At 48.6% G+C, this 288358-nt stretch overlaps 1 protein-coding gene and 1 pseudogene across 2 annotated transcripts; one reads left to right on the top strand and one right to left on the bottom strand.

Moving 5' to 3' along the window:
* Window positions 1-68419: 68419 nt before the first annotated feature.
* LOC119963724 lies at window positions 68420-249721 on the bottom strand. 2 transcript variants are annotated; one of them, XM_038793033.1, is made up of 19 exons: window positions 249600-249721; window positions 249423-249496; window positions 228549-228660; window positions 221662-221736; window positions 218986-219074; window positions 213398-213560; window positions 206102-206185; window positions 204870-204934; window positions 183433-183510; window positions 174933-174993; window positions 163868-164015; window positions 160619-160701; window positions 140731-140794; window positions 113405-113569; window positions 112464-112562; window positions 109834-109874; window positions 96684-96770; window positions 84089-84136; window positions 68420-68982 (listed from the first exon to the last, which is right to left on the bottom strand). In XM_038793033.1, exons 1-19 carry the CDS (start codon window positions 249621-249623, stop codon window positions 68740-68742), a joined length of 1803 nt encoding a protein of 600 aa, XP_038648961.1. In that variant the 5' UTR covers window positions 249624-249721; the 3' UTR covers window positions 68420-68739. The 2 variants fall into 2 exon arrangements, 1 of the variants encoding a protein (XP_038648961.1); XR_005460140.1 differs by lacking the exon at window positions 109834-109874 and having other exon boundaries at window positions 68834-68982.
* A 34556-nt stretch (window positions 249722-284277) lies between these two features.
* Window positions 284278-288358, top strand: part of LOC119963637 — a 6284-nt pseudogene continuing 2203 nt past the window's right edge.

Below are 288358 nucleotides of genomic sequence, written 5' to 3'. Positions count from 1 at the left end.
GGCCCCTCCCCTCCACCGACCGCAACACCTACATCAATAGTGTGGTCGATGAATTATCTAGGTTCCCCTTCGCCATCCCATGCCCGGATATGACATCTGCCACCGTCAGCAAGGCCCTCGATTCCATATTCGCTCTGTTCGGTTTCCCCGACTACATCCACAATGACAGCACGGTAGCATTGTGGATAGCGCAATCGCTTCACAGCTCCAGGGTCCCAGGTTCGATTCGGCTTGTGTCACTGTCTGTGCGGAATCTGCACATCCTCCCCGTGTGTGCGTGGGTTTCCTCCGGGTGCTCCGGTTTCCTCCCACAGTCCAAAGATGTGCAGGTTAGGTGCATTGGCCATGATAGTGCACTTAGTGTCCAAAATTGCCCTTAGTGTTGGGTGGGGTGACTGGGTTATGGGGATAGGGTGGAGGTGTTAACCTTGGGTAGGGTGCTCTTTCCAGGAGCCGGTGCAGACTCGATGGGCTGAATGGCCTCCTTCTGCACTGTAAATTCTATGATTCTATGATTCTATGACAGGGGATCCTCATTCATGAACGATGAGCTGCGTCAGTTCCTGCTCAGCAGGGGTATTGCCTCCAGCAGGACAACCAGCTACAACCCCCGGGGAAACGGGCAGGTAGAGAGGGAGAACGGGACGGTTTGGAGGGCCGTCCAGCTGGCCTTACGGTCCAGGAACCTCCCAGCCGCTCGCTGGCAGCAGGTCCTCCCTGACGCGCTCCATTCCATTCGGTCACTACTGTGCACCGCAACTAACCACACACCCATGAACGTGTTTTTACCTTCCCTAGGAAGTCTACATCCGGGGTGTTGCTCACGACGTGGCTCGCAGCTCCAGGGCCGGTCCTACTTCGTAGGCATGTCAGACTCCACAAGGCAGACACTCTGGTGGACAGGGTACGCCTGCTCCACGCAAGCCCCCAGTATGTCTACGTGGAGTTCCCTGACGGCCACCAGGATACAGTCTCGCTCAGGGACCTGGCTCCCTCGGGTGCCGATCCCACGCCCACACACCTCCCCACCCACGCGCCACCATCCTTTTCCCCGGCGCCCCCAACATCAGCCCCACCAGGTCCATCCCTCGTTCCCCTGCCCACACTAGAGGACATCTAAGATTTTGGCACGTTCCCGGAGTCATCCAGCCACTGGCCAGCACCAACACTGCCACCACCGATGCCGTCGATGCCGACACCGCCTGTGCAGACGTCGGCACCACTGCTGCGTCGCTCTCAATGAACCGTCAGACCGCCGGTCAGACTCAACCTATGACAGGCACCGGGTTGCAAGATGGACACTTGATTTTTTTCCCCTCCCCCTCACTGCTTATGTATAATAGTTTCACGTCACCCCAGCCGGACTCATTCTTAACAGGGGGTGAATGTGGTGATCCACCACTGTATATATATGTGTGTGCTTGTATTAGGGAATGTACAACAGTACCTGCTATTACAGGTTTGCTGGTAAGCCCCTGCCGGCTAGCTCCGCCCACAAGGAGCAGTATAAATATTCATGAGCTCTCCTGAGCTGCCATTCTACAGCTGCAGTCGAGGGAATAACATCTCACGGTAATAAAGCCTCTCTTGTACCGATTCGTGTCTTTGTGTGCAATTGTTAGCGCAGCAGGTCTCCACATGGGCCCCTCAATCCTTCAGGTGAGAGAAAACTCTCGACCTCTTCTCCAGGTCCCTCAATCCCCGTACATTCCATGTGGCCAACCTGATCGGGGTCTTACACTCCACCCCCCAAACCCCGAGTCAGACATTTCCACCATGATGGGCTGTCCTGTACTTAGAGCAAATACCTAGGCCCAAGGCCCACCCAAGATGGCCACCAACTCCACCTAAACGGTGAGACAAAGAAAAATCCCTAGTCACTGTCAGAGAACTAACCCTCCCCCCATTCCCCTCCCCACAACCACTCCTTCCCCCCCCCCATGAACCTGCTGTCACCTCCCAGAGAACAATGCTCTCTCCTCACCAACCCCATCCCCTCACCAAACAAACAAACTAGGCTCATTGAAACATGTCTAAACAAATCCAAGAGGCCACAGCACCTCCCCCACCTTACTGGGCACTGGTTTCACGCCAAATCGGAATTCTCCCGTGCCTTGACAGCGGCATCAATGCGTTCCAGAATGCATGTGCAGTAAACGGTGTTGGCATATCCTTAGTAGGCCAGACCCAGTATTCCCTGGGGCCTACACAATTCTCTGCCTTCACTGGAGCGAATTCCTGACGGTGAGGTTCACTTGTGCTTTTAAAAACGTTGAAACAGGCGCCATGGCTGTGTTTGCTGAGAATTGTGTTGCTGTCCCGGGGCGTGGGGTGGCCAGGAGGTGGGTTGTGGCGTCAGGATGGACGGGCACTGAACACCATTGCCGTGGCTCGCAAGGCAGCCATGCAGCTGTGCACGCCGCTGACTGCCCACTGTAAACTTAGGGCCACAGATTGTATGGGTCTCCCCGCAGGGCACCCCCGTAGGTGCCTTCTGACACAGCTGACCCATCAGCGGGATGGGCACGCTCCAGCGCATCTCATTGGCTGTGATGTGTGTGTGTGGGGAATGAAGTGTGTATATGCGGCTGCAGCTTGTCGGCCTCCAGAGAGTCAATCACGATCCTGGCGAATCACGCACCGTTTTTCATTGAAATTGATTGTGGTTCCATGTGGTGTCGGTGCTAGCCCCTCCACAGTCGCAAATCGGTCCAGGTGTGGCACCAGATTGATTTCGTGGAACTCCATGAATCCTGCCCCAGCTTCAACTCTTAGTCTCAGAACGGAGAATCCAGCCGCATGTATACATTACTATGACCTTCACCATGGGTGGCATAGTAGCACAGTGGGTAGCACAGTTGTTTCACAGCGGCAGGGACCCGGGTTCGATTCCCGACTTGGGTCACTGTCTGTTCGGAGTCTGCATGTTCTCCCTGTGTCTGCGTGGGTTTCCTCCGAGTGCTCCGGTTTCCTCCCACAAGTCCCGAAAGACGTGCTTGTTGGACATTCTGAATTCTCCCTCAGTGAACCCAAACAAGCGCCGGAATGTGGCGACTAGGGGCTTTTCACAGTAACTTCATTGCAGTGTTAATGTAAGCCTACTTGTGACACCGATAAAGATTATTAATCACTACCCCCTACCCAGATTGGCCCCCCATCCCCTACCATACAACATATGCAAACCCCAAATAACTGTAGATATATAGGGCGCAATTTAACGGAAAAGTTTCTACGTGTGCTAGAGAGCGGGAGCTGCCACGAACATCCTGACGGTTGACCCGGAAAGGCCGTCGCCATTATAAACCGTTAATTGGTCCACTTAATGAGGCCCCATAAGCTTCAAATGACGGTCCCGTTGGCAGATTCCGCAGGACTGCGCCCGCCTGCTCCTCGCCAACAAGGGGGAGCAGCACTTAAACCCACAGAGCAAACTCCCCACAACTCACAGCCGCGCCACCGAGGAGACCAGCCCCACAATTTGGAGATGCTGACCAGGCCAGAATGTTGGGCGCAGTCGAGTTCAGATGAATGTTCAAGGAGTGGAACTCTTTCTTGTTAATGTAGGGCACTCCCTGATGCCCTGGTGCACGCAAGGCAACATGCATGTCATCTATTACCCCCTGGACCTGGGACATCTCCTGGATGGCAGAGAATCCTGCTGTCCGGGTATCTTGTTGGCCTTGGTCCAAGCCAAATTTGATATAGTTCGCTGCCCAGGCAAACAGGTCATCCGTTACTTCACGGATGCACTTGTGGGCTGTAGCTTGTGAAATTCCATTGTCCCTGCTTGAGCCCTGGAATGATCCTGAGAAGTAAAAGTTCAGGGCTGCGGTGGACCTTGACGGCCATCAGGAGCAGGTATTCTTCTCCTCCACGTGGTGCCAAGTCCACAAGGACATAGCACAGGTGCAGCACTGTCTACTTGGTGAGGCAGAGCCTCCTGCAGCACATGCTGTCCGTCATCTGTTCAAAACACCAGCGGCGCCTGTACACCTTGGGCGATCGGAGCCCTCCCCCTCTGGATCCCTCCCTGGTCTGATGGGCGACCGGGTCCTCAGGGTGTGCACATGGGCTGCCACCTTGAGCGTCTGTCAACGCTGCTGCCGCTGCCTTATGCGGCGTCTGGCCACCTGGCCTGCCAGCAGCACTACGAGGGCAGTTCCTGTGGGGTCCAGGATATCACCCATCTTGTGTAATATCTGAAAAGAATTGGAGAGGGTGAGAGACCGATAACTAGCGATGGTTTCCACCCTCGGACTCTCCAGTCCCCCATTCACCCCTCCCCCCCCCCCCCCCCATAACCCCTGCCATCCCTCAGTGTGCCAACTAACCCATCCTACCCAAGAAACCTCTGCTCTAGTGGGAGCCCCTGGGCACCGGACCCCAGACCCTGTACCCCAGACACCCGCTAGTAGCATTACCTGGACCGGGCGCTGGTTCCCTCACTGGTGCACCCACCCACCCTCTTGCCATAGGAATGTCCCCAGTGCTGATGCCCAGCTGCTGGCTATTTGGATGTTGCTGCTGCGCCTGTGGTGTTGAGGCCTCCAATGTTCAGGCGAAGTGCCCAGGTCTCACGTTCTGATCGGGATGCTAGACAATAAATCCCACCTGCGACATGGCACGCCTGCCCATGGGAATCCACTTGGATATATTTTAGTTTAATAAAAGTTCACATATCACAATAACCATAAAAATACAAGGAAACAGCACCGTGCTATATACACAGGCACCCATGCATAACAAAACAGCAGTGGAAACGCAAAACCATAACAGTGTAATTGTACAAATAAAACAAACACAAATTAAACAGTAACTAAACAACTGTACAAAGAAGATACCAGCATCCAAATCAACCCCTCGCTCCCTCCCCCTCCTGCAGCTCCCAGCAATAGACCAGCCGGAAAGTCACACTGACGCAGAGCATGGTGGAGGGGAGAGAGAGAGCAGCCACTCCTGCCACAAACAAAAGTGGCTGCAGCTGACAAACACACAGCCTCCAAATATGAAACAGGCAACAGCATAGTGAGGTTAACAGCCTCTGAGACAACTCGTGCTCTCTCCCCTACCTGCAGTTCCCAACCGCAGGACATGGCGGAAGAGTGAGTGAACACCCCTTTTCATATTCTAGACCGGAGACAAAAGGAGCTGCGGCTAACAAACACATGACCTCCCGACATTAAACATTAAACATCCAGCAATATAAGTTATCAGGATCTGAGCCAACCTGCCATTTCTCCCCTTCCTGCATCTCCCAGCCCAAGGCATGGCCATAAAACGAGTGAACACTGCTTTATGGTTTCAAAACCGTCGACAAAAGGGGCTGCGGCTAACAACTACACAGCCACCAGTCATCAAACAATAAATAGTCAATAGTGTAACTAAGCGACCAGCATCTGAGCCAACTTGCCCTCTCTTCCCTTCCCCCAGCTGCAAGGGAGGAATGAATGACCACCCCTTTCCGGATTCAAGACCGCCGGCGAAAGGGGCTGCGGCTAATGAACACACAACCTCCAGACATCAAACAGCAAACAACCGACAAAACAAAACCTCCCGCTCTTCCCCCTCCTGCAGTCAAAATGTGAGGCGGCAGAGAGAGAGCACCTTCCCCCCTTCCCAAGCACTGGCAGCAGGTCATCTTACTCTCTCGCTTTCCTTGCTCCAGGCCTCAGAAGCAAAAGGAACTAGAGCAAACAAGCCCCAGGCATTGGACAAGAAACAGCAACAATAAAGTAGCAAACATCAACTTCCAAACATGAAACATCAACACGCAATAGTACAAAAAGGCACCAGCAATCTACACGACCTTCAAACCTGAATCAGAAAACAGTCACAAGCACAATAAAGCTGCTAATATCTTTCAACAGTGTGTCATTGTGTTAGTCACTACTAGCTTTATTATATGTTTTACGGTAAGACACATAATGTAGAGGTACATGGGTAAATCCTTGCCTGCTGGCTCCGCCCAGTAGGTGGTGTATAAATGTGTGCGCTCACCAGTGCTGCAGCCATTCTGGTAGCAGCTACAGGAGGCACAACATCTTTGCTCAATAAAGCCTCGATTATTCCACTACTCGCATTTTTGTGGTAATTGATAGTGCATCTGTCTTCACAACTTCCAAGGTGTCCAGTTGAAGTGAGCCGCCACTCTCCTCCTCTCATAGTCACATGTTCCACCCAATCCTTGGTCCAGGCCACAGAAGCAAAAGAGGCAGGAACAATATACGGCTTCCAGACATAAAACATTGAACAGTCAGCAGTTCAAAATAAAAGCACCAGCATTGGTAGCATTGTGGATAGCACAATCGCTTCACAGCTCCAGGGTCCCAGGTTCGATTCCGGCTTGGGTCACTGTCTGTGCAGAGTCTGCACATCCTCCCCGTGTGTACGTGGGTTTACTCCGGGTGCTCCGGTTTCCTCCCACAGTCCAAAGATGTGCAGGTTAGGTGGATTGGCCATGATAAATTGCCCTTAGTGTCCAAAATTGCCCTTGGTGTTGGGTGGGGTTACTGGGTTGTGGGGATAGGGTGGAGGTGATAACCTTGGGTAGGGTGCTCTTTCCAGGAGCCGGTGCAGACTCGATGGGCCGAATGGCCTCCTTCTGCACTGTAAATTCTATGTAAATCTATGTAAATAGCAAAGCAGTTCTCCAAACCTCCAGTTGAATCAGGCCGCCACCCTTCCTTCCAAAGCACCGGCAGCAGGGCAGCTGACTTCCTCCCTCTCCTTGCTACAGAGAAAGAGGCAGTAACAGCAACGCATGGCTTCCAGACATGAAACATTGAATAGACAGCAGGACAGATAAAAAAACAGCAAGCTGCAAAACAGATTGCATACCTTCAGCAAGTCATTCAGGTAAACAATTGCCACTCTTTCCCCTCCCTTGCTCACTCCAGGCAACAGAAGTAAAGAGGCAACAGCAAGCAGACTAACTGCATCCAAGTGGCAGCAACAGTAGCCAGGCATCTCACTCTCTCCCCTCCGCCTCTAAGAAAGCAGGCAGGGAGGAAGGCAGTTGTTAAATCCAGCCCCAGGCTGAACCCCAGGCCAGGGCCTTACCTGCAGAATGTGTTCTCTCTCTCCCACTCTGTGGTGAACGTATTATGGTAACCATTCACCACTGTACTACATTGTACTATGCTGTTGCCCATGTGGGCTCCACTTATGGACCATTGTACTGTACTACACCGATTGTATCATGTTGGTGCCCTTGTGGGCACCGACCCTGGCTCCGCCCCCTTGAGGGGAGGTATAAAGAGCAGCTGCCCTGTAGGCGGCTCTCAGTGTAGAGCAGTCGCAGGCAGGCACTGTTCTAGTTGATTAAAGCCACTGTTCACTTCAACTCTCTGTCTCATGTGAATTGATGGTCGCATCACACTCTTTCCCTCTCTCCTCCCTGTAGTCATCTCTCAGCAATGCAATTGAGGCCAAGGAGACAGAAATAACTACCCTTCCCCTTCTCTTGTTCAAAACAGGCAGCAGCAAATCTCTCCTTTCTTCCTTGTCTTTTCCAGAAGGAACAGTAAGGGAAGACCAAGCCTTCAGGCAGTTTTACAGTACAAAATGCAGGAGCTCACAGAACACACATCCTATGTAGCCACTTGCAGGCTATGAAATGCTCACATTACTATGATTGCCAATTCCCTATTAGCAATAGCCTTAAGCCACATGGCCAGAGGCTTCCATGGTCAGTGGGAGTTTTGGGTGGGCAGTGGGACAGACATCCAGGCGCTGGAGTTGCCCCTATTATGGGTACACATGACCCAGGGGGTGGTGTGGCGGACCCGCTGGTGCTGAGATACCCTTGCCCCTCCCCGCCGATGGCGGTCCACCACCTCCCCCCACCGACTGAGGCTTCCTGCCGGGGGATCCCCCCGTGAGCACTAAGGCAGTAACCCAGTGACCCCGGACCCACTGCCCTGGATCGAAGATGGCTACTCACCTCTTCGCATCCCCGCAGCAGCCATTCCGCTAGCTTCATGTTCTTAATAAGGTGTAATCAGTGCCCGCATTACCACTTGCTGGGCTGTCAGTTAGATCAGTGCCCGCATTACCACTTGCTGGGCTGTCAGTTAGATCAGTGCCCGCATTACCACTTGCTGGGCTGTCAGTTAGATCAGTGCCCGCATTACCACTTGCTGGGCTGTCAGTTAGATCAGTGCCCGCATTACCACTTGCTGGGCTGTCAGTTAGATCACGGGAGGCTGTTAGATAAGGGGTCGTTCCCTATAATCGTATGGAGATTGGCTTTAGTTGGTCATTGTTAGTTTCTCGCCACGCCACGGCGGGATTCAGTTCTCACCAACAGGGACTGGCCGGTTAGATCCCAGCGCAGTTCCAGATTTTGACCTACCCACGATCTAAATGCTACGCCGCACTCTCTCAAGCGCAATGTGGCTGTTAAATCGCGCCGATACGGTACACAAAAAATCCCAAACAAACTAAACAATCCAAGCCCCCACAGAACCACTTTAACTGAGTCTAAGTCCATGTTGTTTAACAAAGGTTTCCACCTCCTCCGATGTATCGAAATAATGGTCTTTCGAGCTAAACGTAACCTGCAGCTTCACTGGGTACACCACCCCAAACCTCACTCTGTTTTTGTATAACGTTGCCTTTGCCTTCTTAAAGGCCGTCCGCTTCTTTGCCAGCTGCGTTCCAACATCTTGATATAAGAACATAAGAACATAAGATCTAGGAGCAGGAGTAGGCCACCTTCAACCTCCGCCATTCAATGTGATTATGGCTGATCTTTTGTGGACTCAGCTCCACTTTCCCACCCAAACACCATAACCCTTTATTCCTTTATTCTTCAAAAAATTATCTATCTTTACCTTGAAAACATTTAATGAAGGAGCCCCAACTGTTTCACTGGGCAGGGAATTCCATAGATTCACAACCCTTTGGGTGAAGAAGTTCCTCCTAAACTCAGTCTTAAATCTACTTCCCCTTATTTTGAGGTTATGCCCCCTAGTTCTGCTTTCACCCACCAGTGGAAACAACCTGCCCGCATCTATCCTATCTATTCCCTTCATAATTTTATATGTTTCTAGAAGATCCCCCCTCATCCTTCTAAATTCCAACGAGTACAGTCCCAGTCTACTCAACGTCTCCTCGTAATCTGGATTTATGTATCTGGATGGTGCTCATTTTCCATCTCTAGTCTCGATTCTATTGGCCCATTTCAGGACCCGTTCCTTCTCCTGGATACTGTGGAATCTTGCAAGTACCACCTGTGGTAGCCCGTTCGACCGGAACTTCTGCCGGAGTGTTCGTTGGGCCCTCTCCAACTCTGGAAGGGACATCTCCCCATACCTCACCCACCAGCTTCCCGAACATCCGAGAAAAATATTCAGTGGGATTTGAGCCCTCCATCGCCTCCGGCAAAGCTACAATACTGAGGTTTTGTCTCCTTGATCTGTTCTCTCGGCCATCCACTTTTGCCCTCAGGATTTATTTTCTCTCCCCCACCAACAAGATCCCAGCCTCCCATGAGGCGATTTGATCACCGTGCCATGATAAAGTTGCCTCCACTCCCCTCAACACCTCTTCGTGTTCCTTCACAGCCCCTGGGGTTTTCTCCACCTTCTCTCGAATCAGACTCCCCAAGCGCCTGCTCAATCGGCTTTTTGAGGGTTTCCATCATCACCTACCCTTGTTTCTCAAAGTGCTTTCCAAACTGCTTCTCACTCTCTGAGGCCATAAGCCCCATCAGTACATCCATCGTGATACGAGTGGTCACCCCCAACGGAGTTATATCTGCCATCTTCTCTCTCCCAATGAGCCATGAGGACTCCCAAAATCCATTGAAGGACTTCCACTTGCAACCTTTTTCCACCAGTCTTTTGTGAGATTTTCAACATCATTTTATCACTCGGCTCACTAAACCTTTCGATGGGTTGAGTTTGGGCAGCAAAATTCCTCAGGAACCGGGCTAAAAAGACTAAAAAAAACAAGCGCCCTGGCAGGAACTACCTAGTACCTGACCTTCCCCTACATGCAGCCACCAGAAGTCCTATTTCCAAATTCCAACCCCCCTCACCGGCAGATTAACGTGAAACACATCACGGGAGCCCAGGAACCTCATTTTCATACAACAGCGTGACATTAGCCAGCCCTCACTGCGAGATCTCCCCCCTCACTGAATATTCATTGGGTGCTGGCGTGAGGTCACAACAGCACCATTTACAACAACTTTCTGTAAACATGAACCTGGTGACCTCACTTCCGAGGGGTATTACTGAGGTGAACGCTGAGGCAGCCAACACCCTCCAGGATGTTGAAAAAGCTCAGGGGGCACCAGAGAGGACGCAGTGGACTCAGGGCCAGGTGTGGATTTCAGTACCTGCAAGCTAACTTTCTGAGTTCCTTGTATATATTTTACAAGGGCGTTGGGCCGCCCCAAAGGTGCGGAATCCTCTGCATTTTCAGGGGCGAGGCCGGCGCCGGAGTGGTTTGCGCCGCGCTGGCTGTTGCGGAAGGGGCTTGGCGCCACGCCAACTGGCGCCAAAGGGCCTCCGTCAGCCGGTGCGAGTTGGCGCATGCGCGGGAGTGCCAGCGTGTGCTGACGTCATCTCAGCGCATGCGCAGGGGGTTTCATCTCCGCGCCGGCCATCACGGACCATTGTACCAGCCGGCACAAAGGAATAGAGTGCCCCCACGGCACAGGCCCGCCCGCGGATCGCTGGGCTCCGATTGCGGGCTTTGCAGAAACGATTTAACCCAGGGGGAACATCACTGGTCTAAATGCAATAGAGAATGTTGTTTGCTGGGTACAGCTGCAGGATGATTTTCATGTTGAATGAACAGAATTAGGGTTAGGGTTAGGTTAGTGTTAGGGCTAGAGATGTGTTCCCCAGCAGCTCGTAACAGAAATTGGCTGCAGCCGGGTATGAACACTTCTTTATACCGTCCACTGGGCGGAGCCAGCAGACAGGGATTTACCCACATATCTCTAATACAGTAGTACCTCCAATACATATAATACGGTCTACCACATTGACCCCCTGTTGAAAAGGTAAGTCCGGCGGGAGTGGTGGCAAAGCCTTTAACAGTAACGGTAACAACCACAGTAACAATTACAATGAAGAAATCAATGGATCGGTGCCTTGATGGTCCTCTGCGACCGTTGCAGTCTCGGTGGTGATACAGGCGCCAACTCGGGCATTTTCGACTCTGGGAACATGCAGTCCTCTGCTTTGTTACCTCTGGGTGGAACCAGTGGGAGGACGGATCCTCCTGGGGCAGGGGCTGCGGTGAGGTGCGCTGTTGGGAAGTGGGTGGAGCAGAGAAGAATGGTTCGTGTGGAGGGGTTGGTGAGTGGGCCGTGGGTGGGGATCTAGCGGGTGCCCACAAACGTAGCATCTGTGGCCCCCGGGTTTGACCGGCTGCCGCGCGGCATCGGCTTGCAGTGAATTAGAGGATGAGGTCGGGTCAGAAGCAGGTGGGGTCCACGCTGTCCATGGGGGTGCCGTACTGCCGGGGGTATGCGCCTGGGCGTTACGGGAGGCCAACTCTAAAGAGTTTGCGAGTCTCCTAGCCTCCTTAAGATCTAGTGTATCTCCTTCTCACAGCCGCTGGCGGATCTGTGTGGACAGCATGCCTGTGACGAAGGCGTCCCGAATTAAGAGATCAGTGTGTTCGTTAGCCGAAACTTGCCGACAGTCGCAGTTCCTACCAAAGGCTAGCAGGGCGCGGTAGAAGCCGTCCAGGGATTCCCCGGAATTTGGCGTCTGGTGGCCAGAAGATGTCTAGCATATACTTGGTTCACCAGGCGAATATAATGCCCTTCAGCAGTGCCATAGCTTCAGCGTAGTTAGGCGCGTCCCTGATGAGTGGAAAAATTTCAGGACTCACCCTCAAGTAGAGGATCTGTAACTTTTGGTCCTCCGTGGGTGGGTCTGTGGACATCTTGATGTCGCTCTGGAGACAAGGCAGCCAGTGATCAAAGGTGGCCGAAGCGTTTGCCGCGTGGGGGCTCAGTTGCAGACGGTCCGGATTTATGCGGAGCTCCATCTTTCAATATCTTGTCTAATAAATTGACGCACGATCAATTATTGCAAAAGCGAGATTAGAGAATAATCGAAGACTTTATTAGACAAGTTGTGTTCCCCAGCAGCTCGTAACAGAAAATGGCTGCAGCCGGGGATGAACACCTCTTTATACTGTCCACTGGGCGGAGCCAGCAGACAGGGATTTACCCACATATCTGTAATACAATAGTACCTCCAACACAGGTACCGTAATACATATAATACGTTCTACCACACAGGTCTTTACCGGGATCAAGGACCCCTCATCAACCAAGTGCTGAAGGTCAGTCTGAGGCTGGAAGCTCTATTGAATGACAGGGCTATGGTGGCTACTGCTGCACGAAAATCACCTGACGGCTAGGTCTCTGGGCCTCAGGATGGTAGTGAGTAGGAGGGGAAATGCAGGAGAGAGTAGGGAGAGAGGTCAGCAGCACTAGCCCCCTCTTCACAATGCTAAGTCTCATGATCCTGGGTTTGTAAGGTGCTTTAGAAGGAGCCTTCATGAGTTGCTGAGGAGTCGCAAATTATGCTGAACATTATACAATCATCAATGGAAATCCCCACTTCTGACCTTATGGTGGAAGGAAGGTCACTGATGAAGTAACTGAAGATGGTGGGGCCTGGGGCACCACCCTGATGAACCCCTGAAGTGATGTCCTGGGACTCAGATGATTGACCAACAACCACAACCATCTTTCTTTGTGCCAAGTGTGACTTCAACCAGTGGAGAGTTTCACCCTGATTGCCATTGACTTCAATTTTCCCCCTGATTGCCGTGTTATAGTTGCACGGGAACTGTTTGGCTTGGGGCGCGACTAGTTCTGGAGCACAAGACTTCAGTGCTTTTGCCGGAATATTGTCAGAGGCCATAGTCTTTGCAGTATCCAGTGCTGTCAGCCATTTCCTGATATCATGTGGGGTGAATCAGATTGGCTGAAGCCAGGCATCTGCTTGGGATGCTGGAGAACCTTACAAGGAGGCCGAGGCGGATCATTCACTTGCCACTTTTGGCTGAAACTGGTTGTAAATGCTTCAGTTTTACATTTTACACTGATGTGCTGATATCTCACATCATTGAGGATGGAGGTATTTCTGGAGCCTTTATTCAAGTTAGTTGTTTCATTGTGCACCACTATTCCCGATTGGGTGTGACAGGACTGCAGAGTTCAACAACGCTGGTTGTGGGATCACTTCATGCTGTCTGTCACTTGCTACTTGCACTGTTTGACATGCAAGTAGTTTTGTGTTGTAGCTTCACCAGGTTGACACTTCATTTTTAGCTATGCCTGGCATTGCTCCTGGTATGTCCTCCTGCACTCTTCATTGAATCAGGGTTGGTCCCCTGGCTTGCTGGTATTTGGAGAGTGGGGGATATGTCAGATCATGTGGTTACATATTGTGGATGAGTACAATGGGGCAGCAGGGTAGCATGGTGGTTAGCATAAATGCTTCACAGCTCCAGGGTCCCAGGTTCGATTCCCGGCTGGGTCACTCTCTGTGTGGAGTCTGCACATCCTCCCCCTGTGTGCATGGGTTTCCTCCGGGTGCTCCGGTTTCCTCCCACAGTCCAAAGATGTGCGGGTTAGGTGGATTGGCCATGCTAAATTGCCCGTAGTGTCCTAATTGAAGTAAGGTTAAGGGGGGGATTGTTGGGTTACGGGTATAGGGTGGATACGTGGGTTTGAGTAGGATGATCATGGCTCGGCACAACATTGAGGGCCGAAGGGCCTGTTCTGTGCTGTACTGTTCTATGTTCTAATTCTACTGCTGCGAATGAACCACAACACCTCATAGTTTCCCAGTTTTGAGTTTCCAGATCTGTTTGAAGTCTATGCCTATTGGCATGGTGGTAGTGTCACACAACATTGAGGGTATGCTCAATGTAAAGATAGTACTGAGTCTCCACAAGGACTGTGTATTGGTCACTCCTACCAACACTGTCATGGACCCAATGCATCTGCGACAGGCAGGTTTGTGAAGACAAGATCAAGTAGTTTTCTACTTCTTCTTGGTTCTCTCGCCACCTGCCACAGATGCAACCTAGCAGCTTTATTGCCATAGAGTTTTACAGCACAACAAGAGGCTCTTCGGTCCATTGTGTGTGTGCCAGCCATCAAGCACCTATCGACTCTAATCCCATTTTCCAGCACTTGGTCCGTAGTCTTGTGCGCTGTGATGGTTCAAGTGCTCATCTAAATTCTTCTTAAATGTTGTGAGGATTCCCAACTCCACCATCCTTTAAGGCAATAAATTCAAGATTCCTACCACTCTCTGGGTAAAAATGTTTTTCCTCAAATCCCTCTATTTCTCCTGCTCCTACTGTAAATCGTTGCCACCTGGTTATTGACCCCTCTACTAAAGGGAAATGTTTCTTCCTGTCTACTCTATTTATGTCCTTTAGGACTTGACCAGGTCAGTCAGCCATGGTTTCTCCTGAGCCAATCTTGGTGGTTGACAGTAATGTCCCCACCCAGAGTACATTCTGCACCATTGCCACCCTCAGTGCTTCCTCTAAATGGTGTTCAAATTGGAGGAGTACATATTCATCAGCTGAGGAGCAGGAGGGGACGGGCATCAGGTGGTGCCCCACAGGAACTGTCTTGTCCATGTTTGAGACAGATGCCATAAGAGTTTATGGGGTCTTGAGTCAACTTCCTGGGCAAGTCCCCACTGACTGTATTCTACTGAGCCACTGTCGGTGAGATAGTGTCAAAGTCCAGCTCTGTTGGATTGAAGGTAGACACGCCCCTTTTTTATGGCACTAAGTGCCATAAGCGTGGTACGCTTAAAGGTCCAATTGAAACTGACATGGTGGACTCACAACACGAAGCGGCCCCGACAATATAGCCTCCCCCCGATATCGCGCACACTCACGGATCGGTGGCCCGTTCGCTAACCTGGCCGTCCCTGCGGTCCCCCCCCAGTGAAGGATCCACCCCGCCTCCCACCAGGGCGGCCGTGGACTGAGTCCGCAGCCACAGTCGACCATTCCCGAGAAGGCAAAACGTGGTTCGAACCACGCTGTCGAGAACTCAGCCAGTTTTCTTTGGTGAATCGCGGGGGGCGGGGGGCGGGGGGGGGGGGGGGGGGGGGGTCCTCTGTCAATGGCCCCTTACCCGCGCCACGTAGCCCGCACGCGCGATTCGTGGCAGTTTTCGGCATCAACGCCCATTCTTCGCCCCCACACCGATTGCGAATTTGGCACGGAGGCTCGGAGAATCCCGTCCCGTGTCCTCAGCTCTCTTTTTACAGTTTTTTCTTCCCATGTGCCCTTCATGGAGTTTGCGTAGAACCACCGATCTTATAGGTTTCAGAATTACTATTCTCTTTTTTTTGTAGCAAAAATCTATCACGCAACACTCAACTCTGCTGTTGTGTTGTAGAAACTTGAGCGGGATTCTCTGGGCCATCCTCCATGGAGATACTTTCTCACTTTTTGCAGGAGAATGTCCTTGGCAATTTCTTCTTTAATTATTTTGACATGTTGTCAGAGACTGGCAGAGACTCAGTTACCAGGTTTACATGGACTCTGTACGTCCATCCAGCTGAGGTGGTTCCTCAATGCCGGTTGCTCTGGATTGCGTGTCAGCCACAATAAGATGTTTTCCCAGTGTATACACCAATTCAAAGTCATACCGTTGCAACTTCATGATCCGGGGGCCAGATTTCCATCCCAGGGTTCTTGATCCCAGAGAAGGCCCACTACCGGCATATTAAATGCCCAACTGGCACATGATACTGTGGGCATTACACAAAGCAGGCAAAGCTGGGCTCTCACCGGCTCCCAGCTAGCGAGTGTGAGCCCTGTTCTCTGAATTAAATTCCACCCAATGTTTTACATTAAAATCTCATGAATCAAATTACAAAGTTAAGTAAAGACAGACAAACTAGCTTCAGTTCACATAACTGTACATTGATTTTGATTTATCAAGATAAGCCCATAGTAAGATTAACAATCTATTTTACTAAATGAGTTGAACTCACAATGCAAAAGCAGTAATTCACTATTGAACAGTGAGTAGGTTAATGAGGTGAACAGTAAATGTCACACTAACATTGTTCAGGGATAAGTTAATCGTTGCTTTTTGATAATCCCTTGTTCACCTCTCTATGTTGAAAAAGGGCATGACATTTTAAGCCCTCAGTCTCATGTTTGAGATGTCTGTGGTACAATGATATGCTGTTGAAGCATCAATATACTCCTGACAGGCACAGTTATTTGAAAAACAGCCCTTAAAAATATTTAATGTGTACAGAATATGAATCTGGCTTCAAATGTTCTTTTCACAAATGTAATAAACATCTTTTCAAAATGGAAAAACAATATTTTTGACAGTAATACATGTGACTATGTCCTCCCTCTAAATTACGGTCATATTGTTCAACATTGTCCATCACCTGACAATGGAAATATCATTAAATTGAACTTCAGCTCAAAAATGTTCACTTTCATGGTGAAGTTAGCCAATTATACAAATTCGGCTGGATTTGGAGACCACCCAAATTTGATACAATTTTAAATAGGGTTTTAAAGGAGGACACAGGGTGTGGGAGAGTTATGGAGCAGCGGATTTCAGAGTTTAGATCTTGATGGTTGTAGCTACATCCATCAATGGTGGAAGAAGAGTTTGGGGATGCACAAGAGGTCTGAATTGGAGGAACACATAATTCCCAAATGTTCAGCTGATCAGGTGGGGAGCTACAGACTTGAAGTTTCAGGTCAACAAGCTTTGGTCAGAACTGACACCCATGCAGATTGCGGCAGTCATTTTGAGATTAAGTCACTCAAAAGCAAGTTTTAAGTGGGCAGAATGGGTAATGCAAATACCCCCATCCCACATTGTGCTTGCAAGTCACTTCTGCCTCTTACTGATATCACCTGACTCCAATTTGCATGAGCTAACCAGGATCCCATCTGTTTTTGCTAGGTGCTTGAGTTGCCATTTCAAGGAAAAATGAGATAAATTCAGATATTGGTGGAATTGTGGCAGTGAGTGATGCACCATTTTAATTGTGATTCTGCTCCATTTGCACTTGGCAGGTGAAATGTATACTGGCTCCATAGATGCAACAAAAATAATTCTTTGTTATTTGACAGCTCAGTGTCAGGGCAATGTTTAACGACAAAAATGCAATTTGCACCTTGGAATTATGTGTGCATTGGGAGTACTGAATTACATTTACCCAATGCAATGATTTTTAATGTTATCTTTATCCATATTTTATATTAGCTTGAGGCCAGAATACTTCTGTTTAATTTCAATGCACCTTAGTATTTTAAGTATATTCTGATGTGAATGACTGAAGAGCATACACTTTCCTTTAATGTATAACTGAGATTTGCAGAAATGTGGTTTTGTAGTAACCTTTCATCAGGGTGCCTGAAGCTTGTGTGGCATTCAAGTACCTTAATAGGTTTTACTACCGGTGTGAGGCATTGGCTTCTAACCCTAACAAGTTACTCTATGGTTTGGGCATCAGGATTATGAGAAATAAAGAGACAACATTCAAAGCTCAAATTACACACTAATCTGTAACTTCCGTGCTCCCCAGCGTTGGATTGAGGGGTACGCCAAAGTAGCTCTGGGGAATCTTCCTCACAACTTCACAGATAACAGTTTGAACAGCAAATGCCCAGAAAAACAATCTTCTTCTAGACAATTGCCCTGTGCTGTGAATCATCCGAAAATGAGATTTAAATCACAATTTTTGGATAACCTGACAGAATTACACTAATAGTTACTCAGAGAAAGCTGGAAGGATTAAAACCACGTCTAACTTCTGGGTAACTATTGCGAAGACCCAGACTGACAACTCCATGGGAGTCCCCCCACAATCCTAGCCCCAAGGAACTCCCCCACATCCCCCTTGGAACACCCTGACTCTCTGATACCCCAGGGGACACCACGCAGCACCCCCCCTTCAGGGAGGAGAATGGAGTGGGGACATTGCCCCATTATTGGAGAATCCCACCCCTGGTCTATTGGCCGGGTATCCTCCGAGATATCGACACAATGGTACGAAACTGCGCACGGTGCAGGAGAGTGAATGTCTGTGGGAAGCAAACAAAAAACACACAGTGCAAACTGCTTCGGTTCCAAATGTTGGAGAATCTTCTCATCCAGAAGCGGAGAGGCAACCACTCTGTCAAAAAAGGAGGCAAATGCCAGGGAAGTGAGATGGAAATTTTCGGAGATGGGAGGAGAAAGGAATTAGGACACTAAAAGATTTATTTCTTGGGGGTCATTTTGCGGGATTGAAGGAGCTGGGAGTGTAGTATGGGCTGGAGCAGGGGGAAAGGTTTAGATACATGCAGCTTTGAGACTTTGCCAGAAAGGAGATGCAGAGCTTCCAGTAAAGCCGGCTTCCACACTGCTGGAGGAGGTGCTGACAACAGGGGGACTGGAGAAGGGGGTAGCATCGGCAGTTTACGGAGCTATTTTGGAGGAGGAGAAGGCGCCGCTAGAAGGGATCAAGGCAAAATGGAAGGAAGAGTTGGGAGAGGGTATGGAGGAGGGGTTCTGGTGTGAGGTGCTCCAGAGGGTGAACGCCTCTACCTCGTGCGAGATTGGGGCTGATACAGCTGAAGGTGGTGTGTGGAGCACATCTTACAAGGGCGAGGAAGAGCCGGCTCTTTGAGGGAGTAGAAGGTGTGTGTGAGCGTTGCGGGGGACGCCCCACAAACTACGTTCATATGTTTTGGTCCTGTCCAAAGCTGGACGATTAATGGAAGGAGGTGTTTAGGGTAATCTCTAAAGTGGACCCGGGCCCTCGGGAGGCCATATTCGGGGTGTCGGACCAGTCGGGGTTGGAAACGAGCGCGGAGGCAGATGTTGTAGCCTTCGCCTCGTCGATCACCCGAAGGCAGATCCTGATGGGATGGAGAGCAACCTCTCCACCCTGTGCCCTGGCGTGGCGGGTGGGTCTGCTGGAATTCTTAATGCTTGAAAAGGTCAAATTTGAACTGCGGGGAAGGATGGAGGGGTACTACAATTCATGTGCGTTATTCATTATGCACTTTAGAGAATTGGATCACATTGAACATTAGGGGGGTTGGGGGCTGGGAGGGTTGGGGGAGGGGGACTGTATGTGTTAATGGTGACTATGGATGATTTCTGATTCCCTTTTGTCAGTTGTTTATGTTAGCATGCGGGCCAATGTCTGGGGTTTGTTGGGAGGATGTGGTCGTTGTTGTAGGGGCTGGTTTAGCACAGTGGGCTAAACAGCTGGATTCCAATGCAGAAGAAGACCAGCAGCGTGGGTTCAATTCCTGTACCGGCCTCCCCAAACAGGCGCCGGAATGTGGCGACTGGGGACTTTTCACAGTAACTTAATTGAAGCCTACTTGTGACAATAAGCGATTATTTTTATTATATGGGGATTGACATTACATTTGTTACTGATTATTGTTAATTGTTGGGTGTAAATTTGGGAGAAAATGTGAAAAAGGAGGAGAATAAAAAATATTTAATAAAAAAAGGAGGCAAAGGAGAGATTTCAGGCTAAATCCACAAAGAGGTCTACAAAAAGTCTCAAACCATTGTGATGCAACCACCAGAAGAAGCATGCAACAGTCCTAAACCAGCTTAAGAACATACAATGCAACATACTGAACAAGTACAACAAGAGGATGGTACATCGATAAACGAAGAACCACAAACACAAGCAAGAAACACTAAAGAAGATGAAGTAACTTTGCAAGTTCAGCAGCCACTTAGAAGATCAACACGGCTAAGGTACAAACCCAAAAGACTGAACTTGTAACAGACTGTAAATACTCTAAAGGTGTAAATAGTTATGCATATCATGGTAAATTGTAAAAATAATCTAATGCATGTAAATAATTTCATTTTCCAAAGGAAAGGGGATGTGATGATATGCATAAAGCAATCCTGTAGATAATATTATCCATGACCTCTGACCACCAGGTAGCAGTATAAACCCACCACGTGATCCTGTGTCTGGGGAGTTGGGAGTAAGTCGTGTTGGAGGATAGACATAGTTTGCAGTAGCTTTATAACAATTAGTTAATATTAGTAGTTCATTATTTTATTCATCCTAGATATCTTTATCTCACGGTTGGTTCATAATAAACTATTTAAACAAGATGTTCTGTAGTTCATCATTTTTATCAGCCAGTCTACAGAACATGACACTGAATACATTCAGCTTTTTCTGTTTTAATTTGTGATAAGAAGATATTGCTATTCCCAACCTATTACTACTTGCATTTGAAATCACCAATTTGGGTTTGGAGCACTCGTGCCTCTGACAGCTTCTTAATGTCCTCAATTGCTTGTTGCTGGGCATAATCCCAAATCCTTTCTGTGAGCATTAGGTACTGACAAATTCCATAGAAATACGCCAAAGTATGATCCTTTCATAAAATCTAGTGTAGTTCATCAAAGTTCTTCGAGGTGGGAAGCTCCATAGAATATCTTTTGAACATATGGGGCACGATTCTGCGGCGTCGTTGCGCTCTCGCTCAAGAGAGGCCGGTCAATAGCGGGAGTGGCAGAATATGAGAACCGCACCAGGCGTCAAACAGTTTGTGATGCAACCAGCCCGCTCCCATAGGCAACACCGGGATCTCGCTGGAGTGTGGAGAGAAACCAGTTATCACCACTTAAGCCCCATTTCCAGACAATTAACGGGAGCCACCCCACATCCAACGGCCTCCCGTCATTCAGCAGCCTCCCCAGCAAGTGCTCACGCTAGTGCCGATTAGTACTCCTTTTTAAATACGTGAACCTGGCGGAAGGGCTTCTGTGAGGAGCCGAGGAGGTGAGTAGCCATCTTTGCTCACAGGCAAAGAGCCCGGCGATCTGGACTTGCTGCCACCGAGCTCAGTGGGGGTTGGGAGACCCTCGGCTAGGGATGGGGGACCCTCCACAGGGGTGGGCTGCCATGAGAGGGTGGAGGAAGTGGTGCTCTGGAAGACAACTGCTCATGGGACCACCATGTCAACCCCTGAATCGTGTGCACCCATTCCAGGGGCCACCCTTGTCCCTGCCCGTCTGCCCGAACGACCACCCATAACCTCCGCCGATTGCTGAGATCTCTGGCTGTGCAGCTGAAGGCTATTGCTGATAGGAAATTGGCAATCATGGTTAAGTGAACACAACCCAAGTGGATCCCTGTGGGTGGAAAGGCCATGTAGCATGTGGGAGTCATTGTCTAGCATTCCAATCAGATCGTGATGCCTGGATACTGTGCCTGAACACTGCGGGAGATTACACCACACATGCAGCAGCCAACATCCGAATACCCAGGGGATGGGACACAGCTTGGGGACATGGCCAGAAGGTGGGTGAGTGCCACAGGGAGGGGACCCGGTCCAGGAGATGTTATGTGCGGGTGTCCAGGGTACAGAGTCTGGGGTCCGATGCGGGGGGCCCGCTGCGGCCGGGTGTGCGGGGGTATGGCGTTCCAAGTTGGGTGTTTGGAGGGTCCCAGGTAGGAGCCATTGTTGTTTGTCAGTCTAACGCCCTCTCCCAATTCCTTACAGATATTGAACACTATGGCAGGGATATTTGACGCAGAATTTTCCCCAGTGGTGCTGCTGTTGGCCAGGTGGTCACATGCCCCAGATGGCGGCAGCAGCAGCAACGTCTGGGAAGGGGGGTTGGAGGGAGGATTGGGGGTCGCATAGAGATTTGAGTGAGGATGCTCCCGTGGGGGCAGGTAGGTCTCGGGTCTCGGTGGGTGGGGTGCGTTGGTGTCTGCTCACTCGTGCTACCAGTGTAGGTCATTGACCTTCTTCCTGCACTGGAGGCCATTCCCCCTGGTCACACTCACAGCTGCCGCCACCTCAACCCAGCTGGCACTGGCTGCCCTATGGCTAACTCTCTGGGATAATCGGGGGAACAGAACATCCCTCCTGGCCTCCACAGCACCTAGCAGCCTCCCGAGGTCAACATCCCTGAATCTTGGGGCTGGTCTCCTCGGCGCCATTGTTGCGAGCTGACTGGGGTTGGCTGAGCAAGTGCAGCTTGACCTTGTTAGCGGGGGGCTAGCAAGCACAGCGCCGATGAATGGGCTGGCGAGCCTTCATTTGCAGCGAGAAGCCCGTGAGGCCTCATTAAGTAGACCAATCAATGTTGAATGGCGTTGCCAGTCTCACTGGGCCGACTGCCGGGAAGCTCGCAGCAATTCCTGCTTGCTACAATGAAATGTTTCCGGAGAATCGCGAATTTGTATTAACCTTTCTAACATGAAATATGTAAGATTTTGGTACATTTTTTATTTAATATTATTGGGTGGGATTGAACAAAAACATTTCAGAGTCCGGTCTCGGGCCCGCTATTCAAAGGCACTTTGCTGTTTTATTGTGGCCTCAGCGAGGAACGTCCCATCGAGGCTACACTTTAGTCATTTCCTGCAAAGGACTAGCTCAGTTCACCAGCGCAGGAAGATTATTCATGGATGGGGTGTCATTTTTAAAGGCAGCCCTGATCTTTCGGCCTCTTCACCGTGGCCTCCCGGTCCCCTACTTCACCCAACTTAGCTGTTCTGGGATCTTCAAGCGCCCCCTCACCCACCACTTATGGGTAAGGCATCCTGGGCCTGGCTCCTGGCATGGGCAACCTGGCACCTTGGCACTGCCAGAGTGCCCAGGTGGCATTGCACAGTGCCTGGGTAGCACTTCCAACGTGCACCAATTCCAGTGAGAGTGTCAGAGAACACCCTGCCCTGTCCCCAACCAGCCTGGGATTTCTAATGGCCTGGGACATCAAACAGCCCCCCCCCCCCCCCCCACCCCCTCACTCCCGCCTCAGGTGCCGTTACGCCTGGTTCACCTTTATGTGTGCCAGTACTGAACGGCAGACGGTTGAGGCCTCGCTGGGGAGGCTTTTAGTTCCCGGACACCGGGAGAATCCAGCGCAAGCATATTTAAATGAACTTGATGACTCACTTACATTTGTCCAGTGTGGGCGAGATCCAGATCGCGATGTCTTGTGAGTTTCGGTTGAATTTTGTGAGACATCTCGGGCTGGATTCTCCGATTTTGAGGCTATGTTCGGAGGAAGTGTCTGGTTTTATGACAAAAACGTTGGTGCCGACCCCGCACCGATGCTCCGACAGGTGAGGGGCTAGCAGCCCGCCACGTAAAACGCACGGCCAACCCGATATAAACACCTGGAGAATTGCCGGGTCCATGGGCGTGCATGCCTGATAGTGCCGCCTCTGGACACACACTCGCCATCCCTGGGCCACCTTCCACCAGTTCCCCAGCCCTCGCCGAAGCCCCCTGGATAGCACCACGGCTCCCCCCCTCCCCGACAGTTCGCCGCTGCCACGCCAGGTTCACGAAAACTGAGAGCACACGTCCGCTGCGCCATCATGAACCCGGCCCATCGGGGGCGGACCATCAGGGGAGAGCCTTTAGGTAACGGCCTGAGGCCATCCCAAGGCGCGTGGCGTTCTCCTCGATGATGCCGTTTTGAAGGCGATGGAGCATCCGAAAACAGGCGCCGTTCTCAGTTCAGTTGTAAACAGGAATTCTGTGCCCAATCAGCAATTACGATATCAGAGTCATTCAACGGAGAATCACCCCCCTCAAGTGTCGCATATCTTGTGAGAGGCCTTTCACGAGATTCAATGGCCCCATCATGCCATCAAATCGGGTCCACTGAGCCAGTAATTCGTGCCCAAAATTTTACAGTATGATCAACAGGATGATTGACTCAGTGACAAATGAAGGACAGAATTCTCCCCAAAAATTCTCTCAGTGTGAAAAGAGGTGCAATCCTTGCTGGCTGGTTCGGCGCGATTCAGATCACAATCCACACACACACTTAGAAATATTTGTGGACGGGGGCAAATTTTGCACCAGCACTGACAGGAATGGGGCCTAAACATCCGCAAGCCCAGATTCACAAAGGCTGGGACACTGTTTTTAAAGGGCGCCTCGAACTCAAAGTGACAATAAAGGCCCCAACCACAACATTGCCCCCTCCCCCCCCCCCCAATTCATTCTGGACGACTGCATTCCCTTCTCCCCGCATTATTCAGTTCAAAGATTTTCCATATTTTCTGGGACTGAAATGAGGCAAAGAACCTTAGAAAATTTGTCATCAGTGTAATTGATGCCCTGTATCCAGTGCTTAGATTAATTTCAATAGATTTCCAATAGATGGGGCGGCACGGCAGCACAGTGGTTAGTATTGTTGCTTCACAGCTCCAGGGTCCCAGGTTCAATTCCTGGCTGGGTCACTGTCTATGCAGAGTCTGCATGTTCTCCCCGTGTGTGCGTGGGTTTCCTCCAGGTGCTCCAGTTCCCTCCCACAGTCCAAGATGTGCAGGTTAGGTGCATTGGCCATGCTAAATTGCCCTTAGTGTCCAAAAAGGATTAGGTGGAGTTACTGGGTTACAGGAATAGGGTGGATGTGTGGGCTTAAATAGGGGGCTCTTTCCAAGGGTCATTGCAGACTCGATGGTCCGAATGGCCTCCTTCTGTACTTATGATTGTACGATTTTATGATTTTATTTCTTGTTGAGAACTTGGCTACGTACAACTGTATTAACTTGAAACAAGAAAAGGTTTTTGCTGTCACTACTCCACTCATCAAATATTTGAACTGGAGAGCTCAATTAGGCAAATGCTAAATGATGTTTTTTTGATCAACACTGACATTTCCATGTATATAATTGTACCTTTGGGTCAATGTCTGCACAGACCATTGAAAGTGCAAATAACAAAACTGAGATAGGTGTGAAGAAGTTTGAGCTAAACAAGCATGGTTATTGAGTTAATGTCAAATGGTGATTGATAGTACGTTTCATTCAAATCTTAATCCATGAACTAAATAAATCTATTTTAATTTTCAGTATAGATACTTGACAAAGGGCGTTGACAGGGAGGGGGGAGCAGGGTGAACTTTGCATTACCAAATCCTTCTTAAAGGACAGGCATCAACACAAGATATCAGGGCACCATCCAAGATCTGACCACTGGCACCACTTGATACAATAATCTTGAAAATACTCTTTGTCCAGTGCTCTTCACACCCACACCTTCCACAGAGCAAACTGAGATACTGAACACTCACTTGTTAGGAGCAGAGTGAAGATGCAACCACAGTAAATACACAAGTTCAAACACAACGGCATTCTGCGCATCAACATTCAGGGCTAGATTTTCCGATTTGTGATGCTGGAAGTGAGAATTGCCCCCGGCGCCAATTCAGAAGCCATGCTCTGATTCGAAGTTTACGCCTCATGCCAGCAGATCCATGCAAAACTGTATTTCGAATGCATTTTAATATCATTAGCGGATTGGACACTTCATGCTCTGACCCTCCACGATGCTCCGCCCCTCTGAGGCAGACGTCACGTGGTCCCGAATTGGTGCAAGTATTTACAAGCTTTCCTGAGTGCCATGGCTGTTCAGGGGGAGGAAGAGAGTGATGCACGATCAATTACACAAAGACGAGAGTTGGATGCAATCGAGGCTTTATTACACTAAGCTGTGTGGCCTCCTACAGCAGCTGGCAAAATGGCTGCTGTACAGGGAGCACACATATTTATACTCCGCCTACTGGGCGGAGCCAGCAGGCAGGGGAAAACCCCCGTACCTGTAGTACAGGGCCTTGTAGTAAGGGGCAGCACGGTAGCATTGTGGATAGCACAAATGCTTCACAGCTCCAGGGTCCCAGGTTCGATTTTGGCTTGGGTCGCTGTCTGTGCGGAGTCTGCACATCCTCCCCGTGTGTGCGTGGGTTTCCTCCGGTTTCCTCCCACAGTCCAAAGATGTGCAGGTTAGGTGGATTGGCCATGGTAAATTGCCCTTAGTGTCCAAAATTGCCCTTAGTGTTGGGTGGGGTTACTGGGTTATGGGAATATGGTGGAGGTGTTGACCTTGGGTAGGGTGCTCTTTCCAAGAGCCGGTGCAGACTTGATGGGCCGAATGGCCTCCTTCTGCACTGTAAATTCTATGAAATTACCATAAAGCACCTACATTGACATCCTCTATATACCTGCCTGCCTGGTTGAGGGTGGCGGCCAGAGCGCCGTCTGATGCATCGCTCTCGATTTGGAATGGTCGACCACGTGCATCTCGGCTTTGGCGATGTCGGCCTTGATACGGTTGAAGGCCTGGTGAGCCTCAGCCATCAGGGGAAAAACAGTGGATTGAATGAGTGGGCGGGCCTTGTCCGCGTAGTTTGGGACCCACTGGCCAGAATAAGAAAAGAATCCCAGGCATTGTTTGAGGGCCTTGGAGTGGTGGGGAAGGGGGATTTCCATGAGGGGGCGCATGCGGTCGGGATCGGGCCCCAGAACTCCGTTCTGGACCACATAGCCGAGGATGGCTAAGCGGTTCATGCTGAACACGCACTTCTCCTTGTTGTGGAAGTCCAGACCGAGTAGCAGGGCAGCGCAGAGGTTGGGAAGGACATAGAGGTGGAAGCCGCTAAACTCCATGCCTTGGACAGTGAGAGTGGTGATGCAATACCCCTGGATCGCCACGGAGTGGGACCCGGAGGCCAGGGAGATTCTCTGGTTAGCGGGGTGTACCGTGAGGGAGCAGCGCCTTACCATATCTGGGTGAATGAAGCTCTCGGTGCTCCCGCAGTCCAGCATGCAGGAGATCTTGTGCCCATCGACTTCACTTTGGTTGAAGCAGTTGCAAGGATGTGTGGACGTGACTGGTCAATCGTAACCGAGGCGAGATGAGGCTGGTCATCGGTGGTTGCAGGCGACGAGCGGCCCGGTGAGGGGCCCGGGGGGCATGGGACCTGGGTCCGGTAAGATGGCGGCGCCCACTGGCCGCACGTGCCGTGGGGAAAACAAGATGGTGGCGCCCGTTGGTCCTGGGGAGAAAAAGATGGTGGCGCCCACGGGCCGCACGCGTCGCGAGTCGAGCAAGATGGCGACGCCCACGGGCCGCACGTGGTCCGAGGAGGGGAAGATGGCGTTGCCCACGGGCTGCATGTGGTCCAGGGAGGGGAAGATGGTGGCGCCCACGGGCCGCACGTGGGAGGTGCCGGAACAATAGCGGCGACTGAACGGGCCTGGCACACCGCAGTGAAGTGTCCCTTCTTGTCACAGGCCTTGCAGAGTGCAGACCGGGCAGCGCTGTTGGGGGTGTTTGGACTGCCCACAGAAGTAACATTTAGGTCCCCCGGGGTTGGTTGGCTGCCACACGGCACAGGCGTGGGGTTGGCCAAGGGCGGTCGCTGATGGGGTCTATGATGGGGCAGCCGTCTGCGGAGTCCACGATGCACAGGCACGCAGTCGGGGGCGTAGCCTGGATGTTGCGTGAAGTGACCGTATGTGAGTGCACTGGCTTTTTGGTTTCCGCGAGGTTGAGCGTGGCCCCTTCTAAGAGGTGCTGGCAGATGTAATCAGACCCTATGCCCATAATAAATGCGTCTCTCATGAGCAAGTTCGAGTGTTCCGTGGCCGAAACGGCCTGACAGTCACAGTCTCTAACTAGGGGAACCAGGGCACGCCAGAAATCTTCCACTGACTCACCAGGAAGTTGACGACGTGTGGAGAGGAGGTGCCTGGCATAGAGTGTGTTAGGCTGCTGAGCGTAGTTTTCCTTCAGTAGCGCCATGGCTTCTGCCTAGGTCAGTGCGTCCTGGATAAGTGGAAAGACGTTGGAGCTCAGCCGCGTGTAAAGGATCTGGAGCTTCTGTGCTTCTGGGATTGGGTCTGGCGCAGACCCGATGTACGCTTCGAAACAGGCTAGCCAATGTTCAAAGTCCTATTTTGCGTTGTCTGCTTGTGGATGCAGCAGCAGGCGATCCGGCTTGATGTGGAGGTCCATCTTCTGAAAACTTTGTGTGATAAATTGATGCCCTATCAATTACACAAAGACGAGAGTTGGATGCAATCGAGGCTTTATTACATTAAGATGTGTGGCCTCCTACAGAGGCTGGCGAAATGGCTGCTGTACAGGGAGTACACATATTTATACTCTGCCTACTGGGCGGAGCCAGCAGGCAGGGAGCTACCCCCCTACCTGTAGTATAGGGCCTTACCAAAAATTGACATCCTCAATATACAATATATACAGCAGTGGTGACTACCACAGAGGGTAAGAAAAACTCTCCAAAACTGATTGGCTTGCTGGGGGTGGCTCCCTGGGCTGGGGAGAGTAGTGGGAAACGACTTGATGCCAAGTCTGTGGACTTCAGCTGTCCCCCTCATGATTTTGGGGGCCTGCCTCAGGCCACCATTCCTGCACCCCTTTGGTACGACCTACAGGCCCTTGATTGCTAACTCTAATGACTGCTCACTGTGTCCTGTAAATGTTCTGAGTGTCTCTGGTCATTTGCACCCCCAGGCCATTCCCCTGCTTCCCCTGCAGTGAGGCTGCACTTCTAATGAGTGCACTGAGGAGTGGCTGCACCTGGTGTGTCACTGATTGAGCTCCTCTGGAAACACACATTGCCCAGCTGGCTCATCAATGGGATGGGCGTGGCTAAGCTCAATCAGTGACACACCAGGTGCTGCCACTCATCAGTGCACTGGTGCAGACCCACTGCAGGGGAAGCAGGAAAATAGCAGAGCTCACCTCAAACAAAGGACACATGCACCGTGGCCTTAGACACCCTCCCTGGCACACTGCCCCTCTCAAGGCCGAGGCCTCACCAGTGACACTATCAGCCATCCCATTCCGCATGACTGCCAGCTCTCTCCAAGCCCTGCCTACCCACTGCGCCCCTGCTTCCATCTAGCACAGGGCTAAATCGCTGGCTTTGAAAGCAGATGAAGGCAGGCCAGCAGCACGGTTCAATTCCCGTACCAGCCTCCCCGAACAGGCGCCGGAATGTGGCGACTCGGGGCTTTTCACAATAACTTCATTTGAAGCTTACTTGTCGCAATAAGCAATTTTAATTTCATTTCATTTCCTGTCTTGTGTGTTATACCCAGGACCCACATCACACTGCAGCTACACTCCCAGCAGACACATACTTCCCTTCCGTCTGTAGAAACTGTCCACACACAAGCCTCTAAGCATGGAGGAGATTGGTGGCACACGGTGACCTTCGCCACAGCACAACCAGGTGCCACCCTGCTAGCGTGATAACAGATGCCCATCCAATGAGTAAACCCACAGTAGATCCCACTAAGGTAAACAGGAAAGGGGCCACAGAGCCTATCATTGACATGGGTTGTGGCAGCCACTGGCACCCCAGTTGACAAGGATGGCTGGTCAGTATAGAGGCTCCCCACATCACAGGCTAGTTGCCAATCATTGATGAGGACAGGGGTGCAGAGAAGGTGACAACATATCAAGGGGGCCGGGTAAGGGGTGGGGATGGGTTGGAGTTGGGGGTGGGGGGGGCTTGTTGAGAATAGCGCAGCAACACAACTCAGGGTGACTATGTAACCTCGTGGCTTTGGATGGGAAACAAAATACTCATCTTGCTAATTTTCCTTCTCTTTGAACCCCCCCCCCCCCCCCCCCCCCCCCCCCGGCAGAGAATGAATTTCGGAGTACAGCCAGCAATGCTCACTATCTACCTGGCCGCGGTTGCCATTGCAGATGCACAGAGGCTGGAGGAGCAGCGCCAGCTCAGGTAGGACCCTAAACAAGAGGAGCCTGCCCCAGAAGAACATGGGCCAGCCAGTGAAATTCAAGTGCCGGTTGTCCAACAGGCCAAGGAGGAGGTGCGAAGGAGGCACCTTATCAGACAACATGGATACCGTCGGCGACTGTCCTTCGAGGAGTTACCAGACCTCCTGGCGCCACCATAGACTTTGGCTAACCAGCAAGACCATGTCAGGTGATGGCAGGGTTTTGGAGTACGACACCCACACCCTGTGGACGACAAAGTGATGGCCGCCCTAAACTTTTATGCCTTTGGGTTCTTTCCAGAGCCGAGCAGACACCCATGTGGAATTTTGCAAACGTCCACACACAGGTGTATCCACGATGAGACCAATACCCTCTACGTCGGGCATTGGACTATATAACCTTCAATCTGGACCAGGCCCACCAGGATGATCAGCCAGCAGGTGGAGGGTGCAAGTGATAGCAGTGAGGAGAAGACAGTGTCTTCCCCGGACTGGTCCTTCAGGGTGTGCTGGGGATGTGGCTGGGGGGCAGCGACCCCGGATGATTTTTCTATATTTTGTTGTTACTTCTCTGGGACTCTGCCAGCGTGGGTCTGACCTCCCCATCGCCAGTTGTGTTTGTGGTATTTTTAAAGGATAGGTTTGCAGACCACAAACATACAAACAGGCAAGAGCTTTATTGGAAAGGTGTTTACTCTCCAGGCTGTTAGAATAGGCTGCTCATTTGCCTGTGTAAACGGCAATGACATCATCAATGTTACGTAATCTGAAAGTGACCTTGGCTCAACTAGGAACAAACGTGAATACACATCACCACCCAGCGCCTCAAGCCTACTCTGCCATTCAATAAGATCATGGCTGATCCACATTCCTGCCTACCCCCACAATAATCTTTCACCTTCTTACTTATCAAGAATCTATCGAACTCTGCCTTAAAAATATTCAAGGATTCTGCTTCCACTGCCTTTTGAGGAAGAAAGTTCCAAAGACTTATGACCCTGTGAGAGAAAAACATTCTCCTCATCTCTGTCTTAAATGAGCGACCGGTTGTTTTTACGCTGAGACCCCTGGTTCTAGTTTCTTCCACAAGAAGAAACATTCCTTCCACATCCAATCTGTCAAGACCCCTCAGGACCTCTCTCCAATACCATTGTCCTAGTTTACATTCAGGTAATTAAAGTCTCCCTTTATAACTGCCCTGGAGGTCTTGTGGTGTAGTGATAGTGTCTGCTTCTCAACCAGAAGTTCTATGTTTGAGTCTCACCCAAGACTTGAGGGGCAAGGAAGGTATGTTCATAATGCGGCCAAACAGGTTGAGTGTCAAGTCTCAATGGCTGGTGATAAGAGCGGGAGAGACTCCTGGTCAACCACGCTTGATGTGGAATGGCGGCCCTCAAGCTGTAAGCCACAGACTGGTGACCTTTTCCAGAAGTAACTAGCTATGGAAACAGATGAAAGTCTGCTTTAGTGCACCACAGGGTCAGTGAAGAGAACTGAAATGGAAACTATAACTACTCCACAATTTGCAACTCCCTGTAACTTTCCTGCAGATTTGCTCCTCTGCATCCTTCCCACTAATTAGTGGCCTAAAGACTACACCATGCAATGTAATTCCACCCCCCCCCCCCCTTCTTGTTCCTTAGCTCCAGGGTGGCTGTGAGGCTGCGACCCCGGATGATTTTTCTGTATTTCGTTTTGACTTCTCCAGGAGTCAGCCAGCATGGGTCTGACCGCCTTGATTCTGTTCTTGAACCCTCTGGGCCATCCTCTTTCTCCTGCACTTCAATGCTCTTATTTTCCTATCCTTTTGAAAAACCTTGTACCAGGATTATTGAACACTCAGTTACAATCCCAGATCAGTAGATTGTAACTTGTATTTTTGTTTAGAAATGTGGATGAACAGAGTCAGAGGACAGCCGATGAACATTTGAACAAAAAGAATAAAACATCCATTGAACAAGAACAAATTAACTATAATGCACTACTCCCATATCCAGCTATATCTTCACAGATATGTACAGATTTGTAAGGATAATACAAGTTACAAAATCTGTCTTATTCTCTAATGTTTCCAGTAAGTAAACCATTGGGTAAAATGTAGTCACACACAGCACATTCTGAAACCAAGTGACGGTGTCACCCGAAACAACTTCTGTGGATTTCTCTTCAAACCCTGCCAGATGCTGGTCCCACTGTGAACCAGCTGACCTCACTGGAACTCTGACTTCTACACAAGGATTTCTACTCACTACTCTCAAAGAACACGCTTGGAATCTTCCCCACACAACACTTTCTCTCAGGTGCATTCACCAAGAATCCAGGATTTCAACCTCTCCTTTCGCTTATTCTCTGCCCTGGATCAAGCTGCCATACAATCTCATACTTGGATAAAGCTATATCATATTTCAATACCCACAAATACAAATATAGATTATTTAAAACTACCTCTGTTTTTTAACACCTCCCTTGAGCCAAGTCTCTGTTATCACCACAACATCATATTTCTATGCAGCAACCTGCGCCTGTAACTCCCTGATCCTATTTAGCATACTCTGTGCATTCACATGCATGCACAGTGTGGTGAATGTGATTCACACGGGATTATAATCTGTATATATATGTGTCTATATTGTAAGTGCAGTTGCACTACCTGACCACCAGGGGAGTAGCTCTGGGAATACTCGAGAGTTGTATTGGGCTTCTCCCATGGTGCCGCCCAGGACTCCTCCCCCGGGAGCTGCTGTATAAAGATCAGTGCCTCAGGGTCAGCCGGCCAGATCACCGAAAGTTCAACGGCTAACAGGCTGGCTCTGTGGTAAGTATATTAAAACTGCTATTCTAATCCTACAAGCACGTGTCCGTAGAATTGTTGGTTCCAACAATTTAATATACTTAGGAAACAGTCGAAGAAAATCATGGAAGCAGCCCTCAAGCCCGGACGCCTAGAACTCGACCCAGAGGATGCAGAGGCTAAGGAAATTTTTTCCCACTGGCTGATATGTTTTAAAGCCTACCTGGCAGAAGCCAGCACCCCCGGAACAACGGAAGAACAAAAACTCAGCCTACTGCATGCGAGGGTAAGCCACAGAATCTCCACACAACTAAATCCGGCCGGTTCTTACACCGCAGCGCTGGCAATATTGGACAAAATGTACGTTAGGCCCATTAACGAGGTTTATGCATGCCACGTGTTTACGACGCGCCGTCAGCGGCCTACAGAAACGCTTGCTGAGTTTATACGGGAACTGAACAATCTTTCCAATGACTGTAATTGTCAGGCCATTACCGCGGCTGAACATAGGGAGCTTGCTGTGCGGGACGTTTTCGTGGCGGGCCTTAGATCTAACTATGTGCGCCAAAGACTGCTAGAAAAGGGGGCCCAGGACTTAGACACTACTGTGGAGGCTGCTACCACTATGGAAGTTTCCTTCCGCAGCCTCACCTCGTTTCCCGCGGACCCCGCGACCTCATCGTGGGCCCCCGAACAACAACCCCCCCAAGCCTGTGCCGCACGGCCCCCCAGCTACCGCGCTGCCAAAGCCAGTTACTCTGCTGCCCCAGCCAACTACTCAGCTGCTCCAGCCAGTTACTCTGCTGCCCCAGCCAGCTACTCAGCTGCCCCAGCCAGCTACTAAGCTGCTCCAGCCAGCTACTCAGCTGCCCCAGCCTGCCATTTCTGTGGCCAAAGCCAGCACCCGCGGCAGCACTGCCCAGCCCGATCCGTGACCTGCAGCAGCTGCGGGAAGAAAGGCCACTATGCCAGAGTGTGCCTCGCGAAAAGGGCCCCAATTTTTAATTCCCCAGCAGAGAGAACAAATCGCTCCCAACACCAGCGGGCCCGCGGGGCCCGAAACGCTGCGGCCTACGCCCCGACTCCGCCCCCTCCAGCCACGTGCGATCCATGGGGGCCGCCACCTTGGCAAACCCCCACCATGCGGCCGGCCACGTGAGACTCATGGGGGCCGCCATCTTCCTCGCCGCTCACCACGTGCGATCCACGGGCCCCATCTGCATCGGCATGCTCAGTAAGCTCATCTGAAGAATACAACTTCCCCGGGCACTCACCACGCGGCCCGCAACTCAACGCGGTCACCCTAGATCAATCCCGCCCCAAGCAGCTACGAAGTTCGATGGCGGAGGTCCAGATCAACGGATACAGCACGCCATGCCTCTTTGACTCCGGGAGCACCAAGAGCTTTATACATCCAGAGCTGGTAAGACGCTGTTCGCTTTTTATTTTTCCGGTGAGCCAAACTATCGCCCTCGCTTCGGGCTCCCACTCAGTCCAAATCCAAGGATGCACCGTCGCTACGCTCACAATTCGAGGCGCTAGTTATTCTAAATTTAAACTTTATGTCCTGCCCAACCTCTGCGCACCACTCTTAGTAGGCTTGGATTTCCAGTGCAACCTCAAGAGCCTCACCCTCAGTTTCGGCGGGCCCCTGCCCCCACTCACTATCTGCAGCCGAGCCACGCTGCGCATCTCCCCCCCTCCTCTCTTCGCCAATCTCACTCCAGATTGCAAACCAGTAGCTACTCGCAGCAGGCGGTACAGCCTACAAGATAGGGTCTTTATCCGATCGGAGGTCCGACGGCTGCTCAGTGAGGGGATCATAGAGGCCAGTAATAGTCCCTGGAGAGCTCAGGTGGTGGTCGTCAAGACCGGGGGAAAATTTTGCATGGTTGTCGACTATAGCCAGACCATAAATCGCTTTACGCTCCTAGACGTGTATCCCCTCCCCAGAATTGCAGACATGGTTAATCAGATCACCCAATATCAGCTATTTTCCACGGTGGATCTGAATTCTGCATACCACCAGCTCCCAATCTGCCCGGAGGACCGCCACTACACGGCATTCGAGGCCGATGGTCGCCTCTTCCATTTCCTCCGGGTCCCTTTCGGCATCACTAACGGGGATTCGGTGTTCTAACGAGCAATGGACCGAATGGTAGACCAGTACGGGCTGCGGGCCACGTTTCCGTATCTGGACAATGTTACCATCTGTGGCTATGACCAGCAGGACCACGACGCCAACCTCCACCGTTTTGTCCCAACAGCACAGAAATTAAATCTCACTTATAACAAGGAGGAATGCGATTTCCGCACAAACAGACTGGCCATCCTCGGCTACGTCGTGGAGAATGGAGTCCTGGGCCCAGACCCGGACCGCATGCACCCCCTCTTAGAACTCCCCCTCCCTCATTGCCCCAAGGCCCTCAAACGGTGCTTGGGGTTCTTTTCATACTACGCCCAGTGGGTCCCTCAATATGCGGACAAAGCCCGCCCACTCTTTAAGGCCACCCGATTTCCCCTGTCTGCTGAGGCGCGCCAGGCCTTCAGCTGCATCAAGGAGGGCATCGCCAAAGCAGCCATGCGGGCCGTGGATGAATCCACTCCCTTTCAGGTTGAGAGCGACGCCTCAGAGGTAGCTCTAGCAGCCACTTTAAATCAGGCAGGGAGGCCCGTTGCATTTTTCTCCCGTACCCTATCCGCTTCAGAACTCCGACACTCCTCAGTCGAGGAGGAAGCACAAGCCATCGTGGAGGCTGTTCATCACTGGAGGCACTACCTCGCAGGTAGGATGTTCACCCTCATCACCGACCAACGATCGGTTGCCTTTATGTTTGACAACTCGCAAAGGGGCAAAATAAAAAATGATAAAATCCTTCGGTGGAGGATCGAACTCGCCACCTATAGTTACGATATTAAATATCGACCGGGGAAGCTCAACGAGCCCTCGGATGCACTATCCCGCGGGACATGCGCCAGCGCACAGATCAGCCGTCTGAAAGCCATCCACGTTGACCTCTGCCATCCAGGGGTCACCCGGCTCGCCCACTACATCAGGGCCCGAAACCTGCCTTTCTCCAACGAGGAGGTAAAAGCGGTCACCAGGGACTGTCCAATCTGTGCGGAGTGCAGACCGCACTTCTATAGACCAGACAGGGCCCACCTGGTCAAGGCTTCTAGGCCCTTTGAACGCCTCGCGATCAATTTCAAAGGGCCACTCCCCTCCACTAACAAGAACATTTATTTCCTCAACATCATCGACGAGTTCTCCTGATTCCCTTTTGCCATTCCATGCCCTGATATGACCTCCCACACAGTCATTAGGGCCCTGCATAGTGTCTTCACCCTGTTCGGTTTCCCCAGTTACGTGCACAGCGACCGGGGTGCGTCCTTTATGAGTGACGAGCTGCGTCAGTACCTGCTCGACAAGGGCATCGCCTCGAGCAGGACTACCAGCTATAACCCCAGGGGGAACGGGCAGGTGGAGAGGGAGAACGCGATGGTCTGGAAGACCGTCCTGCTGACCCTCTGGTCTAGAAAACTCCAAGTCTCCCAATGGCAAGAAGTCCTCCCAGACGCGCTCCACGCAATCAGATCCCTCCTCTGTACAGCTACAAATCAAACCCCTCACGAGCGACTCTTCATTTTTTCTAGGGGCACTACCACGGGAGTCTCACTTCCGGCGTGGCTGAGGACACCAGGCCCGGTCCTCCTGAGGAAGCACGTCAGGGGGCACAAAACTGACCACCTTGTTGAAAAGGTGCGCCTCCTCCATTCCAACCCTCAGTACGCATTCGTGGAGTTCCCGGACGGTCGCCAGGACACAGTATCCCTTCGGGACCTGGCACCCGCTGGATCCAGCCCCCCCCCCTACCCCCACTGAGGAACCCCTTACCCGTTCCCTATGCTGCCGCCCCCTCGCGCCCCCGATTCCGCAAGCTCACCCCACCAGTTCCACGCGCCAGAACCAGCCTGCGCCCAGCGCCCCCAGTCTCCGGTCGAGCCAGAGGTGTATAAAGTTCGGACGAGACCCGCCCTGGAGTCTGTCATCGTTCCCCAGCTCTCAACACCCACCCAGCCACCGCAAGAGGCTGCAACCCCGGTGCTCCGCAGATCGAAAAGAACAATTCGTCTACCGGACAGACTAACTCTGTGAGCCACCACCCCCGCTGGACTCGATTTTTTTCACAGGGGGTGAATGTGGTGAATGTGATTCACACGGGATTATAATCTGTATATATATGTGTCTATATTGTAAGTGCAGTTGCACTACCTGACCACCAGGGGGAATAGCTCTGGGAATACTCGAGAGTTGTACTGGGCTTCTCCCTTGGCTCCGCCCAGGACTCCTCCCCCAGGAGCTGCTGTATAAAGATCAGTGCCACAGGGTCAGCCGGCTAGTTCACCGAAAGTTCAACGGCTAACAGGCTGGCTCTGTTGTAAGTATATTAAAACCGCTATTCTAATTCTACAAGCATGTGTCCGTAGAATTGTTGGTTCCAACACACAGTAATGGTGATTTAGACTTCATTACAATCTCCCTTATTCCAACTCCAAATTATTATTCATTATGGTAGTGCTACTATCTGTCCCTCCTAGTATTTTGTGCACCTAGGTCATCCTCTCTAATATACTTTCCTGGTTCCCACATGGCTGCCACGTTAGCTTAAAACCCTCCGAACAGCACTAGCAAAATGCTCTGCAGGAAACTAAGTCCTGACTCTGTTCAGGTGCAACTCATTGGCTTGTACAGGTGCCATCTTCCTCAGAGCCAGTAGCAGTATCCCAGAAATCTAAAGCACTCCCTCCCGCACCATCGTTCCAGCCACAGATTCATCTGCCTTATCCTTTTATTTCTGTACTCACCTGCAACTGGCACTGGATATAACCAGAGATTACTACATTTGAAATCCTGCATGTTAAATTTCTACCGAGCTCCTAAATTCTTATTGCAGGACCCTATCTCCCATCCTGCCCAAGTAATTGCTACCAATGTGGACCACAACCTCTGACTGTTCTCCCTCCCCAGAAGAATATCCTGCAGCTGCTCTGTGACATCCTTCACTCTTACACCATGGAGGCAACATGTCATCCTGGAATTACATCTAAGGCCACAGAAATGTTTATCTGTTCTCTTAATTAATTAATCCCTTGTCACTATTGCTCTTCCTTTCTTCTTTCTCCCATCTTGTACAGCTGAGCTGCTCGTGACCCAGGTTCAATTCCGGCCTTGGGTGACTGTCTGTGTGGAGTTTGCACTTTCTCCCCCTGTCTGCCTGGGTTTCCTCCGAGTGCTCCGGTTTCCTCCCACAGTCCAAAGATTTGCAGGTTAGGTGGATTGGCCATGCAAAATTGCCTTTGCCAAAGATGTGTAGGTTAGGTTAAGGGGTTATTGAGATAGGGAGGGGAAACTGGCTTGGGTTGAGTTCTCTTTCAGAGGGTTGCGGTAGACTCGATGGACCGAATGGCCTCCTTCTGCACTCTATGGATTCTATGGATTTTACCTGTTGCCATTGTCAACCTCAGTGACTACATTGGAAATGATAAACTGTTTTCTTTTGCTGGACTCAATAGAGTTCAAGGTCTTGCAGATGAGTGTGTTGACTAAGGCATCCTGATCCATTCCAAGAATGACTCCCTACAGCTTCAAACAACATGACTAGGCTGTATGTTCTTTACTGTTTTGATTGCAGCACCACAGAATTCCATATTTAAAGTTACTAAAGTAAAGGTACCAGAGCTCATAAGGCTGATGTATTATAATTGATTTCCAGAAAATAGCTGCAAGCTACTGAAATTGGACAAATCTGACATCAGTAAGAAAAATAATGACCGATTTGATGATTACCCTTCCCACATAACAAACTGGTAGCTCTCAGAATTGTTTGACGCACTCCCAATTAAATGGCAATAGGCATGTGAACAATAAACAGTGCACATTGCCTCACTATGTATGTTGTATACTATTTAATTGGAATCTAGTCATCAACCTTATATCAGGTCTATAATGGATGTATAAGGATAAATCCGAATCCTGTTCAATTCAGATTAAACCAGGCTCAGAAAACAGTTTGAAGCTGATTTCCAACATGCTGTTTGGCAAAAAGCAATCAGTAAAATAATGCAAAAACAATGACATGAAAGGATATGTGCCTTCAAGTTGTAAGCGGGTGCTGAATGGTTTGCTTCTTCATCACTTAACCTTAGTACTCAAGTTTATATTCTGTTTGTAGAGAAAGCAACACAGTCATGGAATTAATATCAACTCTACTTAAAATGGACATAACTCTGAGCTACTATTTATTCATCCAGGCATGTGCCTGATCTAAACTGAAATAGAAGTGAGATTCTGTGATATTTCTGAGTTAAAAGATAACTCTCAATAAATATATCTGTGCAGGCTGCATGATTTATGTCTTTTATCAGGGCCTGCAATTGCATTGAATTTTGAAAAAGTCAAATCATGGAGGATGAAATACATTTCTGTTTCAACACTGCTGGGAAATATTTGTTCGCTTTACCGAGCGATTGCCACTCATCGTATTTTTGGTTCATTTACTACCTGCACAGAAAAATATACTTCAGAAAAATATCAGACTGCCAAGTCAGATTGATTTTGATTGAGAGGAATATAATGGTGACTCGGTGTATTGATTTAAAGAGGAGGGGGGTGGAGAGCATAGACTTACTTTGAGCTGAGTTATGCTGCTGTTGTACCTTTTTAGGAACAAAACATAGTCCTGCCCATGGTCTGCGGGAGAAGTGGTCCCACTGAAGTAAAACTCATGTAAAGTGGGCATGAACAACTTCCGGTGGTGGCCATGGAGGAGTAGGTCACACATTTGATAGCTCCCGCCTGTGATGGACTTTTGGACATTTTTCCACCATTTTTTTCCGGATTTTATGGGATAAATCGGTGAAGAGTGAGACAGTGAGGAGAAATCCCTCTCCGGTGTATGGAGAATTGGACCAGAAGTGGCCGTGTGAGAAGACAAAGTACTATAAGGAAGACACGAGCAGAGCCGGCAACGTGGGAAAGCATGACGGAGAGCGAGGGTCGCAGGAGACGGCACAGTGGTCAATGGGGCAGCTGGTGGAGTGTTTTGAAGATTGCTTCGCCAAGCTGAAAAAGGACACGCTGGACCTGATTAAGGCTTCGATTGATCAAGTTGTGCAGAATCAAGAGACTCACAGAAGAGCGATCCAGGAGGTGGAGAAAAAGGTGCCCGAGCACGAGGAATACATAACCGTGCTGGAGACCAAGGTGGAGATGATGAACGACCGCCAGAAAAGGATGTAGGAGAAGCTGGAGGATTGGCGAACAGGTCCAGGAGACAGAAGTTTAGAATTGTCGGCCTCCCTGAAGGCAGTTAGGGATCGGATGCGAGGACTTATGTGACAGACATGTTGGAGAAGTTGATGGGGGCTGAGGCGTTCCCTCGGCCCCTGGAAGTAGATAGAGTGCACAGAGCCCTCACGAAGAAGCCCCGAGCGAACGAGCCGCCGAGGGCCATGGTTTCACCGTTTCCTGGACAAGGAACACGTTCTGCGGTGGGCCAAGAAGGAATGGTGCAGCAAGTGTGAGAATTGTGAGCTGCGCATTTATCAGGACCTTGGCCTGGATCTGGCCAAGAGGCGCGCTGGGTTTAATCGGGCAAAAGCGACCCTCTTTAAGAAGGGGGTGAAGTTTGGGATGCTGCACCCAGGCCATCTGTGGATCACACATGAGGAACGGGACTTCTACTTTGAAACACCAGACAAAGTATGGACTTTTATTAAAGAAAAGAGGCTGGAGGAGAATTAAAAGACACTGAAGCCATGGAGAATACTGTGGCGGCGATTTGTTTTGCTGGGTTGTATAAGTAGTGTTATGTGTAATAAGGGGCTGTTTGGATGGCTGAAGGTAACTTTGTCTTACAGGGAGCTGGTTAGAGGGAGGATGGCCTTGGGGTTGGTTCTGTTTTTTGGGTGTTTTATTTTCTAAAGAGACTGTTTCATCACTGTTTTTTTTCTGATGTTTGTTTACTGGGGAATATGATGCTTTTAATATGTTTGTCCAAGTGGGGGGAGAAGGGAGAGAACAATGGAGAGACAGGCTGCTTGGTGCCAGGGGCGGGTGCTATCAAATCAGCATGGGTCAGCTGACTCTCGGAAGCGCAGTGGGGGATGAGCAGGTGTTAAGCTGGAGCTTGACTTGGAGGGTTAGGTTTCTAGTGTTGGGGAGGGAGGGGGGAGCTGCTTTGCTGACAGGGGAGGAACTGTTACTAGGGGACAAATGGGAGGTCGGGAATGGCGAATGCCCGAGGGCAGGCTCGAGGAGGCAGAGGGCACAAGCTAGAGGGTGGCCTAAAAAGGGTGAGGGCTAGTGGTGGGGGGTGGGGAGGGGGGGAGGGGGGGCTAGAAGCCCTCCGACCAGGCTGCTTACATGGAACATCAGAGGGCCGAATGGGCCGGTCAAGAGGGCTTGCGTGTTTGCACATTTGAGGGGCTGAAGGCGGACGTGGCCATGCTACAAGAGACACACGTAAAGGTTACAGACCAGATGAGATTGAGAAAGGGGTGGGTTAGCCAAGTATTCCACTCAGGGCTGGACTCAAAGACCAGGGGAGTAGTGATCTTGATCAACAAATGAGTGGCATTCGAGGCAGGGAGAATCGTGTCAGACAGGGGGGGTAGGTACATAATGGTGAGTGGGAAGTTGGAGGGAGTGCGGGTGGTACTCATGAATGTATATGCTCCGAATTGGGACGATGTGGAATTTATGAGGTGGGTTTTAGGTAAGACCCCAGACTTGGAGTCACATAACCTGATCATGGAAGGGGACCAACACAGTCATTGATCCGGAATTGGACAGGTCAAAATCCAGGACAGGGAGGCCGGCCGCGGCAAAGGAATTGAAGGGGTTTATGGAACAGATGGGGGGAGTAGACCCATGGAGGTTTGCACGGCCAAGGGCGAAGGAGTTTTCCTTTTTCTCACATGTCAACAAGGTATACTCTCGCATTGACTTTTTTGTTCTGAGTAGGGCGCTAATACCGGAGGTGGTGGATACTGAGTACTCGGCAATTGTAGTGTCGGATCATGCCCCACATTGGGTGGATCTACGGGTTAGTTTGGAGAGAGGGCAATGCCCGCTATGGAGACTGGATATGGGGTTACTAGCGGACAAAGCGATCTGTGGGCGGGTAACAAGTCCATCCAGAACTACGAGGAAACAAATGACACGGGGGAGGTCTCCACAGCGATGGTTTGGGAAGCTCTGAATGCAGTGGTCAGAGGGAATTAATTTTGATACAGGCCCACAGAGAAAAGGCGGAATGGGCTGAGAGGGATAAATTAGTGGAGGAGATACTCCAGGTGGACAGGCGATACTCGGAGGCCCCGGACGCGGGGCTACTGAGGGAGCGGCGGAGGTTACAGGCGGAGTTTGGGCTGTTGACCACAGGGAAAGCAGTGGAACAGTTGAGGAAGGCAATGAGATTTATGAGTATGGGGAAAAGGCAAGCAGAATGTTGGCGCACCAGCTCAGGAAAAGGGAGGCGGCCAGGGAGATAGGTAAAATAAAGTGTAGAGGCGGGACTCAGCGGGGATGAACGAGGTGTTTCAGGACTTCTATAGTAAATTGTATGAGTCGGAACCCACGGCTGGGGTGGAGGGGATGAGGCAGTTTTTGGATCAGTTGTGGTTTCCGAGGGTGGAGGAGGACCTGGTCGAGGTGCTGGGAGCCCCAATTGAGATTGAGGAAATAATCAAGGGGCTGGTGGGCATGCAGTTGGGCAAGGCCCCGGAGCCTGACGGCTACCCGGTGGAATTCTATAAGACGTTTTCAGAGATATTGAACCCACTGCTGGTGAGGACATTTAATGAAGGAAAAGAGAAGGGAGTCCTCCCCCAACAATGTTGCAGGCCTCGATTTCATTGATTCTGAAACGGGAGAAGGATCCGGAGCAATACAGGCCGATTTCTCTACTGAATGTAGACCGGGTCTCGCTTTACGCAGATGACCCGCTCTTGTATATTTCAGACCCGTTGGAGGGGATGGGGGAAGTAATGCGAATCCTGGAGGAATTTGGCAATTGTTTGGGGTATAAATTGAACATGGGGAAATGCGAGATGTTCGCGATCCAGGCAAGAGAACAGGAGAAGAGACTGGGAGAGCTACCGCTTAGAATAGTAGGGAAGAGCTTTTGGTATCTGGGAATCCAGGTGACCTGGGAATGGGAGGCACTGCACAAGTTAAATCTATCCTGGCTGGTCGAACAAATGGAAGGGGACTTTAAGAGATGGGACATGCTCCCGCTATCACTGGTGGGGAGGGTACAGACCGTGAAAATGATGGTCCTCCCCAGATTTCTGTTTGTCTTTCAGTGCCTCCCCATCTTCATCCCAAAGGCCTTTTTCAAACGGGCAAATAAGGTTATTTCGGGCTTTGTGTGGGCGGGTAAAACCCCGCGAGTGAAGAAAGTGTTGCTGGCGCGCAGTCGGTGGGAGGGTGGGTTGGCGCTGCCGAACTTCTGCAATTACTGCTGGGTGGCTAATATACCCATGATTAGGAAGTGGGTAGTGGGGGAGGGGTCGGCATGGGAGCGGATGGAGTCGGCGTTATGCAAAAACACCAATTTGGGAGCACTGATAACGGCACCTCTTCCGTTTTCGCCGGCCCGATACTCCACGGGCGGAATTCTCCCAAAGGCCTGACGCCGTCGTGAAACCCAGAGAGGTTCACGATGGCGTCGGAGGCCTCTCCTGGCCCCTTATTCTCCCCCGCCGGGGGGCTAGGAGGGCCGTGCCGGGAAACTCGGCCGCGGGGCCTTGTCGCTGGCGTCAAGGCCCGGCGCCCCGAGAATGACGCGGCTGACACGCCTAATGACGTTAGCCGCGCATGCGTGGGTTAGCCGGCGCCAACCCGCGCATGCGGGCTGACGTCACGACGGATGACGGCAAACCCGCGCATGCGCGGTTGCCGTCTTCCCCTGCGCAGCCCCGCAAGACATGGCGGCTTGATCTTGCGGGGCGGCGGAGGGGATTGAGTGCGTCCCATTGAGACGCCGGCACTGATCGGTGGCACTGATCGCGGGCCTGTCCCCCCCCCCCCCCCCCCCCCGAGCACGGTCCTGGTGCTCAGTCCCCTCTAGGCCCCCCACAAGCCCCAAACGGGCATCTCACGCCGTGTTCACGACGGCAGCAACCAGGTGTGGTTGCCACCGTCGTGAAACGGTCGCGAATGGCAGGCCGCTTGGCCCATCCGGGTCGGAGAATCGCGGGCCGCCTTAAAAAACGGGTGCCCACGATTCTCCGAGCGGTGTGTCGCAAAACGCGACACGCCATTTTGGGGGAGGGTGGGAGAATCGCGGGAGGTGCGAGAGCAGACCTCCCGCGATTCTCCCAACCGGCGTGGGAGTGGAGAATTCCGCCCCACAAGTCCAGTGGTGGTGGCAGCTCTGAGAATCTGGGGCAATGGAGGAGACATAAGAGAGTGGAGGGAGCTTCGGTGTGGACCTCGATTTATAACAATCATCGGTTTGTACCGGGAAGGCTAGATGGTGGGTTCCAGAGATGCAAAGGCAGGAATTAGGAGGATGGTCAATCTATTTATAGATGGGAGCTTTCCCAGCTTGAAAGCTTTGGAGGATAAATTTGAATTACCATCAGGGAATGGGTTTGGGTATTTGCAGGTGCGAGACTTCCTGAGAAAACAGGTGCCGGCCTTTCCGCTGCTGCCGCCACAGGGGATACAGGATAGAGTACCTGGTTGGGAGAGGGGAAGGTTTCAGATATTTACCAGGAGCTTTCGGAGGTGGAGGATACTCCAGTGGAGGAGCTCAAGGGCAAGTGGGAGGACGGGCTAGGAGGAGAGATAGAGGCGGGTCTATAGGCGGATGCCCTAAGCAGGGTTAATACACCCTCATCATGTGCCAAGCTTAGCCTGATACAATTTAAGGTAGTCCGCCGGGCACACATGACAGCGGCCCGGATGAGCAGGTTTGTTAGGATAAGTGTGCGAGGTGCGCAGGAAGCCCAGCAAATCATCTCCACATGTTTTGGGCATGCCCGAAGCTTAGAGGGTTTTGGCAGGGTTTTGCTAAGGCAATGTCCACAGTGCTAAAAACACGGGTGGTGCCGAGTCCGGAGGTAGCGATCTTTGAAGTGTCGGAAGAATCGGGAGTTCAGGGGGCGAAAGAGGCCGACGTCATGGCCTTTGCCTCCCTGGTTGCCCGGAAATGGATCTTGTTAATGTGGAGGGACTCAAAGCCCCCGAGTGCAGAGACCTGGGTTAGCGACATGGCTGGGTTTCTCAGTCACGAGAAAATAAAGTTCGCCTTAAGAGGGTCAATGTTAGGGTTCGCCTGGAGGTGGCAGCCGCTCATCGACTTTCTCGGGGAAAATTAAAATGTCAGCAGATGCAGTATTCCAAGGGGTGGGGGGAGGGCTGGATTGTTGTTGTATGGTTGGGATGTGTGAAGATTGGGATGGGGGGGGAAATGTTTATTATACCATGTGGATGTCATTGTTAATGTTACTTTTATAAAATTTTCAAATTCCTTAATAAAAATATTTTTTAAAAAGTGGGCATGAACAGCTGAATTACGAGGAAACTCCAGAGCAACCGTTTACAGAAAAATCCTGTGTTCTTTCAAACAGGAGGAGGCACAGGTAAGACAGCACTAATGCTTGGTTCTTTCATCTCACTTTAGTAATTTCACTGAATATGTTTGTAATTTTCTTTTTATTCCTTTCCCAAATAATGACCACCCAATTAAAACTTTACAGGTGCAGGCCTGGGCTAAATGGCTTCCTTTTGTGCCTCAATGATTCTATGACCTCCGAACGAACTCTCAGACTCAAGGATGTAGGTGCCAAACAAAATTCCCTTCTGCACTAGCAGGATGATAATGAGGTAGAAGACAGGAGATGTTTCTCCTTCGTTGCAGTGACAATGAAAAGGATGAAGAGAAAGATGAAACCAAGATGCCTTCCGAGTGTATTTGCTTGGCCCTGCCCCACCTCACAGGCAGATTTCAGGGGAGGGGTCCCACATGCTCAAGAGAAAGTGATGAGGCGACTATAGAGCAGATTCAGCTGCTGTAGGAGAGAGGGCAGGGAAGTGGGGAGGGCTGTCAGCAGGAGGCCCTAACCACCCAAGATATTCACACAGCAGTACTCCTACATTCAATCACCCAAGACTAGTGTGTGAGAGGACTGAGGTTAACAAAGGAGTTGAATGACTTCATATGCTTCATACATGGCAATGCCTGCATCATTCCCAACAGCTGATGTACATACAAATGGGAGCAGAGATTATGGTTTGAAATTGCTGAACCAAATCTTGAATCTGAAAGTTTATAACTATAAAATACTTAATTGAAAGGTGAGAGCTCCAGACTATTTCACTGCATCAAAATTTTCAAAATCTGAGGGTATAAAACACATTTTACTTCTAGATTGTACTCTCATGCATAAAAATATAGCTTGATCGGCAATAAAACCATTAATTTAAATGTCAATTTGCAAAAAACACCAAGTAGTTAGCTTGCTGATGTCCTCAACCTAATGAACCTTGCCAACAATAAAACAACCTGTATTAATATAGCACCTTTTAACACAACAAAATGTCTCAAAGTGCTTCATAGGAATGTTATGAAGTGGGATAGAGAACTGGAAAAGTTTGGGAAGGAATTCCAGAGCTTATGCCCTTTGGAAGCTGAAGGCACGGTCATCATTAGTGGAGTGAGGTTTTAACATGCCAATTTTAGATGACTGCAAATATCTCAGAGGATTGTAGGGCTGCAAGGAGGTAGAGAGAGGGTGAGGCCACAGAGGGATTTGAAAACAAGTATGAGAATTTTAAAATTGCTTAATTGGAAGCCATTTTAGGTCATTGCGCACAGGGCATTCACCATGTAAATAAACCAACAGAAGCATAAGCAACAACAAACTTATCAAATTAATCCACCGAAACAAGTGGTGCTGTAAGGGGCCAGAAGTTCTTGTGCTCAGCAGCACCACTGGGGAGGCCATGATCTCTCCCAGAAGGTCAGGCACAAGAATCCCAGGATCGCAGAGCAGCCTTGGCTATAGTTAAGTAATGTGGGAGAGGTGAGTTTTACAGGGAGAGGTTTTGGGGAGTGGGGTACAGAAGGTCAGCTCTCAGTGCTCCCCACCTTTCTGAGGTGGGCAATATGTGCCCAAGGGATTTCCCATCCCAGAGGTGTCAGGCTGATTTCACATGTCATGCACGCTGCATGATGACAGGCCTGACTGCAGCTGGGTTAATACCAGTGGAGGAGGGAAGAGACCCATAAATACAACAAAGAACAAAGAACAAAGAAAATTACAGCACAGGCCCAGGCCCAAGCACTGTACTTCCCTTCCTCTCTACACTTCTCTATTCTCCAGGGCTGGCCATGAGGGCACAATGTCTGTTTTAAACAGGAGGCATTTTAATATCTGGCAGACAAGTGTTTTACATCGTCATGCTATGGCCTGGATAAATGCAGCCTAAGACCTCTATCTGAGATTGGCTGGATGTCATTGCAATTTGGAAGACTGCTGCACTGATGACTGAGATATCTTTTTTTTTCTTTTAAAAACATTTTAGAGTACCCAATTCATTTTTTCCAATTAAGGGACAATTTAGCATGGCCAATCCACTTACCCTACACATCTTTGGGTTGTGAGGGCAAAACCCACGCAAACACGGGGAGAATGTGCAAACTCCACACAGACAGTAACCCAGAGCCGGGATCGAACCTGGAATCTCGGTGCTGTGAGGCAGCAATACTAACCACTGCACCACTGTGCTGCCCTTGACTGAGATATCTTAAAATGCATAAACAGCATTGGAATGTTATCGGCTGCCTTGTCCAAAATGTGAACTACCTGATTCACCATCTATGTTGTACAGAGTATGTTCTGTTGCTTGAGATGGATCTCCTTGAGGAGCCTTATCAGCTGTGAGCCCACTGAAGATCATACAACAGCTCCCACCTCTTGTAGGGTGTGGTTGGAACTGGGATGCTGGAGAGACACATGAAGAGGCATGTATGATGCTGGGATGCCCTCTTCCAGTTAGCCCCTCCTCTCAGCAAGGACACATGCGGCTGAGGGTTCATAATCCTTCTAAAGGTCAGGACAACACGAGCCTGATGTGTAACCATTCACTCTCATATTGAAGTGCATGGGTAAAAAAGAGGAATAGCAAAGCTGATGTTAATACTGTCTTGTCCAAGAAGGTACTCACAATTCACCATCTTCCTCGTGGCAAGGAGGAGATCATGTACACACCTGACTCATCAGGCCTATGGTACAGCCTCTTACCCTGCAGCCTCGACTTCCTAAAGCTCATCATTCTTATCCCATTCAAAGTCTTTCTCATCGGAATGTACATGCAGCCCCTCCATTTCATCACCTTGCAAGTCCTCCCCTCTTTGCAGAGCCAAGTTGTGCTATGTGCAGCATGCTATGACGGTCCCTGAGATCCCTGTCCAGGCTTCAGAATTACATCCTTAGGATGCCTATGGGAGTAGTATGAGCCTCATTGTACCTTCTCCCTGCAGGTGTCTGAAGCTGCTGCACAGGTGCCATTAGCCATATCCTTTGCAGGTACTCTGTGTCACTGAGGGGCCAGCCCTGGATTCTGTGTGGTTCCTTGAATGTGTCAGGATCTGCATTCTACTCAAAATGTATGAGTCATAGACATTTCCTGGGTATCTGGTGCAAACCTGCATGATAAGTTTCAGATGGTAGCAGAGTAACTGTACATTGAGCAAAGGGTAACCTTTTCAGTTTGTATATTGTTGTGGCTGTTGCCAAGGAGCTTTTGTAGCCACACGAGAGCAGTCAATTACACCCTTTACCTGTGGGAATCGGGAGAGTCCAGGGCTCTGACATCCTGGCTTGCCCGATCCCTATCACTAGCTTTCGGGGGAACAGCTCCTTCATCAGGTGAGGTGGGTTCCACATCACATATATAGACAAAGTCAAAGATGCAAGACGATACTTTGAATGCAAGTATTTGCAGGTACTTGAATGAAAGTTAGTGATTCAAAACAAACCTGTTGGACTTTAACCTGGTGTTGTAAGCCTTCTTATAATCTCAGCAGACCTTAAGGAACAGGAATACCTCCTGCTGTAGTGTTTGCACACGCTGAGCATTAACATGGAGAAATATATCAAATATGCAACAACTTTCAGCGTTTCTAAAATTCATACTATGCATAAGTCAGCATATTGGATAGGATTGTGAATTCCCTGATGCAAGTTAAATTTTGATGTTAAGTAGCAGATATTGGCTTCTTGCAGTTTTCTGACAGTTTTCTCAGCTCACCTGTTGGCCTCCTGTTAGTGCTGATGGGCAGTCAGGTCCATTTCAAGAACCAAACTACAATAACATAGGATTGGAGGACTGTGGATGGAAATGGGCTCCAGTTACCTTCGGCCATTGCACTATTGGACACAATCAAATTCTGAGCCTGGAGAAAGATAGCCAAAAGTATGAAGACCAATTGGAAAATCTCTGAAACACTTTCTGGTGATAACGTAGGGCTACTAGATAGATTTATTTATATCAATCCATTTATGGAGTCTCTTAGATCAGTACATTAAAACAAAGTTCCTGCCTGCTCAGATGGTTGTTAAAGGTTGGGTTCTCTGTTCCTGAGAATAAGTGTTGATGCCGGAGCAGGGTTCACGGACTTCCACGACAGCAAAACTGGCACCGCACCTGGACCGATTCAGCGACCATTAAGGGGTTAGCCCCGGTGCAACGTGGAACACCATCGATTCCAATGAGAAATGGCGCCGGTTCGGGATTGACACTCAGGAGGCTGACAAACTGCCGCCCCATATACACACTTCACTCCCCACACACACCATCCCAGCCAACAAGATGGTAGCGAGCTGAGAGGCACCATGCTTCACGGACGCTGAGCTCAAGACCCTCCTGGATGCGGTGGAGAAGAGGCAGGCCATCTTGCACTCCTGCCCGGGAAGGAGGCTTCCAGCCGTTGCCATTCACCGTGCCTGAGCGCAGCTGGCAAAGGCGGTCAGCGCCACGATTAACACTGTTCGGACCGGCCTGCAGTGCAGGAAGAAACAGCACAACCTGCTCAGGGTGGCCAAAGTGAGTCGGCAGCACTATGTCCTTGGCATCAACCTCCCATCCCACACAACCGTTTAACTACCTCCCCCCGCCCCCCCCAGGAGAAGGCCGCCGATAACCGGCAGGAGCGGGAGGAAACTGGAGGGGACCACCGGACCTGTGGTCCCTCACTGTAGCTGAGCAGCGAGCCCTGGATGTGGTCGGCGGGCAAGAAGAAAGGGAAGTTGTCGAGGTGGAGGTCGGCCGCGGACGAGGAAGTGAGACCCCATAGTTGCGGTTACCCGTGACACATGTGTCAGCCCCCAACCACCCTCGCCCTCACTCCCACACCACCACCACCCTCAGTCCCCACAGCCTGCGGTCTAATCATGGGTCTTGCAGGACCTGCTGGGAATGGGGTGGGTCCTTCTGGTGTCCCCCGCTTTCAGCCAGTGTCACAGCCTGATCCTCCGCCCACAAACCACCTACCTTGCACATCTTTTTGGGTTGTGGGGGTGAGACCCATGCAGACACAGAAGAATATGAAAACTCCACACAGACAGTGACCCGGATCGGAATCGAACCCGGTGCCACCACGTTCCTGCCATGAGTTAGCTAATGTGTCCTCCTTATGAGGCATTGCCTTCCTATGCTGATTGGAAAGCAGAAAGACTAATTTCCCAATTGGATTGAAAGTCAGCTGAACAACCTTTATCCCCCCATTTTCAATATTTTTATTCCGGTAAAGAGAAAAGTTCAAAGAAAATGACAAAAAAAGCTATCTTTTTCAATATCTCGATGATATTTCTCCAAGGTTGCACACAGTAGTTCGTCCTCCCGTTTTGCCTCGCCCCATCCAGTGTTGTCCTTGCCTTTTCCAGAAGTAATTGGCAGATGTCCCCACAGTTCCCCCTCTCCTTCACAGTGCCACAGACCCGGGACCGATTCTTGGCTTGGGTCGCTGTCTGTACAGAGTCTGCATGTTCTACCCCGTGTCTGCGTGGGTTTCCTCCGGGTTCTCCGGTTTCCTCCCATAAGTCCCGAAAGACATGCTTATTAAGTGAATTGGACATTCTGAATTCTCCCTCCGTGTACCCGAACAGGCGCCGGAATGTGGCGACTAGGGGATTTTCACAGTAACTTCATTGCAGTGTTAATATAAGCCTACTTGTGACAATGAAGATTATTATTATCCTGGAGGATTGGCAACACTACATTCCCGTACCACGTTCTTGACTGTCATGTTTGCCCCCCCCCCCCCCCCCCCCCCCCCCCCCCCCACCCCACATCCCCACCTCTCCTGTTGGTAGTCTGACTCTTTCCTGGCACCACCTTTCGCCCTGGGTGTTATATTATTGTGCTCCGCTCCTCTCTTCTGCCATTCCTGTTGTTGTCTTGGTGGGTTAGGTGGGGGGAGGGGGGCTTCCTACCCCCCTCTCCTCCTCCTATTTTTCCCCATGTCTCTCTCTATGACTTCCCTGGTTTCCCACCTCGCCTCCCCTCCCCCTCTGCTCCTCTCCATTATGTGTGCTCTTGTCTGCTCTCCTCAGCCCCCCCCCCCCCCCCCCCCCCCGCTTTCATCTGAGTCACTGTTACCTTCGAACAGGTCTTGGAGAAGGCTGATGAATGGCCCCCAGGCTACGTGGAAGCCATCGTCCGACCCTCGGATGGTGTATTTGATCATCTCCAGGTGCAGAAATTCCGACAGGTCGGCCAGCCAGTCTGCAGCTGTGGGTGGTGCTGCTGATCGTCATCCAAGCAGGATTATCTGGCGTGCGATTAGGGAAATAAAAGACAGGGCATCGACTCCCTTCCACCTGTGTAGTTCTGGCTGGTCCGATACCCCGAAGACTGCCACTCTCGGGCACGGATCCACCCTCACACACCACCCTCACCGCCACAATCTTGGAGATCACCATGGAGATGACTGTCCAGAACCCGACAAGTCTGGGGCGGGCCCAGAACATGTGGGTATGGTTGGCAGGGCCTTCCTGGCACCGTTTACATTTATCCTCCACCTCTGGGAAGAACCTGTTCATTCGGGTTCTGGTTAAGTGCGCTCTGTGCACCACTTTAAACTGCATGAGGCTGAGCCTTACACAGAAGGAGGTGGAGTTGGTCCTGCTCAGTGCTTCGCTCTAGAGTCTCCAACCCACCTCCGTCCCGAGTTCGTCCTCCCATTTTGCCTCGCCCCATCCAGTGTTGTCCTTGTCTTTTCCAGAAGTAATTGGTCGATGGCCCCACAGTTCCCCCTCTCCTTACTGTCCGTGTTTATTAGCTCCTCCCGTCCAAGTGTCTCTCAGGGCCCTTGCGGAGGAAGTGTTTGATTTGAAGGGGCCGGAGTTCCTGTTCTGTTGGTAGCTCCAGATCTTCCGTTAGCTCATCCAGGGTTGCGATTCTGTCCCCGATGTAAAAGTCCCTGACCACTAGCGCCCCCCGATCCTCTCTCCCTTTTTTAAAGGTGGCGTTGAGCATGGCTTGCAGGAATTTGTGGTTGCCACAGATGGGAGCCATGAACGGCAACCTGTTTAAACCAAAATGCTGCCTCATTTGGTTCCATATCCTCGGAGCGCTGCCATGGCGAGGGCCCGGAGGGCCATTTCTTTGCAGGAGGACTCCCCATTCCTCACCCATTCCATGTTAGGATCATAACCATCACTTCACCCTCTTGGCAAGAACAACAAAGAACAAAGAAAATTACAGCACAGGAACAGGCCCTTCGGCCCTCCCAGCCTGCGCCGATCCAGATCCTTTATCTAAACCTGTCTCCTATTTTCCAATGTCTACTTCCCTCTGTTCCCCGCCCGTTCATATATCTGTCTAGTTGCATCTTAAATGAAGCTATCATGCCCGCCTTTACCACCTCCACTGGCAAAGCGTTCCAGCCACCCACCATCCTCTGCGTAAAAAACTTTCCATGCACATCTCCCTTAAACTTTCCCCCTCTTACCTTGAAATCGTGACCCCTTGTAATTGACACCCCCAATCTTGGAAAAACCTTGTTGCTATCCACCCTATCCATACCTCTCATAATTTTGTCGACCTCAATCAGGTCCCCCCTCAACCTCCGTCTTTCCAACAAAAACAATCCTAATCTACTCAGCCTTTCTTCATAGCTAGTGCCCTCCATACCAGACAACATCCTGGTGAACCTCCTCTGCACCCTCTCTAAAGCATCCACATCCTTCTGGTAATGTGGCGACCAGAACTGCACGCAGTATTCCAAATGTGGCCGAACCAAAGTCCTATACAACTGTAACATGACCTGCCGAGTCTTGTACTCAATATCCCTTCCGATGAAGGCAGGCATGCTGTATGCCTTCTTGACCACTCTATCCACCTGCGTTGCCACCTTCAGGGTACAATGGACTTGAACTCCCAGATCCCTCTGTACATCAATTTTCCCCAGGACTCTTCCATTGACCATATAGTCCGCTCTTGAATTTGATCTTCCAAAATGCATCACCTCGCATTTGCCTGGATTGAACTCCATCTGCCATTTCTCTGCCCAACTCTCCAATCTATCTAAATGGTTGTTAATTAGCCACTGAAAGGTCTCAATTGGTAGTGCGGTGACCACAGGCCTTTCCACCCAGAGATTAATTCTGGCGGAGGGAGAAAGATAATGGACGCTGTGGAGGCTTGTGTCACTGGAGTCACTTCTTGTGTGGAGACGAACAGTTGTCTCGCTGTTGAGTCTTTCATCGCTTCCTGTGTAAAGGCTGGGACCCTTTGTGGTGCGTGGACCACACTCTGTGAGGAGTCGGGGACCCTTCGCGGTGCATGGACCACTCTCTGTGTGGCAGCAGGCTGCTCTCTGTGGGCTTGTACCGCTCTCTATCTCTTGGCGTCAGGCCGCAGCATAATCCTGCACTCACGAGTTGGGATGTCATATGTGCTGGGCTGAAGATGCTCAAATCCGAAGAATACATCATCAGGGTCTTGAATGTACAACACGTCTAGTTGTGGTTCGGATTTGGTACTGGAGTAGCCTCCCAAGGTGAAAGCTTCATCTGAGTCATTGTCTTCCAAGACCATATCATCACGTTTTGTGTCGGAGCTAGCATTGGGCTCGCAATGTCCAAATAAGAATTCAAGGTCTGAGTCATAGTCTTCAAGGACTGCATCTTCTCTTTGGGCGGTGTTAACTGCTTGTTGCAGGGTTCTGCGGAGGTTACTTTCAGCTACTGGTCGAATGTCAGGCATTGTGCTGTCTTTCCAGGTGAAAGAATCTTGTTTTACAGCTTTAAGAATTTTTTTCCGAGTTTTGGGACATTTCCCCTTTAAGTGGGCGTGGTCCAAGGCCTCTGACATCACGGAGCATGTGATGTCAGTCGTAGGAAGCGTTTGCGCATGCGCATATCGTTGTTCCTGTACTGGGGGCCTTTTTCGCAATTGCGCATGCGCAGCTTCTCGTGCATGTGCCTCCGATCAAAATTGTCGTTCTCTGCTCCAGGATCTCAGCCTCGTGGTAAGTACTGGCGCCTCTCTTACCGTTTTCTGTTAGTTTGATTGTGTTTTCCTCGCAGTATGTACTGAATTTGTCCAGGACTGCCTGGAAGTCGCTCCTGTTTTGCCCTTTGGAGAACTTGAATGTTTTGAAGATTTCTTCTGCTCTGGCACCGGCGATGGTCTTTTCAGCATCGGCCATGTCTTGTAGGTCGGCTGCTACCAGGAAGATCTCAAACCTTTGCTTGAATGCCCGCCAGTTTTCGCGGAGATTGCCGCGGCACTTGAGCCACTGTGGAAACGAGATCTTGATCACTTTGCCTGGGTGTTGTTGCTGGTTGTCACTTTTTGCTGAGTTGTAGCTATATGGATTGAGACAGTTACTCACTGGTACCATGTCTTGTTATGCTCTTGGCGTAGCATAAGCGGCTTCTTTGATGTGCACTCTGACAAAGGAAGGTTCAGACGTGGAGATAACTTCAACACGTTTATTAAACTATTTACAATTCTCCTACTCGGATTCGCCACTACTGTTAATCCTTCTATAGCTATTCAGACTGACAAACCAGTCTGCTACAATCCACGTGGTGGGTGTGATGTTGAATCAACCCTGTGTCTGTACTCACTGAGTGTCTCCACTGGAAAGAGAAAGATCATGTGTGCTGTGTCCTTTATATATGGGTTGACGTAATGCCCCCCTGTGGTAGTGTCACCTTTGTGTGTATTGTGAATGCCCATTGGTCGTGTTCTATCTTAGTGACCTATTGGTTGAGCGTCTGTGTGTCATGTTTCTGGTACTCACTTAAGTGTCTAGCTAGTCTATGTGTACTTACATTAACCCATTGTGTATCTACAGTGATGCATATCACCACATTTATAACAGTTTTAATGTGGAGAGAAGTACTGATGTGACTGAAGGCTCTATCATCACTGGTTTGGTTTTTTTGTTGCACAGAATCCACAATTAACAGATTCTGGAAGAATTTACGGATGAGGAAGAGAATGTTCCCAATGGAGAAAAATGGCTGCAAAAGCCAGAGGGCTCCAAGTTGTTTCATGTCATTATGGAGATCACGATCCAATGGCCAAGCTGTGCCGGAAAAGCAGCTCGCAACAGCACAGTGTGGCTGATAAACGTTGGGAGACCCCGCTCGCGGGATCTACCTGGCTCGCAATGCCTCGCGAGATCCGACGTGATTTTGCAAGACGTTGCGCTGTAAACCCTGCCCATTGTGGGGGGGCTCACTTTTTGGCAAATCTGCATATTAGAGCAAGACAGCTGGCCTCACTCTAATGTGTAGATTCCCGAGACACCTGAGACTTTGGGCTTCCTTCCCTTTGCCTCGGAGACCTCGGGCAAGTGCTCTTCAGCACTGGTCCACAAAAAGGGGGACTAGATGGAAGAGCACTTGTGGGGATCTCCCAGGCTGGTGGAGGTCTCCAGTGGCATGTCCTTTGGGAAGTGTGGTGCCCTGGCAGTGGCAAGTGGATGCCAGCCTGCTACTGCCAAGGTGCCCAGCTGTCATTTGCCAGGTGGCATGGGCACTGCCAAGCTGCTATTTGTTGCACACGATAGGCCCGTGTAGGTGTTGCGGGGGTCTGTGAGGAGGCGGTGACCCGCCTATAGTGCTTCCGGGCTGGGGGATGGTCGGAGATCACTCAGGGGCCTCGGAGATCGGGATGCCATTTATCACATTGGGGAGTTCCGGTGAGAGGAGCACCCTACTGTACAAAACGGGACCATGTGTGGCCTCAGACGCATGTTCCCATTGAGGCCCCTTATACAATGGGAGTCGTGTTGAATAGCCATTTGTTTCTCGAAACTGTGAGCGCCTGGAAACATACGGCTAAATGCATTCGCTATGGGACTTGGTTCCCATTTAGTTGAATCGAGCCCACTGTTTCCAGGTGGTGGACAGGAGGAGAAAGATCTGGAGCAGGATTCTCCTCTACCCGGCGGGGCGGGGAGTCCCGGCGGGATGGAGTGGCGTGAACCACTTCGGTGTCGGGCCGCCCCAAAGGCACGGAAGTCTCCACACCTTTAGGGGCCAAGCCCTAACCTTGAGGGGCTAAGCCCGTGCTGGAGTAGTTGCCGCCCCGCCAGCTGGCGGGAATGGCCTTTGGTGCCACGCCAGCCGGGGCAGAAGGGACTTCGCCAGCCGGCGGAGGTCCGCGCATGCGCCGGAGTGTCAGCGGCTGCTGATGTCATCCCCGTGTATGCGCAGGGGAGGGGGTCACCTCCGCATCCGCCATCGTGAAGACTATGGCGAACGCGGAAGGAAAACTGTGCACCCACGGCACAGGCCTGCCCGCCGATTGTTGGGCCCCGATCGTGGGCCAGGTCACCGTGGGGGCACCCCCCGGAGCCAGATCGCCCCCCCCCCCCCCAGAACCCCGGAGCCCGCCCGCGCAGCCTGGTCCCGCCGGTAAGGTAGGTGGTTTGATTCACGCCGGCGGGACCGGCATGACAGCGGCGGGACTTCGGCCCATCGCAGGCTGGAGAATCGCCGGGGGGTGGGGCACGCCGACGCGATTCCCGCCCCCGCCGAATCTCTGATGCCGGAGACTTCAGGAGATGGCGGGGGCGGGATTCATGCCGGCCCCCGGCGATTCACTGACCCGGTGGGGGGTCGGAGAATCCCGCCCCTGGTTCCCTTTGGGGGACTGGAAGCTCTGCAAACAGCATTTTCAGGGGGTCCCTGCAAGGAGCTTCAATTCAGTAGAAAAAAAAGTTTAATGATCTCAACAAAGCTGTCAATGACTCTGCCAGAATTTGAACCCTGTTACATCAGTTTCTGGGTGTAAAATAGATACACCAAGGTACAATCTCAAGGACCAATGTCCTGTGCTCCAACAAACTAGCTCACAGTTTGTATGTTGGCTTCCATGGCTCTTTACATTTACCACCTACTTTTGATCAAACTGAAAACCACAAATGCATTGTTGCCTTAGGACTCTACCCCCAATTTCTTGCAGGTGGGAAATGCCCACCATCCCGTTAACCATCCCAGGGTATGATTTGACCAGTCTTCCACCTACATATACATTAGTCATCAAATAAATTGCATAACATCAGCCATCTAACTTAATAGTAGTTCTATAATCAGCTGCAGAACTTCAATAGATTGTAAGTTCAACGGCAGCAAATTCTTTTGGTGAGAGAAGTAAAAGTAGGGAAGTAAAATGTCATTTTTAAAGAAAATGGTAACATTTGAATGCAAAATACTGAGTAATTCTTTCTCTAATGCTGCAAGTATAAATGTTGATGGTATCTACTTTAGAAATGGTAGGTATGTCTATTTCCAGTCATCTCCTAACTCCCCTTTATGCACTAATTGAGGATAGAAAACCAAGACCTTACATTGATGAAATCCTATTGATGTTAAAGAGAGCTAAGGTATGCATCACCACCTATACTGGAACTGAACCGCTGGAGTCTAAATTGAAATAAAGGGGGAAAAAATTGAACAAAACAAACAACTTTTAAAAAGATTGGATTTTTTGATGACCTCATTCAGAGATAATGCATCTGTGGGACCATGCAAGCATAAACTATCAAACATAGATTAGAAAAGATAAAAATCACTTTGCAAAAATCATTGTTTCTTGGAGGGTAAGCCACTGACTGGTGATCAGTGAGAGCCTTTCTATCATTGCACACGTCAAAGGGAGATACGCACCCTTACATTTCTCTGGCTCTCATTTTAAAAGCACACATTTACAGTACTTTTTGTCACTGAGAAAGCTGCACAAGGAATCTTCTCTTTATCCTGTACAGAAAGAATTTTGATTAATTTGAAAGCTGTTCCATAAATATTTGGTAAGAAAAACTTCTAAAAGTAAACTGGCAATAAATGGTTAAATGAGCATTTCGTAAACCCTTGGTGCAATGAAGCATGTTCTTGGCCTGTGAGTTTAGTCTTCTACCTGCCTAAAAAGGTAGAATCCCAATTAACAATTGCTCGAAGCATATCCAATGAAATATGTGGCTCACGGGTGGAAGTTTCCGGACCCCCAGCTGCATATTTCCTGGCGGTGTGCCGTTTGCTGGCAGCGGAATTCCCTATTCCCACTGCTTATCAATGGAATTTCCCATTAAAGCCATCCCACACCACTGGGAAACCCACGGCGGGGGTGGTGGGGGGGGGGGGGGGGGGGGGGGGGGGGGTGCGCGCTGCCAGCGGGATAAGAGAATCCCAATGGCCAGAGAATTTCGGCCCAGTAGTCTCAGCCCTTTCCTTTTAATAATCTGTAACAAGTATTTGAACCCTTGATAGCACGTCGCATCCAAGCCCAGATCAGCCTCTGTTATGACAGCGCTGTAATCACCTCCTACCTGCCATGCCACAAAAATTAAAATTAAAAAAATTTAAAATAAGCTGAATATTTTCTTAGAAATAGACAATGCAGAAGCAATAAGCAGAATAGAAAATAAAATGATCACTTTTACGAGCTCCTGTTTATTGTAAATCTGGGCAGAATTCTCCCAACCAGTGGCACGGTGGGTTTGGTGCCGATACGATGCAGTGAATCTGGCGGAAGCCAAAAAGTTGGAAATCCACCAGCATAAAATTACATTGTAATTCTCCAAATGGCGGATTAATGGCGGGTCAGTCTTCCCTCTGGCTTGTGGTGTGAATTCCATGGAAAGGGATGCCCACCAGCATCCCGACGGGCCTTCCAATCTTACATCAAGCCGGCAGCAAATCACATCGGTGTCAAACCTGATTGATAAAGACTGCTGTGCAGAAGGCAGTCCTTAGTTCATTTCAGAATTTGAGGTGAGTGCAACATGCATAGCCAAACTGCCATAACACTGAGCCGGCACTGTTTTTTTTCTCGTTTTTTTTAAACTTAGTGTACCAATTTCTTTTTTCCAAGGGGAATTTAGCATAACTAATCCATCCACCCTACACATCTTTGGATTGTGGGGTGGAAACCCACGCAGACACGGGGAAAATGTGCAAACTCCACACGGGCAGTGACCCAGAGCTGGGATTCGAACCCGGGTCCTTTGCGCCGTAGTCCCAGTTCTAACCACTGCGCAGCCATGCTGCCCTGAGCCAACACTTTTGTGCTGAATGTCACTCTGCTGGTAAGGCCAGTTCCTGCCCTCCAGCTTCATGCAGAGCTAGTCTTTATGGACAGCACTGTGCTGCAGGACTCATGGTCCCTCCACTCCAAATTACTGTCGTTCGACTGGTGGTGGGGTGCAAGGTGAGGGGTATGCTGTTGAAGACAGGGGGGAATTGCGGTAAGAGGACTGTGCAAGGGCGAGGGGGGGGAGAGCAAGTGAGTGTGCATGATGGCAGGTAGGGGCCAAGGAGGTGGTTGAGGATGCCAAATAATGGGAGGAAGAGAGGAGAGGAGCTGAACTCCAACAAGGCTGCATGAACAAAAGGCAAACAGGGAGTTCAAAGGGTTACCACATTGTATCCTGGAAGGGGATATACACAGATTCCAGATGGGGTGGGTGAAGGCCCACGTGAGTCATGGCTCGAGGGAAGGATGGGAAGTCCACCACAACAACAACTAGATCCAGAATGACTACAGCGATGGCTGCTAGGGGACAAAGATGGCTTAAACAGTGGCTTCTGCCTCCATTGCATTGCCCTCAGACTCGTGTCGAGAAGAGATACAACGCTGCTCACAACTTCATACCGTCCCTCATAGAGCATAGAAGATGCCTGGATTGCTCAAGTGGCTCTCTGGAATATGCATTGGAAAAGGTTTCCCACATAATCACAGTTAGCTGTGCCATTCACAATCTGGTTATGCAGAGGGCTGAGCTCTCCCCAGGAGGACCAGAGTATGGAGTGTGAGCAACATGACAGGTGAGATGTGGTGATGTGAAAATGTCTGTCAGAGGATTATGTGTCACCCACTAATGGAATCCCTGCAGAGAGTCGCTGTTTGAGTATATGATGCCATGCTGAGAGATTGATAGTGGAGGGAGCTGAGGGAGGACTAACCCTGGCGGAGCGGATCAGATCATTCATCCGCCTCTCACATTGCGTGGTGCTTCTGGCATGATTGTTAGTTTCACTGACCTCCTGGGCTGGAGCTACGAGATTTGTATGATTCTTGGAGCTCTCCCTTGGGTAGAGGAAATGCCTCTGCACCCAGATTCCAGGAATTAAGACCCTGAAGGCATAATGTTTGAACTCTATGGTGGTGAGCAGCTGGAACGGGCTGCCAGAGGCAGTGGTAGAGACAGGTATGATTTTTTCTTTTAAAAAGCAGTTAGACAGTTACATGGGCAGGGTGGGTATCGAGGGATATGGGCTAAATGTGGGCAAGGGGGACTAGCTTAGTGATAGAAACTGGGCGGCATGGACAAGCTGGACCGAAGGGCCTGTTTCCATGCTGTAAACATCAATAACTCTCTGACTAACTGGGTACAGACTTCTACTTGAGGCTGCTAGCATTTTGCCTTTGAGCTCCAGACATCCTGCACAGTCTTGCGAAGACAGATGGGCTGGAGAGAGTGATATGAGGGAGCCGGACTAGTGTTTACATATGGCACCCAGACCTTCGACCCAACAGGTGATTTGGAGAAATGCTTTCTCGTGCATAAACAATGAGGCTACAAGTGTGGAATTGGGAGTGAGTTCATGTCATTCTGGCCAGTGGGAACAGGGCTGCTGGAACCTGGCATCACCTTGGGGAAAAAAAGGAGAATTTCGCCCTTTGTGTGAGGAATCCTGTTTTCAGTAGCTACTTGGGAAATGCACCCCTCTGTCAACGAGAACCTAATTGGGAAACCAACAGCAGGGATAGAGGATGAAGAGAGAATGAGAAAAAATGAGAGAGTGAGATTTGTGCCGAGTGCAGACCCTCCATGCTATATTACAAAAAAAAATCAAAGAGTTATGTCATTCAACAGTAATGCATTAATTTAAATTTGTAACCAGGTAACTACAAATTTCAATCAGGATATGTATAGCACGGTAGCCTTGTGGATAGCACAATTGCTTCACAGCTCCAGGGTCCCAGGTTCGATTCCGGCTTGGGTCACTGTCTGTGCGGAGTCTGCACATCCTCTCCGTCTGTGTGTGGGTTTCCTCCGGGTACTCCGGATTCCTCCCACAGTCAAAAGACGTGCAGGTTAGGTGGATTGGCCATGATAAATTGTCCTTAGTGTCCAAAATTGCCCTTAGTATTGGGTGGGGTTACTGGGTTATGTGGATAGGGTGGAGGTGTTGACCTTGGGTAGGGTGCTCTTTCCAAGAGCCGGTGCAAACTCGATGGGCCAAATGGCCTCCTTCTGCACTGTAAATTCTATGAATTAAATGGATTTAGCACAATAATTTAAACAAGGGGCACGAATACCTTCAAAAGGAAATTGGGTGACCAGTTGAGGGAAATAAACTTGCCTGGCTACAGGGATAGAGCAGGGAATGTGGCTAACTGGTTTGCTTCGGATAGTCAACATGGACTTGAAGGGACCCAACCTATCCTGCAAATCTTTGTACAATAAGGGGCAATTTGTTTTAGCATGGCCAATCCACTGAACCTGCACATTTTTGGACTGTGGGAGGAAATGAGAGCACCCGGAGGAAACCCACACAGACACAGGGAGAATGTGCAAACTCCACACAGAGTCACCTCAAGGCTGAATTGAAGCCGGGGCCTTGGTGCTGTGAGGCAGTAGTGCTAACCACTGTGTCATCGTGGGTATGTATACTAACATCATCTTAAAAAGTCAACTTCAGTCAGTTATGTTCTTGCAGCGTTTTCTCAGAGACAGCATTGACCTTATTAACAGGGAAGAATGCCACAGAATTATTTAAAATGCTTTCATTATGTCAGTCATTTGTATTGTGAGATATATCTCACATAATAGGAGGGCTGTTAATTAAACTGAACAGTTGAGTTGATGACATTTTTGACTTGCTGAGAAAAGTCAGTTTTGATTATGTTCAAGCTGAGATTTGGATGCATTTATTTCTGTTGTTAAAGAACTGGATTCAGGCAATAACAACAACAATCCGAGGTTGCATACTCCTCTCCCAACTAAAGGAGCAGATACATGGGCTGAAGTTTTGTTCCTGGACCTTGATCTCATTGTTGGGAAAATACCCAGGCCCCTTATGCATCCCATGTCCAAATATGGTACATCAATGCCCATTGATTCGCTATACACTGTTTAGAACCAATGAATCTGTGAGTGATGATATAATGTGTAAAATAAAGCTTAAAAATAAGTAATTCATTCATTACTTTTCACTATATTAAAAAAGTCCTTTTACTACAACACAATGGAAGGCAGCGCCGTGGTCAGCACTGTTCCCTCACAGCACCAGGGACTCGGGGTCGTTTGTGGCCTTGGGTGACTGTCAGTGTGGAGTTTGCACATTATCCTCGTGTCTGCGTGGGTTTTCTCTGGGTGCTCCGGTTTCCTCCCACAGACCAAAGATGTGCAGATTAGGTGGATTTGTCATGCTAAATTGTCCCTTAGTGTCCAGGGATGTGCAGGTTAGTTGGAATGGCAATGATCAATGCAGGGGCTGATGGGTATAGGGCAGGGGAGTGGGTCCAGGTAGAGTGCTCTTTTGGAGGGCTGGTGTTGTCTTGATAGGCCAAATGGCCTCCCACTGCACTGTAATGATTCTATGGATTCTATGGAATAAAGGCATCAATCAGTCATACCCATTAAGGTATCAGTGACAGAAACTACAAGCACCTGAAACCTCGTAACCTTGCATAGTTAAACATGGTGACAGCAGAGATCAGAGAACCAAAGCTGGCAATCTGGCAACGTTTTATCTGGGATTCACCTGTTTCAACAGTGTAATTGATTTCTACGGTCTTAGCCAAGAACGCATAACGAGGCTTGTCAAATAGCCAGGGTCTCCGAAAGGCATTGCTTGATTCTATTATCACAAGAGGGTTAATTGTTATGTACCATATATAATGGGTCAATAGGCATGTAAGTGGCATATCTTGGCACGGGGGTCATGAGGGACCAAAGGTGGGTTGGGTGAAAGGGCATATCCTTACATGGGGATGCATGACGAGAAGCTTTTGAACTTATCTTTCAAAAGGTACCCCCATATATACCATGGTTCATGAAACCTTAGGCCGTGAACCATGACTGTTTTAAAAGTTGGCCTAACTCCATGAAAATGAAGGTGGATTTGGACATGCCTATCCCCATAATGGAGCCGATCAGATTGGGAATGGCGGGTGCGGGCTTGTGATTCAAACCAGCCTACGCCTTTAAAAGATGCTCCTGAAAGTTGAAAACTCTGGGAATCCTGGAATCAGGACTCATCCACCTTTTTAAAATATATATTTTTATTGGATTTTAAACACGTTACACATATCGCAACAAAGCAAAAGAAAAAAACTCATCAATACAGGATACAGTCAATTACACAGAGATACATCACACCCATCGCTACAAAAGAAAATAAAGGAAAAATCACAAGTACCCCATCATTAAAAAGGAATTACATTACATTTATACCCCATAGCGCAATCCAACACCCTGCCAGGCCCAGGACAGAACAGGCAATAGTCATATGACTACAAAATTATAAAGAGAGGACCAGCTGCGGCAGGTTTACGTTATTCTATGACCCAGAGTCTCCAATGGAAAAAGAATAAAAAAGTGAGGATCAAAGCCAACCCACCAGATCCCAGGTCCATAGGCAGTCATGAAGTGCCCAGCAACCAAATGGGAATAAGCCACCTGACCACCAGCCAAATAATACACCCCAAGGGGTCCAACAGGATAACCACGAGGCCAGAAATTTAAGGATAACCTCAGTCCCGGTCAAAAGATGATAGGAAAATGGCAACCAACCCAAACCCCTACCTTATTGAGTAACCTCCTGACAGGTGTCACCACGGAGAAGAGCAAACAACAAGAGGACATTGCTCTAACCCCAGGGAATAAGGAGCAGGATATTCACTGGGCATAGCACTCAACCCATCCCAAAAACATTAGCCACCCGGAAGCCAAGCCTAGTCCCTCTGAGCTCCCTCCACAGGTGCCCTCAAGAGAGAGCACCTCCAATCCACAGATGCAATAGGATTCCGAAGATGGTGCCAGACCTGATCTAGCCCAGTGCCATCCAAATAAAAAACACCTCAGGAGAATATGACCCTAGGATCTTCCACACAACCCCAACACTTACTTCCCACTGAGCCTACACCAACCTAGTCTCAATCAGGGCAAGGTACTACTCCCACCTACTTGCGAATAGAAAAGATAAACACTTTGGCTTTAGCCAGGAGTGGACCCCAGACCAGAGGAAGAAGAACCGTAAAGGTACTCACAAAATGGACGTCCTGGGAGAGAGGGCCAGTTCTCTGCACAGCCCTCTTCCCCTGACATTCTTTGAGAGAAGAAAAGAGAAGGACCCCCAGGGAGGGGACACCCAACCAGGTCACAGAAAACACTGCAATCAAAGGATACACAAGGCTGCCCTCATCTCCAGCCCCCAACCACGGAAACCAACTCCACTACGACCTGTGTCAGAAAGTGTTGAAAACAACCAAAGAGAGAGATCCATACTAGGATAAAAGACAAACTTGACCTGAAGGGAGAGTTCTCCGCAGACTAACAGGAAATCTTCTCAGGCCCAAGAAGGATAACAGTACAGATCCTCCGTAAGAGAATCTGCTGGATCCCAGGACATAAATGGGTCCCGGCCAGATGTTGAGCCTCTGGACAAGATCCCCCCAGAGGTGATGCACATGATAGGTTACAGCTGTGACATTCAGGAAGGGGTGCCAGTAATATTCCAGTGACTGCAAGGCCGATTGGAGGAGTCCCAAAGGCTTCAGGAGCTGGCGCCGGCAATGCGAGGCACCCAGGCTGACACCGATATGGTGGTAACCGTAGTGGAAAACCTAGAGCATGATGTCTTGAGTGGTGGTGTCCAAGGCATGGCTCAGTCTGTGGTGACCATGGATGAGGGCCTCAACGTCATGTCCCAGTCGCTGAGGGACGTGACCCAGAGACAGGTAGGCATTGCCAAGGAACTGCGGAGGATGGCCCAGTCACTGAGGACCATCGTAGAGGGAGCCGACACTTGGTGCATACAATGAGGAGTCTACAGGGCAGGGAGCGGCAGGTGACTTAGGGGCTTCTGGAGCTCACTCCAGTTGCCCCTCCAACCCATGGAATGCCTGGCCCTACAAGCGCCCCCAAGGAGGAGGAAGCACTGGAGCCCAACCCAAAACCTGCCACCAAGGAGACACCAACACATCTCAAGAGCAGCAGGCAGAACAGGGTGGCACGGCAATGCCTCTCACACCGGTAAGTCGGCCGGGGCCACAAGATCATAAGAAATAGAAGCAGAATTACGCCACTTGGACCATCGAGTCTGCTCTGCCATTCAATCATGGCTGACATGATTCTCATCCCCATTCTCCTGCTTTCTCCCTGTAACCCCTGATCCCTTCAGGTAGCACGGTAGCATTGTGGATAGCACAATTACTTCACAGCTCCAGGATCCCAGGTTCGTTCCGGCTTGGGTCACTGTCTGTGCGGAGTCTGCACATCCTCCCCGTGTGTGCGTGGGTTTCCTCCGGGTGCTCTGGTTTCCTCCCACAGTCCAAAGATATGCAGGTTAGGTGGATTGGCCATGATAATTGTCCTTAGTGTCCAAAATTGCCCTTAGTGTTGGGTGGGGTTACTGGGTTATGAGGATAGCGTGGAGGTGTTGACCTTGGGTAGGGTGCTCTTTCCAAGAGCCGGTGCAGACTCGATGGGCCAAATGGCTTCCTTCTGCACTGTAAATTCTATGAAAAAAAATTCATTAATCAAAAACCTACCTGGCCTACACAGACTTCTGCGGCAGAGTTCCACAGATTCCCCACCCTCTGGCTGAAGAAATTCCTCCTCATGAAGGGCAGCACGGTAGCATTGTGGATAGCACGATGGCTTCACAGCTCCAGGGTCTCAGGTTCGATTCCGGCTTGGGTCACTGTCTGTGCGGAGTCTGCACATCTTCCCCGTGTGTGCATGGGTTTCCTTCGTGTGCTCCGGTTTCCTCCCACAGTCCAAAGATGTGCAGGTTAGGTGGATTGGCCATGATAAATTGCCCTTAGTGTCCAAAATTGCCCTTAGTGTTGGGTGGGGTTACTGGGTTATTGGGATAGGGTGGATGTGTTGAACTTGGGTAGGGTGCTCTTTCCAAGAGCCAGTGCAGACTCGATGGGCCGAATGGCCTCCTTCTGCACTGTAAATTCTATGATCTATGATCTCTGTTTTAAAAGATCATCCCTTCAGTCTGACGCTGTGCCCTCGGGTTCTAGATTTTCCTCATAGTGGAAACATCTTCTCCACATCTACTCTACCGAGGCCTCGCAGTATCCTGTAAGTTTCAATAAGATCCCTCTCATCCTTCTAAACTCCAACGAGTACAGACCCAGAGTCCTCAACCGCTCCTCATATGACAAATTCTTCATTCCAGGGATCATTCTAGTGAACCTCCTCTGGACCCTTTCCAATACCAGCAGATCCTTCCTTAGATAGGGAGCCCAAAATTGCTCACAATAATTGCGACCAAAGTCAAAGGATGGTTGTGGAGGGTTGTTTTTCAAACTGGAGGCCTGTGACAATCGGGATGCCTCAGCGTTCGTTGCTGGATCCATTGTTATTTGTTATATATAAATAATTTGGATGAGAATGTTTGTAAGTTTGCAGATGACACCAAGATTGGTGGCATAGTAGACGGTGAAGAAGGTTATATAAGACTGCAACAGGATCTTGACCAATTGGGCCAGTGGGCCGATGAATGGCAGATGGAATTTAATTTGGATAAATGTGAGGTGATGCATTTTGGTAGATCAAATCAGGGCAGGACCTACTCAGTGAATGGTAGGGAGTTGGGGAGAGTTACAGAACAAAGAGATCTAGGGATACAGGTTCATAGCTCCTTGAAAATGGAGTCACAGTTGGACAGGGTGGTGAAGGAGGCATTCAGCATGCTAGGTTTTATTAGTCAGAATATTGAATACAGGAGTTGGGAGGTCTTGTTGAAGTTGTACAAGACATTGGTAAGACCACACATGGAATACTGTGTTCAGTTCTGGTCACCCTATTGTCGGAAGGATATTGTTAAACTGGAAAGAGTGCAGAAGAGATTTACGAGGATGCTACCAGGACTTGATGGTCTGAGTTATAAGGAGAGGCTGAATAGGCTGGGACTTTTTTCCCTGGAGCGTAGGAGGCTTAGGGGTGATCTTATAGAGGTCTATAAAAGAATGAGGTGCACAGATAAGGGAGATAGTCAACGGGCGGAAATCTCCGCTCCCGGGAAAAATCGGGAGGGCTGTCGTGAACTCGGCCGAGTTTCACGACTGCCTCGGAGGCCGCTCCTCGCCCCCTATTCTCCCCTCCTGGCGGGGCTAGGAGTGGCGCTCCTAAATCTCGGCCGCGGGGGTGTCGCGCTAAGAATGACGCGGCAGGCGCACCTAATGACGTCAGCCACGCATGCGCAGGTTGGCCGGCTCCAACCCGCGCATGCGCGGCTGACGTCATGACGCTGACGGCACGAACCCGCGCATGCGCGGTGGCCGTCTTCCCCCTCAGCCGCCCCGCAAGACGTGGCGGCTTGATCTTGCGGGGCAGCGGAGGGGAAATAGTGCGTCCGAGCACAGTCGTGGTGCTCTTTCCTTACTAGGCCACCTACAAGCCCCAAACGGGCTTCTCACTCCCGTTTCACGACGGCAGCGACCAGGTGTGTTTGCCGCCGTCGTGAAACGGCCCGAATGGCAGGCCGCTCGGCCCATCCGGGTCGGAGAATAGCCGTTCGCCGTGAAAAATAGCGAGCGCCGATTCTTCCGTGCCGGGAGGGAGAATCGCGGGGGGCGCCAGGGAGTCGTGAAATTTATCAGGGGGCCCTCCCACGATTCTCCCACCCGACGTGGGGATCGGAGAATCGCGCCTAACATCTTTTCCCAAAGATAGAGGAGACTAGAACCAGAGGGCGTAGGTTTAATGTGAGAGGGGAGAAATACAAGAGAGACCTGAAGGGAAATTTCTTCACACGGAGGGTGGGGAGCATCTGGAACAGGCTGACAGAGGCAGTGGTAGAGGCAGGTATGATTTTGTCTTTTAAAAAACAGTTAGACAGTTACATGGGCAGGGTGGGTATAGAGGGATATGCGGGCAAGAAGGACAAGCTTAGTGATAGAAACTGGGTGGCATGGACAAGCTGGGATGAAGTGCCTGTTTCCATGTTGTAAACATCTATAACTCTGTGTATAACTCTAATACTCCAAATAGGGTCTGACCAGAGTCTTATACAGCCTCAGAGGTACATCCCTGCTCTTGCATTCTAGCCTTCTCAATATGAATGCTAACATTGCATTTGCCTATCTAACTACCGACTGAACCTGCACTTTAACCTGAAGAGAATCTAAGCAGCACACAATAATTACACCACCAGGAGGTTCAATAATCGTTATGCCATTAGAAAATGACAGAACACTGTGGTGAGAAAAATATTAACCAAAAACTGAAACATTTTTCAAAAATAGTTTTAATTGTTTAGTTTATTTACTTTGCATAAAGCGAAGTAAGGTGATGTATACATCACGGAAAATAAAACAAAGTGATTCATGCAGCAAATTGGTCTTAAAATTCAGGAATGCCATTTGTTGTGCAATGGCCTTAATGTCTGCATTAGGTGTGGGTAAAGGATTCTTTAGTCAATAGGTCTGAAGTGTGCACATGCTATCAGCCTACCACCTGAAGGCCTGCAAAAACAGGCACTTTTGTTGTCCAATTTCTAGGCCAATTTAATTACAAAGTCAAAACAACGATTTCAGTTCATTTATCAACTGTTTTAGTAGGTTGCCAGATAGAAATAGTAGTCTTAATTAAAACAAAATCAAAAAGTCGTCTTTCGTGGATTGGTAGAAACAGGCCTTCGCTTTACACGGTCTTCTAGCAGTTGTTTGATAAGTCTAGCCTTATACAAATTCCATTCTTGCAGCCTGGCAAGGTTTTGCCGAATCGTTTGTTCAGTTGGGTAGGTGTTTACTAGCTCCAATGCAACGTGCCTAGAGATGACTGGAGCCTCAGTCAGGAATAGTTTTTTGGGGATGAAAATATACTCGGCTCCATCACTAACCTGCAGACAGAAAACAAAGAAGTCCCATGGTCACAACTAAGACAAGTCAACATATTTGCATATCAGTAATCTGGGGCAGAATTTCATCGTCCCCACCAGTGGGTTTCAGAGACTGGCCTTATAAAATTCCCTGGGTGGTCTTTCTGCCATCCTTCCTCCTGCCCCTGGCCTGTCTGCAATTTTACGTGAACAGGGAAAGGCCAAGGGCAGCCTGCCAACCTCACCCTAGTTAAATGGCTAGTTGTTTGTTACTTAAGGGTCACTTCCTGCCAGGCCTCAGATTTTCAGCCTGGCAGGCGTTCAGGAGCGGGGCGAAGCATGGCTGCTTACCCTGCTCAGGCTTCAGGTAAGAAAGGGAAGCTGTCCATTCAAGGGCCCCCTGTCCACATTGGGCACCCCTGCTTCAAGGTCAGCCCCAGCAGTTGTTCCCTCCCCTGGCCTCTCCATCAAGACCCCCTCCTCTCCAGGCCTCACCTCCCATGAGACTACCCTGTCCACGCAACCCCCCGCCCCCACCTCCTGGATTTATAATCTGGAGACTATTTGGCGTCTCAATCCTGGCCACTACCACCAGCGGTCCTGATGGAACTATAGAGCTGCTGGCTAATATGATTGGCTGACAGTCCTCTGTGGCGGGACATCCACCCATTTGAGGCATGGAAGTCCCATATCCAGACAAAACTCAAAGGACAAGGGTAGCATACGCATGGGATCACCATCACCGACAAGTTCCCCTTCAAACCACACCATCTTGTCTTGGAACTACATCGCCGTTTCTTCACTGTCGCTGGCTTAAATTCCCACCACTCCCTTCCTACTGCACTGTGGTGTACCTACACCACATGGACTGCATTGGATCAAGAAGGTGGTTCATCACCACCTTCTCAAGGGCAATTAGGGATGGGCAATAAGTGCTGGTCTAGCCTGAGAATCCACATCGCGTGAAAGAATTTTAAAAAATTAACACTCATTGGACCATTAAATGGCTACATGTAGCCATGATGGCAGCACGGTAGCCTTGTGGATAGCACAATCGCTTCACAGCTCCAGGGTCCCAGGTTCGATTCCGGCTTGGGTCACTGTCTGTGCGGAGTCTGCACATCCTCCCCGTGTGTGCGTGGGTTTCCTCCGGGTGCTCCGGTTTCCTCCCACAGTCCAAAGATGTGCGGGTTAGGTGGATTGGCCATGATAAATTGCCCTTAGTGTCCAAAATTGCCCTTAGTGTTGGGTGGGGTTACTGGGTAATGGGGATAGGGTGGAGGTGTTGACCTTGGATAGGGGGTAGGGTGCTCTTTCCAAGAGCCTTTACCTGATAATGCATTTATCATTAACACTTCAGGTGATGGGTGGAAAAACCGCTTTCTGAAAAATCCGGTCCCTGGTATAAACTGGTATAGAATCCCTACAGTGCAGAAGGAGGCCATTCGGCCCATTGAGTCTGCACAGACCCTCCGAAGGAGCACCCCAACCAGGCCCTGCCCTATTCCCATAACCCCATCTAACCTTTTTTTTGGATACGAAGGGGCAATTTAGCATGGCTAATTCACCTAACCTGTACACCTTTGGACTGTGGGAGGAAACCGGAGCACCTAGAGGAAACCACACAGGCGGGGAGAAAGTGCAAACTCCACACAGTCGCCCAAGGCTGGAATTGAACCTCAGGTCCCTGGCCCTGTGAGGCAGCAGTGCTAACCACTATGTCACCGTGCCACCCCATAGCAAACTATGGACTAAAAAAATCAATCTCCTCCTTATTTTGTCAGAGTGGAGATATGATTTTAGGATGGAAGGGATGTCACTGTTAACGCGCTGTGCGAGAATCGTGGGTTTGAGCCGGGGGGGGGGGGGGGGGGGGGGGGGGGGGATAGTATATACAAGAGGTGGAGAGAAGTGGGGCTGGCCAAGGTGAGGGATCTATATTTGGAGGAAGGCTTCGCCAGTCTGGAGGAGCTAAGGCTTGTCAAAGCCTTGTCATCTAGACTCGAAACGTTAGCTCTTTTCTCTCCCGACAGATGCTGCCAGACCTGCTGAGATTTTCCAGCATTTTCTGTTTTGGTTTCAGATTCCAGCATCCGCAGTAATTTGCTTTTATTTAGTAAGGCCAATGTCGTGGTCTTCGCCTCTCTGATTGCATGGTGGTAAATTTTACTGGAGTGGCAGTCGGCATCGCCACCAGGGGTAGCAGCATGGTTGGGTGGGTGACCTGTACAACTTCCTACGGTTGGAGGAGATAAAATATTAGTTCAGAGGCTCAGCAGGGAAGTTTGAGAAAAGGTGGGGGATATTTAATAATAATAACCACTTATTGTCAGAAGTAGGCTTCAATGAAGTTACTGTGAAAAGCCCCTCGTCGCCACATTCTGGCGCCTATTCGGAGAGGCTGGTACGGGAATTGAACCCACGTTGCTGGACTTGTTCTGTTTGTGACCGTGTTTGAGGAGCTATTTGTCGCAGCGGCGGGGGGGAGGAGAGGGTGAGAAAGGGGAAAAGTTTGTGCAGAGTGTATAATTGATTGCTGTGAAGAATGTTTCCCGGGTGTTTATGTGTTGTAACCTGTTTTGACACATGTTTGTAATACTACACTTTTTTTAAAAAGAGTCTGGTTCCAACATGGCACCAGGTTTGTGGAGAGCTTAGACATGGCAGACTCCTTCAGGATGAAGGCATTGTAGCTGCTGCAAGGATAGTGGGCATTGTCTGACATGATAGTTTATGAATGGGAGCATGCTGATCGCACATTAATGTATTGGAGGGTTTTGCAGTTCCTATACCTCTCCACATTGATACATGGAGCCTGTAGAAGCACGTGAATGCAGTTGAAGGATTCCTGCAGCAGTGAGAATCCTGCTACCGTGACAAAGCTGCATGTCCACTCATCCTGCTTCTCTCTGCTTTAGAGAGAAAATTATTAATTTGTCTCTCCTCACATACAGGGCATCCATCATCAACCATGTTCCAACTCACTACCCTGGATGGAGTGATGGTCAGTGAACTGGAATATATTGAGAATGTTGCCAGCTCCTATCTGGAATAATCTCTCATTGAAGTTTAGAACGATGGTGATCTTGATGTTGCCTAGCAATGCCATCCTCACCTGCAGGGGTGATGCTGCAGGTTCTGCTGAAAGAGGTGGTGCAGTTCTGTGGCCACATCTTCGGTAAATCACAAGTGTCATAGGCAATGGTGAGGTGGAGATGCTCCCTGAAACCTCTCTTGGAGATATCTCCTCCTTCTCCACACTCAGTGCAGAGTTTCCTGCAACTGCTGCCCCATAACTGTTACAGTCTTTGTGCGGATAGGTCAGCAAACTCCTGTTCTCCCTGTAAGGATGCAGAACCTTCCCTGCCAAATCTAACAATTCACCATTATACCTCCAAACAAACTCTCCAGATCACTTCCAAAGCTTTGCACAGTAGCTAAAAAAATCCCTCCATCAGTAAATTGTGTGGCTGGCCCTTTGAATAATATTGGTGTGGCAGTGGGGAGGGAGTGGGGTTCCTCGTGCATCTGAATGCATGCCCAATTGTAATAACACAGGTGCTGCACAGTATAAGTTCCGAACGTTGTGTCAAATCAGTTGGAAAATAATTGATGTATCTTTCCATTTTGAAATAAATTTTTAAAATCCACCTGTACTCTGCTGCTTAGGGTTTTTGAAAATGCTTTCATGGAATATACACGTTGGAACAGTAGAGGGATGCCACGTGTTTTTGGGCAGATGGACTGCCACTTTAAAAAGACTAATGGTGGAAAATGGGCACGAGAGGATTTGCTACCATTACACACCCACCCTGATTGGCATTGGGATTGGGCTGACACGCTACTGCCCATGGACAGTGACTGGGGCCAGGATCAAACCCAGGTCCTCGGTGTTGTGAGGCAGCGGTGCTAACCACTATGCCACCATGTTATCCCCTATTCAAGACAGATATAAGAGGATTTTTATTTTCTCTCAGAGGGTCACTGATCTATGGAATTCCCTTCTCCAGACAGCAGTGGAGGCTGGGTGATTGAATTTATTCAAGGCTGCGTTACATGCATTCTTGACAAACAAGGGAGTCAAGGGTTATTAGGGGGCAAATAGAAAAAAGGCCACAATCAGACCAGCCATGATCTGATCAAATGGAAGGACTAGCTCAAAGGGCCAAATGGCATACTCTGGTTCTTAATCTTGTGTTCCGCTGTTCCTGTCCATGTCAATGTGTTAATCTGAATGTTAATATGCCAGTTCTTATTTATTGCATCCCACAATATTGTTCGATATTTCTAATACAGTTTTGGTGAGCTTATGCACTCAATTTATTTTAATACAGCAAATTCCAGAACTTAGCTGCAATACTTTTGAACTATTTACTTCCAAAACTCTGTTGCAATAATAAAACTGCACTGGCCGAAATTACTCTTCAGACCAGTTTCCAGCAATATTATAAATTAACATTACAGTTAATAATTGTAGCATGTATACTTGCTTCAGGCGCATTCAAAGAGCAAATTGACTAATTTGTACATCACAAATATGGTTTTATCGCAATAATTACTAGATGTTAAAAAATTACAATCATGCCGGTGGCAACTGGAATAAATTTGTGGATTACAAACTGCACCTCGTTGAATGTTTAAGATGCCAGGAGCTTAATTACAACCCAATATCACACAAGAAGTCATTTACAAATGCCATAAGCATCTCAAATGGAGAAATAGAAACAAACATTTTGTTTAAAATTACATAACATTCAAATAATTACCATTGCCATGAATAATCAAGCTTCAAAAACAGGGAAAAAGTAGTAATTAAAGTTGAAAGCCAGTTAAAGTAATTTGTGAAGTAGAGAATTTTGGGAGGCAGAGAGACTCAGAAAGGAGCTGAAGTAAATATTTTAGGTTTCAAATCCATTTTGAATTATTTTCTCTTACTACATCCCAATTAAAGAAGTTAACCAATATAAGATAATAATTATGAGCTTTAATTTGTCAAATCTGGTCTTAATTACTGAAAACCGAATGAACCATTCTGGCATGACTTGAAAAATGTGTTTTTCAAAATGGGATAATCAGTCAATGCCATTGTCAATTATAATATCACGTGGCAAAAGCAGAGTCACTATGAATATTTTCCCCCCCAACATGCACCCATACATTTTAAACCATAATGGTCAGAAACTACTCAGCCTCAGGAAGGAGGTTTAGGTGGCACTTCTGTGTTGGTCTGTGGTCAGGGACAGGTGGGTGTGACTGCAAGTGAGGCAGGTGTTGGCACCCAAAAAGTAACAATGAGGAAGTCTCAGCTCCAGTAATTATTCAACAAATTTAAGGTTCTTGTGGCTTGTAAATAAGACAAACAGAAAGGAAAAGGAAGTGGGTAACATTGATAATAAAGGATGTCATATGGACACTAGTAATAAAGGAACTTGGCTCAGAAAATCAAGATGTAGAATCAGTATGGGTGGATATTAGGGATATTAGGAATATTAGGGCTCAAAAAACACTGGTGGGAGTAGTTTATAGACCCCCAAGAATATTTATACCATTGGACAGTGCATTAAACACAAAATTATTGGAACTTGTAACAAAAGCAACACGATAATTTTGGGGGACTTCAACCTTCATATAGATTGAACCAAATTGACAAAGGTGATGTAGAAGGTGAGTGCTATACAATTAGTTTGTGACAGTTTCTTGGAGTGAATTAGAACATAGAACATAGAACAGTACAGCACAGAACAGGCCCTTCGGCCCTCAATGTTGTGCCGAGCCATGATCACCCTACTCAAACCCACGTATCCACCCTATACCCGTAACCCAACAACCCCCCCCTTAACCTTACTTTTATTAGGACACTACAGGCAATTTAGCATGGCCAATCCACCTAACCCGCACATCTTTGGACTGTGGGAGGAAACCGGAGCACCCGGAGGAAACCCACGCACACAGGGGGAGGACGTGCAGACTCCACACAGACAGTGACCCAGCCGGGAATCGAACCTGGGACCCTGGAGCTGTGAAGCATTTATGCTAACCACCATGCTACCCTGCTGCCCCTGAATTATTGTGGAACCAACTGAGGTTAAAGATATATTTGATCAATTATTGTGCAATGAGTCAAGTTAATTAGAAATTTCATAACAAAAGATCCACTGGGAAATAATGATCATCATACAATTGAATTCCGCTTTCAGTTTGAAAATGACATACTCCATTCATAGCCAAGAATTTTAAACTTAAGAAAAGGCCAATTACACAGGTATGAGGAGAGAGTTGGCTGAGGTTTTTGGGCGAATAGTCTAAAAGTTATGGTGGTAAATAAACAGTGGGAAGCATTTGAAGAAATAATTCAAAATGCTGAAGAAAAATACATTCCACTGAAAAACAAAAAGTTAGCAAGGTAGATCCATTCATGGATTAAAAAGGATGTTAAAGATAATATTGGACTCGAAGAAGAGGCTTATAATGTTGCACAGAAAAGTAGTAAGCCTGAGGATTAGGAGTGGGCAGAGGGTCACCAAAACATTGACAAAAAGAGAAAAAATAGAATATGAGAGTAAAGTAGCCAAGAATATAAACAAAGGGTGGTATTCTCACCCCCCCCCCCCCCCCCGGGCCGGGTGAGAGAATCGACGGAGCGCCACGCGAATCGCGCCACACCGCCCCCGACCCTCACACGCGATTCTCCCACCCACCCAAAACCAGCACCGCGTGAATCATGCCGGGCGGCGATTCTCTGGCCCAGATGGGCCGAGCGGCCGCTCTGACACGACAGGGTCCGCCGGCGCCATCCACCCCGGTCGCTGCCGGCGGGAACTCTTCATGGGTAATATATCTACTCCGTGGATGGTGTGGTGTTGAAATGAGTTATGGACGAAAGGCACTTAGTAAACTCGCTGCTAAACATATCCAAACAATGTGGAGCAGCAATGTTTAAAGTCAATAGATTGATGAATGACACATAGAAAGCAACAGAGTACAAATCAGAGAAGATTGTGACCAAACTGCACAATACCACACCTTGAACACTCTGTGTGGTTATGGGCAGTGAGAAAATGGGAAACGTTCATATGCTGGAGGCGTGCAGAGAAGTGCCACAGCTTTGATCCCTGGTATCAGGGATCTGCGTTCTGAATAAGTACTGGAGAAAATTGGGCTCTTCAGCCTTGAAAACAAAGGTGTCACATGAGGTGATAGGAATTATCAAAAGGTAACTCTGGAGTATCTAAATTAAACAGTGGGAGTAGGGCAAGGAGACATAGATTCAAGCTGGCAAAATGTAACTGTAGAATTGATAATAAGAAGATCCTCTTCACACAAAAAGCAATCAACATGTGGAATGGATTCTGGATTGGCTGTTGGAGATGAAAATCACGGAATATGAAACAATGAGATGTAGCACTGAAGGGAGTGTAATCTTGTTCTATATATTGAGATGTAACTTATGATGGTATGACTTTTGTCCTTTCTTTGATGACGTATCCAAGAAAGGTGATCATACCAGCTATATGATTGTCTAGTGCAGCTGGGGAGGGTTTAAACTAATGTGGAAGGGGGCTGGGAACCGTGCAGGAAGTCAGAGGGAAGTAAAGTGGGGACAGAAACAAAAGGCAGTCAGGGGAAAAGTGAAAGGAAGAGAAACCAAAGTCAAAAATCAAAAGGGGCCACAGTACAGACGGCAGAGACCGTGGATAACTCAGTGAATGGGTCCAGTAAGGCTAAGAAAAATAAAACACACACAAAACATGACCGGACAGATGGTCTGAGAAAGCAGGGCAGAGAGCAAGGAAAGTCTAGATTAAATTGCATTTATTTAATTGCAAGAGGCCTGACGGGCAAGGCAGATTAACACAGGGCATGGGTGGGTACATGGGACTAGGGTACTATAGCTATTACTGAAACATGGCTAAGGGAGGGGCAAGACTGGCAGCTCAAAGTTCCAGGGTAAAGATGCTATAGCAAAGAGAGAACAGGAGGTAAGAGATGAGGGGGAGTTACGGTTTTGATTAGGGAGAATATCACGGCAGTACTGAGAGTGGTTATATCCGAAGGTTTGCCCACTGAGTCTATATAGGTCGAACTGAAAAATAAGAAGGGAGAGATCACTTTGATAGGATTGTACTACAGGCCCCCAAATTAGTCAGTGGGAAATTGGGGAGCAGATTTGTAAGGAGATTACAGATAGCTGCAAGAAAAATAGGATGGTAATAGTTGGGGACTTTAACTTTCCCAACACTGACTGGGACAGCCATAGCATTAGGGGCTTGGATGGAGAGAAATGTGTTGAGTGTATTCAGGAGGAATTTCTCATTCAGTGTATGGGTGGCCGACTAGAGAGGGGGCAAAACTTGACCTCCTCTTCGGAAATAAGGAAGGCAGGTGACAGATGTGTTAGTAAGGGATCACTTTGGGACCAGTGACCATAATTCCATTAGTTTTAAGATAGCTATGGAGAATGATAAGTCTGGCCCAAAAGTTAAAATTCTAAATTTGGGGCAAGGCCAATTTTGATGGTTTTAGACAGGAACTTCCAAAAGTTGATTGGGGGAGTCTGTTGGTAGGCAAAGGGATGGCTGGTAAGTGGAAGGCTTCAAAAGTGTGTTAACCAGGGTTCAGGATAAGGACATTCCTCTTAGAGTGAAGGGCAAGGCTGGTAGAAGTAGGGTACCCTGGATGACTCAGAATATTGAGACCGTGGTCAAAAAGAAGAAGGAGGCAATTGACATGCAGAGTCAGATGGATCCCTTGAAGAGCACAGAGGTTGTCGGAGTAGAGTTAAGAGAGAAATCAGGAGGGCAAAAAGGGGACACGAGATTGCTTTGGCAGATAAGGCAAAGGAGAATCCAAAGAGTTTCTACAAATACACAAAGAGCAAAAGAGTAATGAGGGAGAGAGTAGGGCCTCGTGAGGATCTACAAGGTCATCTATGTGCGGATCCAGAGATGGGGGAGATCCTAAGTTAATGTTTCTCATCAGTATTTACTGTTGAGAAAGGCTTGATGTTAGGGAACATGGGGAAAAAATAATGCTACCTTGAGGAGTGTACATATTACAGAGAAGGAGGTGCTGGAAGTCTTAAAGTGCATCAAGATGGATAAATTCCGGGTACCTGATTAAATGTATCCCAGGATGTTGCGGGAGGTTAGGGAGGAAATTGCGGGTCCCCTAACAAAGATATTTGAATCGTCCTCCGCCACAGGTGAGATGCCTGAAGATTGGAGGGTAGCAAATATTCTGCCTTTGTTTAAGAATGGCCACAGGGAAAAGCCTGGGAATTACAAACCGGTGAGTCTGTGGTGGGTAACTTGTTAGAGGTATTCTGAAAGACAGGGGGCTGGATTCTCCGCAGCCCCGGGGGCAGAGAATACAATTTCCCGCCAAAATCGGGCCCGGTGCCGGTCCGGCAATTCTCCGGGACTTGAGAATCGGTGTGTTCGCGGAGTACTCCGCGCGGCTGGGGGCCCATTGGCAGAGGCCCGCCCAGTGTTCCTCCATTCCCGAGTGGCCGAGTTCCCGATGGCATGGTTCTAACCACCTATCGCCGGTCGGGATGCTCGCATGGCGGCTGCAGACTCAGTCCGCGGCCGCCCTGGCTGGTGGGACAAATCGGCGCAGTTGGATCTTCAGATCCGCAGCTGAACAGAGGGTCTATATTTTTAATCTGCCTCCACGGTCCGAGTCCGCCATGGTGCTTATGCGGCTGCTGGAGGCCGCCATCGTGCGCATGCGCGGACTCAAAACCGGAAGTGCGGGGGCCCGTATCTGCAGCTAAAGCTGCGTGAACTACTCTGGGTCCCTGCTAGCCCCCTGCAGGTCAATGAATGAGCTCAGCTTTTTCACAGGAATCTTCAGAGTGAAATGCCATAGTCCCATTTTGGAAGAATCCAGCCCAGGACCTATAGGCATTTAGAAAGGCAAGGACTGAATAGGGACAGTCAGCATGGCATTGTGAGTGGAAAATCATGTACCATGAATTTGATTGAGTTTTTTGAAGGGGTAAACAATAAGGTAGATGAGGGCAGTGCAGTCAACATTGTCTACATGGACTTTAGCAAGGCCTTTGACAAGGTATCGCATGGTAGGTTGTTGCATTAGGTTAAATCTCACGGATTCCAGGGTGAGGTAGCCAATTCGATACAAAATTGGCTTGATGACAGAAGACAAAGGGTGGTTGTAGAGGGTTGTTTTTCAAACTGGAGACCTGTGACGAGCGGTATGTCTCAGGGATCCGTGCTGGGTCTACTGTTATTTGGTATTTATATTAATGATTTGGATGAGAATTTAGGAGGCATGGTTAATAAGTTTGCAGATAACACCAAGATTGGTGGCATAGTGGACTGGGTAGAAGGTTATCTAGGATTGGGCAGCACGGTAGCATTGTGGATAGCACAATGGCTTCACAGCTCCAGGGTCCCAGGTTCGATTCCGGCTTGGGTCACTGTCTGTGCGGAGTCTGCACATCCTCCCCGTGTGTGCGTGGGTTTCCTCCGGGTGCTCCGGTTTCCTCCCACAGTCCAAAGATGTGTAGGTTAGGTGGATTGGCCATGATAAATTGCCCTTAGTGTCCAAAATTGCCCTTAGTGTTGGGTGGGGTTGCTGGGTTATGGGGATAGGGTGGAGGGTTAATCTTGGGTAGGGTGCTCTTTCCAAGAGCCGGTGCAGACTCGATGGGCTGAATGGCCTCCTTCTGCACTGTAAATTCTATGATCTATGATTGCAATGGGATCTTGATCAATTGGGCCAGTGGGACAATGATTGGCAGATGGAGTTTAATTTGGATAAATGTGAGGTGATGCATTTTGGTAGATCAAAATCGGGGCAGGACCTACTCAGTTAATGGTAGGGAGTTGGGGAGAGTTATGGAACAAAGAGATCTAGGAGTCCAGGTTCATAGCTCCTTGAAAGTGGAGTCACAGTTGGACAGGGTGGTGAAGAAGGCATTCGGCATGCTTGGTTTCAGAACTTGGTTTCATGCTTGGGTTAGAACAGTGAAAAGAGGATTTGGGACCTGTTGCCAAAGTTGAACAAGATATTAGTAAGGCCACATTGGAATACTGTGTACAGTTCTGGTCATCCTATTATAGAAAGGATATTATTAAACTAGAAACACTGCAGAAAAGATTTACTAGGATGCCATTGGGACTCGATGGTTTGAATTATAAGGAGAGGCTGGATAGAGTGGGACTTTTTCCCCAGGAGCGTAGGAGGCTTCGGGGGTGATCTTATAGAGGTCTATAAAATAATGAGGGGCATAGTCAACATCTTTTCCCAGAGGTAGGGGAGTCTAAAACTAGAGGGGATAGGTGTAAGGTAAGAGGGGGGAGATACAAAAGGGTCCAGAGGCGCATTTTTTCAAACAATGAGTGTCTGGAACGAGCTGCCAGAGGCAGTAGTAGTGATAATTTTATCTTCAAAAAGAATTTAGACAGTTATTTGGGAAAGCAAGGTACAGAGGGTTATGGGCCAAATGCGGGCAATTGGCACCAGCTTAGTGGTAAAAACTGGGTGGCATGGACAAGTTGGGCCGAAGGGCCTGTTTTCATGTTGTAAACCACTAAGACTCTATGTAACCATAATTTGAATAAATGACTAGTGAAGATGTCTCTAGTGTCAAATTCAGCTAGTCTTTCCCTATAGGTTTGTGTCATGATAGCATGTAATAGATCAAACTTTAATGTGAAATGCAGTACTGCAAAATAATTTTGAGTTCAAGAGTGCAGGAAAACATCTAACTCTGGTGTATGCTCTGTAATGCCTTCCTCCAGCAAGAACAACAAACAAGATCAAAGAATAGTACAGCACAGGAACAGGCCCTTCAGCCCTCCAAACCTGCGCCGATCACATGTCCTAACTAGACCGGCTGTATGGGTACCCGCATGGTTCCTAGCTACGCTTATCTTTTTATGGGGTATGTGGAACATTCCTTGTTCCAGGCTTACCCGGGTCCCCTCCCACAACTCCTTTACCAGTACATTGATGACTATTTAAGTGCCGCTTCATGCTCTCATCTGGACCTGGAAAAATTCCGCAACTTCGATTCCAGTTTCCACCCCTCCATATCTTTCACCTGGTCCATCTCAGACACTTCCCTTTCCTTCCTTGATCTTTCGGTCTCCATTTCCGGCAATAGACTATCTACTAACATCCACTACAAGCCCACTGACTCCCACAGCTATCTGGACTATAGCTCTTCACACCCTACACCCTGTAAGGACTCCATCACTTTCTCTCAACACCTTCACCTCCGTCGCATTTGTTCCGATGATGCCACTTTCCAAAATGGTGCTTCGAAAATGTGTTCGTTCTTCCTCAACCATGATTTCCCACCTACTGTTGTTGACAGGGCCCTCAACAGTGTGCGGTCTATCTCCCACGCCACTACCCTCGCCCCCTCCCTTCCCTCCCAGAACAAGGATAGAGTCCCCCTCATCCTCACATTTTATCCCACCAACCGCCGTATGCGAAGCATAATCCTCCGCCATTTTCGCCAACTCCAGCGTGATGCCACCACCAAAAACATCTTCCCTTCACTCCCTTTGTCAGCATTCCGCAGAGACCGTTCCCTCCGAGATAATCTAGTCCACTCCTCCACCATACCCAGTACCTCTCCCATCACCCACGGCACATTCCCATGCAATCGCAGAAGGTGTAACACCTGCCCCTTTACCTCTTCCATGCTTAGCATCCCAGGCCCAAAACACTCATTCCAGGTTAATCAGCATTTCACTTGCACCTCTTCCAATCTGGTCTATTGCATGCACTGCTCCCAATGTGGTCTCCTCTATATCGGAGAGACCAAACGCAGACTGAGTGATCGCTTTGCTGAGCACCTTCGGTCTGTGCGCATTCAGGACCCGGACCTTCCCGTTGCTTGCCATTTTAACACAAAACCCTGCTCCCATGCCCACATATCTGTCCTTGGCCTGCTGCAATGTTCCAGTGAAGCTCAATGCAAACAGGAGGAACATCTCATCTTCCGATTAGGCACACTACAGCCTTCCGGTCTCAACATCGAATTCAACAACTTCAGATGATTAGCTCTACCCCACCTAGACCCATTTGTTTTCATCCCATTTAATTTCAACTGTCTCTTACCATTTCTTTCTTTCTTGTCTTTCTTTATATATATTTACCCCCCTCACTTACCCACATTTCCTTACCCCTTCCCCCCTTTGCTTCCCCTTCCCCTCCCCCCACATCTCCATCTGTCACAGTTTAGCCTCGGATGTTTAGTTTCTCTTCTGTTTGGCCTTTCACACCTTTTGTTCTCTCTGGAGACTGCCATTAGCACTCTTTCCCCTTGGTTTCTGTGGCTATAGCACCCCGTTTCCCAGGGTTTCTGTGGCTATGACTAATCTTTCATTCTCACTCCACGGTATAAATATTCCCCACATTCTCCGACTGTTAGCTTTGCCAAAGAGTCATTGGACTCGAAACATTAGCTCTTTTCTCTCCCTACAGATGCTGCCAGGCCCGCTGAGATTTTCCAACATTTTCTCTTTCCTTTCAGATTCCAGCATCCACAGTAATTTGCTTTTATCCTTCTATACCCATGTGGTCATGTGTCTATCTAGATAAGTCTTAAAGATCGCCAACCTATCTGCCTCAACCACCTCACTTGGCAGTGCATTCCAGGCCACCACCACCCTCTGTGTAATCCCCCCCCCCCCCCCCCCCCCCCCGCCGCCGCCCCCGTACATCTCCGCTGAATCTATCCCCCCTCACCTTGAACTTGTGCCCTCTTGTAATTATCATTTCCACCCTCCAACTGTTCCCCTACCTATACCCTTCATAATTTGATAAACTCTGTCAGGTCGCCTTCAGCCTCCGTCTTTCCAGGGAGAGCAATCCCAGTTTATTCAATATTTCCTCATAAGTAATACCCTCCATACCAGGCAACACCCTGGTAAACTTTTTCTGTACTCCTTCCAAAGCCTCCACATCCCTCTGGTAGTGTGGTGACTAGAATTGGACACAGTATTCCAAATGTGGCCAAACCAACATTCTATACACCTGTAACATAATTAGGGAACTTTTATACTCGATGCCCCGTCCAATGAATGCAAGCATGTCATATGCTTTCTTTACCACCATTTGCACCTGTACTGCCACTTTTAAGGATCTGTGGACCTGCATGCTCAGACCTCTTGGTGTGTCTATGCTCCTGATAGTTCTGCCACTAATTTTATAGCTCCCACCGGAATTGGATCTACCAAAATGCATCACCTCCCATTTCTCTGGGTTAAATTCCATCCGCCATTTCTCTGCCCAATTTTGCAGCCTATCTATATCCTGCTGTATTCTCTGCTAATCGTCATCACTATCCATGACTCCAGCAATCTTAGTATCATCCGCAAACTTGTTAATCAGACCAGCTACATTTTCTTCCATGTCATTTATACATATTACAAAGAGCAGAGGTCCCTGTACTGATCCCTGCGGAACACCACTAGTTACAGACCTCCATTCGGATAAACACCCTTCCACTGCTACCCTCTGTCTTCTATGGCCAAGACAGTTCTGAATCCATCTAGCTAGTTCACCTCTGACCCCGTGTGATTTAATTTTTTGCATCAGCCTGCCACGAGGGACCATGTCAAACTGTCCCAATGATCTTTCATTTCCTCTTTGTCAACAGGTCAGTTCCAGCAATGAGAATCACAAAACATGTAACTGCCCTGGTGGTGATATTATTATTGATCATATCTTGACAAAAGTGTTCTTTTTCCCTTTTTAAAGTTGAAACTATGAAGTTATCACTGAGAAAGTGATTGTATAATATTTTGCATTGTGCAACAGCTAACTTACAGCCTCTGGGGAAATTTCACTTTACAGTTAAACACTGATCTCTTTGAAGTGTTAGTCATCTATTACATCTCAGTGGGAAACCAGGTAACAAACTTTAAATTATGTTTTCAATTGATAGTTGAGTCTGTTGTGTTTCTCTGGGAGACACTCTGATCCACTGAATGTAATCTAAGTGAAACCAGCAAAGAATGCTCAAATAGCATCTTAGAAAGTTGATTTTGGGGGGACGATTCTCCAATATGGAGCCCAAGTGTTCGCGCCGTTACATAAAACTGTGAGTCAAGTTTTCCATCGCAACATAAACTACTGTTCTTACCAAGCTTAACTGCAGGTTACAGGTACTGCCTGGGATTTCGGTAAGCCCCTGTGATTAGAAAAGAATCATTCAATTAAATCAAATAATGAGATGAAAATAATGAAAAGTACCATTAAGACAAATGAAATTCTAAATGTTGTTTTCACACTACTTTAACGCAGTTCCAAAATATCACACATGGAAAATAGAAAAAGTTCAAGGAAGTTCCATTCACACAAGTAACTACAGAAATGAAAAAACAATCCGGAATTCTCTTCCCCAAAAGGCCATGGATGCTGGATCTATTGAAATTAGCAAAATGGAGATCAACAGATTTTTAATAAGAACAATTGGCAAGTGATAGAACATAGAACATAGAACAGTACAGCACAGAACAGGCCCTTCGGCCCTCGATGTTGTGCCGAGCAATGATCACCCTACTCAAACCCACGTATCCACCCTATACCCGTAACCCAACAACCCCCCCCTTAACCTTACTTTTTAGGACACTACGGGCAATTTAGCATGGCCAATCCACCTAACCCGCACATCTTTGGACTGTGGGAGGAAACCAGAGCACCCGAAGGAAACCCACGCACACACGGGGAGGACGTGCAGACTCCGCACAGACAGTGATCCAGCCGGGAATCGAACCTGGGACCCTGGAGCTGTGAAGCATTTATGCTAACCACCATGCTACCGTGCTGCCGTGATATGCAGCAAAAGCAGGTAAATGGATTTAAGATACAGAGCAAAAATTACCCAGTAGTAGAACAGACACAGGGAGCTAAATGATCTACTCCTGTTCCTTTGCTCTGTCCTGTGGTGCTGTTGTTACCCAATGGCTCAGTGGCTCAGTTCCGTGGATGAGCAGGTTTTGGGTTAAGTTCCACTGTACAACCTGAGCACATAATGGGGGCTGACAATTACTGAGCAAGTTCTCACTGTTGGTGTAATGTTGCTTCAGAAGAGATATGGGGCTGGATTCTCCGCATCAAAACACTATAAAAGCGGCCGACGCCAGGGCAGAGAATCCAGTTTGACGCCATAATCGGGCCCGGCGCCGGTTTGGCGATTCTCCGGGCACCGAAAATCGGTGTCACCGGGGAGTACACCCGCTGCCGGGGGCCATAGCCAGAGGCCCGCTCAACATCCTCCACCCCCGACCGGCCGAGTTCCCGAAGGCGTAGAACACTAACCTGCTATTGCCGGTCTGGATACCCACGGGGCGGCTGCAGACTCAGTCCGCGGCCGCCCTGGTCGGGGGCAGGATGATCGGAGACCAGGGGGGGTCTTATAGGCGGCCGGGGATTAATGTGCGAGGTTTGAGGGTCGGGCGCTGCCGATCGGGGGGGGTCTCCTTCTTGGTTTACCTCCGCGGTTCGAGTCCACCATGGAGTACGGCGCGGCCACTGGAGGCCGCCGCCGTGCGCATGTGCAGCCTCTGACCCGGAAGTGCGGGGCCCGCATCTGCAGCAAAAGTTGTGAGATTCACTCCGGGTCCCTGCTAGCCCCCTGCACGGCTGTAAATTCGTTACACTTTTTTCCAGGAATTTCAGAAGCAAAACTCCACCGTTTTGACGCCGGCTTGGGGACACTGTCTTAATAATGGAGAATTCAGCCCATGATACCAAGGCCCTATACTCCAGTTCAGGTGGATGTTAAGGAATCCATCCCATTTTTTGAAAAAGTGCAGTGTGTTCTAGATATGTCCTGGTCAACAGTCATCCTCAGGCCAACACCAGTAAAACATATTAAATTGTCACTAATCTCAGTAACATTTGTTAATCCTTGCCATGAGCAAACTAAACAAATGTCTTTTTTTTTAATTAACATAACATTAAGGATTTCACATCTAATGGTCCTTTGGTTCAGAACAACTTTGGAATCTTCTGATGATGCTATATAAGTGTAATTTATTTTCTCTCAGTAACACTATGGTTAATAAAAATTGTGAATTCATTTCTTATCCTTCACCTTCTCAATAGTAAGAGGTATCAAGAATAGTGAAATCCTTGCTAATGTGTTATTTTTTAAAAAATGTTTTTATTGTTTTTTTGGGATACATAACAAAATATAAATACACACAGAACAATAAGAATTTTGCGGTGGCCCGAACATTATTTACATTGCGGTCAGTTTTTGCTATTTAAATGCGTTTATTTCATCGTTTCTTCTTTTCGCTGTTTTTCTTTATTCCCTTGCCACCTTCCTGCCTGTGTTCCCCTCTCTTTTCTCCCTTTTGGCTCCCTCAGTTGTTGTTCCTGCCCCCTCCCCCCACCCTTAACTGTGGTCCCTGGCTCTCTTGCTGGGTTTGGTTGCGCTTTCTCATTTCCCCGGACCCTCCCCCTTCCCTTCTTTGCTTTTGTGTCTTGGCTACTTTCAATTTATCCTTGGCTACCTAGTTGCTGGCCACAAACAGGTTCTGAAACAGCTGGGTGAAAGGCTCCCATGTTTTGAGGAAGCCATCTTCCGGCCCATGGGTGGCGAATTTGATTTTCTTCAAGTGGAGAAATTCCAATAGGTCGCACAGCCTGTCTGCAGCTGCTGATCGGCAGCCAAGCAGAATTCTACGGCAGCCGGTCAGGAAGGCAAAGGCGAGAGCTTTGGCCCTCCTCCCCATGAAGAGATCTGGCTGATTTGATAACCCGAACACCACCACATTCGGGTATGGCTCCACACTCATCCTCACCACTTTGGACAAAACCACGAAGAAGGCTATCCAATACCCGGCAAGTGTGGACTTGTCTTTTGCATGAGTCTCGGCGCTGGCTATCCTGCTAGTGTGGTGGCTCCCCTCCCAGGCGCTACTGTTTTTCCTTTCCTCGCCCACTCTCTGAAATTCCTACCCACTCTATCCCCTGTCTTACCCTGTACTTTGCTGGACACCACTCATCCTTCCCTCTATCGCTACCCTTGTTGTTCAGAATGAGGTCACGTCCTCCGGTGTAAAGTGGTCTCTTTGGTGGTGGCCTGCTGTTGGTTGTACAGGTTGTAGTTGGGGGGGGTTCTTCTCTCCCCTCCCCCCATGTCAGCCCATTGCAGCGTTACTGTTTCTTTCTGTGGGCTCCTCATCGTTTTCCTTGTTGCTGCTTTTCCATCCCACATTCCACGACAAACATATCTTTCCCCGCCGGAACTGTAGAAAAATGTTCTTTCCCCTGGTACGTGACCCAGAGCTTGGCTGGGTACAACATACCAAACTGTATGCAGCTTTTTGCCTTGTTGAGCTCTGCCCGATGCTTGGCCAAGTCAGTTCCAATGTCCTGGTATGTTCTTATCTTATGACCTTCCCAGTTGCAGTTTTTGGACTGCCTGACCCAGTGCAGGGTTCTCTCCCGGTCCTGGTATCAGTGCATTTTCGCTATAACTGCCCTTGGCTGGTCTCCCACTTTGGGCTTTGGTTGGAACACCCAGTGGGCTCTGTCTATTTCTGGTGGGTTGGGGAAGGTCTCACTTCCCACCAGGTTGCCCAACATTTGGGCCATATAGTCAGTCGGGTCCCTACCTTCGATCTCCCTTTGGCAGGCCCATGGTTTGTAAGTTTTGCCACCTCAACCGGTTTTCTTGGTCCTCGACCTTTCCTTTTAGGCTGTCCTGTGTCGTGACCAACCTCACCATCTCTTTTTCCAGGGTGACAATGCGGTCACGCTGGTCCGTAGTGGCCCTTTCCAGGTCTGTGATCGTCACCTCCTGGGCCCCCAATCGCTTTCCAGCTTTGTCCAGGGAGAGCTGCATTTGTGCCAGAGCTTCGGCTACCGCACCCTTCACCGCTTTTCCCTTGTTGTTCTGCTAAGCTCGGGGGATGAATTGTTGAGTTTTTAGGCAATTTTCCACTGAAACGTGGCTATTTTGCAGGTTCACGGGAGGAGAGCCACCTGATGTGCGACTTCTCAGCATATTGCCGTCACCGGAAGTGCTAATGTGTTATTATTATACCGGAGGCTGAAAAACTATTAATCAACTTGTTTTTAATTTAATCTACAGGTCAAATAGTATCAGCAGTGATGTCATCAGGTAATTAAGGACATGGTGATTCTTTTTAAAGAAATTTACAAAATTGCAATGTGCAACATTAAATATATGAAAAGGTTTGACAGTGTCTTTTTCATAAGATCACCTCACATTCTTCTAAACTCCAATGGTATGGCCCATCCTGCTTAACCTTTCTTCATAAGACAATTCCTTTATCCCCCTGAATATAAATGGCACTATCTCCTTTCCAAAGTCTCAAGTACAATGTTGGCAAATCTCGGAGCTCACCCTCTGGCATGTTGTGGCATCCTTGTGTCTTTCACAGGTCAGAATCAGTTGTAGAATGATTTCTTGCACCTGCCCCAGCCACAATGCTCATTCCTTTTATGTAGTGCAAGTCAGCTTTAATTTACGGTGGCCTCTTAAGATTTTGTGCCTCTTGCTTAGGTAACACAGTCAGTCAATGTGTTTAGCGCTGGCTGTACACTTGTGCTTGAAGCTGCTTGCGTTTGAACAAACTGGTGTGAGATAATCTTTCATCATGATCTCCCAGCCCAGTTTGGGACCTGGTCCAATTTTGCGGCCAAGGCAAACCAGCTCCGGCTAACTGCACAGTTCATAAGGTAGTCATGCACACATCTATCAATGTTGTGCTTTCATAATGAAAACAATTTGTTTGAATATATGTCATGAATTATCTGAGACTGTGATACTTCCAGCAATATGTATTTAAATAATTCAATATGGTGCTAGATCTGAATACAAACTCATTGGATGCCCCACTGAAGAAATTAAGGGTGATATCATATGCTCTGCACAGAAACCCAAAACCTAAATCTGAATAAAAGTAAGCTCTATGAAGTATATGCAAAATAATGAAAACCAATGAAGTAGCAATTCTGAAAGAAAAAACAAATGAATTGCTGATTTGAGAATGGGAACATATTCTGTGTGTGGATAACGGAATAAAAACATTTGGCTAAATTCCTTTCTGCCATTGGCAGCAAACACTTTTTCACACAAAGGAGATTAGAAATTCCTCTCAGAAAGCTGATTCCGGTTTGGCCAATTCAAAATTATTAAATTGAGATTGATGGATATTTGTTAGCAAGGGTATTGAGGTTACAGAAGTAAGGTGAGTAAAGGATGTTCGGATCCAGGTAAATCATCGCCTTACTGAGTAGCGGAACAGGTTCGAGGGGCGAAATGGCCTACTCCTGTTAATATTAATGCATCAAAAGCACAACCTATGATGTGACTTTGCAATACCTCAGTGACTCAAACTTAACAATGGTATAAGCAATCTAATAACTTTCTCAGTGAGATAATGAACTGAATTGAAGTACCAGCTTTGGCTGCAATTTAAATGAACAAAGTTCAGCGGCCAAATACTGTAGTCCTTGGCAGTTGATTTAGATATATGCGTTATTATTAGCGCTGCAAGGTTTTTTATGGAGCTCCAAACCAGCAAAAAGGGGACCAGGGAATCAGTTTTAGGGGCTGTCTCATTTTTGTAATTCTCTCTGTTCCTAATTAATTCAACATCATTTTATACACCATTTTTTATATCCAATTAGAAAAAGTACTGTAAGTACTAGAGTAAAGGCAGAATATAGTGCTAAGTAAATTTGAATTGTGCGACAATTTGAAATAAGTTACTTTGAATTAAGAGGAATAATAGATAGAGTTATGCAATCTTATTATAGGCACAATCTCTGTGCTTACAAATGATATCAAAGCAAGATATCGGGGCAGCACAGTAGCACATGTGATTAGCACAGTGGCTTCACTGCGCCAGGGTCCCAGGTTCGATTCCCTGCTGGTCAATGTCTGTGTGGAGTCTGCACATTCTCCCCGTGTCTGCATGCGTTTCCACCGGGTGCTCCGGTTTCCTCCCACAGTCCAAAGATGTGCAGGTTAGGTGGACTGGCCATGATAAATTGCCCGTAGTGACCAAAAAAGGTTAGGAGGGGTTATTGGGTTACGGGGATAGGGTGGAAGTGAGGGCTTAAGTGGGTCGGTGCAGACTCGATGGGCTGAATGGCCTCCTTCTGCACTGTATATTCTATGTTCAATGTAAATATGGGAAATACAGAAAGATATATTTTCCATTTTTGGTAACTGGACTAATATATTACAAATGAAGCTTAATATGGTGGTGGTGTGTTACAGTTCTTTGAGGGAGTCCAAGTTGCTGGAGCAACATGCCATGTTACATGCATGTGATAGTCTGGAAATTTAGATAGTAATGGTGGAGGCTTCAATGTTCCCACCATTACATAGCTGACCAGGAAGCTCTTCTGCTCTTATCGCCTGCCTTTGGAGTTTTTGAAAGGATCAGTAAATTGATATGTTAGGAACGCACCTTGAAGCTCCATATAGGTAGGTGTAAAATAAATCTCTGAATCAGCAGAGTACAGTTCCTACTGCCATTTGGTTACGTTTCATTGCACTGCTTCCAGAATTAAAGCCTGTGCCTAGCAAGTTACCAGAGAACATTCTGCGGCAGGTGTTCTGCCACCACCAAGATGTTTGAGGGGAGTGGAGAGGTAGAGCTGGATGCCAGCAGCATAAGTATGAAATATGACAAGTCAACATCTGAGGCTGAATTTTATGCATCATCTGTGGGAAGGAAAGCAGGCGGGTGCAGCCATAAAATTTGGCACCATGCCATCGGTGGGCTGCCAGCTGACCCATCCTCGCTCCCATGCAATTTTACAAGTAACGGGGTAGCCTCAAGCGGACCACCTGCATATGACACAGTTGAGACCATCAAGTGGGGAAATGATGCCTGCTTAATGGGCGCATCCCATCACTGCTCCACTTTAATAGTTAGCAGGAGAGGCCGGCGCCCAAAGTGCAGCCCGGTGGGTTTGCCTTGCAGGCTGCTGGCCACGGGAGGGGGGGGGGGTTTAACCTCGCCGAGTTTAACCTTCTCCCTCTTGCTCTGTGCAATATGCTCGCCTACCCCCTCCCCAGGACCTCCTGAGATACCTGGCGATCTGAGTCCATTGCTGAATACCTGCCTTCCCAGTGTTCTCAATGCAATACTGGCAATGGTCACTGATCCTTGTGGCACTGTCAGTACTGGAGAAATTCCAGTTACCAATTGTGGTAGTCACCGCTGTTGTATTATATTGTATATACTGCACTGCATACGAGGGTATTACGGTAAGGCCAGGGCCGGCTCAAGGCACCGGCAACTCGGGCAGTCGCCCAGGGCGCCATGTGCTAGGGGGCGCCAGAGACTCGGGTCCCGCGCATGCGCAGTTGGGCAGGTGCCAACCAGCGCATGCGCGGTGGCCGCCCTCCCCAGGGCGGCCCCCCCACCGCTCGGTCCGCTCCCCCCTCGGTCCGCCCCCCCCCCCGCTCGGTCCGCCCCCCCCCACCCCGGTCCCCCCCCCCCCCCCCGCCCCGGTCCCGTCCCCCCCCGCCGCCAAGGTCCCCCCCCCGCCAAGGTCCCCCCCCCCGCCCTGGTCCCCCCCCCCACGCCCCGGTCCCCCCCCCCCCCGCCCCGGTCCCCCCCCCCCGCCCCGGTCCCCCCCCCACCCCCCCTCGGGTCCGCACCCCCCCTCGGGTCCGCACCCCCCCTCGGGTCCGCACCCCCCCTCGGGTCCGCACCCCCCGTGGGTCCGCCCCCCCCCCGCCGGTCCGCGCCCCCCCCCCCCCGCGGGTCTGCCCCCCCCCCTCGGGCCCGCCCCGCCCCCCTTGGCCCCGCCCCGCCCCCTCGGCCCCGCCCACTCCCCCCCTCGGCCCTGCCCCTCCCCCCCCTCGCCCCCCCCTCAGCCCCGCCCCCCCGGCCCCGCCCCCCCCCAAGGGCGCCGAAGTTCAGCTTGCCCGGGGCGCCAGCAACCCTAGGGCCGGCGCTGGGTAAGGCCCCTGTACTACAGGTACGGGGGTAGATCCCTGCCTGCTAGCTCCGTCCAGTAGTGGAGTATAAATGTGTGGGCTCTCCGAACTGCAGCCATTTCGGCAGCAGCTGCAGGAGGCTACACATCTCTGTGTAATAAAGCCTCGATTACTCTCTATTCTCGTCTCGTCTTAATTGATAATGCATCAATTTATCATGCAGAGATTTTAAAACGATGGATCTCCGCATCAAGCCTGATTGCCTGCAGCTGCACCCTCAAGCAAACAATGGCAAGTAAGCCTTTGCACATTGGCTAGCTTGCTTTGAGGCATACACAGGATCTGCGACTGACCCACACTCAGAGGCACAGAAGCTCCAGATCCTCCACACGCGCTTGAGCTCGGACATCTTCCCCCTCATCCGGGACACGCCGACATACGCTGAGGCCATGGCGCTACTGAAGGAGAAATACATGCAGCAGACCAGTAAGATCTATGCCAGGCACCTCCTCGCCACACGGCATCAACTCCCCGGTGAGTCTGTGGAGGATTTCTGGCGTGCCCTCCAAATCCTATTAAGAGACTACGATTGTCAGGCCGTCTCGGCTTCTGAACATTCGGACTTGCTACTTAGAGACGCGTTCGTTACAGGCATAGAGTCCGCCTACATCTGCCAGCAACTCTTAGAAGGGCTACGCTTGTCCTCACGGCGACCAAGAAACTAGCGCTCTCACTCACGGTCGCCTCACGCCACATTCAAGAGTATGCCCTCGACCGCGTGGCCCAACCCTCCTGGACATAGTGGACCCCGCCAGCGAACGCCCTACTGTGCAACCCATCAGCGACCGCCTCCAGCCAACCCCAGGCCTGCGCCGCACGGCAACCAAACAACCCCGGGGGACCCAAGTGCTATTTCTGAGGACAGTCCAAGCACCCCCCACAACGCTGCCTGGCACGGAGTATGCTCTGCAAGGCCTGCGGTAAGAAAGGACATTTTGCTTTTGCGTGCCAGGCCCGCCCGGTCACCGCCGTTGCCCCGGCGACCCCATGTGCGACCCTCGGGCACCGCCATCTTCCTCCCCGCAGACCACGTGCTGCCCGTGGGTGCCGCCATCTTCCTCGCCAACTTGCTCACCTCACATGTGCGGCCCGTGGGCGCCACCATCTTGCCCGCCTCAGGACACGTGCGGCCCGTGTGTGCCGCCATCTTGCCCGCCCCAGGTCACGTGCGGCCCGTGGGCGCCGCCATCTTCCTCGCCTCAGGATCCCTGCTCGTCGAACACCTCATCGGGCCGCTCATCGCCTGCAACCGCCGCCGACCAACCACGCCTGGCCTCCATTACGATCGACCAGACACGACCGCACAACCTCGCGACCTCGTCGACAATGGTGAAGATCGACGGGCACAAGATTTTGTGCCTTCTGGACTCCGGGAGCACTGAGAGCTTCATCCACCCCGATACGGAAAGGCGCTGCTCCCTCACAGTACACCCCACCAACCAGAGAATCTCCCTGGCCTCCTGATCCCACTCCGTGGCGATCCAGGGGTACTGCACTGCCACCCTCACCATCCAGGGAGTAAAGTTCAGCGGCTTCCGCCTCTACGTCCTCCCCAACCTCTGCGTTGCCTTGCTACTTGGCCTGGACTTCCAGTGCAACCTCCAGAGCCTAATGTTCAAATTTGGCGGGCCCCTACCACCCCTTACTGTATGCGCCCTCACAACCCTCAAGGTCGGCCCACCTTCCCTGTTTGTGAACCTCACCCCGGATTGCAAACCCGTCGCCACCAGGAGCAGACGGTACAGTGCCGAGGACAGGACCTTCATCAGGTCTGAGGTCCAGCGGCTGCTACAGGAAGGTATTATCGAGGCCAGCAACAGCTCCTGGAGAGCCCAGTGTAAAAACTGGGGAGAAAAACAGGATAGTCGTTGACTACAGTCAGACCAACAACCGGTACATGCAGCTCGATGCGTACCCCCTCCCTCGCAGATCTGATATGGTCAATCAGATTGCACAGTACCAGGTCTTCTCGACAGTAGACCTGAAATCTGCCTACCGCCAGCTCCCCATTCACAAGGCGGACCGCCCATACACCGCATTTGAAGCGGACGGCCGCCTTTACCACTTCCTTAGGGTTCCCTTCGGCATCACTAACGGCGTCTCGGTCTTCCAACGGGAGATGGACCGAATGGTTGACCAGTACGGACTGCGGGCCACCTTCCCGTACCTGGACAATGTCACCATCTGCAGCAACGACCAGCAGGACCACACGCTGACTTTTCCAAACTTTGCCACACCGCCAAACTCCTCAACCTAACCTACAACAAGGAGAAGTGTATGTTCAGCATGGACCGGTTATCCATCCTCGGCTATGTGGTCCAGAACGGAGTTCGAGGGCCCGTCCATGATCGTATGCAACCCTCATGGAACTCCTCCCCCCCCCCCCACTGCCCCAAGGCCCTCAAACGATGTCTGGGGTTCTTTTCGTACTACGCCCAGTGGGTCCCAAACTATGCCATCAAGGCCCGCCCACTCATTCAATCCACCGTTTTTCCACTAATGGCTGAGGCTCACCAGGCCTTCAACCGTATCAAGGCTGACATCGTCAAGGCCGCGATGCACGCAGTCGACGAGACGCTCGCCTTTCAAGTCGAGAGCGATCATCAGACGTCGCTCTGGTCAACCAGGCAGGCAGCCCCATGGCATTCTTTTCCCGCACCCTCCATGCCTCCGAAATTCGGCACTCCTCCATCGAAAAGGAGGCCCAGGCCATCGTAGAAGCTGTGCGACATTGGAGGCATTTCCTGGCCGGCAGGAGATTCACACTCCTCACTGACCAAAGGTCGGTTGCCTTCATGTTTAGCAACACACAGCGGGGTAAGATCAAAAACGATAAGATCTTGAGGTGGAGGATCGAGCTCTCCACCTACAATTATGAGATTTTGGATTGCCCCGGTAAGCTCAACGAACCCCCCCGTGTCCTATCCCGAGGGACATGTGCCAGCGCACAAGTAGACCGACCCCGCACCCTGCACGACGATCTCTGTCACCCAGGGGTCACCCACTTTTATCACTTCATAAAGGCCCACAATCTGCCCTACTCCATCGAGGAAGTCAGGGCTATCACCAGAGACTGCCATGTCTGCGCGGAGTGTAAAGAAGACCTCCCGCCCCTTGTGCGCCTCAGCGTGGACTTTAAAGGGCCCCTCCCCTCGACCGACCGCAACACGTATTTCCTCAATGTGGTCGACGAGTACTCGAGATTCCCCTTCGCCATCCCATGCCCCGACATGACGTCTGCCACCGTCATCAAAGCCCTTAACACCACCTTCACTCAGTTCGGTTTCCCCGCCTACGTCCACAGCAACCGAGGATCCTCATTCATGAAAATGAAAATTGCTTATTGTCACGAGTAGGTTTCAATGAAGTGACTGTGAAAAGCCCCTAGTCGCCACATTCCGGCGCCTGTCCGGGGAGGCTGGTACGGGAATCGAACCGTGCTGCTGGCCTGCTTGGTCTGCTTTAAAAGCCAGCGATTTAGCCCAGTGAGCTAAAACAGCCCCATGAGCGATGAGCTGCACCAGTACCTGCTCAACAGGGGCATGGCCTCAAGCAGGACGACCAGCTACAACCCCCGGGGAAACGGGCAGGTGGAGCAGGAGAATGGGACGGTCCAGAAGGCCGTCCAGCTGGCCCTACGGTCCAGGAATCTCCCGGCCTCCCGCTGGCAGGAGGTCCTCCCTGACGCCCTTCACTCCATTCGGTCGCTCCTGTGCACTGCGACTAACAAAACCCCCCATGAACGTCTCTTTGCCTTCCCTAGGAAGTCCACCTCCGGGATTTAGCTCCCAACATGGCTGGCAGCTCTAGGCTACACTACGTAGCATACCCCGACGGCCGCCAAGACACAGTCTCCCTTCGGGACCTGGCACCAGCTGGGTCCCCACACACACCCCCCCCTCTCTGCCCCGGTGCCACCCTCCCTCCCCCCAGCGCACCCCACCACAGCCCCCGCTCCAGGACGATCCGTCCTTCTCTTGGTCCCACCCGGGGATGAAGAGGATGTCGACACGCTCCCGGAGTCACCGACGACCGAGCCAACATCTGATGGGCCACCAACACTGCGGCGCTCTCAACGAGAGATCAAGGCGCCCGTTCATCTAAATTTGTAACCTCCTCTGAAATTTTAATGACAACCTGTATGTAAATAGTTTTCCACCACCCCCGCTGGACTCATTTCTAACAGGGGGTGAATGTGGTAGTCACCACTGTTGTATTATATTGTATATACTGCACTGCATATGAGGGTATTATGGTAAGGCCCCTATACTACAGGTACAGGGGTAGATCCCTGCCTGCTGGCAGCAGCTGTGGGAGGCCACACATCTCTGTGTAATAAAGCCTCGATTACTGTCTACTCGTCATAATTGATATTGCATCACCAATTGGCTGGCTTCTCGCAGGAGGGACTGAAGTGTCACCCCATAATAATTAAAGCTACATCAGCCAAATAAATGAAAGTGAGGCGCGCCACTTAAATGAGGCGGTCTTTCCCCCAATATTTACACTGGTACGCATGGATCCTGCACTCAGCAAATCATCCAGTCCACAAAGAACAATTTGTAAATATGGAAAAGTCTGGTGCCAAGGTTGGAACCTTGGGCCACACCACTTGTGTGGGTAGGTAGGAAAAGCTGCACAAAGATAGATAGATAGATGGATAGATGGATAGACAGACAGACCATGGATGCTGAAAAGTCAGCCATTCCACGTCTATCTAATTAAAACTTACGAAAATGCCTCCCTGTTCCATGGTCCCTATTTTCACAAATGTAGATGAAGCATTCTCAGGTGGTCTCGCTATCAGCACAGACTGATCCTTTGGAAGAAGAACAGATCATGATTGTTACACAAAAGAAAGATACCACAAATTCTAGAAATCTGAAATAAAACAGGAAATAATGGAATTACTCAGCAATTCAGGCAGCATCAGTGGAGACGGGAATTGAGTTAATTTTTCAAGGCAATAACTTGTCTGATTTATTTTAGTATACTGTACGGAAAGAAAGCTATTTCTTGGTAATGACATGTAAAATATAATCAAAATACTGAATTAATTTCATTTTGGTTTAATAATTACAAGTTTCGGGGCAGCACGGTGGCACAGTGGTTAGCATTGCTGCCTACGGCGCTGAGGACCCGGGTTCGGATCCCGGCTCTGGGTCACTGTCCGTGTGGAGTTTGCACATTCTCCCCGTGTCTGCGTGGGTTTCACCCCCACAACCCAAAAGATGTGCAAGATAGGTGGATTGGCGACACTAAATTGCCCTTAATTGGAAAAAACTAATTGGGTACTCTAAATTTATTTTTAAAAAATAATAATAATAATTACAAGTTTGTATTTTCTATGCTATAGAAAGAAGAGCAGGAAACCTCCCTCTGCAGCCTCTCTGCCTTTGGCCTACTATAATGTTCCAATGAAGCTTAATGTCAGGTCAAGAAAATGCACCTCATCTTGTGACTGGGGATTTACAGTTTTCCAAATTCAACATTTCCATTTAGATTGTAACCTGTTTTATAATTCCGTTCCTTTGTTTGGTGCTTCTCTTTCTTTTCCCTTTTTGTTGCTTTGGACCGCAGATATTCAGGATTCTGCCATTTGCACCTCCTCGAGATACATATTTTCTTCCTTTACAGATCCCATTACCACTCCCTTTGACCCTGCACCACTAAATGTGTTGCAATTCAAATATTCCTACCCCCTATCTAAGACAGGTTTCCCTTTTATTCTTCTTCCCATCCCTCCTCCTTTTCACTTGTTTAATATCGATGACATTTCTAACATTTCTCAGTTCTGATGAAAGGTTAGAGAAGCCTCTCACGAGATTTAACAGCCTCATCGCGTCCGAGTCGGGCGTGACTAGGCCAGTAGATCGGGCCCAAAATAGACAAACGTAACTATAAAAATGAATGTTGGATAGCAGTTGGCAACCTCAACAAAAGCATTCAGCACCCTAATCTGCTCCCCCCCCCCCCCCCCAATTATCCAAACTACCTGTCTTGACTCCCTCCATGACCCACTTGATAAAACCTTCTCCTACCAGACCCACACGCTGAACATACCAACCCTTCTGAATAACACTTCCCACATTGACTGTGGTGACTGTTTCCACTACCACCAAAAGCCCGAGTTCTACCCACAAGGACCCCACCATCGACAGCACCTTCCCAGAACCTCTCCAAACACTCTAACTCCTGGACATTCTCTTACTTCCTCTGACGTTGCCCCACTCCCTTCCCCAGTCCCTCTGCCCACCCTTCACTTGTAAGCCTGCCGCACCTCTTCAGCCTTCGCTTTCTACCCTAACCTCTCCCTTCCAGACTTTGCCTACCTCCCTTGTCCAGCCTTAGTACAGTATTTTTTAATGTCACTCAATATGAATCAAGTTATGGAGGTCCCCAAAAAGGAGAAAGCAGCAACCGCTGACTTCAAATTTGTGGAAGAGATAAAGCTTGCCACTTATATAGAGTTGTAAAACTGAACATTCTAAATTCTTGCTGGTGAAGAACGTATTTTAGAGGGCGGACTTAATTCCGATGAGATGGCCCTTTAATGAGCATGCAGAGATGCTAATACATGCAAATTGGATTTGACTGTTCATTGGGAAACTTGGTGGGGGGTTAAGAAGAGCGGCAGTGTGGGGAGGGGGTTGAAACAGTGCTGGAGGAGGTGAGAGTGGTGAGTGAGCAGGGGTTATGGGGGAGCTAGTGAGCGGGGGGTAGGAGCTAGTCAGAGGGGTAGGAGTTGTGAGCAGAGCTGAGGTGGGGGAGGAGGTTGAGCAGGGCTGGAAGGGGGAGGGTATTGTGCGAAAAGTCGGTAGTGTAGGAGTTGGGGTGAGTGGAGTACAGGTGTTGGAGGAGGTGGGACAGCAGAGCAGGAGGTGCTGGCTTGCTTTAACATTCCCCAGTGCTGTTCTCTTGTGTAAGTCCTACACCTGCTAGGAGCAGGTCCTGAATAAACATCATAAATAACTGAAGAAGTACTGGGTTGTCAGCAACAGTTTACGCACGGTCGGGTCCTGACGTGACCCCCATCACATGGGCTCCCATTAATCCATTTCTGGTGAACCACAAGTTCTAAGTTCCAGTGTATGTCAGCTCCCCATGACCTGCAGTGCCACTGCAGCTCTCTATAGCAATGAAGATCTCAGTGGAAAACGTCTGCTCGGCCTGAAAACATGATTCTGAGCTTTCTGTCACCTGCCTTTTTAATCTACATCTTACTCTCACTCGGACCTCTCTGTCCTCTGCCTCCTGCAGTGTTCCACAAAGTTCAATGCAAGCTTGAGGAACAGCACCTTAATTTAGGCACTTTACAACCTTCTGAACTCAAGATGGAGTTCAACTATTCCTGATCTGCTCCTATTTTTGTTTCTTCTTTTCTTTGCAAGGTTTGGTTTTAGTCCAAATTTTCTCTTGATTTTGCTTTCAAACAACAGTTGTTCATTGTTCTGCCATTCACCCATCCTTGAAACACTTTTTGTCTTCACTAATGTCCCATTACTACTCCCTTTGCCAACCACACCAACACTCTTTTGTCCGTTAATCTCTCCTATCTTTCACCCTATCACATGCCTTCCCATTGTGTTCTTTTCCCACCCTACCCCTTTCACTTGTCTGAATCCTATTACATTTTTAAATGTTTCCGTTCTGATGGAAGGTACATCAATTGAGTCCCTCTCCACAGTTGCTGCCTGATCTGTTATTTCTAGAATTTTCTGTTTTTATTACAAACCAGAGAGAGTCCTTCTGTGCATAATAAAATTGCAAAGGCACATACTTTGTTCACAGATAAAACTTACAGCCACACTTAGCAAAATAGTCTTTATTAGCTCGATCATTGCATTATGAGCAACATGATACAATATCACGTTAATCTGGATTACTTTTAAGGAATTCTGTAGCTAATAAGGCGTAAAGGAGCTGGTGAGTTTTCACTGAAAATTCGAAATCAACTTTCAACAGATGTTGGTCCACCTCCAATTATTATATTAACAGCGTTTAATTCACTGATTAGAGAAGAACCCATAAACCAAGTACCTATTTTTCTTCAAATATTTATTTGGAAATGAAATATTTAGTGATTTGAGCCAAGTAATTACTGTTGGTTAAATTAGTGTCCTCAAATTACATTCCTCTGTTCCCTCTTTCAACAAAGGCAGTAACTGTTTAAAATGTAACGGTTGCTGGTTCATTTAGAGGAGTACAATGTAATATAATTGCATTAAACATTAATATGCAAATATTATTAACAGTGATTTCTAGATGACTAGCTTTACTGTACTTGTAAACAATCATTGTGAACATCAGGTGGAACAGTGGTTGGCACAGCTGCCTCACAGCGCCACGGATCCAGGTTCAATTCCGGCCTTGGGTGACTGTCTGTGTGGAGTTTGTATGTTCTCCCTGTATTTCCTCCAGGTGCTCAGGCTTCCTCCCATAGTCCAAAGATGAGCACGTTAGGTGGATTGGCCATGATCAATGCATGGAGTTTGGGTGGGGGAGTGGGCTTAGGGCTCTCCACTTTCGGAGGGTCGGTGCGGACTCGATGGGTCGAATGGCCTCCTTCTGCACTGTAGGGACTCTATGGATTTCCTGAAAACAACTCCATGGAGCACAGATTTGCTCAGCTAATTGAGTTTTTAATGTCATTCCCGGGTGTGTGACTTTGTAAATAGTTTAAATAAAGTCAAATTAAATGAACGACGCAACTATGTGGGAGAGTAATGAAGTCATAAACATTTTAATTGTAGCACAATCTGAAGGTGGATCCTTTAATTATTGTTGATGGTAGTAACTCCTGCTCCTGCCCTCTCCAAAAGAGAAAATGTTGATTCACCTGGGCCCCTCAGGCAATGTTGTTCTCTCATAGACTGTGTAGATATTGACATTTGATTATACTGTCAGTTCATAATTTAAAATAAAAGTAATTGCATCAATAATCTGGAATCTTCAGCAACAGTCTTTAAAAAAATGTCAAACTTCCAATTGACTCAGTAAGAATAATTTGTGACTAATCAGCCTGCTGTCCTATTCCACGAACAAAAGGTGAACCGAATTCATTGAAACTCATTCAACATTTATCGCATGAATTAAATATTGTTTTGTTTATCCAAGAGGAAAATCTATAAATTGTTAGCAGTGTGGAAGGTTTGTATGTTCTCCCCATGTCTGCGTGGGTTTCCTCTGGGAGCAACGGTTTCCTCCGATATTCCAACGACGTACATGTTAGATGGGGTTACGGGGATAGGGCGGGGTCGTGGGCCGAGGTGGGGTGCTCTTTCGGAGGGTCAGTGCAGATCCGATGGGCCACATGGCCTCCTTCTGCATTGTGTGGATTCTGTGGATATATTTCCATGGAAGTTAACAATTAAACAGCGAATTTAAATGAAAATAAAAGAACAGACAAGTAACAAGACCAGCTGGCATCTAGAAGAACAATGAGATGCGATTTGACCAGTAACAAAGATTAGCAGGAGTCTAGAGACATTAAGGTGCACATGGCCGTATTAGAAATATTGTTTACCAGATATCAGTGGGGCTGTACAAATTACAACTTCTAAAGGCAAGGAATTTGAGAGAGGCAGTCAGTAGAATCCATAGGGGAATAGCAAAAATACTAAATAATATAAGTGCTAGCACCCTTACTGAAAAGGAGGCTAGTTCTCCATCCAACAATCAGGCAGGCTAGTTCCAGCTGTGATCCAAGCCAAGGAAGCCTATTTCCTCTAACATTTAGAGTCACTGCATATTGTAGATATTCTCCTCTAAAAGACACAGCTTTGTTCTTTCGCTGAACCAGGAAGAGACATTTTCCGGGACTTGGTCACCTAAGTGATATTGTGTAATAATTATTAACCGGATTTGAGCTATAGAGTTACTAAAATTGGACATTGCTTGGGAAAAGGATGTCTCAGTGAGTTCAGGGAACATGGGTATATAACAGGGAATAAGAGGTAACTTCAGATGCAACACGTGTATAGTTATTTATATACTTAAGTGTCATAATGTATATTAGTTCTTTGGTGTGTTTTGTTAAACTTTAATAAATATTCTGTGTTAATTGTCTGCACAACAACTGGACTGGTTCCTCGCTGGCTTGGACATTGTTCCTCACATTATTCCAAACAAATATACCATTAACCAGTGTTTCAAATTATCCTTCGAGGTTTTGAGACACTCTCACATATTAATATGATTTTATTATTCTCACAGTTGGAGTAAAAAATACTAAATGAAACCTGTTCAATCAGTATAGTTAACAAATCACCCCATGTTGAAATGTAGATTGAACTGTGTCAACAGTTTTGTTAATTTTACTCCTTTTTGGTCATTCACGGGGTGCATACGTGAGATTTTGAACTCCCTGGCCAAGCACATCTTTTTATTTTATAGATCAGTGTCCAATTTGGTCAATTTTGTTCAGAGCATGAAGATATATTGTAATTTACATTGACACAACCATTCTGTCTATCATCTATTGTCCTCACTATCAACATTCTGGGGGTTACCATTGCCCAGAAGCTGATCTGGACTGGCCATAAAAATACCATGGCGACAAGAGCAGGGCAGAGACTAGGAATCCTGCAACGAGTAACTCACTTCCTGACTCCCCACAGGCTGTCCACCATCTACAAGGCACAATCAGGAGTGTGATGGAATGCTCTCCGCTTGTCTGGACGAGCATCATCAACACTTGAGAAGGTTAACACCGTCCAGGACAAAGCAGCCCACTTCCACAAACCTTCACTCACTCCGCCATTGATGAACAGTAACAGCCGTGTGTACCATCTACAAGATGCACTGCAACTACTCACCAAGGCTCCATCAGCAGCACCTTCCAAACCCACGACTACTCCTGTCTAGAAGGACAATTGAAGCAGCACATGGGAACACCACCACCTGGAAGTTCCCCTCCAAGTCACTCACCACCCTGACTTGGAAATATATCACTGTTCCTTCACTGTTGCTGGGTCAAAACCCTGGCACTTTCTTCTTCAAAGCATTGTCGATGTATCTACACTGCATGGACTGCAATGGTTCAAGATGGCAGCTCACCACTACCTTCTAAAGGGCAATTAGTAATAAGCAATAAACGCTGGCCTAACCAGCGCCATCCACATCCTCTAAATGAATAACAAAAAGATTTGATTATTTCTATGCTTCATTCTGTTCTACTCTCTTTCATCACCGAATAAAAGATTTTTCTTGGCAAACCTCAAATAATTTTCATTTTATAATAAAAGGAGACAATTTCACCAATGTAAAATAGCATAATTAGGCATTCTCTCTTTTCAAATGTTGTGCTGTATGGTTCCTCAGTCAGGGCTGAATATTGTTTATGAATAGTTAAAGAACTTGCTAGAAAGGACAAGTAATATTTCCTCTACCACCTAATGAACATTGGAATTCTGGTCATAACAGAAATAAAAATTACATTCCAGCTTTGTCAGGAACACAATGGGTGGGATTCTCCCCTATCCGGCAGGATGAGGGGTCATGGCGGGACGGAGTGGCGTGTACCACTCCGGCGTTAGGCCGCCCCAAAGGTGCATAATCCTCCGCACCTACAGGGGCTAGGCCGGCACCAGAGTGGTTTGCGCCCCGCCGGCCAGCATGTAAGGCCTTTGGCGCCGCGCCAGCCGGGTCAAAGGGATTACGCCCGCCGGCACGGGTCCGCGGCTGCTGATGTCATCCCCGCACATGCGCAGGGGGGGTTCACCTTCACGCCATCCATCGCGGAGGACCACATGGCCAGCGAGTAGGAAAAGAGTGCCCCCACGACACAGGCCCGCCCGCAGATTGGTGAGCCCCGATCATGCCCCCCCCCCCGGGGCCAGATCGCCCCCCCGCACCCACCCCACCCCCCCCCCCCCCCCCCCCACCCCAGGACCCCAGAGCTCACCCGCACTGGCAGATCCCGCCGGTAAGGGACCTAGTCCAATTTATGCCGGCGGGACCTGCATAGAACGAGCGGGACTTCGGCACACAGCGGGGCGGAGAATCGCCGGGGGGGCGCCGCAGCGAGCAGCCACCGACAAGCGCGGCGCGATTCCCACCCCCGCCGAATCTCCGGCGCCGGAGAATTTGGTGGCCGGCAGGTGCAGGATTCACCACCCCCCCCCCCCCCCCCCCCCCACCCCCACCCCCACCCCAGCGATTCGGGAAACGCTGTTCTCTCTGGGAAGATCGCATTTTCCCATTTTCCATGCCCGAGGTGCAATGAGAAGGATGAAAACCTCATTTAAATACATTATTAGTGAGCCCTCCAGCCTCGACTTCCCCCTTCACTAAATACTCAGTAGCATTTGGCATAAGGTCAATGAGCTGATGGCACAAATAGTGAGAAATGGGTATGATTTGGTGGGGATGACTGAAACATGGTTGCAGGAGGACCGGGACTGGGAGTTGAATGTCTAAGGATATTCAGTATTCCAAAAGGATAGACAGGATGGAACAGGAGGTGCAGTTGCTTTATTGGATAAAGATGACATCAAAGCTGTATTGAGAAATTATCTTGGGGCTAAGAATAGATCTGGGTGAAAATAAAAAACAAGAGAAAAAACTCCTTGGAAGGAGCAATTTAGAGGCCCCCGAGCAATACTTCCAAAGTAGGGCATAGAAGAAACCAAGGAATAATATGGGCTTGTGAGAAGGGCACAGCAGTAACCATGGGTGATTTTAATATGCATATTGACTGGATTAATCAAATTGGCAAGGGTGGCCTCGAGGGAGGTTTCATAGAATGCATGAGGGATTGTTTCTTAGAGCAAAATGTTATGGAGCCAACCAGGGAGTAAGCTATTTTAGATTTAGTATTATGTAACAAAGAAGGGTTGATAAATAGTATTTTCGTTAAGGATCCTCTTGGAAGGAGTGATCACAGCATGTTAGAATTTCAAATTCAGATTGTGCGAGAGAGGACAGAGTGCCAAACTAGAGTTTTAGAGTTGGGCAGAGATCATTATACAGGCCTGAGGAAAGAGTTGGCCCAAGTAGACTGGGCATAGTTAATTGAGGGTAGAACAGTTGAGGAACAATGGCGGATGTTCAGGGAGGTATTAAATGCCTCTCAATTAAAGTATATTCCTGAGAGGAAGAGAAATTGTAAAAGGGATAAAACATTCCATGGCTAAACAAGGAAGTCTAGGCAAACACTAAGGCATAACATACTGCGAAAGCTAGTGGTAAGCCTGTCCTGTTCGGGTACACTGAGGGAGAATTCAGAATGTCCAATTCACCTCACAGCACTTCTTTCTGGACTTGTGGGAGGAAACCGGAGCATCCGGAGGGAGAATTCAGAATGTCCAATTCACCCCACAGCATGTCTTTCGGAACTTGTGGGAGGAAACCGGAGCATCGGGAGGAAACCCACGCAGACACAGGGAGAGTGTGCAGACTCCGCACAGACAGTGACCCAAGCCGACAATCGAACCTGGGACCCTGGTGCCGTGAAGCAACAATGCTAAAGGAAACTAGCAGAAAACATAAACACTGATACCAAGAGCTTCTATAAGTATATAAACAGGAAGAGAATAGTTAAAGTAAATGTTAGCCCTTTAGAGGACGTTACTGGTGAGATATTAATGGGGAATACAAATGGTGGAGGCGCTGAATCAATATTTTGCCCCTGACTTTATGGTAGAGGATACTAAAAGAATTCCAAGAACTGCAGTTAATGCAGAATAATTTAGTGCACTAAACATCACGAAGGAGAAGGTATTGAATAAACTAATGGGACTAAAGGCAGATAAGTCTCTGGGACCTGATGGCCTGCACCCTAGGGTATTAAAGGCAGCAGATAGTGGATGCATTGGTTATGATATTTCAAAATTCATTGAATTCTGGAAAGGTCCCGGTGAATTGGAAATACGCTAATGTGAAGCCCCTATTCAAAAAGGGAGAGTTGCACAAAAAATAGGAAATTAGAGACCGGATGGCTTAACCTCTGTGGTGGGGAAATTGCCAGAATCAACCATTAAGGAGGAGATGATTGAACATTTGGAAAGACAAAGCTCAATCCACATTGTCAGCATGTTTTTATGAAGGGTAAGTCATGCTTGACAAACTTGGGACGTAACCAGCAAGATGGACAATGGAGAATCTGTGGATATGGTATATCACAACTTCCAGAAGGCATTTGACAAGATGCCGCATAAAATATTGATCCAGAAGGTGAGATTACAGGGGTTTAGGGGTAGAATACTAGATTGGATTGAGGATTGGCTGACTGACAGAAAGCAGAGGGTCGGGTTAAATGGGTCCTTCTCTGGTTGGTGAACTGTAACCAGCAGGGTGCCACGGGGTTCAGTCTCTGGATTTCAACAGTTTACAATCTATATAACCGATCTGCAAGTAGGGATAGAGTGTAACATATCAAAATTTGTGGATGATACTAAAATAGGTGTGAAAGCAGGAAGGGAACAGGAGATACAGATTTTACAGACCTATAGTTAGGCTAGGAGATTGGGCCAAAATTTGGCAGAGGAGTTTAATGTGGATAAGTGTGAGTTTATCCATTTTTGCTGAAAAAATAGTCAGGCAAATTATTATCTAAATGGAAAGCAGAATCAAATGCATCTGGGCAGAGGGATCTGGGTGTCTTTGTTCGTGAATCGCAGAAAGTCTGCCTGCAGGTACTAAATGTAATAAGAAAGGCAAATAGAATGTTGCTGTTTATTGCAAAAGGACTGGAGTATACAATCAGTGAAGTGTAGTTATAATTGTATAGGGTGTTGGTGAGACCATCTGGAGTATTGTGTCCAGTTTTGGTCTCCTTATTTGAGGAAGTATGCGGTGGCAGTTCAGAGGAGGTTCATCAGATTGATTCCGGGGGTGATGGGGTTGACTTATGAGGAGAGGTTAAACAGTTTGGGCTTATACTTGCTGAAATCTAGAAGCATGAAGGGGGATCTGGCCGAGATATATAAAACACTAAAAGGGATTGATAAAATAAACCTAGACCAAATGTTTCCCCTGTGGGACAATCTAGAATAAGAGGTCACATATACAGGTTGAGAGGCGGTAGATTTAAACCTGAGATGAGGAGGCACTACTTCTCGCAGAGGATGGTGAATTTGTGGAACTTGCTGCCCCATAGTGTGGTGGAGTCTGAATCATTAAATGGTTTCAAGTGGGAGATTCCGTGTCGGCATCCGGGGGGGTATCACTCTCAGGCTTTAGCTGTCCTTCATGTCTGTGAGCTCCTAGGTTTAAAGGGGTCCTGTGGCTGGTATGGTGAAGCACTTGACGTATCCTCCTTGACATGCTGCTGCACGCGGTCAGGAGCAGCGCCTGAAGAGGAGGAGACAGGGCCCATTGATCTTCCGGGAGCAGGGCATCAGATGGCAGCGCCTCGGGGGAGACACTGCCAGCCATGAATGTTCCGACATAGAACTTCCTCACTCCAGGTGTCAGAGGTCCAGAGCTGGAGAAGGTTTTGCCCTCCGGGGGACAGTTGACCGCCTGTGCCAGGTGATGCAAGAGTTAGCACCACATGTGCTGGGAAGTCACCAAGTGCCTGTGGCTCTGAAAGTTACTGCTGCTCTGAACTTTTAAGCCTGCAGATCATTTCAGGACTGCACGGGTGGTCTGTGTGGCATTTCCCAGTCAGCAGCACAATTGCATGAGGTAGGTCACAGATGCACGGTTTGCAAGAATGCTAAATTTCAAACAATCACAGCAATTTATGCTACAGTATAAAAGGATACAATTGGTTGGCAAGTCTCCAATGAGGAGTCCCTTGCTTACTGCTGGTTGAATACAGGCAGCAGGCTAAGGCCCTTAAGTGAGCACTAATTGCCCAGTTAAGGGCCTCAATTGGTCTCCAGGTAGGAAGGCTGCTCACAAGTCTCCCTGATCCAGACTTAATTAGAGGGATGGAAGGGAGGCCCGCACCTTCCAGCCTAATCAAATAACATCCCCCTACCTTTAAACTAAACTCTGGGGTGGGGCATTAAACTCTGGGGTATTAGTCCCTGGTCATCATTAGCATGACTGACCTGAATAGTGAAGGATCCGGCTTTGTTGTGGTCTTTACTCAGACTTGGTGTTAGCTTTCCACCTGCAGATTCTCTGACTAATCAGGGAGAGCAGACAGGCTGATGCACTGGCTCTGTCAAATGATGGACCTTGGTACAGGTTGCAATGATTCACTGCACTCAAATGCCTGGAACTGTGGCAGGCAGAGGATTGAAGAGGAAGCCTGGGAAGGCTGTACTCCTGGTCTTCTACTCTTACCGAGAGGTACTGCTGCAGGATCTGAAGGACTGCAGTGAGGTGACCCTGCCTAAGGTCAGGAGGAAGAGGTCAGTCCCTCCAGTATATTAGGTATGGATGCAAGTGGCCAAGGAAGTCAGTAACAGAACTGTGAACCCTCCAACAAGGAGATACTGCACCCAAGGGCCTCCTGGGGATGAGAGAAGGTGTGTGGCATTATAATTTCAGGTGCTAAGTCCTATATTCTGACTTCTCCAGCATTCTTCTGCTCAACGCTCCTCAACTCACCTCACACTCTACCCTTTCATCTCTCTGCAGGCACCTAAGAACCCAATTTGACCAGCCATCACCCATACTCACCCTACCTTTTGTACCCATATCTCACAGTTACCTTTTACAAATGTTGTCCTTTTCTCATCAACACAATTTGTAACATTCATAATTCTTAGAGTCATAGAGTTATAGATGTTTAACAGCATGGAAACAGGCCATTCAGCTCATCTTGTCCATACCACCCAGTTTCTATCACTAAGCTAATTTTCTTTGTAGGAGAAGAAAGCCCACAACCTTGGCAAGAGGCACGCACTTTGTGTGAACTGGTCACCCTTCAGTGACAGTTGGGCTCTCCACAATATGAGAAAACTGTCAGGTAGACCAGGTGCAGGAGTCCTTCCTGTTCCGGCCCACTTTAGGTATCAGAGATATCCTGACAACAATAGCTGCCTCGTGAGAAAGGATCTACCTGCCCTTGACTGCCTGTTAGTCCAGATTCCCACATATTAATTCAAAACACCTCTAAACCTCCTAACATTCAGCCTAAATTACTATGCCCCTTGGCTGTGTTCCCGTCACCCAATGCCTTTCTATCCAGACTATCTAGACACTTCCTAATTTTTTATACATCAAGTAAGTCTTCTTTCAGCCTCCTTTGTTTCAATCATGCCTCATCATTAAAATTCTCTAGTCCCGGCTGCATCCTAGTAAATCTCCTCTGTCCCTCCCTAATGTAATCACGTCTTTTCTGACATGATAATGATGTGGCATGGTGCAGTGATCTAAACTTGATTCAGTACTCAAGCAATGAACCGCCGAGGGTGGAATTCTCTCAATTTTGGCAGCGGATGAAAAAAAGTGTGGAAGCTGTCGGCCCCAACAGCAGCTTCCTCTGCCGTATTGTTAGGGAGCCACTACATCTCGCTGAAGGGGCAGGCTCTGAATGAGCTTGCCCTACCAGCAACTTCGGTTTTAAAAGAGGTTTTAAAAGATCGGGGGTCCTTTTTTAAAGGGCACCCCTATACAAAGAATTAAAAATAGAACTGGGGACTTAACCACTTTCAAAGATATGAAGCTTCTTAATATTTTCCCTCTCACTCTTGTTAATTTTGTCTAATATATCGCACTAGTCCGCCCTGTTTGTAATATCTGTGTTATCCTTCCTTTTTGGGTGAATAGAACCATACCAACACCTTCTGCCTCCATTCTCACCCTTTTGGTCATTAATAGGCCCTATTCTTTCTTTAGTGATCCTCATGCTCTTTATATTTTGATAAATAGTCTTTGGATTTTCCATGTTTTTAGTTACCAACGTTGAAGTTTCAGAGATAAAGCAAATTGTTTATATTTGGCATCAAGTACGAAATATGGCCCAATTATTATAGTCTGACCTTATTTTTTTCTTTTTGTTGCTCAACTTCTTCATAATTACCTGCAGATTGGCACATACAAAAATACATTATGAGGGTCAGATTTTTAAAAAATCCATGCAAGAAATATTGCAACAATAAAATGCATCATCCCTCTTCATCACCCGGAAGAAAAAACTGACGGGTCTTGGTTGATATAGACAGAGGCCTGATTGCACTCGTTGTAAAGGATGGTGGACAGAATCTTGTTAAGGTGTCGGGGTTCTTGCCTGCCAGCTGGAGAACTGGTGAGAGACCCATGCTGCCTGTTTTGGGGAACCCCTTCCTCCCCACAAACCATAAAGCCAATTCGGCAGGTCATTGATGGACATCCCCTTAGAATCAAGACTCCACTGTGAGCTGAGAGCCAATCAAGGGCCAGCAGCTCTTGCGTTAGGTATTGCCGCGGAGGAGGCTATGGCTGCTACTGAAAGAACACCCCCGGAAGTCTCAGGATCATGGAGGATCCAGGTCACAGGTAGCTAATATGGAGGTGGGGAGGGGTTATTAGAAGCAATGTCAGGGTTTGTCTCTTAGTTGGCGTGTCTTTCCCCCCACCCACTCCCGTCCTGATCAGGCACCAAATGCATTGATTGAGGAAATACCCCACACCCATCACAGAAGTGACAAGCAGTCAACACTGTTTTACCTGTCCTTACATGGCACCAGACCTATTTGATCATTTATTTGTTACTTAAGGGCCTCACTTGGTGGATGGGTTCAACAATTGGCTTTCCTGCTAAGCATTTAATTCTGGTGGTAGCAGAAAGTCGAGAGGGTTCATGTGTACCACCACCCATCTTAATGACCTCCCTACCTCCAACTCCACCACCAATGTATATATTTTAAAATATATATATTTTATATATATATTTATATATGTGTGAAATGTACCCTATAAATGTATGTGTTTCCCTTCCACCGGGGAGCAGTTGTGGGGATCAGCTGTCAGAATTCTACATGCACAACCAAAGTGTCCACCATTCACTCCCTACAAAGATTAATGTCCACTGCCAGGGCAAACTCAGCCTTGATGTGCAAAAAACAGGGAGATGAGAATTGGCATGAAGTCCGTAAACAAAACCAGTTAAGCTTTTCAAATGACACATGCTCAACCAGTGCATCAATGCCACTATATGGAATGCGCCCTTTAATTCACTCACAGGGATTCATCTCCCTGAATTAAAAAGACACTGGAATGGATTTTAATTACTGGAAGGCCCATCAGAAGAGTCTGCCAACTAGCCAGCTGATTAAGTTGAGGTTGACATAGTTAAAGGAACAGTTTATTCCTCATGTGGCTCAAGTTTCCTCGAGTCTAATTTCTGATAAACCTCAGTCAACTGTCCAGCACAATGAAACCTTCCAGTTCACAACATATACTCCAGAGGACCTGACAACAGCTGGGCAGCAGGGTAGCATGGTGGTTAGCATAAATGCTTCACAGCTCCAGGGTCCCAGGTTCGATTCTCGGCTGGGTCACTGTCTGTGTGGAGTCTGCACGTCCTCCCCCTGTGTGCGTGGGTTTCCTCCGGGTGCTCCGGTTTCCTCCCACAGTCCAAAGATGTGCGGGTTAGGTGGATTGGCCATGCTAAATTGCCCGTAGTGTCCTAATAAATGTAAGGTTAAAGGTATAGGGTGGATACGTGGGTTTGAGTAGGGTGATCATGATCGGCACAACATTGAGGGCCGAACGGCCTGTTCTGTGCTGTACTGTTCTATGTTCTATGTTCTATGAGAGTCTGGCCCACACCTTGGGGGCGATTCTCTGAACCGCACGCGGACCGCAACCGCGCCACGATGCCCCGACGCCGGCACGCGATTCTCCGAGGTGCGGAGAATTGGTGCCATTTGCGGCGGTGCAGTTGGCGCGGCGCCGGCCGCGGGCCGCTGGAATCGACAGTGCCAGTGATTCTCCGGCCCTTTTGGGCCGAGCGGCCGCGCGGATACGACAGAGTCCCGCCTGCACTGTCGGTGGGAACTCTGCGCAAACGGTCAGGGGGCGGCCTGTGGGGGAGGGGGGCTCTGCCCCGGGAGGGGGGGCCTCCGATGGGGTCTGGCCCACGATCAGGGTCCACGGATCGGCAGGCCGGCCTCTGCCGCCCCGGGCCTACTTTCCTGTGCGGCCGGCCCCTGAATACCGACGCCATGTTGAGTCGGGGCCGGCACTCTAAAGAAGTCCCCCGCGCATGCGTGGGTTAGCGCAGCGTCCATTTGCTGCCGGGAAGGGAGGCTGGAGCGGCGGCGTTCACGACGGCACGAACACCTGGGCTCCATTTGGGAGAATCGCACCCTTGTACTTTGGTTTCCAGGCAGTAGTCTGAGAACACGAACGAACAGATTCAAAAACAGCTTCTTCCCACTGCTACCAGACTCCTAAACGATCCTCTTATGGACTGATCTGATTAATTCTACACTCCTGTACGCTTCACCCGATGCCGGTGTCTATGTATTTACATTGTGTACCTTGTGTTGCCCTATTACGTATTTTCTTTTCAGGTACTAAATGAAATGTTTGAGCTGCTTGCAGTAAAATACTTTTCACTGTTCCTCGCTACACATGACAATAAACAAATCCAAAAAATGTGGTTGATTGTTAGATTACGCCTTACCGAAGGGTTTAATGTCATCTTGCATCTCATTGTAGTCCTCTTCAGGGGTGATAAGTCTCTCGTGGCTAAGTTCAGCAGATCTGGATGAAGGTGACCTATCTGTAGAACCATGGAGGAAATTATTGCACTTATTCCTTTGAGCTAATTGTATATTTTAAAATGAGAAGGACTGCTGTAGTTACCTCAGCGACACATCAGCGTTCATGCAGTTTAACTGCAGCAAGCAAATAAGGACCTTAACTTGACATCATCTGATTTTTACAAACCAATTCTAACAACCAAATTAATAAAAGTATTGTGAACAATGCTCGCACAATCCCTGTGTAATGCAATTATCAAATTAAGAAAATCTATATTCACAGTTATTGATTGTTATGATTCTGTGTGTGTTGTGGATTTACGTGATTGCCAGGTGTATTCTCACAGCAGTTAAGATCTTTTTTCTTGTTTCGTGGATTCGCTCTTGAGATGTGGCCCATATTTTATTGTGCTACATTTCTTCTTTTATACTTTTTTGAGGTAATAGATTTCAAATTCAACTTATAGAAATTTAGAAACTCTGGCCATGTTTCCACTTTTGTTGAAAACTTTTTTACTCCCTCTCAGCAATCCACAGAAATCTTTAACTATACTTCCTTATTCCCAATGTTACACTGTTTTCTTGACTAAAATAGCAAAGCCTTCATAAGGCCACTTCTGCGTAAAATATACAATGAGCACTCACAAAATCTAAAGCATAGTCCGCATGTGTATTAGATCGATGGTTTGTTCACCAGTCAGACCATGGGTTTCATCCCCTTCTTTCCTGAAGAACATCAAGCACCTAAAGCTGTTCCCAATTTTCCCAAACCACTGCATTTCAAGAAATACGACTATCACTCACGGCAGTTATATAGGTATCTCCATAGCAAATTCCTTTCCCATTGTTTTTACCTCCTCACCTGTGCAATCTGGCTCACCCAGTACTATCTCCTTATGTTCACTAACTGCATTCTCTGGGATGTGTGTAGCTGCACTGTTCTTTGTTAACGTTGGTGTGAGGGACACAGAACGCTGCATGTCTTCTGTTGAACTGCTGGCAATGTTGGAAAGTTGCTCGTTCAGGCCTTCAAGATATAAAAAAAAATGAATTGGAATGTTGGTTCCAAAAGAAATCTTCAAATGCAATTTGAATTCACAGCAATGTGAATAATAATGATTTTGTGCGAATAAGCGAGAAGGGGAATAAGACATAAAAGCAGGGGATAGTGTGGGCTTGAAGAAACCCGATGGCTTCACTTCTCCCTGATCCTTCATGCTCTTGCTTCCCTTAATGTCCAGTATGGCAAACATCAGCTTACTCTGCAACCTATACTGTACGATTACGTAACTGTGTGTCTTGCAGTGAAATTATATCACAATCATCTGATTTATAATAGCCTTTGGGAAAGTGAGATTCATGCCTTTCTGAAGTATGGACATGGATGAGATGAAAGATTGTGTGAGGATGTGGCATGTCATGATGATAATGGTGCTTGGGACATTTCTGTAAGGTATGATTTTGTCAGTATGTCTGTCAGGCTGTTGCTTGAATAGTCTGTGAGACAGCTGCCCCAACTTTGACATAAGCCCCCAGATGTTATTAAGGAGGATTTTGCAGGGTCGATGGGGCTGGGTTTGTCGTATCGGTGCCTAGGATGATGCCGGATGATCGGTTTTATTCCTTTTTTGTGTTTTTGTAGCGGTTGAATACAATTGAGTGGCTTGCTGGGCAATTTCAGAGGGTCTGGAGGTCTGGTGTCACGTGCAGGCCAGTCCAGAGCAAGTAAGAATGACAGATTTCTTCCCTAAAGGACATTAATGAACCAGATGGGTTTTTACGACAATCGACAATGGTTTCATGGTCATCATTAGACTTCTAATTCCAGATATTTTATGAGTTTAAATTCCACCATCTGCTGTGGTGGGATTCAAACCCGGGTCTCTAGATCATTACCCTGGGTTCCTGGATTACAAGTTCAGCGGCAATACCACAACGCCACCGCCTCCCTCGTGATCACTTATGTTTTGCTTGACTACTTACGTTTGTATTTAAGCTACTAGATGTTCCACCTTGTCGCATTGGGTGATCACTCAAATGCAAGGCACATGCCTCAGAAAGAGTGGAAATTTTTTCTTGAACTGAACGAATGAAGTGACGTAATGTTAACTCAGCTTGAACTAAATGAGCACTGTGATCGCTGCACGAGGCTCCGCAGCCCTATGGAAAATCTACAATGTAGTTGATAAAACTGACAATGAAGAGCTCACTGTGATCAACAGTGCAATCTGGAAACATTAACATCAGATATTGATTAATGACAGCAGCAGAATTCACACAAATAAAAACACTCTCACTTTCAACAGCGAGGCAACTGTATGTACGTGGCAAAATAGATATCCATCCATTTAGCAGCCAAAGCAAAAAATAAATAAAACAGCAGGAATGGTCTATGTGAGACATAGAAAAATGTGTCAATAGCAAATGATGGCGCACACTGTGGGTATAAGCCAGCACATAATAATCAGTACATAGCATGAAAACAGGAAAAACAGCAGCAAACATTTAATAAAACCACAGTAAAACTGGCAGGCTATTACATGACAGTAATCGTAAGACTACAAAACATCCAAGGGGCATCTTAGCAGCAACAAACAAGTTCATGCTTACTCTATACTTATACCCAGCTTTCCAAGAACTTAACTTTGTCACATATGTAGGCATCATGTCAATGCAGGGAATAAGACTAGAAGTGTTGAGAGGCTGTAATCAGACTTGCTTACAACTTTCTTTGATTTTACAAAGCAATTATCGTAAGACGTAATGAATCTAAATTAGCATTCCATGTTTTTATTAGTTATCCTCAAAATATATGATGAAATATACTGTACACCATGCTTATAAGCACACAAATTAGGAGGAGTAAGCCCTCGAGCCTGGTCCAATATTTAATAATTTCATGGCTGATTTGATCAGAGTGTGACCTCAGCTCCACATTTCAACTACCCCCAATAACCTTTGACTCATGTTTAGTCAAGAATCAGTCTACCTCAAAAATATTAACTGATCCTGGACTGATCGCTCCCTGGGAAAGAGTTTCAAACATTCATGACTTACTGAGAGAGAAAAACATCCTCTCATCTCAGTCTTCAATGGGAGACCCCTTACTAGTAAACTAGTTCTAGATTCTCCCACAACAGATCCACAAGGGATTTCGGCATCCTCTCTGACATGTTCGCTCAGGATATGTTTCATATGTTCATTAAGGTCACTTTTCAATCTTCTATACTCCAATAGATTCAGGCCCAGCCTGTCCAACCTTTCATCATAAGATAACCCTCCATCCCTGGTATCAGCTGCATGAACCTTGTCTGAACAACTTACAAAGCTTTAATATCCCTTCTTAACTAAGAAGAAACTGTACATAGTACTCTAGATGTGACCTCACAATTGCTATGTACAACTGATGCAAAAGATCTCAACTTCTATATTCCAATCCCCTTGCAATAAATTACAACAATCCATTTGCCTCCTGTATACTAATCTCGTGATTCATGTACCAGGCCAACCAAATATATCTGTGTCTCAGGGTTCTACAATCTCTCTCCATTTAAGTAACATGCTGCTTTTCTATTCTCCTTGCCAAAGTGAACATGTTCACATTTCCCCATCTTACATAGCATCTGCCAATTTTTTGCCCACTCACTCTATGCTCCTTTGCAGACTCCTTGGGCTGGATTCTCCAAAAATGGGGTTATGTCCCCAAGCCAGCGTAAAAGCCCTGTGTTTCACCCTTGACTTACGTTAAGAAAGTCCTGAGCAATTCTCCCATCTTGGAGGGGCTGGCAGAGCCCCTGAGTGCTCCTCGCAGCTCTGGCTGTGGATATGGGGCCCTGCACTTCCGGTCGGGAGTCCGCGCATGCGCACGGCGGCGGCCTTCAGCGGCCGCCCCATGCACGATGGCGGACTCAGTCCACGGACCGTCATCCAAAATGTAGCCCCCCACCCAAAGGTCGCACACGCCTGCAGGTCCGTTCGTCCGATCTCTCCCCTGGCCATCCATGAGTCGCCCCCCCCAGTGTTTGAGCCCCCACCCGGGGCTGCCACGGACTGAGTCCGCAGCCACCACCCGAGGTTCCCAACGACCGATACGTGTATTGGAACCATCAGGAATTCGGTCAGTTTTGCGAGAGAATCGCAGAGGAGGGGCTCGGGTCACTGGGCCCCCTAGCCGCGCTGCGTAGATCGTGCACGAGCGATTCCCGAGCAATTCTCCGGGGACTGGAGAATTGCTTCAGCGGCGCCGGTCCCGATTTCCTCGTAAACGGCCATTCTCCGCCCCCACGCCAAAATCGCGTTCAGCACGGGGCTGCAGAGAATCCAGCCCTTGATGACATCTGCACAACCTACTTTCTTCCCTATCTTTGTGCCATCAGTAAGTTTAGCAACCATACCTTCATCCAAGTCATTGATATAAATTGTAATTAGTTGAGGCTCCAGCACTGATCCCTGTGACACTCCATTCATCACAACTTGCCAACCCAAAATTTATGCCTACTCTGTTTCCTGTTCATTAATCAATTCTCTACCCATGCTCATATGTTACCCCTTACACCATGAGCTCTTATTTTGTATACTAACCTTTGATGTGGCACCTTGTCAAATGCCTCATGCAAATTTGAGTATAGCACATTCACGTTGCTTGTTACTTCCTCAGAAGAACTCCAAAAATTAGTAAAATATGATTTCTCTTTCACAAAACCATGTTGACTTTGCCTGATTGAATTGAGAATTTCCCAATGCCCTGCTATTACCTCCTGAATAATAGATGCCAGAAAATCTCCTATGACAGATGTTAAACTAATTTCCTGCTTTCTGTCTCCCTTCTTTCTTGAATAGAAGAGTCACATTTATTATATTTTGATCTGATGGTACCTTTCCAGAATCTAGGGAACATTGGGAAAAAAACAATATATACACCAAGGCTGAAGTCCATCCATCTCTGGGGACCTGTCAGCTTTTAGTTCTAATAATTGTCTCTGTACCCTTTCCCTGGTAGTTGTAATGTTTTGATTTCCTCCCTTCCTTTCACCTCCAAATTCACAATTATTTCCGGGATGTTATTTCTATCCTCCACAGTGAGGACAAATGCAAAATATCTGTTCAATCCCTCCACCACGTCCTTACTTTCCATTATTAATTCCCCTGACTCTCTCTCTACAGGACCAACACTCACCTTACTTACTCTTTTCATTTTAAACACCTTTAGAAACTCTTACTATCTGTTTCTATATTTCTAGCTAGCTTTCTCTTGTAATTTCTCCCTCCTTGTTAATCTCTTTTGCTGATCTTTATATTCCATCCAATCTTTTGACCTGCGACTCAGCTTTGTAGAATTTTCTGTTTTTCTGTCAATTTGATGTGTAGAGGGATTCTCCGCTTACGGAATCCTCCGCTCCGCCGGCAGTGTACCCACGCCCAAGTGTTTCCCAATGGTGTAGGGTGGCCACAATGGGAAACCCCATTGCCTGGCTGCAGGAATAGAGGATCCTGCTGCCAGCAGGGGTGCGCCTCGCCCGGAAAAGGGGCTGGCGGGAAGGAGATTCCACTTATTATCTTTAACTTCTTTAGTTTGCCACAGATAGTGTCTCCTTCCCTTCGACTATTTCTCTCTGGAATGCATCTTTTCTGATTATTATGAAATATCTCTTTAAATGTCTACCACTGCATTCTATACTGATTTATCCCTTAACCTAACTTGCCAGTTCAGTTTAGCCAGCTCTGTCTTCATGCCCTCATAACTGCCCTTATTTAAGTTCAAAACACTAGTCTTAGATTTATCACTTTTCACTCTCTCTCTTGTACCAATGTGAAGTGGGATAACTGAAATTGTTCATATTTGTTGATATTAAAACATACATTAATATCTTCAGAATAGACAAATGGAATCATGACAACTCTTTTAAGCACGTTGGGAAATCTCGCCCATACAGTAAACATGATGGGATATGTAGCTAGTCCGGTGGGAAACTAGCTAAGAATACACGATGTAAAATTCAATGACCTTCGCAGGCGGAGGTAACCGATGTTAGGGCAGTAATAGAATATACAGGGAGGTGCTGATAGACCTGAAACACTAACAAATTCCAGGGTGAAAGTTGAGATAAAAGGAACATCTGCACAGGATTATTTACCAGTTCATTGATTAGAAGATGTGCTGTATATCTTAAAATAATTGAAGGTTGTACCAAACAATGTAGTGCAATATGATAAACTTGTGCTGCAGATATTGGCCAGGATTCTCCAAAATTGCAGCAAAGTGTCGACGCCGGCTTAAACACCGGAGTGTTTCATGCCGGCTTCAACAGGTTTCTTGGCCCAGCGATTCTGCAACCCACATGGGGCCAGCTCGCCGACGGAGTGCTTCACGCAGCTCCGGCTGCTGATACTGGCCCCAGCACTTCAGGCCGCGGGCCGCGCATGCATGCAGCGGCCGACAACGAGTCATGTATGCACGCGGCTGCCGTTTTCGCGGCGGCCCCCACGCAACATGGTGGAGTCCTACCGCGGCCCGGCGCAGAAGAAGTTTGCCTCCCCGCCCTCGGAATGCGCATGCCTGCCGATCGGTTGCCCCGATCACAGGCCTGGCCATCCGTGGTGGCCCCCCCCCCCCGGAGTCTGATCCCACCACGCTCCCACCAGGAAGGGCCTCGCAGCCACGACGCCGAGCTCCTGGCGGGTGAAACCATATGGCACCACGCCAGCGGGACTCGGTGGAACTCGCTGGGAACTCGGCCGTTCGACCGCAGAGAATCGCCACACGGGCAACTCTCACGGCACCCCGACCGGTGCCGTGTCAACCCCACGCACGCAACTGCCGCTGATTCTCTGGTGCCGAGAATCGCGTTCACCGTCGGACCGATCACGGGCTTCTCCACCCCGTGCCGATTGCGATTTTGGCTTGGAAGCCCGGAGAATCCCGCAGATTGTATCAGAGAGAGATCCTGAAAATCAACTAGGATATATCTCTCCCAGCATATGTTTGAATTAAAATCTTTATTTACTTGAAGCTCACAGATTCTGAATGGTTGGCCTATTGTTTTTACCTCAACAAATGCCATCTTTAATTACCCACAGATATGTTCCAAGTTTCTTGTTCTTCCTAAATGTCATGTGCCCTTGAATATTCAGGTCCCAGTCTTTGTCATCATCCAGCCTTGGACTGAATTCCCTGCTGCCCGCCACAGGTAGCGGAGTTCCCAATGTGGCGGAGAATCCAGTGCTGAAAAAAACAAGATGGGGACCCGTTCTGATGTTCTGGTCCCCCGCTGGCAGCAGCATCAATATTATTGACAGGCCGAGCTGCATATTCTCCAAGCCCACATGATTCTCCAGTCCTCTGTACCGGGAGTCATGTGGGCAAGAATTGGTGCCAGTATTTACAAACGTGGCCCTGATGGCGTTCACCTCACAATAGGCCAAGGTGGTAACACTTTTCGGGAGTTGCCCCCAAAGTCCACCCAACCCCACATTGCAAATAGTATTTCTCCACCCCACCAGAACGACCCCTCAGAAAGCACTTAACCATTTTTGATGTGGTCCATGAATAGTCAATCATAGATAGATGTTTGTAAACATTGTGGTTAGTTTCACAGTTGGGTACTTGAAAGTTACTGAAGCATGGAAGGTAGATGAATTAAACAATGCAGACAGCTGGGTGTGTGGTGGAATCTGTCAATCACAGCCTAGTTAAAGCAATTTCACATAGATATGAATGAAAGGCTTGCAGATCATAGATTGTGAGGGGTTTAATTTCCAGCTGACTTATTTTTCTCTTTCCAGGAATCTGCAGGTGCTGCTTCCTCTGCTCTGAGCAGAATGTGTATTGCACAGGTGAGTGTTTAAAACAGTAATTTGTTTTCCACTATCTCTGTTTGGACTGCTCTCTAGCTTTGTAGTGGGTTTCCAGGCAGGGGTCTCTCTTATGTGGGGTCTCTGGTGGGTGTCTCTGTAATTGGGGTGTCTCTGTAATTGTGGGGTCTCTTTTTAATGGGGGGGCCGTCTTAAGCGGATGGTCTCCAGTGGTGGTCTCTGTACTCTGTAGTTGGGGGTCTCCCTCATGGGGGAGTTTGGTGTAGGCGGGGTTGGGTTACCTTGTACTGTCTGGGGGGGTGGGGGGAGGTGGCCCAGAAAGTCGCGGGGGGGGGGGGGGTGGAATTGTGTGGGGGTGGATGATTTCACTGTCGGGCTGCTTGGCATTCTGATAGTGGGATTCAAGAGGGAGTCCTTCGCAATCCCCACCATGCAAAATGTGCGCGCCAAGGGATTGTGCATTGCTTCCAGATTTGCGCACCCAGTGTGACCGCAAATCAGATGCAATCCATCTCCAACCGGAGAACGTTGGGCTGGATTCTCCGTTTTATAGACTAAGTTCTGACACTGGGACTGAATGGCGGGTGTTCCACGATCCGGATGGCTGTGCCAGTCCTGGGCAATTGAGGACATGCTAATGGGCCAGCACTCAGGCCATGTGGAGGTAGTAGATCAACATCCTGGGGGTTGCCATTGATCAAAAGCTGAACTGGACTAGTCACATTAACACTGTGGCCACATTGGCAGGTCAAAGACTAGGAATCCTATGGTGGGTAATTCACCTCCTGACCCTCCAAAGCCTACATCTACAAGGCACAAGTCAGGAGTGTGATGGAATATTCTCCACTTGCCTGGATGAGTGCAGCTCCAAAACACTCAAGAAGCTTGACTCAAGTCCGGTAGTAGTAGTGACATTGAAAATCTGGAGGCAGTTGTGCCAGCACTTTAGGCTGGGGGCGGGGTCAAGGAAATGCCGATTCGGGGAAATCACAGATTTGAGTCAGGGAAGTGGGATAGGAGTTTTCGGAGATGAGAGGAGAAGAGAGCCAATGCATTAAAGGATTTGTTTCTAGGGGGCTGGTTTGCAGGATTGAAGGAGCTGGGGGCAAAATATGGGTTGAGACAGGAGGAAATGTTTTGGTGTATGCAGGTCCGAGATTTCGCTAAGAAGGAGATACAGAGCTTTCTGGTGGCACCGGCCTCCACACGGTTGGAGGAGGTGCTTACGGCAGGGGGAATGGAGAAGGGCTGGTGTCGGCGATTTTTGGGGCGATTCTGGGAGAAGGGACCACACTTCTGGAAGGGATTAAGGCAAAGTGGGAGGAAGTTTGGGAGAGAGCATGGAGGAGGGATTGTGGTGTGAGTGCTCCAGAGGGTAAACGCCTCAACTTGTGTGTGAAGTTGGAGCTGATACAGCTGAAGGTGTATTATCGGGTGCACCTCACAAAGGCAAGGAGGAGCCGACTGTTTGAGGGGGTAGAGGATGTTTGTGAATGTTGCGGGGGGAGGGTGGAGGTGGAGGGCCCACAAACCACGTTCATATGCTTTGGTCCTGTCCAAAGCTGGAGGGGTATTGGAGGGAGATGTGAGGCTCGAGTCAGGTCCTCTGGAGGCCATATTCGGGGTACCGGATTGGCCGGGGTTGGAAGCAGGTGCGGAGGCAGATGTTTTAGCCTTCGCCTTGCTGATTGCCTGAAGGCGGATCCTGTTGAGGTGGAGGTCAGTTTCTCCACCCTATGTCCTGGTGTAGCAGGGGATCTGTTGGAGTTTTAACACTCGAAAGGTGAAGTTTGAGTTGAGGGTAGGATGGAGGGGTTCTACAATTCATGGGCTTTGTTTATTATGCACTTTCAAGAAATGGGGGGATGGGGGGGTTGGACTGTGTAGGTTGTTGGTGACTATGTATGGCTGGATTCCTGAATCCTTTTCTTTGATGTTTGTAGTTAAAATGTTGAGAGTTGTTTGGGGGTTAGTGGGAGGGAGGAATTGTTGGCGAGGGGATTGACATTGTATTTGTTACCATTGATGTTTGATGGCGGGTGTAAATTTGGATGAAAATGTGAAAAAGAAGAATAAAAATATTTATTTATTTATTTTTTAATAATTTTTATTGAGAAATTTTGATTTTATACAACAATAACGCACCTTAGTAAAATACCGAAAATAACAATAATATTAACAATCATATACATTCGCCCCATCCCCATGAACAACCCAGCATTTTAACAACAACGCAAATTAACACACTATAAAGTTGCAGAATAAAAACTACAATAATGCACCCCCCCCCCCCCCCCCCCCCCCCCCCTCCCCCCGGGTTGCTGCTGCTATTGACCCGTTACCTATCTCTGAGCCAGGAAGTCCAGAAAAGGCTGCCACCGTTATAGAACCCTTGTGTTGATCCTCTCAGGGCAAATTTGACCTTTTCCAATTTTATAAATCCCGCCATGTCACTGATCCAGGTCTCCACGCTTGGGGGCCTCGCATCCTTCCACTGTAGCAGAATCCTTCGACGGGCTACTAGGGACGCAAAAGCCAGGACCCCGGCCTCTTTCGCCTCCTGCACTCCCGGCTCCACCCCAACCCCAAAAATCGCGAGTCCCCACCCTAGTTTGACCCTGGATCCAACCACCCTCGACACCGTCCCCGCCACCCCCTTCCAGAATTCTTCCAGTGCTGGGCATGCCCAGAACATATGGGCGTGGTTCGCAGGACTCCCCGAACATCTGGTGCACCTGTCCTCACCCCCAAAGAACCTACTCATCCTAGTCCCGGACATGTGGGCCCGGTGCAGCACCTTAAATTGGATGAGACTAAGCCTCGCACATGAGGAGGAAGAGTTGACTCTCTCCAAGGCCTCCGCCCAAGTCCCGTCCTCTATCTGCTCCCCGAGTTCCTCCTCCCATTTAGCCTTCAGCTCCTCCACTGACGACTCCTCCACCTCCTGCATTACCTTATAGATGTCAGACACCTTCCCCTCTCCTACCCACACCCCCGAAAGCACTCTGTCCATCGTCCCCTGCGAGGGCAGCAAAGGGAATCCCTCTACCTGTCGCCTAGCAAACGCCTTTACCTGCAGGTATCTGAACATGTTCCCCTGGGGAAGGCCAAATTTATCTTCCAGTTCCCCAGGCCCGCAAACCTCCCGCCAATAAACAGGTCCCTCAATTTGCTGATGCCCGCCCTTTGCCATCCCCTGAATCCCCCATCCGTGTTCCCCGGGATGAACCGATGGTTGCCACCCAGTGGAGCCTCCATCGAGCCCCCTGTTTCCCCCCCGATGCCGTCTCCACTGTCCCCAGATTCTTAGGGTCGCCGCCACCACCGGGCTCGTGGTATACCTCTTGGGGGAGAGCGGCAACGGTGCCGTTACCATGGCACCCAGGCTCGTACCTCTACATGACGCCATCTCCATTCTTTTCCACGCCGCCCCTCCCCCCTCCATCACCCATTTACGCACCATTGACACATTGGCTGCCCAATAGTACCCCAGAAGGTTGGGCAGCGCCAGCCCGCCTCTATCCCTTCCTCGCTCCAGGAACACCCTCCTCACTCTCGGAGTCCCATGTGCCCACACAAAGCTCAGAATACTGCCGGTCACTCTCCTAAAGAAGGCCCTGGGGATAAATATGGGCAGGCACTGAAAAAGGAACAAGAACCTCGGAAGCACTGTCATTTTGACGGACTGCACCCTCCCCGCCAACGACAATGGCAGCATGTCCCACCTCCTGAATTCCTCCTCCATCTGATCTACCAGTCTGGTAAAGTTATGCTTGTGGAGAGTCCCCCAGTCCCTGGCCACTTGCACCCCCAGGTACCTAAAACTCTCCCCTGCCCTCCTAAGCGGGAGCCTACCAATTCCTTCCTCCTGGTCTCCAGGGTGCACCACAAACACCTCGCTCTTGCCTAAGTTTAATTTATAACCTGAGAAGGTCCCAAACTTGGCTAGTAACTCCATCACTCCCGGCATCCCTCCCACCGGGTCCGCCACATACAGTAACAGGTCGTCGGCATACAACGACACCCTATGTTCCTCTCCACCTCGCACCAAGCCTCTCCACCTCTCTGAATCTCTCAATGCCATCGCCAGCGGCTCGATTGCCAGTGCAAACAACAAGGGGGACAAGGGGCAACCCTGCCTGGTCCCTCGGTAAAGCCGGAAGTACTCCGACCTCCTCCTATTCGTGGCCACGCACGCCATCGGGGCCTCATATAGCAGCCTTACCCATCTAATGAACCCTTCACCAAATCCAAACCTCCCCAACACCTCCCATAGGTACCCCCACTCCACTCTATCGAAGGCCTTCTCCGCATCCAGCGCCACCACTATCTCTGCCTCCCCCTCAATCGCCGGCATCATAATGACATTCAGCAATCTCCGCACATTCGTGTTCAGCTGCCTTCCCTTCACAAAACCTGTCTGGTCCTCATGCACAACCCCTGGCACACAGTCCCTCTATCCTGGTGGCCAGGATTTTTGCCAGCACCTTAGCATCCACGTTGAGGAGAGATATGGGCCTGTATGAACCACACTGCTGGGGGTCCTTGACCTTCTTTAAAATTAACGAGATCAGTGCCCGTGACATCGTCGGGGGCAAAATCCCCCCTTCCCACGCTTCGTTGAGTGTCCGCACCAGCAAGGGGCCCACTAGGTCCACAAACTTTTTATAAAATTCCACCGGAACCCATCCGGCCCCGGTGCCTTCCCTGACTGCATCTGCCCGATCCCCTTAACTAGCTCCTCCAGCTCAATCGGCGCACCCAGCCCCGCCACCTTCTCCTCCTGCACCTTCGGGAAAGAAAGCCCGTCGAGGAACCTCTTCATTCCCCCCCTCTCCCCCGTTGGCTCCGACCGGTACAGTTCCCCGTAAAAGTCCTTGAAGACCTCATTCACCTCTACCCCCTTCCGCACCACATTCCCACTCTTGTCTCTCACTCCAGCAATCTCCTTAGCCGCATCCCACTTACGGAGCTGATGAGCCAGCATCCTACTCGCCTTTTCACCATGTTCTTACACTGCCCCTTGTGCCTTCCTCCGCTGTGCCTCCGCCTTTCTAGTGGTCAGCAAATCAAATTTAGCCTGCAGGCTGCGCCTCTCCCCCAACAGTCCCTCCTCTGGTGCCTCTGCATACCTCCTGTCCACCTCCAGCATCTTTCCCACCAGTCTATCCCTCTCACTCCTCTCGCTCCTCTCCCTGTGTGCCCGGATGGATATCAGCTCCCCACGAATTACTGCCTTCAGGGCTTCCCAGACCATCCCCACCTGAACCTCCCCCGTATCATTCACCTCTAGGTACCCCTCAATACTTGCCCGGACCCTCCTACACACCTCCTCCTCCGCCAACAACCCCACATCCAACCGCCACAACGGATGTTGGTCTCGCACCTCTCCCATCTCCAACTCTATCCAATGCGGAGCGTGGTCGGAGATTGCAATGGCCGAATACTCGGCCTCCTCCACTCTCGGAATCAGTCCCCTACTCACCACGAAGAAATCTATCCGAGAGTAGACCCTATGTACGTGGGAGAAGAAAGAGTACTCGCGTGCCCTCGGCCTTACAAACCTCCATGGATCCACCCCACCCATCTGGTCCATAACCCTCTCAGTACCTTGGCCGCCGCCGGCCTCCTACCCGTCCTAGAGCTGGACCGATCCAGTGAAGGATCCAACACCGTATTAAAGTCCCCCCCTATGATCAGACCTCCCGCCTCCAGATCCGGGATCCGTCCCAACATACGCCTCATAAAGCCCGCATCGTCCCAATTTGGGGCATACACACTAGCCAGTACCACCTTCTCTCCTTGTAGCCTGCCCCTAACCATCACATACCTACCCCCCTTATCCGCCACTGTAGAAGTGGATTTCATTTGGAACTTCGCTGATAGGGTTAATATAACAGTTCTGAAAAGCTCTGTGAAAGAGATGTCAACAGGTCAAGGGATGGAATAAAGGGAGTGTGTTCTGACCGGCATCTGTGAAAGCAAAGATGTCAGAAGGTTATGGGATGGAATATAGGGAGTGTGGCTTTGGTACTATTTAATGTTCTGACCCGCATCTGTGAAAGCAGAGAGGTCAAAAAGTCAAAGAATGGAATGAATGGGAAACGTTACTTTATTGCAGAGATAACGTAATTAAGCTCGTTTGACCAGTTGGAACAAATAAACATTGAAATGTAAAAGGAAGGGCCTTGGAATGAGATAAGCCAGATGGCCATGGGATACAAAAACCTTTGTATTAATATTGATAGTGACTTGTGCTAATGATTATGTCAAAAATAACCTCCCGACCTCGAAGAATAATTCCATATATGTACATGTTCTGGATCCTTGCCAAATCATAGGTGTATCTAGGAATTTAAGGGGACCACCCCTAAGCTGTAAGATGTATAAAAATACCGTCCTTATTCTGGGATTTTGGCACTTCTCGAAGGTAGTTACCCGACTGCTTAGAGATTTGTCCCGGCCGTAAATAAACGAATATTCGTTACTGACGTGTTCGAGTGTTTTACTTCTGGACTGACGATCAGATACGTGAAAGCGCAATTCACATTTGGTGGCCCGTACGGGGATCTCCAGAGGGGTCTGCGCAACTAACCGGCGTAATTGACTGAGCTCGTTCAAAGTAGAGGACGAATTTGGCCCCCAACGTGAGTAAAAATTTCTTTTCCACCTTGGTATTCGCCTACTACTAGTTTGATCGTTGCTCAGCCTTGCCGTTGGTTTGTCGAGAAGCCTCTGCGAGATCCAGGTCAGTCCAGCGAACCCGTTTTAAAGAGGGTAAGTGAGTGAACCCTGTGGTTATCGTCTCTAGGGGCAGCCTGGGACTGCCGCCGTGATTCCAGGCAGCGTTCGCTGGAGTTACGGGCGGGGTTGCCAGGACTGCTAGAGGCAGCCTGAGGAGCCGCCGTGATTCCAGGCAGCGTTCGCTGGAGTTACGGGCGGGGTTCTCAGGATTGCTAGGGGGCGGTTAACGGGCTGTGGGCTCCGGACGGGACTGCCGCCGTGATTCCAGGCAGCGTTCTCTGGAAGTTACGGGCGGGGTTCTCGGAGCTTATCCCCCGGTACAACCCATACTTTCACCGAAGAATTTTACCTACTTACCCCTTAATGGCATTTGTGTTCGGGGTCCTGCGTTATTAAGGAAGTAAAGTAAGCTAATAACCACTTAAAATCTGGTCTTCTTGAGTTGAATTAGCTGTTTAAACTCGGCTGCTTTCCTTGTCTTTCTCCAGCAGGCTGCGTCTCTCTCTCTCTCTCTCTCTCTCTCTCTCTCTCCTGTTGCTGTTGCAGAGTGCTGCTGCTTCTGCTCCCTGGGTTTATATTCTCTTTCGAAGAGTTATTAAGTTTTAACGACTGTATTGTATATGGGCTTGTTTCACTTTGATAGTTTAAAAGTATCTTTGATGTAAACATCTTACTACAACTAATTATTCATTTCAGGCATATCGTCTCCTCTCAGATTTGATTTAAAAAATGCTTTTGTTTCAATAGTTAACTTTTATTTCTGTGGTTTCAAATCGTTTAATTTTCCAATTGTCCCCAGTTCATAACTTTGCCTTTGATTTTGACTTAAATGATGTTTCTCGTAGCCAGGTCATCTCCAATTTTCTTTTAATTAACTTGATGTTCGTAGAATTTTACCCCTTAAATTGACACTAAATTCGACTGAGCATCTTCCATTCTTTCCAGCTGTTTACTAAGAGAGTTTATTTCAATTAAGGTGTGAAACTTTGCTCTTAGCTGTATGCTAAAATTTAACTTGGTTGTGACTTGAAAGACTTGCCTGTTTTAAACATTCGTCCCTTAATGCAATTGAAACTCTCATCCATGCTTTTTCAGATGCTTTCTGAGATAGTTACATTCCATGAAGGTGTGAGCCATTGTTTCTGCTGAAACCTGCTTGTGCGCAAGAATCTGCATTTTGTAACCCTGCTCTTTGCAGCTGCTATTAACCTTTTGTGGGATCTTTCCCTGTACCCTCTTAAATCAGATATTGCCAGACTTTCATGTTTCAAATGACACATTTTTCTGTATTATCAAGAACCCACCGCAAAGAAATTAATTGCCTTGTGGAGGGAATACTGTCAGTTAATGAAAGATGCATCTATACTGGCTAGCTGGCAGGCAAATGCCTCAAAATTGGGTATTGGCCTCACCAAAGGGGGAATTGTTAAAACAGTAGAGGTCTTAAAAAGGGAATGTAAAGAATATAAGAAACGTAAGAATGCTAATCCTACCCCGGCGCCGGTCAGCAATGCGAAGCAAGGTTGGGAGGAGGGGGACGATGGGGATGAGGAACCTCTGTTCAATTGCGGGGGACGTCAGAAGCCCCCACAGCCTCCACAGCCCCCACAGCCTCCACAGCCCCCACAGCCCCCACAGCCTCCTCCGCCACCGCCCCTGGAATGTGATCAGTATTATGAGTAACTCAGTATGTTCAGAACTACATTGGTCTCAGAATAAACAGATAAAGAATTTGTGCTGGGCAGTTTCGAAACTGCTGCGTTGAAATTGACACTGCATGGCTCCGCAGGGTCCTAGTGCCCGCTGATCACAAACAGTCACTAGCAGAACCGCCTCAAGGAGGCACTCCTCCAGGCCCCTGCCCTTGGTCGACCCTTATATGATCGCCCTTTTCAGCTCTATTGCACAGTCCTTGCCGACTGCGCCACAGCTGTCCTGACCCAACGCCACGGCGACCGCTGTCGCCCGGTTGCATACTACTCCTCTAAACTCGATCCGGTAGCCCTTGGCTATCCTATCTGTACCCAAATTCTTGCAGCTATCTACAACAGCCTGCAATCGGCTGCTAATATTACCCTCCAACAAGATATCACTGTCTATAGTTCCCATTCTGTTACGGCCTTTTTGGGACAGCTACTGACTCAGCATCTCACGATGGCTCGTCAGAACAAATATGAGATTGCTCTCCTTAATAACCCAAAGGTCCAGTTTGCCCACTGCACCACTATCAACCCTGCTAACTTTTTGACGCATCCTCCCACAGACATGCTCGACCCAACTCATGACTGTCTGCAACTGTTGCAGGAAGTCTCCTCGGTTCGAGACGACCTCTCCGATATACCCCTCCCAAGTGCAGATTGTTCCTTTTTCACCGATGGAAGTTCTTCCGTCGGCGAAAGGGGGGATAGACAATCTGGCTATGCAATCATCGATCAAGACGGTGATGGAAAAACAGAGGATTTCTAACCTCCGCTGGTACACCCATCTCACACCAGCAGTTAGTAACCCAGTTATTGCAGGCCCTTATGCTCCCAGACAAGATAGCGGTGATAAAATGCGCAGCGCATACAAAAGGCACAGGACTGGTGGAAACGGGCAACAGGAGAGCGGACGAGAAGGCAAAAGAAATTTCTAAATCTGGCAAACTAATGGTGCCTAGAATGATGAGGCAGACTAAAACCCCCTCGGGAAAGTCCCCCTCTGAAAAACCTATGCCAACCATTGCTGACATAATCCAAATGCAGGAGGACGCTCCTGCAACTGCTGTAAATATGTGGAAAAACTTAGGATGTATATATGATATCGAAAATAAGCTGTGGGTCACCCCGGTAGGACAAACATGTATGACCGATGCATTAGCAGCCTGGGTGACCGAATGTGTACACTTTGCAACTCACTGTGGAGCTCGTGCCACAGGGGACATATTGTTAAAAAGCTGGTGGCACCCACGACTGCAAGAAATGGCCCAACAAATTAGCAGTCGGTGCCTAATCTGTCAACAGCACAACCCCGGTAAGGCCGTCCCCTGTGATCCTGGCACAACCCCCTTACCTGAGGGTCCATTTGAGACCCTACAAATGGATTACATTGAGTTGGAAAGATGTCAATGCTATAAATATGTGTTAGTCATTGTGGACACTTTTAGCAAATGGATCGAGGCCTACCCGACTACGGATAACAAGGCCTCGACAGTAGTTAAGGTGTTAATGCGAGAAATTGTTCCGCGATTTGGAATTCCAGCCCGGCTGAGCTCTGACAATGGTCCCCACTTCATAGGTCAAATCAATAAGGAATTCTGTGCTCTGCTAGGAATAAGGCAACAGTTTCATTGTGCCTACAGACCACAAGCCGCTGGAGTGGTGGAAAGGGCTAATCAGACTCTAAAGACTAAACTCGCTAAACTACAAGCAGACACTGGGGCCACTTGGCTCAAACTCCTGCCTTTAGCACTCTTCCAGCTACGTGCCACCCCCGCAGGAAAAACTCGCCTAAGCCCAGCGGAAATACTATATGGCAGACCCTTTCGAATGCCTTGGGACAGCAGTGTTCCACGGAATGTTCAATTCCATTACATGACTACCGAGATGGCTAATTATAGAACATAGAACATAGAACACTACAGCGCAGTACGGGCCCTTCGGCCCTCGATGTTGTGCCGACCTGTGAAACCATCTGAAGCCTATCTGACCTACACTATTCCATTTTCATCCATATGTCTATCCAGTGACCACTTAAATGCCCTTAAAGTTGGCGAGTCTACTACTGTTGCAGGCAGGGCGTTCCACACCCCTACTACTCTCTGAGTAAAGAAACTGCCTCTGACATCTGTCCTATATCTCTCACCCCTCAATTTAAAGCTATGTCCCCTCGTGTTGGTCATCACCATCCGAGGAAAAAAGACTCTCACTGTCCACCCTATCTAACCCTCTGACTATCTTATATGTCTCTATTAAGTCACCTCTCAGCCTTCTCCTCTCTAACGAAAACAACCTCAATTCCCTGAGCCTTTCCTCGTAAGACCTTCCCTCCATACCAGGCAACATCCTAGTAAATCTCCTCTGAACCCTTTCCAAAGCTTCCACATCCTTCCTATAATGTGGTGACCAGAACTGCACGCAGTACTCCAGGTGTGGCCGCACCAGAGTTATGTACAGCTGCAGCATGACCCTGTGGTTCCGAAACTCAATCCCCCTGCTTATAAAGGCTAGCACACCATATGCCTTCTTAACAGCCCTATTAACCTGGGTGGCAACTTTCAAGGATTTATGTACCTGGATGCCGAGATCTCTCTGTTCATCTACACTACCAAGAATCTTGCCATTAGCCCAGTACTCTGCATTCCTGTTACTCCTTCCAAAGTGAACCACCTCACACTTTTCCGCATTAAACTCCATCTGCCACCTCTCAGCCCAGCTCTGCAGCTTATCTATGTCCCTCTGTATCCTATAACATCCTTCAGCACTATCCACAACTCCACCGACCTTCGTGTCATCTGCAAATTTACTAACCCATCCTTCTACACCCTCTTCCAGGTCATTTATAAAAATGACAAACAGCAGTGGCCCCAAAACAGATCCTTGCGGTACACCACTAGTAACTGAACTCCAGGATGAGCATTTGCCATCAACCACCACCCTCTGTCTTCTTTCAGCTAGCCAATTACTGATCCAAACCGCTAAATCACCTTCAATTCCATACTTCCTTATTTTCTGCAATAGCCTACCGTGGGGAACCTTATCAAACGCCTTACTGAAATCCATATACACCACATCAACAGCTTTACCCTGATCCACCTGTTTGGTCACCTTCTCAAAAAACTCAATAAGGTTTGTGAGACATGACCTACCCTTCACAAAACCGTGTTGAGTATCGCTAATCAACTTGTTCTTTTCAAGATGATTATAAACCCTATCTCTTATAACCTTTTCCAACATTTTACCCACAACCGAAGTAAGGCTCACAGGTCTATAATTACCAGGGTTGTCTCTACTCCCCTTCTTGAACAGGGGACAACATTTGCTATCCTCCAGTCTTCCGGCACTATTCCTGTCGACAAAGACGACATAAATATCAAGGACAAAGGCTCTGCAATCTCCTCCCTGGCTTCCCAGAGAATCCTAGGATAAATCCCATCTGGCCCAGGGGACTTATCTATTTTGACATTTTCTAAAATTGCTAACACCTCCTCCTTTTGAACCTCAATTCCATCTAGCCTGGTCGACTGAACCTGAGTGTTCTCCTCGACAACATTGTCTTTCTCCAGTGTAAACACTGACGAAAAATATCCATTTAATGCTTCCCCTATCTCCTGTGATTCCACACACAACTTTCCACTACTATCCTTGATTGGCCCTAATCTTACTCGAGTCATTCTTTTGTTCCTGATATACCTATAGAAAGCCTTAGGGTTTTCCTTGATCCTATCCGCCAACGACTTTTCGTGTCCTCTCCTCGCTCTTCTTAACTCTCCCTTTAGGTCCTTCCTGGCTAACTTGTAACTCTCAAGTGCCCTAACTGAGCCTTCATGTCTCATCCTAACATAAGCCTTCTTCTTCCTCTTGACAAGTGCTTCAACTTCCTTAGTAAACCACGGCTCCCTTGCTCGACAACTTCCTCCCTGCCTGACAGGTACATACTTATCTAGGACACGCAGTAGCTGTTCCTTGAAAAAGCTCCACATTTCGATTGTACCCATCCCCTGCAGTATCCTTCCCCATCCTATACCTCCTAAATCTTGCCGAATAGCATCATAATTGCCTTTCCCCCAGCTATAATTCTTGCCTTGCGGTATATACCTATCCCTGCCCATTGCTAAAGTAAACATAACCGAGTTGTGATCACTATCACCAAAGTGCTCACCTACATCTAAATCTAACACCTGGCCGGGTTCATTACCCAGTACCAAATCCAATGTGGCCTCGCCCCTTGTTGGTCTGTCTACATACTGTGTCAGAAAACCCTCCTGCACACACTGCACAAAAACTGACCCATCTATAGTACTCGAACTATAGTATTTCCAGTCAATATTTGGAAAGTTAAAGTCCCCCATAACAACTACCCTGTTACTCTCGCTCCTGTCAAGAATCATCTTTGCAATCCTTTCCTCTACATCTCTGGGACTATTCGGAGGTCTATAGACAACTCCCAACAGGGTGACCTCTCCTCTACTGTTCCTAACCTCGGCCCATACTGCCTCAGTAGACGAGTCCTCAAGCGTCCTTTCTACCGCCGTAATACTGTCCTTGATTAACAATGCCACACCCCCCCCTCTTTTACCATCTTCTCTGTTCTTACAGAAACATCTAAATCCTGGAACCTGCAACAACCATTCCTGTCCCTGCTCTACCCATGTCTCCGAAATCGCCACAACATCGAGATCCCAGGTACCAACCCATGCTGCAAGCTCACCCACCTTATTCCGGATGCTCCTGGCGTTGAAGTAGACACACTTCAAACCAGCGTCGTGCTTGCCAGTGCCCTCTTTCGAACTTTTAACCCTATCCCTGACCTCACTACTCTCAACATCCTGTACACTGGGACTACAATTTAGGTTCCCATCCCCCTGCTGAATTAGTTTAAACCCCCCCGAAGAGCACTAGCAAATCTCCCCCCCAGGATATTGGTACCCCTCTGGTTCAGGTGAAGACCATCCTGTTTGTAGAGGTCCCACCTACCCCAGAATGAGCCCCAATTATCCAGGAAACCAAAACCCTCCCTCCTGCACCATCCTGTAGCCACGTGTTCAACTCCTCTCTCTCCTTATTTCTCACTTCGCTAGCACGTGGCACGGGTAACAACCCAGAGATAACAACTCTGTTTGTTCTAGCTCTCAGCTTCCACCCTAGCTCCCTGAATTTCTGTCTCAAATCCCCATCTCTCTTCCTACCTATGTCGTTGGTACCTATGTGGACCACGACTTGGGGCTGCTCCCCCTCCCCCTTAAGGATCCCAAAAACACGATCAGAGACATCACGAACCCTGGCACCTGGGAGGCAACATACCAACCGTGAGTCTCTTTCGTTCCCACAGAACCTCCTGTCTGTTCCTCTAACTATGGAGTCCCCAATGACAAGTGCTCTGTTCCTCTTCTCCCTTCCCGTCTGAGCAACAGGGACAGACTCTGTGCCAGAGACCTGCGCCCTATTGCTTACCCCTGGTAAGTCGTCCCCCGCAACAGTATCCAATTATATATTAACACTAACTAGAATTTTGAAAGGATTACACTCCCGAGTTCGTGCCACCCAGGAAGAAGTCCCCTCCATTACTCATGACGTCTCCATCAACCCTGGGGATTATGTCCTAATTCGAAATTGGACACGTAAAGGTTTGGAACCTCGATGGGAGGGTCCCCTACAGGTTCTACTCACTACCCCCACTGCAGTAAAAGTGGAGGGCCGGAACGCATGGGTACATATGCACCATTGTAAGTTCATTAAGTATCCATGATGTTCTAAACTTTTCCTTTAAGTCCTAGGAACACGAGTACCAGGATGAGGCCCCTCTTCGCCGTCACAATACTCGCCACCCTGCTCTCTCTCGCTGCATCCGAAAGAAGGAGATGCCTGTACGGAAGCCGACACCCACCCATGTGCCGGGAAGGGACCCCACGATGTGGAACAACGACAGATCTCCGATGGATCACCACCGCTATCAAAACCTGCCCGACCACCGTTCCTCCCGACAACCAGAAGCGCCGATTCCTGATTACGTACATGGTTCTAATGTACGATCGCCGCACATGCAGGTGGAACCACCGGTGCATTGATAAGGACAGGGTACAAATTTTACCACCAAGGACTACTCACCCCTACTCGCCTTCCAGAAGGAAGCGGGCAACGCACCATGTAACGGCAAATTCATTTCTGTTTATGTCCTATGTCTATGCTAAGAAAGTGGGTGTCTCCTCTTGCTGGGTATGTACACAGGTCCCGACCCATGCCCATGGAGGCATTCCCTTGATATCTGTTCCTTTCTCGATCGAACAGACGGCTGCATGGGTTATATTCCAGACAGTTCAGAGAATATCACGCGTCTGGTAACCCATATCAGAGATGGAGTACAGCGCTTGCGACTCGCCGGTCAGGCTGACTGGTGGAGCTGGATGTGGTCCAATTCTTGGGCCACTTACCTATTCCATGGGCTCATTATCTTCGTTACCATCTGTTTGTTGCTCTGTATCATAGCTACTGGTGTGAAATGCCTATGCAACCGTTTGGGTGCTACTGTATTACCACAGATGCTTCAGAGATCCGCCCTAGACGAAAAAGAACAACTGGTTCCACCTACCCCTGACCTATATGAGGAAGTGGCATCCTGCCGGAGCCTAGTAGAGGAGGAGTACCTCCGCCTCGCTCTCATTTCCATCTAAAGTATCCTGAGTGTTATGTGATCAAGGAATGATCAAAGGGGGGAATGTAGAAGTGGATTTCATTTGGAACTTCGCTGATAGGGTTAATATAACAGTTCTGAAAAGCTCTGTGAAAGAGATGTCAACAGGTCAAGGGATGAAATAAAGGGAGTGTGTTCTGACCGGCATCTGTGAAAGCAAAGATGTCAGAAGGTTATGGGATGGAATATAGGGAGTGTGGCTTTGGTACTATTTAATGTTCTGACCCGCATCTGTGAAAGCAGAGAGGTCAAAAAGTCAAAGAATGGAATGAATGGGAAACGTTACTTTATTGCAGAGATAACGTAATTAAGCTCGTTTGACCAGTTGGAACAAATAAACATTGAAATGTAAAAGGAAGGGCCTTGGAATGAGATAAGCCAGATGGCCATGGGATACAAAAACCTTTGTATTAATATTGATAGTGACTTGTGCTAATGATTATGTCAAAAATAACCTCCCGACCTCGAAGAATAATTCAATATATGTACATGTTCTGGATCCTTGCCAAATCATAGGTGTATCTAGGAATTTAAGGGGACCACCCCTAAGCTGTAAGATGTATAAAAATACCGTCCTTATTCTGGGATTTTGGCACTTCTCGAAGGTAGTTACCCGACTGCTTAGAGATTTGTCCCGGCCGTAAATAAACGAATATTCGTTACTGACGTGTTCGAGTGTTTTACTTCTGGACTGACGATCAGATACGTGAAAGCGCAATTCACACCACCACATCCGATGCCTCAAACAACACATTTTTCCCCACCAGAATCGCCACTCCCCGGTTCCTCACATCCAACCCCGAGTGGAAAACCTGCCCCACCCATCCCTTCCTCAGGCGGACCTGGTCCACCACCCTCAGGTGGGTCTCCTGAAGCATTGCCACATCCGCCTTTAGCCCCTTCAGGTGAGCCAGTACCCTCGACCGCTTCACCGGCCCATTCAACCCTCTCACATTCCAGGTGACCAACCGGATCAGAGGGCGTCCCGCCCCCCTCCCCCGTCGGCTAGCCATAGCCCGTTGACTGCCCGCCCCAGGCCAGCACCCCCTGCTCGACCCCGTCCCCATAGCGACAACCCCTCACCTCTGTCCCCCCAGCCCCCACCAGCTCCTTCTTGACCCTACCAGCAGCAACCCGGTATTCCCCTTTCCCCCCCTCCCTTCCCCCCCAGGCTAGGAACCCTCCCAGCCGCGAACCGTCCTCCATTGTACTTCCGTGGGTCAGCTAACTTCTGCTGACCCCGGAAACTCCCGCCGATAGCCCGACCCCTCCCGAAGTGGGATCATCCCCCAATCTATCCCCCCTCCTGGCACCACTCCAGCGCGGGGAAGAACCAGTTAAGGCCCCGCCTCCCCCGTCACCATCTCCACCCCCCAGCCCCGCAGCACGGGAAACCAGAGGAAAGCCCGCGCTTTTGCACTGCCCCACCACACCCTTCTGACGCAGCTCCCAAATATCAGCCCCCCTCCATACCCCCACTCCGGCATAGAATACAACATACCCCCCCGACCCTCCCCTCAAGATACACAGCCCAGACAATGTCCCACAGCACAAAAACAAAAACATAGCAGAACAACCCCTCCGTAAATAACCATATCGAAATTGCAAAAGTACTAAAACAAGAAGAAAACAACAGAAGAAAAAGAGAAAGAGAACACAGCAACAGCAGAATCCAGCACTAATATCTTACAGCCGACCTCGCAACCCCCAACCCCTAGTTCAAGTCCAGTTTCTCCGTCCGCACGAAGGCCCACGCCTCCTCCGGGGAATCGAAATAATAATGCCGGTCCGAATAAGTTACCCACAGGCGCACGGGCGGCAACATTCCGAACTTTATCTTTTTTCTATAAAGCACGTCTTTCGTCCGATTAAATCCGGACCGCCGCTTAGCCACCTCCGCACTCCAGTCCTGGTAGATCCGCACTACCCCATTCTCCCAATTGCTGCTCTTCACCTTCTTGGCCCAGCGCAGCACGCACTCCCGATCACTGAACCGGTGGAACCTCACCAGCACCGCACGCGGGGGTTCATCTTCCTTGGGCCTCCTGGCCAGCACCCTGTGCGCTCCCTCCAGCTCCAAGGGCAGATGGAGAGATCCGGCCCCCACTAGCGAATTCAGCATTACAGCCACATAGGCTGTCAGGTCCGATCCCTCCAGCCCCTCCGCAAGGCCCAAGATCCGCAGGTTTTTCCGCCTCATGCGGTGATCCAGCTCCTCAAAGCGTTCCTGCCACTTCTTGTGGAGTGCTTCGTGCCCCTCCACCTTACTCACGAGGACCACGGCCTCCTCCTCTCGTTCAATGGCCTGCGTCTGCAACTTCTTGATGGCAGCACCCTGGGTGGACTGAATCTCTGACAGCCTTCTGTTTGTTTCCTGCAGAGAGCTCAGTACTTCATCCTTGAATTCTTTAAAGCAGCGCAGGAGATCAGTTTGTTGTTTCTGGGCCCAGAGTCTCCATTCCCCTGGAGCTTTGTCGGTGGCCATCTTGGATCCCTTCCCCTGTTTTTTCTGAGGAGCTGCTGCTGTTTTTTCCACCTTTCCACTCCGAGTTCGAGTCATGGACTGCAGGGAAAGTCGTTCAGCACACCTTCCCCCACCGGGAGACGTCGAAAAATTTCCGTTTTGGGCTCTCAAAAGAGCCGAAAAATCTCTTTAAAACGGGAGCTTCCAAATGTGTGGCTTACTGCTGCTGCATAACTGCCACTCCCCATAAAAATATTTATTAAAAAGAAGCTCAACGCAATCCAGATCAAAGCAGCTGCTTGATTGCTCCTCCTGACACAAACATTAAAACCCTCCACCAGCGACGAACAGTGGCAGCCGTTTGTACCATCTACAAGATGCACTGCGGTAACTCACCAAGGTTCCTTAGACAGCACCTTCTAAACCCACGACCATCTAGAAGGACAAGAGCAGCAGGTACCTGGGAATCCCACCATCAGGTTTCCCCTCCAAGTCACGCACCACCATGACTTGGAAATATATCGCTGCTCCTTCACTGTCAATGGAGGAACTTCCTGGAACTCCCTCCCTAATAGCACAGTGTCAAAGACTGCAGCGATTCAAGAACGCAACCCATCACCACCTTCTGAAGGGCAACTCGGGATCGGCAATAAATGCTGGCATAACCAGTGACACCCACATTCCAGAAATGAATTTTTAAAAAGAAAAATTTTCCAATTCAAGCCGGCATGTGATTCGATGCTCCGGGATTGGCACTCAAGAGCCTGATGAGCAGGAGCTGTATATAAGCATCCATGCCCACACACTCATACCAGCCAAGTAGATGCCATCCTGGAGAGCGGCCTTCAGATTCACAGATGCTGAGCTGGAGATATTGCTGGATGCCGTGGAGGAGAGGTGAAGTACCCTGTTCCTAGGGTGTGAAGGCAGCTGCCACCCATCAACGTAAATGGGGCCTGGCAGAGGTGGTAGATGCCGTAAGCGCCGAGCGCCCCATCGCAAGAACCAGGCAGCAATGCTGGAAAAAACTGCACAATCTCCTCAGGATGTCAAGGGTGAGTCACCACCTCCGTGTCACTGGCACCACCTCCACCCCACACATCCCCACCCCACAGCCCCTACCACCACCACCCCCCCCCCCCCCCCCCCCCACCACCCCCACCAGAGGGTGACCAAACCCTCATCGCCCACCATGGCCAGGTTCCCAACACACAGGCCTGCAGCAGTGGATATCCTGTGCTGACTGCGTCCACGTGTCTCACACTGTGAATTATCTGTCCCCCCCAGGAGAAGGTGGCCCACAACCATCGGGAGTGGGAGAAGACCAGAGAGTAACCTGCAGCCCCTCACCATCATGGAGCAGAAGGCATTGAACCGGTCGGCGGGGTGGGAGAGCAGTCACTCACAGAGACAGTGGTCGGCATGGGACAACCAAGTGACCCATATTGCATTGCGACATCCCTATGGCACGTAGGTCACCCCCCATGATCTTACCATGCAGCTTGTATTCTGTCTGGCAGGGTCACCACCAGACAACGCGTAACTGGCCGGTATCCCTTCCCTCCCCCAATTGCAACCCCGCATCTCACCGGGTGACAAGGCGGGACCGTCCAGGGTGGTCCAACACCCCCAACCACAATCCCGCAACATCCCAGAAGACATGTCCGGGGATGACATTGACTTCTCGTCACTGCTGTTACCAGCATCTTCCACTATCCCAGAGACACTCACCTCGGTTGGGCACTTTAGTGAGGAGGCTCCTGGGACACTATCTGGTGCGCACCACACACATGCTCTGGTACATCATGTAGAGGTAGGAACTCCTGAGGGGGTGGATAGCCGCAGCACGGCCCGGCCCCAGGGATTAGCTGACATCCAGAAGGGTCCCAACAATGTTGAAGATGCAGTCACAGCCGAGTACTCCATGAGGGGGTGTCAGCAACCATTCAGCGCCAAGTTGGAGGAGTCCAACCGCCCGCAGGAGCAGGAGGTTGTGTCGACCATGTCTGCTACACAGGTCAACACTGCACGGGTGGCATCCACAGTAGAGGCCTTGGGTGTGAAGGTATCAGCCATGGGTCAGGATGCCCAAGGCCTGGGCCACTCTGTGTGGGCGGTGGCTGAGGCACAGGACAGGGCAGCCATGTCAAAGGCAACCATGTACCAGGGGCACCCATTACTACGGCAGGCCCCATTCACAATGGTCCATGACTGTGGGAGTCAAGAGCATTGGCCAGGCGCTGGTAATCAAGACCATTTTGCATCCTCCCACTGGCGTACGGTTGTGAACCTCGATCCCGCAGTTAGTGGGTGGTCAGAGCATCGCCTTTAGATCAGCATCCACCATGTCCGTCAACAATCCCATTGATGCGATTCTGCGATTCTCCACCGCATCAGGGACCTTGATAGCGGCGGCAGGCGGCGGAGAATCTCTCTCCCCCCCCCCCCCCCCCCCCCCCCCCCCCCCCCCCCCCCCCCCCCCCCAGTCTCTAAATGGTGAATTCTGGCCCTTGTCTCTGTAATGGCTATCAGATCTTACAAATGAATTTCTATTTGTGCTGTTAATTCATCTGTTTTGTTGTGAATGCTACTTGCATTCAGATACAGATATAACCTCTAACCCCATCTGTTGCTGCACTTTGAGGTTTGCATGCTCTGAACCTTCCTGCCATATCCCTTATTCCTGCCTTTCCCTCTAGCCTTCCCAGACTTGACCCCTTGCCCCCATTATTTAGATTAAAGCTGTCAAGCAACCATGCAGGCATTCATGTCCTTATTACCTGGAGATTCCAGTTCCTCAAAGATGCCTTCTTCAAGCACAGAGCATGATGAAGTGGTCATTCTCTGTGGATAGATTAATCATTTTAGAAAACTAAATATATAATCATTTTGTTAATTGTACAGTGGAGCAAAGCAACCTGATATTTCTTTGCACCAGAAGAAATGTGCATATTTTACCTTGTTTTAGAAAAGAAACAAAATTCCACAATCAATATTCTTAATGGACTATTTCTTAATTGGGACATTTGGCCATCCTCATCCTGAAATGTGATCGTACGATTCCAGAGTGAACTTATATTCAAACATCAATACTACCAAATATTTAAATGTTCATTAATAGTTTTTGTGGTATTTCACAAACAGAATAAACCATAAAATAAACCAGTCCTTCCGCTTAATTTTCCTGAGGACACACTGCATCCGCACCTGCCTGCTTAGCTTTGTAGGTCACGGAATAACCACCTGTGCTGGATGTTAACACTTCCCAGGCTCAGAAAGGCCAGTGTCTTCTCAGAGGTCTGTATACTGGGAAAGGTGACGTGTACCCTCCTCCAGACAGGCAACACAAACCCCAGATGGGCGGTTAAAGGCAGTGAACATCCAAAGCCAGAGGCCAGAATCCCTTGACCTTCATCTGAGAAATTGGGCTGGACAAACTCATCATGGCGTTCGTATGGGGGGGTAAAAATGCTAGGATCCCAAAGAAGGTCTTACAAAAAACAAAAACCAGGGGAGGGTTAGCCCTCCCGAATCTACAATTCTACCACTGGGCAGCAACAGCCGAGCGAGTAAGGGGATGGATCCAGGAGCCAGAAGCTGAGTGGGTGCGTGCGGAGGAGGCCTCCTGCATGGGAACCTCCCTCCGGGCCCTCGCCACGGCAGCACTCCCATCCCCACCCAAAAAACACTCCAGCAGCCCAGTGGTGACAGCCACCCTCCATTCCTGGAACCAACTGCGGCAGCAACTTGGCCTGACCAAAATGTCGAACAGGGCTCCCATCTGCAACAACCATAGGTTCACACCAGCACTGACCGACGCCACCTTCAAAAGGTGGAGGCAGGACGGGGGAACATTGACAGTCAGGGACCTATACACGGACGACAGGATCGCAACACTGGACAAACTGACAGAGAAATTTCAGCTAGCTGGGGGGAACGAGCTACGGTACCTGCAGCTCAAAAACTTCCTACGAAAGGAGACAAGGACGTACCCACAACCGCCACGACAGACACTACTGGAAGACCTACTGGACGCAAGTATCCTAGAGAAAGGGAACTGTAGTGACATGTATGACCGACTGGTAGATAGGGACGACACCGTACTGGACGCAACAAGGAGGAAATGGGAGGACGACCTGGGGATGGAGATAGGGTGGGGACTCTGGAGCGAAGCACTGCATAGGGTCAACTCCACCTCCACGTGCGCAAGGCTCAGCCTGACGCAACTAAAAGTGGTACATAGAGCCCACCTAACAAGAACCCGTATGAGTAGGTTCTTCCCGGAGGTGGAAGACAGATGTGAGCGGTGCCAAAGAGGCCCAGCCAACCACGCCCACATGTTCTGGTCTTGCCCCAGACTTGTGGAGTACTGGACAGCCTTCTTCGAGGCTATGTCCAAAGTGGTGGGGGTGAGGGTGGAGCCATGCCCGATAGTGGCGGTCTTCGGGGTTTCAGACCAGCCAGATCTATTCCTGGGGAGGAGGGCGGACGCCCTTGCCTTTGCTTCCCTGATCGCCCGCCGTAGAATCCTGTTTGGCTGGCGGTCAGCAGCACCGCCCAGAGCTGCGGACTGGCTGTCCGACCTCTCGGAATCTCTCCAAATGGAGAAAATCAAATTTGCCATCCGAGGGTCGGACGACGGCTTCCACAGAACGTGGGAGCCATTCATGCAACTGTTCCGGGACCTATTTGTGGCCAATGTACAAGAGGAAGAATAGTCGGGGGAAGGTAGCGGGAGGGGGGGGGGGCTACAGGTTCGTTACGGGGGTTCGATGGCTAGCTAAGGCCCAAAACCAAGCTAAATAAACATGTTGAGGGGGGGGGGGGGGGGCGCAGTTACTACTACGAAGATGCTTACCTGTAAATATGTATGTTAATTTTTGCGTGTTTGTTTTTGTTTGTTTTTTTTTTTTTTTGTTTCTCTCTCCTAACAATTTGTAATTTGTTCAATATAAAATACGAAAACTGAATAAAAACATTTATAAAAAAATCTGAGAAATTGGGGCGTGGCGAGTGTGTTTGCTCCATCTCCAGAGGCAGTTTCACACCTTGTGTTCTCTCTGGGGACTGCAATTAGCACTCTTTTCCCTTGGTTTCTGTGGCTATGACTCATCTTTAATTCCCCCACTCTACCGTATAAATATCTCCCACTTTCTACGTCTTTTAGCTTTGACAAAGGGTCATCTGGAATCAAAACTTTAGCTTTTGTCTCTCCCGACAGATGCTGCCAGACCTGCTAAGATTTTCCAGAATTTTCTCTTTTGGTTTCAGATTCCAGCATCCGCAGTAATTTGCTATTACTCAATGTCAGGTGTTGCTCACTCTCAGAAGACATCTTTCTAATACTTCCCTAATTGGCTTTTAAATCTCCATTTGAAAATCTAGTTAATCTAAAACACTCGTGATTTTTGTCCTCTCTCAAGTCCTGTTGGAAGTGGAGTTGCAATTCTTTTTTTCCAATTAAGAGCCAATTTATCATGGCCATTCAACCTACCCAGCACCTCTTTGGGTTGTGGGGGTGAAACCCACGCAGAAACAAAGATCGAATTCGGGTCCTTGGCGCCGTGAAGCAGCAGTGCTAACCACTGCACCACTGTGCCGCTCTATGCAGTTGCAATCCTGGCAATGAATGCATCCAGAATTCACCTTGGGAGGCCTAGGCTGGCTGATCTGGTTTATTTTGTCGCAGCTGGACTATTATTAGCAAGCACATTCAGAAAGGTTTACTTAATTATTCTCAGGTGGGTGATGTTATGAAGACCACAATTACCACTCTCGTTACAATAAATATTTTGGGGTTCAGCCGACTACAACCTTTATTTGTGGAACAGAATAGCTGTCTGGCCACTTCAGAGGGTGTAAAGAGTCAACCACATAGAAGGACTCGAGTTTAAGTGTCATTTGTTGGCCACACCAGGTAGCTATGGCTGGGTACCTTTCCTAGACAGTTGTGAACTATTTGGATCTTTACAACAATCTTTGATAATTTGTGCTGATTTTTCCTCTGGTATGAGCTCACAAATTTTCAGGTTTATTGAATTCATGCTGTTGTGGGGTTTGAACTCATATCGCTCCTAATTTTCCAACCTTGGAAATTGGCACGTAAATTGCTGTTTCTTGGAGGGACTTATTTGCAAACTGCTGTTCTTATAACAAGAGGAAAATACAAACAGGATGAAACCTCAAAAGTATGTTCAAATTGTTTGAAATACCCCACCTGGGGAACTGCAGGCAGGGTATTTACTTAAAACCAGTTTATTTACAATATTTACATTATGTCCATAGTTACTGAGAAGGCACATCTCCTCTTATGGGTTTTCATCTGCTGTGTGATGCCTAGCACATGACTGACTGATGTCAGCGCTACATTATCATCTTTACCATAGATTAACATAGCAATCCTGTTAACCCTTAATATCCTTTGTCATAATTTATAAATTAAATTTCAATTAGTTGGATCAAACTTAATTTAATTCCCTTTATTGCTGGACCTTGTCACAGGTTGGTTGTATAAACTGTGTCATTTGTTCAGTACTCTGACTGAAGATTACATCAACACTGCAAATGTAACCTAGACTTTTAAGCATCCTGAAATTCCCTTTCTAACAGCACTATGAGTGTATCTACACCACGTGGGCTGCAGCGATTCAAAACGTTGCTCACCACCATCTCAAGATCAATGGTGTGATGATCTTTGCTTTCTGGATGAGGATGGCTTCAAAGTGTAGCATCTCACAAAGAACATCAAGCGATATTTTGAACAAAGCTAATTTATTAACACGACAACTAAGCAGATTTGACTTGCTAAGATATAAATACTACAAATAAACTAAGACTATGATTCTATCTACAGAGCTTCTGAGATCACGACTACTCTCTATCTCTCTTAATCACCTACTCCCAGAATCAAGGGTATCATGTGATCCACGTGTATGCTCTTGATCACCATCTAGTGGTTGGATGCATTCACATTAAATTGTTAACCCTTCATTTACCTTGCAATATACATATTGTCACAAATTGGAGATGGATAATAAATGCTGGCCTTGCCAGCAATGCCCACATCCCATAAACAAATAAAAAAGAGAGACTGGGAGCAGACAGCAAAAGAGCGTGCTTCCAAGAATAGAATGGTAGAAAACAGCAAGACTGCAATCAGAGCAGTAAAACCTGGTCTGAGGGGAGAGTGACAGAAAAACTGAGACCAAGACTGGAGCAAGTGAAAAGCATGGGGTCAAGAACAGAGAAAAGGACATTCAGGGGCAGCACGGTAGCATTGTGGAAAGCACAATTACTTCACAGCTCCAGGGTCCCAGGTTCGATTCCGGCTTGGGTCACTGTCTGTGCGGAGTCTGCACATTCTCCCTGTGTCTGCGTGGGTTTCCTCCGGGTGCTCCGGTTTCCTCCCACAGTCCAAAGATGTGCAGGTTAGGTGGATTGGCCATGCTAAATTGCCCTTAGTGTCCAAAATTGCCCTTAGTGGGTGGGGTTACTGGGTTATGGGGATAGGGTGGAGGTGTTGACCTTGAGTAGGGTGCTCTTTCCAAGAGCCAGTGCAGACTCGATGGGCCAAGTGGTGTCCTTCTGCACTGTAAATTCTATGAAACTAAATTCTATGTTAGACTGTGAGTGGCATTGGTGCAAACATCGTAAAAAGTTCATGAAACAGAAGCTGCTGTTGGAAGGCTTGGCTGGCTGGAAAAGCACAGCAAGTGAAGCACCAAGTGAGACAGGAGCTCCCAGATTTTCAGATGCAGCACTGGAGGCCTTCAAGGTTGCAATGGAAAATGGGAGAAGTGCCAGGAATCCCTCAAAGCAAGCCCTGAGGAAAGAATGGAAGCTGGTGGGCAGGGAGGTCCCAGACTCTGGCTCAAGAAGTCTGGCAGCAATGACGCAAGAGGTTCAATGACCTCACATGGATGGTGAAGGCCAGTGAACGCATCTTCAAATGACAGGCGCGGTTTAATTGGAAAAAGTCGGAGGGGTGGAGGGCACTCGTGAGATCTCTGTCCTGAGGGGGGTTGAGAAACAGGGAGAGTTTCAAAGGCCATGGTGTCCTCTGGTTGGGGGAACTCTGCTGATCGCCTTCTCCCTCTGTAGTGGGGCAGCATTTCTGAAGAGTGCCAACACTGTTGGGCTCTTGATTGAGTTTGGCCATGCCCATCGCCTTGATGATAAAGCTTGAGTATGAGGGTGTCCAGAGGGGCAGCCTAGGTGGGCTCCCAGATGACCAAAGGCCTTCTGAGCATTCAAAGGGTACAGGCAGCACTCAGCAGTATGAGCAGCCAGGAGCCTGTAAGTAGCACCAAAGGGGTGCGTTTAAAATACATACTGCAGCAATAGCGGTCTGAGCTAGGCCACCCTGATCTCGAGGGGGACATCCTGAGTCCACAGACCTCATAACCAAGTCGTTCCACACACTGCCCGCGAGACTTCCACCTGAGAGGGGTGGATCATTGCAGGTGCAGCATGTTGTGTCCAAGCCGCTAATTACATTTAAATGAATGCAGTTGCTGCCTTTGCATGCCCTCGCTGGCGTGGAGTGCAAAACTTGTTTTCGCCGCCAGGGAGGGACCGGAGGATGGCGCCTGAATTAGCACTGGGTGCGAACCTTGATTTTCGCCAGACACCCGATTCTCCGCCCAATCGTGATTCAAAATTCTAGCATCGTGAGGCAAAGAATCCAGCCCATAGTATTTTGTTAAATTTTGGTCTTGCCAATGGAACGGTTTACTTGCCCTGAAGTAGTGCAACAAAGGTTGACTGGACTCATTCTTGGAATGAGGGAATTATCCAAAGGGGAAGGATTGAGTAGGTTTGATCTACATTCCCTTGCATTTAGAATAATAAAAGCCTCATAAAACCTAAGTGGTTCCTTGTTTAGGGTGCCTAAATCACAAGACCACAAACTCAGAATGAGGGGTGGATATTTAGGACTAAGGTGAGGAGAAATCTCTTGCCATTAAGGTTTGTGAATTTTTAAAATTCTCTATCCCAAAGAACGTTGAATCATTGAATATATCCAACACAGGGTTCAATACATTTTTTGGATACTTTGGGTAACATGATTGGGTGGCACAGTAGCACAGTGATTAGCACTGTTGCTTCACAGCTCCAGGGTCCCAGGTCCAATTCCTGGCTTGAGTCACTGTCTGTGTGAAGTCGGCACGTTCTCCCCGTGCCTGCGTGGGTTTCCTTTGGGCGCTCCGGTTTCCTCCCACAAAGTCCAGAAAGACGTGCTTGTTAGGTGAATTAGACATTCTGAATTCTCCCTTTGTGTACCCGAACAGGGTCCGGAGTGTGGTGGCGAGGTAATTTTCACAGTAACTTAATTGTGTTAATGTAAGTCTACTTGGGACACTAATAAAGATTATTATTATTATAGGGGACTCAGCAAGTAAGGGAAGCTGCAGTAAAAGATTAGCTATAGGGCCGGATTTTCCATTCCTGAGACCATGGGCAGGATTGTCCGATTACCGATGCCGAAATCGCATTCGGTGATTGGCCGGAGAATCCCTTTTGACACCAAAATCGGGGGCAGTGCTCATTTTCGGATGCTCCGCCCCATCAAACGGCATCATCGGTGAGTATGCCGCACGCCGGTGGGATGGTCTCAGGACGTCACCTGAAGACCCTCCCCCGACTTCCCGACGGCATGGATCACTTGTGGGCTGAGGTTTCGTCAACCTCGCGTGGCGGCAAGGATTGTGTCCAGCGCCGCCATAGTCCGGTGGGGGGGGGGGGGGGGGCCGCTCCGCTGGCAGGCCGGGTACGCGTGCAGCCAGCGCCATTTTGTACGCCGCGACCACTGCAGGTCGCCGCCGTGCACATGGGCGACCATGGACCCGGCAATTCTCCGTCTGTATCTACAGGGAAAGCCGGGGGTTTTACACAGCACAGCTGCTAGCCCCCCTCCAGACGGAGCATCAGTGCGGGGGGGGCGCCACATTTGTCATCGTAATACTAGACACGTGTTCCGGACATAGCCTTAGAATCGGAGAATCCTGCCCTAAGTGTTGATGCTGGGGCAGAATTAGTGGTGTTCAGGACTTTCGGTGACGGGGTGTGCTGAGTAGTCGCGCATCAGGTGGCTCTCCTCCCCACTGCCTCCCCAATACCGCTCCCCACTTCCTCCCCAACACTGCTCCCCACTCCCTCCCCAACCCCGCTCCCCACTTCCTCCCCAACCCCCCCTACACCGCTCCCCACTTCCTCCCTAACCCCCCCAGCACCGCTCCCCACTTCCTCCCCAACACCGCTCCCCACTGCCTCCCTAACCCCCCCTCTCCCGCAAGGGAGAGTGTGCCTGGCAAAGGGGAGGGGTTGGGGGTAAGCATCAGCAACAGGGAGATAACTAAGGGTAGGAACAAAAGGGGAGAGGAAAGTTGGGGACCTGGTAGGAGGTAAGCGCCGGCTGGAGAACGCAAAACAAGAAGCTGCAACTGATGTAAATAATAAGACAACCAGTGTATATATTTTTTTTTCATTTTTTTCTGTTGTTTTCAATGTATGCTCACGATTACCCATGTTTTGCATAACATAAAAAATCCTTAATACAAATACGAATTAGTGGAGTTCTACAACAGCAAAGCTGGTGCCGCACCTGGACCGATTCAACGACTGTTACTGCTCGCACTGACACCACATGGAACACAACCAATCCCAATGGGAAATGGTACTGGATACACCAGGTTTTGGATTGACACTCAGGAGGCTGACAAGCTGCAGCTGCATATACACACTGCACCTCCCCCCACACACACCGTCCTATCCAACAAGATGGAGGCAAGACGAGCGGCACCAAGGTTTACCAATGCAGAACTGCAGACTCTGCTGGACGCCATGGGGGAGAGGTGGGTGACCCTGTACCCAGGCCCAGGGAGGAGGCTGCTAGACGCTGCCATTCACCGGGCCTGGGCAGAGGTCATCTGCACCGTGGGCAACACCATCAGGACAGGCCAGCAGTGCCGAAAAAAACTGCACAACCTCCTCAGGATGGGCAGTGTGAGTAGGCAGCACTGTGCCCCTAGCACCAAGCCCCGTCCCATACACACGTAACCCCAACCCCTGCCCACCGGGGGATGGCCGAACCCCCATCCTGCACCACATGCCGGCACCCATACCAGCCACCATGGCTGGGTGCCCTTTCCACTGAAGCCAACAGTTACTCGCCCACTAGGCTGCATACATCAGACTGTCTGACACAGTGCGTTTTCTCTTCTCTCCCCTCCCCCCCCCCTCTTATTCCCCCGGGGAGGTAGGAACTCCCGAGGGAGCAAACGGTCAGAGGGCTGGCATCCAGATAGGTTTTGGGCTTCTGGGATGGACGGTGGAGGCCTTTGGGGCAAAGGTTTCAGACATGGGTCAACATGGAGGAGTAGGTCGCACATTTGATAGCTCCCGCCTGTGACGGACTTTTGAACCATTTTCCCCCGTTTTTTACTGGATTTTATGGGATAAATCGGTGAAGAGTGAGACAGTGAGGAGAAATCCCCCTCCGGTGTATGGAGAATTGGACCAGAAGTGGCCGTGTGAGAAGACAAAGTCCTTTAAGGAAGACGCGAGCAGAGCTGCTGTTTGGATGGCGAAAGGTAACTTTGTCTTGCAGGGTGTTGGTTAGAGGGGGGAAGGGCTTTGGGGTTGGTTCTGTTTTTTCAGTGTGTTTTTTTTTCTAAAGAGGCTGTTTCTTCACTGTTCTTTTTCTGATGTTTGTTTACTGGGGAATGTGATGCTTTTAATATGTTTGTCCAAGTGGGGGGAGAAGGGAGAGAACAATGGGAAGACAGATTATTTGGTGCCGGGGCGGGCGCTATCAGTCAACATGTGTCAGCTGACTCTCGGAAGTGCAGTGGGGGTGAGCAGGTGTTAAGCTGGAGCTTGACTTAGGGGGGGTTGGGTTTCTAGTGTTGTTGCTGGGGAGAGTAGAGAGGGGGGGGAGCTGCTTTGCTGACAGGGGAGGAACTGTTAGTAGGGGAAAAATGGGAAGTCGGGAACGGCGAATGTCCGAGGGGGGGGCTCGAGGGGGCAGAGGACGCGAGCTAGAGGCTGGCCTTAAAAGGGTGAGGGCTAGTGGGCAGTGGGGGGGGAGGGCTGGAAGCCCCCCAACCAAACTGATTACATGGAATGTCAGAGGGCTGAAAGGGTCGGTCAAGAGGGCTCACGTGTTTAGCAATTGAGGGGGCTGAAGGTGGTCGTGGCAATGCTACAAGTGACACACCTAAAGGTTACAGACTAGACAAGATTGAGAAAGGGGTGGGTGCCATGTATTCCACTCAGGACTGGACTGGACTCAAAGACCAGGGGGGTAGCGATCTTGATCAACAAATCAGTGGCATTCGAAGTAGGGAGAATCATGTCAGACAAGAGGGGTAGGTACATAATGGTGAGTGAGAAGCTGGAGGGGGTGCGGGAGGTAATCATGAACATATATGCTCCGAATTGGGACGATGTGGAATTTATGAGACGGGTTTTAGTTAAGATCCCAGACTTAGAGTCACATAACCTGATCATGGGAGAGGACTTCAATACACTCATTGATCCGTAATTGGACTGGTCAAAATCCAGGACAGGGAGGAGGCCAGCTGCGGCAAAGGAATTGAAGGGTTTTATAGAACAGATGGGGGAGTAGACCCATGGAGGTTCGTACGGCCGAAGACGAAGGAGCTTTCCTTTTTCTCACATGTCCACAAGGTATACTCTCGCATTGACTTTTTTGATCTGAGTAGGGCGCTAATACCGGAGGTGGTGGATACTGAGTACTCGGCAATTGTAGTGTTGGATCATGCCCCACACTGGGTGGATCTGCGGGTTAGTGTGGAGAGAGGGCAATGCCCGTTGTGGATTATTTGGTGGATGTGGGGTTGCTAGCGGATGAAGCGATCTGTGGGCGGGTTAACAAGTCCATCCAGGAAACAAATGATACAGGGGAGGTCTCCAGAGCGATGGTTTGGGAAGCTCTGAAGGCAGTGGGCAGAGGGGAATTAATCTCAATGCGGGCCCACAGAGAAAAGGCGGAATGGGCTGAGAGGGATAGATTAGTGGAGGAGATACTCCAGGTGGACAGGAGATACTCGGAGGCCCCGGACGCGGGGCTACTGAGGGGGTGGCATAGGTTACAGGCGGGTTTGGGCTGTTGACCACAGGGAAAGCAGTGGAACAGTTGAGGAAGGCAACGGGGGTGATTTATGAGTACGGGGAAAAGGCAAGCAGAATGTTAGCGCACCAGCTCAGGAAAAGGGAGGCAGCCAGGGAGATACGTAAAGTAAAGAATAGAGGCGGGAATACTGTCCTGGGCCCAGCAAGGAAAACAAGGTGTTTCAGGACTTCTATAGTAAATTATATATGAGTCGGAACCCCCGGCTGGGGTGGAGGGGATGAGGCAGTTTTTGGAACAGTTAAGGTTTCCGAGGGTAGATGAGGATCTGGTGGAAGGGCTGGGAGCCCCAATTGAGATTGAGGAAATAATCAAGGAGCTGGAGGACATGCAGTCGGGCAAGGCCCCGGGGCCGGTCGGCTACCCGGTGGAATTCTATAAGAAGTTTTCAGAGATATTGATCCCATTGCTGGTGAGGACATTTAATGAAGCAAGAGAGAAGGGAGTCCTCCCCCCAACAATGTCGCAAGCCTCGATTTCATTGGATTGGATTTGTTTATTGTCACGTGTACCGAGGTACAGTGAAAAGTATTTTTCTGCAAGCAGCTCAACAGAACATTCAGTACATGGGAAGAAAAGGGAATTAAACAAAATTCAAGAAAATACATAAAAGGGCAACACAAGATATACAATGTAAATACATAAGTATTGGCATCGGGTGAAGCATACAGGGTGTAGTGTTAATGAGGTCAGTCAATAAGAGGGTCATTTAGGAGTCTGGTGACAGTGGGGAAGAAGCTGTTTTTGAGTCTATTCGTGCGTGTTCTCAGAAGTTTCTGTATCTCCTGCCCGATGGAAGAAGTTGGAAAAGTGAGTAAGCCGGGTGGGAGGGATCCTTGATTATGCTTCCCGCTTTCTCCCGGCAGCGGGAGGTATAGATGGAGTCCATGGATGGGAGGCAGGTTTGTGTGATGGACTGGGCGGTATTCACGACTCTCTGAAGTTCCTTGTGGTCCTGGGCCGAGCAGTTGCCATACCAGGCTGTGATGCAGCCCGATAGGATGCTTTCTATTGATTGTTCCCGAAACGAGAGAAGGATCCGGAGCAAGGTGGGTCATGCAGGCCAATTTCTCGACTGAATGTGGACGCCAAACTATTGGCTAAGATACTGGCCACAAGGATAGAGGACTGTGTCCCGGGGGTGATGGCGGAAGACCAGACGGGATTTGTAAAGGGCAGGCAACTCAAGACCAATGTTCGAAGGGTTTTGAATGTTATTATGATGCCTCAGAAGAAGGGGAGGTGGAGGTGGTGGTAGCGTTGGATGCAGAGAAGGCTTTTGATCGGGTGGAGTGGAATTACCTGTGGGAGGCGCTGAGAAGGTTTGGGCTTGGTGAGGGCTTTATTGACTGGGTGCAGTTGCTCTATCAGGCACCAGTAGCGAGTGTGCGTACAAACCGGCTGAGGTTGGGATACTTTAAACTACACCGAGGGGTGCCCCCTCTCCCTGTTACTCTTTGCTCTGACCATAGGGCCATTGCCCATCGCGTTAAGAGTCTCTAGGAACTAGAAAGGGCTGGGAGAACTGCCGCTTAGAATGGTCTGAAAGAGCTTTCGGTATCTGGGAATCCAGGTGGCCCGGAAATGGGAGGCACTGAACACGTTAAACCTATCCTGGCTGGTAGAACAAATGGAAAGGGACTTTAAGAGAGATGGGACATGCTCCCGCTATCACTGGCAGGGAGGGTACAGACAGTGAAAATGACGGTCCTCCCCAGATTTCTGTTTGTCTTTCAGTGCCTTCTGATCTTCATCCCCAAGGCCTTTTTCAAACGGGTGAATAAGGTTATTTTAAGATTTGTGTGGGCAGGTAAAACCCCGCGAGTGAAGAAAGTGTTGCTGGAGCACAGTCGGGGGGAGGGTGGGTTGGCGCTGCCGAACTTCTGCAATTACTACTGGGCGGCTAATTTAGCTATGATTTGGAAGTGGGTAGTGGGGAAGGGGTCAGTGTGGGAGTGGATGGCGGCGACGTCATGTAAAAACATCAGTTTGGCAGCATTGGTAACGGCACGTCTAACGTTCTAGCCAGCCCGATACTCCACAAGCTCGGTGGTGGTGGCGGCTCTGAGAATCTGGGGGCAATGAAGGAGATATAAGAGAGAGTGGAGGGAGCATCGGTTTGTACCCCGATTTATATCAATCATCGGTTTGTACTGGGTAGGCTGGATGGTGGGTTCCAGAGTTGGCAAAGGGCAGGAATTAGAAGGATGGGGGATCTATTTATAGATGGGAGCTTTGCCAGCTTGAAAGCCTTGGAGGATAAATTTGAATTGCCACAGGGAATGGGTTTAGGTATTTGCAGGTGCTGGACTTCCTGAGAAAACAGGTGCAGCCTTTCCGCTGCTGCCGCCACGGGGGATACAGGATAGAGTAGTCTCCAGTACCTGGGTGGGAGAGGGGAAGGTTTCAGATATTTACCAGGGGCTTTGGGAGGCGGGGGAGGCGGAGGAAACTCCGGTGGAAGAGTTTAAGAGCAAGTGGAAGGACGAGCTAGGAGGAGAGTTAGAGGTGGGTCTGTGGGTGGATGCCCTAAACAGGGTTAATACCTGATCATCATGTGCCAAGCTTAGCCTGATACAATTTAAGGTAGTCCGCCGGGCACACATGACAGCGGTCCGGATGAGCATTCCAGCAGTCCAAGGATGGACATGTGAGAATGAGAGCAAGATGCGGAGTTAAAACAGCAAACAATAGGAAAATTGGAGTCATGCTTGCGGACTGAGTGAAGCTGTTCCGCAAAGCGATCATACATGATTTGAACAGTTAACCCTGTTTCTCTCCTGATAGATGCTGGCAGTTTGCTGAGATTTTCCAGTGTCCTCTGTTCTGGTTTCAGATTCCAGCATCCGCAGTATTTCGCTTATTTTTTCTTTTTCTCATATTTACAATGTCAGAGTCATAGCGATGACATAGAACGTGATCTTTTATTTCCCCAGGGACATTTCTAATTGGAAATACATCCTACACTGCCTTTTGAGGCATGTTAATCACAATTAATCACATATATTTATTCAGCAGTAATTCACCAGGATGAGTGTTGGAGGTGGGGTGGAGACCAATCCATTCATCCAGAATCTACTTGCTTTTTTATCATCATTTAGTAATATCCAATATTAAATATTTATATAAAATATTTTTTGCAGCTATTAACTGATGGAAAATGGGTGTATTTTGAAAATTATAAAGAACATTGAGTGTTCCAGAATTTAATTGATCCATACAAAAAATAATTAAAGTGCTATATTAGCAGCTGATTCACATCCTGGCTGTAATGTAATCCAGCTATGATCTCAATGCTATATTATGATTTTCTTACATTAATATGAGGCATTAGAAATTAAAGGATTTTCTTCAGATGGGTATACAACTGCAAGCTGTCACAAATTATCTCAGAAGAATTAGTAACAGCTATCTCTGGTGAAATAAAGCTGCATAATGGAAATTGTTTTCAAAATTGAACAGGATAGTTCATCGGTCATAAAAAATAATGGGGCCTGATTCAGTGGCCTCATTGCGCGAGCGAGAGCACAACAAGGCTGGTAAATAGCGGGAGAGGCCAAACAGTTTATGATGCAACTGGCCCGCTCCCATAGGTGAAATCGAGATCCCACCGTAGCATGGCGAGAAACCAATAATCATCACTTAATCACCGATTACTATACAATTAACGGGAGCGACCAACGGCCTCCCATGGTCTCATCACCTCCCCAGCAAGTGGTCACGCGGGCGTCAATTAGTACTCCTTTTAAAAATGTGAACCTGGCAGAAGTGCTTCTGTGGGGAGCCGAGGAGGTGAGTAGCCATCTTTAATCACAGGCAAAGAGGCCGGGAGTACTGGGATTGCCACCCCTGTGCTCGGAGGGGGTGGGCGGTCTAGACTCAGTTCGGGTGGGTCGCTGCTAGGGGTGCAACCATGCAGTCTGCCATGCCAACCACTGGATCATGTATACCTATTCCAGGGGCAGCCCTAGTCTCTGCCTGCCTCCCCACCACCCACCCATAAGTCCCACTGACCGTGGCATGGCTGACGGCTATTGTTAACAGGGAATCATGGTTAAGTGAGCACTTCACTCATCCCAAGTGGATTCCCATGGGTAGGCTTGCCATGTAGTATATGGGAGTCATTACCTAGCATTCCAATCACACCTTGATGCCTGGACACTGTGCCTGAACATTCCTGGAGGCAACACCACACACGCAGCACCAACATTCAAACACCTGGGGATGAGCCTCAGCACAGGTGGCAAGTCCGCAGCCAGAGTATAGGTGAGTGCAATGGGAGGGGTCCTGCGCCCAGTCCAGGTAACGTAATGTGTGGGTATCTGGGGCTCAGGGTCTGGGGGCCAGTGCTTGCCAGGTGGGGGGAAGAAAGCAATGGGGGGACTGGAGGATCCCGGGGTAGAAGACATGGCTGTTTGTCAGATCACGCCTTCTCCCAATTCCTTACAGATATGGAATGGTATGGACGATATTTTGGATCCCGCAGATCTTGCCCGAGTGGTGCAGCTGGCAGGCCAGGCAGCCAGATGCCAGAGAAGGTGGCGGCTGCATCGGCGTCGACAGACACTCGAGGTGGCGTCCCACATGTAGGGCCCAGCCCCACACCATGAGGACCCGGCCACTATTGAAGTCTGGGTAAGATCCAGGTTGATGACCCAAGGTATACAAGCATCGCTGGTCTTTCGAGCAGATGACAGACAGCACATGGAGCAGGAGGCTCCGCCTGAACACGCAGATGGTGTGACACCAATGCGGACTTGGCAATGCATGGAGGAGAAAGACACTCAATCCCGGTGGCCATCAAGATCACCACAGCCCTGAGCTTTTATCCTTCAGAATCATTCCCGGGCTCGAGCAGGGACTTTTGTGGCATTGCTCAAACTACAGCCGGGCAGACTATATAAACTTGAACATGAACCAAGCCCAACATGATGCCCGGGCAGCAGGATTCTCTGCCATCGCCAGGATTCCCCAGGACCAGTGGCTAATAGATGGCACGCATGTTACCTTGTGCGCACCGGGCTGTCTGGGATTGCCCTATGTCAACAGAGATAGGATCCAATCCCTGAACATCCAGCTCATGTGCGACCACCATCTTCAGATCATGCATGTGTGTGCCACTTCCCAGAGAGTGTGCACGTCAGTTAAATCCTGGGGCAGTCAAACATCCCCGGATTGTCTCAACATGGTTCCCTGGTACTTCTAGATGTTGAACTCAAATCTGTGCTTTTCGGTGTTTTCTCTGGTTGAGACGACTCGGACCAAGATTTATACTTCAACACACAGAAGTAACGGTTCATCTACAATACCTAGACAGTAATCAGACAGACGAGATCTGTGGAGTTGTTCAACATATTTCTGCAGCTACTGCTTTACTGAACCACACTGTCACCCCCCCCCCACCTTAAATTCCACTGTCACCATTAAAACCATTACCCCCCCCCCCCCCCTTCCCCCCCTCCCCCGCCTCCCAAGGCTGCTCCCCTGATATGGCCCCCAACTCCAGAAACTCCAATGAACGCAGACTTAAATGGATATGGCAGACAACTGGTTTATCCGTTCACTGCACTATCGAATCCGACTCTCATCTGCTAAACCTGCTCATTGTACCAAGAGCATCCTGGAATGCAACGGTAACCTCTGGTTTCCTATTTCTACTGCAAATTTTTTCTTAAACCTCTTTCTCCTTTCTCATCCATCCTCACCTCCAACAATAAATGTGAGGAGCTTATGGACATTTTGCCATGAAAATCAATACTACCCAATCAGCTGCCTCTGTCACATCATTCACTTTCAAACAAATAAAGATTTCCCCCATCCCCACCCCTAAATTCACAACTTTCTCTAGTTCTCTTCTCTCTCCTCATGCCCTCTCAGAGCTTGTATTGTCCAAGGTGATCAACCTCCAGTTCCCTCAGTCCTATTTGCACTGAACTGCTGACCACTGAATCTTGGTCCCCATGTTAGCCAATCTTGTAAAAAGTTCTCTCTCTTCAGGTTTGTCCCTGTCTTTAAATCTTAAAATCATCCATCACTCGTTCTTTGTTTATTTGTTATTTACTGCACAGAAGGAGGCAATACTAAATTTAAAAAAAAACACTTCCCAATCTATTGCTATTTAAATAATACTCTGACATTCTGTTTTTCCTACCAAAGTGAATAACTTTACACTTACCCACATTATACTGAATCTTCCATGTATTTGCCTTCTCACTCAACTTGTCTAATTTGTCTTGAAGCCTCATTACATCCTCCTCACTATTTACATTTCCACTTAGTTTTGCCTCTGGAAAGAGAATTTCTAAACACTTTGACTTCCACACAATCCCTGGAAATGGCAAAGTAACTTGGTTCATTCTGACATTCCTACGTTGGGAGGATGGTGTTTTGTGTACTCCTTTATATATGTAAGTGTTCAGAAAGGACCAGGATATGACCCTCAACATGATGTAAATTAAATTGCTTTAGGGTCAACGGGACAGAGATCAACTTGCAACGTTCTCCTGTCACAAAGCCACTGCAAAAACTTACCCATGGCGACAGTGATGGAGTGCAGGCCTGTGCGCATCTGTGTTCTGCCGGAGCAGTTTCCCCATGGCATTTGCTACCCTCTCGATGGAGACTTCAATGCACGCAAGATTTTATCAGCCAGCAGGCACACAGACACCTCTGCCTCATGTGCCATTTTGTTGAAGCCCTCTGTTTCACCGATGAGCAGGCATGCACGCGCAGTGCAGCCGCATTTTATTTATATGGTAAAAAGGTCGCTCACAGCCGGCATAGTTAAAAGCTGACTGCTGTTCACTCTGCCTGGTTTCCCCCTGGCGACTAGCACCATCAGACCCACCCGCAGAGATCCAGCGCCATGGTCTCCACCTCGGAACTTGCCTGTATCTACAGCGCTCTCATCCTGCACGACAACGAGGTCACTGTCACCAAACACAAATGACCGGATTAAAACAGCTGATGTGACCATTGAGACTTTCTGGCCTAGTCTGTCTGCCAAGGCATTGGCTAATATTGACGTCAATAGTCTGCAAAGTTGGTGCTGGTAGCAGTGCCCCAGCTGCTGCAGCAATTGTTTCCACCGCTGCCCCTGTTGCTGCTGCTGAAGAGAAAAAGGAAGAGAAGAAACAGGAAGAATCTGAAGAATCTTACAAAGACATGGGCTTTGGTCTCTTTGATTAAATGTGCCGTGCAACAACATTGTTACAATTTATAAAAACTAAATAAAAATTGAATATAAAAGCCAGCTGCTGTGGCTGAAGACCGCAAATTGCGCAATCGGAGACACAAAAGATTTCTTTTTAAATTCTATGTAATCTTCCTGCCTGAGGGAGGCAGAGAGCAGGTCACGGCCCCCGAACGTCACCGTCACATGCTTTGGACACGATTGCGATTCCTCAATTTTGACAGCAGCAAATAAGGTCAGAGAAAATGGTGGGTCACGAAGGTCGGCTGGCGTGGGTCGCGAAGGTCGGCCGGCGTGGGTCGCGAAGGTCGGCCGGCGTGGGTCGCGAAGGTCAGCCGGCGTGGGTCGCGAAGGTTGGCCAGTTGGTAAAAATGGGTCCCTGGAAAAAAAGTTTGAAAACACTGGTCTAGAGACCGCATAGTGTGTCTGTACCACCACCTGGTGGTTGGAGGTTGCACACTTTCAAAATATGATAAAGCCCATAGGCATATCACCACAAAGTGACTGCTTGAGCTGTCTCCAACAGGGAGGACTACATCATCCTTATGTTTCTATGTGACATGCATGGATCCTTAATGCGATTATCTGGTATAGAAGCTGTCATAATAACCACTCCTGTATATAATGAGATGCAGACAGGCAGTGATTGGCACACAGGATGACCAATGAACACAGAACAACCAATCACCAGACAGGACACCACGATTATAAAGCCCACAGCACATTAAGACTCTCTCTCTCTCTCAGGACCCAGCTACTGAGACAGTCAGAGTGCACAAGTTAGTGAGCACTATTACCATGCGGTAGCTAGTAAGTCTGGTCAAGCCAGTAAGAGGTCATCAGTTGGATTAGTAGAGTGTCAACCCACAGCTGAACATGTACAACAGTCCACTAGTTAAATAAAACAGTGTTGGATCATCTCCTGTGTCAGACATTTGTTTCTAGCTTCCCTGCATCCAGTTGCAGTCAACGTCGAACCAACCTGCCTAACACATCAGAGGCCTTATAATTAGATGTAATTTATTGTAATGGGGTTCCCAATGTTGAACGTCAGGATTCCCATTATGTCACTGGTTGGGGAGAGGAGGGGAGCACGATAGGGTGGTGACAATCGCGTTACACGTTTACATCGGCCTGAAACACAATTTGGGCCTCCTGCCGGATTTTCCACTCCAATAACTGATCCTGCTGGAAAATTCCCCCCGCTCCCGCCTTGTGTTCTGTCCCTGCTCCAAATTGCTTTCCCAAGTTATCAACACCATGCTTTGCTCTGACAACTGTCTGATATTAAACCAGGCTGTTCATAATCTTGGTGTTATATTGGACCCTGAGATGAGCTTCCAACTAAATACCTGTGCCATCACCAAGACAATTTTAATAACGTTGTCCGATTTCACACTGCCTCAACTCAAACTCTACTTGAACCCTCATCTGTGTCTCTTTAACTTCTAGACTTGACTGTTTCAATACTCTCCTGGCTGACCTTCCACATTTTACTCTCCATAAACTTGAGGTCATCCTAAACTCTGTTCCCCATGTCTCACCTTGCACCAAACCCGACCATTTACCACCCCTGTGCTCACTGATCTATATTGGCTCTTGATAAACACCTTGATTTTAAAATTGTTTACCCTCAATGTCCTCACCTCTCCCTAAATCTGTACCCTCATTCAGTCCTGCAGCCTCTGAGATATTTGCACTCCTCTCATTTAGGCCTCTCGAGCATCCCCAATTTTAATCCCTCCATGCATCAGTACTGGTCATGCCTTCAGTTCCAAGGCCCTAAACTCTTGGATTTCCTCTCTGACTCATTATCTCTCTTCCCGTATGATGCTTCTTGAAGCCTATCTCTTGGACGAAGCTTCTTGCCATTTGCTGTAATATCCACTTATATGGCTGAGCTTCAAATTTTGCTTTATTATGCTGTGAAGTGCCTTGAGACAATTTATTTCATGAAAGGCACCATACAAATGGAAGTTGCTGTTGTCATGCATTGTAGAAGCCAGCCAATTATCATCCATTGAATTCAGTGTGGTGCAAATCTGGCATGTTCCAGCATCTGTAGGCGATCTGCTCTGCAGGATTATTATTGGATTGGATTGGATTGAATTTGTTTATTGTCACGTGTACCGAGGTACAGTGAAAAGTATTTTTCTGCAAGCAGCTCAACAGATCATTCAGTACATGGAAAAAAGGGAATTAAACAATTCAAGAATTCAAGATGCAGGAAACAACAGTTTACCCCATGGTCATTTCCTCTTTGTCAACTGATTGCTATTCTTGTCTTTCTTTAATAAAGTTCTGTAAAATTACATTTTCTTACCGTACATCTAGATTTTCTTGTTTGATGAGTCTTTGTGGCTTCCTGTGCATCCGCCAATGTCAAGCCTGAAGAACTAGAAGCCGCTAGAAGAAAATAAAATATTTGTTATGATTGGAACATGGAATATTAATTTGTCAACAAAGCCCCATGTTAAAGGCAGGAATAGCACCATAACAGGAGGACATTCAGTCCATCACAATGGAACTGTGACAACCTACTGTAATTGCTCTCCCTGCATTCTTTCATATCCTTCTTTTTCCAAAACCTATTCATTTAAATGCTGTTACTCTCTTTGCCTCAATGGTCATTTGAGGTTTTATAATAGCCCTCTGTGTCAACATTTTTCAAATTTCCCCTTTCAATCCAGAATTAAAATTGCATGTCTGTGGTCCTTGTTAATGATTTAACAGTGGAAATGATCTTTTGCTAGTAATCGTCTTAAAATACCTGTTCTGAAAAGAACTATCAGATCCACTTTCTCCTTCTTTGTTGTTATGGAGAAGGTTAAACACTTACATACCTTTCTTCATTACTGTTACCTTTCATTTCTGATATAATTCCAGTGAACTTTCACTGTACTTGGTTCTGTTCTACTTTGTGTAATTGGTACACAGAATACAATATGCAAAATGTAAATAAATACAATCAGCTAACTGTAGCCTATTAAATGTCTGAACAGATCTAACATCAGTTGCTGCCTTGTATATTCAGTATACCTCTGTAAACCCAGGACATGATTTTCACAAAGTCAGAGCCAATTTTTGCTGCACCAAGGGCCAAACCCACAGTTTGGGAGTGACATGTTTATGGATGTGATGTAAATGCTCATGACGGGCAGGTAAGATTTGTTAAAGTGCCATGATCTATTTAAATCCCTAAAGCTTTAAGAATGAAAAATAGACTAGCTATAGCTTTCAGTTGGAGTAAATAGAAGATAACCAGTACTGGAGTGTAATGATTGACAGTAACTTAGGAAAAAACTGTTCCTGCATTTTCAACAGACTTCATTGTTGAAATTTCCTAACGGTTGTTATTATAGTTGAGTCTATTATGAGTGCTGAGCTGTTTATAAAAAGCTCCAAAACCACTTATCTCGCCATTCAGCCTGAGTTTGAAGAGGCTTTTAAAGGATTAGCTATTTTTGATATGGTTAGTGAACAGAGGTTGTTTTTACAACTGATTGACAACTTAATTAAGTGGTCTCTAACCAGTCGATCACAATTGACTGTGATATGTAGACCACAGTGCCCTACATCAGCTTGTACATCTGGGGCGGAATTCTCCGACCCCCGCAGGGTCGGGGAATCGCCCGGGGCCGGCGTAAATTCCGCCCCCGCCGGGGCCTTCGCCGGTCGGCGTGAGTCCGCACCTGCGCTGGAGCGTCAGCGGCCGTTGACGTCACCACCGGCGCATGCGCAGTGGAGGGGGTCTCTTCCAGAGGCCGTGGTGGCGGCGGAAGAAAAAAAGAGTGCCCCCATGGCACAGGCCCGCCCGCCAATCAGTGGGCCCCGATCGCAGGGCATGGCCACCGTGGGGGCACCCCCCGGGGTCCGATCACCCCGGGCCCCCCCCCCCAGGACCCCGGGGCCCGCTCGCGCCGCCTGCTCCCGCCGGCACAGAGGTGGTTTAAACCACGTTGGCGGGAGAGGCCTGACAGCGGCGGGACTTCAGCCCATTGCGGGCCGGAGAATCGCCGCGGGGTGGGCCCGCCGATCGGCGGGGTGTAATTCCCGCCCCCGCCGATTCCCGGGTGGCGGAGAATTCCGGCCACGGCGGGGGCGGAATTTACGCCGGCCCCGGGCGATTCCCCCTGCAGGGGGTCGGAGAATTCCGCCCCAGATGTACAAGCTGATGTAGGGCACTGTGGCCTACATATCACAGTCAATAGAGTGGTTTTTACTAAATGCCAGTCTATAATAACATTCTTAGGGTAACAGGCAAATTCTAAAGCAACTTCACCCAGACTCCGAAAGCAAGGTAAAACAACTACAGTTTCAAATGATGAATTTCAAATTGATTGAATATATTCAAGAGGTGGCTAGACGTAGCTTTGGGACGAATGGGATCAAAAGTTATGGGTCGAAAGCAGGATTAGGCTATTGAGTTGGATGATCAGCCAAAAGGCCTCCTCCTGCTCCTATCTTCTATGTATCTATGTGTATTTGGGATGCAATGCTCACTCACATTCTCATTTAGCTCCCCATCAACCACAACTTAGTTTTGTTGCCACACATCTCTAAAAATCCTGACCCTCAGACCTTTTATATTCTACAAGCAATTCACTATTCTTTAATCACAAAGGTTAAACAGACACATGGTAATGTGTTATTCTGTTAAATGCTGGCAGATTTTCCTTTAATTTGGAAAAGGGTAACCAATTTAAGAGAACAGAACAAGAGATATTGTTTTTCTTTTTATCAATTTCTTTTTTTTTTAAATTTAGAGTACCCAATTCTTTTTTTCCCAATTAAAGGGCAATCAATCTAACCTGCACATCTTTGGGTTGGTGGGGAGTGGGAGGGACTCACACAACCATGGGGAGAATGTGCAAACTCCGCATGGGCAGTCCACCATCTACAAAGCATCTAGCCAGTAAAGCCCACTTCCCATGTGTCATGTGAGAGTACCTTTAAGAAATGGGTGTTTAAGAAATGTACCTTTAAGAAATGGGTATTTATCAGTGACGTCAGAGTGTGGGTGGAGCTGGGGTGTTTGTCAGCTTTACTTTCATTTTAGGCTGTTTGCTGCAGGGTGTTTTAGTTTCATTTTCAGTGTTGGAGCTGAAGCCAGACAGAGCAGGTGTACTGTTGATCTCTCTACCATGAAAAGACTATCTCTTGATCATTTGATGAATTCGGAATTATAAATGTTCTCAGTAGTGAATGTAAACCTAATGTACTTCTGTTAAAAGGTGTTTATTTTGTCTTCTGGATGTTGTTTGGGAAGTTATTAAGGATTACTTAGTGTTGTATTCTTTGGGGATTATATTTGTATTGATGGTTGCTAAGATGTTCACTGTATGTTTTAAAAAGGTTAACTTGAGTTCATAGAATAAACGTTGTTTTGCTTTAAAAAAATACTTTTCCATTTCTGTTGTACCACACCTGTAAAGTGGGCCATGTGCTCCCCATACCACAATCTAGTAAAAGTTGTGGGTCAGGTGAACTCCATGATACACTTTGGGGTTCTCTAAACCCTGGCCCATAACACATGAAAGAATTTTTAAAACTCATACAAAAAGCCTCTTACACTGTGGTGATTTTTCTGAGAGTTTTGTGTTTTCTTCCAACAAGCTTAAGTTCTTCGGGATCATAGTTTGTTTCTTTTGCTGTGAACTCTGGGACAGGCCAATTACACATCGATCCATTCGGAGATTTGTCACTATGTCACATCGGCCCTGATAAAATAGAAACAGTGGGAATGTTAAAGGTTGTATGAGCATCCCAGTGAAAGCTATTTGTCGCAAATTCCTCATGATTTAGAGGTACCAGAGGAGCTGGTCTGGTAATTCAATCATTCTTATTAAAAAACTGGAATTGTTTAAACTTCATGGGCTGGATTCTCCAAAATTGGGGCTATGTCCCACGCCGGCATAAAAACGCTGGCGTTTCACTCCAGACTTTCCTAAAAAGAATATAGAGCAATTCACTTACCTGCAGGGGGCTGACTGGGACCCAGAGTGCTTCCCGCAGCTGTGGCTCCGGATATGGGCTCCCACACTTCCGTTTCCGAGTCCGCACATGCGCACGGGGGAGGCTCGCCGAGCGCCATGGTGGACTCAGACTGGGACCAGGACCAAGAAACAAGGTCCCACCGATCTGCCCCCGCCGCTTCATCTGACCCACTCGATCGCTGCCCCAGCTGCCCATAAGGCCCCCCCGATGCTTGATTCCCCCCGCCACCCACCAGGGCGGCCATTGACTGAGTCCGCAGCCGAGGGAGACACTACTTTGGCGCAGGGCTGCGGAGAATCCAGCCCCATGTGTCCAATTATTTTAGTGCAATGTATAGCACGTTCACATTGAAATCTTGTTTAACACAATCGTATTGACCATTGTTCCAAAACAGCACACAGAGAAAATGATACCCATTTGACACTGTGGCCCAATGTTCGCCATGAAGTAGTGTACAGACTTAAAATCTATATTCCTGCCTGTTAAGATGCTCACGAGGACCAAGGGGGATCATCGCTTGATCTCCCTGTTGGGTTAGTGGAGTACGAGTTTCCATATCAAGTGGGTGAAAGCTCGCTCAATATGGACTCACTGGCAGGAGGTGATCCGACTGTCTAAATGCCATTTGTGAAGGACCATAAGCTTTACATTGGACAGCACTGGGTCTCGCTGAGTCAAATTCTGAATTTGCTTTGATGCTACCGGACGCATATCCAAGAAGTTGAGGGATAACACAATTTCTTGTGCTCCGGAGTGGGGGGGGCGGGGGGATATGGTTTGAGGTAGTTGAAGTGGACTCAGGGCATCTGTGTTTGAGATTTGGGCGCATGGTCTATGTTGGAACATAGAAGTCCAGCTCATCGCTGATGCTGGCTGATGGAACAGGCTTGTCCTGGTGAAATAACCTTAATAATGGCTTGTGATCGGTGATGATCACAAATTAACGCCCATGTTCATACTGGTGGAATTTCGTAACCCGATAAATGATGGCTCGGCCCTCTTCCACAATTTGGGAGATTTTGTCTCTGCATCAGTTATGGTTTGTGATGCAAAAATGATGGGTCGTTGTACGCCTTCTTCCATCCAATGGGAACACTGCCCCAATGACAAAGGGCAAAGTGCCACACATTAGGATTTGCTCTCTCTTTGGGTTAAAATGGACTAGTGAGCCTGAAGATTGGAAAACAAGTTTGATGTTCTCAAAGGCTTATTTTTGTGGCTTGCACCAATACCAACGTTGATACTTCTTTTTTTTTAAATAATTTTTATTGAAATTTTTACAAAATATAAACATCTCAACTCTATTAACCAAACAACCGCGGTAACACCCCAAGAACAATACCCACCCAAATTCAAAAGCAACTACAAACACAAGAAAACAAACAAAAGAACACCCAAACAACAAAAGGGAAAGAGATAACACCCGCCACATTCCACAAACCCATGTACACAGTTCTCCCTCCCACCAATCCAAACCCCCCCTCCCTCTCCCCCCTCCCTCTCCCCCTCCCTCCCTCCCTCTCCCCATCCTCTCTCCCCCCTCCTCCTCCCTCCCCTCCCTCCCCCCTCTCCTCCTCCCTCCCCTCCCTCCCCCCTCTCCCCCTCCCCCCTCCCTCACTCCCTCTCCCCCATCCTCTCTCCCCCCCTCTCCCTCCCTCCCCCCTCCTTCTCCCCCCTCCCTCCCCTCCCTCTCCCCCCTCGCCCCCTCTCGCTCACCCCCTCTCCCTCGCCCCCTCTCCCTCGCCCCCTCTCCCCCCCCCCCCCCCCCCCCCCCCCCCCCGGGTTGCTGCTGCTGCCGGCCTATTTCCCTGCCTTTCCGCCAGGAAGTCCAGGAAAGGCTGCCACCGCCTAAAGAACCCTTGTACTGATCCCCTCAGGGCAAATTTCACCTTCTCCAATTTAATGAACCCCGCCATTTAACTGATCCAGGCTTCCACGCTTGGGGGCCTCGCATCCTTCCATTGGAGCTACTAGGGACGCAAAGGCCAGAACACCGGCCTCTATCGCCCCCTGCACTCCCGGCTCCACTGCAACCCCAAAAATTGCGAGTCCCCAGCCTGGCTTGACCCTGGATCCCACCACCCTCGACACCGTCCTTGCTACCCCCTTCCAAAACTCCCCCAGCGCTGGGCACGCCCAAATCATATGGGCATGGTTCGCTGGGCTCCCCGAGCACCTAGCACACCTGTCCTCGCCCCCGAAAAACCTACTCATCCTCGTCCCAGTCATGTGGGCCCTATGCAGCACCTTGAACTGTATGAGGCTACGCCTCGCACAGGAAGAGGAGGAATTCACTCTCTCCAGGGCATCCGCCCACGTCCCCTCCTCAATCTCCTCACCCAGCTCCTCTTCCCATTTACCCTTCAGCTCCTCCACCGAGGCCTCGTCTACCTCCTGCATTACCCGGTATATGTCCGAAATCCTCCCTCCTCCAACCCACACCCCCGAGAGCAACCGATCCCGCACCCCTCGTGGGGGCAGCAAGGGGAATCCCTCCACCTGCTGCCTGGCAAACACCCTCACCTGCATGTATCTAAACATGTTCCCCGGGGGGAGCCCAAACTTCCCCTCTAACTCCCCCAAGCTCGCGAACCTACCCTCCACAAACAGGTCCCTCAACCTCCTAACCCCTGCCCTGTGCCAGCCCAGAAATCCGCCATCAATGCTCCCTGGGACAAACCGATGGTTCCCCCGTATCGGGGCCTCCATCGAGCCCCCCACTTCTCCCCTATGTCATCTCCATTGCCCCCAAATTTTGACGGTAGCCGCCACCACCGGGCTCGTGGTATACCTCGTTGGAGGGAGCGGCAACGGCGCCGTTACCAGCGCCTCCAGGCTCGTGCCCACACAGGACGCCACCTCCATCCTCTTCCATGTTGCCCCTTCCCCATCCATTACCCACTTACACACCATCGCTGCGTTGGCAGCCTAATAGTACCCACAGAAGTTGGGCAACGCCAGCCCCCCCTATCCCTGCCCCGTTCCAGGAACACCCTTCTCACCCTCGGAGTCCCATGTGCCCACACAAATCCCGTAATACTCCTGTTGACCCTCCTAAAAAAGGCCTTCGGGATAAGGATGGGGAGGCACTGGAACAGGAACAAAAACCTTGGGAGCACCGTCATCTTAACGGACTGCACCCTCCCCGCCAGTGACAGCGGTAATATATCCCACCTCTTAAACTCCTCCTCCATCTGCTCCACCAACCTTGTGAGGTTGAGCTTGTGCAGGGCCCCCCAGCTCCCAGCCACCTGGACCCCTAGGTACCTGAAGCTCTTCCCTGCCTGCTTCAGTGGGAGCCTACCAATCCCCTCCTCTTGATCCCCCGGATGCACCACAAACAACTCACTCTTGCCCAGGTTCAACTTATACCCAGAGAAACCCCCGAATTCACTAAGAATCCTCATCACCTCCGGCATCCCCCCACCGGGTCCGCCACATACAGCAACAGGTCGTCCGCATACAGCGACACTCGATGCTCCTCCCCACCCCGCACCAGGCCCCTCCAGTTCCCTGACTCCCTCAATGCCATGGCCAGGGGCTCAATCGCCAACACTGTCTCGTCCCCCGGTACAGCCGAAAGTACTCCGACCTCCTCCTATTTGTGGCTACACTCGCCATCGGGGCCTCGTAGAGCAGCCTCACCCACCGGATAAACCCCTCCCCAAACCCAAACCTCTCCAACACCTCCCACAAATACTCCCACTCAACCCTATCAAAGGCCTTCTCCGCATCCAATGCCACCACTATCTCCGCCTCCCCTTCCATGGCCGGCATCATAATGACATTGAGGAGCCTTCGCACGTTCGCATTCAACTGCCTTCCCTTCACAAACCCCCTCTGGTCCTCATGAATGACCTCGGGCACGCAATCCTCTATTCTAGTGGCCAGGATCTTTGCCAGCAGCTTAGCGTCGGCGTTTAGAAGCGAAATCGGCCTATATGACCCGCACTGCAGAGGGTCCTTGTCCCGCTTCAGAATCAAGGAAATCAGCGCCCGTGACATAGTTGGGGGTAAAGCCCCCCCCCCCCCCCCCTTGCCTCGTTAAAGGTCCGGACCAACAGGGGGCCCAACAGGTCCAAATACCTTTTATAAAATTCCGCCGGAAACCCGTCCGGCCCCGGCGCCTTCCCCGACTGCATGCTCCCTATCCCTTTGACCACCTCCTCCAGCTCGATCGGCGCCCCCAGTCCCTCCACCTGCTCCTCCTCCACCCAGGGCCGGCTCAAGGTACCGGCAACTCGGGCAGTCGCCCGGGGCGCCATGTGCTAGGGGGCGCCATGAAGGAGTGCGTGACCGGCGTCAGAGACCCGGCGCCGCATAAAAGACTCGGGTCCCGCGCATGCGCAGTTGGGCCGGTGCCAACCAACGCATGTGCGGTGGCCGCCCTCCCTCGGGCCGCCCCGCACAAACATGGCGGATGGATCCAGGCTCGCCGGTGGTCACTCCGGCCCCCCCCCTCGGGCTCACTCCGCCCCCCACCCCTCCGCCCCCCCCCCCTCCGCCCCCCCTCCAGCCCCCACCCCCCCGCCCCCACCCCCCGCCCCCCTCCGGCCCCACCCCCCCCCGGCCCCGGCCCCGCCCCCGCCCCCCCCGCCCCCCCCCCCCCCCCCTCCTCCCCGGAAGGGCGCCGAAGTTCAGCTTGCCCAGGGCGCCAGCAACCCCAGGGCCGGCGCTGCCTCCACCCTCAGGAATCGCAGCTTGTCCAAGAAGCGCCCCATTCCACCCCCCTCCACCGGGGGTTCCGACCGGTACAGTTCCCCATAGAAGTATCTGAAGACCCCATTAACATCTATTCCCCTCCGCACCACCTTCCCAGCCTTATCCGTCACTCCCCCAATCTCCCTGGCCACGTCCCGCTTTCGGAGCTGGTGTGCCAGCATCCTGCTCGCCTTCTCCCCATACTCATACACCTCCCCCTGTGCTTTCCTCCACTGAGCTTCCGCCTTTCTGGTAGTCAATAGGTCGAATCTGGCCTGAAGGCTACGCCTCTCCCCCAACAATCCCTCCTCTGGAGCCTCCGCATATCTCCTATCCACCCGCACTATTTCCCCTATCAGTCTCTCCCTCTCCCTCTGCTCCCCCTTCTCCCTATGGGTTCGGATGGAGATCAATTCCCCCCTCATCACCGCCTTCAATGCCTCCCAGACCGTCCCCACTCGGACCTCCCCGTTGTCATTGGCCTCAAGGTACCTCTCGATACACCCCTGAACCCTCCCGGCCACCTCCTCATCTGCCAGCAGCCCCACCTCCAAGCGCCAGAGCGGACGTTGGTCCCTCTCTTCCCCAAGCCCGAGGTCCACCCAGTGCGGGGCATGATACGAAATGGCAATGGCGGAGTATTCCACATCCTCCACCCTCGAAACCAACCCCCTGCTCAGGACAAAAAAAATCAATCCTCGAGTAGGCCTTAAGTACGTGGGAGAAAAACGAGTACTCCCTGGCCCTTGGCCTCGCAAACCTCCAGGGATCCACCCCCCCATCTGGTCCATAAATCCCCTCAACACCTTAGCCGCTGCCGGCCTCCTACCCGTCCGGGACTTGGATTGATCCAGTGGGGGATCCAGTACTGTGTTGAAGTCCCCCCCCATGATCAGGCCCCTCACCTCCAGGTCCGGAATGCGGCCCAACATACGCCGCATAAACCCCGCATCGTCCCAATTTGGGGCGTAAACATTCACCAACACCACCCGTTCCCCCTGCAGCTTGCCACTCACAATCACATACCTCCCGCCACTGTCAGCCACCACATTTAACGCCTCAAACGACACCTTCTTCCCCACCAGGATCGCCACCCCCCCTATTCTTCTCATCCAGCCCTGAGTGAAATACTTGGCCCACCCATCCCTTCCTCAGCCGAACCTGGTCCACCACTCTCAGGTGTGTCTCTTGGAGCATGGCCACATCCGCCTTCAGCCCCTTCAGGTACGCAAATACCCGGGCCCGTTTGACCGGCCCATTCAGCCCCCTCACATTCCAGGTTATCAGCTGGATCCGAGGGCTCCCTGCCCCCCTCCCCTGCCGATTAGCCATACCCCATCCCTTGCCCACCACCGGCCAGCGTCCCCCGCTCTGCCAGTTTCCCTCAGCGGCAACTCCCCCCCTCCAGCATCCCTTGCGTCCTCCAGCTCCTACCTGACCGTTTTAGCAGCAACCCGGTACACCCCCCCCCCCCCCCCCAAGGCTAGGACCCTTCCTAGCCGTGCCCCTCCCACCATAGCACTCCCGTGAGCCAGCTAACTTCTGCTGACCCCGGCGACTCCCGCCCTACCGCCGACTCCTCCCCACGTGGGACTACCCCTCCTCCATCGTGCCTGTTAATGGGTCCTCACCCCCCACCCCCCCCGCTCTTGCGCGGGAAAAGAAAACAGCCAGCAACGACCCGCGCTTCTCAGCCCCGCCCCCGCCCCCACCATCTCCCAGCGCTGGAAACCCGCAGAAAGCCCACGCTTTCGCCCTGCCCGGCCCTGCCTCTGCCTCCTCCAGGGCAACTCCCATTGTCAGTCCCCCCTACCAGCTCCCCGAACTCCCCGTTTACCCCTCTGCCCGAAACCGTCCACCCAACCCCTGCAGAAAAACCCATATAGAAAAGACAAATCGACATCACCCCACCAACCCTAAGGCCAACCCACATCTTACATTAAACCAAGCAAATACAAATACAGTATTATACAGCATCCCCCATCTTAGACCCTCAGTTTGAGTCCAATTTCTCGGCCTGCACAAAGGCCCATGCCTCCTCCGGGGACTCAAAATAATGGTGCCGATCCTTATAGGTGACCCACAGACGCGCCAGCTGCAACATGCCAAACTTCACACACCGTCTATGGAGCACCGCCTTCGTCCGGTTAAACCCGGCCCTCCGCCTCGCCACCTCCGCACTCCAGTCCTGGAAGATCCGCACCTCTGAGTTCTCCCACTTGCTGCTCCGCTCCTTCTTGGCCCACCGGAGCACACACTCACGATCCACAAACCGATGAAACCGCACCAACACCGCCCGCGGCGGCTCGTTCGGCTTGGGCCTCCTAGCCAGAATTCTGTGGGCCCCCTCTAACTCCAGGGGCCCCTGGAAGGACCCAGCCCCTATCAGCGAGTTTAACATAACCGCCACATAGGCCGCCAGGTCCGACCCTTCCAGCCCCTCCGTGAGGCCCAGGATCCGCAAATTCTTCCTCCTCGACCGGTTGTCCAGCTCCTCGAACCACTCCTGCCATCTTTTATGGAGCGCCTCGTGCATCTCCACCTTCCCCGCCACGGCCATGACCTCATCCTCCCTTTCGGAGGCCTGCTGCTGCAGCTCCCGGATCGCAGCCCCCTGGGCTGTCTGGGTCTCCATCAGCTCCCTGTTGGTTACCTTCAGCGACTCCAGCAGCTCCAACTTAAGTTCCTGGAAGCAGCGCAGCAGAGTCGCCTGCTGCTCCTGAGCCCACTGCCTCAGCTACTCAAGGTCTCCGCCGGTCACCATTTTGTCTTCCTTCCCCCGTTTTTTCAGGGGTGTTTTCTCCGTTTTTCTCCTTACCCCACTCCTGGTCCGGACCATAGGACCGTAGGGGTCAACTCCTGTCGTCTTCCCACGTCGGGATTTGCCGACACAGCTCCGTTGGGGGCCCTGAAAAGAGCCCCAAAGTCCGTTTTCAGCGGAAGCTGCCGAATGTGCGGCTTAGCTCCGCATTGCCGCCACCGGAAGTCACCAACGTTGATACTTCTTTAAAAGCAGATATAATGGTGCCAGTAATGTTGAAATGTTCAAAGTAATGTTGGTTCAAACCAGCCGTAGTAATTAACCATGCCCCAAAAAAGATTTAAATTCTGACACGTCCTTAGGTGCTAATGGTTCCTTGATAGCTTTTACTTTTTCTTCTACAAGATATAGCCCCTTGGCGTTGACTTTAAATTCAAGATAACGGGTGACAGTGGTTGACACTGCTGCAGGTTTATTGGATTAGTCATGCTAAATTGACCCTTAGTGGAGGTTAGGTGGGGTTACAGGTATAGGCTAGGGGAGTGGGCCTAGGTAGAATGCTCTTTCAGGGTCGCTTCAGTCTCGATAGGTCAAATGAACTCCCTCTGCACTATAGGAAATCTATGGTAAGTGACCTTGTGGGTCTGAAAGGTACACTTCTCTCTTGTAAGTCACACTCCTGTCTCTTTGAATCTCCTAAGCACCTCTTCAAGGTTTGCAAAATGTTCTTCCTGGGAAACCCCTGTGGCCAAAACATCATCTAGATATACCATTGCTTTGGGTATATCTTGCAATAAACTGCTGAATGCACACCAAAGGGTAACCAGGTGCATTGAAACAAACCCTTGTGTGTGTGTGTTAATCATTACAAATTTTCTTTGTAATGCGCCGGCAGCGCATCCATGCCCGTGCATTTCCCGACGGCGTGGGGTGGCCCACAATGGGAGATCCCATTGGCTGGCTGTGGGAAATGGAGAACCCCACTGCTGGCGAGAGCGCGCCGAACAGGAAAATGGGGTTGGCGGGACCCCATTCCCACAGCTCCAGTGTCTAGTTCCTATCTAATGGACGGCCATTAACCTGCACAGTTATCTTAATGAGGGCCACTCGGGGTGCCACAGCACAATTCAGTTGCATACAATCCTCCTCTTCTGGTTCATCCAGCTGGAAAGTGCGAGTCCTTGGTTGGCATCTGCCTCAATTGGGGCAACTGGATCTCTGGCTGACCTTCATCTTGCGGTACCTTCAAGCCCTTCGTCCACATGTCCCACAATGTCCTGGCTCTCCCTCAAAAGATTCCTGGGATGTATTCCATCAGGTAAATTCAGTCTTCAACCAACAGGCCTGGCCTCTATGGTGCTCAGTTCCGAGGAGGAGAGCTGACTGGTGGTGATTTAACCTGACGATCACCACACCTCAGGCGAGGGCCTGATTGAATAACCTCAGCCAGTGCAAGAAATGTATGTAATAGGAAAGCATATTTACCTACCCCCGCCCTATTCCTGATATCATAAAATGTATTCCCTATTTGCAGCCAGACATAAGCTGACTGATTATATTTACATGGTGACATTCATCTGGCTCAGGATCATTTCTCTGGAGGGTAGGCTTAAGCCTCAATTTGAGCATCCTCCCTTGAGACAACCCTTTCAGGACCCCCTTCAATGGAAAAGGGCATAGGAATACCATTGTGAGCAATTAGCAGATTTCTCTGCAACCCCAGAATAGCCCATTTGACGATGAGATACTTACCTTCAAGATTGGTTACCTCACCACATCCGAGTTCCCCAGCCAATTGTGTTACCGGCCAATTTCACTGGGCAATGTTTTCCCATGCGAGAAACCTACCTATTAGGAGGAGAGACGTCCGCTACAAAATACAGTTTGGTCTGCTCCATGAGCTGCATACACAGATGAACCTGTATCACAGGAAAACCCCTTTTATCCTGACTCAAGAAGTTAGACTCACAAAATCAGGGATCACAAATTCAGTGCACATGCATCTCTCTAAATGTGCAATGTGGCCCCTGTTAAAAAACATAGAATGCGATCTCGCCAAATCATGTTGAGCATGCTTAGCCGTGTGTTTCCTGGCACTCACAGTGCCGAGGAGGAACAGCCCTATCTAATGGGATTTTGTTGCAATTCGGGGCCTCAGCGGGCACCGCGGGGTGCCAGGTTGGCAGTGCCAAGGTGACACCAGAAATTCCACAGTGCCACCCTGCCCAGAGGCCAAACACCCAGGGGCCTCCGATCTCCTGGGAGACCCCCCCAAGTGTCGTTCTATCTCATCCCTATTTGTGGGGCCAGTAGTGAGATCTCTGAGGCAAAGTGGTTAGATCCAAGGGCCTTGGTAGATCAGTCAAGTGCATGTTAGAGTCTTTAAGACAGAGATAGATATGTTCTTGATTAATAAGGGGATCAGAGGTTATGGGGAGAAGGCGGAAGAATGGGGATGAGAAACATATCAGCCATGATTGAATGGAGGAGCAGACTCGATGGTCCGAATGCCCTAATTCTGCTCCTGTGTCTTATGGTGCCTCGCTGTAATATGCAGGTTTGCCAAATACTGGTCGCGCCCACAATGGGCAGGATTCAGATCGTAATGACGCGAGATCCCATTAGATCTCGCAAGGCGTGCCGATCCCAGCAGAGGGATCACCAGCATCGACTGGATAGGCTGCACCTCCATTAGCCCGAACGGGGGTGTCGCCGATAGACCACGCCCGTAATTAAGTCAAAACTTCTGACAAGAGTCAAACAGGCTCGAAACACTTTCTCTCCCTACAGGCCAGATCTGCTGTATTTGTCCAGTTTACTCTGTTTTGTCTCAGATTACAGTATCTGTAGTATTTTGCTTTTAGAATTAAATCAAAAGTGTTTTTACAGTCAAAGGGTACCATGGGATTGCTATTCATTGTCAATTATACTCATTGTAGTAGAGCATTGATCCAGTCTACAATTATATCATTTCAAACTTTGAGCTTTAATTTAATAGACAAGATGTCATAGGATAAAAAACAACCTACATTAAAAAGGCAAAGCCATATTTTGTTTACTGATAAAACAATACACTTCAAACAATTTTGATTATCTTCAAAACATCATTTTGCCTGATGTGACATCATCGATTATAATAATACATAATGTTAAAAATTGAGAAAAATAGCGTACTTACTGATTTGACAACCACTATAAAAGAAGAGCTGGAACTTTCTGGAACGACTGCTGTTCCTGATCTGTGACAAACAAAACGGACATGTCATTGCACAAGTTCTACAGTAAAGAAAGATTTCCGGACAATTTTCAAATGTTCTACAAGCAAAATTGTTGCTGGTGATTATTGCTTCTCTAATGTCCGCTCTGTGAAAGATAGGGCGGGATTCTCCAACCCAGACAGTGGAATGCATTCCCTAATGGGGCGGAGAATCGGGCGGCAAGGGACAATTGGGGTCGGTGCCCTGGGGAGGGGGGTGGGGTATAAATAAATGCAAATTTGCATCTATTTAGCCAGCCTGGCGCCCTATGCTCCGGCCTCCTGCGATTCTCCGGTCCCCGCGGCTGCAAATCATGTGGACACTGATGATTTGTGGTCTCAGCATTCATGAACCTGATGTGGTGAACTCCGTGGTGGGCCAAGGTCCACCACACCAGGACCATGCTGGTAGAGACCTTCCGAGCCCACCCGAGGGTCACCCAACCCCCCACCCCAAACAATGCACTGCCTGCCTATGCCTTTTCCAGCAGACCCCTTCCCACACCCCAAAGGTACCCTTGTAATAGGGGGTGATGGGGGGGAGGACACATGTTTTCTGCGGCCAAGGGAAGTCCGTGTTCCACGCTTATATCATTTGCCGTAAGGCAATTGTGTTATTTGATTTAGTAATTGCTCAGCTTTTGGTGCTAATTCAGCCCCATGCCCCTGACCTTTGGTCATCTGGTGCAGAGGGAGGAAGGATCTCCTCGTAAGCCTTCTCCTGCGGCCCCAGGGCAGTGGCAACTAGAATGAAGGCCACCAGTCCTGATTGGATTACAAAGCCTATTGGCTGCAGGGGGTTCAAGTCAGACGTGTTAGATGATACGTACCCCTATGCCGAACCAGTTTCACCGGTCTGCACTGCAGCCCCTGCATCCCCCCCCCCCCCCCCCCCCCCCCCCCCCCGCTCCATCCCCACACCCTCCCCCAGCAATTCCACTGCTACTCTGGCCCCAGTGTCCGGTGGGGGTGGGGGTGGGGGGGGGGGCTCGGGCCCTTGTGCTCATCCATGCTGCCAGGAGTACCAGTGGCTGGCCCTACTTATTGGATTAGATTTATTGTCACGTGTACCGAGGTACAGTGAAAATTATTGTTCTGCATATTGTCCCAATAGATTGTTCCATGCATGAAAAAAAAGCCATAGGATATACATAAGTATTCAATGTAAATACATAGACACAGGCATCGGGTGATGCATACGGAGTGCAGTACTACTCAGTCGAGAAGATGTGGAAAGAGATCAGATCAGTCCATTGGAGTGTCATTCAGGAAGAAGCTGTTTTTGAACTTGTTAGTGCGTGTTCTCAGGCTTTTGTATCTCCTGCCCGATGGAAGAGAGAATAACCTGGGTGGGAGGAGGTCTTTGATTATGCTGCCCGCTTCCCCCAGGCAGCAGGAGGTGTAGACAGAGTCAATGGATGGGAGGCGGGTTTGTGTGATGGACTGAGCTCTGTAGTTTCTTACATTCTTCAGCCGAGCAGTTATCATACCAGGCTGTGGTGCAGCCAGATACTATAGTGCATCTGTAAAAATTAGTAAGAGTCAATGTGGACATGCTGAATTTGCTTAGTTTCCTGAGGAAGTATAGGCGCTCTTGTGCTTTCTTGATCGTAGCATCGACATGGGTGGACCAAGACAGGTTGCTGGTGATGTACATACCTCGGAATTTGAAGCTGTCAACCATCTCCACCTCTGCACGATTGATACAGACAGGGGTGTGTATGACATTTTGCTTCCTGAAGTCTATGACCAGCTCCTTAGTTTTTCTGACGTTGAGGGAGGGAATGTCATCATTACACTACGCCACTAGTTTCTATATCTCCCTCCTATATTCTGACTCATCATTGTTCGAGATCCGACCCACTATGGTCATGTCATCAGAAAACTTGTCGATGGATTTAGAGCCAGAATGTGCCACACAGGCGTGTGCGTACAGGGAGTAGAGTAGAGTGCTAAGTACGCAGCCTTGCGGGGGCCCTGTATTGAGGACTATCGCAGAGGAGGTGTCGTTGTTTATCTTTATTGACTGTGGTCTATGGGTCAGGAAGTCGAGGATCCAGTTACAGAGGGAGGAGCCAAGTCCTAGGTTTTGGAGTTTTGATATGAGCTTGGCTGGGATTATGGAGTTGAAGGTGGAGCTGTAGTCAATGAATAGGAGTCTGTCGTAGGAGTCCTTGATGTCGAGATGCTCCAGGGATGAGTGTAGGGCCAGGGAAATGGTCCCTACAGTGCACCGGCATGTGAATTGCAGTTCTGGGAGTATGGAGTTGATGTGTCTCATGACCAACATCTCGAAACACTTCATAAAGATAAGGGTCAGGGCCACCGAATGGTAGTTGTTGACGCACATTGCCTGGTTCTTGTTTGGCACTGGTATGATGGTGGTCTTCTTGAAGCCGGTGGAAACCTTGGACCGGAGTAGGGAGAGGTTGAGGATGTCCACGAACACATCTGCCAGTTGGTCACACAGGATCTTGAATGCATGACCAGGTACTCCGTCAGGATCCTACATTTTCCGATGGTTCACTTTCAAGAAGGCTGACCTGACTTTGGAAGCTGTGACGGTAGGTATGGGGCAGTCAACAGCAGTTTGATGGTTTCCTGCTCAAAATGAGCATAGAATGCATTGTGTTCATCAGGGAGGGGTTTGTGAGTTTTGGACTGGGGGCTGGTTACTGATTGGACTGTGTTAACCAGCACTAGTATAACAGATCAGCTGCTGTAGTTGCTGACAGAATGGACTGAGGACCCCGAGATGTGTAACTGGGACCTGTGTAAATACTGCTGTTACACTGAATAAACGGCTTTCTTATGAACTCTTCGGACTCCACCTTTGCTGCTGGAGATTCTACTGTTACTTGTTATGCCAGCGATAAGCTCCCTGCCACCCTCCTGCACGGACTACTGTGAGCATTGCCGTGTGCTGCCCCACTAACAGGTGGCGGAGAAAGTGTGGCGGATCGGGTGGTGGGGTGTGGTCACCCATACGGCCAGTGTCACTCCGCACAACCACGGACCATGGTGGGAAGACAGTGGATTGCGCTGCATGTTGGCTGCCCTGTAGACTGCAGCAATGGCTGTCCATCCCTGACAGCCCGGTCCAGTAGGGGGGGGTCACTCCCCATGCTGCGCCCCTCCCCCAAACAGCCAACCCTGCCAGTGGCAGGTCAGGCAACCCACAGTCGCACCTCTCCATGTCTTACGTCCTCTCTCGTCACCCACGGTACCTGTTTCCCGATTTTTAAAACCACAAGTAAAACTCGCCATTGGTAATTCCCCCCAGTGGAGGCTGAGTGTCGGAGAGGCTCCGGAGAATATCGTGTCATGCCTGCTAATGGTATGCCAACAGCATTTACTATACGTGCGGAGTAGAACGCATTGGCGCCGCTGTCAAGGCACCAGAGCGTGGTATTCTGGCGTGCGCCCAGCTACGGCCACAATTTTGCCGTCACAATCAATTCTCCGCCCATTCGCCTTTCACGATTTCAGTGTCAGCCGACGGAGAATCCCACCCAGTATTTTTATTTTTTTTTAATTTAGAGTACCCAATTATCCATTTTTCCAATTCAGTGTGGCCAATCCACCTAACCTACACATCTTTGGATTGTGAGGGTGAAACCCACGCAGACACGGGGAGAATGTGCAAACTCCACACGGACAGTAACCCAGGACCAGTATCGAACCCGGGTCCTCCGTGCCGTGAGGTAGCAGTGCTAACCACTGTGACACCTTGCCGCCTCCCCCACCCAGTATTTTTGAAATAAAACATGAAAGCTGAAAAATACTCAGTAGGTCTGGCATTATCTGTGGAAAGAAATACGAGTCAACGTTTAAGATCTAAATGACTCTTCTACAGAACATTTTAAAATGCAGTTTTGAAGATCTGTTGTCATGGATCACACACAGCAGTCAACTGCTGTACAGCAACATCCCATAAACAACAATGTCATCATTTCTAGCTCATCTATTTTGATAAGTGATGTTGGTTGAGGAATAAATAGTGTCCAAGACACTCACTGTCTGGATTCACAAATGAAAAGCCAGTTGGCGGAGGTGGCAGAGAGTTGATGTTGCCTGTGGTCCGATCCCAACATCCCAAAAAGAATTGTGATGACATTTAAAAATAAACACCTGTCATTCACGTTTTATTAGCCAGAATTCACTTTGATTGGTTTTCATGCAACTTCCCTTGTACAGATCTCTCAAATTTAATTTCTATTGAATTCATGCAACTTCAAAATTAACTGCATGAAGTAAACAGCAAAGGTGGAGTCCGGAGTCCAAAGAATTCATAAGAAAGACTTTTACTCAGTATAACAGCAAGTATTTACACAGGACCCAGTTACACATCTAACGGTCCTCACTCCTTTCTGTCAGCAACTGCAGCAGCTGATCTGTTATACTAGTGCTGGTTAACTCAGTCCAATCAGTAACCAGCCCCCAGTCCAAAACTCACAAAAACGACCATGGAACAATGGACAGAAGAGGCCAAAATAAAAGAACTTGAGAACAAAGAGGACAAAAAAAACAGTACAAAAATAAACAGAATGGCCAGACGTCGTCGACAAAAACGTGTTGAGCCCAACAAGGTGCCCCAAAAACAGGGAAACAGGACAGACCCTGCCGACTTGCAACCGGCCCAATACCCCCACTAACCACAGCCGCTAACAGCCAAGCCTGGAGTCAATGCTCACCATAGCATCTGGTCCATCAACACAAGGCCTTACTAGCACACTTTCAGCCACAAGGGGACCAGGTTGGGGGGGGGGGGGGGAGTAAATCATCAGAGAACACCAAAACCTGCACCCCACATACCCCAAAAACTTTCACCTCAGCTTTCAAAAAAAAGGGAAAATTAACTGCACCCACCAAACAGTCACCACAGAATTGATATAGTACCAACTTAATCAGGCACACCACACAAAAAGAATATAGGATCCACACACCTCAACAGTGTCTGTAGGCACAAAACGTGCAGCCATGCAGCAACATCAATAGCCATGTAAAATACTGCTGTAGTCCATCGCATAGTCCCAACCAGCATGGAACAATCTTTCAAAATCAACATCTCACTCACAAACCCCAACACCCCAAAAGGGTGGTGGGCAACTCCAACCATTCCCACAGCATTCCAGCATCACAAAAAGGCCACAAATGGAAAAGAGACAAAAACGGTGTGCAGCCATCACCTGAAGTTGCATCGCCTCCGGTACTGCCAGATACAGCAGACCCCAGAACTTTCCCAGCACACACGCTCCACAAGCCGGCATCGATCCTCAGCCCAGCACTCACTTGCCATTTCAATATAGGTTCCAAAAACAAGGCCTTACAACAACAAAAGCCTGTGCCTCAGTCCACACTCATAATAAACATACCAGGGAAGGCAGGCAACGACTACAATTCATCCTGCTCTCCAATGAAGTAAACGGCAAAGGGGAGTCCAAAGAGTTCCAAAGAAAGACATTTATTCAGCATAAAAGGATTGTTTACACAGGACCCAGTTACACATCTCAGGGTTCTCACCTACAGCAGCGGACCTGTTATACAGTAGTCCCCCGTTATACCGCGGGTGTTCGGGTCCAAGACAGCCACCCGCGTTGTATCCGAGCCGCGGATATCCAAGATGGCAGATATCCAAATGAATGAACGAGAGGAAACATCGCTGACTATGCTGAACATTGCTGAATGGAAGGGCGTTTTAAATAAAAAACATCAAAGTTCATTCAAGTCTTAAATCAAGTTTTAAATTTATTAAAATATATACAATAATATATACATACAATAATATACTTAAAATTGTACTTACAAGCATATTTTTAAAAATCATTTTTAAAAGTCTGTGAGTTTCTTCTGGCACATCCCCTTCCTCATCTTGACTTGTGCTTGCCTCTGGAGGTTCTTCAGGTGTAGGATGTATATGGGGTCGAAATCCTGTTGCTCTGTGTATGCTATGAGCCACTTCAGGTGCGTGATGGCATCCGAGTGGCTCTTTGCCACTGTGGGCTGGGGTTCTTCTTCTTCTTCTGCCTCCTCTTGGGTGACCTGGTCGATGATCTCCTCCTCTGTGAATGTTTCTGCGGGTGCCATGTCGTCCTCTGCTGCTGCCCACCTGTTCACCCAATCCTGGAGTGTTAGGTTCTTATCCAGGTGGTCCTCCAGCCTCTCCTCAGCTGCCCTGATCTCTGCTTCGTAAAGCCTACGAAGTCCTCTTCATCCGGGTAATGTTGGGGTCGTGGGAGTGCTGCTCCTAGGGCCTTGTTCCAGCAGTTGGCGATGGTCTTCTCCGTCACAGCTCCCCAGGCCTTCCCTGCCAGATAACAGGCATCCTTGATGGTGATGGCGTTCAGGTAATCTGGGACAGTGAGAGGAGAGTCTATCATTTCCAGGATCAGTTCCTTTTTGTATACAGACTTGAAGGTCTGAATGATGCCAGCATCACATGGCTGGATCTTGCTGGTGGTGTTCTTTGGGAGATAGAGCACTTGGATCTGCCCATCCCTGGTCTTGAGAACATCTCCCTGAGGGTGGGCTGAGCAGTTGTCCAGTAGGTGTGTGGCCTTCTGCGGTAAGTTGCGGGCACTAAGGTGGTCCCTGACACTGGGTACGAAGAACTTGAAGAATCACTCCTCAAATAAGGAAGCTGTCACCCAGGCTTTGCCAGAGTTCCGGTAGGTAATGGGTAGGTTCTCCATGTTGATGTGGTGAAAGCATCTAGGAGACTTGAATTTGCCCACAATCAATGGCTTCAGCTTGTGTGGTCCCGTGGCATTGCTGGCAAACAGGATGGTGAGCCTGTTCTTGGCTTGCTTGTACCCCAGAGTCTTGTGGGCATCATCCTTGACAGCTAGGGTCTTGTCAGGCAGCATCTTCCAGTAGAGCCCTGACTCATCTGCATTGGAGCTCTGGGGTCAGCTCCTCTTGCACCATGTAGTTCTTGAGGATGTCGGGAAAGGCTGCTGCTGCTCCTGAGTCGGCGGATCTCTGTTCACCACTGATGGTAACTGCACCTATCCCATGTTTTTTCTGGAACCGATGGAGCCAACCCTTGCTGGCTACGAAATTGCTGTCCTCTGGGTGGAGCTGGTGATGGAACTTCTCAGCCTGAGTCCGGATGATAGGTCCAGATAGGGGGGTGCCACCAGACTGCTCCTGGACAAACCAGGTGAACACAGCCTTCTCCAAGTTAATGTCACTAGCGTTCTTTGCCTTTTTCCTGGTAAGCCCTTCACTCTGAGAAACTGTCCCAACATATGTTCTTAAATTGGGCTCATCTTTCACCCACCCACGGAGGGTTGACTCTGGTACACCAGTCTCATTGGATAATTTTGCCTTTGTTTCCCCGTTTCGAAGCCGGTCTATCAAATGTATCTTTTGCTTCACTGTGTAAGACTTGCGCTTAAACATTTTGAACGACAGTAACTGAACTCGAAAATACCTGCACTGGAAAAGGTATCCCTTTTATGGCTGGGTAATCGGGCTAATCGGTTGCGGCTACTCATCGCGGCTAATCGTTCTACAGTAATCATCGCGGGTAATCAACGCTGCTAATCGGTCTAATCATCGCGGGTAATCATCGCGGCTAAAAAGGTGCTGTTTCGAAAAGAGTTTAAAATGAGTCAAGTAAATTGGGGTCCATAAGCCCCCCCGCCGTATATCGCGAACCGCGGTATTGCGGAGCGCGGTATAACGGGGGACTACTGTACTAGTGCTGGTTAACACACAGCCCAATCAGTACGAAAGAACAATCACCCCCAGCTGGATGAGTCCCATACAGAGGTAAGACACTCCATACAAATCATACAGGGGTATGACACCCCATAAAAATCAAAGTATTGCATTGGACTGCAGCAGTTCAGGCAGCTCACCAGCACCCTCTCAAGGGCAATTAGGGATGGGCAATAAATGCTGGCTGGCCAGTGAAACCCACATCTTGTGAATGAATAAAAAAATGTGTTGTTCAGTAATCCCTGTTGGAAGCTGTGTTTGCGTGGATGTTAAGGTGAGGCAGGTTCTGGCCTTGCAGAGTTCACTATGGGAGAACAGCATGGCAATACCCACTGTCCAAGGTCACATGTCAGGGATAGCCATGTAGGTGAGATATTGAAGGGTTAACAATGTTTATAGAGACTCACGCCATCAGGCGAAACTACCCGCGGAAAGGAGGGGCAAAAAGAAGTTAAAAATAAAAGAATATTCTGCAGGAAAGCCAAGAACAAACTAATAATCTCGAAAAGAAAAGCAAAGGAAAGCAAAACCAAGAACTTCTATTTAATTACTCATTGATCCATCATGGCGATTAATTGTTTATAAAGTTAGCAATCTATCAACATACATGTTTTCCAATAAATAAGAAAGAAACATTCAAGCTAATTTTCAACTGTTGTTTTTTTTCCTCAACGAAACAGCAAAACATGTTTCCAACCTGTAATATCGTAACAGGGAGCTGTAGGAAAGCAGAGTCAGCTTTTCAGGTGTCCAAGGAGTGAATATCGGAAGTGACCTACCAGAAATAGAAACAGGAACAGAACATAACTGAATACTGATATGTACACTGAGGCAATCTTAGATACTGAGAATATATTTTGCAGGATTATACAGGGCGCGATTCTTTAATAATGAGGCTAGGTCCCCATGGCGGCGTGAAAACTGCCGCTAATGACTCTGGCATCAATGGCCCCCGAAAGTAAGGAATTCTCCCCTTTCTAAGGGGCTAGGTTGCCGCCGGAGTGGTCCCCACAGCTCCAGCTGGTGCAGAACGACCCACGCGAGTCCGCACGTGCGCGGAACGGCCGACGTATATTTCCACGCATGTGTGGGGGTAACCTTCTCCGCTCCGGGTTCCGGGCAATATGGCAGAGCCCTACAGGGGCCCGGCGCTGAGTAAAGTAGGCCCCGATCACGGGCCAGGCCACTGTGGCTCCCCCCCCCCCCCCCCCCCCGGGGATCGGATCCCTCCACCCCCCCACCTCCCAGGACGGCCCCCGCACACTCACCTTCCAGGTCCCGCCGTGTGGGAGGCGAGTTTGGCGGGACTCGGCCAAACGCGTCAGCAACTCAGCCCATCGGAGCCTGGAGAATCGCCGGGGGGGGGGGGCGCTGTCAACGGCCCCGGACCGGCGTGGTGGCGATCCCGCAGGCGCCCGAAAAATGGCGCCGGAGAATGGGGAAGCCGCGTCGGGGCGGCAGGGTGCGAAGGATTCTCCGACCCGGTGCCGGGTTGGAGAATCGCGGCCACAGCTTCTGGTTCTATTGCTGATAACATAATTATCTTTGCCTGCCAGTTTTCCTTGTATTCATGTACATGAGTGACAGAAATTATTCTCATTATAGTAGAACCTACATTTTAAGGGACAAAATCAAAACCCACGCTAAAGTCTAAACATTTGGAGCTATTACATAACTAATGCACCAAATATTGAACCCGAATTGAAAGGAGAAATATCCAGTTAAAAGTTACTTTTAATTATTTAATGACTTGTTCTAAGGTTCTGTTTTGGTTACAGATGTCTCCATCTGTCACAGTTTAGCCTCTGATATGAGTTTATCTGCTGTTTGGCCTTTCACACCTTTTGTTCTCTCTGGGGACTGCCATTAGCACTCTTTCCCCTTGGTTTCTTTGGCTATTAGCTCCCAGTTTCCCAGGGTTTCTGTGGCTCTGACTCATCTTTCATTCTCACTCCACAGTATAAATATTCCCCACATTCTCTGACTGTTAGCTTTGACAAAGAATCAATGGACTTGAAACGTTAGTTCTTTTCTCTCCCTACAGATGCTGCCAGACCTGCTGAGATTTTCCAGCATTTTCTCTTTGGTTTCAGTTCCAGCATCCGTAGTAATTTGCTTTTATTGCCCAAGGGTATATGGTGAAGGTCACTTTTACTCCCTCTGACAGTGGCGACCTCTAGCTGAAGGCTATCGCTAATAGGGAATAAGTATTGTTATTTACATAAGCACTTCACAGCTCCCAAGTGGATTCCTGTAGGTAGATATGCCAAGTCACAGATCAGTGTTACTGCCTCCAATCAGAACATGAGGCCTGGACACTTTGCCTGAACACTAGAGGTGTCAACACCACAGAGGCAGCAGGCAACATTCAAACACCCAAGAGCGGCCCTTAGCACTGGGGACAACCCGCGCCGCCAGAGGGCAAGTGTGTGGAATGGAGAGGGGCTGCACCTGAGCCCGGTCCAGGATCTAGGGTGCCGTGCCCAGGGACTCCTGCTGTGGCTGGGGGGGGTGCATGTGCAGTGCAGGGTCCCCCAGCGCAATCAGCTTGTTGGATGGCACCCTGGGAGAAGGCGAGGAAAGTAAGGGTGGGGGAGGCTTGGGGAACCCACAGGTCCCGGGGTTGAAGCCATAACTGATTGTTGGGCTCTCACTCTCTCTAATTACAGATATCACATTGTGGATGGTATTGAGAAGACAGAGGCAGCAGCATTGACGGAAGATCGAGGTGACAGCCCATGTGCAGGGGCCCACCCCACATCTTGAAGACCTGCTCACCCATCAGGCCAGGAAGGGACCCAGAGGGGGCGCCCAAGATGTACAGGTGTCACTGGTCATTTGAGGAGATATCGGACAGCAGGTGCCACAGGAGGCTCCGCCTCCACAAGGGGACGGTGAGGCACCTGTGCCATGTCCATACCACATGGAGGAGGAGGATACCCGCTCTTGCTAGCCGTCAAGGCCATCATAGCCCTGAACTTGTACGCTTTGTTTTCATTCCTGGGCTCGAGCAGGGACTTGTGTGGCATCTCACAATGTACAGCCCACAAGTGTTTGTCCTGGCAGCTGATTATATAAACTTTGACCTGGACCAAGTCCATCAGGATGACTGGGCAGCGGGATTCTCCGCCATCGCCGGGATGCCCCAGGTCCAGGGCGTAATAAATGGCACACATTTTGTCTTGCACTGGGTCAAGGGAGGGGTTCCACTTCATTAACAGGAAGGAGCTCCACTCCCTGAATTTTCAACTTGTGTGTGAGCACCACCTCCGATCATACACGTGTGTGCACGCTTCCCCGGGGGTGTGCACTACAGCTGCATTCTGGGGCATTCTGCACTGCGAAAATCCCCAGTGTCTTCAAGGAACACCTTAGGGTAGCAGGTTGGTTTTTGGGGGATAAGCTGTACCATCTGAGATCCTGGCTAAAGGCGCTGATATGGAGGCCGGAGTCAGATGTGGAGACCTAGTATAACAAGGTTCATATGGCCACCCGGGCTGTCTTGAGCGATGCATCGGGCTGCTCAAAATTAGGTTCCGATGCCTCGACCGCTCTGGTGGTGCACTCCAGTACACCACTGTGGTGATATGCCTATGGGTTACATCATAGTTGGATGGTGTGAGACCTCCAACCAGCAGATGGCAGTACAGACACACCATGTGGTCTCCAGACCCAGGCCATGTGACCTGGGATCCTGATATTAAGATAGGCACATCCTGCCATTTTGAAAAACAGGAGTGAGTAATAAGACAGACATGTAATTGGTCAATGCTAGGTGTAAGTTCCAGAGGAGCAGCACGACTCCATAATGTGCTCTGCACCAAATTGCCATCCTAACACGAGACACAATAAAAGGATCCTGGTTTGGAGAGTTACTTCATAAAGTACAAGGGACCAAACACAACAATCGGCAAACGGTCGCCCATTTTGTGGTGGTCTGCTGGGCCCTCCACAACCTGGCACAGAAGCGGGCGACTTGCTGAAGGTGGAGGAGGAGGGACATGCGGCCACATCTGAGGAGGAGGACAGGGAGGGGTTGGACCAAGAGGAGCTGGAGAATGAACCGGGAGAGGACCTGTGGGAGCAGCTGGAGGATGGAGAACACCGCACTGCGTGGGTCCGGCATACCCAGAGGACCAGTGAGGCCCTCATCCTCGCCCGCTTCTCATAGTACAGGGCTCCATCCTCTCACCCCTCTCCTCTTGCCACCCATTCCCCCCCAGACACCCCTGCTGAATTTCACAACTGTACCCTAGCGTCTGTATAACCTGGTCCAGAGGCTCGGCATCTAACTGGGACCCAGCTCTGATGTTCGGCACCCCACCGGGGTGATGTTGTGACAACCACCTGCTCGTGGTCGGGGAGGGGGGGAGATCTGGGGGTGGCAGGCGGGAACGGTAGCAGGGGGCTGATGCCAACTCACCTGGTGGAGGTCGTTCAGCTTCTTTTGGCACTGGATGGCGTCCCCATGGTGACACTCCCCAATCTGACGGCTGCTGCCACTGTCTCCCAGATGCCGTTAATTGACCTGTGGCTGACTGTCCAACCCTCTCGTGTGAAAAGGGTGTCCTGTCGCAACTCCACTGTGTCCAACAGTCGGGCCAGGACAACATCACCGAAATTTGGGGTCGGTCTGCGTGGTGGCATGGCTGCGTGCTGTCTGGGGTTTATTCTGTCAGGTCAGTTTAAATGCTGCTCCCTCTGGTTAGTGGGGAGCAGCCTAGCACGGTCCAAGTGAATCAGCTGGCGAGAGCCATTTCTGCCTGAAGCCCATGGGGCACCATTACCGGGCCTAATTGACGTTAGACATCGGTAGCAGTCTCGCCGGATCGGCCACTGGAAAGCACCCAGCAAGTCTCACTTACTACCACACTTACTGCTTCTCCCATTAGATCACGATTGTGGGATTGGTTTTCTGTCCAGTGTGAATCAAATTGGCTGAAGACTGACATAGGTGACGCTGGAGACCTCTGTAGGAGACCGAGATGGATCATTCAGTCACCTCTGGCTGAAGATTGTTGCGAATTGCCTCAGCCTTGCCTTTTGCACATACATGCTGGGCTCCTCCATCATTGAGGATGGGAACATTTGTGGAACCTCCTCCACCAGTGAGTTGTTTAATTGACCACCACCATTCACCCCTGGATATGCCAGAGCTTAAATTTGATATGTTCGTTGTGAGATCACATAGCTCTGTTTACAGCATGCTGCTTTCGTTGTTGAACAAGCAAGTAGTCCTGTGTTGTAACTTCACCAGGTTAACACCTAATTTTTAGCGGCAAGATAGCACAGTGGTAAGCACTGTTGCTTCACAGTGCCAGTGTCCCAGGTTCGATTCCCGGCTTGGGTCACTGCCTGTGCAGAATCTCCACGTTCTCCCCATGTCAGCGTGGGTTTTCTCCAGGTGCTCTGGCTTCCTCCCACAAGTCCTGAAAGATGTCCTTGTTAGGTAATTTGGACATTCTGAGTTCTCCCTCTGTGTACCCGAACAGATGCCAGAATGTGGCAACTAGGGGATTTTCACAGTAACTTCATTGCAGTGTTAATGTAAGCCTACTTGTGACAGTAAAAATTATTATTATATTATGTGTCTGGTGCTGCTGGTGGCATGACCTCTTGCACCAGGGCTGATCCCTTGGCTTGGTTGCAATGGTAGGGTTGGGTTGTGGTTGAATATAGTTCTGCTGCTGCTAATAGCCCATAGCACCTTATGGATGCCTAGTTTTGAGTTGGTAGATCAAATGCTTCTGTCTATTTCCAGGCTTTGTTCTGATACAGCTCATGCAGGGTTTCAGCAGAGTTGCCAGTAATATGAGTGGGCAAAGAAGTGGCACATGGAATGCAATGTGGAAAGGTGTGAGGCAAGGAAGAAAAGAAACATAGACTATTTTCTATATGGGGAAATGAGTCCTAGATCAGGATTCACTTAAGGTTAACGTGCAGGTTCAGTTGGCAGTTAGGAAGGCAAATGCAATGTTAGCATTAATTTCAAGAGGGCTAGAATTCGAGAGCAGGGATGTACTGTTGAGGCTGTATAAGGCTCTGATGAGACCCCATCTGGAATATGGTGAGCAGTGTTGGGTCCCGTATCTAAGGAAGGATGTGCTGGCCTTAGAGAGGGACCAGAGGAGGTTCACAAGAATGATTCCTGGAATGAAGGGCTTGTCATAGAAATATTTTGGATGACATTTAATTTCTGGGGGGAAAAAAACCGGGGGATGCCAGATTTGAAGTCTCTTGTAAGCAAGCAGCAAAAAAAATTATTGATCCTTGTTCAGTGTCTTTGTCACTTCAAATTGATTTCAGCCAGGAGATTCAAAAACAAGAGGTTTGTTCAGGAAGACTCGAGGTCTGTACTCGATGGAGTTTAGAAGGATGAGGGAGGGATCTCATTGAAGCTTACAGAAAAACTGAGGCCTCGATAAAGTGGACGTGGAAAAGATATTTCCACTAGTAGGAGAGACTGGAACCCAAGGGCACAGCCTCAGATTGACGGGATGATCCTTACAAACTGAGATGAAGAGGAATTGTTTCAGCCAGAGAGTGGTGAATCTGTGAAATTCATTCCCGCAGAGGGCAGTGGAGGCCAAATCACTGAGTTTCTCTAAGACAGAGATAGATATGATATTGATTAAGAAGGGGATCAGGGGTTATGGGGAAAAGGCATGACAATGGGGATGAGAAACATTATCTGCCATAATTGAATGGCCGAATGGCCTAATTCTGCTCCGTGGTCTTTTTTAAAAATGTTTTTATTAAGGTATTTGAAAATTTTTATTAAAATAATATTAACAATGACATCCACATGGTATAATAAACATTTCCACCCCCATCCCAATCTTCACACATCCCAACCATACAACAACAATCCAGCCCTCCCTCCCCACGGAATACTGCATCTGCTGACATTTTAATTTTCCCAGAGAAAGTCGATGAGCGGCTGCCACCTCCGGGCGAACCCTAACATTGACCCTCTGAAGGCGAACTTTATTTTTTCAAGACTGAGAAACCCAGCCATGTCACTAACCCAGGTCTCTACACTCGGGGGCTTTGAGTCCCTCCACATTAACAAGATCCGTCTCCAGGCTACCAGGGAGGCAAAAGCCAAAACGTCAGCCTTTCGCCCCCTGAACTCCCGATTCTTCCGACACCCGAAAGATCGCTACCTCCGGACTCAGCACCACCTGTGTTTTTAGCACTGTGGACATTGCCTTAGAAAAACCCTGCCAAAACCCTCTAAGCTTCGGGCATGCCCAAAACATGTGGAGATGATTTGCTGGGATTCCCGCGCACCTCGCACACTTATCCTAACAAACCTGCTCATCCTAGCTGCTGTCATGTGTGCCCGGTGGACTACCTTAAATTGTATCAGGCTAAACCTGGCACATGATGAGGTTGTATTAACCCTGCTTAGGGCATCCGCCTATAGACCCGCCTCTATCTCTCCTCCTAGCTCATCCTCCCACTTGCCCTTAAGCTCCTCCACCGGAGTTTCCTCCGCCTCTGGAAGCTCCTGGTAAATATCTGATACCTTCCCCTCTCCCACCCAGGTACTGGAAACTACTCTAACCTGTATCCCCCGTGGCGGCAGCAGCGGAAAGGCCGGCACCTGTTTTCTCAGGAAGTCTGGCACCTGAAAATACCTAAACCCATTCCCTGCTGGCAATTCAAATTTATCCTCCAAGGCTTTCAAGTTGGGAAAGCTCCCATCTATAAATAGATCCCCCATCCTTCTAATTCCTGCCTTTGCATCTCTGGAACCCACCATCTAGCCTACCCAGTACAAACCGATGATTATTTTAAATCGGGGTCCAGACTGATGTTCCCTCCACTCTCTTATATCTCCTCCATTGCTCCCAGATTCTCAGAGCTGCCACCACCGGACTTGTGGAGTATCGGGCTGGTGAGAACGTTAGAGGTGCCGTTATCAGTGCTCCCAGAAATCATTGCCTACAAAGCGCAAAGACATAGGGAGGAAAGGGTGGCTAGGCAGAAGCTGGTCGACTCCATACTGGAGGTAGACCGTAAATACTCCGAGGCCCCGACCGTAGAGCTCCTGGCGGAGAGAAAAGAATTACAAAGGAACTTTGACCTGCTCTCCACCAGGAAAGCAGTACACCAACTCCGCCAGGCACGCGGGGCCCTGTACGAACACGGAGACAAAGCCAGCCGCCTGTTGGCACACCAGCTGAGAAAGCAGGCAGCCAGCAGAGAAATTGCGCAAATCAGAGATACCAGAGGCACGTGGGAAACAGAACCAGAGAGGATTAACAAAACCTTCAAGGCCTTCTACCAAGAGCTATACACCTCGGAGCCCCCAACGGGGAAGGCTGGGATGAACCAGTTTCTTGATGGACTGGACATACCAGTCGTGGGAGAGGGCAGAAAACGGGATCTGGAAGCACCACTAGCACTGGGAGAGATCATGGACAGCATTAGCTCCATGCAGACGGGGAAGGCGCCGGGACCGGACGGATTCCCGGCGGACTTCTACAAAAAATTCGCGACAGCGCTGGCCCCGCACCTGCGGGAGATGTTCACAGACTCGCTAGCTAGGGGCACACTGCCACCCACGTTAGCACAGGCCTCAATCTCGCTGATACCTAAGAAAGACAAAGACCCAACGGAATGTGGGTCATACAGACCCATATCTCTGCTGAACGCAGACGCCAAAATACTGGCCAAAATCCTAGCCAAAAGGCTAGAAGACTGTGTACCTGAGGTGGTCACAGAGGACCAGACGAGCTTCGTCAAAGGTAGACAGCTTACCGCGAACATCAGGCGCCTGCTGAACGTGATAATGACCCCCTCCGGGGAGAGAACACAAGAGGTGATCGTCTCCCTGGACGCAGAAAAGGCCTTCGACAGAGTCGAATGGAAATACCTCATAGAGGTACTGGAGCGGTTCGGGCTTGGAGCAGGGTTCACCGCTTGGGTAAAGCTCCTATACAACGCTCCCATGGCGAGTGTACGGACCAACAATACCAACTCCCAATACTTCGAGCTGCACAAGGGCACCAGACAAGGATGCCCACTGTCCCCGCTGCTGTTCGCACTAGCAATCGAACCTCTAGCAATCGCGCTCAGGGCAGCAAAAAATTGGAGGGGGATCCGAAGGGGAGGTGGAGAGCACAGAGTCTCACTCTATGCGGATGATCTGCTCCTCTATATCTCGGACCCACAAAGCAGCATGGACGGAATCATAGCGCTCCTGAAAGAGTTTGGAGCCTTCTCGGGCTACAAACTCAACATGAGCAAAAGTGAGATCTTCCCAGTACACCCGCAAGGGGGGGAGGGGCAGCACTAAAGGGGCTGCCGTTCAAACAAGCCCGAAATAAATTCCGCTACCTGGGGATCCAAATAGCCCATGACTGGAAAGGGATCCACAAATGGAACCTCACCAGCCTGACGGAGGAAGTTAAAAAGGACCTGCAAAGATGGAACACACTCCCGCTCTCCCTCGCGGGGAGAGTCCAGACGATCAAAATGAACGTACTGCCCAGGTTCCTTTTCCTGTTTAGATCCATTCCGATCTACATCCCCAAGGCCTTTTTCAAAGCGCTGGACAAACATATCATGGCGTTCGTATGGGGGGGGTAAAAATGCTAGGATCCCAAAGAAGGTCATACAAAAAACAAAATCCAGGGGGGGGCTAGCCCTCCCGAATCTACAATTCTACCACTGGGCGGCAACAGCCGAGCGAGTAAGGGGATGGATCCAGGAGCCAGAAGCCGAGTGGGTGCGTGTGGAGGAGGCCTCCTGCATGGGAACCTCCCTCCGGGCCCTCGCCACGGCAGCACTCCCATCCCCACCCAAAAAACACTCCACCAGCCCAGTGGTGACAGCCACCCTCCAATCCTGGAACCAACTGCGGCAGCAATTTGGCCTGTACAAAATGTCGGACAAGGCTCCCATCTGCAACAACCATAGGTTCAAACCAGCACTGACCGACGCCACCTTCAAAAGGTGGAGGCAGGACGGGGGGACACTGACAGTCAGGGACCTATACACGGACGACAGGATCGCAACACTGGACGAACTGACAGAGAAATTTCAGCTAGCTGGGGGGAACGAGCTACGGTACCTGCAGCTCAAAAACTTCCTACGAAAGGAGACAAGGACGTACCCACAACCGCCACGACAGACACTATTGGAAGACCTACTGGACGCAAGTATCCTAGAGAAAGGGAACTGTAGTGACATGTATGACCGACTGGTAGACAGGGACGACACCGTACTGGACGCAACAAGGAGGAAATGGGAGGACGACCTGGGGATGGAGATAGGGTGGGGACTCTGGAGCGAAGCACTGCATAGGGTCAACTCCACCTCCACGTGCGCAAGGCTCAGCCTGACGCAACTAAAAGTGGTACATAGAGCCCACTTAACGAGAAACCGTATGAGTAGGTTCTTCCCGGAGGTGGAGGACAAATGTGAGCGGTGCCAGAGAGGCCCGGCCAACCACGCCCACATGTTCTGGTCTTGCCCCAGACTTGTGGAGTACTGGACAGCCTTCTTCGAGGCTATGTCCAAAGTGGTGGGGGTGAGGGTGGAGCCATGCCCGATAGTGGCGGTCTTCGGGGTTTCAGACCAGCCAGATCTATTCCTGGGGAGGAGGGCGGACGCCCTTGCCTTTGCCTCCCTGATTGCCCGCCGTAGAATCCTGTTTGGCTGGCGGTCAGCAGCACCACCCAGAGCTGCAGACTGGCTGTCCGACCTCTCGGAATCTCTCCAAATGGAGAAAATCAAATTCGCCATCCGAGGGTCGGACGACGGCTTCCACAGAACGTGGGAGCCATTCATGCAACTGTTCCGGGACCTGTTTGTGGCCAACGTACATGAGGAAGAATAGTCGGGTGGCCAAGAACCAGGGGAAAATGGACGGGAATCGGGGGAAGGTAGCCGGGGGGAGGGGGGGGGGGAGATACGGGGTCGGTATGGGGGTTTGATGGCAAGCCAAGGCCCAAAACCAAACTATAAATAAATGCCTATAAACATGTGCCTCGGCCATATTGGGGAATGTAAAATATGTATGCTGGCTAAAGGGGGCGGCCACAATTATTGTTATGAAGATGCTTACCTGTAAATATTCATGTTAAATTTTTGTGTTTTCCTTTTTTTCCTTTTTTTCCTTTTTTTTTTTCTCTCTCTCTAATAACTTGTAATTTGTCATATATAAAATATGAAAACTCAATAAAAAAACATTTATAAAAAAAAATCAGTGCTCCCAGTGGTGTCTTTGCATGACGCCGCCCCCATCATCTCCCATACTGACCCCTCCCCCACTACCCACTTCCTAATCATGGCTATATTAGCCGCCCAGTAGAAATTGCAGAAGTTCAGCAGCGCCAACCCACCCTCCCCCCGACTGTGCTCCAGCAACACTTTCTTCACTCGCGGGGTTTTACCCACCCACACAAAGAACAAAATCACCTGATTCACCCACTTGTAAAAGGCCTTTGGGATGAAGATGGGGAGGCACTCAAAGACAAACAGAAATCTGGGGAGGACCGACATTTTCACGGTCTGTACCCTCCCCGCCAATGATAGCGAGAGCATGCTCCATCTCTTAAAGTCCCCTTCCATTTGTTCTACCAACCGGGAGAGGTTTAACTTGTGCAGTGCCTACCATTCCCGGGCCACCTGGATTCCCAGATAACGAAAGCTCTTCACTACCATTCTAAGTGGCAGCTCTCCCAGTCTCTTGACCTGTCCTCTTGCCTGGACCTCGAACATCTTGCTCTTCCCCATGTTCAATTTATACCCCAAAAAATAGCCAAATTCCCCAGGATTTGCATTACTTCCCCCATCCCCTCCAACGGGTCTGAAATATACAAGAGCAGGTCATTTGCATAAAGCGAGACCCAGTGCTCCACCCCACTCCCGAACCAGCCCTTTCCAATTCCAAGAGGCTCAACACCATGGGCAATGGCTCTATGGCCAGAGCAAACAGTAACAGGGAGAGGGAGCACCCTTGCCTCCTCCCGACCTCAGCCGGTTCGTATGCACACTCGCTACTGGTGCCTGATAGAGCAACCACACCCAGTCAATAAAGCCCTCATCAAACCCAAATCTTCCCAGCGCCTCCCACACGGAATTCCACTCCACCCAATCAAAAGCCTTCTCCGCATCCATCGCTACCACCACCTCCACCTCCCCTCCTTCTGAGGGCATCATAATAACATTCAAAAGCCTTCGAACCTTGGCCTTGAGTTGCCTGCCCTTTACAAATCCTGTCTTGTCTTCCCCTATCACCTCCGGGACACAATCCTCTATCCTTGTGGCCAGTATCTTAGCCAGCATTCAGTAGAGAAATTGGCCTGTGTGACCCGCATTGCTCCGGATCCTTCTCCCGTTTCAGGATAATGAAATTGAGGCCTGTGACATTGTTGGGGGGAGGACTCCCTTCTCTCTTGCTTCATTAAATGTCCTCACCAGCAGTGGGCTCAATATCTCTGAAAACCTCTTATAGAATTCCACCGGGTAGCCGACCGGCCCCGGGGCCTTGCCCGACTGCATGCCCTCCAGCTCCTTGATTATTTCCTCAATCTCAATTGGGGCTTCCAGCCCTTCCACCAGATCCTCATCTGCCCTCAGAAATCTCAACTGACCCAAAATCTGCCTCATCCCCTCCACCCCAGCCAGGGGTTCCGACTCATTTAATTCCCCTCTGACTACTGTCTTCGGAGCTTCCCAAACCGTAGCTGCGGAGACCTCCCCCATATCACTTGCTTCCAGGTAGTTTTGGATGGACTTGTTAACCCACCCACAGATCGTTTTGTCCGCTAGCAACTCCACATCAAGTCTCCACAGCCTGAATGAGCTGTCAATTCCCAAGGTGAGAATTGTGAACTTCTTAATCTGAAATATTTGGAGTGGGATCAATTGAGACTGTGGGTCAAGTCAGGTTTGATGACTTGGTGGCATATTTATAAAGTTGTTGCCCGCCTTATTATATTGCCGCACTTCTTCAAATGTAACCCACTCTTCACAACAATAGTATGAAATGTGATGTATTTGTATTGAAAGATAAGTCATTTGCCTTATCTATTCAAATGGATGCTTCACTTAATATCCAACATTACATTGTTAATCACAGTGATAGTCAGGAAACCTGCCGATCTCTTAGGCACCCATCTCACACACATCCTGCCCGCAGGCGCCAGCTCAGATACGACTATGTCTCCAGGACCATGGCGCGGAGCTGGCCAAGAGGTGAGTTGGGTCTAATCAGGCAAAAACGGCCCTTTTAAGAAGGGAGTGAAGTTTGGGATGCTGCACCCGGGACATCTGTGGGTCACACATGAGGAACGGGACTTCTACTTCGAAACACCAGATGAAGTATGGACTTTTATTAAAGGAAAGAGGCTGGAGGCGAATTAAAAGACACTGAAGCCATGGAGAATACTGTGGTGGCGATTTGTTGTGCTGGGCTGTATAAGTAAAAGTAGTGCTATGTGTAATAAGGGGCTGTTTGGATGGCTAAAGGTAACTTTGTCTTGCAGATTAGAGGGGGGATGGGCTTTGGGTTTGGTTGTTTTTTGTATGTTTTTTTTTCTAAAGTGGCTGTTTCTTCACTGTTTTTTTCCTGATGTTTGTTTACTGGGGAATGCGATGCTTTTAATATGTTTGTCCAAGTGGGGGGAAAGGTGAGCGAACAATGGGGAGACAGACCGCTTGGTGCCAGGGGCGGGCGCTATCAAGTCAGCATGGGTCAGCTGACTCTCGGAAGCGCAGTGGGCGGTGAGCAGTTGTTAAGCTGGAGCTTGGCTTGGAGGGTTGGGTTTCCAGTGTTGTTGCTGGGGGGGGGGGGGGGGGGGGGGGGGCTGGAAGCCCCCTCGACCAGGCTGATTACATGGAACGTCAGAGGGCTGAATGGGCTGGTCAAGAGGGCTCGGGTGTTTGCGCATTTGAGGGGGCTGAAGGCGGACGTGGCAATGCTACAAGAGACACACCTAAAGGTTATAGACTAGACGGGATTGAGAAAGGGGTGGGTTAGCCAAGTATTCCACTCAGGGCTGGACTCAAAGACCAGGTAGGTACATAATGGTGAGTGGGAAGCTGGAGGGAGTGTGGGTGGTACTCGTGAACATATATGCTCAGAATTGGGACAATGTGTCACATAACTTGACCATTGATCTTTACATCTCCATAAAGGATCAGAACACTGACACATGTATTACTATAATATCAATGTAAAGTTATTTAACAAAGACACTAAATACAAAAAAAGCTAAAATATTGCCATTGCATTGTATTTTGGTGCCATCTAGTGGTGATAAATAAATTGTCACCTCAATGAGCTTGAGAATGCTGTGGCTGAAATCCCATGGCTGTTCCAGTGGATTCCCACAAGAGCTCCAGGAAAGGTTTTCAATAAAATCACAACTTAGATATGCCAGGTCCCAGCCAGCACCAAGAATTACCAAATTCCTTTACGTGGTTGAGAGGATCTGTCCACCCTTAACAGGGCTACTGAGGTGAGTTGGTCTTGGAGGGAGGAAGGATCCTGGGAGTTTCAAACTGATCCATTCCCAGTACAGGGGGAGGGTCAACAGGCATGTGAGTTCATCTTTCCTTGAGGATGGACCTCTGCCTCCGCCCACAAGCACTGCCCACGCTTTCTCCCTCACACCCCGCAAGTGCTTGACTTTCACGTCTCATGGTTATCCGAGATACACTTCTAGTCATGTTGCCCCAACCACAGTTGCTTAAATTATATCACCACCCGCCAACTCCTCAAACTCTCCAGGATCAGTGTTGGAATCCCAGGAATGGTCTGTGAGAATTGCCAGGGTTCCAGATGGAGCATATAGGGAGAAAATGTTCATAGAATCATAGAATTTACAGTGCAGAAGGAGGCCATTCGGCCCATCGAGTCTGCACCGGCTCTTGGAAAGGGCACTCTACCCAAGCCCACACCTCCACCCGATCCCCATAATCCAGTAACCCCACCCAATACTAAGGGCAATTTTGGACACTAAGGACAATTTAGCATGACCAATGCACCTAACCTGCACATCATTGGACTGTGGGAGGAAACCGGAACACGGGGAGAACGTGCAGACTCCACATAGACAGTGGCAAAAGCCGGGAATTGAACCTCGGACACTGGAGCTGTGAAGCAATTGTGCTAGCCACTATGCTACCGTGCTGCCCTTTTAATATAATAATCACTTATTGTCACAAGTAGGTTTCAATAAGTTACTGTGAAAAGCCCCTAGTCGCCACATTCCGGTGCCTGTTCGGGGAGGCCGGTATGGGAATTGGACCTGCGCTGCTGGCCTTGTTCTGCATTACAAGCCTGCTGTCTTAGCCCACTGTGCTAAACTAGCCCCAGTCTTGCCATCCACATTCCTGTTAGCAGTAATTTCGGAACACAAAGCTCTTCTGACATTTAGAAACACAAATTTGATTTATTTAAGGAAAGAACATATTGAAATACAGTATTGAGTAGTAAATATAGCAGGGAAAAATGGTGAGTTTGCACCTCTGGTACCTCAAGCTCTCCACCACTGGACACTGTATTTTGTCGATCAATTGCAGCTTATTGCATTACAGAACTGCTAAGAAGGTGTCAGGTGAACTTTATAGACCTTTTCTCATCTTTTCACATCTAGTAATCACTATGTCCCTATGAAAGCAGTACAACAGTATAAGCTAAATACTATTCCATTGATCCTGAGACTCATGGATTTGGTTGGTTTGATGATTCATGAGTCAAGAAAGTATGTACATTGCAGAGCTGTTCAATCATTAACTTTTCAAGATTTATTTTTAATTTTCTACTTTTTCCTTTCTGTCTTGTTTTTTAAAAATCTTAACCTACCCTCTTTCTTAGAATGACAGAATCCCTTCAGTGTAAAAGGAAACCATTCAGCCCATCAAGTCTGCACGGACCCTCCAAAAGAGATTCCCACCCAGCCCATTCCGCCACCCCATTCCCACAACCCTGCAATCTCACTTAAACTCCACACATCTGACATCATGGGGCAAATTTAGCATGGCCAATCCATCTAACCTGCACATTCCTAGACTGTGGGAGGAAACCGGAGCACCCAGAAGAAACCCACATATAAACTGGGGCCGGGATTCTCCAATCACGCGGCCAAATTCTGACGCCGGTGTGAAAAGCGGCGCCAAGCACTCCGGCGTCAACGGTCCCCGATAATCAGGAATACTCCCCTTCCGAGGGGGCTAGGTCAGCACCGCAGTGGTCCCCGCAGCTCCAGCCGGCGCAGAAAGGCCGCCCCATGTTCGCGCTATGGCCGGCGTGATTCTGCGCATGCATGGAATGGCTGCCATGATGCGCGGAACGGCCGGCGTGACTTTGCGCATGCGCGTGGGTTCCCATCTCCACGCCGGCTCCTGGGCAATATCATGCAGCCCTACAGGTGCCCGGCGCGGAGGAACATAGGGCCCACGGAACCAGTCTGCCCGCAGATCGGGAGGCCCGATTGCGGGCCAGGCCACCGTGGTGCGCTCACCCCCCGGGATCAGATACCCCCACCCCCCCTCCAGGACAGCCCCCGCAGACACACAGTCCAGGTCCCGCCGTGTGGGACCTGAGTAACCCACGCCGGCGGGACTCAGCCGAACTTGGTGGCCACTCGGCCCGACAGGGCCCGGAGACTTGCCAGGAGGGGGTCGCTTTCAACGGCCCCCGACCGGCGCGGCGGCGATCCTGCTGACGCCCGAGAATCGGCGCCAGAGAATCGGTAAGCCGGCATCGGGGCGGCGGGGCGCAATTCTCGCGTGTCCCCGGGGACTCTCCAACCCGGCATGGGGTCAGAGAATCCTGGCCAAGGGTTTATTTCGCTTCACCCTATTTTCTTCTCCATCATGCACTCTATTTATTTTTTTTCTCTTGTCGTTCACTGATTGAGGAGATGAGCCATTGGAACAATATGTATGAGGTCCCTGTGATAATCCACCACTGTATATATGTGTGTGCCTCTATTAGGGGATGAACAATAGTACCTGCTATTACAGGTTTGTCGGTAAGCCCCTGCCGGTTAGCTCCGCCCACAGGGAGCAGTATAAATATCCATGAGATCTCCTGAGCTGCCATTTTACAGCTGCAGTTGAGGGAATAACATCTCACGGTAATAAAGCCTCTTTTGTACCGTTTCGTGTTTCTGTGTGCAATTGTTAGCGCATCAATTTATTACCGTGAGATTTCCCAAATCATGGACATCAGAATTAAACCCAACCGCCTGCAGCTGGATCTGCAATCACCGAACACCAGGAAAGACGTTAACCACTGGCTGGCTGTCTTCGAGGCCTACATCACCTCAGCGGACCCTACACCATCGGAAGCTCAGAAGATTCAACTACTCTACTCAAGGTTGAGCTCCAGCGTGTTCCCGCTGCTTCAGGACGTGCCTACCTACACCCGGGCCATGGAACTGCTCAAAGAGAATTACGCTCAGTCGACGGACACTCTGTTTGCGAGGCATGTACTCGCCACTCACGTCCAGCAACCGGGTGAGTCGATTAAGGACTTCTGGCGGGCCCTTATCCCTCTAGTATGGGACTGCAAGTGCCAGGCCGTCTCGGCTACGGAACATTTGAATCTCCTCATGCGAGATGCTTTTGTGACGGGTATTGCATCGGACCCCATCCGGCAACGACTGCTGGAAGGGGCCACGTTCGATCTAGCAGCGACAAAGACTTTAGCGCTCTCTATGATGGTCGCTTCCCGTAACGTGCAATCCTACCCTGCCCACTCATCCTACCGCACGGCCCACCCATCCTACCCTCGTGGACCCGCAACCAACCCACCCGATTGGGGCCGCTCCTGTGCAGTATGCCTGCGCTACTCGCCATTCCGCGCACCCTGGGGGTCCCCGGTGCTACTTCTGCGGCCAGCAGAAGCACCCCCGCCAGTGCTGCCCGGCCCACGCCGCGACCTGCAAATCTTGTGGCAAGAAAGGCCACTTTACAGTGGTGTGTCAGGCCCGCACTCTTGCCTCTTTCGCGCCCGACCTCTCCCCCTCTCCCCAGCCGATCGCACAATGGGCCCCGCCGTCTGCAGCTCCCGGGGCCACGTGCAATCTGTGGGCGCCGCCATCTTTCGCCGCCCCATCAACGTGCGCCCCATGGTTGTGTCATCTGGCCCTGCCTCAACAACGTGCGCTGCATGGGCGCGCCATTTTCTTCCCCGCATGTACTCCGGACGCCGCCATTTTGTCCTCCCCTCGGGACTGGATCACGGGACCCGGGTCGCTGCCGCTACGCATCGGGATCTTCGGACTCTTCGGACGATCGCCCGCTACTCGCCTCCATGACGCTCGACCAATCCCGTCCTCGCAACCTGGCTACCGCTTCAACGACGGTGCTCATCAACGGCCACGCGACCTACTGCCTACTTGACTCCGGGAGCACCAATAGCTTCATTCATCCGGACACGGTAAGGCGCTGCTTCCTCGCGGTCCATCCCGCCAACCAGCGGTTCTCCCTGGCCTCCGGATCCCACTCTGTCCCGATTCGGGGCTTCTGTCTGGTCAGACTCACCGTGCAAGGCGTGGAATTCAGCCGTTTCCGCCTGTACGTTCTCCCCAACCTCTGTGCGACACTTTTACTGGGACTGGACTTCCAATGTAACCTCCAGAGCCTCACGCTCAAATTCAGCGGACCCCTACCCCTACTCACCATTTGCGGCCTCACGACCCTCAAGGTTGGCCCTCCCTCCCTCTTTGCCAATCTGCAGATTGCAAACCTGTCGCCACCTGGAGCAGAAGGTACAGCACTCAGGACAAGGCCTTCATCAGGTCCGAAGTCCAGCGGCTGCTTCGGGAGGGTATTATCGAGGCCAGCAACAGTCCCTGGAGAGCCCAAGTGGTGGTGGTTAAAACTGGGGAGAAGCACAGGATGGTCGTGGACTACAGTCAGACCATCAACCGGTACACGCAGCTCGACGTGTACCCCCTGCCTCGCATTTCTGATATGGTCAATCAGATTGCACAGTTCCGGGTCTTCTCAACAATTGACCTGAAATCCACCTACCATCAGCTCCCCATTCGTAAGTCTGACTGTCCCTACACTGCCTTCGAGGTGGACGGTCGCCTGTATCAATTCCTTACGGTTCCCTTCGGCGTCACTAACGGGGGTCTCGGTCATTCAACGCGAAATGGACCGAATGGTTGACCGGTATGGACTCCGGGCCACATTTCCATACTTAGATAATGTCACCATCTGCGGCCACGACCAGCAGGACCATGACGCCAACATCGCCAAATTTCTCCACACCGCATCTCTCCTCAACCTCACTTATAACAAGGAGAAGTGCGTATTCAGCACAGACCGCTTAGCCAACCTCGGCTACGTAGTCCAAAATGGACTACTGGGGCCCGATCCCGACCGCATGCGCCCCCTCATGGAGCATCCCCTTTCCCACTGCTCCAAGGATCTCAAACGATGCCTGGGGTTCTTTTCTTACTACGCCCAGTCGGTCCCCCAATACGCGGACAAGGCCCGCCCACTGATCCAGTCCACGCAATTTCCCCTTGCGGCCGAGGCACAACAGGCCTTCGCCCATATTTGCTCAGACATAGCCAAGGCCGGTATGCACGCAGTAGATGAGACATTGCCCTGGTGAACCACAAGTGAACCAGCTCCGTGCCTTGCACGAGAGCCTTTGCCATCCGGGGGTCACTCGTTTGTACCACCTAATCAAAGCCCGCAATCTGCCCTACTCCGTCGAGGAAGTACGGACAGTCACCAGAGACTGACAGGTCTGCGCGGAGTGCAAGCCGCAGTTCTACCGGCCAGACCGTGCGCGCCTGGTGAAAGCGCCCCGCCCCTTTCAACGCCTCAGCATGGATTTCAAAGGGCCCCTCCCTTCCACCGACCGCAACACCTACATCCTGAGTGTGGTCGATGAATTCTCTAGGTTCCCCTTCGCCATCCCCTGCCCGGATATGACGTCTGCCACCGTCATTAAGGCCCTCGATTCCATATTCGCTCTGTTCGGTTTCCCCGACTACATCCACAGTGACAGGGGATCCTCATTCATGAGCGATGAGCTGCGTCTGTTCCTGCTCAGCAGGGGTATCGCCTCCAGCAGGACGACCAGCTACAACCCCCGGGGAAACGGGCAGGTAGAAAGGGAGAACGGGACGTATGGAGGGCCGTCCAGCTGGCCCTACGGTCCAGGAACCTCCCAGCCGCTCGCTGGCAGCAGGTCCTCCCTGATGCGCCCCACTCCATTCGGTCACTGCTGTGCACCGCTACTAACAACGCACCCCATGAACGTGTTTTTACCTTCCCTAGGAAGTCTACATCCAGGGTGTCGCTCCCGACGTGGCTCGCAGTTCCAGGGCCCGTTCTACTTCGTAGGCATGTCAGACTCTACAAGGCAGACACTCTGGTGGACAGGGTACACCTGCTCCACGCGAACCCCCAGTATGCCTACGTGGAGTTCCCCGACGGCCGCCAGGATACATTCTCGCTCAGGGACCTGGCTCCCTCGGGTGCCGATCCCATGCCCACACGCCTCCCCACCCACGCGCCACCCTCCTTTTCCCCAGCGCCCCCAACATCAGCCCCACCAGGTCCATCCCTCGTTCCTCTGCCCACACTAGAGGACATGGAAGATTTGGGCACACTCCCGGAATCATCCCGTCACTGGCCAGCACCAACACCGCCACCACCGATGCCGCCAACACCGACACCACCTGTGCAGACGTCGCCACCACTGCTGTGTTGCTCTCAACGAACCGTCAGACCACCGGACAGACTCAACCTATGACGGGCACCGGGTTGCAAGATGGACACCTGATTTTTTTTCTCTCCCCCCCCTCTGTAAATAAATCACTGCTTATGTATTATAGTTTCACGTCACCCCACCGGACTCATTCTTAACAGGGGGTGAATGTGGTAATCCACCACTGTATATATATGTATGTGCCTCTATTAGGGGATGTACAATAGTACCTGCTACTACAGGTTTGTCGGTAAGCGCCTGCTGGCTAGCTCCGCCCACAGGGAGCAGTATAAATATCGATGAGATCTCCTGAGCTGCCATTTTACAGCTGCAGTTGCGGGAATAACATCTCACGGTAATAAAGCCTCTTTTGTACCGTTTCGTGTTTCTGTGTGCAATTGTTAGCGCATCAGTCCCAAACCAATGTTAAATCACTGCACCATTTTCCTATTGACATTCCAGCAGTTTATGGCATCAGTACAATGTCAGTGAAGAGATAATGGCTCGAAAAGCAGCGTGCCACAGTGCAATGTAGCCGTTAGAAGCCGGGAAACCCCTCTCCCAGGATCTACCTGGCCCGCAATGCCTCACGAGATCCAACGCGATCTCGCGAGATGTTGCCATGTCAATTCCGCCCATTGTGGGCAGGATCACTTCTTGGCAGATCTGCATATTAGAGCGAGACAGCTAGTCTCACTGTAATGTGCAGTTTCCCAGCACCTGAGGCATTGGAATCTAACCCCTTTGCGTCAGAGGCCTCACAAAGCAGCGTTCTGTGCAGGTCATAGATGGGGACCAGACAGGACGGCACTTGTGGAGGTCCTGCAGGGGATTGGAGCCACCCAGGTGCATGCCCTCTGCGAAGGGTGGTGCCACCTGGGCACTACCAGACTGGCACCCTGATAGTGCCACATGGGTGCCAGCCTGGCACTGCCATGGTGCCCAGATGGCACTGGCAGGGGCACTTCCAGGGTACCAGGTTGGCACTGCTGAGGTGCCAATTGGGCTGGGGTACCCTGCGTATCTGTTGGGAGGGTGCCAGGAGCCCATCATAGTGAGTTGGAGCTTGTGGAGAGGGGGGGGGGGGGGGGGGGGGGGGGGGGAGTCGTGGGTCACATCGAGGGCTCCAGAGATTGGGACGCCATTTTCTACACTGAGGAGTTCTGACGAGCGGAGCTCCTCAGTGAAGAAAATGGGGCAATGTGTGGCTTAGGCTGCATGTTCCCTGCTGAAGCCCCGATCTAACCCGAATTGTGTTTCTCATCACTGCAAGCGCTGGGAAACTCACGGCTAAACAGCTCGCTATGGAACTTTGTTCCCATTTAGTTAAACCGTTCCCAAAAAGTTTAATTAATATCATTCACCTCAAGATTTGTCATAGCTGGCCCAATTGTGCAATATTTTATTGAATTAAAATTTTACAGTACCTCAGTAAATCGGTGACTGCGTGATAGCGCTCCTGGAGAAACCCAGCCAGTACAGATTCAAAATCCTGAGAATTTAAAATAAATGATGATGAAAAAGGGTATTTAAAGAATTAAAAATATCATTTAACTTTTATTTGTACCATTAATCTCATACATACTCGTGAACTAGCCGCGGTGGTTTAGAGTTCTTAATACAGTCTGTTTAGTTGTTGTATACTTTTCTTTGATTATTGGCTTTCGACTGTTATCTGCAATTCTACACCCTGGTGTGTTAATATGATTTGATAAAAGATTCAATTATTCTGCATTTAGAGAATCTCACAAATTTGAAATGGGAATTGTACTTTGGCACACCATTAGTAACAATGATCGTGCAACCAAATCCGAACATCACTTCATCAGATTGGAAACTAATATCTGCCGCACCTTCTTTGGAATTTGAAATCCAGAGGAAGCAAGTATAAGAAGGTGGTTACAGGATGGTTTTTATGACGCTGAACTAGGGAGCTACATGACACCTTGCAGTGAGCACCAAGTTTGTCACATTTCTAATAATTTTGCCAATCTGAAGTACAAGTTATTGAATCATATATTAAGAAAGTATTTCCATGGGCCTTATCCTCTGCTGCCACCACAACTTTGTTAAAAGAGTATCCTAAATCCTGGTTCAGCACGTTGACAGAGTTTCCACCAAATTTATGACCATGAAGCAGATGGAGCTCAAAGAAATTGGATCCATTGTGTGTCCACACATCCATTTAGAATGGGAAAATATATTTTGTAATCCTGCAACCTCTGACGTCAGCTATTTATTGTTCTTCCTGGCATTCGCACTGAAGGATTAATATTTGCAAGATAATTGGTGCACGTTTAATTGAGAAATAATTTGTAGTTGGCACAGAAACGTTCCACAGCCATTATACCTTAGATAAATAGACGCTGTGGATAACACACAGATTTCTTTAAAGACTGATGGATGTGTTACTTTTAGTCAGTAATTATTTATGTTTGTTGTTAGAGGTCTCCAGGAAACAGGAGCATACCTTCTGTCTAATTAGCTACTGGAACATCAGATATCTTTATGATCAGCACCAGGTACGGAGCATATTTTTTAGTTTAGAACACTTCAATAGTTCAATAAGACTGTGAGCAGAGGAATTCTGACAATGATGTAATGTTTTTGCATCATTGCCAGTCTCTGGTAACTATAGCACGCCAATTCTAGCACACACCTCTTTGTTTATCAGCAAAAGTTCTGCATTGGTCTTGCACAAAATGGTAGCAGGCCGTTTTGTGTTGGTTAAAAGTGCAGCATCCTGAAAAATAAAAATTGAGAAAAGGCCTAAACCTTCAACTATTATGTTGATAAGTTTTAATTTGTTCTTGTTTTTAACAAATGACATTACAGGTTGAGTACGCTTTAATCTGTAAATCCGAAAACTGAACACATTTAAAAATAGCACACTTTCTGAATGTTTCGCTCGTGAACTCTGTGACCCAAGCCGACAGGAACATGGCCATCCACACACAAGTTTTATTATTTAGTGATACATTTTACTTTTCTAGCCGTTTTATTTACTTTGGAGACAGCTAACCTAGACCTAGGCCACTGCAGTGTAAGTAGGCCGAGGCCCATATGCGGTGTGAGATATTCGACCTGCAGTGGATTCTTCCATGGCAGCCCATGTGGAGATTCAAGACATAGGACAGAATTTTATTCTCCCCTGGAGACAGGTTGGGAGGCAGAGGGGCCTGTTTAATCCAGAGAAGGAGTAGGGTGGACACCCTATTGCCTTCCCAAATCACGCCGATTAAATCCAGGATGGGAAGCCTTTCCACTTAAGGACCACTTAAAGACCTCATCGCACCGCTACTGACATTTAACCGGGTAAATTCTGGCAGGTGTCCTACAGCCTGTTGATCGGGGGGGGGGTTCTCATATTTGGGGAGCCAATGCCAAATGGGGACACATTCCAGAGGCATGGGCAGCCCACATGTAACGGGCGGAATTCTCCGCTCCCGCGATAAATCGGGAAGGCCGTCATGAACTCGGCCGAGTTTCACAACGGCCTCGGAGGCCGCTCCTCTCACCTTATTCACCCCCCCCCCCCCCCGGAGTCTAGGAGCGGCGTTCCGTAACTCACGACCGCCGGGACTTGACGCTTGCGTCAAGGCGGCGCGCCGAGAATGACGCGACCGCGGCACCTAAGTGACGTCAGCCGCGCATGCGCAGGTTGGCCGGCTCCAACCCGCGCATGCGCGGCTGACGTCACGACGGCTGACGGCTCAAACCCGCGCATGCGCGGTTGCCGTCTTCCCCTCCGCTGCCCCGCAAGACGTGGCAGCTTGATCTTGCGGGGCGGCGGAGGGGAAAGAGCGCGTCCCTTTGAGACGCCGATCCAACGATCGGTGGGCACCGATCGCGGGCCAGTCCCCTCCCGAGCACGGCCGTGGTGCTCACTCCCCTCTACTTCACTCCACAAGCTTCAAACGGCACTTTGGCGCCCATGTTCACGACGGCAGCCACCAAGTGTGGTGGCCGCCGTCGTGAACCGGTCGGGAACGGCAAGCTGCTCGGCCCATCCGGACTGGAGAATCTCCGGTCGCCGTGAAAAACGGCGAGCGGCGATTCTTCCGAGCGGGGGGTGGGAGAATCGCGGGGCGCCAGGGGGGCGTGTCGTGAGTCGCCCGGCCCTCCCACGGTTCTCCCACCCGGCGTCGGGAGCGGAGAATTCCGCCCAAAGTTCCCCACCCGCTCTAAATACCTGCCCCCTCCCCCACCTTGCTGGGGACAGACAAGGTGGCTCTGACCAACCCACCCCATTAACCTTATATCTGGGACTGCAAAATCAATCCTCTGCCTGCGCCTACTGCAGTACCAATAGTGGTCACAGCTCCCATTGGTGCTGCAAGTATTGGAGAGCACCACCAGCACTGCCTGTGATTTACTATCAATTCTTAGGGCAGGAAATTTGTTCCTTTTGTGGATAACGAAGATTCTGACTCTGACCAGGGAAGTGCCTTAGTGGCACTAAATCAGGTCAGTGGTATAGAATAGCTGTGGCAGGGTTGTCACTAGCTCTCCAGCACTGCCACATGTATTAAATTCATAGAATCCCATAGAATCATGGAATTCCTACAGTGCAGAAGGAGGCCATTCAGCCCATCGGGTCTGCATTGGCTCTTGGAAAGAGCACCCTACTTAAGCCCATGCCTCCAGCCTATACCCATAACCCAGTAACCCCACCTGACCTTTTGGGCACTGAAGGGCAATCCACCTAACCTACACATCTTTGGACTGTGGGAAGAAACCGGAGCACCTGGAGGATACCCACAAAGACACAGGGAGAAAGTGCAAACTCCACACAGACTGTCACCCAAGGCCGGAATTGAACCCGCATCCTTGGAGCTGTGAGGCAGCAGTGCTCACCACTGTGCCACCGTGCCGCCCACCCCCCCCCCCCCCAATTCCTCCAAAATTTAGACTACACCTAACGTGGGATTAGAGGTCAGAGAATAATTATTAAAAATTGCAAAATAATTCACAGCCAATTTTAAATTCATGGATTTGTCTTTTTTTAATGTACCCTTATTTTTATAGAATCCCTACAGTGTAAAAGGAGGTCATTCAACCCATCGACTCTGCACCGACCCTCCAAAAGAGCATTCAACCCAGGTGCCTCCCTTGTCCACCCTGCCATATCCCCATAACCTAACCTGCACATCTTTGGGCACTAAGGGGCAATTTAGCATGGCCAATCCACCTAACCCACACATATTTGGACTGTGGGAGGAACCGGAGCACCCAGAAGAAACCCACGCAGACACGGGCAGAATGTGCAAACACCACACGGTCACCCAAAGCCGGAATCAAACCCCGGTCCCTGGCGCTGTGAGGTAGTAATCACTGTGCCACTGTGCCCCCTTATATAAATTCTTATTTCACATTTAGAATGGAAACTGCCTATTTCAAGTTTTCTACTGTAATTGTATGCTCATTACACATTTTAACTCAATAAAGGGATGACATCGGTGCTATGGAGGATAAGGTTGAATCCATTTGGGTGGAAATCAGGAATAGTAAGGCGAAAAAGTCACTGATAGGAGTAGTCTATCGGCCACCAAATAGTAACGTTATGGTGGGGCAGGCAATAAACAAAGAAATAACTGATGCATGTAGAAATGGTACAGCAGTTATCACGGGGGGTTTTAATCTACATGTCGATTGGTTTAACCAGGTTGGTCAAGGCAACCTTGAGGAGGAGTTTATAGAATGTATCCGCGATAGTTTCCTAGAACAGTATGTAATGGAACCTACGAGGAAACAAGCGGTCCTAGATCTTGTCCTGTGTAATGAGACAGGATTGATTCATGATCTCATAGTTAGGGATCCTCTCGGAAGGAGCGATCACAATATGGTGGAATTTAAAATACAGATGGAGGGTGAGAAAGTAAAATCAAATGCTAGTATTTTGTGTTTAAACAAAGGAGATTACAATGGGATGAGAGAAGAACTAGCTAAGGTAGACTGGGAGCAAAGACTTTATGGTGGAACAGTTGAGGAACAGTGGAGAACCTTCCAAGCGATTTTTCACAGTGCTCAGCAAAGGTTTATACCAACAAAAAGGAAGAACGGTAGAAAGAGGGAAAATCGACCGTGGATATCTAAGGAAATAAGGGAGAGTATCAAATTGAAGGAAAAAGCATAGAAAGTGGCAAAGATTGCTGGGATATTAGAGGACTGGGAAATCTTTAGGGGGCAACAGAAAGCTACTAAAAAAGCTATAAAGAAGAGTAAGATAGAGTATGAGAGTAAACTTGCTCAGAATATAAAAACAGACAGTAAACGTTTTTACAAATATATAAAACAAAAAAGAGTGGCTCAGGTAAATATTGGTCCTTTAGAGGATGAGAAGGGAGTTTTAATAATGGGAAATGAGGAAATGGCTGAGGAACTGAACAGGTTTTTTGGGTCGGTCTTCACAGTGGAAGACACAAATAACATGCCAGTGACTGATAGAAATGAGGCTATGACAGATGAGGACCTTGAGAGGATTGTTATCACTAAGGAGGTAGTGATGGGCAAGCTAATGGGGCTAAAGGTAGACAAGTCTCCTGGCCCTTTTGGAATGCATCCCAGAGTGCTAAAAGAGATGGCTAGGGAAATTGCAGATGCACTAATGATAATTTACCAAAATTCACTAGACTCTGGAGTGGTCTCGGTGGATTGGAAATTAGCAAACGTGACACCACTGTTTAAAAAAGGAGGTAGGCAGAAAGCAGGAAATTATAGGCCAGTGAGCTTAACTTCGGTAGTAGGGAAGATGCTGGAATCTATCATCAAGGAAGAAATAGCGCAGCATCTGGATAGAAATTGTCCCATTGGGCAGACGCAGCATGGGTTCATAAAGGGCAGGTCATGCCTAACTAATTTAGTGGAATTTTTTGAGGACATTACCAGTGCAGTAGATAACGGGGAGCCAATGGATGTGATATATCTGGATTTCCAGAAAGCCTTTGACAAGGTGCCACATAAAAGGTTGCTGCATAAGATAAAGATGCATGGCATTAAGGGTAAAGTAGTAGCATGTATAGAGGATTGGTTAATTAATAGAAAGCAAAGAGTGGGGATTAATGGGTGTTTCTCTGGTTGGCAATCAGTAGCTAGTGGTATCCCTCAGGGATCTGTGTTGGGCCCACAATTGTTCACAATTTACATAGATGATTTGGAGTTGGGGACCAAGGGCAATGTATCCAAGTTTGCAGATGACACTAAGTTGAGTGGTAAAGCGAAAAGTGCAGAGGATACTGGAAGTCTGCAGAGGGATTTGGATAAGTTAAGTGAATGGGCTAGGGTCTGGCAGATGGAATACAATGTTGACAAATGTGAGGTTATCCATTTTGGTAGGAATAACAGCAAACGGGATTATTATTTAAACGATAAAATATTAAAGCATGCCGCTGTGCAGAGAGACCTGGGTGTGCTAGTGCATGAGTCATAGAAAGTTGGTTTACAGGTGCAACAGGTGATTAAGAAGGCAAATGGAATTTTGTCCTTCATTGCTAGAGGGATGGAGTTTAAGACTAGGGAGGTTATGTTGCAATTGTATAAGGTGTTAGTGAGGCCACACCTGGAGTATTGTGTTCAGTTTTGGTCTCCTTACTTGAGAAAGGACATACTGGCACTGGAGGGTGTGCAGAGGAGATTCACTAGGTTAATCCCAGAGCTGAAGGGGTTGGATTATGAGGAGAGGTTGAGTAGACTGGGACTGTACTCGTTGGAATTTAGAAGGATGAGGGGGGATCTTATAGAAACATTAAAAATTATGAAGGGAATAGATAGGATAGATGCGGGCAGGTTGTTTCCACTGGCGGGTGAAAGCAGAACTAGGGGACATAGCCTCAAAATAAGGGGAAGTAGATTTAGGACTGAGTTTAGGAGGAACTTCTTCACCCGAAGGGTTGAGAATCTATGGAATTCCTTGCCCAGTGAAGCAGTTGAGGCTCCTTCATTACATGTTTTTAAGGTAAAGATAGATAGTTTTTTGAAGAATAAAGGGATTAAGGGTTATGGTGTTCGGGCTGGAAAGTGGAGCTGAGTCCACAAAAGATCAGCCATGATCTCATTGAATGGCGGAGCAGGCTCAAAGGGCCAGATGGCCTACTCCTGCTCCTAGTTCTTATGTTCTTAAAGCATATGGTTTTACAAAATTATTTGAAGCAAAACCCCTTTGTGTAAGAGGTTAAGGAACAATAGTCTAGCAATTTTAGTGCATCTTGGCAATCTTGACATGCTTAGTTGCTTAGCACAAAAATAGGGCAGCACAGTGGTGTAGTGGTTAGCACTGCTGCCTCACTCCGCCAAGGACCCGGGTTCAATCCCTATCCGTGTGGAGTTTGCCCATTCTCCCCATGTCTGCGTGGGTTTCACCCCCACAAGCCAAAAAGATGTGCAGGGTAGGTGAATTGGCTATGCTAAATTGCCCCCTAATTAGACAAAAATAATCGGGCTTCTAAAGTTTTTAAAAAAGCTGAGAACAAAAATAAAGTTTAGCCACTCGACAGATTGAAGTCTTGAGCTAAACATTAAATGATGCAAAATAAATGTACATTAATGTAATCAATTTATTGGGAAATATGTAATTTTTTGACTTTTACAATTTGCTTAATCCTTATTTTGGACATCCCAATTGCAATTACTGAAGACCAGTTGTGCGAAAATATCTTCAGAAAGCACTCCCGTATGGTAGAGTCTCGCAGCCAGATAATGCAATTGATTAATAAGTTTACACAGGTCAAATCCATCCCAAATAAAGGGTGCGATTCTCCGGCCTCCAGAGGAACTGAGAGCAGGCTTACGGCTGCAGCACTTTATACTTCCGGTAGTGGGAGGGGCCATGGGCGGAGCCAAGGGTGGAGCCCTGTACAAGCTCCTCATCTCCCCCTATGGGCAGAGCCGTGCAACGGCTCACATACAGAGCCCACAAGGACATAATACAATGCAATGCAATACGTGTGAATTACAATACAGTATGAATTCACCACACCCCGTGTAGGTAATTGACCTTTTTTCAGCACTGATGACCAGTCCCCCTGGTCACATTCCCGAGGTCACAGCTGCTGCCACCTCATCCCAGGCAGCACTTGCTGCCCTATGGCTGACTCTCCTGGACCCTCGAGGGAACAGGACATCCCTCCTTTTTTTTTTAAATGTATTTTTATTTTGTTACAGACATGTATCAGAACAGGTTACAGCGAATAAACACCCCGGGAAACATACTTCCCAACAATATGATTTGTACAGATTTTTCCCCTTTTTCACCCTCCCCCGCGTGACGAACAGCCCCTTAAAAACATCCCCCACCTTTCCTCAAACCCCCCTGAAGAGCCCTTTAACTCATACTTTATCTTCTCTAATTGCAAGAAGTTGTACAGGTCGCCTAACCATGCCGCTATTCCCGGTGGCAATGCCAACCGCCACTCCACCAAAATTCGCCGCCATGCAATCAGTGAGGCGAAGGCCAAGATATCAGCCTTCCTCCCCTCCATAAGATCCGGCTTAGGACATCCCTCCTAGCCTCCACGGCGTCTGGCAGCCTCCCCAGATCAGCGTCCCCAAATCTTGTGGCTGGTCTCCTCAGCGCCATTATTGCGAGCTGGCTGAGCAAGTGCAGCTCGACCTTGTTAGCGGAGGACTGGCGAGCGTGGTACCGGCATCCGGCTGGCGAGCTTTCATTTGTGAAAAGAAGCCGGTGAGGCCTCATTAAGTGGACCAATTAATATTGAATTGTGTTGCCGATCTCACTGGGCCGAGCGCTGGGAAGTTCGCGGCAATTCCCACTCGCTACCACACTTCGTAATATTTCCAGAGAATTGCGCCCAAAGACTTAGAAAATTACAATGGGAAAGAATTGAGACAAAAATCGTGACAAAACATGGCAACAGAAGGTAAGTATGCAAATAGAAAGCATGAGCAGTCGTATCTTTTTTCACAAGACACATTTGGCGTTTAGTACAAAGAATCTTACCCCAAACAAGTCACCCTCCTGAATTTCATTCAGAACTTCAGTGAGGTGATTTTGATTTTCTGAACAGCTGTCACTCAATGTAGCTACTAGTTCACCAGTGAGTAGAAAATAACATGCTTCCGGTTGATGGCCTTTTCGCACTACCATTGTTTTGGCTTCATATCTAAAGAGAATAGAAAGCATATGTTGAATACTTCAATGGAGCCTCAGTCCTGTCTATCTCTCCAATGATAGATCACAATCAATAAGGAAAAACATTTCATCGTTCTGTGTCTTTGGTACTAAAATAAGCCTACAATTTGACCAGGTTCATGACTTAGTCAACATCAAATAACCCTAAACCTTCAGCAGGGCATGACTCATTCTAAAACCCAATCAGATAAAGTTAACCATGAAAGTCAGTGGGAGGGAAATGGTGCTTTCAAGTGCATACAGGTCATGATTCTGACATTGATGTTCTGCCACAAGCACTGATTTTTTTCCAGCCTTAGCCTCTTTACCACCACCTGTAAGAAATCAAAATATTCTTATGAATGAAAGCTGTAAAGTAGAGAGAGAAAGCGGATCCAGTTTATGTTGTCAAGTTACATACCTATATGCGAGTTAGGGGCAGGAGCCGGCCATTCAATAAGATCATGGTTGATGTCAACCCAATATTCCTGCCTTCCCCCAATAACCTTTCACTTCTCAAGAATCTATCTGCCTTAAACATACTTAAAGATTCTGCTTCCATTGCCTTTTGAGGACGAGACTTCCGAACACTCACGTCCATCTGAGAGAAAGAAATTCTCCTCATCTCTGTCTTAAAAGAGTAACCCTGATTTTAAGATGGCACGGTAGCACAATAGTTAGCACTGTTGCTTCACAGCTCTAAAGCCCCAGTTTCGATTCCCAGCTTGGGTCACTGTCTGTGCGGAGCCTACATATTCTCTCCACGTTTGCCTGGATTTCCTCCGGGTGCTCCAATTTCCTCCCGCAAGTCCCGAAAAACGTGCTGTTAGGTGATTTAGACATTCTGAATTCTCCCTCAGTGTACCCGTACAGGCGCTGGGGTGTGGCGACTAGGGGATTTTCACAGCAACTTCACTGCAGTGTTAATGTCAGCCTACTTGTGACACTAATAAAGATTATTATTAAACAGTGGCTCCTAGTCCTATATTATCACACGAGAGGATATATCCTCTCCACATCCACCCTGCCAATACACCTTGCAAACCTTTTTTAAAAATATTTTATGCACATTTTTCACATTATACAATACAAAATAACAAGAGTTAACATAATTACATGCATAAAACAAAACACATAAAATAATCCCTCACAAAACCTAACCCCACCTCCCTTCCCTTCTCCACCCTTAATAACTAACAGTGACCAGTTCCTTGAAATAAACACTAAAAGGCTGCCAGCTCCGGTAGAACCCCAGGATTACTCCCCTCACAGTGTACTTGACTTTCTCGAAGTATAGGAACTCCATCTGGAATCCCAGCAACACCAAGTCACTGACCCCTCAGGACCTTAAAGGTTTTGATCAAATCGCCTCTTACTCTTCTAAATTCTCATGGATACAAACCTAACCTTTCCAACATTTTCTCGTAAGACAACGCACACATTCCTGGTATCAGTCTAGTAAACCTTCTCTAAATTGCTTGAAACGCATTTATATCTTTCCTTAATTGAGAAGACCAATACAGTACACATTACTCCAGATGTGGTCTCACCATTGCCCAGTACAACTGAAGGATAACCGCCCTACATTTGTAATCAATTCCCATCGCAATAAACAATAACATTCTATTAGCTTTTCTAATTATTTGCTGTACCTTACTACTAGCCTTTTTTGATTCATGCACTAGGAAACACAAATCCTTCAGCACCTCAGAGCTCTGCAATCTCTCACCAATTAGATAATAAGCTTATTTTTTATTCTTCCTGCCAAAATGGACAATTTCACATTTTGCCACATTATACTCCATTTGCCTGATTTTTGCCCACTCACCAAACCCATCTATGTCCCTTTGTAGCCTCCTTACATCATCTTCACAACTCACTTTCCAACTTACCTTTGTGCCAGCAGAAAATTTAGCAACCATCCCTTTAGTGTCTTCATCCAAGTCATTTATATAAATTCTAAAATATGAGGCCCAAGAACTGATTCCTGTGGCAAACCGCTCGTCATATCCTGCCAACCCGAAAAAGATCCATTTATGCCAACTCTCTGCTTACTCACAGCTAGCCAATGTTCTATCCATGGCAATATGTTACCCCCTACACCATGAGCTTTTAATTTCTGCAATAACCTTTGATGTGGCACCATATCAAATGTCTCTGGAAATCGAAGTACAGTACATCCACCAGTTCCCCTTTACCAACAGCACTTGTGCCTCATTCAAAGAACTCCAATAAATTGGTTAAACATGATTCCCCTCTCACAAAACCATGTTGACTTTGCCTGGTTGCCCTGAATTTTTCCAAGTGTCCTGCTATAACATCTTTAATAATGATTTTGAATATTTTTCCTATGACTGCCCTATAGTGTTCTGCTTTCTGTCCCCCTCCCTTTTTGAATAAAATGGTTACATTTGCTATCTTCCAATCCCCAAATTTAGGAAAAATTCAAACAAACGCATCAACTATCTCATTAGCAACTTCTTTCAAAACCTTAGGGTGATGTCCCTCCAGACCTAGGGATTTGTTAGCCCAAAATCCAACAATTTGCTCAGTACCATTTCCATGATGATTGTAATTTTCCTGAGTTCCTCCCTCCTTTAGAACATAGAACATAGAACAGTACAGCACAGAACAGGCCCTTCAGCCCTCGATGTTGTGCCGAGCAATGATCACCCTACTCAAACCCACGTATCCACCCTATACCCGTAACCCAAACAACCCCCCTTTAACCTTACTTTTTAGGACACTACGGGCAATTTAGCATGGCCAATCCACCTAACCCTTCCATTTCCTGATTCCGTTCTCCCCGTGTCTGTGTGGGTTTCCTCCAGGTGCTCCGGTGTTTTCCCACAAGTCCAGAAAGGCATGCTTGTTCGGTGAATTGGACATTCTGAATTCTCCCTCTGTATACCCGAACAGGCGCCAGAATGTGGCGACTAGGGGACTTTCCACAGTAACTTCATTGCAGTGTTAATGTAAGCCTACTTGTGAGACTATTAAAGATTATTACTATTATTTATTTATTTTTAGAATGTTACTTGTATTCTCTACAGTAAAGACTGATGTAAAATACCTATTTTTTCAGCCGCCACTGCCCTCCTTTCCACCATCAATTCCCCAGAAGCACTTTCTGTAGGACCTGCACTCATTTTGTTAACTCATACCTTATTCACATATCTGTAGAAGCTCGTACTGTCCATTTTTATATTACTAGATAGCTTTCCCTCGTACTCTAGTTTTTCTCTCCTTATTAATCTCTTTGTCATTCTTTGATGTTTTTGATGTTCTTTGCACAAATGTACGCTTTGTCTTCAAGTTTAATACTGTTTATAACATTTTTAGTTAACTACAGATGACTGGCCCTCCCCTTGGAGTTTTTCTTTCTTATATTCTTATATCATCCCAGCTGAAAAAAAAGGTTTTGTGTGTGTATACCATTTCTATTTCATGATAATATTGATTTGATCACATAATCAATATCATATACAGTATGTGGCAAAAGGTGTACAGTTATGCATAATGGAACATTAAGGGCAGCCTATGACTAAAATCTGAAAGCTGGTTAGATTATACACTTGAAATCACTCCATAGATCACAATCACCTGGTGTTTCCCTCAAATGATCAATATTCATGAGAGCCATGTGATGAGCCATCAATTGCACGAGAGACGAGTTGCTATACAAAAGTTAGGCTTTAATAAGCTAGAACTTAGCCCTGCGGTTGACTACAATAAAATGGACGATCGCCGGGCGTTCCGACTATTTATACCTCGGTAAGGAGGCGTGGTTAACTCAGCCTCTCGACCAATCGCAGAGCTGTCACATGACTGGTCTCAACCAATCGGGCGAGAGGCACATGACCGACCAGGGCCAATGGTAAGCCAGTGTTTTGCACCAATGGCAGACAGCTATGCAAATCATATCACCACACTATGAGAGTGAATATTGACAATTTTTTGCAGGGGGGAAACACAGCTAATACCAATCCAATCTGCACCAAGTTTCTAGCTGAGCTCATTGGATGGTAATCTGGAGTGGGAGCCTGGCCATATTTTGCCTTCCCAAGCCAATTGGAACACACTACTGAAACGCTGAATGACATTAGCTAATTTAGCTCAAACATGGAACTCCCCTAGTCATTACGGATGAGCTGATGGATCAAATCCCTCAGCCATCAGAGGAGACAACTGCCATTCTCAGATCATTGCTGCAGGTTTTTTGACAAAATATGTAGCTAATTAGGAGGAAATTCTCCACTCCTTAAGTTTGTTGACGGCCTCATTGGTGAATTCAAACTGGTCACACTTCATTCTTGGCTCATATATGCCCAGATTTAAACTTTGCTCTCGCAAAATAATTGATGACTAATGAGAAAATACATCACAAAAGTTTTTTTTTTTTTTTTTTAAATAAATTTAGATTACCCAATTATTTTTTCTATTAAGGGGCAATTTAGTGTGGCCAATCCACCTACTCTGCACATTTTTGGGTTGTGGGGGCGAAACCCACGCAGACACGGGGAGAATGTGCAAACTCCACACTGTACATCACAAAAGTTGACAGATACATTGGGAGCGATCTATCCGAATGGGTACAGAGTCCCGTAGTGTGAGTGATTAGCCGGGTGTTCTGTGGTACTTGGGGTGCTGAAAAACAGCCTGCTATGTAACGCACATCCAGGTAGGTCAGGGGCCTCAGCGAGGAATTTGTTGCCAAGGCAGCACTTAGCCCCGTTTCGTGCACTGAGGAGCTCCGCTCACCAGTGACACCATTTTCTAGAGCCCCCGACGTGGCCGAACCACCCCACCCCCCACAGCCCCAACTTACTATAAGGGGTCCTTAAGTCCCCCACAAGGCAACCCCCAGCCCGATCCTCACCGCACAAAAAATGCCAGCTTGACACCTTGGCAGTGCGATCTGGACATCTTGGCAGTGTCAGGCTGGCACCCAGGTGGCACTGCCAGGGTGGCACCAGCAGTGCCAGGGCACCACCCTGTCCAGGGGATATGCACCTGGGGGCCCCCGATCCACTGGGAGACCTGCATGAGTGCCGTTCCGTCTGGTCTGTTTGTGGAGACCAGCTCTCGGCCAAGGTCTCTAAGGCAAAGGGGTTATATTCCAATGCTTTGGTTAGATCACAGAAACGCATATCAGAGTGAGAATAGCTGTCTCGCTCTAATATGCAGATTTGCCAGAAAGTGATCCTGCCCATCAATGGGCGGGATTCGCATCGCGACGTCTTGCGAGATTGCATTAGATGTTGTGAGGTGTGGTGAGCCAAGCAGATCCCGGAACTGGGATCTCCCAGCATCTAGCAGTCGTGTTGCACCACGCTGTTTTTCGGGCGCAATGTGGTCAGTAGATCCCTCTCATTATTTGAAAAGTTATGCTGTGTCTCTGCAAACTCGTCACTTACTGTTGATAGACGGCAACTCGGCAAACCTCCAATTGCACAATGTGGGGCAGGCATCGAAATGCTTGATTCTTACGTAGAAGTGATTGTACCTTCAATACAAATGATATAAAAAAATAAGTAATATTTTGAATACATTGAGCAATGTTCTATTTACACTGTATCACCTCATTAACACCATGATATATGCTCCTGATACTATATATGACAATGTTCATTTCCTTTCCATTTCAATTCCTTATTATTTTCTCAGTGAAGTTGATTGATGGGTGACCTTTAGCCAGAGTTGATTTTCAGTAAAAACGTTTGAATTAGAAATATGAATACACTGTGAATATACTTCTGATTTTACTGCAGAATCGCAAAGGTATGGGGCGACCAAAGGTATGGGCAGCCCAAAAACTTCATAACCTAATTATGTGGCATTAAGGTTCCCATTCAGGATGAAATTTCCATTCTGGAGACTAAGGATGCGATTCTCCGGAAAGATTTCTAAGTGTGGTAGCGAGTGGGAACTGCCGCGAGCTTCCCGGCGCTCAACCCAGTGAGGGTGGAAACGCTATTCAATTTTAATTGGTCCACTTAACGAGGCCCCACAGGCTTCTCGCCGCAAATGGAGGCTCGCCAGCCGATTCACCAGGACCGCACTCACCAGCCCCCCCCCCCATTAACAAGGTAGAGCAGCACTTAAACATCACTTGCACAGCCAGCCCCACTCAACATGCAACCATGGCGCCCGGAGGACCGGCCCCAAGATTCAGCCATGCAGACCTGGGGATACTCCTCAACACGGTGGAGGCTAGGAGGGATGCCCTATTCCCCTGAAGGTCCCGGAGGCTGAGCCACCGGGCAGCCAGTGCCACCTGGAATGAGGTGGCAGTGGTTGTACGATCAGGAGTGTGACCAGGAGGACAGGCCTCCAGTGACCTAAGATGGTCAATGACCTACACTGGGTAGCATAAGTGAGTTGACAGCAACAGCCCCCACCCACACCCCGAGACCTTTCCGTCCTCACATGAACATCCACCTCCATGCAGCCCCCAACCCTCCCTTCACATCCCCCCTCCCACCACTGTGAACCACTCGAGTGTGTAATGATGCCCTCTCTGTGTCTCTGCAGGGAAGCTCTCCCAGAATCGCCAGGAGAGGGCCCAGACTGGCAGTGGGGTGCCATACTACTACCTTCCTCACTACCTTCGAGGAATGGGCCCTGGAAGTGACTGATGTGGCCGAGGACAGAATGCTCACCAATGCAGAGGTTGAGATTAGCAGCAGACGTGAGGAACCACTGGGCCCGATTCCTGCCCCGGCCGCCCATAAGGCCCCTTCGGTGCTCGATCTCCCCGCCCTCCACCAGGGCGCTCGCAGACTGAGTCCGCAGCCACCGCGCGAGAGTCCCGACCGACCATACCACATTAGTTCCATGCCATCGGGAACTCGGCAGGTCGGGAGGGGGGTATCGCTGGGAGGACCTCTGGCATTGGTACCCTTGCCGCACGGCGTAATTCGCGGACGAGCGATTCACCGGGTCCGATTCAGTCAGGAACTTCGATTCTCTGCCCACGCGCCAAATGCAATTTTGGTGCAGGGCTGTGGAGGATCAAGCCCGTGATAAACTAATAGAAGACTTCTAAATACATTGATACTGCAAACCCAGACACAAGGTTTCAGTGTATTTCTCAGTAACTTAGTTTTTGAATCCATACTGAGAAAAATCCAGAAAACGCCTCCAACTCAGGCATACTGGGTAAATTGAGTTATATCGTGCTTTGTTATAGTTGGATCTCCGTGCTTTACTTGAAAATTAACTCTGCCACATCACTCAACGTCAGTCACTTATTAGACATTTGTATCCTCTGAATATTAAGTTTACACTAAGACTTAAAGAACTTGCTAAGAATTGCAAATCTTTCACATTAATCTCAATTGTAGTGTTGGAAATGTGAACCTCAATAGTTTATAGTTCATTAGCTATAAGGGGCGGGATTCTCCGCCCCCCCTCCGGGTCGGAGAATCGCCGGGGGGCAGCGTGAATGCCGCCCCCGCCGGCTGCCGAATTCTCTGGCGGTGGAGATTTGGCGGGGGCAGTAATCGCGCCATGCCGGTCGGCGGACGCTCGCTGCGGTGCCCCGGTGATTCTCCGTCCTGCGATGGGCCGAAGTCCCGCTCGCTCTATGCAGGTCCCGCCGGCGTAAATTGGACTAGGTCCCTTACCGACGGGACCTGGCAGCGCAGGCGGGGCGATCTGGTCCCACGGTGGCCTGGCCTGCGACCGGGGCTCACCGGTCCACGGCCGGGCCTGTGCCTTGGGGGCACTTTTTTCCTACGCGCCGGCCGTGTAGGCCTCCGTGATGGCCGACGCGAAGGTGAACACCCCCCCCCCGCGCATGTGCGGGGATGACGTCAGCAACCGCTGATGCTCCCACGCATTTTCGGACCTGTGCCGGCCGGCGGAGTCCCTTCGGCCCAGCCAGCGCCAAAGGCCTTCCACGCCGGCCGGCGGGGCGCAAACCACTCCGGCACCGGCCTAGCCCCTGAAGGTGCGGAGGATTTCGCACCTTTGGGGTGGCCCGACTCCGGAACGGTTCACGCCACTCCATCCCGCCGGGATACCCCCGCCCCGCCGGGTACGGGAGAATCCCGCTCAAGAACTCTGTTGGTGTGATGTTGTGCTATTACCGTTGCGATTTCCTGTATGCTTCGTAGATGAGAAGGAACAGAAAGCAGGCAGTTCAGCTTTGCAGAATCTCTCTCCTGCAATAAAGTGAAAGATGAAGAGGTACATCAGCTGAAACTCAAAAAGCTTAAGGTACATTTGTAAACTGCAGCAGAGGACACAACTACATGAAATGAGGCCACTTTCACGAAGGTGTGGCAGTGGCATAATGGTAATGTCACTGGACTAATAATCTAGAGCCCCAGGCTAATGCTCTGGCGACATACGTTCCAATCCCGCCGCAGCCGCTGGTAGAAATTCAATTCAATTCAATGAATAAATTTAGAATTAAAGGTGACCATGAAATTGTTGTAAAAATCTGTCTGATTCACTAATGCCCCTTTAGGGAAGGAAATCTTCCTTCTCCTGTTTACTCCAGACTCTTAAATGCCCTCTTGCTAGGGCAAGCCACTCAGTTGCATCAAACTGCTACAAAGTCTGAAAGGAATGAAACAGGATGGACTACCAGCATCAAACTATTCATTCATCGGAAATGACGACAAACTCAGCTCGGTCAACTCTGCAAATTCCTCCTGATTTAAATCTGGGGGCTTGTGTCAAAATTGGGAGAGCGGTCTCACACACTAGTCATGCAAAAGCCTGACATAGTTATTCTCACAGAACCATAGCTTACCAATAATGTCCATAAACCACCATCACTATCACTTGTCCCACTGATAGGACAAACTTGGCAGAGGCGGTGATACATTGGTATACAGTTGGGAGGGAGTTTCCGGAGGTCATCAACATTAGCTCTGAACCCTATGAAGTATCATGGGAAACAAGGGCCTAAAGAAGGGCCCTGGTTTATTCATCCCATGATTTTATTTTGGCACACGTGCAAACTCACTTGCAGTTCTAAACATCTTAAAGGTGAATATTTTTACCATCTGATCGGATTTTCTTTTCCTGGCATTCGAAAAGGTACTGGGCAAAAAGCTACTTAATAAGATAAAAGCTCAAGGTGTTGGGGGTAGCATATTAGCATGGATAGAGGATTTCCAAACTGATAGAAGACAGAGATTTGGGATAAGAAGGACATTTTCAGGATGGCAACCTGTAACTAGTGGAGTGCAACAGGGGTCAGTGATGGGGCCACAATTATTTACAATATATATTAATTACTCAGACAAGGGAAGTGGATGTACCATTGCCAAGTTTGTAGACAACACAAAAATAGGTGGGAAGGCAAGTGGTGAGGATAATACAAAAAGTCAACAGAGGGATATAAGCAGGTTAGGTGTGTGAGCAAAAACTTGACAGATGAATATAATATAGGAAAGTGTGAAGTTATGCACTTTGGTAGGAAGAATAAAGGAGCTGAATGTTATTTAACTGGAAAAAGACTGCAGAAAGACTGCAGAAAGCTGCAGCACAGAGGGATTTGGGGGTCCTCTTGCATAAATCACAAAAGGTTAGAATGCAAGTTCAGCAGGTAATTGGGAAGGCAAATGGAAAATTGGCCTTTATTTGAAAGGGAATGGAGTATAAAAATAGGGAAGTATTGCTAAAACTATACAAAGTACCAGTTAGACCACAACTGCAATACTGTGAACAGGTTTGGTCCCCTTATCTATGGAAAGACATGCAGACTTTGGAGGCTCACAGAGAATGCTCACCAGGTTAATCCCGGGTATTGATGGATTTTCATATGAGGAGAGGTTGAGTAGGTTGGGCCAGTAGTCATTGGAGTTTAGAAGAATGAGGGATGACCTTATTGAGACGTATAGGATTCTCAGGGGGTATGACAGGGTAGATGATGAGAGGTTGTTTCCCCTAGTGGGAGAGTCTAGGACCAGAGGGAATAATCTCAGAGTAAGGGGTCCCCCATTTAAAACAGAGATTAGGAGGAATTCTTTCTCTCAGACAGTAGTGAACCTGTAGAATTCTTTACCACAGAGAGCTGTAGAGGGTGGATTGTTAAGTATCTTGAAGACTGAGACAGACAAAATTTTGATCAGTAAGGGAATCAAGGATTTTGGGGATAAGGCGGGAAAGTGGATTTGAGGATTATCACATCAGATCAGAGGGCGGCACAGTGGCGTGGTGGATAGCACTGCTGCCTCACGGCACTCAGGCCTCAGGTTCCATCCTGGCACCTGGTCATTGTCCATGTGGAATTTGCACATTCTCCCTATGTCTGTGTGGGTCTCACCCCACAACCCAAAGATGTGCAGGGTAGGTGGATTGGCCATGCAAAATTGCCCTTTAATTGGAAAAATAAAAAAATACATGTTTTAAAAATCACATCAGATCAGTCATGATCTCATTGAATGGCAGAACAGACTCAATGGGCTAATAGTCCTCCTTCTGTCCCTGCATCTTATGGTCTTGTGGCCTATAACCTGATTATTTTGAGTTTTTTAAATAAAATTATCCTCAAGAAATTAATTTTACATTCTGAAGAGCCATATTTGACTAAGATGTTAACTCTATTTTGCTCTCCATAGATGTTGTCAGATCTGCTGAGTTTTTCCAGCACTTCATGTTTTTATTTCACATCTCCAGCATCTGCAGTATGTGACTTTTATTTCAGTCCATTCTTATCTAAGGACAGGGACCATTAATATCGGAAATTGTCAGCTTAAAGCAAATCTCTGATGAGGACTGTGGTAGTCACCACTGTTGTATTATATACTGCATACAAGGGTATTACGGTAAGGCCCCTGTACTACAGGTACGGGGGTAGATCCCTGCCTGCTGGCTCCGCCCAGTAGGCGGAGTATAAATGTGTGGGCTCTCCGTGCTGCAGCCATTTCGGCAGCAAGTGCGGGAGGCTCCACATGTCTGCGTAATAAAGCCTAAATTGCTCTCTACTCTCGTCTCGTCGTAATTGATAGTGCATCAAGGACGTAATGCACCATTGTCTTGGATCTTAGATTGAAAAGATTTCCATCAGCTGTGGTAAGTAAATCAACACTCTCTGTAGATGACACAAAGGCACGTGACAGCAGCAAAGAGAAAAATGTGCCAAAGAGTGTTGGTACCAAAACACAACCCTGTTGGACCCCGCTGTGGATCTCAAAAGTTTCAGTTATTACCTCATCATAGCTGAACTTGCCCACCATGTTGTCATGGAAAGAGTAGATCACATTGGACCACTTTGATTGGCATCCAATTTTCTCCAGCAGCTTAAATAGACCACTTCTGCTCACATGGTCAAATGCCTTGGTGAGATCCTGATAATATTAATCTTTCACCTCTGTAGTTGATCACAGGAGCATAGATATGCATGAGATTAACTGGTTTGAGTTGACGATGTATGGAGAGAACACAATCTGAAGCATTTGTGAGATGGATGGTTTGTATCATCACGAGCAGCGAGTTCCTCAGAGCAAAGCAAACGATGAATGTATAATGTTTTTCTTTCAGTAATTTATTCTTGGCTATCCGGGCCTCTTGTAGGGATATTATGTCAGTGTTCACCCTGTCAATTTTCATGTTGATCACAGCTGTCTTCCACATGTTATCAGACACCTGCAAGTCACCTGTCAATTCAGTACAACTGGTCCTGATGTTCCAGCTTGCCAATCGAAGAGTTGGCATCTCTTTCTTATTATTTGTTTGGTCTGGTTACCGGTGGATTCAGTCATTTGATGAGCAGAGACTCTAAGTTCCAAGCACCCACTGAAGCAGATGGACGGTGACAGGCCAGCACCTTACTAGCCGGGGGGGGGGGGGGGGGGGGGGGGCTCTCAAATTTAAGGTGGGAGAGGGCTGACCAGTAGGACACAATGCTTCCTCCCACCATTAGAAACCTATAGCAACTGTTCTTTACATCAATTGAGTTGAGTTTATAATTAGTAACTGTTGTCTCCTGTGTTATGATAATGCTGTACAGTGAAACTGGAGCATTCTCAGACACAAGTCTGAGCAAAAATTAAGGAGAACCTGGACTGCAGAAATATCCGAGTCACCTCTACACCTCCCTGATTGAGTCCAAAGGAATATAAGGCATAAAGTTTGGCACCAGCTTGGTTGCAGAAGATGATACTTTTAGACATTAGTTTGCTCTCGGGCTCAACTCCAGATTTATTTTTGTCAGGGCTTACTTCCTTAGCCATCAGCTCTCCTGCAGTATCCGAAAGGCAGTGGAGCTATTTGACCATAGCTGGGAGTTTGGCTCACGAGTGTAAAGGCTTGTCCATATGCCACTGGGACTGCACACTGCATGTCTGGAGGCCAAATCACCTCCAAATTCCTCTGAAGCTTTATCCTGGGGCTGCGAGGGACCCGGTGTCTGTGTGTTGCCACAAAGAGATACAGGTACTTGCCAATGGCGAGGCTGTCTACTGCTGGGAAGAGACTTCACATTTGGCTGCCTTTTTCACAATCTTGTTAGCCAGCAATTTTGACTGAAAATGAGAAGCAAACGAGCAAATGAATGTGGAAAGCATGGTAACTCTCTTCGCCCACACACCAGGCATATCACATCAGCCTGTTGGACACATGTTTCCAATGGGAGGGTGTCCTTAAGATTTAATGAAGCGAAAGGTGTGATGGGGTTGTGGGTTGCCGGTAGCTGCATCAGCCCTAATATTCCTTGTAGGACATGATGTGGAGATGCCGGCACTGGACTGGGGTACAGTAAGAAGTCTCACGACACCAGGTTTAAGTCCGACAGGTTTACTTGAAATCACAAACTTTCGGAACACTGTTCCTTCACCAGGTGAAGTGGAGGCAGATTCACAATCACAGCATATATAGGAAAAACACAATTGCAAGATAATTACAGATTGGAATGTGAAGAATGGTTGGAATATGAGTCTTTACAGGTAAACAAATCTTTGTAGGAACAGACTGTGAGTAGGGTGAATGATAATCACAGGTAATGGATGTGTGAATTGTCTTGAGCCAAGACAGTTAGTAGGAGTCTGCAAACCCAGGCATGAACCCAGATCCCGATTGAGGCTGTCCTCATGCATGCAAAACTTGGCTACCAGTTTCTGCTCAGCGATTCTGCATTGTCGTGTGACTTGAAAGCCGCCTTGGAGAATGTTTACCCGAAGATCGGAGGCTGAATGTCTTTGACTGCTGAAGTGTTCTCCGACTGGAAGGGAATGCTTCTGCCCGGTGATTGTTGTGTGCTGTCCGTTCATTCGTTGTCGTAGCGCCTACATTGTCTCACCGACGTACGATGCCTCGGGACACCCTTTCCTGCAGCGTATGAGGTAGACAACGTTGGTCGAGTTGCATGGGTATGTACCGTGTATCTGGTGGGTGGTGTTCTCACATGTGATTGTAGTATCCATTCGATAATCTGGCACGTCTTGCAGAGGTTGCAGTGGCAGGGTTGTGTGGTGTCGTGATTACTGTTCTCCTGAAGTCTAGGTAGTTTGCTGAGAACAATGGTCTGTTTGAGGTTAGGCGGTTGTTTGAAGGCAAGTAGTGGAGGTGTGGGGATGGCCTTGGTGAGATGTTCATCGTCATCGATGACATGTTGAAGACTCCGAAGAAAATGTTGTAGTTTCTCCTCCCCGGGGAAGTACTGGACGACAAAGAGTACTCTGTTAGTCGTGTCCCATGTTCAGCTTATGAGGAAGACGGTGCTTTTTTTTACTGTGGCACATCGGAACTGATGATCGATGAGTCGAGCGCCATACCCCTTCTTACAAGGGCATCTTTCAGTGTCTGGAGGTGCCTGTTATGTTCCTCCTTGTCCGAGCAGATCCTGTGTATATGGAAGAATTGTCCATGGGAAATGGCTTGTTTAACATGTTTAAGGTGGAAGCTGGAGAAGTGGAGCATCATGAGGTTATCCATGTGCCTGTGGTAGAGTGAAGTGCTAAGGAGATACATGTGTCCAAGAATGCAACCGATTCTGGAGAGTAGTCCATGATTAGTCTCATGATGGATGGAACTTGTTGATGTCATCATGTAGTTGTTTCAGTGATTATTTGCCGTGGGTCCAAAGGAAGAAAATATTGTAGATGTATCTAGTGTATAGTGTCAGTTAAAGGTCCCATGCTGCGAACAGTCTTGCTCGAACTTGTGCATGAAGATGTTGGCATATTGAGGTGCAAACTTGGTCCCCATGGCTGTTCCCTGTGTCCGGATGAAGAACTGGTTGTCGAAGGTGAAGACATTATGGTCCAGGATGAAGCGGACGAGTTGTAGGATTGCATCTGGAGATTAGCAGTTGTCTGTGTTGAGTACTGAGGCTGTTGCAGCAATGCTGTCATCATAGGGGATGCTGGTCTAGTGAGTCGAGACGTCCATTGTGACGAGGAGTATTCCTTATCAACTAGTCCATGGGCACTGAGTTTCAGTAAGAAGTCCATAGTGCTGTGACAGATTTGGGGGGGGGTCCTTGTACATGGGATTCAAGATGCCCTTGACGTAGCCAGAGAGATTCTCACATCAGGTATTATTGCCTAATATGATGGGATGACCAGGTGTGTTGGCTTTGTGTATCTTCGGGAGGTAGTAGAGATTTCCAACGCGGGGTGTACGTGGGATGAAAGGATATAGGTTGCTCTGAAGGTCTAATGGCAACGGGACCCTGTGTGGCTATTTCAAACGAGAACCTTTGTGGCTATTTCAAACGAGGAGGAGCGCGACAGACATCTACAGATGCTGAAAGACACCCTCATAAGAATGGGATATGGCGCTCCACTCATTGATCAACAATTCCGATGCACCGACTGCCTCATTAGATATATATTTATTCATGAATGTCCAGACAGAGTTGGCATCCTAGAACACAGCAGCATTTAAAATGGATTTTGCCTCTTGATTTCCACTGAGCAGAGAGAGTGCAAATTCTACTTGGGGAGTGGTGGCCTGTATTTCTATAATTTGTACTTAAACATTGTATTGAAAAGCAGGTTATATAAATGGTGCCACTAACGCTTTTGTTCTTTGTAAAGTTGTGAATGTTGAACAGCAATTCCTTGCCGAGATCTAACTGTCTTGTCAGGTGATATGCCACCCAACGTATGACCTTGGCTTTCTGAATGTACCTGAAAAACAAAACAATAATTCAGCAGAATGAACATAGGCAGAGTGTTTAGAAATTTTCACAAAAGTTTAGTTTTAAGTCGTGTTGTAGCAGGTTATGGTTATTAAGTCAATTGAATAACTTTATTACTTCAATATCACTGTTTATTTTTTTATTCCAACCTTGGAGCTACAAAGCCAATGTGCAGAGTGGATGGGACAAGTTCAAATTCCATCCCCTTGCATGTTCCAAAAAACAATTCAAATTGATTCCAATTTATGGTCCACACAAAAGAGGCATACTGAATGTTTATTATAGTGCCACTGGGCATAAATTCAAAGCAAACACAATCAGCAGAATCTTAACTACCAAGGGAAGGTGAGTTTGATTGTGTGTGGAGAATTAAATCTCTTAGACGTGATATTAGGTCAGGATTATCACACACACTTCTGGGTTTCGTGGGGGCAGTTTTGCAGGTGAGCGGGGATACCACCCTACCAATAGAACTGTTGAGTGAGTAATGAGGTCATTTACTGCTTTTTTAACTAACCTTTCTGGGTTTAACAGCCCCTGTGCACGTATTCCTAAGCTTGTCAGCAAATCGCCACGCCCAACCAGGCAGACCTACAGCAGGAAAAGCCTCTTCAGGGAAACCGGAAGGTTGGGAAGCCTTTGATCATTGAAACTGAATAGCTCCTGCCATGCCAAGGTGAGAGATTACTGTTCACAGCACGTCTTCTGAATTTACGTCTGCACTGCTTAACAGGTGATTTCCAAACACCTTGACCGGCACTTCCCTGATCCAGCCTTCACTGAGACATGGGAACAATTTATGTACGTCCATCTTGTGCCTCTGGTAAGCAACAAGAAGAACAGTAACACCAGCAGCAGCACCAAAATCAATCGGCTTCTCCCCAGTCCTATGCTATTCTACAGGTCTCTGACGATGGACTCAGAGCTACAAATCCCAAGGGGTGAGACCCACCCACCATTATATGGTCGACAGGGAGAGGATCAGCTTTCTTGACATGTTTGAGCACCAGGCCTTAGGAGTTTCAAGCTGTCAAGGCAAATTGTTGTTGACATCTTCAGCCGCCTGAAATAAGACCTACTTCCCAGTGAACTAGGTGACCATGCATTTTTACTGGTTGTCACTGAAGGGTTACCTCACCCCACCCTCCCCAAAAACAATTGTCAACAGTACCTGTGAGGCATGCACGTGATAGAGCACAAGGGTGAGGGTGAGTTTTGGCTGACCCGTTGGAGAGAGAGGAATAAGTGGAACTTTCAGAGACTTTACAGTGCAGAAGGAGGCCATTCGGCCCATCGAGTCTGCACCAGCTCTTGGAAAGAGCACCCTACCCAAGGTCAACACCTCCACCCAATCCCCATAACCCAGTAACCCCACCCAACACGAAGGGCAATTTTGGACACTAAGGGCAATTTATCATGGCCAATCCACCTAATCTGCACATCTTTGGACTGTGGGAGGAAACCCACGCACACACGGGGAGGATGTGCAGACTCCGCACAGACAGTGACCCAAGCCGGAATCGAACCTGGGACCCTGGAGCTGTGAAGCAGTTGTGCTATCCACAAGGCTACCGTGCTGCCCACCTGTAAGATGTTGTGTTTTCAGGAACACTGCACGGGATAATATTGGGAAAGGCAGAGTTTGGGGCTTGGTACCTGGAAGTATCGTACTAATCACTTCCCCGGCCTCCTGAAGTCTTGGGCCTCGTGATGCACAATCTCCAGGTTGGAGTGATTGGAAATCCTTCTTTTGACAGATTTAGTCTGAAATTCGGCCCATGCTCTGTGATTGGCTGGGAAACTAAGAAGCAGGGTGCCGTTAAAGTGTTAAAGCCCACTGCATATTCCAATGGTATCCCAACTCACTAAAAATCCCATAATTTCTGCTGACACTGTTGTTTCAACTTTCCTCTCAAAGGGTCAACAGAAGGAAACAGGAATTTTAGAATCACAGAATAAGAATCACAGAATCACACAGTGCAAAAGAGGTCCTTCGACCCATTGAGTCTGCACCGATGCATGAAAGGCCCTGACCTGTCTACCCAATCCCATTTGCCAGCACTTGGTCCATAGCCGTGAATGTTAAGACGTGCCAAATGCTCATCCAGGTACTTTTTAAAGGATGTGAGGCAACCGGCCTCTACCACCCTCCCAGGCAGTGCATTCCAGAACGTCCCCACACTCTGGGTAAAAACTTTTCCTTTAAATCGCTCTTAAACCTCTTTCCCTGACCTTGAACATGTGTCCCCTCATAACTGACCCTTCAACTAAGGGGAATAGCTGCTCCCTATCCACCCTGTCCATGCCCCTCACAATCTTGTATACCTTGATCAGGTCACCCCTTCAGTCTTCGCTGCTACAGTGAAAACAATTCAAGCCTATCCAATCTCTCTTCATAACTTATATGTTCCATCCCAGGAATCATCCTGGTGAATCTCCTCTCCAGTCCCTCCAGTACAATCACATCCTTCCTGCAATGTGGCAAACTGAAATGCACACAGTACTCCATCTGTGACCTCACCAAATTTCCATACAACTCCAATATGACCTCCCTACGTTTGTAATCTATGCCTCGACTGATAACGGCCAGTGTCCCATATGCCTTTTTCACCATTCTATTAACCTGCCCTTCCACCTTTAGTGGTCTACAGACAAAAGTTCCAAGGTCCCTTTGTTCTTCGGGACTTCCCAGTACCATGCCATTCAACAAATACTGCTTTGTCAAATTTTTCATTTCAAAGTGTATCACCTCACACTTTTCAGAGTTATATTCCATCAGCCACTTATCTGCCCACTTAACCATTCCCTCTATATCTTCCTGCAACACAAAACATTCAACCTCACTGTTATCCACCCGGCCAATCTTTGTGTCATCCACAAATTTACTGATCCTACCCTCCACATAGTCATCTACGTCGCTCACTTCAATGACAAATAATAGGGGACTGAGCACAGATCCCTCTGGTACCCCACTGGACACTAGTTTCCAGTCACTAAAGCAGCCTTCTGTCATCACCCTCTGAATCCAGAAACAGTCAGCTGATCCAGGAATCTAGGTTCTGCTTTTTAGTCTAATGTCTAGCTTCCTGAATTCTTGGTCCAAGACCTCATCCCTCTTTTACCTATGTCATTGGTACCAACATGCACCATGACTTCTGCCTTATCACCCTCCCCTTTCAGGATGCCCTGCAGCCGTTCAGTGACATCTAGACCCTGGCACCAGGGAGGTAACACACCATCCTGGAGTCTTGTTGATGGCCACAATAGCATTTATTTGTTCCCCGGACTATAGAATCCCCTATTACTATTGCTCTTCCTCTCTTCCCCCTCCCCTGTACAGATGGGCTGCTTGTGGTGCCAGAAGCTTGGCTCTCTCTGCACTCGCTGGAGGAACCGGCCTCATCAGCCTCAAAAGTGAAATACCGATTTGTGAGCAGACCCACAGGAGACTCCTGAATTACCAGCCTGTTTCTCTTCGACTGCATGGTGGTCACCCATTCCCTTGCTTCCTCGGAGCAGCACGGTGGCACAGTGGTTCGCACTGTTGCCTCACAGCGTCAGGGACCCGGGTTCAATTCTGGCTTCAGGTCACTGTCTGTGCGGAGTCTGCACTTTCTCCCTGTGTCTGCGTGGGTTTTCTCCGGGTGCTCCGGTTTCCTCCCACAGTCCAAAGATGTGCAGGTTAGGTGGATTGGCCATGATAAATTGCCCTTTGTGTCCAAAAAGGTTAAGTGGGGTTACTGGGTTATGGGGATAGGGTGGAGGCGTGGGCTTAAGTAGGGTGCTCTTTCCAAAGGCTGGTGCAGACTCGATGGGCCGAATGGCCTCCTTCTGCACTGTAAATTCTATGATTCTATGTGCAGGTTTGGTGGATTAGCCATGCTAAATTGCCCCTTAGTGTCCAAAAGCTTAGGTGGGATTACGAGGATAGGGTGGAAACCTGGGCTTAAGAGGGTGTTCTTTCCAAGGGCCGGTGCAGAACAGATGAGTCAAATGGCCTCCTCCTGCACCTTAAATGCTATGATCTAGGATCTAGGTCTCTTCAGCTGCAGTGTGACCACCTCTCTAAACATGCAATCCCATGATGCTCTCAGTCTCCCTGAGCTTCCTAATTATTAAAGGGTTAATATTTGAAGTACATATAATCATTTTTATTTTGTTCAGCAGCTTGGATATTTACACATTACCTGGTCAGCAGTTCATGTGAAGTATTTAGCAGTCTGACTAAAATATATCTGCGCGGCTTGTAATATTGATGGTGCCAGCAAACATCAGTACTTCAGAGAAATGAATGGCTGCATAGCAAGCAATCATTGATATTTTTTTGTATTCTTTTACAGGATGTGAGTGTCACAGGCTTGGCCTGCAGTTTTAATGGCCTTCCATAATTGGCCTTTAGAAGGTGGTGTTGAGCCGCCTACTTGAATTGCTGAAGTCCATGAATGTACACCCACAGTGCTCTTAGGGAGGGAGTTGTAATATTTTGACCCCGTGATAATGAAAGAAAAGTGATATAGTTCCAAGTCAGGATGGTGTGTGACTTAGCCGTGGTAATGTTCCTATACGTCTACTTGTCATTCAAGGTGATAAAGTTCACAAGGTTTGAAGGTGCTGTCAAAGGGGTCTTGGTAAGTTCCAATAATACATTGTGTAGATTGTATGCAGGTAGTGGGAATTAATTGTGGACACTGACTTAAAGTATGGTTGTTGGGTTAGGAGGTGCTTGTTTAGAATCTGTAACTATATAAATAAATGCTTTTGAAAGTGCGTAAAGATTGGTTTCAGTTGTATCCCTCGTCACGTTACTTTCTGGACTATAACTCTTAACAATAATTTGCACTTCAACTGACGAAATGACAAACCAATATACAGATTGCTGTAAACAGAGGTGTTTTTAATCCTATTGGTTGCGCACATATGCAAGAAGCTTTACGAAAGCGGCTCAACTTTTAGATTTTAAAGTCCATTTATGACAACTATGGTGAAATCAGTGTACCCAAACAGGCGCCGGAATGTGGCGACTAGGGGATTTTCACAGTAAATTCATTGCAGTGTTATGTAAAACAGCAGCCACATGGCCATTTACCTTCATAATTCAGGATTAGCATATTTAGTTTCCTCAGTATCATCTCCCACCCACACAGCAGGTGCCTTATCGCTGTCTGCACAAGGTCAAAAGTTCAGGCTCATGTTAAAGTACTCCAGAAACTATTCTCACATGTTCACATGCAACACAAGGGAAATGGTTTTGACCTGGAAATTATCTGTACCATTGAAGGCTTCTTGACTACATGTCAGCAGGTTTAGTGATGGGTGCACTCAAGCAGCAGGGAGCAAGGAGAAGATGGGCTTTTTCATGCTTAGGAGCAGAGAAGCAACTGGTGCAACAAGGCTGAAACAGTAGTCAGTGTGAATGACGCCTGCACACCAAAAGCAGAAGATGTCAAAGCTGAAGAAAGCTGACGAGGTAAAGCCACTGAAACATTTTCTATGCCAAGTGTTTCCTCATAATCTTATCCTCTTTTTCTGTTACCCCATCCGAAGCATTTATATACCTCACACCATGTGTATTGCAGCATGAAATAAACTGTAGCTTATCTTTGAATTTGTCGCCATAGTGAATTCTTGAAGAAATTTCATAAAGCAAGTCCAACTAAAACAACCTGCTTACATTATGAATGTCCATTTACACAGTATGGCCTCTTGGTGGCTACATGTCCAATACTGATGTTTCTGTAGTTACGTCCCCTTGGTTAATGTCTGTATCCTGCTCTGGTCTAGATCACGGGCTCATTTAATTGTCCTCCAAGTAAAACAAAGTTGCAGAGCAAATAGCAGGTTACTCTTTTAAGATCCTAGCAGAGGCATACTGAAAGGAATCCCTGATTTTCTTTGAGAAATCTGAAGTGCTGCTTGAAGATGCTAACTATATAGTGCTAACTATATGATCTGTGATGCTCTTTACAGCTTCATTGGCCTGGTTTTAATTGAGATCTTTTTGTATCTATGGATACTGTAATAGAATCATTATGAAAATCTGACGAAGAAAACTTAGATTGCTTTCCAATCTCCCTTGTCTCCAGGTAAGCCTGACAAAGATACTTGTCTTCGCATGAAAGTATTGTACCTTCTTCTTAAGAAATTACCTTTGATTGTGTGATTGGTTTGGCAGACATTGACTAGCTATATAATGATAGAATCATATCCCTTGCATTTTGTGTTGGTCATTGGTTAGTGAATGTTAAGATAATCATGCAGTATGGTGAAATTGGACAGACTCGCTTGCTCTCTTGGTGCCATTGCTGTTCAGCGAGAAAGGGAAAAAACTGTTAAACTTCCTGAAAAATGCTTCAGATTTTCAGTAAATCTGTGGATAGAAAATTGAGAATATTGCAGATGTGCGCAAAGTAAACTGGAAAGATAATGAGGTGTAAAAGTTGTGTCCTTGACTACTACCAACAGTGCCATCCATATGGTGAAGATTGTCTGACAGTCTCCTTGAAATAATCATCATTGTGGGTCTTAGATAGGGTTGTTCATGATCTGGGCTTAAAAATAATGATGAAGGCAAGACTATTGGTAATTGAACATTATACGCACTATGTACCACACAAACTCAGCATGAAGTTTTACATAGAACCCACTCTCTCCTTGCTTTGTTGTCATCAGATCTTATGCCATTGATGATGAGTTTTATATATCTACATATTCAACATTAACTCTGAAAATTTTCTTCCAATGGGTGGTCAATGAATGTGAGAAGTGTGGGCAGGGGCCAGCAAAACATGCGCACTGAGAAGTGGTGTTTAGGATGTTATCTAGTTTGTGGCGGTCAGGTCGGACCCAATGGTGGCAATCTTTGGGGTATCGGAAATGCCAGAGTTGCTGGAGCGGAAGGGGGCCAATGCTGTGGCCTTCACCTCTCCAACTGTCTGGTGAAAGATCTTGCTGAATTGGAGGTTGGTTACCCCACCGGGGGTTGAGACTTGTACGATTTTCTCCGGTTGGAAAAGATTAGATTTGAGTTGAGGGGGTCAGCTGAGGGCTTCGAGGCATGGTGGGGGCTGTTCATGACAATGTTTGAGGAACTGTTTGTTGAGGGGAGGGGGAAGGAAGGGTGGAGGAAAGGGGAGGGGGATGGTAGTGGGTAAAAAGGGGGGTGTAATTATACAAACTGTGGACTGTGAATTTGTGGAGTGTGTTTTTGTCTATGTTGCTTTTTTTTACAAATGTTTGGAATAAAATACATTTTTCAAAAAATAATAGCTTCTAACATTTTCCCTCTGACAGATGTTGAGCTGTCTTCATATTAACTCTGGTTCTTTTGCCAATTACCTTTGATCTGTGTCCACCCGTTATTTTGTATCAAAACCCCAAATTTTTAAACACAACTATCAAATCTCCACTTAACGTTCTCTTCTCTAAGGAGAACAATACCAGTTTCTAACATTTCTCCACATAACTAGTATCTGTCATCCCCGGGATCCCTTCCTAAAGTGTGGTGCTCAGCATTGGTCACCATATTCTAGATTGGGTCGACATGTGTTTTAGAATCATAGAATTCCGACAGTACAGTGGGAGGCTATTTGGCCCATTGAGTCTGCACTGCCCCTCTGAAAGAGCACCCTACCTAGGCCCACTAGTAACAGTACCACTCTCGCAGATAGACCCGCCTATTCTTCCCCCCTACTCTACACTATTCACTATTCTACCTCCCCCCCACCCCCCGCTGCTGACGATTAGTTCCCTGTGAAGAAGTCGATGAATGGTTGCCACCTGCGGGTGAACCCCGATAGTGATCCTCGGAAGGCGAACTTGATTTTTCCCAAGCCGAGAAAGCTTACATGTCCGACAGCCATACTTCAGTCTTTGGGGGCTTTGAGTCTCTCCAGGCCAACAGTATTCGTCGCCGGGCTATCAGGGAAGCAAAGACCACAACGTCGGCCTCTATCCCCTCCTGTACTCCCGGGTCTTCCGACACCCCAAAAATCGCCACCTCTGGACTCATCGCCACCCTTGTTTTCAGTACCAGGGATATGACATCCGCAAATCCCTGCCAGTATCCCAAGTTTTGGACACGCCCAGAACATGTGGACATGGTTCGCTGGTCCTCCCCCACATCTAGCACACTTGTCCTCCAGCCCAAAGAATTTGCTCATCAGGGCCACCGTCATGTGGGCCAGGTGAACTACCTTAAACTGAATCAGACCGAGCCTGGCACATGTTGCAGTTCCATTTACCCTCCTCGGGGCGTCTGCCCATACGCCTCCCTCCAACTCCCCACCAAGCTCCTCCTCCCACTTAAGTTTCAGTTCCTCGGTCCCTGTGTCCTCCGCTCCCATAAGCTCCTTATAAATATCTGAGACTCTCCCCTCTCCTACCTCACCCCTGGAAATTACCCTGTCCTGGATCCCCCTTGGTGGAAGGCGTGGAAAGGACGCGACCTGTCAACGTACGAAATCCCGCACCTGCAAGTACCCAAAGTCATTCCCCCTCGCCAGCCCGAACTTCTCCTCCAGCGCCCTCATGTTCGCGAAGCTCCCTTCCAAGAACAAGTCGCCCATCCTTCCCACCCCTGCCCTCCGGCACACTCGAAACCCGCCATCCATCTTCCCCGGGACAAATCGGTGGTTGTCACATATTGGGGACCAGACCGACGCTCCCACTTCCCCCGCATGCCTCCTCCATTGGCCACAAATCCGCAAAGACGCCACCTCTACAGGGCTGGTGGAGTACCTGGCCGGCGGGAGCGGCAGGGGAGCCGTGACCAGGGCTGCCAAGCTGGTGCCCCTGCACGAAGCACCCTCCACCCGCTCCCAAACCGACCCCGTACCCACCATCCATTTCCTTATCATGGCTATGTTAGCCGCCCAGTAGTAGTTGCTGAGGTTCGGCAACGCCAGCCCCCCCTCGCTACGGCTCCGTTCCAGCATCCCCCTCTTTACCCACGGGGACTTCCTCGCCCAAACAAATCCCAGGATGATTTTATTGATTCTTTTAAAGAAGGACCGCGGAATGAAAATAGGGAGACACTGAAAAATAAACAGGAATCTCGGGAGGATCGTCATCTTCACCGTCTGTACTCTCCCCGCTAGTGACAGCAGGAGCGCATCCCACCTCCGAAACCCGCTCCTCATTTGCTCCACCAGCCTGGACAAGTTCAACCTATGCATCTTACCCCAGTCACGCGCCACTTGTATCCCTAGATACCTAAAACTTTCTCCAACCTAGCCTAAATGATAGCTCCCTCAGCCTATTCTCCTGACCCCTCGCCTGCACACAAACATCTCGCTTTTTGCCATGTTCAACCTGTAGCCCGAAAACCGGCCAAACTCCCCTAGGATTTTCATAAACCTGTCCATTCCTGCCGCTGGATCTGACACATACAAGCAGGTCGTCCGTGTAGAGCGAGACCTTGTGTTCTATCCCCCCCCCCCCCCGACCATTCCCTTCCATCCCCTTGCTGCTCTCAGAGCAATTGCCAGCGGTTCTATGGCCAACGCAAACAGCAGTGGAGAGAGGGGGCATCCCTGTCTTGTCCCGCGGTGTAGACTAAAATACTCCGATGTCGTCCTGTTCGTCCTTACGCTAGCCTCCAGGGCCTGATATAGCAGTTTAACCCAGTCCACAAAGCCCTCTCCAAACCCAAACCGTCCCAGCACCTCCCATAAATAGTCCCACTCCACCCGGTCAAAAGCCTTTTCGGCATCCATTGCCACCACTACCTCCACCTCTCTGCCCTCCGGGGGCATCATAATCACATTGAGTAGCCTTCTTAGATTGGCTACGAGCTGCCTGTCCTTAACAAACCCCGTTTGGTCCTCCACAATCACGTCCGGTACGCAGTCTTCGATTCTGGACGCCAGGATCTTGGCCAGCAGTTTAGTGTCTACATTAATCAGGGAGATTGGCCTATAGGACCCACAGACCTCCGGATCCTTATCCCGTTTTAATATCAGCAAGATGGTGGCTTGCGACATCATCAGGGGTAACACCCCATTGTCCCTCGCCTCATTAAGCACCCTAACCAGCACCGGCCCATGTATACCCGCAAACTTTTTGTCGAACTCCACTGGATACCCATCCGGCCCCGGGGCTTTACCCGACTGCATGGCCTTCAGGTCCCCATTATTTCTTCAGCTCTAATCGGGGCCCCCAGCCCCTCTACCATCCCCCTGCCCACCTTTGGGAAGGTCAGCCCATCTAAGAAGCGCCTCATCCGCTCCGGCCCCATGGGGGGTTCCGAGGTATACAGCTTACTGTAAAAGTCCCTGAATACCCAGTTCAGTCCTGTCAGGTATCCCACCCGGTTCCCTGCCCCGTCCACTACCGTCCCTATCTCCCTGGCCGCCTCCCTCTTCCTAAGTTGCTGAGCAAGCATTCTGCTGGCTTTCTCCCCATACTCATGCCCCTGGCCTTTCTGAGTTGCTCTACGGCCTTCCCAGTGGATAGCGCTCCCAGCTCCGCCTGCAGTCTCCGTCGTTCCCTAAGTAGCTCTGCCTCGGGGAGTCCGCATATTCCCTATCCGTCTGTGTCATCTCCTCCACCAGTCTGTCCATCTCTGCCCTATCCGTTCTGTCCCTATGGGCTTGGATTGAGATCAGTTCCCCTCTCACCACCACCTTCAGCGCCTCCCAGAGCACCGCTGCTGAGACTTCCCCTGTATCGTTGACCTGCAGGTAGCCCTGCATGCATTTCCCCACTCTCTCACACACCCTCTCCTCTGCCAACAATCCCACCTCTAACCTCCATTGTGGGTGCTGATAACTTTCTTTGCAGACCAGCAAGTCGACCCAATGTGCAGCATGGTCCGAATAGTGATCGCCGAGTATTCAGTATCCCTCACCCACTCCAAAAAGCTCCTACTCATAATAAAGAAGTCAATACGAGAATAAACCTTGTGAACATGTGAATAGAACGAGAACTCCTTCCCCGTCGGCCGGCTGATTCTCCAGGGGTCTACCCGCCCCCCCCCCCCCCCCCCCCCCCCCCCCATTTGTTCCATGAACTCTCTCAGTTCTCTTGCCATTGCCGGGACCCTGCCCGTTCTGGAGCACGACCGGTCCAGGTCGGGGTCGGGGACTGTATTAAAGGCCCCACCCATAATCAACTTGTGCGAATCCAAGTCGGGGATTTTCCCCAGCAGCCTTTTGATGAAATCTACATCATCCCAGTTTGGAGCGTAAACATTCACTAGGACCACCTTCACCCCCTCAAGCTTGCCCCGGACCATGAGAAATCTATCCCCCGCCATCCGCAACTGTGCTGTCTGCCTCAAACTTAATCCGTTTGTTAGCGTCAAGCCCCGAATGGAAGACCTGGCTAACCCAGCCCTTCCGTAATCTAATCTGGTCCGCCACTTTCAAATGTGTCTCCTGCAGTAACATTACATCCGCCTTCAGAGCCCGTAAGTGTGCGAACACACTGTGGTGAATGTGATTCACACTATATATAGTTGCCAATATCACTCCATGTATATATGTTCGTTATCTACCCATTGTAAGTGCAGTTGCACTATCCGACCACCAGGGGGAGTCGCTCTGGGAGTACGCGAGAGTTTGTACTGGGCTCCTCCCTTGGCTCCGCCCAGGACTCCTGCCCCTGGGACCGATGTATAAAGATCAGTGCCTTAGAGCCAGCCTGCCAGTTCACCTGAAGTTCAACGACGAATAGGCTGGCTCTATTCTAAGTGTATTAAAGCCTCTGTTCAGGATGCAGAGGCGAAAGAAACCTTCTGCCACTGGCTGAAATGTTTTAAGGCCTACCTGGCCGAAGTCAGCACCGCTGAAACTACGCAGGAACAAAAGCTCAGCCTACTGCACGCGAGGGTAAGCCACAGAATTTCTACACAATTAAATCCAACCGGTTCCTACACCGTTGCGCTGGCGATTTTGGACAAAATGTATATTAGGCCCATGAACGAGGTCTTTGCCCACCATGTGTTCACGACTCGCCGACTGCTCAGCCCGATCCGCGACCTGCAGCAGCTGCGGGAAGAAAGGCCACTATGCTAAAGTGTGTCTCGGCAGAAGACCCCAGCCCTCAACAACCCAACAGTCCAAAAACATCGCCCTCAGCACCAGCAGGCCCGCGGGGCCCGAAACGCTGCGGCCTACGCTCAGGCTCCGCCCCCTCCCGCCCACATGTGATCCATGGGGGCCGCCATCTTGGCAAACTTCCACCATGCGGCCGGCCACATGCACTTCATGGGGGCCGCCATCTTGGACACCATCTTCATCACCACCCTCCACGTGCGATCAGCGGCATCCCCAGACTCAAACAGCTCATCGGAGGAGTACGACCTCCCCAGGCAGTCACCACATGGCCCGCAACTCAGTGCAATGTTTCTGCATCAAGCTCGCCAGAATCTATTCGACAGGACGCCCGATCGGAAGAATTCGACTCCCCCGGGCACCCACCACGCGGCCCGCAACTCAACACGGTCACCCTCGACCAATCTCGCCCCAGGTATCTGAGAAATTCGATGACGGAGGTCCAGATCGATGGGTACAACACGTCGTGCCTCTTCGACTCAGGGAGCACAGAGAGCTTCATACACCCAGAGCTGGTAAGACGTTGTTCCCTCCCTATTTATCCCGTCAACCAAACTATCGGCCTCGCTTCGGGCTCCCATTCCATCCAAATCCAAGGCCGCACTGCAGCAATGCTAACGATTCGAGGCGCTAGCTATTCCAAATTTAAACTGTTATGTCTTGCCCGACCTCTGCACGCCATTCCTCTTAGGCTTGGATTTCCAATGTAATCTCAAGATTACATCTCAAGAGTCTCACCCTCAGCTTCGGCGGGCCCCTGCCCCCACTCACTATCTGCAGCCTCGCCATGCTGCGCATCGCCCCCCCTCCTCTCTTCGCCAACCTCACCCCGGATTGCAAACCGGTAGCCACCCGCAGCAGGCGGTACAGCCTGCAGGATAGGGTATTTATCAGAACGGAGGTCCGAAGGTTGCTCAGTGAGGGGATCATAGAGGCCAGTAACAGTCCCTGGAGAGCTCATCAAGACCAGGGAACAATTCCGCATGGTTGTTGATTATAGCCAGACCATCAATCGCTTTACGCTCCTAGACGCGTATCCCCTCCCCAGGATTGCAGACATGGCAAACCAGATCGCCCAATATCGGGTATTTTCCACGGTGGATCTGAAGTCTGCATACCACCAGCTCCCAATCCGCCCGGAGGACCGCCACTACACGGCGTTCGAGGCCGATGGCCGCCTCTTCCATTTCCTCCGGGTTCCCTTCGGTGTCACTAACGGGGTTTCACTGTTCCAACGAGCAATGGACCGAATGGCAGACCAGTACGGGCTGCGGGCCACGTTTCCGTATCTGGATAATGTTACCATCTGCGGCCATGACCAGCAGGACCACGACGTCAACCTCCACCGTTTTCTCCAGACGGCCCAAAAATTAAACCTTACATATAACAAGGAGAAATGCGTGTTCCGCACAAACAGACTAGCCATCCTCGGCTACGTCGTGGAGAACGGAGTCCTGGGCCCAGACCCGGACCGCATGGAGGAGGCTCTTAGAACTCCTCCTCCCCCATGGCCTCAAGGCCCTCAAACGGTGCTTGGGGCTCTTTTCATACTACACCCAGTGGGTCCCCCAATATGCGGACAAAGCCCGCCCACTCTTCAAGGCCACACTATTTCCCCTGTCTGCTGAGGCGCGCCAAGCCTTCAGCTGCATCAGGGACGACATCGCCAAAGCAGCCATGTGGGCAGTGGATGAATCCACTCCCTTTCAGGTTGAGAGCAACACCTCAGAGGTAGCGCTAGCAGCCACTTTAAACCAAGCAGGGCGGCCCATTGCATTTTTCTCCCGTACCCTATCCGCTTCAGAACTCCGACACTCCTCAGTCGAGAAGGAAGCACAAGCCATCGTGGAGGCTGTCCGACACTGGAGGCACTACCTCGCAGGTAGGAGGTTCACCCTCATTACCGACCAACGGTCGGTCGCCTTCATGTTCGACAACTCGCAAAAAGGCAAAATTAAAAATGACAAAATTCTTCGGTGGAGGATTGAACTCTCCACCTACAATTACGATATCAAATATCGACCGGGGAAGCTCAACGAGCCCTCGGATGCCCTATCCCGCAGGACATGCGCCAGCGCACAAATCAGCCGCCTAAAAGCCATCCACGATGACCTCTGCCACCCAGGGGTCACCCGGTTCGCCCACTACATCAGAGCCCGAAACCTGCCTTTCTCCAACGAGGAGGTAAAAGCGGTCACCAGGGACTGTCCGATCTGTGCAGAGTGCAAACCGCACTTCTATAGACCAGACAGGGCCCACCTGGTCAAGGCTTCTAGGCCCTTTGAACGCCTTGCGATCGATTTCAAAGGGCCACTCCCCTCCACTAACAAAAACATTTACCTCCTTAACATTATTGACGAGTTCTCCCGATTCCCCTTCGCCATCCCATGCCCCGATATGACCTCCCACACAGTCATTAGGGCCCTGCATAGTGCCTTCACCCTGTTCGGTTTCCCCAGCTACATGCACAGCGACCGGGGTGCGTCCTTTATGAGTGACGAGCTGCGTCAGTACCTGCTCGACAATGGCATCGCCTCGAGCAGGACTACCAGTTACAACCCCAGGGGGAACGGACAGGTGGAGAGGGAGAACGCGACGGTCTGGAAGACCGTCCTACTGACCCTCAGGTCCAGGAAGCTCCAAGTTTCCCAATGGCAGGATGTCCTCCCTGACGCGCTCCACGCAATTAGATCCCTCCTGTGTACAGCTACCAACCAAACCCCCCACGAGCGGCTCTTCATTTTTTCCAGGGGCACGACCACAGGGGTTTCACTTCCGGCGTGGCTGAGGACGCCAGGCCCGGTTCTCCTAAGGAAGCACGTCAGGGCGCACAAGACCGACCCCATTGTTGAAAAGGTGCCCCTGCTTCATTCCAACCCACAGTACGCATTTGTTGAGTTCCAGGACGGTCGCCAGGACACAGTATCCCTCCGGGGCCTGGCACCCGCTGGATCTATCTACCCCCACCGAGGAACTCCTTTCCCCGTTCCCTATGCGGCCGCCCCTTGCGCCCCCGATTCTGTGAGCTCACCCCACCTGTCCCGAGCGCCAGCACCAGCCCACCCCCCGCGCCCCCAGTCTCCATTCGACCAGGAGGTGTATGAGGCTCGGACAAAACTCACCCCAGAGCCGGCAACCGTACCCCAGACCTCGACGCCCGCCCAGCCACCGCAAGAGGCTGCAACCCCGGTGCTCCGCAGATCAAAACGGACAATTCGTCCACCGGACAGACTGACCCTTTGAGCCATCACCCCCGCCGGACTTGATTTTTTTAACAGGGGGTGAATGTGGTGAATGTGATTCACACTATATATAGTTGCCAATATCACTCCATGTATATATGTTCGTTATCTACCCATTGTAAGTGCATTTGCACTATCCGACCACCAGGGGGAGTCGCTCTGGGAGTACGCGAGAGTTTGTACTGGGCTCCTCCCTTGGCTCCGCCCAGGACTCCTCTCCCTGGGACCGATGTATAAAGATCAGTACCTTAGAGCCCACCTGTAGTTCACCTGAAGTTCAACGACGAATAGGCTGGCTCTATTGTCAGTGTATTAAAGCCTCTGTTCAGATCCAACTACACGTGTTCGCTGAATTGATGGTTCCATCACACACGTGTCCTCTTGACCGGCCCATTTAATCCTCTAACATTCCAGGTGATCAGCCTGGTTGGAGGGCACCCTGCCCCCCCCCCCCCCCCCTACGCCGATCAGCCATCCCCCTTCTTGGGCCTACCCCCTGCCCATGTGCCATGCCTCCGCTGGTCTGCCTCTTGGCAGCTCCCTCCCCGACCCCTTCCCTGTTCCCTCGTTCAGTTCCCTCCCTCGTCAGCAGATCATCTTTCCCCCCCCCCCCCCCCCCCCCCAGCAACAACCCCTTGTAACCTGACCCCTGCCTGTATACACATCCCCCACCTCGCTCCCGTTGACTAGCTCAAAGCAGCTAGCCTGGTGGCTCTCAACTTCAGCGCCACTATGTCTCACACCTATTGTCCCCCCCCCCCCCCCCCCCCCGCCCATCCACACCACCTCCCCAGAACAGCCCTGTTTGAGCAATCGCTCTGGGACCGAGACAGAGAGAAAACAAACAAAGAACAAAGCAACATTCCCAGAAGAAAAAAAAGCAAAGAGAACAGCCCCCCAGCACCCAACAACTTAAACTTTAACCATCACATTGGCTTTAACTTTAAAACTTTCAAACAGGCAACCACAAACACAAGAACACCCCCAATTTTTAAATAAAAGAGAATGCCGAACGACATCGCTAACATGAAGGACAATCTGTGAACAACTGCAGACATCCCTTACTACACTCTCACTTGAGTCCATGGGTCCTCAGTTCGGCACCAGTCCATGCCCCTTAGCGAAGTCCATCGGTTCCTCCGGGTCGTCAAAATAATGTTGCTGCTCCCGGTATGTGACCCAAAGCCGCCCCAGGAAAAGTAGCCCAAACTTGACCTTCTTTTTAAACAGAATCTCTTTAATTTGTCTGCAGGCTGCCCTTCTTCTGGCCATCTCCTGGCTCAGATCCTGGTAGATGCGCAGGACACTGTTGTTCCATGAGCAACTCCTCGTGCTCTTGGCCCACTGTAGAACCCGCTCCTTGTCCACGAACCTATGGAACCTGACCACCATCGCCCGGGGGGGCCCCCACTTCGTGGCTGCCTCGCCTGCACTCTGTGTGCCCTGTCCAGCTCCAACGGACGTGGGAAGAAATCATCCCCCACCAGCTTTTGCAGCATGTCTGCCACATATGCCGTAGCATCCACTCCCTCGGCCCCCTCCGGGAGCCCAACAATTCTCAGATTCTGCCGGCGAGACCTGTTTTCCAGGTCCTCCAGCTTGTCCATCAGCCTTGCTTGTTGCTCCTTCAACTTACTAATTTCCACGTCCGCTACCATTTGGAAATCCGCCTGCTCTTCCACTCTCTTCTCCAGTGCCTGGACCTTCTTATCCTGAACACCCAGCCTCTGGTCAAGTCGCTCCACCGCTTTCTGGAGCGGCTCCAAATTATCCCGCTTCAGTGCTGCGAAGCTCTCTTTCATGACCTGCAGCATGTTGGCCAGTGCTGTCTGGACCGTCCTTTCCATGGTCCGTTCATCGGCCATCTTTCCTCCCACTTGAGCTTCCACACCACCTTTGTTCAGCCCCTTCTTCGCCTGTTTTCGCTCCCTTCTGCTCCTTAAGTCCATACAACTCTGTATGGATTCAGATCTAGAGTGCTATTGCTTTTCACGCCAGCGCTCAAAAGTTCAAAAAAGTCGGGGAAAAAGGTCTTGAAGTCAAACCGGAGCGAATTACTCCCTCATAGCCGCCACCGGACGTCGAGGGGTTATTTTTCAATACTATCAAGGTGCCTACTCACCAACAAGCTGTTCGTCAATGCTCAATTTGGGTCCCACCAGGACCACTCGGCTCAAGAACTTATTACCTTGCTCCAAACATGGACAAAAGAGCTGAATTTTCAGAGGAGAGTTGAGGCTGGCTTCTCTTGCCAGTAAGGTAGTATTTATCTGACTGTGGTATCAAGGAGCCGAGTGGTCATCGATCAGCATTCATCTAGCACCACCCACAATTACCCGGTAAAACCTAGGGAGGTCAATGATCTGACAAGCAAACTGCATTCAGCATTCTCAGGCTTCAAGAATCCCTGCATCAACACATCTAAAACCACCAGCAATATGAATTGCTGTAGACCCCTCACCATTGGACCTGCACTTTGCATCCTGCAACTTAATGTTGAGGAGCCAACTCCCGCAAAATGACAGCTAAGCAGCTTATTTATCAGCAACATGCAGCTAACATGATCTGTAACCAAAAAACACATGTTCCATCCAACGAAGCTGAGAGATATAAGATTGACGGCTTTGACCTGATATGTCATGCTGCACATCCAAAGCATGGGCTTGCCACATACGTTCAATTCACCATGACAAACAAAGCCTAATGTTTCGACCCCCTTGGCTAGTGTGCAGTCAATTCCAGCCCCACTTGACCCGGAGTCACAACACTAGAGCGAGAGTGTTCTGGTCTTTGCTTGCAGCCTGTAATGGTTTTCCTGTAGATTCATTCATTCAGGTTCTCTGTATCTTCAGGAATACAGCACTCACAGCCTTTCTGGAGAGGGAGAGAAAAGCAGATCCTTGCCTTCCTGTTTCTAGGACTCAACTGTTCCCTCAGGTCTCCGAAAGCCCACCCACTGAATTAGGATCCAATCACCAACTGATACCAGGCAGGGTACAGCTTTTTGGTCAATTCATGGGCCACCAGCCAATCAATCAAATTGAGTCCCACCCCATCTCTCTATCTTTCTGTGGTGCCAAAAGGTCTGAAGCTCCTGTTCAAACAAGCAGAGGCTAGCAGAGTGTTCTCTCTTGTATCTTCTGAGTTCCTCATTCTCTCTGCTACTTGAATCACAGAATCACAGAAAATTCAGTGCAGAAGAGGTCCTTTGGCCCATTTAGTCTGTACCAACACATGAAAAACACCTGACCTACCTAATCCCATTTGCCACCACTTGACCCATAGCCTTGAATAGTATAAAGTGCCAAGTGCTCATCCAGGTACTTTTTAAAGCGTGTGAGGCAACCCGCCTCGACCACCCTCCAAGGCTTGACGTACTGATATATATCCATTAATCACCCATGGATCAAAAATGATAACAGCAAAATAAAAGAAAGGGGAAATAAGGGAATATGAAGAAGAAAGAAGTGGGAAAACAAATAAAGACTGAGTGGAGAGCCTTTTGAAGACATTACAATTTCAGATCATGCCCTGAACATTTCACAACAGTGGAGTTGGACAGTGTGCTAAAAGAAAATCAAGCCGTCACTGCTGCTGGCTATGACAACATTCTACCCGGGTTCCTCAAACACCTTGGCCCATGTGCCCACTGCCAATTTGCTCAGTTCCTCACAAGGGTTATCTGCAAAGGAAAACTTCCTAAAACCTGATGCATGACCAAATTCACCGGCCTCCCAAAACCAGGGAAAGACCTAAACTTCAAGCCACTGACCCATGTCTCTGCTCTCTGTGTGCTGCAAGGTCTTAGAGTGTCTCATCTTACAACGAAGACAGCCAGAGGTGGAGAAAATCTTGAAAGCTGTACAAGCTGCTTTTCAGTGAGGGTGAAGCACATGCAGTCGGGTCCTTGCCCTAACAACCTTAATTGAAAATGGCTTTGAAAATAACCTCAAAACAGGAGCTGTGTTTCTCGGTCTCACTGTAACATACGACACAGTCTGGTGCACTGATGTCCTTGTCAAAATTTCAAGAGTTCTTCCTCCATGGGTTGCTGACGCCATCTAATTATTACTCCGAAATAGATGGTTCAAGGTTCACATGGGTGATTAAACAATTGCCCGGAGGAAACAATCCAACTGGCTTCCCTGAGGAGCTGTTCCAGCCCCAACTCTTTTCAATCTCTACGTCAACAATTTTTCTCCAACTCTGTCTCGGGAGTTCATCAATGCTGATGATGTCTGCTGTGCGTCCCAGGCCCGGACAGTTTCTAAATTAGAGGCAACACTAAACAATGATGCTGCAAAGCTGGCCAGCTACTGCAACACATGGGACCTTCATTTCAGCAGCAACAAAACAGTGTCAAGTATATTCCACTTCCACAATGCCAGCGACAAGAGGGAACCCAACATCTCCTTGAATGGCAAGTGACTGAATCAATTGTTGCTCCTTTAAGGAAAGAAATCTGCCAACCTTACCCAGTCTGGTCCAGATGTGACTCCAGCCCACTGCAATGTGGTTGACTCTCAACAAGCCACTATATGGTCCAGCAAGATATTCAATTCAAGGGCAATTAAGGATAGGCAACAAATGCTGGCCTTGCCAGTGAAAGAACAAAAAATGTAGTTTAGGTGAATAGCTTAAATGCATAAAATGGAAAACTAGATAAGTGGTTAAGGGAGAAAAGAATCATACGATAGTCTTGAGATGTCACTGAAAGTCTTCCTGAAACATGTGAGGTATTTGGAGAGGCGGAGATTTACAGGTTCACACATTAAGATTTTGGAACCTGTAGAAGCGTCATACGGACTCTGTTTCTCCCTCCACAGATGCTGCCAGACCTGCTGTGTTTATCCAGCATGTTCTGTTTTTATTTCAGATCTCCAGCATCTGCAGTATACTTTAAGATTCCTGTATGTGTGTACACTGATAGCCCCAGCCATACACACGGCTCTCACCAACATACAATTGCGCTCACACACGAACATACACAGACACAAGCTCACACAATCACAGGCTCACATCTACCACAACCAGCAACATTCGAGTTCACATCTACCCACACACGCTGACACATATATGTTCACACACATACTCATATCTAACCGCACAGGCTCAAACACAAAGAAGGAACACAGAGGCGCCGCTGTTCGCCTTGCCCCGAGAACTATTTTCCGTTTACACATGACATCAGTGAGTAGGCCAATGTCTCCACTCGCCTCATTCCCTCCAGGACGCTATACTAATGTAGATTTCATTCGCTGTCCTATCTACTGCCCGCTAGCCGCTTGACAGTGTCATAGATACTTCTCAGGAACGATCGCCTTCTGCTGGTCTCTAACATGGATAAGGGAGCCAGTGTTCAGCAGTCGGTGCACAGTCCAGGGGACGGGCACTCCAGGGGACGGGCGGAGCTTATATTATCCGTGTTGGACACATCAGAAATATTTCTCACTCACCCTTTTAAAACCAGGTTGATCCCGCAGATAGTTTTCACAATCTTGGCAATTCTTTGGAACTTCTGGTAACCTCGCTATAAGCAACAACACAGCACGGAATTAATCACAACGAATGTTTGACTTTAAAAACGCTATAAGCATTTAATTGTATAAAAAAGCCGGGTGTTCAATTCCAACCTCAGTCTTGTCCAGGTACATCATGGTTCAGAGAACTGCGAGAGTAACTTTCCTCAAATCTCCAGTAGTAAGGTGCAGAATATGCTGTTGTCCATCCCTTCCGCATTTTTCATGCAAGTGGAAATACAATACACCTTTGGAGCAACTGCCTGTCTAATAATATGAAAACCCCTCCAGCTCGGGTAATTCAATCTGACGAGTCCAGTTTCTCAAAGGCTCCCCTGTGCTCCAGCGCATTACATTTGGAACAATGTCAACCTGACCAAAACCGATTACAACAAAGGTGCGCCTGTTTCTGAAGGAGTTGAAACACTCGAATCGCGCCAAATCCCAAACCGCCCACATACTCCACTTCATTGCTCGCTTACTCATTTTGCCACCATTGTTGATATTTCACAGCAACACACCACACTTAAGAGTTTTTTAAAAATAAATTTAGAGTACCCAATTCGTTTTTTCCAATGAAGGGGCAATTTAGCGTGGCCAATCCACCTACCTTGCACATCTTTGGGTTGTGGGGGCGAAACCCATGTAAACACGGGGAGAATGTGCACACTCCACACGGATAGTGACCCAGAGCCAGGACCTCCGTGCCATGAGACAGCAGAGCAAACCACTACGTCAATTTTTGGCGTAGTGGTTTGCTCTGCTGTCTCACGGCACGGAGGTCCTGGCTCTGGGTCACTATCCTCAATTTAATCCTCCTTGGGTGTTGGCCAACCGGACATGAATTTCCAGCATTTTCTAGTTAAATTCGAGAGCATTAAGATGATAATATTTTTAACTTCTACTTCTGTTTTTTCTCACATAGCCATATTTCTGACATTAAGAAGCCACTTGCTCCAACCGCATAAGGCACATGTGTCCATCTTGCAGTAGAGTGACTTGAATTGCACACAAGGGCAAAACCTGGTACCAACCTGTTGCTCTGTTTACTTGCGATAACTATAGCAGTCAATATGGTCGCCTTCCTTAATCCTAATTATGTTTACACTTAGAGTTGCCAGGTATCTCTCGATACCGTCACAAGGTTCAAACCCGAATACTGATCAAAGAGCCAATACACCAGTTAGTTAGTTCAAAGTCAATACTATTTATTTACACACACAGTAGGATCTACACATGCACAAAGTACCACAAACTAAACTATCTCTAACGCTAACGCCTATACTTAAGTTCGGGTGCCACTTGGTCAGAGGAACAATGGCCGTTGTTCGGATCTGAGGTTGTTGGGTTTGAAGAGGTACAGGAGAACAGCTAAGGTTGTCCGCCTGGCAGCGAGAGTTGACCTTGAACTTACTTGCTTCTGGTGATGCTGGTGGACGGGTCTCTCCGCTTTGAGAGCCATGTCCAAGAGAGCGATTCTCTCGTGAGGGTTCCTTCTTATACCTGGAGGGGCTTCACGCGCTTTTAGGCTCGCCTTAAACTTGGTCCCAATTAATTGGGCCGCTTCTCAATCACTGTTATCGATCTTGACCAATAAAGGGGTGGGTGCCCTGATGGTTGGGCATGTCTTAGGTGGCTGTTGGCCTTGCTTTGTTTGTGTCTTTTCATTTGGGGAACTGGCGCTGGGATGCCTGCAATAGTATCGGTTACCTGAGTGTCATTCCTTTGTTTCCCGGAGATGGGCCATCAATATGCTAATCGACCCATAGCTTGAATTCCGTCTGGGAGCTGTTTCCCAAGTATACATTCAGGTTCTGTGCCTGCTTGTTTTCTAGCATTGTCCACAATTCCCTATATTCTTTGCGAGCGTCCATTTTGTATTCTGGAAGTGGCCATCCCAGATGGCTACAAACTTGTTATCCAAATACCAAGGGCTTTACCACCCATTAGTCAGTTCAATGACTGTCCTTCTTGTGAGGGAGAAGGACTTTGGTTCCAAGTTGGATCCAAGATCACAATTTTGACCATGGAATTAACAGTCAAATGCTGCCGACATTAAAATAAATGTAAAATTGGCGATGTGAAATAAAAACAGAAAGTGGTGGGAAAACTCAGCAGTCTGGCAGTATCTGTGGAGAGAGAAATCAGGTTGTAGAGTATATTGTTCCGAAGTACAATCACATTGGACTCAAAATGGTAACTGCCAGACCTGCTGAGTTTTTTTTTACCAACACTTCGAGGAACATAGAACATAGAACATAGAACAGTACAGCACAGAACAGGCCCTTCGGCCCTCAATGTTGTGCCGAGCCATGATCACCCTACTCAAACCCACGCATCCACCCTATACCCGTACCCCAACAACCCCCCCCTTAACCTTACTTTTTAGGACACTACAGGCAATTTAGCATGGCCAATCCACCTATCCTGCACATCTTTGGACTGTGGGAGGAAACCGGAGCACCCGGAGGAAACCCACGCACACACGGGGAGGACGTGCAGACTCCGCACAGACAGTGACCCAGCCGGGAATCGAACCTGGGACCCTGGAGCTGTGAAGCATTTATGCTAACCACCATGCTACCGTGCCGCCCGTAGTTGGATTCTCCGCTGTCGGGATTCTCCATTCTGCCAGCAGCGCACCTACGCCCGGTAATTATCTGACGGCAAGGGGCTGCCCACAATGGGAAACCCCATTGGCCGGCTGGCGGGTGGAGAATCCCGCTACCAGCGGGGGCATGCCGTGCCAGAAAACCTGATGCGGCGGGACAGAAAATCCCACCCCCTATTTTTATTACCTTGATTATGGAGTTTGGATTCCCCAGTCAATCTTTCATGCTAGACCTAGAGTCCTAGAGTTTTGCAGCACAGTAAGAGGCCTTTTGGACCATCGTGTCTGTGCCGGGGAACAAGCATCTATCTATTCTAGTCCCATTGTCCAGCACTTGGTCTATAGCCTTCTATGTCAGGGCCTTTCAAGTGCTCATATAAAAGTATCATCCTTCTGAAGTATCCGCAAATGTTGCCACAGTAATTCAAATATCTGAATCAAATAATGTTGTGCATGACAGCAGCCCCAGCACAAATCCTCGTAGGCCATCACTTCCGAATTCTATTATGTCCAAGAAACTTCCCAGTTTTCTCAGTTCTCCATTTTGTAACTGTTTTGAATTCATTCTGTTAACTGGGTCTGCCCCCCTACCCTGATTGCCCTGATCTTGGTCACAAGCCTCCAAAATGGCACCTTATCGAAGACCTTCTGAAAGTCCATGTAGGTCTACTATATTTCCTTTCTTGCTCTTTATTTTTTTTCAAGAATCCAATAAGATGCCCTTTTGAGAAATCCACACTGACTATTAGATCCTTCCAATCTAGATGTATTGTTCTTTGATCTATTCACAAACATTATAGCATATTTCCTCCCACTGATAATAAACTATCATTCCCTGGTTTAGATTATTCCCTTTTTTGAAACCATGTATTTGCAGTGAACCAGTCCTCTGCCACTATTCACTGTCCAGTCATTCTATTCATAGATACAAGTGCCTCTGTGATTTTCTCCCTTGTTTCTTTATCTATCTAGGGCTGCAATCGATCTAGATGCAGTTTCTGCAGTGTTTTATCCTCCTGAAGTTTTGCTAGTTTGTCAACTATTTCCTTTCTTTCCATCATTACAAATGTAATATCCCTCTTGACTTCTATAGTTATCATTTACTTTGTTATCCTCTTCAGTGCAAACTGAAGCATAGTATTGATTCCATACCTTCCATTTTAGTATAATCTCCTGCGGTAATTGTGCTCACCCCTTACTCCAACACTATGATTATTGTTCTTTTGATGCTTACATGCCTGTATAATGCAACATTTTAATAGTCTGCGATACTTTTATGTTTGTTTATCTTTTTAATTTACTTCCTGGGCTCATCGTAACCCCATTTGCCATCTTCGGCTTTGTTTGTTTGTGTACTTTGTAAATGCCCTTTTCTTTAAGTTCAGTATTATCCTCACCTATTCATTTATCCATGTCATCCAACTTTTGGCTAATTTGTCATTATTTTTAGTATGTTATACTTATCCTGAATTTTATTGATCTCTGGTTTACATAGTGTCGTTGTTCTATGTCTTTGTTTCTCAATATTTGTCTTTTGTTTCCTAAGCCTAGCCCAAATTTATATCAGCACGGCATGTTTGTTTCCCTGAGAGATCCTGTCAGCGCCTTTACTGCTATTTTTATTCAACTTTGAATAATGTGCAGTTTTGGACTAGGGCCATGGACTTCCCCATGTGAATGCTTCCATTCCAGTGCATTCCAGATCATAATAACGCACTGTGTTTAAAAAAAAACTCATTTCCGGATTGCTTTTTTTTAAACCAATTATCTTAAATCTGTCTCCTCTGATTACAGATCCTCCTGCTAGTAGAAACAGTTTGTCTCCATCTTCTACTCTATCAAGTATCTCAGAACTTTGAATATCTCTATTAAATCTATACCAAACCTCTTGGCTCTAAGGAACATAATTCCAGCTTCTCCAGTGAACCCTCCAACACATTAACACCGTTCTTAACATTTGGTGGCCAGAATTGGACACAATGCTCTAGCTGCAGCCTAACTAATAATATATTAAGATTTATCACAACTTCCTCGCTTTTGTACTATAAGTCTCTTTTTATAAAATCAAGCATCCTATACATGGGGCTTGATTCTCCGGTCCCCAATGCCGAAACCGAGTTCGGCAACAGGGTGGAGAATCCCCGATGATGCCGAAATCGGGGGCAGCGCCGCTTTCGCGATACTCCGCCCCCTGAAAAGTGGCATACGCTGGATGCCGTATCCACGGCCTCCGAACGTTGGCTGAGGCCCACCCCGCGATGCTCCGTCCCCGACCGGCTGAGTTCCCGTCACCGTGGGTCTCTCATGGTCTCACCCATTGGGAACTCACCGTGGTGGCTGGGAGCTCTACGCTGCCTGGCTGCTAGAGCCCCCCCCCCCCCCCCCCCCCACCCTTCCCCCGGAACAGGGAATCGGTGGCCGCTTTGCGGCAGTTTTCCTGGCGTAAAATGCCACCGATTTCATGCCGGCGTGGGGGCATAGTCTCCAGAACAGAGAATCCAGCCCATGCTGGATTATCAATTTGTTCTGCCTCTCAAAGATTTACTTATACGAATCCACACTAGTTTGAACTAATTTGTCAGGGGGAGTGGGGGTCATATACAGCTAAATATAGAGAAAAACCAAATCAGTTAGGAAGCCAGAATAGATAGACATGTTAAGGCACAAAGGGAATATGACAAAGCTGGATGACATTCATTTTAATGCAAGATGCCTTACAGGTAAAACTGATGAACTGAGGGTGTTGATCATCACATAGGAAAATGATATTATTGCTACCACAGAGATATGGTTGAGGGAGGGTCAGAACTGGCAGCTCAATATTCCGGGGTATAGAATCTTCAGATGAGACGGGGGTATAAAACAGGAGGTGGATTCGAAATATTGATCAAGAAATCAATTACTGCAGTGAGGAAAGGTGATAGCTGAGCAGGCTTCTCAGTTGGGTAGAACGTAAAACCGAAAAGGGAGCAATCACCTTGCTGGGATTGTGCATTAACAGTCATAGAGAGATAGAAGAGCGGATGTGTGAGCAGAGAACTGTAAAAATAATTGGATAATAATAGTAAGGGATTTCAACTTCCCCAATATTAATTGGGAGAGGCAGAGTGAAAAAGGCTTAGAGCGGGAAAATTCTTGAAGTGCATCCAGGAGAGCTTTTTGAGCCAGCGCACAGAAACTCCTTTAAAAGAGGGAACGGCACTTGATCTAATTTTAGGGAATGAAGCCAGGCAGGTGGGGAACATTTTGGAGATAGTGACCGTAACTCAGTAAGAATTGAGGTAGTTATGGAAAAGGACAAAGATGGACCGAAATTAGAGGTTCTGAATTGGGGGACGGCCGATTTTAATAGGATTAGACAGGATCTGGCCAAAGTGGACTGGGAGCAGTTACTTGAAGAGAAATTCATATCAAAGTGGTGAGAGTCATTCAAGAAGGAAATAGAATACAAAGCCATTATATTTTTGTAAAGATAAAAGGTCGGACCACAAAGTCCAGAGAACCCTGGGTGTCAAGGGGAATACAGTGTTGGATAAGGAAAGAAACAGAAGGCCTAAGGCAGATACAGGGGCCTGAAAACAATGGATGCCTAAGAGGAATATAGAAAGTACAGGTGGATATTTAAAGAAGAAATCAGGAGAGCAAAGAGAGGGCATGAAAAAACATTAGCAGGCTAAATAAAGGAAAATCCCTCGGTGTTTTTAAAGTACATTAAGGACAAGAGGGTAACCAGGCAAAGAGTAAGGCCCATTAGGGACCAAAGTGACAACCTGTGTGGAGCCAAAAGATGTAGGTGACGTAATAATGAGCATTTTGCATCTGTGTTCACTGTGGAGAAGGACGATGTAGGTACATAAAGCAGGAAGGGGAGGATAGTTGTGGGCTGTGCGAGGGTGGGCCCATGAATCATGTCCACATGCTCTGGGCCTGTCCGAAGCTTGGGGGATTCTGGGAGTGGGTTCGCCGATGTTACGTTGGAGGTCTTGGGGGTGAAGGTGGTCCCAAGTCCAGAAGTGGAGTGTCAGAAGATCCGGGAGTCCAGGTGGTGAGAGAGGCCGATTTCCTGGCCTTTGCCTCTCTGGTAGCCCGGAGGTGGATCTTATTGGAATGGCGGGATTCGGGGCTGCCAAAATCGGGGGTTTGAGTGAGCAACCTGGCAGAGTTCCTCAGGCTGGAGAAGTTAACATTCGCCTTGAGAGGGTCTGTGGAGGGGTTTGGCATAAGATGGCCGCCATTCATGGACTTCTTCGAAAATAGTTAATATGTTAGCAGTAGGGGGGGGGGGTTAAAAAAGGAGTTAGGGGAGCTGGGAAATGGGATGCGGGATGGTAGGGTGTTAGATATTTTTTTTTGATTACTTGCATTCCTGTTTGCTTGCCTTTTTATGGTTGTATTTGATGTGTATATATATATAAATGCCTCACATCGTTTATCGGCCTTTTGGCCAAGGTGAGTGTGAGGTCAGGTGTAATGCCTGGATCTGGTATGTCTCTCTTGTGGGGTCCATGAATTGGATTCAATTTGAATTGGTTTTTGGAGCAGGCAAGGAGCTAGATTAGGTGTTTTCCCCTGTCCACACTCTGCGTTCTGAGTTTGTAACTCTGATAAAGTATTACAAAAATTATATGTGTATAAATGCCTTAATAAAAATATTTTTTAAAGAAAATAAAAAGCAGAAGGGGGACTGTGATATGATTGAACAGATTAGCATCGAGATGGAAGAGTTTCAGAGGTTTTAGAAGTCTTAAAAGTGGATATATCCCCAGGCCCAGATTGGATGTATCCTAGACTGTTGTGTGAAGCAAGAGAGGAGATTGCAGAGGCTCTGATGTTAATTTTCAAATCCTCTCCAGCCACAGGTGAGATGCAAGAGGACTGGAGGACAGCTAATGTGGTATCATTATTGAAGAAGGGAAATAGGGATAAACCAGTTAATTGTAGGTCAGTGAGTCAAACATCAGTGGTAAGGAAATTACTGGAAAAAATTCTGAGGGACAGAATTACCTCCACTTGGAGAGGCAAGGGTTAATCAAGGATAGTCAGCATGGCTTTTTCAAAGGGTGATCATGCCTAACAAATTTGATTGCATTTTCCGAGGAGGTGACTAGCTGTGTAGATGAGGGAGGTGCAGTTGATGTAGTCTACATGGATTTAGTAAGGCTTTTGGCAAGGTCCTACATGAGTAACCTATCGAGAAGGTAAGAGTCCATGGATCCAGGGAAATTTGGCAAGTTAATCCAAAATTGGCTTTGTGGCAGGAGGCAGCGGGTTTTGGTTGAAGGTTGTTTTTGTGGCTGGAAGCCTGTGTCCACAACTAGTTCTGCGTGCAATTCTGGTCGTCATACTATAGGAATGATTGCACTAGACAGGAGGTACAGGAGATTCACCAGGATGTTGCCTGGGCTGGAGTATTTCAACTATGAAGAGAATGGTTAGGCTGGCATTATTCTCCTCAGAGCTGAGGGGGGACCTGACTGAGGTGAACAAAATAATGAAGGACATAAATTGTGTAGATAGGAAGAAATGGTTCCCCTCAGTTGAAGGGGTCAATAACAGGGGTATAGATTTAAGGTAATGAGCAGGATATTTAGAGATGAGATCTGAGGAAAAACGTTTTCACCCAGAGGGTGGTGGGAATCTGGAACTCACTGCCTGAAAGGGAGGTAGATATGAGAACCGTCATATGGTGGCTCAAGACATACACTGGAGGCTTCCAGTAGTAAACAAAGGGGTTTATTGATGAGACAAATGCGGTTAGGTAACAGGCACAGAACACTATCCAACAGGTCTTTACTCTTCAGCTCCCGGGTCCCGCTCCCAGGGCCCCACGCAAACTACCCATTGGCTGGGATTCACGCGCTCCCATGTGGTTGACTCAGTGCCAATCATGTGGTCCGTGGAGCTCACCTCCTTAAAGAGACCACATGACACATCCTTCCCCCCTTAAGTCCCTTAATACACTACCTCGCAACTATGTACAAGAGGTACAATTGTCAACAGGGACAACCAAGGGAAGAGAATCCATCAAGAAGTCAATCAGTCCAGAGACCTCAGGGTCCTCCTGGACCTCCGTAGTCCAGCCATAGGCTCGATACTCTTTTGGCCGATTGAATGGTGCACAGTCGATGCCAACTCAGGAGAAGCCACTCTGCAGACAGGCAGACTAGCCTTGACAGACACAGCAGGTTGAACAGAAACAGGAGTCCCTGGCTCCCCTTATCAGGACCTAGTTACAGGAGTATTCACAATTCTTGCTGAACTTGTAAAATCCATGACGGGGGTCATCACCCTCGACCACCCCCGGAGGTCAACGTGCATCTTGATGGTCTTCCTATTAACATCGACCATAAAAGACAACAGCCCTGATTGGGCCACAACCTGTCCTTCTAACCAAGGCGAACCGGCAACAAAATTACAGACCAAAACTCTGTCTCCCGCCCAGAACAACCTGTCTTCTCTCTGCTCTGACAGCTGATTCTTCTGGGAGGCCAGACATGCCTTTACCTACTCCGCCAAATTTGGAAATACAAGATCCAATCCGAGTTCTCAACCCATGACCCATGAACAGCTCAGCTGGTGTTAACTCCTTGGTTGAATGAGGGGCTGATTTGTACAGTATCAAAAAATTAGCCAATCTTTGGCAAAGTTGTTTGTCAGATTGTTTTCGAATGACATTCTTGAAAGTTTGAATGGCGCTCTCAGCCAGACCGTTCGACATTGGGTGGTCGGTGGCCGTCCTTGTTATTTGTATGTCTTTTGCTTTCTCAAAATGCTGGAAATCATCGCCGGTGAAGGGGGTGCCATTGTCCGAAACAATAGACTCGGGAAGCCCATGAATGGCAAACACCCATGGTTGTTGAGATAGTGGCCCCCAATTACTTGAACTGAAAGCCACTTCGAGTTCGCATCTACCAGCGCCAAAACCATCTTGCCCACAAACAGGCCCAGATCCACAGGCGACCTTGCCATTCCCAGGGGTGAAGGGTGGTGGAAGGAAGCAAAGATTGCTGTATTTTGCACAGAGGGCACTGTTGTACTAGTTCTTCAATGGCTTTTTCTATGTCTGGCCACCAGACGTAGCTGTGTGCCACCATCTTCAACTTTGTCTACTCTGGATGGATGCTGTGTAACTCTTGAAGAGGCCTCCTGGCCTTAGGTGAGACAACCACACGTGATCCCCACAGAATCACGGTGTCTTCACATCTCAACTCATCTTGATGAGTGAAGTAGGTCCTCAAGCTCTCATAGAACATAGAACATAGAAAAATACAGCACAGAACAGGCCCACCGGCCCACAATGTTGTGCCGAACTTTTGTCCAAGATTAAGAACAAATTAATCGACACCCCATCATTCTACCGTAATCCATGTACCTATCCAATAGCCGCTTGAAGGTCCCTAATGTTTCCGACTCAACTACTTCCACAGGCAGTGCATTCCATGCCCCCACTACTCTCTGAGTAAAGAACTTACCTCTGACATCCCCCCCAATATCTTCCACCATTCACCTTAAATTTATGTCCCCTTGTAATGGTTTGTTCCACCCAGGGAAAAAGACTCTGACTGTGTACTCTATCTATTCCTCTGATCATCCTATAAACCTCTATCAAGTCGCCCCTCATCCTTCTCCGTTCTAATGAGAAAAGGCCGAGCCACCCCCAACCTTTCCTCGTAAGACCTACTCTCCATTCCAGGCAATATCCTGGTAAATCTCCTTTGCACCTTTTCCAAAGCTTCCACATCCTTCCTAACATGAGGTGATCAGAACTGAACACAGTACTCCAAATGTGACCTTCCCAAGGTTTTGTACAGCTGCATCATCACCTCACGGCTCTTAAATTCAATCCCTCTGCTAATGAACGTGATCACACCATCGGCCTTCTTCACAGCTCTATCCACTTCAGTGGCAACTTTCAAAGATCTATGAACATTGACCCCAAGATCTCTCTGCTCCTCCACATTGCCAAGAACCCTACCGTTAACCCTGTATTCCGCATGCATATTTGTCTTTCCAAAATGGACAACCTCACACTTTTCAGGGTTAAACTCCATCTGCCACGTCTCAGCCCAGCTCTGCATCCTACCTATGTCTCTTTGCAACCGACAACAGTCCTCCTCACTATCCACAACTCCACCAATCTTCGTATCGTATGCAAATTTAATGACCCACCCTTCAACTCCCTCATCCAAGTCATTAATGAAAATCACAAACAGCAGAGGACCCAGAACTGATCCCTGTGGTACGCCACTGATAACTGGGCTCAATGCTGAATATTTGCCATCCACCACCACTCTCTGACTTCTATCGGTTAGCCAGTTTGTTAAGCAACTGGCCAAATTTCCCACTATCCCATGCCTCCTTACTTTCTGCATAAGCCTACCATGGGGAACTTTATCAAACGCCTTACTAAAATCCATGTACATCACATCCACTGCTTTATCTTCATCCACGTGCTTGCTTACCTCCTCAAAGAATTCAATAAGACTTGTGAGGCAAGACCTACACCTCACAAATCCATGCTTATTATCCCTAATCAAGCAGTGTCTTTCCAGATGCCCAGAAAACCTATCCCTCAGTACCCTTTTCATTACTTTGCCTCACACCGAAGTAAGACTAACTGCCATGTAATTCCCAGGGTTATCCCTATTCCCTTTTTTGAACAGGGGCATGACATTCGCCACTTTCCAATTCCCTGGTACCACCCCTGTTGACAGTGAGGACGAAAAGATCATTGCCAATGGCTCTGCAATTGCTTCCCATAGAATCCTTGGATATATCCCATCAGGCCCGGGGGACTTGCCTATCCTCAAATTTTTCAAAATGCCCAACACATCTTCCTTCCTAACAAGTATCTCCTCGAGCTTACCAGTCTGTTTCACCCTGTCCTCTCCAACAATATGGCCCCTCTCATTCGTAAATACTGAAGAGAAGTACTTGTTCAAGACCTCTTCTATCTCTTCGACTCAATACACAATCTCCCGCTACTGTCCTTGATCGGACCCACCCTCGCTCTAGTCATTCTCATATTTCTCTCATATGTGTAAAAGGCCTTGGGGTTTTCCTTGATTCTACCCGCCAAAGATTTTTCATGCCCTCTCTTAGCTCTCCGAATCCCTTTCTTCAGTTCCCTCCTGACTATCTTGTATCCCTCAAGCGCCCTGTCTGAACCTTGTTTCCTCAGCCTTGCATAAGTATCCTTCTTACTCTTAACAAGACATTCAACCTCTCAGGTTCGATTTCCCCCTTGGGTCACTGTCTGTGTGGATTCTGCACGTTATCCCCGTGTTTGCGTGGGTTTCCTCCGGGTGTTCTAGTTTCCTCCCACAGTCCAAAGATGTGCATGTTAGGTGGATTGGCCATGCTAAATTGCCCTTCGTGTCCAGAAAGGTTAGGTGGGCTTACTGGGTTACGGGGATAGGTTGCAAGTGTAGGCTTAAGTGGGTTGCTCTTTCCAAGAGCTGGTGCAGACTCGGTGGGCCAAATGGCCTCATTCTGCACTGTAAATTCTATGATTCTATAAAAGCAGCATATTATTTAAATGAAGAGAGGTTGCAGATCTTTGAGGTGCAGAGGGATCTGGGTATCCTGGTACAGGAATCACAATATGTTAGTATGGAGGTACAGCAAGTGATTAGGAAGGCAAATGGAGTGTTAACTTTATTAGCAAGGGGAATGGAATATAAAAGTCAGGATGTTTTGGCACAGTTGAATAGGGCATTGGTGAGATGACGACTAGAGGGCAGCACGGTAGCATTGTGGATAGCACAAATGCTTCACAGCTCCAGGGTCCCAGGTTCAATTCCGGCTTGGCTCACTGTGCGGAGTCTGCACATCCTCCCCGTGTGTGCGTAGGTTTCCTCCGGATGCTCCGGTTTCCTCCCAGAGTCCAAAGATGTGCAGGTTAGGTGGATTGGCCATGATAAATTGTCCTTAGTGTCCAAGATTGCCCTTAGTATTGGGTGGGGTTACTGTGTTGTGGGGATAGGGTGGAGGTGTTGACCTTGGGTAGGGTGCTCTTTCCAAGAGCCGGTGCAGACTCGATGGGCCGAATGGCCTCCTTCTGCACTGAAAATTCTATGACAGTACTGTGCATAGTATTCTCCATTGCAAGTCCACCACACTACCGCTGCAAGAGGGAGCAGAGAATTTGGCGCACAGCCAAACCCCCTATTCATTGCAGTGGGACTGGAAAATCCCGCTGCTGTGAATGGATGGAGAATCCTACTCAAGGGGCGGGATTCTCGGACCCCCGCCGGGCCGGGAATTGCCGGGGGTGACATGGATCCTGCCCCACCGCCCCTGCGCATGCGCTGGGATGACGCCAGCACATGCTGCAGTTCCCGCGCATGCGCCAACTCCGCCAGCACCGGCCGAGCCACTGAAGGTGCAGAGGATTAGTGGTGTAGTTTTTTGAAAAATTTGAGGATAGACAAGTCCCCCGGGCCTGACGGGATATATCCAAGGATTCTATGGGAAGCAAGAGATGAAATTGCAGAGCCATTGGCTGTGAAGCAATTTTGCTAACACTGTGCTACCTTGCTGCCCATTTTCTATTATTCCTGCCAAAGTGAATAAGTTCACATTTTCCAACATTGTATTCCATCAGCAAAATGTTTGCTCACTCACATCACCCATCTATATCCCTTTACAGACTCCTGGGTATTCTCCCCTACCCGGCGGGGCGGGGGGTCCCGGCGTACCGGAGTGGCGAGAACCACTCCGGCATCGGGCCTCCCCAAAGGTGCGTAATTCTCCGCACCTTTAGGGGCTAGGCCCGCGCCGGAGTGGCTCCCGCTCCACGACCGACGTGAACGTCCTTTGGCGCCCTGCCGACCGGCGCCACGGCTGGCCAAAAGGCCTTTGCCGGCCGGACTGAGTCCGCGCATGCGCCGGTGTGTCAGCGGCTGCTGACGTCACCCCGGCACATGAACGGTGGAGGGGGTCTCTTCCGTCTCCGCCATGGTGGAGGCCATGGCGGCGACGGAAGAAAAAGAGTGCCCCCACAGCACAGGCCCACCCGCCAATCGGTGAGCCCTGATCGCGGGCCAGGCCACTGTGGGGACACCCCCCGGGGTCAGATCGCCCCGCGCCCCCCCCAGGTCCTGCTCACGCTGCCTGCTCCCACCGGCACCAGAGATGGTTTAAACCACGTCGGCGGGAGAGGCCTGACAGCGGCGGGACTTCGGCCCATCGCGGGCCGGAGAATCGCCACGTGGGGCTAGCCAACCGGCGCGGGGGGGCTTGCCGACCGGCGCGGCATGATTCCCGCCCCCGCCGATTCCAGGGTGGCAGAGAATTCCGTCCACGGCAGGGGCGGGATTTATGCCGGCGCCAGGCGATTCTCCAACCCTGCGGGTGGTCGGAGAAGTCCGCCCCGATGTCCTCTTCATAACTTAGTTTTCTATCTATTGTTCCATCATAAAATTTAGCAATTTTATATGTTCAGGCCCTTTATCCAAATCATTGATGTAGATTACAAATACTTGAGGCTCCAGCACCGATCCCCTTGGCACACAATTTGTTACAATTTGTCAGCCCCAAGATGTTCCATTTATACCTACTCTGTGTTTCTTGTTAAGTAATCAATCCTCTATCCATGTTACAATGTTATCCCCTACAGTATGAGATTATTTTGTGTCATAACCTTTGATGTGGCACCTTGTCAAATGCCTTCTGGAAATCTAGGTACACCACATTCACAGGTTCCACTTTATCCACATTGCTTGTTACTTCCTGACAGAACTCTTTGCGCAGGTGAAGGAGACACAGCCTGAGTGAGATACATCCAAAGTGGGAATTCACACTTGGTAATTTGGGGCAGTGAGGTAATTCGGTGCAGAATGGTAGAAGATGCTTTTTCCCTACTGTTGTGTTTTCTTTCTTCTGGCCTGTAATTGTTAATCTGCAGGGAGAGAACCAGAGAGCATCCTGGGAAGGTAAGTGATTTTATTTTTATTTGTATTACCTTTTCAAATTGTGTGTGGGGGGGGGGGGGGGAAACTGAAGTGACATCACAGTAAAGATGTAACCTGATTTAAAAATTAAACATTGTTATACTAATTAAACACAATTAATTAATTACTTAATTATAATTTAGAAGGGTATCTAAGCCAGAGTTTGGAGAGTACTGTATTTAGGTTTCACATTTATAATAGAAATCTAATGCTAGGAAACATATAGTTAACAGTAACTTTTATGAAAAAAAATGTAAATTTAATTTACTAATTAATTAACGCAATGTCAATTAGAGTGGTGCCATGCTCTGACTGTGAAATGTGGTAGGTCAGGGAGGCTTCCAGCATCCCGGATGGCTTCATCTGCAGAAAGTGCTCCTCACAGACCGCATGGCTTGGTTGGAGCAGCAGTTGGATGCACTTAGGAGAATGCAGGTGGCGGAAAGCGTCATAGATAGCAGTTATATAAATGTGGTCACACCCAAGCTGCACGCAGAGAAATGGGTAACCACCAGAAGGGGCAGGCAGTTAGTGCAGGAATCCCCCGTGGTTGTCCCCCTCTCGAACAGGTATACCTCTTGGATACTTTCGGGGGGGATATCCTATCAGGGGAAAACAGCAGCACCAAGAGCAGTGGCACCACGGCTGGCTCTGATGTTCAGCATGGAGGGACAAAGCGCAGAAGAGCAGTAGTCATAGGGGACTCTATAGTCAGGGGCACAGATAGGCGCTTCTGTGGATGTGAAAGAGACTCCAGGATAGTATGTTGCCTCCCTGGTGCCAGGGTCCAGGATGTCTCAGAGCGGTTAGCGGGCATCCTGAAGGGGGAGGGCAAACAGGCAAAGGTCATTTTTCATATTGATACTAACGGCAATGGCAGGAATGGTCATGAGGTCCTGCAGCAGGAGTTCAGGGAGCTAGGCAGAAAGTTAAAAGACAGGAATACTAGGGTTGTAATCTCGGGATTACTCCCTGTGCCACGTGCCAGTGAGACTAGAAATAGGAAGATTGGGGAGCTAAACACGTGGCTAAACAGCTGGTGTAGGAGGGAGGGTTTCAGTTATCTGGACCACTGGGAGCTCTTCCGGGGCTGGTGTGGCCTGTATAAAAAGGATGGGTTGCATATGAACTGGAGAGGTATAAATATCATGGCCGCAAAGTTTGCTAGTGTCACATGGGAGGGTTTAAACTGGTATGGATGGGGGTGGGTACCAGAGCAATAGGTCAGAAGGTGGAAGCATTGAGGGAGAACTAGGGAATATGGCCCGTATGGCTCTGAGGAAGAGCAGACAGGGAGATGTTACTGAAAACAGCGGGTCTGGTGGCCTGAAGTGCATATGTTTTAATGCAAGAAGTATTATGGGTAAGGCAGATGAATTTAGAGCTTGGATTAGTACTTGGAACTATGATGTTGTTGCCATTACAGAAACCTGGTTGAGGGAAGGACAGCTAAACGTTCCAGGATTTAGATGTTTCAGGCGGGATAGAGGGGGATATAAAAGGGGTGGCGGAGTTGCACTGCTGATTAGGGAGAATATCACAGCTGTCCTACGGGAAGACACCTCAGAGGGCAGCGAGGCTATACGGGTAGAGATCAGGAATAAGAAAGGTGCAGTCACAATGTTGGCCGTTTACTACAGGCCTCCCAACAGCCAGCGGGAGGTAGAGGAGCAGATAGGTCAACAGATTTTAGAAAGGAGTAAAAGCAATAAGTTTGTTGTGATGGGAGACTTCAACTTCCCCAATCATTGACTGGGACACACTTAGTGTTAGGGGCTTGGACGGGGCAGAGTTTGTAAGGAGCATCCAGGAGGGCTTCTTAAAACAATATGTAGATAGTCCAACTAGGGAAGGGGCTGTACTGGACCTTGTATTGGGGAATGAGCCTGGCCAGGTGGTAGAAGTTTCAGTAGGGGAGCATTTCGGGAACAGTGACCACAATTCAGTAAGTTTTAAAGTGCTGCTGGGCAAGGATAAGAGTGGTCCTCGGCTGAATGTGCTAAATTGGAGGACGGCTAATTATAACAATATTAGGTGGGAACTGAAGAACCTAGATTGGGGGCGGATGTTTGAGGGTAAATCAACATCTGACATGTGGGAGGCTTTCGAATGTCAGTTGAATGGATTTCAGGACCGGCATGTTCCTGTGTGGAAGAAGGATAAATACGGCAAATTTCGGGAACTTTGGATAACGAGAGATAGTGTAGGCCTCGTCAAAAAGAAAAAGGAGGCATTTATCAGGGCTAGAAGGCTGGGAACAGACGAAGCCTGTGTGGAATATAAGGAAAGCAGGAAGGAACTTAAGCAAGGAGTCAGGAGGGCTAAAAGGGGTCACAAAAAGTCATTGGCAAATAGGGTGAAGGAAAATCCCAAGGCTTTTTACACGTACATAAAAAGCAACAGGGTAGCCAGGGAAAGAGTTGGCCCACTGAAGGATAGGCAAGGGAATCTATGTGTGGAACCAGAGGAAATGGGCGAGGTATTAAATGAATACTTTGCATCAGTATTCACCAAAAAGAAGGAATTGGTGGATGTTGAGTCTGGAGAAGGTTGTGTAGATAGCCTGGGTCACATTGAAATCCAAAAAGACGAGGTGTTGGGCGTCTTGAAAAATATTATGGTAGATAAGTCCCCAGGGTCTGATGTAATCTACCCCAGAATACTGAAGGAGGCTAGAGAGGAAATTGCTGAGGCCTTGGCAGAAATCTTTGGATCCTCACTGTCTTCAGGTGATGTCCCGGAGGACTGGAGAATAGCCAATGTTGTTTTAGAAGGGTAGCAAGGATAATCCAGGGATATACAGGCCGGTCCTTACGTCAGTGGTAGAGAAATTACTGGAGAGAATTCTTCGAGACAGGATCTACTCCCATTTGGAAGCAAATGTAATATTAGCGAGAGGCAGCATGGTTTTGTGAAGGGGAAGTCGTGTCTCACTAACTTGATAGAGTTTTTCGAAGAGGTCACAAAGATGATTGATGCAGGTAGGGCAGTGGATGTTGTCTATATGGACTTCAGTAAGGCCTTTGACAAGGTCCCTCATGGTAGACTGGTACAAAAGGTGAAGTCACACGGCATCAGCGGTCAGCTGGCAAGATGGATACAGAACTGGCTAGGTCATAGAAGGCAGAGAGTAGCAATGGAATGATGCTTTTCTGATTGGAGGGCTGTGACTAGTGGTGTTCCGCAGGGATCAGTGCTGGGACCTTTGCTGTTTGTAGTATATATAAATGATTTGGAGGAAAATGTAACTGGTCTGATCAGTAAGTTTGCAGATGACACAAAGGTTGGTGGAATTGCGGATAGCGATGAGGACTGTCAGAGGATACAACAGGATTTAGATCATTTGGAGACTTGGGTGGAGAGATGGCAGACGGAGTTTAATCCGGACAAATGTGAGCTAATGCATTTTGGAAGGTCCAATGCAGGTAGGGAATATACAGGGAATGGTAGAACCCTCAAGTATTGACAGTCAGAGAGATCTATGTGTACAGGTCCACAGGTCACTGAAAGGGGCAACACAGGTGGAGAAGGTAGTCAGGAAGGCATACGGAATGCTTGCCTTCATTGGCCGAGGCATTGAGTATAAAAATTGGCAAGTCATGTTGCAGCTGTATAGAACCTGAGTTAGGCCACACTTGGAGTATAGTGTTCAATTCTGGTCGCCACAGTACCAGAAGGATGTAGAGGCTTGAGAGAGTGTGCAGAAGAGATTTACCAGGATGTTGCTGGGTATGGAGGGCATTAGTTATGAGGAGCAGTTGAATAAACTTGGTTTGTTCTCACTGGAACGACAGAGATTGAGGGGCATAGATAGAGCGGATAGTCAAAGGCTTTTTCCGAGGGTAGAGGGGTCAATTACTAGGGGGCATAGGTTTAAGGTGCGAGGGGCAAGGTTTAGAGGAGATGTATGAGGCAAGTTTTTTACACATAGGGTAGTGGGTGCCTGGAACTCGCTGCCGGAGGAGGTGGTAGAAGCAGGGACGATAGTGACATTTAAGGGACATCTTGACAAATACATGAATAGGATGGGAATAGAGGGATACGGACCCAGGAAGTGTAGAAGATTTTAGTTTAGACGGGCAGCATGGTCGGCACCGGCTTGGAGGGCCGAAGGGCCTGTTCCTGTACTTGCTTTGTTGTTTGTTCTTTGTTGCTTGTTCTGTTCCTTGCTGTTTTTTACATTCTGGTAAATCTTCTGAACTGCCAGCAATCTTCATTTCTTTCACTTAAATATTATTTTTGTTGGAGCGAATTGAATACCATTCGGTACATCTTAACGAAGTCTTTGTAGTCTTAAGTACATTAACTGCATGTATTTATTAATAAAAAGAACTGTGTACATATTTCCAATTTCAAGCGAAGAGCAATCTCAATGCTTGCTTGTCCACACAGCTCTATCCAACACTAGACTGGCTTCTCGGTGCAGGTTTTACATCACTGTGTCAGTGGTACAATATTCACTCCCACATTAACCTTATATGTGCCAGACTCTTGACTAGAATTTTTAGCTTCCTTAATTAGCCACAGCTGGCACACCCTTCACATAGTCTTTCCTTCTCAATGGAATGGGCCTTTGTTGATTGTAATGAAATATCTCCTTAAATGTCGCTGCATTCCTACTGACCTACTCCTTAAATTAATTTCCCAGTTTGCTTTAGCCATTTCTCTTCCCCTCATAATTGCCCTTATTTAAGTTCAAAACACTAGTATTGAACCCACTCTTCTCAACCTCAAACTGAACAAATTACAGGAGGACATTATTACACATGCAGAATGAGAACATAATTGTCAAATTAAGTTCCACACAGATATTTGTGAGGTTGGAAGAATAGGTTGGTCACATACTATTTGCAAAGTGTGCATTTAGGTGAATTACACAAACAAAGGGATCTTGGAAGACAAGTACATCAACTACTAAAATTTGCAGCACAAGTTAACAAGACCATAAAAACAAGCAAGCCAAGCGCTTGGCTTCATTTCTAGATTAAAACAGAAAAATAGAGAAGTTATGCTAAATCCCTATTGAACCTTTAAGTTTTATTCTGACAGAAGAGAGTTCCTAGTTATTAGTGTTACTGATTTCATTACCCTGTTCTGTTCTGCCAAGTGGTCTGCCCTCAAACCAGGAAAACACATAAAAATGTTCAAGGGGATCATTTATTCTATACATTGGGTAATATGATGTCTTTTTTTGTTTGTACTAATGTAGCTAATACCACATTATAAGAATAAACCTTGGACAGGTTTTGGAAATGACACCTTCAACAAAATAGTACCTGCACTAAATTTAGGAATTCCTTGGAAGCTGGTTTTATGCTATTCCATTTCCCTGCTTTCTTTCCAATAACTGATAGAAACCTTGATATCTGTGCTTAATTTAGTTGGTTCACCAGATATGCCCCCCATAATTAAATAGTCCATTGACATATAATGTGTGTCATACATGAAGAATGATCACTTTGGCATTACCGGCTGGCATGGAATTATACCCCCTGCATGTTATTAATTTTAGGAAGGGAGAAATCTGGAGAAAGAATAGTTCTCTTGGACATTGAAGTAAATTCTCAATTTATTTATTATCAAACTCACAGATGTGAACATAAATTGCACATAACCTAAACAAGCAACATGTCAAAAAAGCAGAGTTTTCGAACAACAATGACAGAATAAATGGTGTTTGAACATGTACGTAGGTTGGTTGACATTTTTACACAAGTAAAAACATAAATTTACATAAAGGCTAGATATTGAAAGCAATGTCATCACGGTCCACTGATTGAAGAATCAGTGGTTAGTACAATGGAGAAAACATAAACGTGTCACTCAGCGTTGAAGCTGCTTTATTAGAGAAATTAGTGTGCACACAAAATATGATAGTTACAGAAAATCTAATGACTGAGACAAGTTTTATGAACTGCAACACTATTTTAACTTTGAAATATATTTTATATCTGTCTTATACAGCAAGTTTCCTAATGGAAAATACTATTCAATCAATATCTCAACTAATGACTATAATGGAATCTATATGGATTGCAAATGACTGCTAGACATTTCTCTGGGGAGCAATCCAGCTGGAATATTGATTGAAACTACAATCCAATCGTGTTTTGTGTGTCATAGCATTTAAATCCATAGAAACATCACTTAGTTCCTGTTATGCAGATTGTATACATGATAGCTTCTGATTTGTGTTCAGGTACAGTGAGTGAAGTAAGTTTGCCAAATGTTGCACATTTGAAAGTCTGGTTAAGGAAATGGCAGCACTACTCAGAAAAGCACTAAAGAAGGAGGTATTTCATCCAGATGGAGATCGTTTATTTGCTGTGATTGAAGTAATGACAGCTACACAGGAAGATGAAAGATATTACCTTTGCAGTTCAGGTAACTTCAGCACTTATGTACAGTACCATATTGTACTCATTATCGCTGTAAATTGTAAATAAAGTTTAGGCAAATTATGAGAGAATAAGTGTTAATTCAACTTAATCACAAAATAATTTTTTTTAAGAAGTAGAACATGTGAAATTATCAAATCCATTGAAACACGAGCTAACGGTTTAATGTTTGAGTGGAATTTAAGCAGAAAATCCTCTATTTAAATAGGCTGTTCAATTCCGAGTTCATCATCTGCTTTTTAATTGTTGCACCTGCAGCTGCTCCCAAACCTTTTGGATCACTGAATTATCAGGTTTTATTTTGATTGCGTTTTGCTCCCTATTAATTAATGAATAACTTTTTTGAACTGATGGGTCTGTTTGATTTGCCTCATTGGGATGGTGTTTTACTTTATCTATTAATTCAATCACTTTTCTGTAGCTTGCAGCTGTAGCATTTCAGCTTTGGTTGGACACTGTTAATATCCCAGGTGAATTCTATCAGTGATAACCAGAAACTGTTTTGTCTGATATCTCTCATTGTTTTAGTTGCTTTTGACTACATTTTGTTGCTCTTCTACAATATTCAAAAAATGCATTTTAAGAAATGTCTTTCATCATTCAAGGTTCTTTGCACATGGGCTGTAGGTATTCAGTTAGCTGATGGCAGCTGTTGGAGGGGTAGAAGCATGTCACATTTTTCCATCATTGGCTATGTCACCACAGAAAGATCTCAGCGTAACTTAAGCCAAAAATGCAAATATTAAGTTGAAATGCAGCTTTTTATGTCTACTTGCTGTGGCTTAGTGATAGACAGCTGACCTCGGAATCAGAACGTTGTCGGTTCAAGGCCCATTCAAGAGACTTGAACACATAATCTGAGGCTGGCATCTTAGTGCAGCATTGAAGAAAGCTGTACTGCTGGAAGTAAATATTTTGGATGAGACTATGTCTGTATCTGTAAGGTAAAAGATCCCACAAAGCAGTCTGAAGAAGAAATAGGGCTCCACTACAATTAACATCGGTAAAGCTGATTATCGGGTCATTATCTCATTGCTGTTGGTGGGATCTTGCTGCTCACAAGTTGGCAGGTCTGTTTCCTACATGAGCACAGTGATTATACTTCAAAAATTACCTAATTAGCTGTAAAGTACTTCGAGAAATTCTGAAGTCCTAAAAAGGTATTTTGCAGATTCACGTCTTTCCTTTTTACTCAGAATATATGAAAAGGAGAAACATTTGTGATACGATTGTAGTACAGGAGATGGCACGATCTAGGCCTGGTGCCCAGTACTAAAAATAACACCCAAAACAAGTAAGTCTGGCCACACGAGGTTCAGGGCCTTTGATTTATTGATGGCTCAGATTTTGCAATCAGCGGTGCTCACCACTGACATGAAATAAATCTCTCCACAAACGTAGTGCGATCCTGGTGGCAAGAATTCTTGGGGGAGGATCCCACCCACCATAAGTTGCTGTGGACTTTAAGAAATGTCTTTCAACTTTAAAGGTTCTTTGCACATGGGCTATAGGTGTTCAGTTAGCTGATGGCAGCTGTGGTAGAGGTAGACGCATGTCACGTTTTTCCATCATTGGCAATGTCACCACAGAATGATCTCAGTGTAACTTAAGGCTGGTGTGGACGAAAACAGCAAGCAGTTGTGGGTGTGTCTTACACGCACTGCACCACAACATCTGGGGGGGGGGGGGGGGGGGGGGGGGGGCGCAGGGAGAAATGTTGCCACAATAAAAAGGCATAAATAATCATTTTTTTAGTATGCATAGTTAGCTGTACAAAATTAAAAGTGTAAAACTATTTTTAAAATGTAAAATAAGTTTCAGCATCAATATCGATACGGTAAACAAGGGAACTGTTCCCTTTAGTTAATGGTACCAGGATATTAGGGGACATAGATTTAAGATTTTGGGTAAAAGGTATAGGGGAGTGGATGTGAGGGAAAACTTTATAATGCAACGAGTGGCAATGACCTGGAATTCACAGTCCACGAGCGTGGCGGAAGTAGAGATGATCAAAGATACAAAAGGAAATTGGATGGGTCTTCGAAGGAGATAAACTTGCTGTGTTACAGGGATAGAGCAAGGGAGTAGGGCTGCCTGGATAGTGCAGCGGAGAACCCAGTGGCTTGCATTTCTGGTATACATGATGCTGTGAGACTCTAAATCACTTCAAAAAGTCATCTTCAAAAAATCCAATAAATCATGCGAAAAAGCCACTTCAGTACAAGATTTGTCAGAATATTGAAATGTTCAAGTCAAAAAATGTTAAAAATATCCATTGATTTTAACTTTTAGTATGTGTGGGCCTCCTTATGAAGTATTTGTGAGTTGACAGTTGTCTCCATTGCCTGAAAATACAGGTGGAAAATTTTAAATTATAATAAACACCATGGGCTGGATTCTTTGTCCCTGAGAATAAGTGTTAATGCCGGGGCAAGATTTGTGGACTTTCACGACAAAACTGCCACTGAACTTGGACCGATTCAGCGATGGTGGAGGGGCTAGCACTGGAGCCACGTGGAACACAATCGATTCCAATGAGAAACGGTGCAAGATTTGTCGGGTCCATGATTGACACTCAGAAGACTGACAAGTTGCAGCCGCATATGCCCACTTCACTCCCCACACACAAATTTCCAGCCAATAAGATGCCACTGGTTGTGCTGGAGCACGCCCACACAGCTGATATGTCGGCTGGGGCCAGAGGGCACCTCCGCAGGGTGGCCTGGGGGGAACATCCTTATGACCCGCAGCCTGAAATTCAAAGTGGACTGTCAGCAGCATGTGCAGCTAATTGGCTGCATATCCAGCTGCAGCAATAGTGTTCCGTGCCCGTCCAACCTGACCCCACAGTTCACCTCCTGCTCACCCACCATTACTCCCCCGGCCCGGTCGGATGACCCCCGGCCAGCGGCACAACTGTCACCAAATTATGGCGATGTTGGACACTTTCCATACTCCCCCTCTCTCCCTCAGCAGCCAGTTTCACGATTTTTAAAAGCGCAAGTGAACAGGGCCGTCGGGAACTCGGCCCATTGGAGGAGGAGAATCGCGGAGGCCCTGGAGAATACTGGGTCCCGCTCGCTAATAATATGAAAACGCTGTTTACTGCACGTGCGTTCCATACCATATTGATACCGCTATCGGGATGACGAAGAATTGTGATTTGCCGTCAAATCGGCGCCCGCCGCGATTTTGGCGTCGGAACCTATTCTCTGCCCAATTGCCTTTCCCGATTTTGCCGTCAGCCAACGGAGAATCCCACCCCATATCTAGTTCAGTTCACAGTAGAGCTATTGTTACACCCTGCGTTACATCTTTGTAGAACAGATATTGGACGTTAATGGAAGATTCATGAATGTGAGGTGCTCGTCAGTTCACGGGAGTAACCAACACTGGATAGCTGAGATGGGCCTGAATCTTTGAACAAAGCACCACCATTGGCTCCACTTCACTGTCTACAAAGACAAAAAAAATCAGCTCAAGTTCTCATTCCCGACTGACAGTTATTTGCCTATTTAAGTGTAGCAAAGCGACTAATTCAGAAAACCAAACAATTATACCAATGTTATTATTGTATGTAAGAAGCTCCATATAATTATTTATTTTGTTTGTGATTATTGATTGATCTGTTTGACGATTCCTTATATTCATGTATATTGGGTACAGATTTCTTGTCATTTTCGAAATGTAAAGAATTGTCTGTAGGATGTAGGGATGGGTTGCAAGTCTATAAAATACACCAAATGGAATGAAAATCAGGCAAGTTCCATCACAGACAAGGCAAGCCTACACACTCACTTTTCCACTCTGTGCTGAACAGCATCCTAAGCCTGGATACTGTGGGTAGAAAGCACAGTGCCCAATTGAGGATCTGAAAGTGCATTGCCCATCATATAAAGATCAAAAAATCAGCAGGCAGTTCCTACATCTGAAATGGGCATTAGGCCTTTGCAAATGAGAATAAGTCAAGGGTTGGGTACTTGGAACAGGGGTTGGATAGTTGTGTGTGTGAGGGAGTGGTAGGTTGGATTACATTCTTAATCACTGACATACATTAGAAATTAATAATAGGTGAATACGAGGGCAAATGTAAGTCTCATGCAACAGGCTCATGTTTCCAAAACTGACGTCATTGCAAGAGACATTCTCAGAGGATCCCAGGCAGCACAAATCAGCCCGTTAGAAATGTAAACTTCTGGACAAATACCATGCTTGTGCAGGAGTCAGGATTGTACAGAGTAATAGCAGCAGACGTCTCAGCATTTGCTGTTATTGTTATCAGAAAATCCAGTCAATCTACTTTCACATATTTAAATATGTGGATTCTCCTGAAGTCTGGAACTGTGTAGTTTACAAATATTAGTCTTTCATCCAATTCAGTTTACATTATCAGCAGACAGGAAAGCAGCCGAATGGAACCATAAAATTAGCCACCATTCCATTGGTGGCGTGTCCACCCACTGTCTCACCTACCCATCATGATTTTACAAGCGCCAGGTGAGAAACCTGTCCTTGGCCCAATTGAGGCCTGCAAGTGGTAGACAATGGTCTCATCCTGCCATTGCTCAAAAAAATCGAGCAGTAGGAGATGTTTCTGCCCAACATGAAGCTCAGCAGGTTTGACCTTGAAGACTGCTGGTAAGTGAAAGTGGGGCAGGGTGGGTGTCACTTTTCTGGGCCTTTAGTACCAATTGGAGGCCAAAATTTCTCCTACCCCTGTCTACCCTCCCACCTGTGAACCCCTAGAGATCCCAGGCTTACCTGGGTTTTGAGATATCCATGGTTGCTCTCACTCCCAGGCCTCCTTCAGTGGCAGCAGTGGCCACCATTCTTCGCAGTACTGCAGAGCTGCCGGCCTCCAATTGCCTTCAGCTTTAAGTGGTGGGACATCTTACTGGAGAGTAGCAGAAGTCTCACATTAGAACAGTTGAAGGCACGTTGGCCATGAAGTTTAAGCGAGATGCAAACTACCCCTGATATTTGTCACTGGGGTGTGAGGAGCCTGCCCTTTGGGTATAATCCAGCTCTATAATTTAAATATGATGTGACTATGTTGGACCATCTATGGTACAAGTACATCAATATTACCTGGTTGTTATAAATAGAATGTCCACTTCGTGGTTTAGATATTAAGTTACAAGTATATTGCCTCTCCAAAGACCTTCTTTCTTCTTCTGAATGTGATAACACAAGCTGGTTCCAAATGGTTCATATGCTTGCCCAATTGCTATTCGTCTTTTCTGAACTTAAAGCTGGCTCTTAGATTGGTCAGCATCAAAGCCAAGCCCAGTCCAAATGCTGACATATGATCCACTTTTCAGCAAGGGTCATCAGCTAGCAAGGAACTTTTAGAGTTTGGGATTTTCATGATCTGACAATATGTATTAACTAGAAATGTTCCATTTAAATATTCTTATTTTAAAGGTTTTCTCTGTTGTTATTGCAAGATAATTAATATCCTCTGAATTTTCTGATCAGACACATTTTACTGCATAGGATAACACCTAAATTGCCCAACCACGCTGTTTCCTATCGGCAAAAAAAATTGTTACTTCTGCCATGAATATAGGAACAAAGGAATTAGCAGCAGAAGTAGGCAATTCAGCCCTTCGAGTCTTCTCCGCCATTCAATCAGAACATGGTTGATCTCTTTCAAATCCACCTCCCTATCTGTTCCCCATATCCCTTTAATACTTTTTAAAATCAGAAATATATCGATCTCCTTCTTGAAACCATTTAATGACTCCGATTCCACTGGACTATGGGGCAGCGAGTTCCACAAATTCTCCACAGTCTGCGAGTATTTCCTTCTCATCTCAGTTGTAAATCTACTGCCACCAATATAAATCTGTGATCTCTGATTCTCGATTGCCCCACAAGGGGGAACATTTGGCCTGCATTTACTTTTTCAATCCCTCCTAGTATTTTACATACCTCGATCAGATCCCCTCACATCTTCTAAACTCCAGCGAGTATACGCCAACCCTTTCATCCCTGAAATCAATCTAGTGAACCATCTCTGAATAGACTCCAATGCCACCACATCCTTCCTCAAATAAGGAGACCAAAACTCAACACAATACTCCAGATGTTGTCTCCCCAACACCCTATAGAACTGCAACAACACCTCTCTACTTCTATACTCCAGTCCATTTGCAATAAACGGCAATATTCCATTTGCCTTTTTAATTACATGCTGTACCTGCATACTGGCTTTCTACGGTTCATGAAGTGGAGATGCCGGCGTTGGACTGGGGTGAGCACAGTAAGAAGTCTTACAACGCCAGGTTAAAGTCCAACAGGTTTGTTTCGAAGCACAGCTCCTTCCTCAGGTGAATGAAGAGGTAGGTTCCAGAAACATATATATAGACAAAGTTAATGATGCAAGATGATACTTTGAATGCGAGTCTTTGCAGGTAATTAAGTGCCAAGGGCATTCAGCCTCTGATCTTCCAGTAAGCGTTCTCCAAGACGGCCTTCAGGATGCGCGACAACGCAGAATCGCTGAGCAGAAACGTATAGCCAAGTTCCGCACACATGAGTACAGCCTCAATCGGGACCTTGGATTCATGTTGCATTACATTCACCCCCCACCACCTGGCCTGGGCTTGTAAAATCCTACCAACTGTCCTGGTTGAGACAATTCACACCTCTTTAACCTGTGATCATCCCTCTCCAGTTTCTCCGTCTGGACCTGTAAAGACCTTATTACCAGCAAAGACTTGCATTCAAAGTATCATCTTGCATCATTGACTTTGTCTATATATATGTTTCTGGAACCCACCTCTTCATTCACGTGACGAAGGAGCAGTGCTCCGAAAGCTAGTGATTCGAAACAAACCTGTTGGACTTTAACCTGGTGTTGTAAGACTTCTTACGGTTCATGAACAAAGATATCCCTCTGCCCAGACGCATTTTGAATCAGCTTTCCATTTAGATAATAATTTGCCTCACACTTATCCACATTAAACTCCATCTGCCAAGTTTTGACCCAATCTCTTAGCCTAGCTATATCTATCTGTAAATTTTTTTATCTCTTCTTCACGCCTGCTTTACCACCTATTTTAGTATCATCTGCACATTTTGCTTTGTTACACATTGTCCCTGCTTGCAGATCATTTATATAGATTGTAAACAGTTGAGGCCCGAGGACTGACCCCTGTGGCACTCCGTTAGATGCAACTCCCCAGCCAGAGAAGGACCCATTTATCCCAACAGTCTGCTTTTCTGTCAATCAACCAATCCACAATCCAATCTAGTACTCTACCCCCCAATCCCCTGTGATCTCACCTTCTGGAGCAGTCTTTTATGTGGCACCTTGTCAAACGCCTTCTGGACGTTTAGATATACCACATTCACAGGTTCCCCATTATCCACCTTGCTGGTTACATCCCCAAAGAACTCAAGCATGACTTACCCTTTGTAAAACCATGCTGACAATCGTGGATTGAACTTTGTCTTTTCAAATGTTCAATCATCTCCTCCTTAATGATTTATTCTAGCAACTTCCCCACCGCAGAGGTTAAGCTAACTGGCCTAGTTTCCAACTTTTTCCCATTTTGAATGGGGGTGTCATATTAGCTTGTTTCCAATCCACCAGAAGCTTTCCAGAATGGAGGGCACTTTGAAACATCATGACCACTGCATCCACTGCCTCTGCTGCCACTTCAATTATTACCCTAGGGTGCAGGCCATCAGATCCCTGAGATGTATCTGCCTTTAATTCCATCATTATTCAATACTTTCTCCCTCATGGTGGTTATTGCACCAAGGTCTCCTGCATTAACTGTAGTTTTTGGAAATGTTTTATTATCTTCTAATGTGAAGACAGAAGCAAAATATTGATTCAGTGCCTCCTCCCTCTCTGTGTTCCCCATTATTACCTCACCAGTATCATCCTCTAAAGGACCAACATTTACTTTAGCTATTCTCTCCCTTCTTTTTATATACTTATAATCAGTGTTTATGTTTTCTGCGAGTTTCCTTTCGTAGTTCATCTTAACTCTTATGATTTTATTTTTAGTAGCCTTTTGCTGAATCTTAAAGTGCCCCAATCCTCCAGTTTACCACTAGCTTTTGCAGTATGGTCTGCCCTAGATTTTGCCTTTATGTCTTCTTTGACTTCTTTGTTTAGCATGGAACATTTTTCTCCCTTTTACAATTCCTCTTCCTCTCAGGAATATACTTTAATTGAGTGATATTTAATATCTCCCTGAACATCCGTATTGTTCCTCAATTGTCCTATCCTCAATTATCTGTGCCCATTCTACTTGGGCCAACTTTTTCCTCAGTCCTGTCAGATTACCTCTGCCCAACGCTAAACCTCTAGTATGGCACTCTTCTCTCGCTTAATCAGAATTTGAAATTCTAGCATGCTGTGATCACTCCTTCCAAGAGGATTCTTAACAACAAGACTATTATCAACCCTTCTTCGATATATAATACTAAATTTAAATAGCCTGCTCCCTGACTAGCTCCATAAAATACTGCTCTAAGAAACAATCTCTCACACACTCTATGAAATCTCCTCTCGAGGCTACCCTTACCAATTTCATTAATCCAGTCAATACGCATTTTAAAATCACCCATGATTATCATTGTGCCCTTCTCACAAGTCTTCATTATTTATTGGTTTATACATTGCGCCACTTTGGAAATATTGTTCGGGGGCCTGTAAATTACTCCTGCCAAGGAGGTTTTTCCCTTCTTTTTTATTTCCACCCAGATCAATTCAACATTTTGACCCTTAGTGCCAATATAATTTCTTAATACAGGTTTGATGTCATCTTTAACCAATAAAGCAACTCCACCTCCTGACCTCCTGTTCCATCCTGTCTATCCTTTTGGAATACTGAGTACCCGGGACATTTAACCCCCAGTCCCGGTCCTCCTGCAACCATGTTTCTGTAATCCCCACCAAATCATACCCATTTGTCTCTATTTGTGCAGTCAGCTCATTGACTTTATCCCGAAAACTGCATGCATTTAGGTACAAGTATTTTAAATATTTCCTACTGATTTGACTTTCCCTTGCAGGATTCTTTTGCACTATGATTTTCACACATTCTGACCTCCTTCATTAATCTCTGATAACACTCAGCCTCATCCCCAACTTTCACTCTCACAGTCTCCTTACATTTTGACTTTTTACATTTCCTTTCCCTGCCATAGTCGTTAGACTGGCCCTGCCTGTTCATCCTATTAACATCTAACTTCTCCTCATGTGTCATCATGGATTTCCTCCGGGTGCTCCGGTTTCCTCCCTTAAATCCCGAAAGACATGCTGATAGGTAATTTGGATATTCTGAATTCTCTCTGTGTGCACCCTAACAGGTGCCGGAATGTGACGACTAGGGGCTTTTCACAGTACCTTCATTGCAGTGTTAATGTAAGCCTACTTGTCATAATAAAGATTGTTATTATTACATGCTGACCAGCTGCTTGGTTCCATTAACCATTATACCTCTTGTAGTTTTAACCTTCCCTTACCCCCACCCCCATTTGCTAGTTTAACTCCCTAATTTGATGTTCTGATCATCTTATGAAAAATGTTGGAGAAAAATGGTGTATTCCTTTTTTTTTCTGATTTCAAACGTTTTTGCCCACAACCAATTAAAAACGAAATTTGCATTGAATCAAAATTTTTCTTTCTATTGTGGTAAACCACGGGCAAAAACTTGCAAGAAAATTGATTGTTGGTTATATATATTAATTTCGACTTCCGGTTGCGGCTATGCGGAGCTAAGCAGCACGTTCGGCAGCTCCCGCCAGGAACGGACTTTTGGGCTCTTTTAAGGGGTCGGGTGCTTTTTGGCGGCGCCTTTTTGGCCCCGATCTTTTGGCGCCGTTTTTCTGGCGCTCAGTTGTTATGGCGCTCATTTTCCTGGCCCACCACGGTTTGGCGCCAAAATTAAAATTAAAGCATGTAATAAATGGATTAAATGAAACTAGGATAAAAATACGAAACCTTTATTCTGGCCTAAAATATTTATGTAAAAGAAAAAGAAAATAATAATTAAAACTCAGTAATTTAATGTATTTCGTAATTGTGGGCTATACCACGCAAATATTCTAATGGTTCTCTCTCATCAAACTGCCGCATAATATTCAAAATGCGCTCGTCAGCTCTCACATACTTAAGAAGTTTTTGTTTTGGAGCATGGCCAGCAACCAATTGTTCATAATATGCATCTCGGTTCTTTTTAATTTTTCTCAGTCCATCAATAAATTTCCATATAATGGGGTGGTGAACTCCTAATTCCGCATATACTTTCCTATGTGCTGCTTCTGCGTGATTGTTAGTTCGGTCCTCTCCGTTGATTGTTCGATTGTACTGGTTCCACATCTCTGAAGGAAAAAGAGGGGGCCGCCTGCCATTGTCTCTTCTCATTGGTCGTCCTACGTAATTATCTTCAAACCAGTTAAGCAGCGATTGAAGTTCTAACGGCAAGTCTTCTGACAGGGTATCGATGTAGTTATCCAAGTAAGGAACAGGCACGAAGCATAAGGCTATGATCATTTAGCTCTTAAAGCAAATTCGGAATCATTGTTATATAAAACCTGGAGCCCAATCTGTTTAAGATGCTTGTACACGTTATGTGCTAAATGGAAGAAACATCCTTGTATCGTTACTCCTGGAAAACATTCTTCCATTGCAGAAATAGCTGCCTGTTCAAAGTCACAAGAATTCTTCTCGGATTTAATCCTGGGATTGCGTCATGAAACATCTGAAACATGCGTACATATGTTGCACGCCTTTTATTTGGTAATAAGGCATATAAAACTGGATGAACTCCTCCATGCCTTCTTCCCATAATTACATAAACCTGTGTAAATAACGGAGGAGATAATTTAAAGGTCCCATCAACATACCACACTTCAGAATCTAATAAAACACAGTCCAGCTCTGTCTCCCCAAAAGTTAAAATTCTATCATCTTCATGACCACTGTCTGCTATTAAAAAGTTCTCACGTTCACCATTGTTCTTCATATAATGTTTGTAATCATCGGGGATCACTAATTCACGAACATGAACAGGGTTTGGAGGAACGAGGTTCATTTGATTTCTTCTTCTCCTTACAATTGCTTCATTGCGTCTGCAGTTGAAAGTACTCCTTGAGCGGCTTGAGAAATATTTCTGTACAAGAACTTAAAATTGCCGATGGTTGATCTTGACTCTGTCAGCCCGGCGCTTTACACTTATTTTAATTGCAGCTACTTCCACGCTTGCTGCTGAAGCACCATGAGAATGCTCGTTTATTTCCTTTATCGCGTCATTGTTTTTAGTGTGTATACGGGATTTACACTCGCTCTTGTTTTCACATCTCCAAAACTTCATCAAAGTGTCCTTTTGCTATGCTTGTCGAACACATATAGATATCCATTGTGAGAAAATTTAGGTTTGTCTTTCTTACTTAAAATACTTTCAGCCATTTCTGCAGATGGGTTCGACTTAACTACTTTTAAATCTTTAGAGAAAGTGAAATTCTAAAAGTGAAATTCTAACAGTATGTTGCGCTACAGAACTAGGTGATTAGTACTAACTAGGCAGTTCCTATACTCTTAATAAGCATTAACTAGGTAATATTGGCATACATACACCAGAGTAATACTTGTGCAAAAAGGGCTAAATTGTTAAATTGTGTGGGCAGGTTTCGTAACTTAAAATTTGTAGTGGGCTAGTCAGCACTGAATATTGGCGGCGCCAAATCGTTGAATGCCAAAAGCATGGGCACCAAAACATATGGCGGCAAAACGACGGCGCCACAAATCGGCGCCAAATTGGCCGGGGCCAAATGGTACCATTCCCCTTTTAAGGGCCCCCAGGGGTACTTGCTCGGGTTCCCGACATGGGAAGGTGTCTGCAGCGGATCCCCAGTGGTCTATGGTCTTGACCAGGAGCGGGGCCAGCAGAATAGCGGTGGCAGCGCCTAAGAAAAAGCGGGGGAAGAGAATCAAGATGGTGGCCGGCGGAGGCCTCGAGGAATGGAGGAAGTGGGCGCAGGTGCCGCAGGAGACTCTCCAGCGCTGTTTTCAGGAGCTAAAAGTGGAGCTGATAGACTCGCTGAAGGCTACTATGGACAAGCTGCTGGCGACGCAGACAGCCCAGGGGGTGGAGATCCGGGAGCTCCGACAACAAGCCTCCAAAAGAGAGGATGAGGCCGCGGCTCTCGCCGTAAAGGTGGAGATGCACGAGGCGCTCCACAAGAAGTGGCAGGAGCAGTTCGAGGAGATGGAGAACCGGTCGAGTCGGAAAAATTTGCAGATCCTGGGCCTCACGGAGGGGCTGGAGGGGTCAGACCTGGGGTCCTATGTGGTCGTTTTGTTGAACTTGCTGATGGGAGCTGGGTCCTTCCAGGGGCCCCTGGAGCTGGAGGGGGCCCACAGAATACTGGCCAGGAGGCCCAAGCCGAATGAGTCGCCACGGGCGGTGCTGGTGCGGTTCCACCGGTTCGTTGACCGAGAGTGCGTGCTTAGGTGGGCCAAGAAGGAGTGGAGCAGCAAGTGGGAGAACACAGTAGTGCGGATCTACCAGGACTGGAGTGCGGAGGTGGCCAAGCGGAGGGCCAGGTACAACCGGACGAAGGCGGTGCTCCACAGAAAGTTTGGCATGTTACAGCCGGCGGGTCTGTGGGTCACCTACAAGGACCGGCACTTTGATTTTGGTTGCTGCTGAAATGGCCAGGAAGGAACTGGAGTATGCAGGGGGGGCCAGGGTGGGAGTTTGCCACCGTGGGGAACGAGCCGAGCGGGGGGCGCTGGCCTGGGGCGGGCAGGGGACGGGTTATGGCTAGTCGGCAGGGGAGGGGGGCAGGGAGCCGTCTGATCCGGCTGATAACTTGGAATGAGAGGGGGCTGAATGGGCCGGTCAAACGGGCCCGGGTGTTTACGCACCTGAAGGGGCTGAAGGCGGACGTGGCTATGCTTCAGGAGACGCACCTGAAGGTGGTGGACCAGGTTAGACTGAGGAAGGGCTGGGTAGGCCAGGTGTTTCATTCAGTGGGTGGCGATTCTGGTGGGAAAAAGGGTGTCGTTTGAGGCATCAAAGGTGATGGCTGACAGTGGAGGGAGGTATGTGATGGTGAGCAGCAAGTTGCAAGGGGAGCGAGTGGTGCTGGTGAATGTCTATGCCCCAAATTTGGACGATGCGGGTTTTATGCGGCGCATGTTGGGCCGCATTCCGGATCTATAGACGGGGGGGGCTTGATACTGGGGGGGGACTTAACACGGTGCTGGATCCCCCATTGGATCGATCCATGTCCAGGACGGGCAGGAGGCCCGCAGCGGCTAAGGTGTTGAGGGGGTTTATGGACCAGATGGGAGGGGTGGATCCGTGGAGGTTCGCGAGGCCGAGGGCCAGCACCCAGGGGATCAAGAGGAGGGGATTGGTAGGCTCCCACTGAAAAGGGCAGGGAGGAGCTTTCGGTACCTGGGAGCCCAGGTGGCTAGGAGCTGGGGGGCCCTTCACAAACTTAACCTCACTAGGCTGGTGGAGCAAATGGAGGAGGAGTTTAAAAGATGGGACATGTTGCCGCTGTCGCTGGCGGGCAGGGTGCAGTCCGTCAAGATGACGGTGCTCCCGAGGTTTTTTGTTCCTGTTCCTGTTCCAGTGCCTCCCCATCCTTATCCCAAAGGCCTTTTTTAGGAGGGTCAACAGGAGTATTACTCGATTTGCATCGGCGCATGGGACTCCGAGGGTGAGAAGGGTGTTTTTGGAGCGAGGCAGGGATAGGGGGGTGGGGCTGGCGTTGCCCAACCTCTGTGGGTACTATTGGACTGCCAACGCAGCGATGGTGCGTAAGTGGGTAATGGATGGGGCAGGGGCAGCATGGAAGAGGATGGAGATGGCGCCCTGCGTGGACATGAGCCTGGAGGCGTTGGTAACGGCGCCGTTGCCACTCCCCCCAATGAGGTATACCACGAGCCCGGTGGTGGCGGCTACCCTCAAAATTTGAGGGCAATGGAGACGGCATAGGGGGAAGTGGGGGGCTCAATGGAGTCCCCGATACGGGGGAACCACCGGTTTATTCCAGGGAGCATCGATGGCGGGTTTCTTGGCTGGCACAGGGTAGGTATCAGGAGGTTGAGGGACATGTTGTGGATGGGAGGTTTGCGAGCCTGGGGGAGTTAGCGGGGAAGTTTGGGCTCCCCCGAGGAACATGTTTAGGTACATGCAGGTTAGGGCGTTTGCCAGGCGGCAGGTGGAGGGGTTCCCTCTGCTGCCCCCACGTGGGATATGGGACAGGGTGCTCTCGGGGTGTGGTTTGGAGGGGGGAGGATTTCGGACGTGTACCACGTCATGCAGGAGGTGGATGAGGCCTTGGTGGGGGAGCTGAAGGGTAAATGGGAGGAGGAGCTGGGTGAGGAGATTGAGGAGGGGACATGAGCGGATGCCCTGGAGAGAGTGAATTCCTCCTCTTCCTGTGCAAGGCTTAGCCTCATACAGTTCAAGGTGCTGCATAGGACCCACATAACTGGGACGAGGATGAGTAGGTTTTTCGGGGGTGAAGACAGGTGTGCTAGGTGCTCGGGGAGCCCAGCGAACCACACCCATATGTTTTGGGCATGCCCAGCGCTGCGGGAGTTCTGGAAGGGGGTAGCAAGGACGGTGTCGAGGTTGGTAGGATCCAGGGTCAAGCCAGGCTGGGGACTCGCAATATTTGGGGTTGCAGTGGAGCCGGGAGTGCAGGAGGCGAAACAGGCCGGTGTTCTGGCCTTTGCGTCCCTAGTAGCCCGGCGGAGGATTTTGGTTCAATGGAAGGATGCGAGGCTCCCAAGCGTGGAGGCCTGGATCAATCATATGGCGGGGTTCATCAAATTGGAGAGGGTGACATTTGCCCTGAAGGGATCAGTACAAGGGTTCTTTAGGCGGTGGCAGCCTTTCCTGGGCTTCCTGGCAGAACGGTAGGAAAATAGGCCGGCAGCAACAGCAACCCGGGGGAAGGGAGGGAGGGAGAGGAGGAGAAATCTGGGGGGGGGGGGGGGTTTGTTGCGGGGGAAGGGAGAAATGTGTATCTGTGTGGGGGGGGGGGGGTTTGGTTTTGGGGGTTATTGTGTTTTTTTCTTCTTGTTGTTGTTAATATGGTTTCCTTGTTGTTATTTTATGTTTTTTGATATGTTTTTGAAAATCTTAATAAAAATTACTTTTTAAAAATATATATTAATTTCATGATATCTTGTAAGATAAGTTTAATAATAGGAAACTTGCTTTTGTGCTTCACTTTTTAAAAATTCTATATGCACCATCTTTTCATTTTAGTAACAAACTGCAAAGAGGTGCAAATCACTTTTGTGAAAAGTGTATCTTCGAGTGAAAATGAACTATTTGAAAAAATCAATACATGGTACCTTGAAGATCTTAAGCTTGTGGATGGAAAAGAAGCAGACCAAGTAAGTAGCTAACCAAATAGGCTTGGTTATCCTATTGTATTTTCTATTTCATTTTGAAACAAAAACATATTTACTGACCGATATCACAAGTATATTTTGCTGTTTCAGGTGTAACGCATTCATCACGCCTTCAAATGTGTGAAAAAAGTGAAACTCATTCCAATACTGTACTACAGTATAATAATGATCATGAATGATTATGTTGTTTAATTGTCTGCATTCACATTTTTACAATGCTGCTTTGTAACATGTGTGCATTTGTTTGATTAGAGGACTCTTTCTCTGAGCTTCCATTTCACTCATGTTAATGAATGGCTGAGGGTAAATTTTGCAAGATGCAAGAATCAGGCATGGAGGTCAGCACATCCAAGTCATGGGACTCACTACTCTGCAATGATTTCCTGATCTGTGATTCCAAAGGGAAAGGTTTAACATCAGAGATGGAATTTTACAGCATCCAAAGGACAGGATGACAGGTGGGGAGGGGGTAAAATTGGGCACCAGAGCAGTGACTTCATGCTGTTTGCTGTCATAATATGCACCCATGCACATCATGAGGTAAAAGCAGGCACCCAGGTGAGCCAATCAATATACAGAACAGAACACAAACAATCACAAGACACACCTATAAAACACACGAGGCATCAGTACTCTGCCTCTTTCCACTGGTGATAGCTATAGTGATAGTCAGGGTGTACAAATCATTCAACACCACCAACACGTGAATCAGAGCTAGCCCAGTCTAGATAGTTAGCTTTAGTTTACTTAGGGTAGTAGAGAGTCAACCTACAGGCAGCTGTGTGTTTCATTACTAGAGTTCAATAAATCTTTTATTGAACCTCTGCCATCGTTTGGTGTATACTTGATCAGTTAATTGCATTGTGTGCAATCCGTGTTACCCCACGGTGAACAACATGACATTTGCTACTGGCCCGTCCCCAATGGGAGCAATGCAAGTCAGGCATTAAACTGGCAAGTCAGGTACTTTCTGCTACATTCCTGCTGTATTCATGCACTCTACCATTTTAACTTGTAGGTTTTTGGGACTTTTGAAGTCGCAGCCAAATGGCAGGAAAGTATTAATATTCAAATTAGAACACCATTTACATCATAGAACCTCGTTGCAATTTTAACTAGAAATGTAGCTATAATGACTTGTGCTGGAGCTATTTGTGAAAACCTGCCGTCAGCAAGATGAAGCCCAGAAATATCCCAGGTATGTATTATTTAAAAATGTTTTTAATGTTTGTTTCACCATAGGTTTATTTGGTGAAACTATTCACAAGTAGACCTTAACGTGAGCAAAAGAAGCAATTTATTGAGCAGAGCTCTGGGAGAAAGGCACTCGACTCCTTAGTCCTGCCAGCACACCTTCTCTCTGAGCTGTGGCTTCAAACTGTGTTACTATACCCTTTCAAAGCAGAATTAGTTTGCATTCTCATTTACATATAGCCAATCAATTCTCTTTGTATCGCAATTCATACCACATTTAGTTATCAATTCTTTATACAGTAGTTTACTTTTTGTCCAATCCATATATTGCACGTGTGATTACAAAAGGTCGTAAAGTTTTAAGTTGCCAGTCATAAGGTCATGAGTTGCCAGACTGTGATGTGCATTTCGAGGCAACCTTTCCTCTTGCAGTTGTTTTGGCAGCTTAAAATAACAGCATCTGCAGTCCATGGAGCACTGGTCCTCACTTGACCCATTGTCTTTGGAGGATACATCTGTTAGAGTCGCTCTTAGTCCAAAGTTCACTGTCTCAGCAGAAAATAAGAAGGCATTAATTCATATCCCAGCATATTATGAAAGCAGAACGTTTACACCAACAGGTTGCAATCTCAGCTGTCATGACTGGATTGGACCTGCTGGTAACTTCCAGTGTTGGCCTGCAGCTTTTGAAGATCCATGGAAGGACATTTCATTACCAATGACAAGTGGTACAAGCACCACATCAGACATATCTCCAACACATCATAGTTGGGTACCCTAATGCCTGAATACAATTTGCAATTAAGCTACCCCCAGCCATTTCCCGACCCCCTCCGTTTGTTCTGCTTCATTTCCTGCAAAAGTTTTTTTTATTTAGCCTGCTGGAGCCCACAACAGTCAATTGTGGAGGCTGATATATTTCACTCACTGGGTATCCCATCGTCCACTCATACGGCAGAACCCAACAGAGCCAAAGCAGTGCGGCCATGTGATGTAAGGAGTCCACAGTCCACAGGCTTGCTTCCTTGCAGTCACTCCATGTAGGAGGCAGATCGGGGGCAGAAGCTTACCACAAAATTGCCAAGTGCCAGACCAGAGAGAAATTGGTAGCATTTCTTATGGAATCTTGAGCCTCTTAGAAGAAAAATGCAAATGGGCGTAGTTAATGCGGCAATTCTGGTGAGGCGGAAACTCTTAGAGCCAGAAACTTGCTTCAAACAGATTGGGGCGCCATCCTTAATTGCCGCTCCAACCAGTGCTGCAGCCGCACAGCACCAGACAGTCATCGCCAGAAAGTCCTCTCCCCC

Source organism: Scyliorhinus canicula, chromosome 3, assembly GCF_902713615.1.
Source record: "Scyliorhinus canicula chromosome 3, sScyCan1.1, whole genome shotgun sequence".
In the NCBI taxonomy this organism is placed as follows: Eukaryota; Metazoa; Chordata; class Chondrichthyes; order Carcharhiniformes; family Scyliorhinidae; genus Scyliorhinus; species Scyliorhinus canicula.
Note: the sequence above shows the minus strand (reverse complement) of the source record. Positions and strands in the feature narration are given on the sequence as shown.

Coding starts and splice junctions, on each gene's coding strand:
- LOC119963724 (XM_038793033.1), bottom strand. CDS start 249,623: ATGATGTACCTGGACAAGACTGAG. Junction 213,561..218,985: donor CGAGTTGCCGTCTATCAACA/GTAAGTGACGAG, acceptor TATTCTCTTTAG/ATATGAAGCCAAAACAATGG. Junction 204,935..206,101: donor TTTTGCTGATAAACAAAGAG/GTGTGTGCTAGA, acceptor TTAAATTCTCAG/GATTTTGAATCTGTACTGGC.